Source organism: Abramis brama (assembly GCF_963993115.1).
Source record: "Abramis brama genome assembly, chromosome: 4".
NCBI classification, from domain to species: domain Eukaryota; kingdom Metazoa; phylum Chordata; class Actinopteri; order Cypriniformes; family Leuciscidae; genus Abramis; species Abramis brama.
Window position 1 is genome coordinate 34,356,868 of NC_139966.1, and position 288,358 is coordinate 34,645,225.

The window sequence follows — 288,358 nt, forward strand, 5'->3', positions numbered from 1 at the left end:
GAACAAATGCAGTAATAGTATTGCTCTCATATTCATGCAATATGTGTCAGTGTTGTTACAATGTTTTGTTAAGGCTAATATCATTCTTTCATTCTAATGACATGTCTTGTCAATGCTAATGTAATGTTTTACATGACATTCCTTGAATCTTATGCCATGACACTCCACCCCATGCCCCAAAACCCATGACATTTCATTCCAAGACATTTCCAAGAATCCTTGCCAGGAAATACTACTGCATCCCCAAAACTCCAGTCCATGACATCACAGTCAAACTCCAAGAATCACATTGCATCCCCCACCCCAAAAAACAAAACAAAAACACGAATAGCCTTTCATAAACAAGTTCTTCTTCCGGTAAACATCACAGCATGGTATTCCATGCAATTCCGTTGAATTCCATTCTATAAACATGTCCAGTTTCATGAAATTCCAAGAAAATTGCACGAAAATGCCATAGAATCCCATACGTTGCACTAAAGTGTTACTTTAAAGGCCATGTAATGCAGGTCAGTGTTACTGTAATGTTTGGTTAATTCTAGCATGAACTGGAATGCAGTGCTTGGTCAACATCAATGCATTTCTGGGTAAACTTGCCAGAGGGTTAAAGACTCTAGCTTGAGCCCGCAGCCAAAGGTTGGCTTTGTCAGAAGTGGGATTCGAACCCACGCCTCCAGGGGAGACTGCGACCTGAACGCAGCGCCTTAGACCGCTCGGCCATCCTGACGTGACGGCTAAGGGTGAGCGGTACTGTTGGACCTGCACCGAATGGCAGATGATCTAGAAGCTGGTGCTTCACCGCTCACCCTGGTCACAGCACGTGCCTCGTTGGCGCAGTTAGGCAGCGCGTCAGTCTCATAATCTGAAGGTCGTGAGTTCGAGCCTCACACGGGGCAGTCTGGTGCTTTTTGATACAGGGGAGCGTGTAAATAAAAGAGCTGCTTTCTGTGTTCCCTTTTGTGCGTGTGTTCATTTCTTCATATGCAATGTCATTGAAATCCAGTGTTTTTGTAGGACTAATGTTGAACAAATGCAGTAATAGTATTGCTCTCATATTCATGCAATATGTGTCAGTGTTGTTACAATGTTTTGTTAAGGCTAATATCATTCTTTCATTCTAATGACATGTCTTGTCAATGCTAATGTAATGTTTTACATGACATTCCTTGAATCTTATGCCATGACACTCCACCCCATGCCCCAAAACCCATGACATTTCATTCCAAGACATTTCCAAGAATCCTTGCCAGGAAATACTACTGCATCCCCAAAACTCCAGTCCATGACATCACAGTCAAACTCCAAGAATCACATTGCATCCCCCACCCCAAAAAACAAAACAAAAACACGAATAGCCTTTCATAAACAAGTTCTTCTTCCGGTAAACATCACAGCATGGTATTCCATGCAATTCCGTTGAATTCCATTCTATAAACATGTCCAGTTTCATGAAATTCCAAGAAAATTGCACGAAAATGCCATAGAATCCCATACGTTGCACTAAAGTGTTACTTTAAAGGCCATGTAATGCAGGTCAGTGTTACTGTAATGTTTGGTTAATTCTAGCATGAACTGGAATGCAGTGCTTGGTCAACATCAATGCATTTCTGGGTAAACTTGCCAGAGGGTTAAAGACTCTAGCTTGAGCCCGCAGCCAAAGGTTGGCTTTGTCAGAAGTGGGATTCGAACCCACGCCTCCAGGGGAGACTGCGACCTGAACGCAGCGCCTTAGACCGCTCGGCCATCCTTACGTGACGGCTAAGGGTGAGCGGTACTGTTGGAGCTGCACCGAATGGCAGATGATCTTGAAGCTGGTGCTTCACCGCTCACCCTGGTCACAGCACGTGCCTCGTTGGCGCAGTTAGGCAGCGCGTCAGTCTCATAATCTGAAGGTCGTGAGTTCGAGCCTCACACGGGGCAGTCTGGTGCTTTTTGATACAGGGGAGCGTGTAAATAAAAGAGCTGCTTTCTGTGTTCCCTTTTGTGCGTGTGTTCATTTCTTCATATGCAATGTCATTGAAATCCAGTGTTTTTGTAGGACTAATGTTGAACAAATGCAGTAATAGTATTGCTCTCATATTCATGCAATATGTGTCAGTGTTGTTACAATGTTTTGTTAAGGCTAATATCATTCTTTCATTCTAATGACATGTCTTGTCAATGCTAATGTAATGTTTTACATGACATTCCTTGAATCTTATGCCATGACACTCCACCCCATGCCCCAAAACCCATGACATTTCATTCCAAGACATTTCCAAGAATCCTTGCCAGGAAATACTACTGCATCCCCAAAACTCCAGTCCATGACATCACAGTCAAACTCCAAGAATCACATTGCATCCCCCACCCCAAAAAACAAAACAAAAACACGAATAGCCTTTCATAAACAAGTTCTTCTTCCGGTAAACATCACAGCATGGTATTCCATGCAATTCCGTTGAATTCCATTCTATAAACATGTCCAGTTTCATGAAATTCCAAGAAAATTGCACGAAAATGCCATAGAATCCCATACGTTGCACTAAAGTGTTACTTTAAAGGCCATGTAATGCAGGTCAGTGTTACTGTAATGTTTGGTTAATTCTAGCATGAACTGGAATGCAGTGCTTGGTCAACATCAATGCATTTCTGGGTAAACTTGCCAGAGGGTTAAAGACTCTAGCTTGAGCCCGCAGCCAAAGGTTGGCTTTGTCAGAAGTGGGATTCGAACCCACGCCTCCAGGGGAGACTGCGACCTGAACGCAGCGCCTTAGACCGCTCGGCCATCCTGACGTGACGGCTAAGGGTGAGCGGTACTGTTGGACCTGCACCGAATGGCAGATGATCTAGAAGCTGGTGCTTCACCGCTCACCCTGGTCACAGCACGTGCCTCGTTGGCGCAGTTAGGCAGCGCGTCAGTCTCATAATCTGAAGGTCGTGAGTTCGAGCCTCACACGGGGCAGTCTGGTGCTTTTTGATACAGGGGAGCGTGTAAATAAAAGAGCTGCTTTCTGTGTTCCCTTTTGTGCGTGTGTTCATTTCTTCATATGCAATGTCATTGAAATCCAGTGTTTTTGTAGGACTAATGTTGAACAAATGCAGTAATAGTATTGCTCTCATATTCATGCAATATGTGTCAGTGTTGTTACAATGTTTTGTTAAGGCTAATATCATTCTTTCATTCTAATGACATGTCTTGTCAATGCTAATGTAATGTTTTACATGACATTCCTTGAATCTTATGCCATGACACTCCACCCCATGCCCCAAAACCCATGACATTTCATTCCAAGACATTTCCAAGAATCCTTGCCAGGAAATACTACTGCATCCCCAAAACTCCAGTCCATGACATCACAGCCAAACTCCAAGAATCACATTGCATCCCCCACCCCAAAAAACAAAACAAAAACACGAATAGCCTTTCATAAACAAGTTCTTCTTCCGGTAAACATCACAGCATGGTATTCCATGCAATTCCGTTGAATTCCATTCTATAAACATGTCCAGTTTCATGAAATTCCAAGAAAATTGCACGAAAATGCCATAGAATCCCATACGTTGCACTAAAGTGTTACTTTAAAGGCCATGTAATGCAGGTCAGTGTTACTGTAATGTTTGGTTAATTCTAGCATGAACTGGAATGCAGTGCTTGGTCAACATCAATGCATTTCTGGGTAAACTTGCCAGAGGGTTAAAGACTCTAGCTTGAGCCCGCAGCCAAAGGTTGGCTTTGTCAGAAGTGGGATTCGAACCCACGCCTCCAGGGGAGACTGCGACCTGAACGCAGCGCCTTAGACCGCTCGGCCATCCTTACGTGACGGCTAAGGGTGAGCGGTACTGTTGGAGCTGCACCGAATGGCAGATGATCTTGAAGCTGGTGCTTCACCGCTCACCCTGGTCACAGCACGTGCCTCGTTGGCGCAGTTAGGCAGCGCGTCAGTCTCATAATCTGAAGGTCGTGAGTTCGAGCCTCACACGGGGCAGTCTGGTGCTTTTTGATACAGGGGAGCGTGTAAATAAAAGAGCTGCTTTCTGTGTTCCCTTTTGTGCGTGTGTTCATTTCTTCATATGCAATGTCATTGAAATCCAGTGTTTTTGTAGGACTAATGTTGAACAAATGCAGTAATAGTATTGCTCTCATATTCATGCAATATGTGTCAGTGTTGTTACAATGTTTTGTTAAGGCTAATATCATTCTTTCATTCTAATGACATGTCTTGTCAATGCTAATGTAATGTTTTACATGACATTCCTTGAATCTTATGCCATGACACTCCACCCCATGCCCCAAAACCCATGACATTTCATTCCAAGACATTTCCAAGAATCCTTGCCAGGAAATACTACTGCATCCCCAAAACTCCAGTCCATGACATCACAGTCAAACTCCAAGAATCACATTGCATCCCCCACCCCAAAAAACAAAATAAAAACACGAATAGCCTTTCATAAACAAGTTCTTCTTCCGGTAAACATCACAGCATGGTATTCCATGCAATTCCGTTGAATTCCATTCTATAAACATGTCCAGTTTCATGAAATTCCAAGAAAATTGCACGAAAATGCCATAGAATCCCATACGTTGCACTAAAGTGTTACTTTAAAGGCCATGTAATGCAGGTCAGTGTTACTGTAATGTTTGGTTAATTCTAGCATGAACTGGAATGCAGTGCTTGGTCAACATCAATGCATTTCTGGGTAAACTTGCCAGAGGGTTAAAGACTCTAGCTTGAGCCCGCAGCCAAAGGTTGGCTTTGTCAGAAGTGGGATTCGAACCCACGCCTCCAGGGGAGACTGCGACCTGAACGCAGCGCCTTAGACCGCTCGGCCATCATGACGTGACGGCTAAGGCTGAGCGGTACTGTTGGAGCTGCACCGAATGGCAGATGATCTTGAAGCTGGTGCTTCACCGCTCACCCTGGTCACAGCACGTGCCTCGTTGGCGCAGTTAGGCAGCGCGTCAGTCTCATAATCTGAAGGTCGTGAGTTCGAGCCTCACACGGGGCAGTCTGGTGCTTTTTGATACAGGGGAGCGTGTAAATAAAAGAGCTGCTTTCTGTGTTCCCTTTTGTGCGTGTGTTCATTTCTTCATATGCAATGTCATTGAAATCCAGTGTTTTTGTAGGACTAATGTTGAACAAATGCAGTAATAGTATTGCTCTCATATTCATGCAATATGTGTCAGTGTTGTTACAATGTTTTGTTAAGGCTAATATCATTCTTTCATTCTAATGACATGTCTTGTCAATGCTAATGTAATGTTTTACATGACATTCCTTGAATCTTATGCCATGACACTCCACCCCATGCCCCAAAACCCATGACATTTCATTCCAAGACATTTCCAAGAATCCTTGCCAGGAAATACTACTGCATCCCCAAAACTCCAGTCCATGACATCACAGTCAAACTCCAAGAATCACATTGCATCCCCCACCCCAAAAAACAAAACAAAAACACGAATAGCCTTTCATAAACAAGTTCTTCTTCCGGTAAACATCACAGCATGGTATTCCATGCAATTCCGTTGAATTCCATTCTATAAACATGTCCAGTTCCATGAAATTCCAAGAAAATTGCACGAAAATGCCATAGAATCCCATACGTTGCACTAAAGTGTTACTTTAAAGGCCATGTAATGCAGGTCAGTGTTACTGTAATGTTTGGTTAATTCTAGCATGAACTGGAATGCAGTGCTTGGTCAACATTAATGCATTTCTGGGTAAACTTGCCAGAGGGTTAAAGACTCTAGCTTGAGCCCGCAGCCAAAGGTTGGCTTTGTCAGAAGTGGGATTCAAACCCACGCCTCCAGGGGAGACTGCGACCTGAACGCAGCGCCTTAGACCGCTCGGCCATCCTGACGTGATGGCTAAGGGTGAGCGGTACTGTTGGAGCTGCACCGAATGGCAGATGATCTAGAAGCTGGTGCTTCACCGCTCACCCTGGTCACAGCACGTGCCTCGTTGGCGCAGTTAGGCAGCGCGTCAGTCTCATAATCTGAAGGTCGTGAGTTCGAGCCTCACACAGGGCAGTCTGGTGCTTTTTGATACAGGGGAGCGTGTAAATAAAAGAGCTGCTTTCTGTGCTCCCTTTTGTGCGTGTGTTCATTTCTTCATATGCAATGTCATTGAAATCCAGTGTTTTTGTAGGACTAATGTTGAACAAATGCAGTAATAGTATTGCTCTCATATTCATGCAATATGTGTCAGTGTTGTTACAATGTTTTGTTAAGGCTAATATCATTCTTTCATTCTAATGACATGTCTTGTCAATGCTAATGTAATGTTTTACATGACATTCCTTGAATCTTATGCCATGACACTCCACCCCATGCCCCAAAACCCATGACATTTCATTCCAAGACATTTCCAAGAATCCTTGCCAGGAAATACTACTGCATCCCCAAAACTCCAGTCCATGACATCACAGTCAAACTCCAAGAATCACATTGCATCCCCCACCCCAAAAAACAAAACAAAAACACGAATAGCCTTTCATAAACAAGTTCTTCTTCCGGTAAACATCACAGCATGGTATTCCATGCAATTCCGTTGAATTCCATTCTATAAACATGTCCAGTTTCATGAAATTCCAAGAAAATTGCACGAAAATGCCATAGAATCCCATACGTTGCACTAAAGTGTTACTTTAAAGGCCATGTAATGCAGGTCAGTGTTACTGTAATGTTTGGTTAATTCTAGCATGAACTGGAATGCAGTGCTTGGTCAACATCAATGCATTTCTGGGTAAACTTGCCAGAGGGTTAAAGACTCTAGCTTGAGCCCGCAGCCAAAGGTTGGCTTTGTCAGAAGTGGGATTCGAACCCACGCCTCCAGGGGAGACTGCGACCTGAACGCAGCGCCTTAGACCGCTCGGCCATCCTTACGTGACGGCTAAGGGTGAGCGGTACTGTTGGAGCTGCACCGAATGGCAGATGATCTTGAAGCTGGTGCTTCACCGCTCACCCTGGTCACAGCACGTGCCTCGTTGGCGCAGTTAGGCAGCGCGTCAGTCTCATAATCTGAAGGTCGTGAGTTCGAGCCTCACACGGGGCAGTCTGGTGCTTTTTGATACAGGGGAGCGTGTAAATAAAAGAGCTGCTTTCTGTGTTCCCTTTTGTGCGTGTGTTCATTTCTTCATATGCAATGTCATTGAAATCCAGTGTTTTTGTAGGACTAATGTTGAACAAATGCAGTAATAGTATTGCTCTCATATTCATGCAATATGTGTCAGTGTTGTTACAATGTTTTGTTAAGGCTAATATCATTCTTTCATTCTAATGACATGTCTTGTCAATGCTAATGTAATGTTTTACATGACATTCCTTGAATCTTATGCCATGACACTCCACCCCATGCCCCAAAACCCATGACATTTCATTCCAAGACATTTCCAAGAATCCTTGCCAGGAAATACTACTGCATCCCCAAAACTCCAGTCCATGACATCACAGTCAAACTCCAAGAATCACATTGCATCCCCCACCCCAAAAAACAAAACAAAAACACGAATAGCCTTTCATAAACAAGTTCTTCTTCCGGTAAACATCACAGCATGGTATTCCATGCAATTCCGTTGAATTCCATTCTATAAACATGTCCAGTTTCATGAAATTCCAAGAAAATTGCACGAAAATGCCATAGAATCCCATACGTTGCACTAAAGTGTTACTTTAAAGGCCATGTAATGCAGGTCAGTGTTACTGTAATGTTTGGTTAATTCTAGCATGAACTGGAATGCAGTGCTTGGTCAACATCAATGCATTTCTGGGTAAACTTGCCAGAGGGTTAAAGACTCTAGCTTGAGCCCGCAGCCAAAGGTTGGCTTTGTCAGAAGTGGGATTCGAACCCACGCCTCCAGGGGAGACTGCGACCTGAACGCAGCGCCTTAGACCGCTCGGCCATCATGACGTGACGGCTAAGGCTGAGCGGTACTGTTGGAGCTGCACCGAATGGCAGATGATCTTGAAGCTGGTGCTTCACCGCTCACCCTGGTCACAGCACGTGCCTCGTTGGCGCAGTTAGGCAGCGCGTCAGTCTCATAATCTGAAGGTCGTGAGTTCGAGCCTCACACGGGGCAGTCTGGTGCTTTTTGATACAGGGGAGCGTGTAAATAAAAGAGCTGCTTTCTGTGTTCCCTTTTGTGCGTGTGTTCATTTCTTCATATGCAATGTCATTGAAATCCAGTGTTTTTGTAGGACTAATGTTGAACAAATGCAGTAATAGTATTGCTCTCATATTCATGCAATATGTGTCAGTGTTGTTACAATGTTTTGTTAAGGCTAATATCATTCTTTCATTCTAATGACATGTCTTGTCAATGCTAATGTAATGTTTTACATGACATTCCTTGAATCTTATGCCATGACACTCCACCCCATGCCCCAAAACCCATGACATTTCATTCCAAGACATTTCCAAGAATCCTTGCCAGGAAATACTACTGCATCCCCAAAACTCCAGTCCATGACATCACAGTCAAACTCCAAGAATCACATTGCATCCCCCACCCCAAAAAACAAAACAAAAACACGAATAGCCTTTCATAAACAAGTTCTTCTTCCGGTAAACATCACAGCATGGTATTCCATGCAATTCCGTTGAATTCCATTCTATAAACATGTCCAGTTTCATGAAATTCCAAGAAAATTGCACGAAAATGCCATAGAATCCCATACGTTGCACTAAAGTGTTACTTTAAAGGCCATGTAATGCAGGTCAGTGTTACTGTAATGTTTGGTTAATTCTAGCATGAACTGGAATGCAGTGCTTGGTCAACATCAATGCATTTCTGGGTAAACTTGCCAGAGGGTTAAAGACTCTAGCTTGAGCCCGCAGCCAAAGGTTGGCTTTGTCAGAAGTGGGATTCGAACCCACGCCTCCAGGGGAGACTGCGACCTGAACGCAGCGCCTTAGACCGCTCGGCCATCCTGACGTGACGGCTAAGGGTGAGCGGTACTGTTGGAGCTGCACCGAATGGCAGATGATCTTGAAGCTGGTCCTTCACCGCTCACCCTGGTCACAGCACGTGCCTCGTTGGCGCAGTTAGGCAGCGCGTCAGTCTCATAATCTGAAGGTCGTGAGTTCGAGCCTCACACGGGGCAGTCTGGTGCTTTTTGATACAGGGGAGCGTGTAAATAAAAGAGCTGCTTTCTGTGTTCCCTTTTGTGCGTGTGTTCATTTCTTCATATGCAATGTCATTGAAATCCAGTGTTTTTGTAGGACTAATGTTGAACAAATGCAGTAATAGTATTGCTCTCATATTCATGCAATATGTGTCAGTGTTGTTACAATGTTTTGTTAAGGCTAATATCATTCTTTCATTCTAATGACATGTCTTGTCAATGCTAATGTAATGTTTTACATGACATTCCTTGAATCTTATGCCATGACACTCCACCCCATGCCCCAAAACCCATGACATTTCATTCCAAGACATTTCCAAGAATCCTTGCCAGGAAATACTACTGCATCCCCAAAACTCCAGTCCATGACATCACAGTCAAACTCCAAGAATCACATTGCATCCCCCACCCCAAAAAACAAAACAAAAACACGAACAGCCTTTCATAAACAAGTTCTTCTTCCGGTAAACATCACAGCATGGTATTCCATGCAATTCCGTTGAATTCCATTCTATAAACATGTCCAGTTTCATGAAATTCCAAGAAAATTGCACGAAAATGCCATAGAATCCCATACGTTGCACTAATGCCTCGTTTCCACTGAGCAGTACGGTACGGTACGGTACGGAACGGTACGCATTTATTTGCGTTTCCACTATCAAAAGTTGTGAATGGTACCAAAATGCCGAACCGTACCGTACCACTTTTTAGGTACCCTTCCATTGGGGTACCTAGCACAGTGGAACGGTACTAAAAGGTGGAGCTAGACTCACTGCAGGACGTTGATTGGTTGACAGAGAATCGTCACTTGCGCGTGCTACAAGGGGAATGACAACATAAGAAGCGCCATTTTTTAATATACAGTTTAATATAATACTACTGTTACTGTATCACGAAATGTAATTTTAAGAGTTTTTCAGGCGAGAATGTAGTTGTTTAAAGCTCAAATCTGTGGTTTATTTATAAAGATGATTTTTTTTTCCCCCGGTTGTGAGATCCATGCGTTCAGCGGGCGCTCGGCGCTCATGTTTCCCGGCTGGATGAGCCTTTCCTCGGCTAATCTTCTGACGTTCGTCGCTTACTCCGACGGTAGTGGTTAAACATGAGATATAATTCGTCTTGTGTAGACCTAACGGGCGATCTTTGCTCTCGTGAATATATAATGAGTTCCCTGTCAATCGTTTTGGCTGAGGGCTAAGTTTAGTTTCATATTAATGTTATAGGCTATTTATATTTAACTTTACTTGTAATGTTAGACTAGAGCGCTGCATTTGGATATTTGACTGAATTGTTTGCTTTATTTCTTATTGTATAGCTTCTTGTACCTTTTACTTAAACTTTTATATAGGCTATTATTGATAAAACTGAAATTTTACAAAAAGAAATATGGTTTCTTGTCATTTTTTTATTACAAGATTATCACTGATGTTTATTGCAACATTTGTACAAACGCATATATTGCCTGGAATATGTTTTTTTTTTTTTTTATTTAAACGAAAAGAGGTAACGTTAGGGTTGTGTTTTAAATTTCGTTTTGTTATAAATAGAATAACGTATAACGTGCAGTGAATAATGAATATGCGTTGCGCATGAACCACATTTGTGTCCCTATAATGTTTAATTTATTTAAATGAAAACGAAAAGAGGCAGAGTGGTGTTTTATAACATATTTCGTTTTATTGTTTCTTAAAATGTACATACAGAGCAAGTTAACAGAGATAACCGGAGTAGCAGAGCGAGCTGAGTGACGCTTTTAAAAACGCTCTGTACCATTTGCATGTAGGAGTCGCACATGGCAAGTACAAACTTTGCGTACTTGATATTGAGAAAAGCCTAATGTCGGCGCTTGTCTTCTTGTGACAAACATGTCGAGGAGCAAGAACAAGATCTGCTGCATGTCATCCATTGTAGCATGTTCTACATGCTCTATGTTCTTCTTCGCGCGAAAATGACGTTGATCGAAACACCACGCCTATCAAGTAAGGGTACTGTTGGCAGTGGAAACGCTAGCCAGATCATGGTTAACAGACCCGAACCGTACCGTACTGTCCCGTACCGTACCGTACTGCTCAGTGGAAACGAGGCATAAAAGTGTTACTTTAAAGGCCATGTAATGCAGGTCAGTGTTACTGTAATGTTTGGTTAATTCTAGCATGAACTGGAATGCAGTGCTTGGTCAACATTAATGCATTTCTGGGTAAACTTGCCAGAGGGTTAAAGACTCTAGCTTGAGCCCGCAGCCAAAGGTTGGCTTTGTCAGAAGTGGGATTCGAACCCACGCCTCCAGGGGAGACTGCGACCTGAACGCAGCGCCTTAGACCGCTCGGCCATCCTGACTTGACGGCTAAGGGTGAGCGGTACTGTTGGAGCTGCACCGAATGGCAGATGATCTAGAAGCTGGTGCTTCACCGCTCACCCCGGTCACAGCACATGCCTCGTTGGCGCAGTTAGGCAGCGCGTCAGTCTCATAATCTGAAGGTCGTGAGTTCGAGCCTCACACGGGGCAGTCTGGTGCTTTTTGATACAGGGGAGCGTGTAAATAAAAGAGCTGCTTTCTGTGTTCCCTTTTGTGCGTGTGTTCATTTCTTCATATGCAATGTCATTGAAATCCAGTGTTTTTGTAGGACTAATGTTGAACAAATGCAGTAATAGTATTGCTCTCATATTCATGCAATATGTGTCAGTGTTGTTACAATGTTTTGTTAAGGCTAATATCATTCTTTCATTCTAATGACATGTCTTGTCAATGCTAATGTAATGTTTTACATGACATTCCTTGAATCTTATGCCATGACACTCCACCCCATGCCCCAAAACCCATGACATTTCATTCCAAGACATTTCCAAGAATCCTTGCCAGGAAATACTACTGCATCCCCAAAACTCCAGTCCATGACATCACAGTCAAACTCCAAGAATCACATTGCATCCCCCACCCCAAAAAACAAAACAAAAACACGAATAGCCTTTCATAAACAAGTTCTTCTTCCGGTAAACATCACAGCATGGTATTCCATGCAATTCCGTTGAATTCCATTCTATAAACATGTCCAGTTTCATGAAATTCCAAGAAAATTGCACGAAAATGCCATAGAATCCCATACGTTGCACTAAAGTGTTACTTTAAAGGCCATGTAATGCAGGTCAGTGTTACTGTAATGTTTGGTTAATTCTAGCATGAACTGGAATGCAGTGCTTGGTCAACATTAATGCATTTCTGGGTAAACTTGCCAGAGGGTTAAAGACTCTAGCTTGAGCCCGCAGCCAAAGGTTGGCTTTGTCAGAAGTGGGATTCGAACCCACGCCTCCAGGGGAGACTGCGACCTGAACGCAGCGCCTTAGACCGCTCGGCCATCCTGACGTGACGGCTAAGGGTGAGCGGTACTGTTGGAGCTGCACCGAATGGCAGATGATCTAGAAGCTGGTGCTTCACCGCTCACCCCGGCCACAGCACGTGCCTCGTTGGCGCAGTTAGGCAGCGCGTCAGTCTCATAATCTGAAGGTCGTGAGTTCGAGCCTCACACGGGGCAGTCTGGTGCTTTTTGATACAGGGGAGCGTGTAAATAAAAGAGCTGCTTTCTGTGTTCCCTTTTGTGCGTGTGTTCATTTCTTCATATGCAATGTCCGTTGAATTCCATTCTATAAACATGTCCAGTTTCATGAAATTCCAAGAAAATTGCACGAAAATGCCATAGAATCCCATACGTTGCACTAAAGTGTTACTTTAAAGGCCATGTAATGCAGGTCAGTGTTACTGTAATGTTTGGTTAATTCTAGCATGAACTGGAATGCAGTGCTTGGTCAACATTAATGCATTTCTGGGTAGACTTGCCAGAGGGTTAAAGACTCTAGCTTGAGCCCGCAGCCAAAGGTTGGCTTTGTCAGAAGTGGGATTCGAACCCACGCCTCCAGGGGAGACTGCGACCTGAACGCAGCGCCTTGGACCGCTCGGCCATCCTGACGTGACGGCTAAGGGTGAGCGGTACTGTTGGAGCTGCACCGAATGGCAGATGATCTAGAAGCTGGTGCTTCACCGCTCACCCTGGTCACGGCACGTGCCTCGTTGGCGCAGTTAGGCAGCGCGTCAGTCTCATAATCTGAAGGTCGTGAGTTCGAGCCTCACACGGGGCAGTCTGGTGCTTTTTGATACAGGGGAGCGTGTAAATAAAAGAGCTGCTTTCTGTGTTCCCTTTTGTGCGTGTGTTCATTTCTTCATATGCAATGTCATTGAAATCCAGTGTTTTTGTAGGACTAATGTTGAACAAATGCAGTAATAGTATTGCTCTCATATTCATGCAATATGTGTCAGTGTTGTTACAATGTTTTGTTAAGGCTAATATCATTCTTTCATTCTAATGACATGTCTTGTCAATGCTAATGTAATGTTTTACATGACATTCCTTGAATCTTATGCCATGACACTCCACCCCATGCCCCAAAACCCATGACATTTCATTCCAAGACATTTCCAAGAATCCTTGCCAGGAAATACTACTGCATCCCCAAAACTCCAGTCCATGACATCACAGTCAAACTCCAAGAATCACATTGCATCCCCCACCCCAAAAAACAAAACAAAAACACGAATAGCCTTTCATAAACAAGTTCTTCTTCCGGTAAACATCACAGCATGGTATTCCATGCAATTCCGTTGAATTCCATTCTATAAACATGTCCAGTTTCATGAAATTCCAAGAAAATTGCACGAAAATGCCATAGAATCCCATACGTTGCACTAAAGTGTTACTTTAAAGGCCATGTAATGCAGGTCAGTGTTACTGTAATGTTTGGTTAATTCTAGCATGAACTGGAATGCAGTGCTTGGTCAACATCAATGCATTTCTGGGTAAACTTGCCAGAGGGTTAAAGACTCTAGCTTGAGCCCGCAGCCAAAGGTTGGCTTTGTCAGAAGTGGGATTCGAACCCACGCCTCCAGGGGAGACTGCGACCTGAACGCAGCGCCTTAGACCGCTCGGCCATCCTGACGTGACGGCTAAGGCTGAGCGGTACTGTTGGAGCTGCACCGAATGGCAGATGATCTTGAAGCTGGTGCTTCACCGCTCACCCTGGTCACAGCACGTGCCTCGTTGGCGCAGTTAGGCAGCGCGTCAGTCTCATAATCTGAAGGTCGTGAGTTCGAGCCTCACACGGGGCAGTCTGGTGCTTTTTGATACAGGGGAGCGTGTAAATAAAAGAGCTGCTTTCTGTGTTCCCTTTTGTGCGTGTGTTCATTTCTTCATATGCAATGTCATTGAAATCCAGTGTTTTTGTAGGACTAATGTTGAACAAATGCAGTAATAGTATTGCTCTCATATTCATGCAATATGTGTCAGTGTTGTTACAATGTTTTGTTAAGGCTAATATCATTCTTTCATTCTAATGACATGTCTTGTCAATGCTAATGTAATGTTTTACATGACATTCCTTGAATCTTATGCCATGACACTCCACCCCATGCCCCAAAACCCATGACATTTCATTCCAAGACATTTCCAAGAATCCTTGCCAGGAAATACTACTGCATCCCCAAAACTCCAGTCCATGACATCACAGTCAAACTCCAAGAATCACATTGCATCCCCCACCCCAAAAAACAAAACAAAAACACGAATAGCCTTTCATAAACAAGTTCTTCTTCCGGTAAACATCACAGCATGGTATTCCATGCAATTCCGTTGAATTCCATTCTATAAACATGTCCAGTTTCATGAAATTCCAAGAAAATTGCACGAAAATGCCATAGAATCCCATACGTTGCACTAAAGTGTTACTTTAAAGGCCATGTAATGCAGGTCAGTGTTACTGTAATGTTTGGTTAATTCTAGCATGAACTGGAATGCAGTGCTTGGTCAACATCAATGCATTTCTGGGTAAACTTGCCAGAGGGTTAAAGACTCTAGCTTGAGCCCGCAGCCAAAGGTTGGCTTTGTCAGAAGTGGGATTCGAACCCACGCCTCCAGGGGAGACTGCGACCTGAACGCAGCGCCTTAGACCGCTCGGCCATCCTTACGTGACGGCTAAGGGTGAGCGGTACTGTTGGAGCTGCACCGAATGGCAGATGATCTTGAAGCTGGTGCTTCACCGCTCACCCTGGTCACAGCACGTGCCTCGTTGGCGCAGTTAGGCAGCGCGTCAGTCTCATAATCTGAAGGTCGTGAGTTCGAGCCTCACACGGGGCAGTCTGGTGCTTTTTGATACAGGGGAGCGTGTAAATAAAAGAGCTGCTTTCTGTGTTCCCTTTTGTGCGTGTGTTCATTTCTTCATATGCAATGTCATTGAAATCCAGTGTTTTTGTAGGACTAATGTTGAACAAATGCAGTAATAGTATTGCTCTCATATTCATGCAATATGTGTCAGTGTTGTTACAATGTTTTGTTAAGGCTAATATCATTCTTTCATTCTAATGACATGTCTTGTCAATGCTAATGTAATGTTTTACATGACATTCCTTGAATCTTATGCCATGACACTCCACCCCATGCCCCAAAACCCATGACATTTCATTCCAAGACATTTCCAAGAATCCTTGCCAGGAAATACTACTGCATCCCCAAAACTCCAGTCCATGACATCACAGTCAAACTCCAAGAATCACATTGCATCCCCCACCCCAAAAAACAAAACAAAAACACGAATAGCCTTTCATAAACAAGTTCTTCTTCCGGTAAACATCACAGCATGGTATTCCATGCAATTCCGTTGAATTCCATTCTATAAACATGTCCAGTTTCATGAAATTCCAAGAAAATTGCACGAAAATGCCATAGAATCCCATACGTTGCACTAAAGTGTTACTTTAAAGGCCATGTAATGCAGGTCAGTGTTACTGTAATGTTTGGTTAATTCTAGCATGAACTGGAATGCAGTGCTTGGTCAACATCAATGCATTTCTGGGTAAACTTGCCAGAGGGTTAAAGACTCTAGCTTGAGCCCGCAGCCAAAGGTTGGCTTTGTCAGAAGTGGGATTCGAACCCACGCCTCCAGGGGAGACTGCGACCTGAACGCAGCGCCTTAGACCGCTCGGCCATCCTGACGTGACGGCTAAGGCTGAGCGGTACTGTTGGAGCTGCACCGAATGGCAGATGATCTTGAAGCTGGTGCTTCACCGCTCACCCTGGTCACAGCACGTGCCTCGTTGGCGCAGTTAGGCAGCGCGTCAGTCTCATAATCTGAAGGTCGTGAGTTCGAGCCTCACACGGGGCAGTCTGGTGCTTTTTGATACAGGGGAGCGTGTAAATAAAAGAGCTGCTTTCTGTGTTCCCTTTTGTGCGTGTGTTCATTTCTTCATATGCAATGTCATTGAAATCCAGTGTTTTTGTAGGACTAATGTTGAACAAATGCAGTAATAGTATTGCTCTCATATTCATGCAATATGTGTCAGTGTTGTTACAATGTTTTGTTAAGGCTAATATCATTCTTTCATTCTAATGACATGTCTTGTCAATGCTAATGTAATGTTTTACATGACATTCCTTGAATCTTATGCCATGACACTCCACCCCATGCCCCAAAACCCATGACATTTCATTCCAAGACATTTCCAAGAATCCTTGCCAGGAAATACTACTGCATCCCCAAAACTCCAGTCCATGACATCACAGTCAAACTCCAAGAATCACATTGCATCCCCCACCCCAAAAAACAAAACAAAAACACGAATAGCCTTTCATAAACAAGTTCTTCTTCCGGTAAACATCACAGCATGGTATTCCATGCAATTCCGTTGAATTCCATTCTATAAACATGTCCAGTTTCATGAAATTCCAAGAAAATTGCACGAAAATGCCATAGAATCCCATACGTTGCACTAAAGTGTTACTTTAAAGGCCATGTAATGCAGGTCAGTGTTACTGTAATGTTTGGTTAATTCTAGCATGAACTGGAATGCAGTGCTTGGTCAACATCAATGCATTTCTGGGTAAACTTGCCAGAGGGTTAAAGACTCTAGCTTGAGCCCGCAGCCAAAGGTTGGCTTTGTCAGAAGTGGGATTCGAACCCACGCCTCCAGGGGAGACTGCGACCTGAACGCAGCGCCTTAGACCGCTCGGCCATCCTGACGTGACGGCTAAGGCTGAGCGGTACTGTTGGAGCTGCACCGAATGGCAGATGATCTTGAAGCTGGTGCTTCACCGCTCACCCTGGTCACAGCACGTGCCTCGTTGGCGCAGTTAGGCAGCGCGTCAGTCTCATAATCTGAAGGTCGTGAGTTCGAGCCTCACACGGGGCAGTCTGGTGCTTTTTGATACAGGGGAGCGTGTAAATAAAAGAGCTGCTTTCTGTGTTCCCTTTTGTGCGTGTGTTCATTTCTTCATATGCAATGTCATTGAAATCCAGTGTTTTTGTAGGACTAATGTTGAACAAATGCAGTAATAGTATTGCTCTCATATTCATGCAATATGTGTCAGTGTTGTTACAATGTTTTGTTAAGGCTAATATCATTCTTTCATTCTAATGACATGTCTTGTCAATGCTAATGTAATGTTTTACATGACATTCCTTGAATCTTATGCCATGACACTCCACCCCATGCCCCAAAACCCATGACATTTCATTCCAAGACATTTCCAAGAATCCTTGCCAGGAAATACTACTGCATCCCCAAAACTCCAGTCCATGACATCACAGTCAAACTCCAAGAATCACATTGCATCCCCCACCCCAAAAAACAAAACAAAAACACGAATAGCCTTTCATAAACAAGTTCTTCTTCCGGTAAACATCACAGCATGGTATTCCATGCAATTCCGTTGAATTCCATTCTATAAACATGTCCAGTTTCATGAAATTCCAAGAAAATTGCACGAAAATGCCATAGAATCCCATACGTTGCACTAAAGTGTTACTTTAAAGGCCATGTAATGCAGGTCAGTGTTACTGTAATGTTTGGTTAATTCTAGCATGAACTGGAATGCAGTGCTTGGTCAACATCAATGCATTTCTGGGTAAACTTGCCAGAGGGTTAACCCTCTGAGGTCGGCAAACGCGCGGACGCGTTTTGCCGGATTTTCTCCACATTGTAGCACTATAAACTTAAATTACTCCATCATTTATGGTCATACAGAAAAAAGAAATATAAAAAAAGAATCTGTGATATTTCTCCTTTTGTATGTGTCCACTTACAATCAAATCAAAACATTGTGCTTTTGTAAAATAAAGAAAATAAACAGGGTGTGCGTTCTGCCTCTCTGTCGCGGTGAACTTTTTTTTCTTGAGCACGTCTATAAACTGAAACAAAACTCAGCGAATACTTGTCACACATTTATGAGCCATATACCTTTATAAACATTTAAGTGTGTACTTTTAAATAATCGGATTCAAAACGAAAACAAATATTCTCTGTTTACGTAATTTGTATAAAACCAACAAGATGTCCAGCTTCTCAAACGCTTGCTCATTACAGTTAATTTGGCCACGCCTACTCGCGCAAAAGATATTCACATGCAAATCTCCACATGGAACGCGAACGCGCTCGTTACCTCAACAACAAAACACTTCACTTCACTTTTCGTCGAGTTTGAAAGACGTGCCTGAGCTTACATTGGATTTAGGCTACCTCAGAAGAAGAAGAACGCGATCTGAAGACAAGAAAGATAAGGTAAGAAATTCTTACATAGCCTAGTTTGTTATTGTTGCATAAATGTCACGTTGCAGTTGAACTGTTGCTAGATATATGGGGAATATTATAATATTTAGACCCGTGTTTACTGTGTTTGTGGATATCTGCTCAAACATAGATATGTTTATGGTAACCATAATGTTTTATATTTGAGCGTGATCGCGTTTGAATGTATCATATTTTGCAAGCGATCGCGTTTGAATGTATCATATTTTGGATGAAAGCAAAACGCACCAAACGGCTTCATGTTTTTATTATTATCTCATTTCATATCATCATAACGGATGGAAACATTTGAAGTAACATGATAATCAATATATTTTTCTTTAGCTTAGTTGAAACGTGTGTGTGTGTGTATTCTGTGAATTTTAAAAAGGAATTTTAAAAAGCAATTTTAACCAGAAAAATCTAATATTTATTTCCAAAATCGTGCAGGCCTTTCTCTTGATATCAGTATGTTCACTTTTTTTTTTCAGGTCCCAGATGCCACTGAGGACTTCAACATTCACATGAGTCTCAGTACGTGAACATGGTAAAGTGAAAATCTTGGAAATGAAAGGTATGTACAGTGTTTTTAGGAATGGCACAAAGGTCTCTGTCTTTGAAGTGCTTTTTTGGCATTTGTTGTGTATCTTTGGATTATGTTGTGTTGTAAATAAATCCAAACAATTTAAAAGCCATTCTTTTTTAAATCTCCTCATTTACAGTATTGTGCAAGGTTGCTCAGAATGATAGGTGCCTGATAGCTCCTAATAGGGCCGTTAGGGGAGGTTCTTTGTCTTTCTCAGGTGAGAAAAGCTTACATATTAATGAGCTCTCGCATAAGGCTTTTTCACGCAAAACACGTCGTAAAAATTTTAAATCAATATATTGTCTTATCTGAATGAGCAGTCAGGGTGATTTTCACATAGTTTTGCAGCAAATATTCTAGGCTACGTCATACAATTTTCAAAAGTCTTGTGAAGAAATAATCAGTATGGGTTTCATGGCCTTATTTCAGTGAGAATTTTTTTTTGTATTTTCAAAAACCACGCATAAATGTCATTATCTCAAAACTACAAACTTTTACATACATGCTGTTGATATATTATTGTAGCAGAGTTTGTGCTGAATACAGTGTAATTAGACTTTAGCCATGAAAATGTCACAAGTAACAGATATAACCAGAAATGTCAGAGCATGTCAGAACACCTCCAGGGCCCAGAAAACAGCTCAGACCTCAGAGGGTTAAAGACTCTAGCTTGAGCCCGCAGCCAAAGGTTGGCTTTGTCAGAAGTGGGATTCGAACCCACGCCTCCAGGGGAGACTGCGACCTGAACGCAGCGCCTTAGACCGCTCGGCCATCCTGACGTGACGGCTAAGGCTGAGCGGTACTGTTGGAGCTGCACCGAATGGCAGATGATCTTGAAGCTGGTGCTTCACCGCTCACCCTGGTCACAGCACGTGCCTCGTTGGCGCAGTTAGGCAGCGCGTCAGTCTCATAATCTGAAGGTCGTGAGTTCGAGCCTCACACGGGGCAGTCTGGTGCTTTTTGATACAGGGGAGCGTGTAAATAAAAGAGCTGCTTTCTGTGTTCCCTTTTGTGCGTGTGTTCATTTCTTCATATGCAATGTCATTGAAATCCAGTGTTTTTGTAGGACTAATGTTGAACAAATGCAGTAATAGTATTGCTCTCATATTCATGCAATATGTGTCAGTGTTGTTACAATGTTTTGTTAAGGCTAATATCATTCTTTCATTCTAATGACATGTCTTGTCAATGCTAATGTAATGTTTTACATGACATTCCTTGAATCTTATGCCATGACACTCCACCCCATGCCCCAAAACCCATGACATTTCATTCCAAGACATTTCCAAGAATCCTTGCCAGGAAATACTACTGCATCCCCAAAACTCCAGTCCATGACATCACAGTCAAACTCCAAGAATCACATTGCATCCCCCACCCCAAAAAACAAAACAAAAACACGAATAGCCTTTCATAAACAAGTTCTTCTTCCGGTAAACATCACAGCATGGTATTCCATGCAATTCCGTTGAATTCCATTCTATAAACATGTCCAGTTTCATGAAATTCCAAGAAAATTGCACGAAAATGCCATAGAATCCCATACGTTGCACTAAAGTGTTACTTTAAAGGCCATGTAATGCAGGTCAGTGTTACTGTAATGTTTGGTTAATTCTAGCATGAACTGGAATGCAGTGCTTGGTCAACATCAATGCATTTCTGGGTAAACTTGCCAGAGGGTTAAAGACTCTAGCTTGAGCCCGCAGCCAAAGGTTGGCTTTGTCAGAAGTGGGATTCGAACCCACGCCTCCAGGGGAGACTGCGACCTGAACGCAGCGCCTTAGACCGCTCGGCCATCCTGACGTGACGGCTAAGGCTGAGCGGTACTGTTGGAGCTGCACCGAATGGCAGATGATCTTGAAGCTGGTGCTTCACCGCTCACCCTGGTCACAGCACGTGCCTCGTTGGCGCAGTTAGGCAGCGCGTCAGTCTCATAATCTGAAGGTCGTGAGTTCGAGCCTCACACGGGGCAGTCTGGTGCTTTTTGATACAGGGGAGCGTGTAAATAAAAGAGCTGCTTTCTGTGTTCCCTTTTGTGCGTGTGTTCATTTCTTCATATGCAATGTCATTGAAATCCAGTGTTTTTGTAGGACTAATGTTGAACAAATGCAGTAATAGTATTGCTCTCATATTCATGCAATATGTGTCAGTGTTGTTACAATGTTTTGTTAAGGCTAATATCATTCTTTCATTCTAATGACATGTCTTGTCAATGCTAATGTAATGTTTTACATGACATTCCTTGAATCTTATGCCATGACACTCCACCCCATGCCCCAAAACCCATGACATTTCATTCCAAGACATTTCCAAGAATCCTTGCCAGGAAATACTACTGCATCCCCAAAACTCCAGTCCATGACATCACAGTCAAACTCCAAGAATCACATTGCATCCCCCACCCCAAAAAACAAAACAAAAACACGAATAGCCTTTCATAAACAAGTTCTTCTTCCGGTAAACATCACAGCATGGTATTCCATGCAATTCCGTTGAATTCCATTCTATAAACATGTCCAGTTTCATGAAATTCCAAGAAAATTGCACGAAAATGCCATAGAATCCCATACGTTGCACTAAAGTGTTACTTTAAAGGCCATGTAATGCAGGTCAGTGTTACTGTAATGTTTGGTTAATTCTAGCATGAACTGGAATGCAGTGCTTGGTCAACATCAATGCATTTCTGGGTAAACTTGCCAGAGGGTTAAAGACTCTAGCTTGAGCCCGCAGCCAAAGGTTGGCTTTGTCAGAAGTGGGATTCGAACCCACGCCTCCAGGGGAGACTGCGACCTGAACGCAGCGCCTTAGACCGCTCGGCCATCCTGACGTGACGGCTAAGGCTGAGCGGTACTGTTGGAGCTGCACCGAATGGCAGATGATCTTGAAGCTGGTGCTTCACCGCTCACCCTGGTCACAGCACGTGCCTCGTTGGCGCAGTTAGGCAGCGCGTCAGTCTCATAATCTGAAGGTCGTGAGTTCGAGCCTCACACGGGGCAGTCTGGTGCTTTTTGATACAGGGGAGCGTGTAAATAAAAGAGCTGCTTTCTGTGTTCCCTTTTGTGCGTGTGTTCATTTCTTCATATGCAATGTCATTGAAATCCAGTGTTTTTGTAGGACTAATGTTGAACAAATGCAGTAATAGTATTGCTCTCATATTCATGCAATATGTGTCAGTGTTGTTACAATGTTTTGTTAAGGCTAATATCATTCTTTCATTCTAATGACATGTCTTGTCAATGCTAATGTAATGTTTTACATGACATTCCTTGAATCTTATGCCATGACACTCCACCCCATGCCCCAAAACCCATGACATTTCATTCCAAGACATTTCCAAGAATCCTTGCCAGGAAATACTACTGCATCCCCAAAACTCCAGTCCATGACATCACAGTCAAACTCCAAGAATCACATTGCATCCCCCACCCCAAAAAACAAAACAAAAACACGAATAGCCTTTCATAAACAAGTTCTTCTTCCGGTAAACATCACAGCATGGTATTCCATGCAATTCCGTTGAATTCCATTCTATAAACATGTCCAGTTTCATGAAATTCCAAGAAAATTGCACGAAAATGCCATAGAATCCCATACGTTGCACTAAAGTGTTACTTTAAAGGCCATGTAATGCAGGTCAGTGTTACTGTAATGTTTGGTTAATTCTAGCATGAACTGGAATGCAGTGCTTGGTCAACATCAATGCATTTCTGGGTAAACTTGCCAGAGGGTTAAAGACTCTAGCTTGAGCCCGCAGCCAAAGGTTGGCTTTGTCAGAAGTGGGATTCGAACCCACGCCTCCAGGGGAGACTGCGACCTGAACGCAGCGCCTTAGACCGCTCGGCCATCCTGACGTGACGGCTAAGGCTGAGCGGTACTGTTGGAGCTGCACCGAATGGCAGATGATCTTGAAGCTGGTGCTTCACCGCTCACCCTGGTCACAGCACGTGCCTCGTTGGCGCAGTTAGGCAGCGCGTCAGTCTCATAATCTGAAGGTCGTGAGTTCGAGCCTCACACGGGGCAGTCTGGTGCTTTTTGATACAGGGGAGCGTGTAAATAAAAGAGCTGCTTTCTGTGTTCCCTTTTGTGCGTGTGTTCATTTCTTCATATGCAATGTCATTGAAATCCAGTGTTTTTGTAGGACTAATGTTGAACAAATGCAGTAATAGTATTGCTCTCATATTCATGCAATATGTGTCAGTGTTGTTACAATGTTTTGTTAAGGCTAATATCATTCTTTCATTCTAATGACATGTCTTGTCAATGCTAATGTAATGTTTTACATGACATTCCTTGAATCTTATGCCATGACACTCCACCCCATGCCCCAAAACCCATGACATTTCATTCCAAGACATTTCCAAGAATCCTTGCCAGGAAATACTACTGCATCCCCAAAACTCCAGTCCATGACATCACAGTCAAACTCCAAGAATCACATTGCATCCCCCACCCCAAAAAACAAAACAAAAACACGAATAGCCTTTCATAAACAAGTTCTTCTTCCGGTAAACATCACAGCATGGTATTCCATGCAATTCCGTTGAATTCCATTCTATAAACATGTCCAGTTTCATGAAATTCCAAGAAAATTGCACGAAAATGCCATAGAATCCCATACGTTGCACTAAAGTGTTACTTTAAAGGCCATGTAATGCAGGTCAGTGTTACTGTAATGTTTGGTTAATTCTAGCATGAACTGGAATGCAGTGCTTGGTCAACATCAATGCATTTCTGGGTAAACTTGCCAGAGGGTTAAAGACTCTAGCTTGAGCCCGCAGCCAAAGGTTGGCTTTGTCAGAAGTGGGATTCGAACCCACGCCTCCAGGGGAGACTGCGACCTGAACGCAGCGCCTTAGACCGCTCGGCCATCCTGACGTGACGGCTAAGGCTGAGCGGTACTGTTGGAGCTGCACCGAATGGCAGATGATCTTGAAGCTGGTGCTTCACCGCTCACCCTGGTCACAGCACGTGCCTCGTTGGCGCAGTTAGGCAGCGCGTCAGTCTCATAATCTGAAGGTCGTGAGTTCGAGCCTCACACGGGGCAGTCTGGTGCTTTTTGATACAGGGGAGCGTGTAAATAAAAGAGCTGCTTTCTGTGTTCCCTTTTGTGCGTGTGTTCATTTCTTCATATGCAATGTCATTGAAATCCAGTGTTTTTGTAGGACTAATGTTGAACAAATGCAGTAATAGTATTGCTCTCATATTCATGCAATATGTGTCAGTGTTGTTACAATGTTTTGTTAAGGCTAATATCATTCTTTCATTCTAATGACATGTCTTGTCAATGCTAATGTAATGTTTTACATGACATTCCTTGAATCTTATGCCATGACACTCCACCCCATGCCCCAAAACCCATGACATTTCATTCCAAGACATTTCCAAGAATCCTTGCCAGGAAATACTACTGCATCCCCAAAACTCCAGTCCATGACATCACAGTCAAACTCCAAGAATCACATTGCATCCCCCACCCCAAAAAACAAAACAAAAACACGAATAGCCTTTCATAAACAAGTTCTTCTTCCGGTAAACATCACAGCATGGTATTCCATGCAATTCCGTTGAATTCCATTCTATAAACATGTCCAGTTTCATGAAATTCCAAGAAAATTGCACGAAAATGCCATAGAATCCCATACGTTGCACTAAAGTGTTACTTTAAAGGCCATGTAATGCAGGTCAGTGTTACTGTAATGTTTGGTTAATTCTAGCATGAACTGGAATGCAGTGCTTGGTCAACATCAATGCATTTCTGGGTAAACTTGCCAGAGGGTTAAAGACTCTAGCTTGAGCCCGCAGCCAAAGGTTGGCTTTGTCAGAAGTGGGATTCGAACCCACGCCTCCAGGGGAGACTGCGACCTGAACGCAGCGCCTTAGACCGCTCGGCCATCCTGACGTGACGGCTAAGGGTGAGCGGTACTGTTGGACCTGCACCGAATGGCAGATGATCTAGAAGCTGGTGCTTCACCGCTCACCCTGGTCACAGCACGTGCCTCGTTGGCGCAGTTAGGCAGCGCGTCAGTCTCATAATCTGAAGGTCGTGAGTTCGAGCCTCACACGGGGCAGTCTGGTGCTTTTTGATACAGGGGAGCGTGTAAATAAAAGAGCTGCTTTCTGTGTTCCCTTTTGTGCGTGTGTTCATTTCTTCATATGCAATGTCATTGAAATCCAGTGTTTTTGTAGGACTAATGTTGAACAAATGCAGTAATAGTATTGCTCTCATATTCATGCAATATGTGTCAGTGTTGTTACAATGTTTTGTTAAGGCTAATATCATTCTTTCATTCTAATGACATGTCTTGTCAATGCTAATGTAATGTTTTACATGACATTCCTTGAATCTTATGCCATGACACTCCACCCCATGCCCCAAAACCCATGACATTTCATTCCAAGACATTTCCAAGAATCCTTGCCAGGAAATACTACTGCATCCCCAAAACTCCAGTCCATGACATCACAGTCAAACTCCAAGAATCACATTGCATCCCCCACCCCAAAAAACAAAACAAAAACACGAATAGCCTTTCATAAACAAGTTCTTCTTCCGGTAAACATCACAGCATGGTATTCCATGCAATTCCGTTGAATTCCATTCTATAAACATGTCCAGTTTCATGAAATTCCAAGAAAATTGCACGAAAATGCCATAGAATCCCATACGTTGCACTAAAGTGTTACTTTAAAGGCCATGTAATGCAGGTCAGTGTTACTGTAATGTTTGGTTAATTCTAGCATGAACTGGAATGCAGTGCTTGGTCAACATCAATGCATTTCTGGGTAAACTTGCCAGAGGGTTAAAGACTCTAGCTTGAGCCCGCAGCCAAAGGTTGGCTTTGTCAGAAGTGGGATTCGAACCCACGCCTCCAGGGGAGACTGCGACCTGAACGCAGCGCCTTAGACCGCTCGGCCATCCTGACGTGACGGCTAAGGGTGAGCGGTACTGTTGGAGCTGCACCGAATGGCAGATGATCTAGAAGCTGGTGCTTCACCGCTCACCCCGGTCACAGCACATGCCTCGTTGGCGCAGTTAGGCAGCGCGTCAGTCTCATAATCTGAAGGTCGTGAGTTCGAGCCTCACACGGGGCAGTCTGGTGCTTTTTGATACAGGGGAGCGTGTAAATAAAAGAGCTGCTTTCTGTGTTCCCTTTTGTGCGTGTGTTCATTTCTTCATATGCAATGTCATTGAAATCCAGTGTTTTTGTAGGACTAATGTTGAACAAATGCAGTAATAGTATTGCTCTCATATTCATGCAATATGTGTCAGTGTTGTTACAATGTTTTGTTAAGGCTAATATCATTCTTTCATTCTAATGACATGTCTTGTCAATGCTAATGTAATGTTTTACATGACATTCCTTGAATCTTATGCCATGACACTCCACCCCATGCCCCAAAACCCATGACATTTCATTCCAAGACATTTCCAAGAATCCTTGCCAGGAAATACTACTGCATCCCCAAAACTCCAGTCCATGACATCACAGTCAAACTCCAAGAATCACATTGCATCCCCCACCCCAAAAAACAAAACAAAAACACGAATAGCCTTTCATAAACAAGTTCTTCTTCCGGTAAACATCACAGCATGGTATTCCATGCAATTCCGTTGAATTCCATTCTATAAACATGTCCAGTTTCATGAAATTCCAAGAAAATTGCACGAAAATGCCATAGAATCCCATACGTTGCACTAAAGTGTTACTTTAAAGGCCATGTAATGCAGGTCAGTGTTACTGTAATGTTTGGTTAATTCTAGCATGAACTGGAATGCAGTGCTTGGTCAACATTAATGCATTTCTGGGTAAACTTGCCAGAGGGTTAAAGACTCTAGCTTGAGCCCGCAGCCAAAGGTTGGCTTTGTCAGAAGTGGGATTCGAACCCACGCCTCCAGGGGAGACTGCGACCTGAACGCAGCGCCTTAGACCGCTCGGCCATCCTGACGTGACGGCTAAGGGTGAGCGGTACTGTTGGAGCTGCACCGAATGGCAGATGATCTAGAAGCTGGTGCTTCACCGCTCACCCCGGCCACAGCACGTGCCTCGTTGGCGCAGTTAGGCAGCGCGTCAGTCTCATAATCTGAAGGTCGTGAGTTCGAGCCTCACACGGGGCAGTCTGGTGCTTTTTGATACAGGGGAGCGTGTAAATAAAAGAGCTGCTTTCTGTGTTCCCTTTTGTGCGTGTGTTCATTTCTTCATATGCAATGTCCGTTGAATTCCATTCTATAAACATGTCCAGTTTCATGAAATTCCAAGAAAATTGCACGAAAATGCCATAGAATCCCATACGTTGCACTAAAGTGTTACTTTAAAGGCCATGTAATGCAGGTCAGTGTTACTGTAATGTTTGGTTAATTCTAGCATGAACTGGAATGCAGTGCTTGGTCAACATTAATGCATTTCTGGGTAGACTTGCCAGAGGGTTAAAGACTCTAGCTTGAGCCCGCAGCCAAAGGTTGGCTTTGTCAGAAGTGGGATTCGAACCCACGCCTCCAGGGGAGACTGCGACCTGAACGCAGCGCCTTAGACCGCTCGGCCATCCTGACGTGACGGCTAAGGGTGAGCGGTACTGTTGGAGCTGCACCGAATGGCAGATGATCTAGAAGCTGGTGCTTCACCGCTCACCCTGGCCACAGCACATGCCTCGTTGGCGCAGTTAGGCAGCGCGTCAGTCTCATAATCTGAAGGTCGTGAGTTCGAGCCTCACACGGGGCAGTCTGGTGCTTTTTGATACAGGGGAGCGTGTAAATAAAAGAGCTGCTTTCTGTGTTCCCTTTTGTGCGTGTGTTCATTTCTTCATATGCATTGTCATTGAAATCCAGTGTTTTTGTAGGACTAATGTTGAACAAATCCAGTAATAGTATTGCTCTCATATTCATGCAATATGTGTCAGTGTTGTTACAATGTTTTGTTAAGGCTAATATCATTCTTTCATTCTAATGACATGTCTTGTCAATGCTAATGTAATGTTTTACATGACATTCCTTGAATCTTATGCCATGACACTCCACCCCATGCCCCAAAACCCATGACATTTCATTCCAAGACATTTCCAAGAATCCTTGCCAGGAAATACTACTGCATCCCCAAAACTCCAGTCCATGACATCACAGTCAAACTCCAAGAATCACATTGCATCCCCCACCCCAAAAAACAAAACAAAAACACGAATAGCCTTTCATAAACAAGTTCTTCTTCCGGTAAACATCACAGCATGGTATTCCATGCAATTCCGTTGAATTCCATTCTATAAACATGTCCAGTTTCATGAAATTCCAAGAAAATTGCACGAAAATGCCATAGAATCCCATACGTTGCACTAAAGTGTTACTTTAAAGGCCATGTAATGCAGGTCAGTGTTACTGTAATGTTTGGTTAATTCTAGCATGAACTGGAATGCAGTGCTTGGTCAACATCAATGCATTTCTGGGTAAACTTGCCAGAGGGTTAAAGACTCTAGCTTGAGCCCGCAGCCAAAGGTTGGCTTTGTCAGAAGTGGGATTCGAACCCACGCCTCCAGGGGAGACTGCGACCTGAACGCCAGCTGCCGAAGGATAGTCCGACAATATGGGGCTAATGTTGAACAATGTTGAACGCCACAGCCAATCACGTCGAAGCGCTATAACATTTGCAGCCAATCAGAGAGCGCCATTCTTAACATTTTCTTATAATTTTCAACATTTGATCAATCAGAGTACAAGATTTTCTTATCATTTTCAACATTTGACCAATCAGAGTACAAGGAAATGTCGACGGCACGTTTACGCTTATCACCGCTAGGTGAAGTCAGGAAGCTAGCCAAGTGTCAATCAAGTTGCTGAACTGAGCCGAAGGTGTACGAAGTAATGACATAATCCTCGGGGGCGTGTCAGAGGTCAAAAAGTTCAGTAGACGTCGAGCATCACTGTCACGGAGGTCAGACAGCATCAGTTTAACGGCGGACCGCGAAACATATTTTTCGGTAACTTTTACTGTATTTTCGGACAACAGGTAAGAACGCATAATGTAATATGCCGTGTGTGCTTTCTTTTTAAGAAATCATTTTTATTAATACAAGGTTTGTCCAAAACGATTTAACCTAGCCTAGCTATTTCTATTATTATTTAATAGAAATAAATATGACACACATCCTGGAAAATTACAATACATTAATTTGCCATTCATTCTGATAAGTTAGAAATGCATGTATTCTGTATTAAATGTGTCATAATGTTTACAGATTGAAAGATGTCCGATGCAGTCTCGCGGCCAGACGACCTTGCTCGGAACGGTCCCAAAGTGCATGTGTGGTTTTCACACTCAAAAGGTAATAATGTGAAGATGTAACTTGTATTGTTTTTTGTTTTTTTTATATAATTTACCGAACAAATTCTTCTCGTTCAAAAATGATTGTAGCCTATGTATTTTTGTGGTTGTCTTGAGCAGGCCACAGCCTCTAGCGGACAAGCACCAAGGGTTGTGGAACAACAGTCTACCGCTACTGGACCAGCACAGGAGCTCATGGAGCAGAGTCAGCATCAGCTCCCACCCCAGCCCACTTCATCTGCATCTAAAATAATACCAAGTTTGTCAAAGGTAATAACATTTTTTAAAAAGAATTGTAATTTTAATATACATTTTAAAGTATAAAGGTTTAAGTTCAGTGGAAATGGCTGGTATGTTTTTACACCTACCTGCCAGCTGTACAGGGGCGACTGTAGTCTGCTTATTGGTCAGTTTCACCATCTCAGGTGGGTTTAGTCACATGATCAAGTGAAGTGGTTGTTGGGAACTTTTATTCCTTCATCGAAGCAAAAACCAGGAGACTTGAGATGGATCTTATAAGCAGAAGAGATTTATTCTTCAGAATCTGTAGTTCATCAAGTCTGTAGTTCCCTTTCGTGGTCACTCCGAGTTACGTCGGATGATGACGATTGGGGTTTCGCCTAGAAGCCTATCACCTTCGAGTATATAAAACGAGCCAATGGCAATGAAATGCCATGGGTCTGCGGAATTTGCATAGCGTATCTCCGCCCACCGCAGGGGGTATATAAGGAAGTACGCTGGCAACATGCAGATATGTTTTCGCTTCGGAGCCGAGAACTTCTCCACTCCACGCAAGCCAATTCTGAGTTATTCTTCTCATCCCTTCGAGACGAGCGAACTCTCCGGTGTTGGTGTGACGGCGATTTCAGCGAGTGCACACTACCCTGCTGATCTGGTCAGTGATCTGACAGATAGTGTGATTTCTCCCTGTTCGCTTCAGCATCCGCGGAGTTTTTCCTCTCACAAAAAGAGCATTGCACGTGGCACGTCTTTTTAAAGATGCCTCGCCCGTGCACTTCTGGTTGTGGTCGCGATGTATTCTTTGCTGATGGGCACAATCTCTGCTTAGCGTGTTTGGGCATTGATCACGCTAAAGCAGCGTTTGTGGATGACTCATGTTCTCATTGCGGGAACATGACCATCTCCATGCTGCGGTCGAGACTCAATGAGCTCACCAGAGCGAGAGTCCCCCTACCCACACCCCGATCTACTGACTCCTCGAGAGCTAGTACTTCGGCTGGTGGCCGGGGTGACCTGAGGGTGACTGTGTGGGACATACCGCCGACACGTCCACGGTCCACACACCCCTCTTCAGCATCGGTACCCGCGAGTGTTCAAACGGAGCCCGCTGGTCCCTCTACGGAGGCCCCGCATGTTTCGTTTGGAGCTCCAGAAGAGGATGCAATGTCGATCACTGCATCACAAGGTGGGCGTGAGTCCTCGGGAAGTGAGGGTTCGGCTGTGTTGCCGCCCTCGGGCGTGCCAGCATTGCCCGAGTCTGATCCCGAGCTGACTGCCATGCTTTCCCGGGCAGCCGCGGCCATTGGGCTCGAGTGGTCCCCGCCACCCGATCCAGTGCGCTCGCGGCTGGATGATTGGTTTTTGGGAGCGGCCGCTGACACTCGTCGCCGCCCAACCCCAATTCCATTCTTCCCGGAAGTGCATGAGGAAGTCACGCGGTCCTGGAAGGCTCCCATGTCTTCCCGTGATCGTCCGTCGGCTTTCTCCGCCTTTCCTCCCCTCGATAAGGCTGATGCTTGTGGGTACACTGGGATTCCCCCGGTCGAACGTTCTGTCGCGATGCAGCTGTGTCCGACAAGCGCTTCATCGCGTGGTGATCCTAAGCACCCATCCAAAGCCTGTAGATTTTCGTCTACTATGGTGGCGAAGTCTTACAGAGCGGCGGGACAGGCAGCTGCCTCTTTGCATGCCATGGCCATCCTGCAGGTCTACCAGGCCCAGATGCTCCGTGACATGCACGAGGGTAGGACAGACCCAGGGCTCTTCGATGAGCTGCACGCCGCCACCGACCTCGCTCTCCGAGCGACGAAGGTGACCGCGCGCTCCCTGGGTCTGGTGATGTCCACAGCTGTGGTCCAGGAGCGACATCTCTGGCTGAACCTGGCCGATATGCGTGAGCCCGAGCGGACTCGTCTGCTCGACGCTCCCATATCCCAGGCCGGCCTTTTCGGCGGTGCAGTCGAGGACTTTGCCCAGCAGTTCTCGACCGCCCAGAAGCAGACTGAGGCGATCAAGCACATTCTGCCCCGACGCTCCGCTGCTCAGCCGTCGGCACAGAATCCTCAGCCTGCTCGCCGCCGAGGGCGCCCTCCCGCGGCTACAGCCCTTACTTCCCGCGGCTACAGCCCTACCGCGGCGCCCACCTTCTACAGCCCTTACTTCATTGTACCCAAGAAGTCCGGTGGGTTACGGCCAATCCTCGACCTGCGCGTCTTGAACCGCTCCCTTCACAGGCTGCCGTTCAAGATGCTAACGGCCAAACACATCCTCCAGTGTGTGCGGCCGCAGGATTGGTTTGCAGCGATCGACCTGAAGGACGCCTACTTCCATGTCTCCATTTTACCTCGACACAGACCGTTTCTACGGTTTGCTTTCGAGGGGCAGGCATACCAGTACGCGGTTCTCCCTTTCGGGCTAGCCCTGTCTTCTCGCGTCTTTACGAAGGCCGTCGAGGCAGCCCTTGTTCCCCTCCGGGAACACGGGGTTCGCATCCTGGTGTTTGTGGCTTCATATGCAGGTGAGATGGTCGTTGCATATGGATCTCGGAACAGCCATCAAGTGGTATCTGCACAGAGGAAGAAAGAAAACAAAAGACGACAGAGCAGTATTTGTTCAAACACTAGGGTTATAGCAGTATTTGTTTAAACACGGGTTGTATCGTTTTCAGAGTCTGCTGTTGTTGTTTCATTCTTTCCCTATTTCTTAATTGATTTGACACCTATGGACCAGTGAGGTGGGGTTAAGAGGGGGAATGAGGAAATCTTCACCACATGGCTGACCCCCGAGGCCTGTTGCACTTCGGTTCTTCCATGGGCTCCGCACTGGTCTGTGTGTCCTATTCTGTCCCTGTTGTGTGCACACTGTACAGTGTGAGAACAATTGGCACATTTCCATTCTCCAGTGAAACATCAGTCATAATAGACATCATAATAGAGGATGGGTGTCTGACTGGAATATTCTGTGGTATAACATTTAAGGCTATGAGTCTACTTAACCAGGGTCCCCCAAAGGAAGGCTGAGAACAGTCACTTTCCTTTTGTTCTATTAAACAAAAATCAGTCTTTCGTCTTTGTTGTTGTTTCTGGGGAAATTAAGCACTCACAGCCTAAATGGTTAACACATCATCAAGTTGCCCCACGAGTTTAATGAGGAGGGGAGGGGCTGCTTCAGAGTAGCAAGCAAGCTGAGCAGAAGCTGAGTAACCTTGTTAACTTCTTTAAAGTTCTTTTTGTTTTTCATCCAATGGCCAGGTTTACCACAGTAATTACAGCTGCCCTCTCTCTTAGGACGTTTGCGTTTCTGTTCATTCTCTGTGTTGACCTTAAAGGATGCTGCTGCAATTTTTACTCTTGCCTTGACATCAGAGTCTCTTTCCCAAGTAGCTAACCTGTCCAAGTTGTTTTGCAGGGTTCTACTGGACCATGTTAATTCTAAGTAAGGCAATGCATTTTTATGTTCTGTCAAAAGACCCTCAAACCAAGCGCGAACCAGGGGTCCATTATCATCTAACACCTTCTCTGAAGTGTCAGCAATTCCGCTGTAAGCTGCAGCGCTCTGGCAAAATCTTTCTGTGTACTCACATACAGTTTCACCCTTCTTCTGTACAAAACTATTGATCTTCGACCAGTCCACTTTTGGTCCAACAATGTTCGTTAACACTCTCAGAACTCCCTCTCTCAATTCATCTTTTCTGGCATTTTGAAACTCAGAATTGTTTACAGCATTTTCAAAATCATTGAATTCTGACTCAGTCAAGATCTGTGATATTAGCTGGGTGACTTCAGCTAGAGACATATCATAGAGCCGCATATTTTTGGACAACTCTCTCCTAAACTCAGAAAAAATTATTTGCACTGATGGCAAACTTTCAACAAGTCTCTCAATATCTTTAGGACCTAAAAATGTTTTGACTGCTTGTAGCTGCAGTATGGGGGTTGCAGATAGAACTGGATCAACCCCTTTTTCCCTACTCTAAGCCTTTTGTCTTGCTCCACACACTTCAACTGCATTTACATCTTTCATCAATCCTGCATTGACATTGTCCTCTATTCTATCAAAAGACTGTAAATCAGGATAGCTTTCATCTGACTGTTGGTTTTCTGAGTCACATTTGGATGAGGCCTTATGGCCCACCTTTTTCTTGAGAGAGGACACTTGAGTGTGCAATTGTTTGTTCTGTTCTTTTAACTTAACAATACACTGAGCTTGTTCTTGTGCAATGGATAAGCTAAATTCTATGTGACAACAGATAATGGCTTTCACATTGTTCTTGCGAATACTTGCTCCTAGTATCTTTTTACAGTCTTCAATTGACCATACTTTGTCTGGATGAATGCCAAATTTCTTTGTTAAATTCAATCTGACTGACTCAGTCACTATAGAGTCCATGTGCTGTCCTAACAATGACTTGAACTCACTGTCTGTCCATAAAGGTGTAGCTAGTCCAGCTTTTTCAGTTGTGGGAATCAGCCTAGCATTCCTTCTAACCATTTTGTGAGTTTCTTTGTTACCACACAAACAAACACTAAAACTTCTCTGATCAACAGAGGGTACACGTTAACACAGATCAACTATCAACTACCTTCCTTGCCCAGAGCAAAGGATAACACAAATGACTAGCACTTTACGCTTATCTTCCCTGCCTGAAAACAGAGGATAAATTTCATCTCTAAAAGACAACTTTAGAGGATAACTTAGTTAACAAAACTCTACAGCTGTTTGTTAACTACTTCTCTGAACGGCGCAGAGGATATCAAACTTGTACTGGTTTGCAACGGTTCTTTGAATGGAGTGAAACTCACCGAATCGTTGGTTGTACAGAAAAATTTCGTCTGGAACTCAGTCAGCTTGAAGTTTTCAATCTGGATTCAGAAGATTCAGTCTGGAACTTAGTTCATTCTTTCTCCATCCGGGTCACGGCACCAAATTGTTGGGAACTTTTATTCCTTCATCGAAGCAAAAACCAGGAGACTTGAGATGGATCTTATAAGCAGAAGAGATTTATTCTTCAGAGTCTGTAGTTCATCAAGTCTGTAGTTCATCATCATCAAGTCTGTAGTTCATCATCATCAAGTCTAACTCATAATACAGTATTCGTTGTAATTATACCTTTCAAAGAGGGGAGGGATTACATAGAGGTGGAGACTCTGAATAAAGCATGTAAATGAGTATACAGGTTAAGGAACCTGCCCCAGACTCCAGCGTGTTACCAGTCTCAATCCAATCAGCATAACCATTCAAACGCATATGTGCTAATCCAATCAGCCTAACGATTCAACATCTGGACTGTGGTTCTGGCTCCAAGAGCCATTAAAGACAATAGGTTAGCGTCTCTGTGATCTGACTCATTTAACTTACAAAGGAAAAACAGGTCTGGCAGGAATATCTTGCTGTAAACTCAATAATCACTTTCTCAGTTTATATACTATTGTAGTGGAAACCTAAATTAAACATTTAATAAATTTGTAATACAACATGGTGAAAGAACAATGTAACCTATGTGATCTCTCTTTCTTCTCTGGGCTCTACTCTCGTATTCTCCTCTTCCTCTCTAATTGGGCTCTGCCATTATTGGTTAAAGGACACTCACGTCCGTCATGGCATCTCTCTTGATCTTTTTCAACTGGCTATTGAAGCTACGTCTTTCATTCTGTATCTCTCAGGTAATATCCCACTTATGCACATTTAATTATACACATATTATTAATTAAGTCATCATGCATCTGTTTTGTAGCCATTTCAAGTGTAACCTTCATTACTGTTAATAAACGCTTTCTCTTACAAACTATGAGCAAACTAGTTTTAATTTTAAGTAATTTTAAAAGGTTCCTGTTGAATTACAATATATTCACATTCTAGCAATACCTTCCCACACATTTTTCTATTCTGTGCTTATTTCAATCTGTATAAATAGCAGAGGGTGGTAATACACAGAAAAAAAAATAAGACAAAGAATGAAAGCAGTTCCTTTAGTTATACAATGAAATATAGCAACAATAGATATTTTCTCATTTACTAATTTTACATTTTTATATATGTTTTGCCAATGTGCTGTTACATTAAATTGTCTTTTCGTTGAATTTGTTTTGCCCTTTTTTAGTTTACCAAGCCAAGATTTGGTGGGTCCCACATTGCTGCTGCAAAGCCAAATCTTAGTGTGGCTAGGAGACCATCTCAGGTTGTAGACCAACCCAGCACAGCAGTGTCCAGTGCCCCTACACCAAGCACCACTGTCTCCGTAAGTACTGTTAGTACTGGCATAATCCACGTTGTATTCTATGAAGACACATTCCACATCTGTACACGTTTTAGAAACATATTTTGTATTCCAGGAAATCTTATCATAATGAAGTAAGAGCAATACTATACAGTACTATATAATGTTTGAATGAAATAGATTTTATATACACTACTGTCAAAAGTTGGTGGGGTCAGTATTTGTTTATAAAGAAATTGATACTTTAATGAAGCAATAATGCAATAAATTCATTTGAAAACAGATTCAAATACGCAGCGATCTTAAATTGCAATTACTATTACTGTATTTGACTGTATTTTAATTATATTTCAAAAACAATGTTACTGAACCTAGACCTTTGAACAGTATTGTATAATTCCATCTAGGATTAATTAAAATTTCTCTTGTTATAGATGCAACATGCATTATATTTCATTGCTTGATTGTACAGGCACAAGACCCTGGAGTTCTAGCCTCTGTCTCCAGAACCACTGTAGATGTGACCAGTCCTGCAGACTCTTGCAGTATTGTCTCGGTAAGTAATTTAAAATTGTATTGCTCTAAAATAATTGAATTTGCATATTAACTGTCACAACTCACTAGAGTCACACAAAATAGTGCTAGCAGCTGACACAATTCTGAAACCTTTTGGAACAAATGCATAAATTTTTTTCTATTACATCCAATATTTTCTATTTTATGTGAGGGTAGTCTTGGATAGATGAAGCGCTAATTAAATAAATGATCTGCTAGACTAAATGTTTTGTCTTTTTCCTTCACAGACTGCTCCTTTGGGGGCAATATTGCAAGATTCATCTGCAGTTCGACTGCATCGTTTGTGGTCGGAGACCTTTCCACCAGAGGATCACAGGTGGATTGCCAGCAGGCTTTTTAAAATGGGGCCCAAGGGAAAACCAGAGCTTCGAGACAACCTACAGCTCTGGTATTACCCACCAGAGCCAGCACTTATATACAATCAGGCTCCAGCTCCAGACAGATTTTTTTGCCATGCTCTGTTGCTGTGGATGCCGTACAAGCTGTGGAAGGTCAAGGTTCTCTGTCCCAATTCTGCCTGCGGGCAGCATCAGCTGACAGGAAGCGGTCTGCACAAAAGGGCTCGGCAGGTTTTGGACATCGATAGGATGTACAACATGGTCACAGAAACCCTCATCTGTACCAAGTGTAAAGCCTCGCATGTGTCCTGGAGTCAGACTGTCCTGCAACAGCTGGATCTGGGCCATCGCTCTGAGTTTTGGGTCATCCTCACATGGAAGTAAGTACACTTTCATTCCACATCCAGTTGATAGCTCAACATCACATATGTTTGCAAATACTTTACAAATCAAATATGTAAAATATATGAATGTGTGAGTTTTGCTTTTCCTAAGATATGCCTGTGATATGAGAGTCATTCGGCTCCTGCGTGAGCGTGGTCTAGGCAACAGTCCCACACGGATCATTAAACAGCTGCGTGAGAACCACAGCGAGGAGTGGCTCCAGCGTCTGGCCCGGTACACCACCCAATGTGTGGACTTCATTTTTGAGTGGGATGCGGCTGATGTTTCTATGCTTCGCAAAGCAAAGAGAGAGCTGTTAGTATCCCAGGGTTGGCCTGTGCTGTCAGATGAAGATGTCATCAAGCATCTTACCAGGGATGAGCTGGCACTCCATTGCCGGAGGAGGACCTGTGGAGAGGAGACTACCATCCTTCTCCTTGAGCGGCTGCTTACAGAGCTCCTGAGCAGCAAGGGCAAAGACTCCCTGGGTGTTCCTCTCCTGGACCGAGAAAGGATGGAGCACATCTGGAATGTCCAGAAGAAGCATGTGAAATGCATTCAAGACCCCCCTGGTGTTGTGCTCTATACAGAGACGGGGAGCTTTACCAAGGGAGGTGTGCTTCTGAAGACATACAGATGTGCCAGAGGCTCCACTTCTCTCGAGTCCTTTCATTTACACCTTAACCGTTTCATCCCAGGTATGTCTTTGTCACACACACACTGTGCATGTGTAAAGAAAGAGCATTAAGTGTCTTTGTGTGTTTCTTTAACACCCCCTAAACACTGTTGTGTCTATTAACAGTCTGAACTTTCAGATTTATCTGCTGGAGGGTCTACACCAGTGGAACCAGGACCGGGAGGCAGCTTCCCTGTCATCGGAGCCATCAGCTTTGCACAGCTACACAGGAGAACTTGTTCACTGTGTAAACAGCAATTATGAAAGGCTGTTTGGCAGGAAAGTGGTCCCCACGTTTTGTCCCCCTGCATGTTACACCGGTGAGAAATGTTTTTTTTTTTTTTTATCAACTTGCAATTTCTGTGTAACCTCCGTCTATATGTCAGATTTAAACCTATAAAGTCGACTGTATCATAATTGATATTCAAGTTTCTAAAGTTATAAGTTATCAACATGATCAAAACTTTTCTGGAAACATGCCCTCTGTCGTCTGATTTATAGTCCATATTTTAGCTAGTAAAAGTCTTTTAGTATAATTGTAAAAGTGTCCACCTTCAGCACGTGCTTCACGTTTCTTTTCACTGTGAAACCTTTACTGATTTTTATAAAGTAATTGTAAGAATAACTTTTATATTGTTACTAATATTTAATGACTAGTTACTAGACTGATGCAGCTTAGGTTCACTTGATTAGAAAATCATGTTACATGTAAATATCAAAATGATCATCAGACTTTTCTCTCAATCATCATTGTATTGCACACAATAACAGATCCGGAGGCTGTTCTGTCACCACCCTCTTCCACACTGACATTGGGTTCTTCCACCCTGGTCACCAGCAGTGCCACATCTGTACCGGTCTCCACATCTCCTTCACTGGTCCCTGACCCCAAACTTGGCCTCACACTGTCTCCTTCATCACCTGGACCCTCAGGGACTGCTGTCACACCTGTTCCCTCTGAAACATCTGTTTCAACTCTCCCTTCAGAGCCAGAGGATGCTGGTCAGGATGATGATGAAGAAGAGACGGTAAATACCATTGCTGTCTTTCAAATTAGCTAGAATAATTATGATGAATTAACATCCAGTGCTTTAAATCCAGACTTTCGACATATTTTAAATTTTAAGTACAACCTAAATTCATTTGTAAGCTGCAAATACACATCAAGTCATCTTTATTTCTTTGGTGCTTTGTAAAGAACATGTTAAGAAAATGTCAAGAACGGTGCTCACTGCTTTGTACTATACAGATTGTGTCAAAGAAGCTTTACGGTGATAAACAGGAAAATAACACAATCAGTTATGGAATGATGCATTAGACAGATGTGATGTAATAATTGTATTGCGTGTTTGTGTTTTTTAATAGGCTGTTGACTACCAAAATGTCCCGGGTTATCAACATGTGGACCAGCTGGCAGAATATCTGGTGGATCTCCGGGCCCACACAGCCCTCAGCCTGACCAACCAGGAAGCCAACACCATAATTTCTCTTTGGCAGAACCTGGATGACCGGGACAAGGAACGGGTGGTGTATGACAGTCGATGCTGCAAGAGACTGCTGAGTGGACGCTTCAAAGTACCAAAGAGGTCCACTCACCCTGGAGTAGAGAGCACCACCAGATGTGTGCTGGGTGCAAGCAGCACTCCTGCTCAGTGGCCTGACTGTTGCCGTCTGGTGGAGACCATCTTCATCAGACTTTGCACTGTCCACCCAAGTCCCAAAAGAAAAGGCAAGGGATCCCTGTCGAGATGGTCTCTGATCCTGCAAGACTATCACAGGATAAGGCAGCTTGTACTGGGAAACAGCTTGGTGATGGGAGGAACATCCATGCAGCTGGTGGAGGTTAACCAGAACACCCTGATTCAGTGGTACAACAGCAGACAGAAAAAGCAGGAGTGTCTGTGCTGCTTCAGGGCATTCAGTTGCCTCAGCCCCTCCCTGAAGCTCATGAACCTTTCCAGGTTGCCAAACGTCTACGGACTGGGCTAGAACAACCAGGAGAGCAGCACCAGTACAAGCTACCAGAGAGCACAGCTGGTCAGGCAAAGCAGAGGCAGACTTCTGTTGGGCGACCCCCTCTCAGACCCAAGGCACCAGCGCAGAGTCAGATGTTGCTGACACCATCAGCACCTGGAGCATCACTGCAGATGGTACCAAATGTACTTATGCCAGCAGCACCAGGTTTCCAGGGTGTGCCATTGTTTCAGGGTGTGCCAATGTTTCAGGGTGCGCCAATGTTCCAGGGAGTGCAAATGATCCAGGGAATCCCAATGGTCCAGGGAATGCAAGTGATACAACCACTGTTACAACCAAAAGCTGTACAGGGCACCCGCTTAACCCGCTGCACCAGCTGCCAATCCAGACGCCATGCCCAAGAGACCCTACAGGAGAACTGTAGAGGCGAACACTTGTAAAAAATGTGGGCAATTCAAAACAAGTGCAACAGGACATAGCCAGTACAGGGGCAGGGTGTACTGCCCACAGACCGAGACGCTTTCAAAAGAGTTGTGGCTAGAGGAAATGTGGAGAACCTTTTCCAAATAATGTATATATTTTTGTGTATATAGTATTGTGTATATCGTGTGTTTTAACAGTTGTTTAAATAGTTCACAATTGATAATACTTGTGTTGAATATTATTTAACATTTTAATTTATGTTTTTATATGTTTTTTAAACGTTATTTAACATTTTATTTAACTTTTTATTTCTTGTTTTTTATTTTATTTCATTTCATTTTATTTATTCATTTTTAAAACATGTTATTTAACATTTTAATATTCACTACTGTTCTGTTGGCATGATTGTAAAATTAAAAAACAAATTGGCAAGTGATTGCTTTTTGACTTTTACCTTCATATAACACTATTTCATAAGTACACTGCAACAATATAACATTTGTATATAAAAAGATAATTTGTACATTTTGTTATTCTTGCGATAGACATTTTCAGCATATTAGTTACCATTTAATGGGTTGCATCTTTGTTCATTACAAATAAGAGGTTTGCAAGTGTCTTATTTGAATGTAACCTAAAAAACACTTAATCAGATCAATAGTAATAGAACAACTACTAAATAATAACACTTTTCCATTGGTAATTATATTTTTTATGAAAGAATATCAAAAATAGCTTATTTACTTTATTACAACACAATATTTTATCAGTACACTGCAACACTATAACATTTGTATATAAAAATATAATTTGTACATTTTGTTATTCTTGTGACAGACATTTTTCAGCCTATTAGTTACTATTTAATGGGTTATAATAATGCAAATAACATTATTTTTCATGAAAGAATATCAATAAAACACAACAAACAAATTACATATGTATATTTTATTAACAATGGAACAGTATGCATTCAAAAAGAATGCTTATTTAATTAAAATATAAAAATTACAAAAAGTTGGCTTTAGCTGGATTCGAACTCCGGTCTTGGTGAGCACCTGCAATAGAAAACAGTGCAATATAAATGCGTGATTTTCCCACACGAAGAAACCGGAAAATGTATCATAAGACCTATGCTAAGGAAGACATATCTCTGAACGTCACATTTTACCCTTTTGTTCCTTCATTTTTTCTTTCTCTTCTTCCCCTTCTTTTTCTTCCTTCCCCCTTTTCTTCCCTTCTTCCCCTCTTCCCCACCTTTGTTGGACTATTGTTCCCCAGTTTCCAGTCCTCCGCACAGACCCAACGGCCAGCTTCAACACCCCCACCCCATTACTGTATATAGCACTAGATATTTAATGGTGACTTGACATTTGCAAAAGGAATTTATTTAGTGTTAAAAAGAGTGAAAGATAGTTTGTGTGTGAAAGAGTGGTGTTTTTATTTTAATCATATACAGTAAATATAATTTACTTGTTATTTTGTAGTTTAAATATTGTGTTGTAAATAAATGTTAATAGAGTGTATTTGTTCATTGTTAATACATGTTTATATTAAAGTGTATTAGGTAATTTTATAATAAAAACCCTTAATCTTTTTAAATGGTTGAATTTGTGTTTCACTGCCACTGTTTCACTGTTTCTGGGCCACATCTGGCCCGGGGACCCAGCCGACTCTCAGCCAGATCTGTCTTACAGTGCCTGGGCCATATCAATAAATAAGAGTCATTTTACAGGGTGTGGGCCACATCTGGGCCAGAGGAAGTTGTTTGAGTCCGTTTTCAGTGTGTTGGGCCAGTTTTGGGCCGGGGACCCAGCCAGAACTGGGCCAGAGTTGAAGCAAGGATGAGGCCCAGAGGTGGGCCAGACAAATTTTGCTACGTGGAATAAACCAGTGATGACTTGAGGTCAACATATTCATATGATGGTCTGAGGACAACATCAGAATAAATAAGCTAATTCAAACGTTTCTCCCTGGATCTCACAGCGAATCACACTGTACTGTCTGACCAAGTTGAATGGTCAGTGTCACGCGCAAATGCTAACGTACTTACAGAGATTTTAGGAAACTTTTCTGTGGCCAGTGCGAGCGCTAACAAACTGTCGCACCGGCAGAAAATGAGCTGGGTTTATTTTTTATTTTTTTAGCTAGACACACTATAAAAAAATATAAACATCTAAACAGTATTTTCATCTTTTATTGTTTTTATTTTTTGAGCCAGAACGTCAGCGATGCTGATCAATTTTAACTGGAAAAATGCAATTCTAAAAACACATTATGTTTAACTGTGGTAGAAGACTGATGTTAATTAATAGGATAATGTAAAAAGGCATTGGTCTTAACTTACCTTGTAACCTGTGCGCTTGTTGGCAGGGGTGTTTTTTTATTTTTTTTATTTGGCGGACACGATGGGGGGCACACGGTGATGACATCATAAACGTTGATTGGCTGAGGCAGTTGTTGTCCCAGGGTGATCATAAAGATATTGGTCTCAGGACAGCTCCCACTTGGCAAAATCAGGACATGCCAAGCACACCATCTACGGGACAAGCTGGATTCTATTATATCTTTATGTACACAATATTATAATATCTTTTTTACGTTATAATCTTTTTATTTTTAATATTTGGCAGGTTGGTGTGTTGCTGCGTGTCCCTGTGTGTGTAATAAGCAGAGTGTACACGCGTTATGCACCCGCCTATCGGCGTATATGACTAATGTGCCCTTTAAATAACAAAAATAAATAAATGCTGCGCCATTGACTTTAGACCTGGTTTTTGTTGGTCAATGGTGCAGTCTATTTCAGTTGCCTCAAAATAGCAACGCGCCAACAATGTGCCCGAACACACCTCATTTTCAGACCAGTACGCCCGGCCCATGTGCACACAAATAGGCGAAAATGCATTAGCTATTCAAACAATGTGGCGCAGGACGTGAAAAAGATAACTGTGTCGGGCTGAAACTAGCAAAAAACACTTCTGTCTCCCCTAGTGCCGCATTGCATCGGGAGTATGATAGGGCCCATAGAGTGACAAATGTATGTGCATTTTATGCAAGTAGCAATATATACAGACCCTTTCCAAAAAATTTGAATATCATGGAAAAGTTTATTTATTTCCATAATTCCATTCAAAATGTTAAACTTCCATAGATTATAGATTCAGGGCCCACAACTTAAACAATTTCAAGTATTTAGTTGTTTATTTGTACATAATTTGGGCTTCCAGCTCATAAAACCCACGAAAACAGGATTTCAAAAAATTAGAATATTACATGAAATCACACAGTAATTACACAGTGATACCATGGTCATTGAACCAGGTTTTGGTTATTTTGGCAGTGTGGGCAGGTGCAAATCCTGCTGGAAAATGAAGGAAGCATGAAGTGCTCTGAAAATGTCCTGGTAGACGGCTGCGTTGACTCTGGATTTAATAAAGCACAGTGGACCAAAGTCCTCTTTTCTGATGAGAGCAAATGTTGCATCTCATTTGGAAACCAAGGTCCCAGAGTCTGGAGGAAGAATGGAGAGGCACACAATCCAAGATGCTTGAAGTCCAGTGTGAAGTTTCCACAGTCTGTGTTGGTTTGGGGAGCCATGTCATCAGCTGGTGTTGGTCCACTGTGCTGTCCACTCAATGCACCCGTCTACCAGGACATTTTCAGAGCACTTCATGCTTCCTTCAGCAGACAAGCTTTATGGAGATGCTGACTTCATTTTCCAGCAGGATTTGCACCTGCCCACACTGCCAAAATAACCAAAACCTGGTTCAATGACCATGGTATCACTGTGTAATTACTGTGTGATTTCATGTAATATTCTAATTTTTTGAAATCCTGTTTTCGTGGGTTTTATGAGCTGGAAGCCCAAATTATGTACAAATAAACAACTAAATACTGGAAATCGTTTAAGTTGTGGGCCCTGAATCTATAATCTATGGAAGTTTAACGTTTTGAATGGAATTATGGAAATAAATAAACTTTTCCATGATATTCAAATTTTTTGGAAAGGGTCTATATATCAGTGAGGATTTCTTTTAGACTGCAAGGGAAGCTCGGCTTCCCCTAAAATGTCTATTGTCTAAATTAAATGTCTAAATTAATGGTCAAATATGTACTATTGTGTTAACATTTTATTGACTAAAAATGCGTTAGAACACGTTCATCTCAAAGACGAGTTCGTTCAGAATCAGTTACATATAGCAGGTCGGCTGACTCGATTTCCTTCTCATACATTCCCGTAGATACCTCTGGTCCATGGAGTGAACGGCCGCATTCCATGTGTCAGCAAACAAAGGGGGAGAGGTGGGGATCCAGCCTCCAAACTTATGCTGTTCCAGAGGAAGTTGGACTGTACCATCATGATCCGATCGGAGGGGTATCTTTTAATTCATTTCATTCAGTTTCATTTTGGTTTGTTTGTTTGGAGTAGTTTTTGTATTGTGCTCAAAGTATTTGATTGTATTATGTTAGGTACGATACAGTGGATATTTTGTTGTAAATATTATTGTTAATTGGGGAAAGTTTTATTTGATATTTACCATTATTTTTGTTTGGTAGAGGCTAAAGGAGTATATCTAGCAGTGGTGAATATCAGAGTGGAGCAGGGGGGTAATTGAGCGCTCGATTTCCGTACCACCCCCGGGCGCCGCCATTGGCTAGCGGACCCCCACCTGCTGTTAGCATCCCATTGACTCCCATTCGTTTTGGCGTCACTTTAACAGTGAATAACTTTACATCTGAGGCGTTTAAAGACTCCATTTGTCCATTATTTATTTCTAAAGAATCACGACAATATATAAAAGGCTCCATTACCTTGTAGCTTATGTTATGGCCCCGTAGAAGCAATTTTTGTAAAAATAGGCTAACGATTGCGTCATAACCATGCAACTCTTTGTCGCACAGTAGGAAATTACCGTATGGACAGGAGGAGACGCTCGCGGGCAATCGGGGGGACATGGAGGCAAAATGACAAAGTAATTAATCAGAATACCTACTAAAAGTTTCTCCTGCTCCTAGCTCATGGACACCTCCTACTCACACTCTCCGTCTCTGCAAGTTCGGAAGGGAATGATTCAGATTTCTCTTGGCACAGCTACTAGAAGATAGACGGGTTACTCGCGTCACATCTACGTCGTCAAGCTCAGTTTGAGTCTGCGCAGTACGCTCGACCCCCAGGAAGTGAAAGCTTCTAAATGACTTCACTTGTCTCCGTTGAATCCAATGGGGTCGCTGTGTCCAGTTTATATACTGTCTATGGAGTGGAGTCAGATTTGCCCAGCCATAGTAACATCATGATCTGCTGACCTTAGTGGTTTTTGGTTTGTTGTTATTTTATTAACAGGGGAGATGTATTTATTTTCTAAGCTAATTTTTGTTAGTTTCAGTTTAACTTCCATCTTAAGTCTTTGATTTTTATATGGACTTTATTTTGGAAATTATTTTCATTACATCTGCCCCTGTATATAATTTTTGGAAGAAATAAATCTTCTCATCTGTACACTACCTGTCATGCCTGTTCTTGGCCACACCATCACAGGGGAGTCATGAGTTTTGTTTCACGTACTCCTAATGTGTCACAGTGCATTTCCCTGTTGAAGCCTAGCGTCCATTGACTTCAATGGGGCTGCTTTGAACAGTTTTTTTTTTGTGCTACGAAACTAGACGGTCATTGGATAAATGCTGCGATTATGTCCTGCCCACGGATGCTCAGCGTCTCTGGGGGTGAATGAGGAGTGGGCTGGCCTGGACTGGATGATTGGAGGGTCTGTCGAAAGGCTGCATCTCCTTTTGATTGACAGCTATTTCATACAATAAAAAGTAGTGATGGGAAGTTCAGATCATTTTACTGACTCTCTTCGATCTCGTTAATCAAAATGAACAAATCTTTTTTCAAGTCATTTCGTTCATGTAAGGGGCTTTAAATGTTATACTTTTAACAGGCAAATTCCAAGAACACATCCACCTACGCAATCTTGATCATATTCTGAATTAAGAAATAATTACAATGCGCTCAAAAATAATTCACAGGGAACATAAATAATTACTTTAATTTCCGAGTCTTTCGTTCATTTGTCACGTGACAGACACAATGAACGGATCGTTCATTAACGACTCATGACGCTGAAGCTAGTAGTACGGAGCCCGGGAAGTCACCTGTGGGAGAAAAAAAAAAACAATCCGTGGCGACGGTTTTGCAATCCGTCCGCTCAGTTTATGAACCGTACTCACAAATTCTCAAACTGTTGTCCCTCGGTTTAACAAATCATGGGGTTGTAGCAAATTAGCTCTATGAAATATTAATAATCAGTAATAACTGGTTATAATTGATTATGAATATTTGGATCAGTTAATATAATTAACTTAATGTCGTAAATTAATATTACAATCAATTAACCTGTTTGTCCCGTGAACACTCAGGATTAATTGTTTATTAACTCTAAGAAATGTACATTTCCGGGGCATGGGAAATGTCTTTCTTAATTTACAGTACTACTAAGAGCAGTAACCAAGATCTAAATGATTAGTGACTCTAGTTATGAGCTTGAGACACAGACAACTTTACGTGTGACATGAACAAGATTTTATTAACTAGTCTAAACACTTAAACTACTCTAACATACACACACATACATGCATACAGTTTACCAAGGGAAAAAGAGCTGAAGCAGAATACAGGAAAGCAAGAAGCTATAGCATTGTTTGAAATTCAGCAGATCAACAGCCTTGAGCAAACCATCAGTTTAGTTCTAACACGCCTTTCTTTAAAGGGGTAAGGATACTTAATGTATCAAATAATGAGACTAAGTTTGATATTTGCATGTCTCGCCAATTTGAATTAAACTGTCCTGATGCAATCTGTTGAGGCTCCAGTTGATCTTTGCTGATGTGGTCTTGATGAGAGAGAGAACCAGTGGTAGGCAGAGACTCAGAGTATCTTTGGTGAATGGAAAGACAAGGCCGCAGCCTGGCACAAGCTTGGTGGGTCCTTAGAAGCTTCTAGATCAGCATCATCTTCACGTCAGCATTTCAGAAAGTGACTAAGCGAGAGAGATAGCTAAAAGCGGATCTTGGGTTTTTAAAGTGTGAAGAAGTAACACCTTCTGGAGGTGCAAGAGCCAATGAGAGGATTTTCCTTTGGAGGGAAATTCTTTTACGACCATTGTCTTTGAACATGTAATCTGATTGGATGCTTATAATACTATGCTTATAATACTAATGCGTCACAAAGTTAGCAAAATGTAATGTAGATTTACAAATCGGAGACGAAGATTGGATTTTTTAGAGACCAAACATGCCACACATATGATTTTGGTTAACCATAATATGCAAAGTCTGAAACATTAACCCAATAGAGTTTACAAGAATACAAAAGCCACACCACATAAAAGAAAATCATGAGATGGGAAAATTAGATACATGTTTACACATTTCTCAAGTGGTTATATATAGAATATATAGGATTACAGGGTTTATTTCTCCTCCTCTGCCAGAATTTAAGTGAGATTCACAGCTTTCTGGACATTCCTTTCTGTAAAACTCCTGTAACAAGACACCGCGTCCTGCCAGTGTGTTAGCTTCATTTGGGATGTTAGTTTTTGGGGGACGTTTCACAGGCCTTAGTTAGGAGAGTGAGTTTGCTGGATTATTCATTAAATAAATGAATAATTTGTGTGTGTCTGATTGGTCCAGACGCTACATATTCCCCCCTTTCGATCGTTGTTGTCCCTCTCAAGGACAACCACGAACGACGTTGGAAGTGGAGAAAGATCAGACACACCTCTGTCATACAAGGCTGGAAGGCCATGGTGGCCTCTGGTTGTTTGTGTTTCCTGGAGCGGTGGTCGTTCCATCGGGTGATGTAAACAGTGGCCAAGTCCAGGTCTTTGAGTTTGTGCAGCAGGTGTCGAGGCAGCAGGTGCCTTGACAGAGTGTCACCTGTCATTCTGAAGTCAATTAGTTTTGGGGCAGGTGTTTGCTTGTGGTTGCAGGAAGTGGTTAGGGTGTTGTGTAGCGTGGAGAGAGTTTCAGACGGACCTAGTGTTGGTAGCAAAAGGGCAGCAGGTGATCATTCACCCTTGGTTCTGTACCCAGGGACCAGGAATCTGAAGTCTGCAGTGTTACTCTGCTCTGGCGGCAGTACTGACTTAAGCTTGCCCGAGCTGTGTTGGGCAAGAGTCAGAGGTTCGTTCTTCCCAGTACTCCTCAGGGAAGTTCTGTTCAAGGAGCTCCTTTGCTAGTGCTAGCAGCTCTTGTAACTTGGAAGCAGGCATGTCCAGCTGTCTTTGTGCAGCCTCTGTTTGGCACCTGTATGAAAGGTGTGGAGGAGGATGTTGTTGCTGTAGACTGCTGTAGGACGTCCTGCGGTGTTTTCTGGGTGAGGATGTTCTTTTCCATGGCTCCTCCCAGCGGGTGGTCTTGTGTCTAGGTCTATGGCCATGGTGACGGTTCTGCCCTCTGCTGGCTAGCTTTTTGTTAAAGGCTCTTGCATTCTGACAATGCTGGGTGCCTTCTGGTGCCAGCTTTGGATTCTGGATTTTGTAGTTCAGAATCGCTGGGATCTTACAAACCCTTTTTGAGGAGGCCTTGTGTTTGTTAAAGGCCTTCTGTGTCAGGTCACGCAGTTGTTGGATAGGCATTGTGTGGGGGCAGGCCATGATGCCTAAATGGTGACTTACAATAGGATGGAGGTTTCGGAGGAAAAGGCTCTTGAAGCTGGTGTCCTCCTCCATCCCAGGTTCGTTGCGAGCTCCGAAGTAAGCTCGTCTGAGTCTGTGGTAGTAAACATAGGGAGTTTCATGCCGGCCCTGTTTGGTGCCTAGGGCAGCGATCAGTCCGTTTTCAGACTCTGAGAACTCCTTTATGATGGCTTGTTTCAGCTGCTGGTAGTTAGACTGAATGTTTTCTGGCTGCCGAGCCGCATCCAGATCAGATAGAGTCTATCTTGATGGTGCACACTCGTCAAAGACTGCAGGTGAAAGTCAATGTCTAGCAGGTAAGCGTGGACGTCGTGGTCTCCTGCAAGCTCTGGTGTAAATGCAGGGATCTGTCTGGCCATTCGGTTGAGAACTTTGAGTGTCACTACACATGTAGTTTCAGGATTCATCTGAATCAATCCTTTTCCTTCTGCGGCTGCTGAAGCTTTAAGGAAATTGTCAGATGACGTGTTAAACAGACGGGTTTGTCTCCCCCCTTGGTAACTCTGTGCTTGGCTGGGGGAGGTTTCTCTGCTGATTGCAAGTGGGGGAGTGAGATGTCTCTCCTGCTGTGGTTCTTTTCGCAGCAGGTAAGAGTGTCTCAGTTCTTGTTGGACCATGTCAAGTTCATCTTTGGTGTTGTCCAGCTGCTGGGTCAGTGCCTAAATTTCAGCTCTGGACACCTTCAGTTGACCTTCACAGGCCATGATTCTGGCATCTTTTTCCAAGATTTCAGAATTTGCTGTTTTTAACAGTGACTCTTTGTGAAAGAGTTCCTTTTCCAGGTCCTCTCTGGCGGTCTTTTCAAACTGCTCTTGTTGTGTAGCAGCTGTCAGTGCCGTTTGAAGAATGTGGATTTCCTTCTGTGACTCCCTTCTGCCAGGGTCCTTCTGTCTGTCCTGAGCCTCCATCTCTAGCTGGTCAATGCGGCTTTTAGCATGTGTCAGCTCCTTCTGGGACTCTGTGATCTGGCATTTGAGGTTGTTTAACTCCTGTTTCAGACTTGTGAGGTTGTGGGCCAGGAAGATAACCTCAGTCAGATATTTGTGGTCATACCTCTGGTTTGAGTCATCTGTCATTAGTTCTCTTCCCTTGTTTTCCAGTTGCTTTTGGCTCTTGTGCTGAAGGTCGTCAGCAGCCATTGGTAAAAGGGTGTTCCTCAAAACACCTAGCCAGTCCTTTTGGTCTGCCATCTGGGCAGTTAGGCTGAGCATCTGCAACATTCTGGCACACTTGTGGTGAGAGTAAGGGCAAGAGACTAATGCGAGATCAAACAAAATTTGGAGCTAAAGGCAAAGTGAGACAGCTAGGTGTATAATGGACAGCTAGGTTTTGCCAGGTGTGGTTAGCAAATGAAATGTGTACCTGATTATTACTATCTTAGCTGCAAATAGCAGGATGCTCAGATTTGTGTGGATCTGCTAAAAGAGCGTAAGCCTAGATTTAATAAATGACTTAAGATGGTTCTTATGGTCAAATTATTTCTCAGAACTTACTGATAGCATACAACAGGGTTGATCTCTGAAGGCATGAAGAAGAGAAGGAAAGAGGAAGAGGAGAGCTTTCCGATTAGATTGTGTTTATTAGTGGTGTTCAAAAATTACGCCATAGCAATCGTCTAGATTACTTGTGTAGCTGGCTCATAACATTGAAGCAACTGTTGAAAATAAACCAAATCAAAAAGGAAAGTATGTCTAGTTACTTTTGTGGTTCTATGGGGAAATAAAACCACACTAGAACAAGTTTAAATGAGGAAAAAAATAATAATAGCTGGCTTCTATTATGATTAAATTTAATAAAAAGACTTAAAGAACTGATTAAAACAGCAGAATGATATAGTATTGGGAATAATCAATAGCACTTATGATCAAACATTAGATTTGCTTTGGACATCATTCTATAGTTGGTCACAGCTGCTGCGTGTTCAAGACCACACCATGTTTGTCCCTCCATAAAGTTTAGTCAACGTGCCATTGAAAGTTCCCAATAACTATAAAAATTATTCTCTAGCTAAATAGTTTACATGTAATTAAGTTTAGATTTAATTAACAAAGTAACTGCAAATTTATCTGAACAGCGTTCAGTAAGGAATGCACCTGAAAAGTGCAGGTGAAATTAGAGAAGAATTAAAGTTAAGGAAAAAGAGAGTGAGAATTCAGAAACCAGAAATGGGGTTAAAGGAAAATGGTTTAAATCACTTCACACTGCATACACACAAGCTGTAGTTAAAGGCTTCATGTAAATGATGCTAACAACTAACTAAAGTTATTAGTTAGCTTAGCCTAAGCTGAAGGGCTGCTAGGTTGGGTTAGCTTAGCCACCTAGGCTGTTGTTTACAAAATGGCGTCGGAAGGTAACACATGTGCTATCTAGAATTAGCACTTCCTGTGACAAGTCGTTGTCATGGGAACCAATGCACTTCAGAGTTTCAGTGAGTGAAACACAGTTTTGATCACCAGGTAGCTATGCTTTTTAAATGCACGGATAAAGTTTAAATGAATGACATCAATCTAAATATAATAAAGGCCTTTACACTGTAAAAAGGGGAGCATCGCCCATATTTACATTTATATAACACTGAGATTCCTTCATCAGAAACAGGTTAAGCAATACTGCAATTGGAATTCTTCAACCAAAGCAGAAAAATCAATTCTGGTACAGTTTACATGCTGCTGAGTTGAGATTCCTTCGTCAAAACAGACTTACGCTTTAAGGAAGCTTACAATTCTATTGTTTAAAATACTGCTAAATAATTTCCCCAGATTACTGCTCACACAAATGCCTCTGAAATTATTAGGGTCTAATTTATTTCCACTCTTATGAATAGGGGTAATAAGTCCTTGGCTCCAGACATCAGGAAAACAGCCTGAACTAAGTACAATGTTGAATAATTTGAGCACCGCTGTCTGCAGCTTAGGTGTGCTGTGTTTCAGCATTTAACCTAGAATGCTGTCAGGACCACAAGATTTCTTACATTTTTGGCTTTTGAGTTTGTTTGTCAATTCTTCATGTGTAATTGGGAAGTCAAGTGGATTTTGATTATTTTTATTTGTCTCTTCATAAGTTTGTAGATTTTGTTTGATCAGATTATAATTGTCATTGAGTTGTTTTGGTGGGATTTCTTTATATAAGTTTTCAAAATGCTTTGTCCAAATTTCTCCATCTTGTATTGATAGGCCTTGTGGTTTTGTTGTGCTCAGATTATTCCCCATATCCCAGAATTGATTTTGATTTATTGAATGGTCTGATTATTGTATACTTTTGGTCAGATGGTGTTGCTTTTTTTCTCTAATTGTGTCTTTGTATATTTTTAGTTTTCAAAAGTATTCAGTTCTTATGTCAGTGTTGTTTGGTTCTTTATAGGGGTGTGACGAGACACTTATCTCACAAGACAAGATGAGACACAAGATTGGGTTCACGAGACGAGACGACATTTTTGCACGATATTTTATTGAAATTCTCAATGACAAAATTCATGACTGGAAAAATAGTCGGCAGGTGTATTTTGAAATGCTTTAACTAATAACCTTCTAATGAATGTCATTTCAGTACTACTTTAAGAGTATGAATTATCAAATGCATTGAAAGACAACAATACAAGCACTGTAAAAGGTTTTGCCACAAACTCAACTGACTGGCTTTTCTCCTGTATGATTTAACATGAATCACTTAAGACCTTACTGTACATTTATGAGCTTCCAGAACTTCTGATTGAGGCTGTGTGTGACCACCTAATGAAACTCATTTCCACAAATTGAACAATAAAAACAGTATAAATAACAAAAATAAATAGCAGTTTTCTCTTAGTCTTAATAAGTGCAAACAATAAGTTAAAGTGCAACCATAATCGAAGTACTGTAGCGCACAGACTCTTTATAATTGTTGTGAAATTGCTGTTTTATTTTGCACCGGCAGTAATAGGGTTAAGGCGGTGAGTTCAGAAAAGGCCGGGTAGTGAAACGAGCGAGTAGGTTCGGCTGATGCGTTTGTGTACAGTTGTTCTTGCATTCCGATTAAAACTTCAGAAACGGAGCCTCCCTTGTCTGTTGTTCTTCAGACGTTACAGTACTCTCTCAATATTCAAAGTGCAAATAGAGACCAGAGCCACAACTACACTGTCCAGAGATAGGTTTGATATTGGGAGATAATTTGCACGCATCAGGGAGCACGCGTTTCACTTTTGGGTTTGCGATCACACGTAGGCTACTCTGTGTATAGGGAGTAGCAGTGCTGAGCATGCATTTTACAAGATAAAAGATGTATCATACGTCTTGGCTCTGTTGCACAACAAATCATCCACCATCGTCACGCGATCAGTGAACCGTGATTCCTGTTTCGATGTGTGCGACACGCGACTGTAACTTGAGCTGGATGAGCAGAGCAGACGTTTAATAGTTTACAATGGTTTGTATTTTTATGAAAACAGCAAAACGACAGTGGAGGCTGTAATGTGAATGTAGCGCCAGCATATTCTATGCTAATTTCACCCTCACGCTCCGTCATGGCAATATCGCGAGACAGCTTTTCACTCGACAAGAAATCTCGTCACATTTTAGTCTCGCTAGATCTTGAGGCACGAGATCTCGTCACACCCCTAGTTTTTTTATGTTTCAGACTTGAATTTTCTAATGTTTTGCAGTCTGAGTAAAACCATTTTTCATCTTTTGGAGTAATTTTTGTGTATTTTTGCATTTCTTTTTCAATTCATGTATGTATCTCTCCTTTTTGACATATATTCCTGTACAACACAGAGCCCTGCGCATAACATGCAGAAAAATATTGTGTCTTTGAATCAAGAAATTGTAGATCACTTTTTAAAATATCCTCGTGTTTCAACTAAAACGAATGATAAAACATGCTTGTGAGTTGACATCTTTCTTTCCCCTGCATGTCATGCATGGTGCTCCTTTGTTTCGACATAGGCCTATGAGGACAGTTAAACTTATTAATTATTCCAGGTTTGCATATAGAGTTCAGGCTTTGATGTAAAATTAGGAATTCATATTTTGTTTTAAAGCAATAATATGTCATTTATGTGATTTGTCCAAAAGTTTTGGAGTGTGCACGCACCAAGTTTTGGGGGAAAATTAGCCAATACAACCTAAGAGTATTGTTATTTAATGATATATATATATATATATATATATATATATATATATATATATATATATATATATATATATATATATTTATTTATTTATTTATTTATTTATTTATTTTATAAATATTACTTTATATTTTATTACCGATTACTTTTGTCATTTTTGTCATTTAGGGTGTGGGTGTTTTGTCATTTAGGGTGTAAAGTTGCACAAATCTAGAGATAATGACTTTTTATGCGTTTCAAATAGTGTAGTTATTCTATTATTCATTACTAGGATTGTTTATACGTCACTCATACATCACTCACTGGGGTGTTGGGCAACATGCTTCTTGAAGAACTCCAATTTCCTCCACAGCCAAATCTGCTTCATATGATATGACCAGTTCTCATAATTATTACACACCGACAGTGTGGTCATAATAATTCTAGTATGTTAGTACTGCACAGGATGGGTTTAGACATTTTTCATAAGCTAAACAGATGATTTTCGGATAACATCAGAATCAGTGTGCAATGCACACACACATCACACATTAACATGGTCAGAACAATGGCAGACTAACTTGCAAAGCAGGTCAGGAGCAATTCATGTGATTCACCTAAAAATTGTATTTATTTATCTGAAAACCATCAAACAAATTTAATCTACTTTTTTATGTTCTTATTTTGGCTTTTCTGTATTTCTGTCTTTTTTAAATACTTTATAAATACTTTATAAATACTAAATAAAGTTTACAAATACTTCTGGCTGTATGCAAAAACTTTGATTGAAGTTCTTCTAATAATGTTATAATTTATTATTGGACAAAAAACTTCCTCACGTAATAATCTAGAATACTGTCTAACACTTGATGGCTGCTCTGTTAAGTCTTCGTCGTCGGTTAGGAACCTGGGTGTGCTCTTTGATACCAATCTTTCATTTGAAAGTTATGTGTCTAGTATCTGTAAAACCACATTTTTCCATCTTAAAAATATATATCTAAATTACGTCATATGCTCTCTTTGACAAATGCGGAAAAATTAGTTAATGCGTTCATGACATCAAGGCTAGATTATTGTAATGCTCTTATGGGTGGTTGCCCTGCAGGCTTAATAAACAAACTACAGCTAGTTCAAAACGCAGCATTGGCTCCCTATTAAACATTGTATAATGTTTTAAATATTGCTGATTACTTACAAAGCACTAAATGGTTTAGCTCCGGAGTACTTGAGCGAGCTCTTAACGCATTATAGTCCTTCACGTCTATTGCGATCTCAAAATTCCGGCCACTTGATAATACCTAGAATATCAAAATCGACAGCTGGCGGTAGATCCTTCTCCTATTTAGTACCAAAACTTTGGAACAGTCTTCCTAACATTGTCCGGGAAGCAGACACACTCTGTCAGTTCAAAGCTAGATTAAAGACACATCTCTTTGACCTAGCATACACATAACACATTATAGACTTCTATAATTCAATGTTAGGCTGCATAGATTAGGTCAGCCAGAACCGGGAACATTTCCCATAAATCCTGATGTACTTGTTACATCATAAGAAGAATGGCTTCTACGCTAATATTAGTCTCTCTGTTTATCCCGAGGTTTACCGCAGTCCGCCGTATCCAGGCCGTATCCAGATCTGATGAAGGACCTGCGCCTGGACGTGACGACAACGCAGTCCTGAAGTGTCAACTAGTCTCTCCCCTCTGAAGGCTTCCCTCCCCTCCCTTTACCTCTCAACAGATAAAGCGTTGTCGGGACAATTCCGGTTCGCGTGGCTACTGTTGTAAAGTTTTCTTTCTTCAAAGCAGAGACCAGTGAGACAGTCGGGATTGCGTTCAAACAGAAGTATTCTTTATTGAGAACTCTGCTGTACGCGGCTGTAGAAACTTCCAACATAATCTAATCTAACATAACTTTACATGGTATCTTATAGGCATTTTAGGAGGAGGGACTTTTGGGGGTGGAGACAAATTCAAACAAAGCATGTAAATGAGTATACAGGTTAAGGAACCCGCCACAGACCGGCAGTCTCAATCCAATCAGCATAACCACTCAAATGCATATGTGCTAATCCAATCAGCCAAACGATTCAACGTCTGGACTGTGGTTCTTGCTCCAAGAGCCATTAAAGACAATAGGTTAGCGTCTCCGTGATCTGACTCATTTAACTTACAAAGGAAAAACAGGTCGGGCAGGAATATCTTGCTGTAAACTCAATAATCACTTTCTCAGTTTATATACTATCTAAATTAAAACCTCAAATGCTAAAATCAGTATTCTTCACCGTGATGTTATGTAAGGAAGCATATCTGAAAACATATTCTTAAATTTGAATCCTTCACTACGCGGTAGCGATAAAAATTCTGTATTATACATTTTAAGGCCAGACAAGTAGTGCCTGCGCACATATATTCAAACACGCATACCTATAGACTGAACTCGTAATACACATGTGCACGCAATCAGCGTTCTCACGGGTTTGCGTTTTTGAAAGTTTGCGCAGAAAGAACTTAATAGTTTTCAGTTAAACCGGTGTCGTGTTAGCGGCCCCTAAGTTAATAACTAATGATCGTTGCGACGGAAGTGAATCAATCAAAACTAACTTTAGCTGGACAATAACTTTATTCTAGAGCTGCTATAAAGCCAAAACAATCTCTGTTACTTTATTTTCCTATTATCAATGTAAAGCCACTTTGGAACAATTTACATTGTTAAAAGCGCTATATAAAATGAAGATGGCTTGACTTGACTTGACTTGTGAACCTAATAATTTCAAGTTTGCTTGTTACTGACACATTATCACTTCACTGATTCATCACTATAATACCTTGCTCTCTTTTTTCCAAGATACTCAGCCCTAGCTTCTGCATCTCCGTTTATCCTGGCTCTGAACCGTCTCTGCCTCTCTTTATTAGACAGAGACATCTGGAAGGACAGAATTGACCTTAAAACACCAGAAGCTATACTAAAGCTTTATTCAAATGTTGCTATATTAATAATTATTCATGATTTGACCAATTACATTAAACAATTCAATTCAATGATAATGACCCATGTGACTCATTAAATCATATGAAATCAAGACAGCAAAAATATGGCAAAAAACATACAAATATGTAAATAATGTTAATAATATAGCTTTAATAACTATACCTAAAAGTTTACAAATATTAATTAACAACTAGATTGTTATAAATATGTCATTCTGGATAACGGATGACATCTCCTGGCCAACAGAGGTTTTTTGTTATCTAAGAATGACAGGTTGTTATCCAGGAATGACAACTCATGAATGACTAACTTAACCACCAGTGGAAAACGCCTCGGTTACGACTGTAACCTCGGTTCCCTGAAGAGGGAACGAGCGTTGCGTCGAGAATGACGCTATGGGGGAACGCTTTGCGTGATGACGTCTTGAAGCACATGTAAAATCAGTCCAATGGTGTGGCGGAACGTCAGAGGCGGGTGACGTCACGTACCAGGAAGCTATAAAAGCTGAAACAGAAAACGAAAGCTTCGTATAGTCTGAAGTCGGGCTGACAGGCATGAAGGAGATATGGCAGGGCGACGCAACGCTCGTTCCCTCTTCAGGGAACCGAGGTTACAGTCGTAACCGAGGCGTTCCCTTTCAAGGGAACTCGCGTTGCGTCGAGAATGACGCTATGGGGAACGTCTATACCAACGCCTCCATAGCTACAAGTGTCTGTCCCGTGTGAAATCTGGTGAGCAGCACTAGGAAGACAAACATGAGACCCTGGAGCAGAGTCTAGATCCAGAGAGTAGAACCTGACGAAGGTGTGCGGTGAGGACCAGCCTGCCGCATCACAGACGTCCTGTAACGAAACTCCTGATATAAGGGCCTTAGAGGCCGCCATACTCCTCGTAGAGTGCGACCGGACAGCCAAAGGAGAAGGCTGCCCAGCCGCCTCATAAGCAAGTGAGATAGCCTCGACCACCCACTTGCTCATTCTTTGCTTAGACACCGGACCTCCCTTGTTAGGGGAGCCAAAGCATACAAATAACTGATCACTTTTACGCCACAGGGCAGCTCTGTGGACATAGGCGTCTAACGCCCGAACTGGGCAAAGCAAATTATTAGCCTCCTGGTCCGCATTCTGAAAAGGAGGAGGACAAAAGGCCTGCAGAACAATAGGTCTGGCCACATTAGTGGGGACCTTGGGGATATAACCCGGTCTGGGATGTAGAAAAGCTTTCACCATACCCGGAGCAAACTCTAAGCATGACGGAGCAACCGACAATGCTTGAAGATCCCCAATTCTCTTGAGAGAAGAGATAGCCAGAAGAAAAAGAGCTTTCAAAGTTAGAAACTTCTCAGGAACCTCCTCAATGGGCTCAAAGGGGGCCAGGGACAGGCCTTGAAGTGCAATGGACAAGTCCCATGGTGGCACCCTAGAGCGAACTGCAGGCCTCAGCCTCCAGGTGCCACGAAGGAAACGAGATACCAGAGGGTCCTTCCCCACAGACATTCCACCCAAAGGAATGTGGTAAGCACCTATGGCCGCCACATAAACCTTTAAAGTGGACAGGGTCAGACCTGCAGTGAACCGGTCCTGCAGGAACTCCAGAACTGTACCAATTGGGCAGTTGACTGGATCCAACCGACGGTCACTACACCAAGAAGTGAAGACTCTCCACTTCAGGGCATAAAGTTTCCTCGTGGAGGGAGCTCTGGACTGTAGAATGGTCTCCACAACCTCAGTTGAGAGACCTGACTCTATGAGCTGGGCCCCCTCAGAGGCCAAGCCCACAGGTTCCACAGTTCTGGGCGGGGGTGAAATATCGAGCCCTCCGCCTGGGACAGAAGGTCCCTCCTGACGGGTAGCTCCAGAGGAGGCCCGTCGAGGAGCGACACAAGATCGGGAAACCATACTCTGCCCGGCCAGCGCGGGGCTATAAGAAGCAGGCAAACCCGGTCCCTGCGAACTCTCTCCAGAACTCCCGGGAGCAGAGCAACTGGGGGAAAAGCGTACAGACGTAGCCTCGGCCACGTCTGCACCATAGCATCCAGTCCCAGAGGAGCTGGATGCGTGAGGGAGAACCAAAGTGGACAGTGAGACGTCTCTCGAGACGCAAACAGATCCACTTGAGCTTCGCCAAACTCCCTCCATATTAGCTCCACCACCTCGGGGTGGAGCCTCCATTCCCCGGGCCTCGGCCCCTGTCTCGACAGAGTGTCTGCTCCAATATTCTGGACCCCGGGGATGTAAGCTGCCCTGAGTGACAGTAACTTCCCCTGGGACCACAAGAGGATATGGCGTGCCAAGTTGGATAACGGGCGCGAGCGCAAACCCCCTTGGTGGTTGATATAGGCGACTACCGACGTGTTGTCCGTGTGTACTAACACATGGTGTCCCCTGAGATCTGTGATAAAGCTCCTCAGAGCCCGGAAGACAGCTAACATCTCTAGGCGATTGATATGCCAGGAATGATGATGGTCTTCCCACAGACCTTGAGATGAGCGACCCTCCAGGATCGCTCCCCAACCCGTGAGGGAAGCATCCGTCGTTAGCAGTTTGCGACGACAAGGAGCTCCCAACACTGGGCCCTGGGACAGGAACCAAGGTTTCTTCCACATAACCAGGGGACGTAAGCATCGCCGCGTGACCTTGATTGTGCGAAATGGGTTGCCCCTCGGGGAAAACCCCCTGGTCCTGAGCCACCACTGCAGGGGCCTCATGTGCAGCAGTCCAAAAGGTATCACGTTGGAAGCTGCTGCCATGAGACCCAACAGCCTCTGGAACTGTTTGACAGTGAGTAGCTGGCCTAGCTTTACACTTTTCACAGCTGCAAGGATGGACTCTATACGTGGCGGTGAAAGGCGCGCCTGCATCGACACTGAGTCCCAAACCACGCCTAAAAAAGTGGTCCTCTGGAGTGGAGAAAGCACACTCTTCTTGGCGTTCAGCCGTAACCCCAGCTCTTTCATGTGGGCGAGAACAACATCTCGATGTTGAACCGCCAACTGATGCGACTGAGCTAAAATCAACCAATCGTCGATGTAGTTCATGATGCGAATACCCTGGAGGCGCAGCGGCGCCAGAGCTGCATCCATGCATTTGGTGAAAGTGCGGGGTGATAAAGCTAGGCCGAATGGAAGAACACGATATTGGTATGCTTTGCCCCCGAAAGCAAACCTCAGGAACTTCCAATGACACGGACGGATGGAAATATGGAAATATGCGTCCTTGAGATCTATCGTGACAAACCAGTCCTCGGACCTGATCTGTGGCACGATCTGTCTCAATGTTAACATTTTGAACTTGAGCTGCATGACTGAATCGTTCAGAACTCGAAGATTTAAAATGGGACGCAATCCCCCGTCCTTTTTCGGAACAATGAAGTACCGGCTGTAAAACCCGGTTTCCCTGTCGGAGGGAGGTACATATTCTATGGCCCCTTTCTCTAACAGAGTGTTCACTTCCTGTTCCATGACCAGAACCTGCTCGGGGCCCACCACTGTGGGCAGGACCCCCATAAACCGAGGTGGGCGTTTTTTGAATTGTATCTGATACCCTTTTTCCACGGTCTGCAGGACCCAACGAGAAACATTTGACAGTAGCTTCCACGCTGTCAAAGATTCTACTAGAGGTACCAGCCTCTCGAGACTGGTTTCTGGATTTTGTTGTTGTTGAGCAGTCAATTCGTCGCCCTGTAACGGCGCACCGGCAGGGAACGATCGAACAGACTGCTCTAACACCCTCCTCGGAGGGGGCGGGCATCCCGAGGCCACTACGTTTCCGGGTGGTCCTTGAGATATGTGCTCGCCGGAGACCGCTGCGCCCTGTAACACCGGAGGCGGCAGGGTTAGCAGAACGGTCCCCTGAGGGTACCGAAGAGAGACGGGCACCGTAAAAAGAGGTGTTAACCGCTCTGCTTCGGGGGGGACTACCCTCATTAGTCCTGAGCCCTCGGACGTCAGGATTTCTTCCCAGCAGCCTTCTTGGCGGTAATAACGGTCCGCAGATCCGCTTTACCCCTCGAGGACTGCTGGGTTTGAGCGCGCCCTCCGTGTCCCCGAGATTTTTGTGGGGGAGCACGGGAGGACACGCTCTGTTTCTGAGTGGCACGGTGCTCAGCGCTCTTTTTAGAGGAGTGAGGCTGCTCCCGCTCAGCAGCCTCATAGAAAGAACGGCGGGGGAGAAGTTTCTGGAGAGCAGCAGCTTGCTTAGCGGCTTCTTGTGATTTTGCTACCGCAACACTAACTGCATCACCAAACAAACCAACAGTGGAGACCGGAGCATCTAAGAGAACATGCTTTTCTTTATCCTTGATATCACTTAGATTGAGCCACAGATGCCTCTCAGTGGCCACCAGGGCTGCCATAGACCGCCCGATAGATTTAGCGGTCTCCTTGGTGGCCCTGAGAGACAAATCTGTGGCTCTGCGAAGTTCGGCCACAGTGTCAGGACCAATTCCCCCGCCCTCCTCCAAATCCCCCAATAATACAGCCTGATAGGCTTGTAAAATGGACATCGTATGCAGACACGCTGCAGCTTGACCAGCGGCTGCATACGACTTATGAACCAGGGAAGATGTTACTTTAACTGGCTTAGAGGGAAGTGTAGGAGCTTTCAGAGAAGATGCCGTTGCTGGAGAGAGATAGCCCGCAAGCGTCTCTTCCACCTTCGGCATCTCCCCATAACCATACTCTTTATATTTAGATATTGAGGAGTAGTGAGATGTTTGTGGTGTATAAACTCTGTGAGACACTGGTTTCGCCCACGATCTCGACACCTCGGTGTGGAGATCGGGGAAAAACGGCAGGCTCCTGCGCTGGGGCTGCGCACGAGATGGCAGGAAGCGTTCGTCGAGCTTACTTTTCGAACGAACGTCCTGCCTATCTTCTGGCCACTCAATAGACAGTCTGTCAACAGCTCTAGTAATGACATCGAGCAGTTCCTCAAACGCATGAGACTGAGGTGGCGAATCCTCAGACTCAGCTTCAATACTCACAACATCCAACTCCTCAGAGCTGGATAGTTGCAGTACTGGTACCTCTATCGGGGGGGAAGAAACCGCAGCGCGTGCTTCCACACCCTGATAAGAGGCACTGGATCTATCAGACGGATGCTGAGATAAGGCAGAGCCCGTCTCAACATCCACTGATAAATCCATCTGTGAACCCCAGGTCTGAGATCGACGCCGTGCCTCGGCAGCGGCGGGACCCGAGCCCTGGGGAGCGTGGTCGGGATTGAACCGAGCCAAGCGGGATCGGAGCGTACGCAATGGAAGCGCACAGCAATGCACACAGTCACCACCCTCGAGTGCTGACTGGGCATGCTCCTCTCCCAAACAAACAACACAAAGAGTGTGAGTATCACCTCCCGTTATATAACGCGGGCAAGGATGAACACACACTCTAAACTGCTGCTTGCTCGCCATACTGAATATATATATATATAGACAGACAACACCAAATAACAAGGACAGATTTCAACACAGAGCGCGACTGAAGACTCAGAAAGCTTCCGTTTTCTGTTTCAGGCCAGCTTTTATAGCTTCCTGGTACGTGACGTCACCCGCCTCTGAAGTTCCGCCACACCATTGGACTGATTTTACATGTGCTTCAAGACGTCATCACGCAAAGCGTTCCCCCATAGCGTCATTCTCGACGCAACGCGAGTTCCCTTGAAAGGGAACTACTGGAAAACTTAGCCATCATCACTTTAAGTCAGTCTTTTAGATCAAATAGATCGTTTTCTAATATAAAAACATTAGAAATGTTTTATTTGTGTTATCCAAAAGGACACAATATTATATTACATGACAGTCCGATCTCATGAAAGTGCGTATCTATAGCACGAATTGTATTTATTGTGCAATTTATATGCAAAAAAGAGTTTTTACGTGCATATGAAACGCACTTTATGGTATGTAATACGCACTTACTCCACACCACTAATCCTACCCAAGGGGTTTACAGTGCGTATCGTATGCACATAAAAAAAAATTTTTTTTTTTGCGTAGCTATAAACTGCATGATAAATAAAATTTGTGTTATAGATACGCATTTTCATGAGATCGTGTTGAACATGACATACCAAAATGCATTATGGTCCAAAATGGTCACTGATGTCTGTTATCCAGAAATGACATTAGATAAATCACAATTTGGACCTTTATGACTATTTATTACTTTCTGTCATAAAAATGTAAACAAGCATAGTATTATCACTGTATTTGTAGGTATCATTGAAAAAATCAACACAAATTTTGCCCAAGTAGATTTTAAATACTTTTATTCATATATGTATTTATTTATTTTTTTACATTTCTGTCATATTTTTGTATTCAGATTTTAAGCTGGGACAGTTACCCGGAATGACATTTGGGACTTTTGAGCTCAATAGTTCCTTAAAGATGAATTATTTATAATGAATACTCGCATGAGTAATTAAGAGGGGGAAGTCAAGTCATTTAATGTAGTGTATTTAAAAATGCATATATTTTTAATATTATGAATATGCTTTGGACACCAGAATTGACATGTCACGTCATTGACCCATTTAAGAAAATCAATACTAAATTCCAGAAAATGCCAGTAGTCTAAATACGATCTATTAAACAAAATGAGCATAAAACATAAATAATTACAAAACAGTGTGCAGTACAGTATGTCATGAAAAAGTAGTATAAAAATAAAGCATATATCTTTGTTATGCACAGCTATTAAAACCATTGATGAAATACAAAAGCTTATCTTCTGTTCTTGTTCAATGAGGGGAAAAAGTCTTCCTGATATCCTGTATACACAAACTCTGTGGGGGAAAAAAAAAATACATGGAATTTTCAGATACACACATACATAAGAACAGAACAGAAGAACAGAAATTTTAAAATAAAAATCTTCCCTCCCCTTTATTACTAATGGCTATAGACACAAGAAAAAAAATAGCATGTGTCTAGATTTTGTCCTTTGAGAATTGATTGGAAGTGGGTGTTGCAAATAAATGGAAGGGTGTTTTATTTGAGTGACTGGAGGAGAGGGATTGCTATTTAGATTTTATGGTTTTGTGCTTTAAAACTGCATCCATACAATGTCTAAGTGAAACACAGGCACATACAATACTTACGTTTATAATAAGTTGTTGTAGATGGGGAAAAGAGGGTTATCTCGTTCACAGCAAAGTTTACGAGCCCTCAAAACATCCCGCACACACTGATGGATATAAGCATACTGACACTGCAGAAGACAAACCCAGCATATTAGGGTGCTTATAAACCATTTCACACATTTAATTTAAACTACAGAGGCAATACAGTAACTACAGTAAGTAAATACACGATTAATAAATTGATTTCTGACTGAAATCAAGTGTCTTAAGGCCCGTTCACACCAAAGACAATGACTATAACAATAACTATAAAGTTTTAATAATCGTTCTAATTAAATGAGAATAGGGAAGTCCACACTACAACTATAACCAGGGTATCTGCAGTGTTTTATAAAATCAAATTTAAGTATTTTTAATACCTTTTTTAAGGCCTGCACAAATAAAAATGAATACCATATGAACAGGGTAGAGCAATGTTTGTGGTAACATTCTAAACTGTAAAATGACTGTAAAAAATGCAATTTAAACAACTTTACAACTTTAGTACAACAGTTTTATAAAATAATAATATTCACATTTCAGCCTAAACCATTTTTTAGAAAAGGAATGAGTCAAAATTATAAATGATTATTTCTAACGTTTATGATTTTAAACTGTAAATGTGAAATATCACATAGGAGTAGGAGTGCGATATTGCTATATTAGTACAGCTGTGATTAGGCCATGCGGAGGCAATCACAGCCTTGCTGATATAGAGCTATATCTACATGTGTGAAATTGCTTTTATACAACAGTTCTACGGCACAATTGTGTAAATAAATAAGAAACAACAATAGACTGTCTTTAAAAACCCTCTTTTGTGTGGAACTACTTCCTTCTGCCAAGGTTTCAAGTTTAGTTTAACAGTTGAGCCAAAGCCTAATTCTAGGCACTTTTAGAGCTAGCAATGTAAGAACGATGAGTTGCTTCATTAAAGCTTATTGTATTATGAAGAGTAGATTATTATAAGAGAGACGTATGACAAAGAGAGTGTATTACCTACATCTGATATAGCATTTATTCTTCAGGTCAATATTAAGTGTGTATAGATTTTATATTCATAAAAAAAAATCTGTTTGAATGTCCACTGATATTTTTCTTAGTATTCTTTTAGCGGTTAAGAGGATTCCCATAACAGTGCTAGTCATTGCATTTGTCAGTTGCATCTTATAAGGTGTTGTTTAAAGTAAAAAATAATGTCCTTGTTTACAACCTTGCATCAGTTCCTTTAAATATACAAGTATTTGCTACTGATACTTTGCCGTCATCTAATGGCGTAAATAGTGTAACTTTTACTTAAGTCGAAATCACAAACATTTAAGAATGTGTATGCTGCACAAAAATATGGGCCAATTTTCACATTGGCCTGAACAAAAACAACAAAATGATAATGCAAATTAATTCTCTGCTAGTAGATGGCACCTATGAAATATATCGGTTTCTGGTTACATCTGTAAACACAGCAGCGCTGTGCTTATAAATACTTCTTTATTAGGCATTAAACCAGTGGATCCCAAACTTTTTCTACTGGTCCCCCCTTTTGTAGAGAAAAATATTTTCACCCCCACCCCATCTTAACTTGTTCAGGTTCATACTGTCAGAAGTTAATATTTTAGGCACAAAACACTGTAGTCTCTCTTAAAGGGATGGTTCGGAGTAATTTCAACCTAGGGTCTTTTGCACCATGACCTTGGGCCATGGTGATATTTGTACTACTACTATTTGTACTAATAAACTATTCGTCAGTAAAGCCGGTTCCTTGATTAGTAGTAAATCGCCATCACCTGCTTTCAGATGGAGCGGCATTTACTACACAGAGCCGTAGTTCACTGACAAGCTGAGCCATATCGCATTAATTATTGCAGGCGATACGTCCGTGATAATTAATGCGATATGGCTCAGCTTGTCAGTGAACTATGGCTCTGTGTAGTAAATGCCGCTCCATCTGAAAGCAGGTGATGGCGATTTACTACTAATCAAGGAACCGGCTTTACTGACGAGATGCGCATAACAATGTCATGCGATATATCGCCCAGCCCTAATTTCAATTTACCTTTAAAAAAGTATGTTCATGTATGTATATAGTATGAACATGGGTAGTATGAATGAAATTCAACGTATTTCATCCAACACATTGTAATTTTTATGTGACCTATCAGCATCAGTTGCGTTGCTTCATTACCATTTGCCTCATGGGATAGTAACGTGCCCATCGAATACGCACTTCAGAATAACGGCGGAAGTAGTAGGTCATCCATGTACTTTTTGACTACTGTTTTTCAAATTCTATGCATTGGGCATACTTCTCTTTTGGCGTACTGTTTTCTTATACAATTTAAGATTTGAAGACTTGTGGCCTTAAATTTGCTAAAACTGAATTTAGGACTTTTTAAGGACCTGATCATTGATAGCCAATCAGAATCCACCAATCAGTGTTTAAAAAGTTTGTGCATTTATTGCAGCAGACAACAACATAACATTATCGTCTGTTGGTGTGGACACTAATATCTTTTTAGTTATCGCTCTTGGTGTGAATGAATGGGCCTGTAGACTGTGATCTGTCCTGTGACAGATAGGTTTGGCTCAACCCTTCGAAATTGATCAACTCAGTTCCATTGTTGCCATTTGTAAATGTTGCTGATATCGCAACAGACTCATACCTCAGTTTGTACCATGTATGAGCGATGCAGACGTAGATCAGACACACAGCCGTAAATGTCCACTGTGCATTTCCTGTCTAGTTCCTTTAAAACACGATCCAGCACAATGAAAGTGCCAGTTCGGCCCACACCAGCGCTGAGAGAAAGAAAACATATATCTATTGTAAATATGATTTTGAGTGTGAACAGTCTGAAATGTCTTTTACATTTTTTTAGGAGGTGACACACAGATACCTGCAGTGTACTGCAGTGACTCCAGGACTGGTTGTCCTGTCAATGTAATCTCTGACTATGCGCACAAACTGAATGAGCGATTGGGTTGTCTCTGGTACTCCATGATCTGGCCAAATGGTGTAATGGAACTGACGCACCATCCTGGGGTATCTCAACTGACCCTCCTGAAAAAAAGATTTCAGAACTACTGCTTGTTGCTATTTTATAGTCATTCGGTCATGCACTTTCTGTCCTCATACATGCTTAAAAAGGGTTTCTATGCCACTCACGGCATCTAAATAGCAAATTACAAAATTCCTTTCCAAAGAGGTTTCCCAAACTGGTGAATCTTGCAAAGAAATGTCCAAATTCTAAATGAATCCTATTTGTAGGACCACAACAATCATTTGCATTTCAGCACATTTCCATTTCCTCATATTTTCATTGTCATAACTGTCATACAGTCATGCAAATATTTTATTATTTAAATCAGCATAAATTTAATTTAGCACAGCAAATACAATTGCACTGATGATGTATATACTTGGTATACGTTGATGTACAATATATCCAACTGTACTTTACATCACACATAATTACTATAGACAAACAGTACAAAAAACAAACAGTGAAGATTTTTTTCACAATTTAATTTTGAAAAAGTAATGAATAATTGTATTTCTGTTGTATAATATATCCAATTATTTAACACTTACACATGATATCTTGAAGTCTCGAATGGTCCACTCTGGGAGGACCTTCTCAGAAAGCAGTTGCACCACAACATCACCATAATACAAAGGCTCACTGTCAATCGGCCAGTAGCGATCACACTTCACCTGAATCATACACATTCACAAAAGTATGACATGAGCACACATCACTAGAAAAATAGTACTAGAAGCCTCTTCACTATAAATCAGTGCTGCATAGGGAGAAAGTTAAGAAAATAAGAGTCCAAGTTTGAACGGACGACCCTACAGGGGTGTTTTGAGTGCAAAGACTGGATAGATTTAGCAAAAAAAGAAAAAAGGTTTTCAGATGAACACACATTGAGAGAGATCAGTAAAATGCTGAGTGCAGAAATGAAGAAGGATAGGTTAAAAATAGGGTTGAAGATCAGAGAGAATGGGAATGAGAATTAAAACATTGGCAGGTATTGAGAGGAAGGATACCAATAAGATGAATTGGATGGTTTTAACTCGGATTTGACTTTTGCTGATGAATTGAATGAGTATTATTTAAGGTTTGATTTAAACAGAGGACAAGATATAGTAATTGTGAACATTTTGAGCTTCACATGGTTAAATGTCTTTTTCAAAATATAGATGCAAAGAAAAGTCCAGCTCCTGATAAAAAAGAAGGCAGGGTGTTAAAGTGCATAACAGCCATGTGGAAATTTTCACCATATTTTTCTCTCAAGGTATAAAAACTCCCCAAGAAAATGGAAGAAATCTAATATAGTCCCAGTGCCAAAAAATAGTGTGCCTATGAATTTTAATGATTTTAGAACAGTTACTCTAACATTGTGGAGCTACGAAAGCATAAAAGGAGGAGCGATGACAGTGAAGGACGAGAGAGGACCAGGTCTGGACATTTATGTTTTGTTCTTTGTGTACGGCAGTCGTCGTGAGGGGCTGCCGCTTTTACTTTCGTTTTGTGTTTTGTTTATTTTACATGATTAAAGTGTTTGAACGTTCGCCGGTTTCCGCCTCCTTCTTCCCTTATCAACATACCGAGTTACAAAGTACTTAATATAAATACCCTGCAATTGTACTTTTGTTATATTAAATTGATATACTTAAAGTCTGCAAAATACTCAATGGACTTTAGTTATCCGGAAGTAGTGCTAAGGTTTAACTAAAGATATACTTAAGTATATTTGATTATGCTAAAGTGGAACTATTGCAAGTATACTTTAGGTACACTTAAAAATATCTTGAATTTAAAGACTGATATTATATAGTGAACATACTATCCTTACCAATAGTGATATGAAACCACATTTTAGGCTTAATATTAAGAAATGTGCATAGTGCAATAAAGTGCTCCAAATAAAGTTGAATTATAATATTTAGATTATTAAGTCTCAAGCGATATGTCAGTAAATAAGTAAATAGATTTGTAGTACACTTGGTATGAAATAAATGTATTTCAAAAACATTTTGGTATAGGTTTTTTTCACTAGGGTTGTGTATTATGTATTATCTGTATGTCTGTTACCTCCCTGCTGTAAAACTAGTTTCTGCTAAGGGGTACAATAAAAGTAAACAAACAAACAAAAACAAACTTACCATGCCTCTCTCCACACACTGGGTTACCATTACAAGGCTGTGAACATTTTGTTCCCACACCATACGCCAGAAATCATCCTTGGTACCTGGGAGAGGCCCTTGTGTGGCAATATACTCCCATCTGAAATTGTTTCCCTGTTAAACAGATACAGAAATACTTTTGAGCCTGTGGACAAAAAGGACCGTTGACTGCTTTGAGGTTCATGAACGGGGGACACATTTTTTTTTTTTTTTATTAAGAAATTGTTAGTAAAAATGAAACAAACAATAGATACAGTAGAGACAATTTCACATAGAGTGCTTGCTGAAGGTCCAGAAGCTGACATTTTAACAGTACAAACAAAAAGTATTGTTTCAACTTGTTCTAATGATACAAATGTAAAAAAAAAAAAAAAAAAAAAAAAAAAAAAAAAAAAGAGAGACATATGTCATCTGTCTCATTTATAGCCTAGATAATGTTGGAAACAGTTGTGTTGCTTAATATTAGAAGAAAAAACAACAGCATTTATTCAAAATAACAATATAAGTCTTTACTGTCACTTTTTATCAGTTCATCAGAAAGAAATGACTGATTCCAAGAGTAGTGTATATTGTTACAAAAAATTTTAAATAAATGCTGTTCTTTAAAATCAAAGAATCCTGAAAAAAACATATCACAGGTTATAAAAAAAATATTAAGCTGCACAACTGTTTCCAACCCCGATAATAAATCAGCATATTAGAATGATTTCTGAAGGTTCATGTGACACTGAAAGACTGGAGTAATAGCTGATGAAAATTCAGCTTTGCATCACATTAAATTAAATCATATTTTAAAGTATATTAAAATAGAAAATATACATATAATATTATATATATATTATAAATAATGTTTTGTCTATATTTTTTATCAAATAAATGCAGCATTGGTGAGCATCAGAGATTTCTTTCAAAAACATTAAAAATAGTCACTGCTAAGTATTAGTATAAAATCCACAACCTCCATGAACCTCCACCTTTAAATCCTAAACCACACAACTCATGATTCCATACAGTTTGTAGCCAATGAACTGTCAAATGAAAAACATAAGTCAACTCACAGGTATGTAGTTAGCATTGATGTAGTCTGAGCAGGGGTCGTCCTTCAAGCAAGACAGTCTTACACGCGTTGAGTCGTCTGCCAATTAATCATTAAAGTGGTTAATGAGAAGAGGGACTAAACTACTGATAGTTCTTGTTTAATTTGAGCACACATTGTAAAGAACTAAAATAGGCCACGAGATAGTATCTTGAGCCCACGAGATACTATCTTGAGGCCACGAGTTGCTATCTTGAGGCCACAAGATAGTTATAATTATTATTTTTTTTGACAAAGTGGGACTAGGGGGGCTCCGTACTGTATGATGATACCAGTATTAAAAAACAGAACATTTCTGAAAGGTGCAAATATAGTATTTTGAATGAAACTTACTTAACAACAATAGTTCCTATATAAATATAATAATGTATTTAATAGCCTTAAATAAAATGTTGTGAAGTGACGTGTGTATACATTTCATTTTAATACATTTAATAATTTTAATACATTTAATAATTTATTTTGATTATTTTTTACATTTTCTTTTAAAATTTTAGCTACAATAAATAAAAAATTTAATAAAAAATTTGGAATAAAGATGCTTTGCGTTATTGTGTAGGCAACTGCACAGCGAAAATTACCCCCATAGGACCACCTCGCGTCCAACCAGCGCAAATACTGATATAATCGAAAATTGTGATATCATGGCAAGTCTAATATACTCAGAATGTATTTTTATGACAATGTCATATGTCTCTACTTACAGGGAAGTATATTGTTGTATCGATTTTTGCTTCGGTTCCCAAGTAGACGTGCAGCACTCTGAGTTTGGGTCCGTCCCACCTCCTTTAGGCCCTTTTTAACATTGGGTAAAGGTTGATGCAAAACACATCCAAATTATATATACAGTCAACTCAAGAATTATTGGCTCCCTTGTTAAATATGATCAAAGGGGGCTTTAAAAATAAATCTACATTGTTTATCCTTTTGATCTTTCTTTTAAAAAAATTCACAAAATTCGAACCTATCATTGAAGTAAAACAATTCAAAGTGGGGGGAAATCTCATTATGAAATAAATATTTTTCTCTAGTTCACGTTGGCCACAATTATTGGCACCCAATTATAGCAACGTCCTTTCCACAAGATAACCGCTCTGAGTCTTCTTCTATAATGCCAGATGAGTTTAGAGAACACCTGACAAGAGATCAGAGACCATTCCTTCATAGAAAATCTCTCCAGATCCTTCAGATTCCCAGCTCCATGTTGGTGCTTCTTCTCTTCAGTTCAACCCACTCATTTTCTGTAGGGTTCAGGTCAGTGACTGGGATGGTCATGGCTGAAGCTTCTTTTTATACTCAGTGACACATTTTTGTGTTGATTTTGATGTTTGTTGTGGATCATTGTCCTGATGGAAGATCCAACAACGGCCCATTATAAGATTTCTAGCAGAAGTGGTCAGGTTTTGATTTTTTATCTGTTGGTATTTGCTAGAATCCATGATATGATCTTATCAGACATGTATCTGATGTCCAGGACCTCCAGCAAAAAAATAGTCCCACAACATTTAAGATCCAGCGGTATATTTAACCGTGGGTACTTTTTATCCCTGTTTGCACCAAATCCCTCTGGTGGGATTGCTGCCAAAAAGCTCTTTTTTTAGATTCATCTGACCATAGAACCAGGTCCCTTTTGAAGTTCCAGGGCTGCGTTCCAGTCCAAAATTGTCATACCCTTCACTCGCTAACTTCCCTCTGTCTCGTTCACTCGGATGTACGTCATTGCTTACGTTACATGAGTGCCCACTACTAGCGGAAACTGCAATGGGCTGAATTGGAACATCCTAAGCCCTTGATCACTTGGAATCAGCTATGGAGTTGATTTATTATTTACATTTTTTTCCCTTTTAGAATTTGTTTAATACTGCATCCAAATGTATATAGGTGTGTTTGGGTTGTTTTAAATTAAAAAATATATAATTAATATATCATAGAGTCGTTTGTTGTGGTGGTGATTAGACGAGATCTGTGGTGACGTCACAATCGTACTGCATCGTACTGGACATATAGGTGCCTGAAGTGTACATATGAAGTAGACTCGCTCCCTCTGTCAAAATCAAGGGAACGAGGGTCTGTCCATATAAACTTCCCTCGTCCACTTCACGAAGTGGAGCGCACTTCAAAATGGCGGCAAGGATTCCCTCGAGGGGAAGTGCTTAGGGAAGTTTGCAAGTGCGTGTCTAAAAGTGGACTGGAACGCAGCCCAGTTGTGTCTGACAACTGAATATGCTGGAGTTTGTTATTGGATGAACGAGGAGAATTTTTTTTTTGGAACCATGTGGTGATAAAGGGGTTGTTTGATACATTTTTTTAGGCTTTCTGACTCCAAGACTCAACTAATCTCTGCAATTCTCCAGCTGTGATCCTTAAAGAGTCTTTGGCCACTCAAACTATCCTCCTCAACGTGCATTAGGACGATATAGACACAAGTCCTCTTCCAGGCAGATTTGTAACATCTTTAGTTGATTGGATTTGGAACTTCTTAATTATTGCCCTGACGGTGGAAATGGGAAATGGGATTTTCAATGCTTTAGCTATTTTCTTACAGCGAAGCTCAATAATCTTTTGCTGCACATCAGAACTATATTCTTTGGTTTTACTCATTGTGATGAATGATTAAGGGAATTTGGCCTTTGTGTTTCCTCATATTTATACTCCTGTGGAACAGGAAATCACGTCTGGACAATAATAATAATAAAAAAAACTTAAATATGAATGGGAATATACTTCAGAGATAACTTACTCATAAGAATTTCTAGGGGTGCCAATATTAGTGGTCAACATGCATTGGAGAAAAACATAAATATAAAATTTATTTTATAATGTGAGTCTCCCCCCACTTTCAATTGTTTTACTTCAATGAAAGGTTAGAATTGTGTGAATTTTTGGAATGAAAGATAAAAACAATGCAGATTTATTTGCACAGCCGCCTTTGCTCATATTTAAATGCCAATAATTCTGGAGTTGGCTGTACATTTCAGCTTATTTGCTAATAAAAAATGTAGATTAAGTGGAATGATGACTTAACTGGGCTTTCAAGTCAAATCAAGTCACATTAATTATATAGCGCTTTTTACAGTACAGATTGTTTCAAAGCAGCTTTACAGAGATAACAGGAAAATAATGCAACAAAGTTTGTTTCCAGAAGAAAATAGTGTCACAGTCCAGCTTAAGTAAGTTCAGTGATGTTTCATTTTTGTTGTAAAAAGTTATTAATTTAGTTCATTATATAGCCGCTCTGGAGAAAACCATGATGTCATCGTCCAGCTCAGTTCGGTTCTCATATAATGGCATCAATGCAGGCAGATCAATATTATTGTTGAATATTAAATTCAATTTTAATGTCCCCAACTAAGAAAGCCAAAAGCCAAAAGCCAAGTTTGCTATTGTACTGTACCATTACTGCTTTGATAGACTACAGATATTTAGCGTTTGATTATATGCAGTGTATTACCTCAAACTCTTCAGATAATAGGTAACTGGAATCAGCTTGCAGTTTAGCAAGATGGGACTCAAAGTGGGCTGCTTGGACTGGGCTAGTACATAATAGAGACAATTCATAATCAATAACATTAATGCTTATAATAATAAATCATTAATATAAACAGAAGTATTTTGGTACCTCCTTATGCCTGAGCACATCTGTGAGGTAGGCAAGGCCTTCCACATGCACATTTTCATCACTGGACTTTCCTGCACAGCTCTTAAAACACACAGACACAAATACTCATCAGCACAGTAACAAACAAGATGGGTTAAAACAAGTGTCTGTGTGTGTACTCACATTTTGTGAGCCCTCTTTCTGTACATCAGTAAGGCAGTCACAGCGAGCACCGTAGCGACTAGAAATGTAGCAGCCGTGATTCCTCCTGTGAGGCCATTTCGTGGTGCTGAGTGACAAAAACATAAATGACAAAAATTTCACTATTTAATTAAAAAATAAAAAATAAGTTGGAGTTGTGACACAACGGTAGTGGACATAGCCTGTGTCACGTTCTTTTCTCAGCAACCCTCAACTCAACTGTGCTGTCGATTCTAAACACTAAAAAGCACATATATAAATAAAGATAACAGTGCCTTACCTGATAGAGTTAATAGAGGGAGGGAGAGGTAAGTGTCGTTGTAAAGGGGATGTGCAAATTCTCTGTTTTCTTCATCAAACAGTTGAGTGAAGGCACGAACACTTAATCTGAGACAGTAAAATGTGAATACATTTAGAATTACATGATCTTTAACCTGCCTGAATTGAAACTTAAACAATTATTTGAGCTATTAACCCACATTAACCCACCCTCATATTGTTTAAGACCTGTGACTTTCTTTCTTCTGTGGAACATTAAAGGAGATGTTAAGCAGAATGTTAAGGCTGCTCTTAAGGTGCAGTCACATTTACTGCAGCAACTTGCTTAGCGAAATGCAGTCATTTGAATAGAAATCTATGTGCACTATATAGTGCACTATATAGTGCGGGTGGTGATGGTGCAGTGGATAAGACACATGCCTTTGGTGTGAGAGACCCGGGTTCAAATCCACTGTGAGACACCAATGTGTCCCTGAGCAAGACACTTAACCCCTAGTTGCTCCAGAGGCGTGCGACCTCGTATAGCAATTGTAAGTCGCTTTGGATAAAAGCGTCAGCTAAATGAATAAATGTAAATGTAATATCAGGTGTCGGCCATTTTGTAGTGATGTCTGATTAAGCAAACAACTTCATTCCCTATATTCGTTCACTCGTTTACACCCACAATGCACTCTGATTTCGAGCGTACATCCGATGTACACTCGCTGAAGCACTATTTCCCAAAATCCAATGTGAAGAGGACTGAGAGAGTGCGCACAAGAGTGGGAGTGAGTGAGTTTGAACGGGAGATGCAGTTTGCAACTTTCTTTCTGCTTTAACGTTTAGTTCAGACTGGTTCTAGTTTTTAATTTTTTTTTATGAATCATTACTTGATTATAACATTAAAATATAGAGAGACAATAATAGATGAAATTAAATTATATTAATAAGGTAAAATTGTTTTATATAATTTATTTTTATTAAAATAAATGATTTAGGCATTAACTCAATTTAATGTGTTTTACTAACAGCCAAGTGTTCAAAATCATGTACTAGCGACTTATGCTAGAGGCTGTGATCTTTAGCGTCCTTTAGCGTGCCCGCCTCCCATGCTGGAGACACCAGTCCAAGTCCAGCTCGGAGCGGGGCGAGTAGGACTGTCTGGAGGGGTTACACATGCACTGACTGTAACATTTAAATCCCTTTTTGAACATTTTTAGAATTTTACAGGACCCATCACCATTCACTTTAACTCTACGAAAAAGTGCACCATGAACATTTTGCTAAACATCTTTTCTAGTGTTCCACAGAAGAAGGAAAGTATGATGGTGAGTAAATTATGACAGTTCAGGAGTGATATTCACAAAAAAAAAAAAAAAAGATAGCAATTTAAATGCTAAATAACAAACTTGTTACGCTACATTGTAATTTTTTTTAAAGCAAAGATAAAATTCTTTGTACTAAAACACATTGAAGATGAGATTAATAAACACTTTACAGTTTACAACCTTAAATGTAAGACTATTAAATGTAAGACTAAAAAAAAACTACAACAAATAGTTCATAAAACAATTCAGTAGTACCGATATGATGTTCTGGGCTTGAGCGGCCCGTCACAAAGATGCGTTCCATGCTGGATAGATTCTGGATCCCATTTGCAAGCTCCCCCCAAATGTTTCATCCCTGCTCCGAGGTTTATCTCAAAAACACGGATCTTGCTGTCAGATCCCTCTGCACACCGGCTGTGAAAGTAGCCTGTCTGGTATGTTTTGATGGAGTGGTTTTGTCTGTAGTCCAAGTAAGATGGCAGAGGATGTCTCTGCTCCGGCAGGACATTATCAACACCTGTAAATGAAATTTAAATGAGACTGGATTTGGTTTCTTACATTTAGACATAATCATGGATAATTAATAGATTGCATAAATTCAAATTCAAATTGACATTAAAATGATTGGTACCATTTGACTCTGTGACGATTACTGAGAAGAAACGAATGGCCCCATTAGCATCACTGAACCAGCTGCAGTTGAAATTAAACAAGATGGTGAAATGGGTGATGACCGCGGACCGCTCACTGACCCGTACTGTCACCGGTGGGACGGGGGGCCCTGAAAAATATACATTAACCTGCTGAGATTCTGTTGTAGCATTTTGGCAACTTGGGTACTTCTGAGTTATACTTTAGAAGTATTATTTATTTACTGTAAAGGCTTGAATACACTACATGTCTTTTAAAATTGGAACAGATTTTAAAACACTAGGCATCATACCCTTGCCAAAAAAAAAAAAAAAAAAAAAAACTAAAACCAGTAAGTTTTATTTATATAGCACTTTCCTGCAAACTCAAGGTTGCTTTACAACGAAATAACAAACAACATGACAGCAACCATAAAGAAATTGTACAGATACAGATTAGCAAATATAATATGAAAAAGATCAAAGGCAAAAGTTTGGAAAATATGGGGAAAATATATGTTTTAATGTGGTTTTAAAACACATAAAGATGTGAGGTCACGGATGTGTTGGGGAATGTAATTGCAGATTGTGGGGCCAGATATACTGTAATGATTCCTGTCTGGTGTTTCCCTTGTCTTGTGTGGACTTTAGTTATTTCCTGTTCTGTGTCATGTTTTGTAGTTTTTCTAGTTTATTAGTATCCCCAGGTGTTTCTGATTAACCACGCCCTCTTGTTATCTTGTTTAGCTTGTTAGTCTCTGTATTTAAACCATGTGTCTTGTTACAGTGTTTGTGGGTTCATGATGTTGTTTGTGCCGTTCTGTTTCCTATGTCTGAGATTTTGAATCTGTCTAGTCTTTAGTTTATTTAATAAAAGTACTACTACTACTACTGCTGCATTTGGATCCTGCTTCCTTCTATGTTCCAGCCTGCCACGTTACATATACAGAAGTCCCTGCCACCAAAAAAAAAATATTTTGTGCCGTGGGACCGGTAATAAGCCAGAATTAGAAAACCTTAATGTTCAAATTGGGGTGCATGAATGAATGAGATCAGAGATATATAGAGTGGCAAGATTATTATGGTATGAAGTATCTTATATTGAATGGGGTAGTGAACGGTTAGCCAGTGTAGTCTAAATTTAGTGATATGGGAAGATTTCTTGGTACATGAAATGAGGATAGAGAATGCTGCTTTTTTTCTGACTCTAACGCTGCACTTATCAATCTAGAAGACCAAAAAGGCAGATGTCTTTACACAATCCTATTACAAGTGGGGAAAAGGAGGAGTTCAGGACAGGAGGTAATGGGAGAGAAGAGTGTTTAATATCAAGACTCGAAATAGGACTCAGAGGTTTAAATAGTACACTGCATCCAACAAATTTATGTGAAGAATGTGGAGTAAGTGAAACAGTAGAACTTTGAATTTGGATTGAAGTAAATATACTAATGAAATAAATAAATTAATAGATGGAATTAGGATGAATTAGTGAATAATTGACTGGGGTTTGTCTTCTTCACCGACATAACTCTCACGCAAAGTTTGCACATCGCTTGTTTGATATCCACTGACTCGTCTTCATGGTTTAAAATGGAAAAATTTCCAATATTGCAACGTGACATTTCTTTATCACCAATTGCCAGATGATGTACAACGGTTCCCGTGATAATAAAAATTAAGCAAATATTAAATAAATGAGTAAATAAAGTGAAAGTGAAAAGTAAATTAACAAAAGAGGCGCCGGAGTATAGCCATGAACACGCAGGTGACTTGGAAGACGTGAACAATATGGTTTATCCTTTCTTGCTGCATTAAAGATGAAATGGTTTAACTTCGGTTTTCACGCAGATGCATTGAGGGAATACATACATTGAGTTTTGGGCAATTGGTTTGTAGCTCTCTACACTGTGTGATACCCTCATGAGGGGTGACCAAAAGTTCTGACATGCCAGAAATTCATCTGACCATCCGATTGCCAGTCAGAAGAGGTTTATCGCCTCTTGTTTCACCCTGTACACTGCAAGACAAAACTGAAAATCAGCACGACTCCAAAAAAAGAGTAGCACGAGTCAGAATTCGGCTCAAAATCGGACGAAAACCAGTGTATGCCCAGCCATAGCATTCCAGTTTGTTAATTACAGTAGTCAACTTTTGAAGTGGATCAAAAAAGTTCTTCAAAGTTGTCCTAAGACAAGAACGGGTATTGTTAAATATTCATGTATAGCTTTGTTGTCTACTGTAGTTTAGTCATCCTCATCATGCCTGTTTGTGTCTATGGGTCTATGGTTTCTGATTGATTCGACTATTCTATTCAGGTGTGTCTCATTAATTAACGCATTAGCTCCTTTGTTTGCACTCAAGTATTTAAGCCCTCAGTTTCTGTTTGTTCCTTGTCTTGCATTGCGGTTGTTATTTGATTTTAGTTTGTTTGTGTTTCCTCTCCTGGTTATAAATTTGATTCTTGGATTAAAGATTTATTATCTCCTTCGTTGGCTGCTTCATTACAGCCGCCAACCGTGACAATCTGTCAGTGCAAGTTGCTTTCAGTTAAAACTGCTCAAACATGCATTTTAATTTTGGACAAGGCTTAAACCTTGTGTGTGAAACTAGGGGAATGTGTTCTAAAACAACTCAAAATGTCAAACGTATTTGATATCCTTCGACTGGACAGAATCATAGTCTTAAAGTAAAAAATCAAAGTCTGCAATTTTCTGTGAAATGTCAACTCCGACTGCCCAAAACCTGCAAACTGTCTCTGACCTTAGGCAACTAGCATTGACTCGTCTAGATTGCAAATAAAGGTAGAAATCTGTGCAGAAGTATAGTGTATTCCAGCCTTAACTCGCAATTCTTTCATTAAAATCTGTGTTCTAGAAAAAGCTGTTTTATTTTACACAAAGTGGGCTGCCATGTGTTGATCACATTATACAGTAATATGCACCAAAGTGAACAAAAGTCATTCATGAGAGTTGGTGATTTCAAGTAGAATGAGCAAGATTGTGTTCTACTGTCACTTACTGTCGATCATAGTGATAACGTTGTTTTTTGTGGTTGAACTCTGCTTATCTCCAGACATCACTGTGATGTAAAGGGTGTAGTTTCTGAAGGGTTCCAGCCTGTCAAAATGCTGCGAAAGAGCGTTGTGTCCCAGTGTGTAAGAGTACACTGGTGTCCTGGAGCCCTGTTTGCGGCATTCCACAACATAAGAGTCAAAATCGGACTCTGGAGGTATCCAGGAACAGGAGACAGAGGTGGAGCTTAAGGGGAAACAGTGGAAGCTCGGAGCTGAATGTGGAGCTGTAGAGAACAAGAAATCTCTTATTAATCTCTTGACATATCTAAAGCAATTTACAAAGTTTAATACTGTATTTGAGTTTGTTAGCAAATATTCACAGATTCACTCTCAAAAACCTTCACCCTCTCAGCTCCTCCACCCAAACTGCTGAGACCTTAAGAACTTAAGAAGTATCTGAAAACGCACCTCTTCTGCAAGCACTTAATCACAAATATTGTTGGCTTTTTTTACTAAATGATTTAGGTCCTCTTTTATAAGCCGCTTTGGATAAAAGTGTCTGCTAAATGTAAATGTAGCTACATGCTAAATGTAAATTTCTTTGCAAGCCATGTTTGTGTATCTAAAACCTCAATGCACAATCCAGAACTCACCCACACTTTTCTGTTCAAATTTTATACCCTTTTTTTAATGAACACTCGAACCTTCTGAGCTCTATGACCCATATACTAGGGCTGGAAGTCGATCCCAGAAAGAACAGATTATTTTTCAGTGCTTAAAATCAACTGTGTTCATTACATTTATTTACCAAACTACTACACATTTCAGAACAGCTGGGATGGGATTGGTTCATCCCAGTGACTCGACACTTGATTCTGTTCACCAAAAACACTCATTAAGATTTATTCTCGGCTTCATTCGGTTACTCTTGTTGGGTACATCAATACAGTCTTTTTTGGAAAGTAATTTTCCAAAAAATTCTGAAATCAAAGAGCCATATGCAAAACAAAACCCACAGTTTTCTTTCATCAGGTTAATCACATGCTTAACTTTAAAAAAAAATTGTTTGTTTTTTGTTTAAATACTGTATGATATTAAACTGGATAAACACTCACGGGATCTCACAGTGTGGTAAACAGGACTGCTGTAGGTCACAGGACTGTCTGTCATCCCACTGACAGTCCGAAGGCTGATATTATAGAGCCGGCCTGGATGAAGTCCTTCCAGGATACGCTGAGTGGAATGATTGCCAGAAACCTGAAGTGTGTCCTGAGGAAACCACGTCACTTCAAAATCATCATAGTCTCCTGTATATGGGGCATGCCACTTTATCTCCACTGAGCTGGTAGAGCTGCTGACGGACATTGATGATGGAGGTGCAGGAACTGTTTTGATATAATAGGAGTAATTTAGCTTTCAAACCTGTTGTGCATTGCTTGTACTTTGGTTTTAGCAAAATATCCAAGCTGCTTTATTTGATGAAAGCTAAGTGTTGCTGAGCTCCAAAAAGGTCACAAATCAGTATAAGCATGATTATGTGATAAAAGTGTCATTAAAGTTTCATTAATATGAAATAATCACTATGATGATTCACTTCTATTCTAATATGATTTGGCCACTATATTTCAAGTCTTTAAGGGAGGATTAAATCCAAGTTTAAGTAATTATTCACTAATAAAAGGAGAGGTGCGGTGGAGAAGAGAAGAGGATTTTCAGCACAGAAGATTTACTCTTTTAAATAAGTAATATTTAAAAAATCTAAATGAAATTGGCCCATCACTATTGCATTAGATAAGTGATAATGTGAAACGTTAATTTGGGGCTTTCTGACTTGCAGCAGCACTGACCTGTGCGCCCTACTGCAGTCGTAGTGTTGGTCAGATTTTCACTCCAGGTCTGAATCGTAGCAGGATAAAGCCGACCAGCCACTAGTCCGTGGAAGACCACCTGAGTGCTCTCTGGACCCAAATGCTGCTCAAAGCCATCTACAGAGACTGAATATCCAGTAAGTGCTCCAGGGCCACGTGTCCAGCTCAGAAGAAGAGTGTCCATTTGACCCTGATTCTCAACATGCACGTCTATGACTGAGGCAGGAGCTGGGGAAACAAACAAATAAGCTTAAACAAAAATTTAAACAAAGGCCTGTTCCAGTTTTGTAAATTGGTAGATTAAAAAAAATTATTTTGAATTTCATTTTAGTTTTAGTTAGTTTAGTTTAGTGTGGATTTAGATTTTAGTTTGTTTGTAACTGAAAAATAAGTTCCCTTTCGAGTGGAACTTGAAGCCGTGATGTTGACACTATAGGAATGCCTGTCTAAACGCGCCAATCTGATTGGCCAAACGAATGGATGTCACAACACAGCATAGTGCATCACAAAGTCCATAAATAGATGCCAGAAATGCTGCCATCATGTCAGGGTCGAGATTTAGGATGTGTGTGACTCCCTGTCCTCATTATATTACACATGAAAACTTTCACCCAATGTGTGATGTATATGGAAGAGGAGCATGCTAGGTCAGCCCTCTGTCAGCATTGCGAGAGATTCAAAGTTCGCAAGGTCTGATCCCGCTTGGCTCTCTTCTCGAGGGATGTAGAAGGAGATTTTGAGATGGATATTTCCCCTATCTCTGGCTCTTTCTGCTGACTCAGAGGACCCCGTTCTTGATCTTGAAGTTCGCTCTGCAAATTCTTTGGACCAGAAAGAGGCCTGTTTGTCGACACTGTAAATATGGTCGTTGCTAGGTATCAGGAGGCAAAATGTTAATTTGTGGTGTTCAGAAAGATAATCCCTCACCGGGAAGATAATCCCTCCTCCAGCTGTGCTTGAGCGGGGCCCAGCTTCAGGAAAGATAAAACATAGGAGCAAAAGGAGAGAGTGGCTTTTTGAGCTCCCCCACGTAAAGAAAGTGGCTGGGAGACCCGTACAGACTAAGGGGAGGACTAACCTGAGGTAATTCTTCTCCACTAGCAGCCAAAAATAGCAGTCATGACTCCTTTGGGCCCCGGTCCATGAGAGCACCCCCTCCATGTTTGAATTTCAGCTGAAAAGCACTCGTGATATATTTTTGTTTTTGAAGTGTCTGAATAAATGACGTGCGCTGCACAGTCTCTATCGCCTGTCTCCTTCATCTCCACCTCAACAAGCTTTAGCTTTCCAACACTGACATTCAAGATGCTCACTCTCAAGCTCACAGTGTCACAAAAACAATCTGAGGATTGGTTTGTGATGATCTATCTATATGCGATGATGACCCCTACTTTCACATCGAGATCTTGCCAGAACACAGGAAGTTTTTTTCTCAGATTTGCTTTCAGGGGCAAAGATTATCAATTTTACAATTTCCTTTGCCTGTATAATCTTTAAGCGAATAAGTTTAAGTGTATTTGGCTTGCTGTCTGCAGTGGAGGGGTTCGAGGAAGCAGCTTCAACTCGAGCTTAGATATATCCCCCAGTAGGACTACTAATGCTTGGATGATGAGTATGGTAGCATGATGCCTAAATTATGTTGGTGGAGTTGGGGAGGTGGAGGAATGCCAAAACAGCTGATGCCAGAGCAAGTTGAGCGGCTGCTTATATGTTCCGGCAGTTAATTGAAAGATTAGATGGGTTCACTCCTCTTGAAATTACGTTGTGAACTTCACTTCACGAGTTCCTTTGCCCATATAATCTTTAAACTAATAAGGTTAAGCGTATTTAGCTTGCTGTCTGCAGTGGAGGGGCTCGAGGAAGCAGCTTCAACTCGAGCTTAGATATAAAAGTGCAAATTAGATTTAGGACAGCAAGCTGGAAAAGACACGGTCAAAACTGGTGGCAGTAGTTCCAATTGAAGATTCAGTTTTAGTACGATAGAACTCCCTCAAAAAAAGGAGTAAAGAGAATAAACGACAAAGATATGTGGGAAGGGACAACAGAAGCTGGACTGGGCACTGTTGTCGCTGTGGCTTGGGGGATGCTCCTGGGGAGCTGTAGGAGAATTTCAGGTCCTTTACTCTTGGACATTTCTTGCTGTTGCATTTATCAACTTGGAGTAATGAGCGAGAGACACTACTGCGGCAGTGACACTCGGGAGTTTCTCCTGCCTGAGCTGAAGGTGGACCACATCTCCCAGTTATGTCCAAATGTGGAGTCGAGAGCGGGCACTGCTCCGGAGTTGCTCCTGCGGGAGCTACTTTTAGAAAGCATTACCTAGTGATGTGTTCACAATAAATAGCTGAGAATAGACACTGCTGTTGTATGTCATTTGCATGAAACGCCAGGGGAGCTATGGTGATTATTGTATTTGTTTATTTATTTTAATGTTTGACACGTCTTGCTGTTGTGCTTATCGACTTGGAGTCGTGAACAGGAGTCAATACTGCGATAGTGACGCTCAGGAATTGCTTCTGTCTGAGCTGAAAATGGACTATATCTGCGGTTTAATGTGGAGTTAAACCATGTGGAGTCGTAAATGGGAACTGCAGCAGCAGTGTTGGACAGGAGTTGCTCCTGCGGGAGCTGTATTTGGAAAAGCATGGCCTAGTGAAGACACAGGCAAACTTACTACTTCAAATTCATCAAGGTATTGCTTACCATTCAGTATGTGAGTCAGAGGTTAATGCAAAAGCCTATCTGGTGGATTAAGTTTGGTGGGGATTCTTTACACTAATTTGAACCGATGTTTGGAGCCCGCGTGGATGCTTCAATAGCAGTAGCTCACTGAAATTGGCTGAACAATACAACTTTACTGGCCAATGAGAAAGCCTCGATGAGGCGAATGAGAGCCGTGTCAAGGTTGACGATGACGATTGATTTCTTCTAATTTAAGGATTTAATCTACATGAATTGTTCAGTTTCCACATAGCAGAATTAATATCTTCTGGTGGTAAGTTTCAGACAATTAAATCTGTCGACACATGTTTCTGGTGTCTATTTATGGACTTGGTTATGCACTATGTTGTGTCATGACATCCATTCATTTGGCCAATCAGATTGGCGCGTTTAGACACATACTTCAGACATCGGCTCCTGCAGTGGCATCAATGTCATGACGCGGCGTCTTGTTCTCCTCTCAGGGAACAGGGTTACATGTGTAACCTGAGGCATTTTCATACATATGTTAGCACACAGTTACAGTTTTTAAGGGTTTTTTTATTCTTTTGCAAGCTCCTATAGGTATTAAGTTTTACTTTTGTTAAAGAAATATATTTTAGTTCTAATTTTAGTTCTTGTAATAGTCTAATAATATATTTGATCCACTTATGGGGTTATAACTACTGACTGAAGTGCTAAACTTGTGCTATAATGAAGGTAAAAAAAAGTCCCTAAAAAATCAAATTCATGGGGCAAGTATTGATTCTTAATAAAGTTTCTGACACCTATGAAGAGTGACAGAGTGTTTTTTGGGGAGAGCAGGAAAATGCTGTGAAGCATTTTAACTAGGAATCATTCATAATTCATTAATATTGAGAAGAGCTTCAGTATTCACCTGTACGTGCCCATATAGATGACTGACTGCTCAGCTTCCCACTCCTGCTGAGGATCATCATTTTATACAGCATTCCTGGCAACAGGTGTGTGAAGGAACAGTTCAGAGCATCTTTTCCCAGTTTCCTGTGAGACTGTAGGGTCCTGTCCTGATCATACAGATCAAGATCATACCCGTCCACTCGGCCCTCTGCTGCAGCCCAGCAGAATGAAAGCTCGCTGCTTGTGTTGGAACATATGTGTAGTCCGGTCACTGCTGCTGGAACTGAGGAGATTTGGAGAACACGTTTTGTAAACTGTCTTGTCATCATTGATCGGTAAAGACTTGGAATCTCTTTTTTTCTGTGTTAGTTTGTATTTATATACGTGTGTGTATGTGTATATTATTATCAATTGTGCATGCTCGTTTTTAATTTAGTTACATTTATATTACCTTTGCTGTCATGTAACACTCAGTTAAAAGTAATCTTTAAAAACACATAATGCATTTCAATACACTTCAGTTTATATAATTGTTTCTAGGATTTAAAAATTATTTTACTGTTTTTTTTATGAACACTTTAAAAAAAATACTGTGAAATTTACAGCAACTTACTGGCAATTTTGGTTGTCAGTAAGCCTGTAAATTTTACAAGATTACCGTATATCATCAACTACAATTAAACTGTAAAAATGCAGCACACCTGTAAAAGCAGCAAAACAAGAGCAGCTGTGAATTTACAGTTCTTTACTGTAATCTTTACAGTATGAATTAAAACCTGTGTAAACTCATTTCATTTGAGCAAACCGATTATCTTAAATTGGTCAATTGCCATTTCATATTTATACTGTGTTTTTATACTTTAGTTTTTCGTCTCATGCATGTGGTTTTGCACATAATGATATAATGAAGATCTGTTAATGTTTAATGTTCTGTTGGGATTTAAAGGGTTTCTGTTGAATTTTGTGGGTCACCATTGTGCTGGAGAGTAGAGCCTGTGCTTCAGTCCAGGATGAGCAGCAAAACACTGATGTTATACTGCATGTTGCTTTATTTAAAGGCAGTGACTGTGTAGTTGCTGATGCATTGATGAACTTTTGGTTAAGTTCTTCAACTCATTCATGTGTGCTGTTGTTAACTAGTAGGATTTAGTTAAATTGATGTTTCTAGTGAATTAATTTAAGTATTTTTCTTAGTGAACTCAAATGAAATAGCTCACAGTATAAATATTTAATGGCAATTTAACAAATAGGTTTCCTCAAATGAAATGAGTTATCTCTATATCTATGAATGAGATTCACAGCTGCTCTTGTTTTGCTGTTTTTACAGGTGTGCTGTATAATTGTACAGTATAATTGTAGTTTATGATTTACTTTTTTATTTATTTACATTTTACAGGCTTCCTGGCAACCAAAATTGCCAGTAGGTTGCTGTAAATTTTACAGCAATTTGTTACAGTACACAAAATGAAAAAATATATATTTTCATATCGGCCATTCATTTCCATAATAACCAACACAAACTTTAAGACATGCTCTTTTAGGGCGTTAAATACTGGTGCAAATACAAGTAAACTGACTAGCGCAAACCTTAGTAAATCACCTTGCGTGGCTCATTTAAATACTCTCCTCCCACAAATTTTGTATCTGAAAGGGAAACTTCAACAGATACATTTGCAATAAGGCCAGTCGCAAAAATAACTCTGTCCACGCATTTTTAGTGCTATTTTTCCACTGTGTGTCTTTAGTAAATCCTGACATTTTTTTTTTTTTTTTTTACGCCAAAAGATCTGGCTCAAGCTTGTTAGTAAATCTGGCCCTAACAATTGTAATATCGGTGCTTCAAATGCTAGGGTTTGGTCTGTGGAATTAACTTGGTTCAAGTTAGGCCTATTACATTTTCACATTGCAAAGACATATCATCTTACAATGCAACACAAAATTATTATGGATAAAAACCATGTGCAGTGATAAAATACGCACAATAGGACCAGGAATATATACATATACAGTATATATATATATATATATATATATATATATATATATATATATATATATATATATATATATATATTTAAATTGCTTCTGTACTGTTTTCACAAGCAAGTGGTAAATTTTTGAAACTTAGTACTAATATCACAACATTAAAAAAACACTTATCAAATATTTCAGCATGTTTTCAATTATCCTTTTTTACTACAGATAATAAGTGTTTCATCTATTCAACATTTTAATTTGCAGTAGCTACCTTTCATAATACTATTTAACTTTTCATTTGCATAACTTACTAAGAGTGAAATTATTACTACCACTTGTGAAAATACTACTAAAGCGAATAAAAATAGTAAAAGTACATTTTTATATTATGTTACTTTAAACACACAAAAGGTGCCTTACGTGTTTGTCCCTTAGTGGTGACGTCCTTGCTTTTGGCAGTGCCACTGATTGTCTGAACGTGTGCTTTGTACCACCTTCCTGGCGTTAAATTCTTAAACAGGTAGCTGTTGTTGGCGTTGGGCACAGAGGCATTGGCAATCACTCCCTCACTGTCATCAAGTAACTGGAGACTGTATCCATCATAAATACCCACAGCTGCCGTCCAGCTCACCAACAGACTGTGTGTGCTGAGTTCATTATCTGCCCGCAGGCCGATGACTGCGGAGGGGTCTGAAACACACACACACACACACATTAGACTGTAGTTTCTGGTTTCAAGCACTTGACAATATCATTTAATGAATCAAATTCATGAAGTGTTGTCTTTCCACTAGAAGTTCTTGTCCTGACATGTAAACCACCATTAATATGTGTGTTTCTCACCGGTTCTGCCAGTAGTTGTGCTGTTGTTCGTCTGAGTTCCACTGACAGACTGCACAGTAACCGAATAAAGTTGACCAGGTTCTAGGTTGTAAAATTCTGTCTGTGTGATGTGTTTAGGTACTTGTTTGGTGTCCTTGACATGTGTCTCCTGAAACAGAGACACTGAGTAGAAGTCCATGTCTCCATCACCAGAAGACCAAGAGGCTCTGAGACTGCTGTCTACGGTGCCAGCGCTCAGACGGACACTCTGAACCTGACTGGGCACTGGGTGGTACATGTACGATGGCAAAAAAACAAAAACAATTCAGCTGTTACACAAAGGATATACAACTGTGGTGATGATGATAATGATGCATCTTGACTCAAATCCTATCAGGCTCAACACCTAGTTGAGAGTATATAATGTGTAAAATCTGTGATTCTTCTGGTCAAATTGATTACAAATGAATTGTTTTTCAATTATGTGAAAAAATTACATATTAAACCACTGCTTAATGCAATGCTATAATATTTATCATCATAATAAAACGTATTATATTTAACGCTGAATCTCACAAAAATATGTCCAGATTCTTTTTTTGCTCCACCTTTAAGTCAAACAAAATCATTTCATCAAAATAATATTCTTTATAAAGAAAGTTTAACTAAAAAAATAATCAAAAGTAATGTTTCACACTTCAAAGGTAATAGGACATTTAAAGTCACAATGAAATAAAAATGGACAATTCTTATTCTTTATAAGAATTATAAAATAAAATAAACAACAACGAAAACATGTGCCTTCACTGTTACACCCACATTATTACTGTATTATAGAAACAAATACATACATTTAAGGCAGTGCAACAAATACTACCATGAGTATACTTGAATCCATGACAATTATATCACAATGCAAATTCAAAACAAATATTCTTAATTTTCTTTATTCTTTTGATTTTGGAGAGATTACGTTCAAGCAGTTGTACATGATCAATAAAAATCTTGCAGTACCTGTGCGGCCCTCAAGGATCTCGGCACGCTGGTATGACCCGCTGTGAGTAGACAGCACCATCTTGTAGAGCCGGCCTGGTGTGAGCGTAGAGAACAGGTGTTCCCTAACTGTGCTGTTTAGATTCACAGCTGGTGACACCTGCGTGTCATTGAAGATAATCTGAACCTCATAATTATCAACATCTCCTGGAGCATATGTCCATTTCACCCTCAAAAAACTGCTACCACACTCCGTCAGGGACAAATTACCCACAGCACCCGGGACTGAAGAACACAAGAGTGAAATAAGATTAATTTTATTGTGGTCCACTGATTACATCTTTTCTCATACTAGAAAGTGAAAAACAATGTCATTTATAAGGGACATAAAATGGAAAATCAAAATGTGTCACAATAAAATCATACTGCAAGTTTAATTTTCTCAACTTCAAAGGTAACTCCCCAGTTTAAAATATGAGTTTTTGTTTTCCACCCTTTATAAGGCAAGGATTTTAAATCACCCCATTCGTGATGTAACGATTTTGCTCCACACACCCCTGACATGTGTATGTTAATTTAGGAGGTGTGTTCTTCTTAACTCATGTAGACAAACTGCATCTCTGAAAACTGTGCATATCCTTCCAAAACTATTAGAAATGCATGACTGAAGTTTATTTTTAACAACATGCCTGAATGATGTAATAAGAATGTCGTTTTTTTTAGCTCGCCTTTCAAATTTCACATTGACTCTTTAGGGGCTTTGGCACCAGAGGAACCTTTTCATAGTTCCTAAAACTTTTGGTAGAAGTACCCGGATTTTTGCGTGTTCCCACCGCAGGAACTAGGAACAATTTTAGTTCTAAGAACTCCTTTTTGAGGAACTAATTTAGCTCCTACTTCAGAGTAGGGTCTAAACACTATAGGAACTATCCGTGACGTTAGTGAACGCTGATTGGCCGAACGCACGTGAAACACCAGCACCCGCCTTTTTAAAAAAAAGCCTGTGTAAACACAACCATTATAGCCTATATATTTACTCCAGAAACTAACTCTACGAACCTGGAAAACAGTGATAGATTGGCCTCTTAACCTTTACGCTAAAGAGAAAATCCAACACAACTTTGAGGGAACCAAGAGAAACATGATTATGTATTTCTGCTCAGCTAGCAACACTGGACATCAACCACACGGCATACGCTTATAACTTGTCATATACTGTGTAATTATGTTTAACAGTTCTATCTAATAACATATTAGACAGGACTGTTAGACAGATCGTAAACTAGTGAACAGAGAAAGTGAGCTCTGTGTGCTCTGGTGTTCTCAGCGCCTTCAAAATAAAAGTCAGAACAACAAACGCGGCTTACGTCACTTCAGAGTTCCTACCGGCGGTGCAAATGCAACCAGGAAAATGTTCCTAGGGGAACCATTAGTTCTCGGGTAAAGTAAAATAACTAGCTTCCGGCCAAACAAACATTCGGATACAACTTAAGTCTAAAGCGCAACTTATGCGAGTAATGCGACGTACTGCTGTAATTTACGCTATGCCATGATGCTCTACGCTACTTCTGACGTCATAAGTTGCGTAAGTTGCGATTTAGACGCAAGTAGACTGCGTATGTTCATTTGGCCGGAAGCTAGAACTCATGGCTTTGCTTTTAACCCCCTAAAAGAAGGCATTTATTAACCCCCCGGAGCCATGTGGAGTTCGTTTATGATGGATGAATGCACTTTTTTGAGCTTCAAACTGATGGTTGCAATCCACTGTGATATTATTGATTTTTAATGAGAGTTTGCAAAAACATCAATGCTTGTTCCCTTATAATAGGGAAAAGAGATTCTAAAACAAACAGTCACTCACATGTTCGGCCATGTATAGAGATTGTTGAGTTGTACTGCCCACTCCAAGTGCTGATGGTCACGGTGTAGAGACGTCCTGGAACCAAATCACTGAACAGACACTCACTTTGTGTCTTATTGAGCTTCTGATTTTGAAGACGTGTGCTGTTAAACTCGATCGCCACTTCATAATAGTCATAATCCCCAGAGGCATGATTCCAGTAAACCTTCAGAAAGTCATCTCTGGCTGAGTGGATGGCAGTGGGGTTCTGGACCGTCGATGGCTCTGAAAGAGGAATAATGCCATTTCATTATTTTCATATTTTCAAAAATATTAATACCATAAAAAAAACGACACATGACATCTTTAATGTTTAATGTTCATTTCTGGTAATTAAATGGGTAACACTTTATTTTAAGGGGACGTTTACACATTACTACATGTACTTACTATAGTAATAACAGTAAATTATGCATAATTACAAGTAAGTAACCCTAAACGAAACCCTGACCGTAACTATATAGCAAGTACATGTAGTTAATTAATATTACTCAGTTCGGTTACACTTTATTTTAAGGTGTCATTGTTACAGTGTAATTATATATTTAAGTACTGAGTAATATTAACTACATGTACTTACTATAGGGTTAGTGTAGGATTAGGATTTGGTTGAGGGTTAGTTGCATGTAATTATGCATAATTTACTGTTATTACTATGGTAAGTACATGTAACATATGTAAAAAGGACACTGTAAAATAAAGTGTTACCCTCACTTCTTATTCGAGTACGCTCATTTTGTGGATAAATCTGCAATAGCATTCTCTGATTAACATTAAAGTTGTTCATTAAAACAGTAAAAAAAAAAAAAAGTAAATACAATGCAAAGAAGAGTAATATTATGATTGTTAGGAGTAGGGAAGGCAGGAACCGTCATTTCCTGACTTCTCTCTGTCTGGTATTGTTCTCAAAGTATGTGATGAGGCCAAATACTTAGGACATTATATAACTGTCAGGGTTATGCACTGTTTAGTTTACTTTTGAGTTTTGGTTCAGTCCTCATTGTTTTCTGTGTGACAGTCTTTCCTTGCCTTATCAGTTGCCATAGTTGTTGATTGAGTTATTCTGTGGATTATATTAATGATTTTTTCCTTTTGAGCCATTTGTCTTCGTGAGCTAATTTACTGCAGCTACGTGTGACAATAACTGATGACCTGTCTGATGATAGGGACATTTACAGACTGTGTCGTATGATGTATGCACAAGCTAATATGCTGATCCGAAAATTTAGTATGTGCTCAGGATCTGTGAAGACTGCACTTCTTAGCTCATATTGTAACCCCTATGTATTCTGCCCATTTGTGGCCGCATTACAGAGCAGAGCAGAGCAGCATGCGGAAACTCAGTGTAGCATATAATGATGGAATGAGGCTGTTGCTGAAGGTGCCATATATATCGGTTCTGCTGTGCTGCGATATATCATGTACAGATGTATGTGCAGTTTATCAGACTCTGCAAAATAATTTCAACACTGATGAACCCGGCACTATGTTCAGTCAGGTTCTTCTCCAGTATGTGGAACCATTGGTGATTTAGCCTATGCAAATATGTGATATTGTGGACACTGTTTGATTTAGTTTTTTTGGTGTTCATCTGTTTTATTGTTTGTGTTTTTTTACCGTGTGTGTTCTTAATAAAGTTTAATATTAACCCCCGATTTCACAGACAAGGCTTAAGCTAGTCCCAGACTAAAATGCATGTTTCCAGCAACTTCCACTGACATAACCAGTCATAAGTCGCACAGGTATATTTGTGGCAGTAGCCAACAATACATTTTATGGGTCAAAATTATCGATTTTTATTTTATACCAAAAATCATTAGGATATTAAGTAAAGATCATGTTCCATGAAGATATTTTGTAAATTTCCTAATGTAAATATATACTATTTATTTTTGTGAGCGGATGCAGCAACATCGAGGACTTAATTTGGACAAATTTAAAGGCGATTTTCTCAATATTTCGATTTTTTTGCACCCTCAGATTCCACATTTCAAATAGTTGTATCTCGGTCAAATATTGTCATATCATAACAAACCATACATCAATGGAAAGCTTATTTATTCATATATGATTTATATGACATATAAAATCTCCCTTATGATTGGTTTTGTGGTCCAGGGTCACAAATCTTAAAATGTGTCAGTGCCATTGTTTTATCTCAAGATGCACACCAGTGATGTTTTTTTGTCTCTGCAGATTTATAAAAAAAATACTTAAATGTCCTAATTGAACTAAGGCCTAATCCTGGCTTAATCTAAGCCCTGTCTGTGAAACCGGGCCTAAACTTATCAAATAAACTACTTGGAAAGACAATTAATGTCCTTTTAGTTCTCATTAGCGTAAAGTTAATATTGCAGAGTGGGGGAAATGATTATACATTTTCAACTTTTTAATTTATGATTGATGATTTGGTCATGCAGATTTAAGGGAAATATAATTGATAACTGATAACTATGATAATAAACAGAGCTAATATTATTTCTTACGTGTCCTCTCCTGTATAAACGTCTGGTTCCTGTAACTGCCGCTGTGTGTGGTGATGGAGATGGTGTACAGTCGGCCGGAAACCAGGCTTCTGAATACACACTCTGTGGTTGCTTTAGATGCAGTGTGTGTGTGTACGATCTCCTGGTCCTTCAGCACCACCATGTAATTGTCCACATCTCCTTCTGCTGCCTTCCATGACACATTCAGAAAGTCTGGACCACTGTTAGTGACGGTGATGTCAGAAACCGCAGCAGGCACTGAAAACCACAGAGAGATAATAAATATATACGAGATCAATAGGTTAGCCGAATAATGGTGCTCACTGTACTTTAAAATGCTTCTCATGACTTATTTTATTTATTTTTCAAACAAGCAAATCAATGTTTTGTTTGAGCGTCCTATAGTCAGAGTGTTATACTTTTAGAGAAATAAACTTATAGTCATAGCTGGCCCTGTTGATCAAGCTTGGAAATGACACATTACGACACACAAACATGGGGTAATGAAAGCTTCGGATATTTATAGTAATATATAAAACGACTTATACCTGTTTGTGACATGCATGGCTAGTAAGGTAAATAATGTAGACAGAGTGAGTCGATACACAGAGTGCATCCATGTTGTGTTAGCTGTTGTGCAGTTCAGAAAAAGAACAGAAACGGAGCAACGCTTGTATCGCCTTGTCTGTATATGCCGTATATCATAACACATGGGAAATGCGATAACCCAAGGTGTGGGAGTTCATTTAACAAAAAACTGAAGAAACAGGCAAGGGGCCCTATTTTAACAATCTAAGCGCACGGCGCAAGTGCACTTAGGGTGTGTCCGAGTCCATTTTTGCTAGTTTAATGAGGGGAACATTTTTTTTCATTTTTTTTTTAAATGTCTTTTGGGCGTAACGTGCAATAAACCAATCAGAGTCTCATCTCCCATTCCCTGTAAAAGCCAGTTGTGTTCAGGCCATGGCAGATTCGCTATTTACATGGTGGAATTTGCAAGGGGAAAGACTGAACACTTCTCCAGAGAGGAAACTAATCTCCTCGTGTGAGTTAGACCATCTACGGGACAAGCCGGATTCCACCATATCTTTGTGTACACAATAATAATCTTGTACATTGTAATCCTTTTATTTTTAATATTTGGCCCCTGTGTGTGTAATAAAGAGTAGCCAAATACATTACTAATGTGCCCTTTAAATAACAACAAAAAAAACAAAAAATACTGCACCAGTGACTTTAGACCAGGTTTTTGTTGGTCAATGGTGCAGTCTATTTCAGTTACCTCAAATTAGCAACGCGCCAACAATGCGCCTGAACACACCTGGTTTTCAGACCATCACGCCTATGGGCGCACAAAGGATGCACAAAGCATTTGCTATTTAAACCACGTGGCGCAGGACATGAAAAGGATAACTGTGTCGGGATGAAACTAGCAAAAAAAACACTTGCGTCACACCCGGTGCCACATTGCGCCGGGTGTATGATAGGGCCCAAGTAGATTGAGGTGAGTAAACAGGTAAGTATTAAAACAGTCTTCAGCAAACTTAAATAACAAAGGCTTGGATCGATCTAATCAAAGCCAGTGATAGGTTTCTCAGAACAATCTTTTCAATAAACAGTCAACATGAACTTCAATCCATACTTCAAACTTGAAACTTCCATAAACAGAAATGCAGGTAGATATCTCAGAGTAAAATCAAAATCTATATGCACAGGAAACTTTCAAATCCAACTCAGAACATTCCAAATGCGAGTGTGCATGTGTGCAATTACATGTTGAATAAACTGAAATGTTTTTACAGAATTTTTTTGTGTGATATGTATTGTGTCTAGCTGCAGTAGATTGTCCAACTGTCTTCCATTGTTTGGGTCACTTCACAAGAGTTCATTAAACACTGGCTGAAAATAGAAAGAGCATCTGAGCCCAGCAGGATGTGTTTAAAATGATCTGCTGCTTTTATGCAGAGCTTCCTGAAATTCCACAAATCCCCTTTGTATTTAACTGTGAATAGTTTTGGCGGAGATGGTGTTGTGATTATAATGTGGGAAAATAGTTAGTGGAAAAAAGATGGTCAAAAAATAAATGAGGAAATATAAGTAAATAAAATGTATCAAAAATATATGTATACATAAATCCATTTTAAAATCTACATTAGCAATTTATTTTACATAATACATATTTTGCATATTCTGAAATAACTCATATAAACAAAATATTAAAATATATGTTTTTGTTATATGGGTTAATACATAAAAAAGGATTACAATATATAATGTGGTAATCTTTTTTTTTTAATAATAAACAACTAATGAAAAAAACGCATCAACAGTCCAGCTCAACAAGAGAATGCATTATAATTTATGGAGTGCATTTTAACAATGGAAAGTGTGAACCTTGTTTTTGTACACTTTTAAACACTTGCATTATTTTGAGTAATGTTTATTTCAACCAGGTTTTTAACTGGTTTTTACATACTTTCACACGGAATTGTACCTGTACGGCATTCAGCCTCGGCTAGTTTGGAGGTCTGTGATCCGCTGACAGTGGTAACCATTAACTTGTGTAAAGCACCGGGTCTGAGGAATGGGAGCAGGGTGGAGGTTGTGTTTGCTGAAACAGAAACGTTGTGCACCGTCTGTTCGACCCGTAACAGCAGCAAGTGGTAGAAATCCAGATCCCCATGTGGTTTCTCCCAGTTTGCATTCAAACTGTCTGTATTTCCCTTGTTACTTAGTTTCAGGTGATTCACCTTTAAAGGCACTGAGAACACACAATTTGATTACAATTAGATTCTGTAAATATAACATTTCCTATAATAATATAAAAACACTGTTCTGTTTGTTAACATTTGTTAATGCGTTGAAATTGAATATTTTTGTTTTCAATTTTCAAGTTTTTCAATTGATGTTTGTTCATAATGCATTTAGATTTTTTTTTTGTACAGGCAAGAAAACCTGGAAAATGTCTTAACATCTGTCACAATTTGTCCAAAGAAGAAAAAATTGAAAATCGTCAGTTTCATCAGACATAACCTAGACCTTCAGAAAGTAAACACGGTTATCACTTCTAGTATTAAACGAGTAATCTTTCTTCGAAAATGGCAAAATAACCTTACATGTTCTTCCCTTTAGTGTAGCAGAACTATGGATGTTCTGTGTGATGGTGGTTACAGTAATGTCGTACAGGCGACCAGGCGTGAGGACATTAAAGGTGCACTCTCTCATGTCACGGCTCAAGTTGCGTGTCTGAATAACTGTAGACGTGTTGCTTTGGAAAAGCTGAATGACGTAGCCATTACGGGATGATGAGCCAGAGGCATGAGTCCACAGAGCGCTTAGGGAGGTCTCATCTGAGTGACGGATGTGCAGTTCAGATACTGGTGGAAGACCTGAAAAGAAAAAGACCAACAACAAAAGAAAGATGTTACATAACCCAAAATACAATTGGAAATAAAGCTATGTTAGGAATAGCACACAACCACACTAAATTTCTTTCAGGCAGTATTATTTTCAAAATTTCAAAAATTGAGGTTGCAGGAGGTGCATGGGGCAGTTTTTAAGAATTTGCAATAAAGCAGTTAAGATTATAATGTTATAAAACCACTTAAATGTATTCTTCCATTAAATCGATTACAGGTGTTTTAGGGTTTACCTTGCCACGTTGTCATGGACCTTTTTCAAGGACTGTGATGATGCGTTTCCACAGTAATCAACATCGCAAATATAGTAAAGTTTTTCATATTTTAATAATAATAATAAAAAAGATTTATAATGCTATACTTTGTGCTATATTACTTTGGCAGTAAATTACAAACTAACGCTGCTGCGAGGGTATTTCTAATAAAACGGCTGAGGGAGTGATGGAAAACTTGACATCCCTCTGTCTTCTGACTGCTGCAATCAATCTCTCTATATTTTTTCCCTCTTTTGGAAAGTCGTGGAAACATCATGGATTTTTTTTTTTGCTATTGGAGCAAATTATATTTGCTATAGTTCACCACTATAAAGTTTACCCAACTATGACGACTTCCGCTTCTGACAAACCAGAAAATGTGAAGAGGGTCCATTGTAAAATAGGATATCAATTTACCCAGAAAAGGTTAGTGAGTGATGTTTTCACACAAAAATCATACTTGTTTACATTAGAATTTTTAACACTTGGCCCCCATTAAATTGTACTTTTTTCTTTCTTTTTTTTTTTTTTTGTGAGTACTTCGCAGTAACCCAGATTTCTGTTGTTGTTTTTTTTGGTTTGTTTTTATAATGCCACAAATTCTGTTGACTGCACTTAACTACTGAACCCAGAATATTCTTTTAACATCTCTTTAAAAAACTTTTCAGACTGCCAAAAGTTTATACATTTTTACCTAAAACTTGCAAAAATTTGTTTATTTTATGTGATGAGTTCACGTGACAGAACAAAATGCTCAGTTACGTGTAAAGGAAAGTTAAGTGTAAAAGTATTAACAAATTACTTTCAATAGACCATGAATAACCCCAAAAGCTCAGATGAATCTTTCCGCAGCAATATTGCTGACATGTTAAACATTACTGCAGTAATAAATATGTGCTGCGTTCATCAAAAAGGCTCCGAGATTTAACTAAAACTATGGATATTTCAAAGTGCTTTCAATCATTTTGACAGAAAACAAATATTGTTTTTCTATAATTGCCACCTTCTGACAGAGAGTAAATGAGCATTTTCATTTATTAGCTATTTCTTTTGCACTGATCTGAACAGACAAATTATATGTGAATATTGCACCGTCTTGGTGTGAACAGGATTTAAGACTTAGTCCTGGAGTTCAGGGGCCGGTTTCACAAATATAGACTTTGACTATGGCTTAGATATAGTAGATAGTCAGACTTCAGATAGACATCTAAATCAGACCGTTGCATAAAGCACTTAAGACTCTGACTATCTTAAGTAGGACTACACTGCAATGCATTCTGGGTAAAATAAGACACTTTTCAAAACAAAAAACATGGCGGATCGAGTAAGCGCATTCAACCGCTCAGTGCAATTTACCCCAGTGGAAAATATGTGTTTGTTGGAGGAGTATAACAGTTACAAGGACATTTTATTTGGGAAATTTAGCAGAGAATGTAGTAACAAGAAGAAATGTTTAATTTGGAAAAATATTGCTACGACAGTTAACAGCGTTAATCCGATCGTTGAGCGTTAAAGACGTACAGAAAAGATACAAAAACATGGTACAAGATACCCTGTATACCACCCGTGACACAGAAGCTTTGCTGAGACCCACTGTGTCACCAACAGCATTCAGAAAAGTTCCTGTTGCATAAAATCTCAACGCAGTGCAAACCGGCGGCGTCTGTCCGCGGCGCCCAGCAACGGCTCAGGACCTTGTTCAGAATCCTGCCACGCCACAGAGCGCCATTTACATTTTGGTCTCATATTTGTCTCAAATCGTCGTTAATGTATATACTGACTTCACCCTGTCCTGCAATATACATTTAGTTTTACATTCATTTACAGAAATCAGCTGCGTGGATGAAAACTGCTGATGTTATCGGATTTTCAGGTGATATTCTCAATTCATTCAGTTAACGGACGCATTCAGTTAACGGAGGTAAAGTGTTCAGACTGCAGACTTTAGTTTGCAACGTTTGTGTTTAATTGTACAGTACAAACCTAACATAGTACAGACATTATCTTAATTCCATAATGTCCTTAAACATAACAATATTGCTGGCCATAAACTGAGAAAATGGGGTCCGGTGTGCGATACCTCGAGTTGTCCATGACGCGGCGCGGCGCTGCGCTTCTCGTCCGGTTTGCGACTCCCTTTAGACCTAAGTTAGCCTGGGGGTAAGGTGTCTAATTTTTTTTGGTCTAAATTAAGTCAGTCTTTATTTTTGTGAAACAGTCTAACTTGCATTAGACTAGTCTATGAGCAAATTTTAGACTTGTCTAACACTATAGACCGGTCTAAAATAGCTTTGTGAAACCAGCCCCAGGTGTTTTGAGGGGCATGCATATAATATTAAAATTAATTATAATTAATAGTAAGCAATTTTAAAACAGGTTTAATTTGTCTTCTCCTGCTTGTATTTTAGATCATTTATAGTTATTGAGAGTATTGACAAATGGTTACCTATGTCCCCCTGGTAATAGACAGTATTAGCCAGGCCGCCATTCTCTACACTGACTGCCATGCTGTACACTCTGCCAGGCTGCAGATGTAACCCTGACAAGAGTATTTCCTTTGCCATTCTTTCCACAGTTTGGTTAACCAGGATTTCACTTCCATTTGACAGTACCACACGGATGTGCTCCCATTCTCCAGGAGGAAGTGTCCAGGTGATCTTTAGCAAGCCACGATCCGACAGATTCTCCATCACCAGATCTGACACCTTTCCTGGTTCTAATAGGGAAAAACAATGTTCAATGCAAATGATAAAATCTAACAACAAACTATATAATACATAGTTAGTATAATTATATTATAATAATAATAAACATAATAAAATACAATCTGTATAATGAAATAATTGTACTAATTATATTAACAAGAGGCTTTTAAAAAATCCTTAGGGGCAACACTGTTTTATGCATTTTTGCTCTTTATGCATTAATTTACATGACAATAGTGTTTTGGGGGCTTGAAAATGCAACTTTTTGAAAACGATACCATTATCGTCTCAAAAATGCAAATTTGTGAAAATGGTGACGTCATGCGCATGCTTATTATGTGTTCAGAATAGGACATGGGCAGCTATTGGCCTGGCTGACTAATACAGCGTTTTTAGTCATTTTTGTGGATCTGTGTGAACAGCGATCATTTTGACAACGTTGTCGTCTGTACGTGAAAAACGCAAAGGAAAAAACGTTCCGATTTTAGTACATTGTTGTCGTGTAAACGCACCCTTAGTTTGTTACTCTCCAGTGTGAAAGAAAGAAAGAAAGAAAGAAAGAAAGAAAGAAAGAAAGAAAGAAAGAAAGAAAGAAAGAAAGAAAGAAAGAAAGAAAGAAAGGGGAATGAGTTTAAATTGTTTGTTTAAAATGGAAGGCTGGAGAGTCGGGCAGAAAGAGAGGGGAGGAAACACACTTCCCCTTTGTTTGTTTGGAGTTGTGATTTTTTTATTCTCATTTGAGAGTGCTTGAAGAGCTGAGCTTCTCTTTAGGTTACATTTTAAGATCAGGGCTTTTGCTTTCTCTAAGACCAGTGTTTAGGGGTCTTCTAAATGTGGTAGATTCCTGCATTTGACTTTGTTCGCTCACCACTCAGACCCTGTTTACGCCCTGTATTAAGATGTGTTTTGGTCGACCAGATCATAAGTAGATAAGAAACACATTTTGAAACATGATTTACATCTTGGGCCCTATTTTAACGATCTAAGCGCATGGTCTAAAGCGCACGCGCAAGTCCACTTAGGGCGTGTCAGAATCCACTTTTGCTAGTTTAAAGACGGGAACAATGGTCGGCCCGCCTGGCGCATGGTCTAAAAGGGTTGTCCCTATTCTCTTAATGAGTAATGGGTGTGTCTTGGGCGTAACGTGCAACAAAAAAACAATCAGAGTCTCATCTCCCATTCCATTTAAAAGCCAGTTGCGCTCGCGCCATGGCGGATTCGCTATTAACATGGCTGAATTTGCAAGCTGAAAACAGATGTCCCAGACCATCTATGGGACAAAGTGTATGCACGTTGTAGAACGGCCTATAGGCGCACATTACTAACGTGCTCTTTAAATAACAAAAAAAAAATATTGCGCCATTGACTTTAGACCACGTTTTTGTTGGTCAGTGGCGCAGTCTATTTCAGTTGCCACAAAATAGCAACGCGCCAACAATGCGCCTAAACACACCTCGTTTTCAGTTTCAGATGAAAATGATAACTGTGTCGGGTTGAAACTAGCAAAAAACACTTGCGTCGCACCGAATGTATGATAGGCCCCTTGTGTTTCAGTCTGTGTGTTTTATCCCCTTTCGACCACTTCTGTCCTGATTCAGTGAGAGGTCTTATGGGCAGGTCACTCTGATTTTGTAACAACACAAGCCCAATATACTCACAGCAAAGTTCTTTTTTGTTCTTTGCTTAGGTGTAAATAAATTAAAAAATAAAGTGCTGTCATCGCTGCTGGGATGATGAATGTAAAAGTGATTAATATGTAAAAGCAGCTCTCCAGGGTGTTCGACATTGACAGACTGAACTGAAGAAACGAAACAAAGATATCCACGTCAAAGAAGGCAGAGCCTTCATAAATTGTATGCATGTATATGAAAGGGCTTTTTCAGTTCTTTCAATCTAAAAAAGAAGAGGAGTCTGCTCTTATAGCTGCTTGACCATGCTGAACATTTTAGCGCGGTTCCTAACAACACGTCTCAACAATATTATGTATTAGGTAAGTGGCCAGAGAGTAGTCTTTTGTGGCTGTTTGACCGCATTAACCACATGGGTGTCTACACTATGAAAGCAATCTGATTGAATTGCTTTTTTGATTTACCTCTGGAAGTTGTCAAGTGGCCAAGCTCAAAATGTTTTAGACCTTGTTTACACCCGTATGTAGCGTTGCCCACTTGAGATTGGATTGGCAAAATTAATACATTCACTACACTAACTTACTAATATTGAAGAAAAATATTACATGAATTAAAGCCAGCCAGCACAAGATATACCACAACTTCCCCTATGCAGTGTGCCTCCCCAAAAATGTAATGATATTTATGAATTAATAAATCACTTTATTGAAGAAGTGTGTCTTAGAGAATGTAAAGCATAAATTGAACTGATTTGTCCATCAACTTGTACTAACCAGTTTTTCCCATGATCCATGTCTCATTAGAAAGTGTTCCACTCCTGGTGCTGACTGACACCTGGTAGGTCTTTCCAGGACTCAGATTGTCAAACATCACATCTGTACTATCAGGGGACAGGGCTTTCTCAATAGAGTTTGAACCAGGTAATGTCAGACTGACAAGGTAACGGTCCACATCACCAAAGGCTTTATCCCACAGAACCCTGAGGGTGGTCTGGTTGCCAATATTCACCACTCGGAGGTTAGAGACAGCAGCTGGTACTGTACAGAAAGAGGTAGAGAGAGATCAGTCAAATTAATCTCTAAAGATGTTAAAATGCCTTATGTTTAAAGTACAAAAACTTTTGTCTTCATCAAGGTTATTTTAGTTTTAGTTTTTTTTATTTTTTTTTATTTTTTTAATTATTTAATTTCTTTTCAGTTATTTTACCAAGTCTGTTTGTCAGTTTAGTTTCAGTTTTTCAATTAATTATAGTTTTAATTTTTATTTTAGTCTATCAGTATGTTTAGTCTTTATTTGTATTTCTATTTCAGTGAACAGTTATTTGGCAGGAGACAGTCCAGATTACACACAGATCTGGTATAGTGTATTCCTATTGGCATGCAACCTACAGCTGATATTGAATATTTGAATATTGAATTGTGGACATTTAAACTTTGATATGATAGAGAACTATATATTTTTTTTGCAAATATTTAACCCTTTAAAGGGATAGTTCACCCATAAAAGACAATACTTTACACACATCCACACACATACTTTACACACCCTCATGTCATTTTAAACCTGTGTGACTTTCTTTTGAGGAACACAAACATTTTTAATATGTCTCACGTTTTACAAACATAGGAGAATTTACTCAACATTTATTGAAGAACTGATGCGATCGTTTCCTAATATTTGATTTTGTAACACTGTATTTCATGTTTTTTACTGTCTTTTATATATTCTTCAAATTAATTGGTATTATTCAAATCAAAAATATGTAGTACAACAATCTGACGGCATTAGACACACAAACAAAAGTCATTTTTTAGAAAGAGACCAAGAACAAACAGTACCCCAACTAAGATGTGCTAGTGTAATCCTAATTAAAAAACAAAACAAATGCTTAGTTTTTTTTTTTAAAGTATGTTTTAAGATTTGCTGTCAGGATCTTAATGAGTGGCAATGATGTATGGTTTGGAACAGGTTTGGAATATTGGAACAGCCTTGTTCAGACTGAGTCCTAATCTGATTTTTGTGCATATCAGATTGAAATCCGAGATTTAGCGAGTGTGAATGACAAAACATGAAATTAAGCGTAGCGTCAGCTCTGGCAGGTCACGTTAGTCAAGCTTGCATCAGCTGACACTCAGTTGATCCACGTCTACCTATAGGAATACGACGCAAATCACATACATATATAAGCTCCTTCAGCATTATCAGCAGCTGTCACGTTTCTCAGGAGGTAATTACCCTCCTCCATCCCCAGCTCCTCCTCTCGTCAGTCAGGATTTGGCATTCTGATTCCCCTTGAATCAGAATAAATTCTCGAATTATGTTGTACTTTAAAATCTTCAATTAATGATATCTGCAAAACATTCATGTTGGTTCTGTTCTGTTTACCCCAAGGGGGGTTATTGCTGCTCTCCCTGCTCTTATCCATGCTAGGCTGCATGGATGCGCAGGGAGTTCTTGCCCAGAACAGAACCATACCGCCAATCCAAACTGTATGCAATTGCCAATCGTATTTGACGATAGTGGTCCTGACAGAAATGTGATTTTTACAAATCTGTTTCAAGCTACATTCATATGTGGTTTGAAATCCTATTTAAATGGCATTTCTGGAAATCTGTTTCAGTCTTACTGCTCTGATTGGATTTGTCATGGTTTATCAGATGAGTTGTTATAGGAAACATGCTGAAAGTCGCTGCAGACACAAAGGTTGTGTTGTGCCGGACGAGCAGAAAATGACAATATATTGGAGACATGTTTTGAAACCGGAGGAGACGAGAGCATGGAAAAAAGCCATGGATACCAGCCGCCTACAGTTCTGCCAAGCATGGTGGCTACATATTGTCATGTTGTAAATAAGACGACAGATCTGTACAAGTCCCTCCATTTTGCAGTTGTTGTTGTTGTTTTGGCATATACCTACCAATGCAACGTCATTGCCATAGAAAACAATGCAGATATTTCGGAAAACAAAAGAGCGGCGTGGACACGCAAATCGGATCTGAAGAGTTGCAATACACAGTGTGGACAGTCAATAATTTTAGATCAGATTACAATCGAATACACAAATATTCAGAATTGTACTGACAGTGGGAACATAGCCTTAGTCAGTCAAATAACACGGCACACAGATTCATTAAATTTAGGAATTTATAATTAATGCAACATGTCTTATGATTGAGACAGCATGACATAATGTGGCATAACACAAAGGTGACCTATCAGTGCTCAAAACAGGAAAGGGTGTTAACATATCTGCTTAAAATACAGTAGAGGAATTCATACAGGCACAGATATATGAACATAGCATCTGCATTTTCAAACAAATTTGTTCATATGTTATTTAATTTATTATTTGATGATCCAATACAAAATACCTGTTTGTGCTTCTCTAGATGCTGAATTCTGTAGCTCTCCAACCTCTGTAATGATAGTGATGTTGTAGAGTCGTCCAGAAATAAGCCCTTTTATTGTATAAGATGTGGTCGTGCTTGCAACTGTTGCATTCCAGACTGAACCCATGCCATTGCTGTCTATGAGCATGATTCGATATCCCTCTGTTTTGCCTGGACCAGGCTGCCATGAAACTTTCAGGCTGTTCACATCCCCAGAAACTTCGAGATTTTCCACTGCCGAAGGTCCTAACCAAAAGACATATAAAATACTGTCAACCGTGTAGATGTATAATTATAATTAATTGCAATCTGTCTATGGTAGACAGGGGCTGTTCATGCAATGTGTGTGTGTGTATGTATATATAAAGAGAGAGCGAGAGAGAGAGAGAGAGAGAGAGAGAGAGAGAGAGAGAGAGAGAGAGAGAGAGAGAGAGAGAGAGAGAGAGAGAGAGAGAGAGAGAGAGAGAGAGAGAGAGAGAGAGAGAGAGAGAAATGACATTTAAACTTATCGCAATGAAGTGAAGCAATATTTATTTATTTTTTAAGATTTATTTTATTTATTCTAATATATATAAAAAAACATTGCTACATCTACTGTGCTGAACTAACTGGGACTGGTCATGGCACTTGCATATTTGCTGCTCTAATGTTGGTTTGATTGCTTCCATTGCTCTCCTCATTTGTAAGTCGCTTTGGATAGAAGCGTCCGCTAAATGATTAAATGTAATGTAAATGTATACTTTAAATCTTGCATTCACATAGCTAAATAGGGTCCTCATGCCAAATAAACACAAGATTAGTTTGTGGTCTCTTTGGTCAGCTTTGTAGCCTCAGACAGACATTATCATAACAGTCCTTCTAATATGGTAGTGCTCTCTGTGAGAACTCTGTTACGCAGAAAGGAAAGGTGTGGACTCAGTGGGTCTGCTGTGAATTATTCTCAGTGAAAGCAGCGGAATGTCTAACAACCTATATGTGAAAACACGATAGCGCTGCTCTTTGCTTTTTTAAAGAAAGCTCTTCCTGATGAGGTTTTGTTGAAAGGGTATTGTGAGAGAACAAGATAAGAAACCATTAAGGTTGAAGGTCACATTCAGGCAACCTCTTCTAATGACTTTTTTCACTCTCTTTTTCCTTCAGAACCGTGGGTGTATCATAGATTTTTACATGATCACATACCCATACCCATTTACCCATTTTAAAAGTCACTGTTCAAGACTAAATAGCTAAATAGAATAGCTATTAAATAGCTAAAATAGAAAAATGAAAATAACACCCCAACTTTTGTTTTGTTGTTTTAATCATGGAAATCTGTACAAAAGGAGTTTCTGTCTAGTATTCCTGGAGATATTTATATGCAGATTTACAGCTACATATTTGGACCACCTAAAATCTGTTTTCCCCAGAACTAACTTCAAGTTTCTAAGCCAGCCAGATTTCCTTAACAGGGCAAAAAGTGCAGATGGGAATGGAAAGTTCTGCGGGTGATCTACTGACGATGCGCAAATTAAAAGAACACAAACACAGCCGGTTCATTTCCATAATGACCAATGCAATCTACCAAGAGCATCACAAATTAGCTTCTGGTTTAAGACTTTTTTTGGGCAGTAAATAATGGCACAAATACTAGCAAATTGACTAGTGGAAACCTTAGTAATTCACCATGCGTGATTCATTTAAATACTCTTCTCCCATAAATTTTACTTCTGAAATGGAAACTCCTACAAATGCTTATGCAATAAGGTCAGCCCCAAAAATAACCCTGTCCACACCTTTTCAGCGCTAATTTCTCACTGTGTGTCTTTAGTAAATCCTGACAGTAATATTTTAACACCAAAGAGGGCTTGTGCTGGAGCCAATCTGTTAGTAAATCTGGTCCTTTGCCAATTACTTAGTGTGACAGTAACACTTTATTTTGTACATCGTTTTTACTCACTAACTTTGATATTTTGTTCTCAACTGCAATAAGAAGTATAGCCTAAGAGTCCAAATAAATTTGAGGGCCACTGTACATTATATAAGTGTCACTGTAATCAGACTGACCTCTGAGAGCTAATGAGTCTTTGTATATATTAGAACAAAAGAACAATAAGCCGGATGGGAGGGGGAGAAAAGTCTGAAAGAATTGACCTACAGTCAAACTCCTGTTTTGGAATTTAGCCCAGACACGTATACAACGGCACATTATCAGAACAATTCAACCTTTCCTCATATTTAGAGAAGCTTTTGACACTTAGCCATTTGGATTTACCCTGCACATATAGCTCTAGATTTACATAATCTGTGTACACACAGTTTAAAGTTCTTTTACATAGCATCAGTGAAATATCCAGTATATTATTGTTCATTGTTGTTTACTTTGATAAAATTGGATAATCAAGCAATATCACACAATCAAGAGCATTGTTGTTCTGACTATCAGCTGTGATTCGGTAATACAGATACAATCGACCACAGATAATCATAACAGCACTGATATTCAGAGAATGATTGTGATGAGTGAGATATTACTTTTTAGACAATAAACTAGTTCAATAAATAAGTTAACATTGAATACCTTACATTTTAAACAGAATATTGCCAGAATATTGCCTAAATTTGCATCACCACTGAAAATAGTTCCAAATTTCAGCTACTTAATGGCATCTATTCCACCTTATGACGCAATGAACAGCATTGTTCCCATAAAGCAGATTTAAAGCGCAAAGGTGTATTAATAACCACCGTTGTGCACAGTCTAACTGTGTAACAAAATCCTGTGTAACAAAATCCAACTGCAATGGACTACTGAATTTCTCCAATGGGTCAATGCAGACGAATGTCCCAAGTCATTTTAGAGAGCCTTTCTTGGCTAGATTTAAGGGTGTGGTGTTTTAACCTGGGAGATATTTCAGAAAGCAGAATATGCAACATACCTGGATACAAAAGTTGCAATAGCAATTCATTCTCCAAACATTACTTGCTCTAGAGCAGTGTTACTTTACTTCAGAGGTTTAGAATGCTGCAGGGATGAAGTATTTTGCAATGCCAAAACCCATAAACGAGTTAAGCACTTCTTGTTCCATCTTCCTGAAGTCAATGGGTTTTTACTTAAATGTCTGAAATAAGGTCTGTGGCTAACACATTTTATTCTGCAATAAAATATATCAGTAATACACCCTTGAGATTTTTTTAAATAGCTTTTACTTGTCTTGAAAAAGGAGGTTGTTAATAAGTTGCTAAATGGGACTACAGAGGTTGTCGGGTACAGGTAAAACTCATCTACTCACTAGTCTACTTTGTGTTTATAATCTGTCCTTGTAAACAATCTATTTGTTGAGGGTGTTTCACAATTCACAAAAGGCAGCTTGAAAATCAAGATGTTATTGTTTATAACATCTTAATATATTCATGCATTATAGTTGCATTTAGCAGATTAGAGGTGGGCAATAATGCACAGGAGTTTACATTTTGTGACAATACAATCAGTCAAGCAGTTGAGATACTAAATTTGACATACTATATATCACTCTATGTGAGTATACTGTATGTATGTGGATAAAGTTGTATACAAATATATATGCAAAATATATCTCCAGCCAAGATTTGCTATATAGTGTATATTGTTTAATGTGAGTATACTGTATATACTCAGGTAAAGTAGGATATACAGTACAATATATGCAACTTTTAATATATCACTGAGCGATAATTCAGTTTATATTTTTCGATGATGTAACAATCAGTTGAGATTTGCTATATTTTACATTCAGCTTAATGTGAGTGTACTGTATGTATCCGGGAAATGTTGAAAAACGTATAGAGAGGAATACGTTAGGATGTAGGAACCTAAGTACGGTTGGCAGGGGGACCTTGGCGGAGCAGGCTTGGTGGTGGAGGCTGCAGCGAGTCTAGCATCCAGGGACCAATGAATGGGACTGACGGCAACATTAAGTAGCAGGATGGTTTCAGGATTCTCTGGAATTTCTTCTGAAGAGTAGAGGCGGCTTTCACATTTGTCATCCCTGGACGATAGGAGATGGAGAACTCAAACTGTGAGAAGAAGAGGGCCCATCTTGCCTGTCTGGGGTCAATGGCTTCTCAGAGATACTCTCCATTTCAGTGATCGGTGGTGGCCAATGGCATAATTTTGCTCCGCTATGAAGATTTTTTGGGAAATCTGCTGAGACAAGACGGCCCCCATGCAGGTTGTAGAAACATCCACATGAACCACAAAATATTTATCAGGATTAACTAAGAGAGTAGTAGTAGTTGAAAGCTCGTTTCAGGTGCCGAAAGGTGTGGGTGGCTTCTTGGGTCCAGTACAGAGACTTACCCTAAGTATCTGTAGTTGTCACAAAGGCAATCTTCCACTCGTCCCTCTTCCGTATCTCCAGTGTTGGGAAGGTTACTTTGGAAATGTAATGGTTACAGATTACCCTTATAGTTACCATATCATTAACCGTACCGTTACATTAAAATGTAATAAGTAGTGTAACTATTCCAATCACTTAATTAAAGTAATGGAACTGATTACATTTGATTCTTTTTTTGATCACTTTTCTAATTTCTAACGAATGTTTTCAACTATCAGGCAGGGTTAACCTTATAGTACTCAACACTAATTACTGTCAGACTTTCAAAATCATTCATCACTTGAATTATGATTATAATAATTTAATTTTAAAAGCATTTTTTTAGGCATCATGCACATAAAAAACAGGCAAAGCAACAAAATAATATTATTCAACATATCTGAGCTTTTTACAGAAAATATTCAGATGTAACCACCTTTGTAATCGTTAATTTTCATAAGTAACCAATTTAATTTTTTTTTAAATCTCAGAAACTGTAACAGATTACAGTTAAATGTATTGTGTAATTCGTGTATGTAATTCCATTACATGTAACTAGTTACTCCCCAACACTGCATATCTCAATGAGGTTGCATAAGCTTCAGAAGTCCATCTTTGGGAAGATTGTGGGACCGGTAATCGATGGAATTCAATGGAGGTGGAGTTAATGGAGACAGTCAGGAGTTCTTACAGGGGAATTAGATGTTTAACATCGGCATCAACATTGACTTCTTCAGAACCAGGAGGATGATGTTCTCCATGTGAAGACAGCCCACTTGCATTTGGATGGGTCCCACACAATAAGAGACAGTGCCACGGACAACGATTTTCCAATTTTGGACTGAACCTTGTTGGAGGTTTCAATGGGCCTCTTTTTGAGGTTGAGATGGCGGCAGAGTTCCCCGGAAATGAAGTGGCTGGCTGACCCAGAGTCGAGGAGGGCTGAGAATTAAGATATCAAAGGCAGTAAGCGTATTAATAGTGGTAAGTGGGAAGCGGAGATGTACTGACATTAGGACATAACTAGGAGTGTAGTGGTCGATTGGGACACATCACAATGATGTGTCCCCCTGAGCTACAATAGAGACAAGGTCAGCTGTCTTGAGTGCCGGGATGAACTGGCTGGCTGTGTGATAGGGAGGACTGCAGGGAGAGTCTTCCAGGCAGTTTTTCATACAATCACCACTCAGATGGATAATTGGATAAAGCCCTCTAGTCTCATTTAGTCATCGTATGCAGAGAGATGCAGCCACAATGCTGGTTCAAGCCCTAGGCAATAAGTGGTGAGAAGAGTTTGATCCACCCAAAGGATGCTGCTAGGGTTGAAACTTCAGAGCATAGTCAGTTATTGAACTTTTCCCTGATGTAATTGGTAAAGTTTTTCACTTACACAAAGCCCACAAAGCTATCGAGTGATTTCATGACAGGTCCAGCTTGCTGGCAGACTGTTCCTGCCCATTGCAGCACTCTTCCCGTGAGTAGTGGATGAACGAAATCTTAGCCCGTTCAGTGGGGAAACAATGAGACTTTATCTCTAAGGTGAGCGAACACTAGACTAAAAACTGAGCCAGAGTAGGGCGCTGGATCGACCATGGGACTGGCGGTGTAAACAGGTGGTGAAGAAGTACTCAGATGTGTGACGGAGGTGTCTGGTGCAGAAGTGGATCCTTGGGTGCTTCTCATTTCTTATTTGTGCATCCTCGTTTCCTTTCCTCGTGTCTCAGCTCCACCCCCTGTAGGATGCGAGGGAAGGCTGCAAGGAAAGAAAAGGAGGACGGAGGAATCGAAGTAAAGCTTATTTATACACTGGAATACTTGATCACTCGAGCGTCACTTCCTTGCGCCATCAGCTGCGCTCAAAGGATCTGCCCTTATGTTGTCAAAGTTTGATTATGAAATTCATAATAAATAATAATAAAGCAAGATACCCTGTTGAAATATGTAAGATGTGTGGTTTATATAAACTGCAAAGATAAAGTATAAATTAAATTATTGTGACCGACGTGAAGGGGGAGGAGAATTGATACGTGCGTCACATTTGGTAGATAAAACTCTTCCGCAAAGGATACATCCGTGTATCCTCGCTCATAACTCATCTGGAAGCCTCCTCACTCCTTGATCCACGCCTCCTCGTGGTGCAATTAGAGAACTGAGATGTCTTTCAAGATGGCTGAGCTCGATCGGTTTCCAGGTCATAGGATGGAGGACGGAGGAGTGAGGAAACGAGGAGGGATATTGACAAGCACCCCTTGTGTGTTGAGTACATGGGTCAGGTCCTGCAAGGTTCATGGTTTTGGTCTGGCCTTCAATACCAGACTCAGAAACAGAGATGTTATCGAATCCAAATGCAGGTATTTATATTGACACAGATGGTAAAAGGAGAAATGCAGGTGAGTAAATGCAAATTAGATAGTTCAACGTCAACGGAGATCGCTGCAGACTTACAAGCCAAACCATCCTATTCATCCTATTTGATCAAGTGTAAAACGTATACATTGTCATCTGCAGTGTTGTGTTTTAAATAAAATTAAACATGTTGTAATGTCTTATTGGTGACAAAACAGAAGATATTGCTCGCTGAAACTTTTGTTCAGGATTACAACGAATGGCATAGATCAAAACAATAACAAAGAAGTGTTCTCTGCGTGCTTTCTTCCGTATCCTATAATCCAACGCATTAACCCCATAAAGTGTAAAAACACTGTTACTCACACTTGTGTGTTACGACAAATGTATTTGGCAGTGGCACTGCATCATATTTATTTGAATCTGATAAGATGACATCACAGTCCTTGCAGGAATAAAATTTGTATGCTTTTGAAACCTAAATGTTTAGAACATTTTGGTAAAAGTCAGTCAACTAAGTGTCTGAATCATCTCAGAATATAACAAAAGGGGAAATGAATCTATCACACCTCATACATGTCAAAAGATCAAGGGAATGTCTCAGTTTATGACCCCTTTCATTTTTATAGCCTTACACTTATTTATTTTATTATTTATAAATGTATTTATATGTTTAATTATATTATTATTTATAACCTACCTTTAACATTTTACTTCTGCCAACTGTATTTAGGCTTCAAAGTTAATAAAAGATTATCATCTTAAACAAAACGTATAAGAATCTAATAAACCTTTGCCACGTTTGCCACAGACCTTATTTTCTGCAGTAATCCAAAAGCCAATGGAAAAATCCTATTGGCTTTTTTTTTTTTTTTTTTGAGGGAGTGATGGGGGATGCTAACTTTTGGGTTGACCTACAAAAATATGTTATCACTGCAGAATTCTATGGTGTGCACGTGTACCCAATAGTTGGGACACCAGGGAGTGTGACAGATTTCATACAATATTATATTATATAGTTGTATTTTTATTTATTTATAAATCATTATAATAACATAAAGCAATGCTTATTCTACACTACTATTTATTTATTTTACTTCTGAACTAAAACATTGTGGATCTGCATTCAAATGTTTTGTTTTCTATATAATGCATCTCTGTAATAAAAATACACGTGATACATCTCATTTTACAACAAACGTGGAAGCAAAATGGCTAAACATAAACAAATAAACTTTATATATACATATTTTTGTTGAATTAATCTTCCTTTTTTAATTTATATTGAAGGATCAAACAAACAATATAGAAACAATATGAGTTATAACAGTAATAAAAAAAATTGAAAGATCCAAAAATTATTGGGTCCCATTTTATAAGCGTCTTTAACTACTATGTACTAATATTCATTTGATAGTAGCACTTATTGTGAACATATATTTTTACATTGTACTTATATTTAAAAATACCTGTATGTAATTACAGCTGTATTTAATTTATATAGTTACAATCAAGAAAAGTAGAAGAAAGTATGGTCCGTGGCTGTTTTTGAGTATGGATTATGATGTTTAAATGGATTATTCAGTTTTCAGATTTAATGGCCTTTCCTTTAAAGTCACCAGTGCTTTGATTTTGTTTTATCGCATCTCTTTAGTTAATCACTAAGTATTGTCACGTAAGGAAACAAAATATCACCTATCTTCTCAATAAAGAACATGATTTGAGAAATCATTCATGTCTGGAGTTACACATGCAAGTTTAATAATTACTGTTTAGAGGTTTGTTCAGTGAAAATCAATAATAGTGATTCTTGACTATCAGAATGAAAATTATGCAAAGAAGCAGGATTCTTACTAGTTGGCAGAGAGACATTGTGTTGAGTCTGGTTTTCACCCAACTTTGCCTTTATTTCCAGGTGATGCCATGTTCCAGGATCTAAATTCTCAGTTTTGCATTCAATACGTGAGAAATGTTCCTGGTCTTGATGACAATCTTTCGAGTCATTGTGCCTCTCCCTGACAGAAACCGTGTATTTACATTTCACATCTTCGTTATCCAGCATGATGCGTATGGAGTCTGTGGTAGAAATGGTTTTCACAACTTTGATGCTACATTCCCATGTGTCTGCCCCCATGGTACTCTGAAAACAAAAGTTGGATTTTTTTTTACTGGGCTGATACATATAGCATACCGAAGTCACACATACAGAAAAGTATTTTTTTGTAAGAAATCAAGTGTAGATTAGTTAGACTTACCAATATTCCACATGCTACCCAAATGGCTACATGAATGGCTTTGCTTCCCAGCATTGTTAATGTTGATTTTTAGATGTTTTTGTTTAATACACAGAAATCCAGTTGGAAAAGTCACATAATTCCTTGGTGTATAATCCAGGAGTTCTTTTAAAGTACTTTTCTGCAAAATCCAGTCTGGAGAACCTCTGTGGGAACTGCTCACTTTCACTCATTAGCCCACAACAATCAGGAATGTGTAAAGGAAAACAATTCTGTCTCCAAAGGATATCCTCAATCAAAAGTCTACAGAAGCTTTGTTTTTTTTTCGGTAGTCCAGTGGAAACGCGTTGTACAGTCTGTCCGTTGGCAATTTTCTTGCCTAAAATACCCTAACTTTACTAGACTAGTTCATAACATAACATTCATGACAGAAAATGCTTTTCTTCAACATACACCCTCCACTAAAAGCTTTTTAGATCATAAATGCCAGTGAATTGGAACTTTTGCTGGAACAATAGATGTCAATGACTTTGGGCTCCATGAACACTCAATACAGCCCAGCCCCACTTCCTTCCTGTGTCCTCATAGCTCCTGCAGAAGGATGTGTTGAAGAGAAAACTCATCTAATAATAGGCTTGTAAACGTTCTGCCATCAGGATAATTAAATAAATTAAAATTATTTTGTAATTTTGTATTTTTAAATTATATTGTATTTTTTTTTTTAAATTAAATTTACAATATAGTTAACAATATAATCCTAATATAAATGAGGGTCAAGGTAGTGTTGTAGTCAAGACCACCTAAATCAAGACCAAGTTAAGATCAAGACCCAACCAAGACCAAGGAAGGGTGAGACAGAGTCAAGACCATACCAGATCAGCACTCTTTAAATTCATATGAAAGATCCTTTCCTTTGGTTTCTATGAGCAAAGAAATACAAACATTAAGGAGCTGAAATTAACATCTTTATTCAAAGCTTATTTTCCATGTTTTATCATCCACCTAAGACATTGCATTTTTGTGCAATTTTTGTGCACGCAAAAATGCCAAACATTCAATATATAAAATGATAATAATAGAAAATCTGTAAATACCCAAGATATATTGAAGTCTGTGAACTTTCAATAAAACAATAACAGGATAATAATAGAAGCATTAACAGCTCAGCTTATGTTTTCAAAAGAAAACAGCTTATTTTTTGCAATTTAGAAACATTAGAGACTGCAACATTCTGTGACCTAAACGTGCACGATGGGTTCCCATTAAAATGCCCCCTCTACAAAAGATCCTCTCCACTGGTGCTGAAGAGGCAGGGACTAACAGTACCATTATCGCCAAATTGTGGAGATGTGGGAATTTGACTTTTTTTTTGGAGTGCAATGTCAGGGTCAGAGTCTTGGATGGCATCAAAGTATTTGTTAATCTGTGTTGAAATGCATGAATCGTGTGCTGAGGTGCGCTTCTTGTGAGCCTTGTAGCGGGAAGGAAGGCGTGGGCAATTGATTGGTGGCGAGTCACTGGGTGGATCCACATGCATGACACCCAAATCTGTTTCTTCTCCTTCACTCATTATGTTCTCCACCTCTGAGATCAAAGTGTCTGAAAAAAAAAACACACAAAAAAAAAACATAAAATAAATAGATTATATTTAAATGGACAGAGTGTCTGAATACTTTTAAGACTTTTATAAGACAAATAAAAAATTAAACATGTTTTTAGACAAGTCTTATTGTCTTATTTAAATAACCCCATGAATTCACCTTTAAGTCATAGTTTTTATGAAATAGTATCTGCCACCCTGTAGTATCTTAACCCTGTATCTGCCACACTACTGCAAGGATGAGGACACAGAGAATGACGTTAACAGGATTTATTTTAGACACTGTATGCAACTCCTGAATACAGGAAAGGCTTTGAGATCCACACAGGGAAGCACAGGGAGAATATTAGAACTTGATGCAGCCTCGTAGATACTTGGAATAGATTCTGATTCGGAGATACTTGGAATTGATGACCACGGGAGACCTGACTAGAGATCCAAGAATTCACTGGAGAACACAGAGAGGTGGTCTGGAAAATCCTGGAGAACCGCCGCACACAGATGCTGCTTGGAATACACACACACAGAGAAGTTAGTGTAGAACTTGAATATACTTGTGGCGAGTATACAGAGTATCCTGGAACCAGACAAAAAGCGTTAGGAACCAGGGAGTCACTGGCATCAAAAGACAAGACCGGACAGTGAGCTGTAGACTGACTGGGGTTTATATGCAGAGCTGGCGTGGTGAGTGAAGTGATGAGGTGCAGGCGCTGTGAATCAGAACTCCGGTGATTGTGATCGGGACCAGGTGTGCTGAGTTGATGCTGGCTGGGGTGTGTCGTTGAGTGAATCCGTGACAGTATCGAACCTTTACAATATATATATATATATATATATATATATATATATATATATATATATATATATATCAGTGGTGGCTGCTGGTCTTTCAAAGAGGGGAAGCTCATTTTCGTCACATCATAAAAATTTTCCATTTATTTATACGTAAATTCTTCCCTACGTTCCTTTTCAAGAAAATGCTCTGTGACCCTGTCGTACCAACTAGGCGAGTGTCCTCTCAATGGCCAGCAGAGTTAGGTATAATTGTATAAATATAATAAAGGTATAAATAATAATATAATAAAGTATAATAATACTACTACTAATAATATTTTTTAAATTATTTTAATAATTATTTTTTAATTATTACTACTAATAATATAAAAAATATAATAGGTAATAATTCAATAAAGATATAAATGTATAATTGTGTGAAATGTATTATGAAAATTGGCAAGCAATTTCGACAAGCAAATACCAAGAAATAGGTTGCTGCAGTTTGTCTTTCGGCTACACTTGCAAAATCCGTGATGGGACTGAGCCGTAATACGGAGCCCGGGAAGTCACCTGTGGGAGAAAAAAAAAACAATCCGTGGCCACGGATTAATAAACCGTACCCACGAGTTTCTAATCGGCGCTCTCAGATTTGTAAACCGTGCCTTCAGTTTTTGCAATCTGTACCCACTAATTCATAAACCGTGCCCACACTTTCGCAATCCGTTCCCACGGGTTTGTAAATTGTACTCACGGATTTGTGGCACGCCCTTAGATTACATTTTAGGCTACATATTTAGAAGACGCTTTTGTCCAAAATTTACAAAAAAGGAACAAAGCAATTCGTCAAATATCAGTCATGATACAGGTTAGACAATAATAATAAAGTGCTAAGATTATCACAAATAAACAAAAGATTTTGATGCACGTCATTCATATTAAATCGTATATTCCACCCTGTAGCGTCTGGACCAATCAGACACACACAAATTATTCATTTATTTAATGAATAATCCAGCAAACTCACTCTCCCAACTAAGGCCTATGAAACGTCCCCCAAAAACTAACATCCCAAATTAAGCTAACACACTGGCAGGACGCAGACACACTGGTGTCTTGTTGCAGGAGTTTTACGATCCAAAGGAATGTCCAGAAAGCTGTGAATCTCACTTAAATTCTGGCAGAGGAGGAGAAATAAACCCTGTAATCCTATATATTTTATATATAACCACTTGAGAAATGTGTAAACATGTATCTAATCTTCCCATCTCATGATTTTCTTTTATGTGGTGTGGCTTTTGTATTCTTGTAAACTCTATTGGGTTAATGTTTCAGACTTTGCATATTATGGTTAACCAAAATCATATGTGTGGCATGTTTGGTCTCTAAAAAATCCAATCTTCGTCTCCGATTTGTAAATCTACATTACATTTTGCTAACTTTGTGACGCATTAGTATTATAAGCATCTTAAAAATTCTTGTGTTAAACATCCAATCAGATTACATGGTCAAAGACAATGGTCGTAAAAGAATTTCCCTCCAAAGGAAAATCCTCTCATTGGCTCTTGCACCTCCAGAAGGTGTTACTTCTTCACACTTTAAAAACCCAAGATCAGCTTTTAGCTATCTCTCTCGCTTAGTCCCTTTCTGAAATGCTGACGTGAAGATGATGCTGAACTAGAAGCTTCTAAGGACCCACCAAGCTTGTGCCAGGCTGCGGCCTTGTCTTTCCATTCACCAAAGATACTCTGAGTCTCTGACTCCCACTGGTTCTCTCTCTCATCAAGACCACATCAGCAAAGATCAACAGAAGCCTCAACAGATTGCATCAGGACAGTTTAATTCAAATGGGCGAGAAATGCAAGTATCAAACTTAGTCTCATTATTTGATACATTAAGTATGCTTACCCCTTTAAAGAAAGGCGTGTTAGAACTAAACTGATGGTTTGCTCAAGGCTGTTGATCTGCTGAATTTCAAACAATGCTATAGCTTCTTGCTTTCCTGCTTCAGCTCTCTTTCCCTTGGTAAACTGTATGCATGTATGTGTGTGTATGTTAGAGTAGTTTAAGTGTTTAGACTAGTTAATAAAATCTTGTTCATGTCACACGTAAAGTTGTCTGTGTCTCAAGCTCATAACTGGAGTCACTAATCATTTAGATCTTGGTTACTGCTCTTAGTAGTACTGTAAATTAAGAAAGACATTTCCCATAGCCCGGAAATGTACATTTAATAAACAATTAATCCTGAGTGTTCACAGGACAAACAGGTTAATTGATTGTAATATTAATTTACGACATTAAGTTAATTATATTAACTGATCCAAATATTCATAATCGATTATAACCAGTTATTATTGATTATTAATATTTCATAGAGCTAATTTGCTACATTAATGGTGGAGAATGAATAGGGCATGATTAAACAAAGGTTATGAGCTTAAACCACTGTCAACCTAAAAGTGTGTATTTGATAATTCTAGTCAGAATAGGACACAACATGCGATACCTCATTAAGGTCGCTAGTTGCTGGCTTGTTTAAATGCGGATAAATTATGATTTGAATTGACATCTCTACTGTAATTGAAAAAGTCTTAACACATTTAAGCATATTTTCAAATGGTATCAGTGTAAGGTTAATATGATTTTAGCGAAGAAACCCTAATTTCAGTATTAACGAACACAATGTCCTGAGCCCGAGTCAGTTTGGCTTCTTTCCAAATCACAGAAGTACTGACCACATTTACACCCTACACACCCTAATCAATAAACACGTAAAACAGACCAAAAATGGACAAATATTTGCATGCTTTGTAGATTTCAAAAAAACATTTGATTCTATTTGGCACAACGGATTATATTACAAACTTTTACAAAGTGGTGTAGGGTGTAAAGTTAAAAAGAAAAGAAAAGAAAAGAAAAGGATAACAGTAGCAGTGGGCAGTGGCATAAATTATTTGTCAAGGAGATAACAGATTCTTAAACATGAGAATCAGTTTAAATGCTGCAATGAATGATCCACACTACAAAATGGAAAGGCGGAATGTTTATGCTTATTGTTGACAAAACACAATCACATATTCGAAACGGGAATGGCCTTAAATTAGAAATGATTCAAGGATTATTTTGCATAGATTTTACATTTCAATCAAATGCCAATGCAATACTTCTGTGTCCAGAGGAAAATGAGCAATTTATATGAGAATCAAAGATTAGTTTCAACAACTTGTTTTTAGACTAATCTGTTCATTTAATGGTTCAATTGTTTACTCATGAAGAGAGTCATTTGTCGCCACCTACTGGCTTAATGATGCAAGTTGCGCAAACACTCCCAATGTATTCAAGGAACATATATAAATATTAATATTTATACAATACTACTATGGCATTATAATTAATAGGTGCTTGTGTTGTTAAATTGAGCTTATATTTTCCACTGTAATTAGCAAAGAACATTTATATGTGTTAAATAGGAATACATTGTAATAATGTTATCTCATGGGCACAGTATGCAATACCTGCTCTTCCTCTCTCATCTCCATCACATTCTCTCTTTCTTCTTCTCGCTGTCTCCTAATCTTTACCTGTATATCTCATCTTCCCAAAGCTGAGCTTTGATTGATACAGTCTTTGCAAGCTGATTGTTTCTGTTACTCGTTTAATACTTTTATCGTAAACAGTTGTTTGTTTTAGCTACTTACATCTCGAAGGCCAGACTCGCACTATATGACCGTTAACTGAAAGCGTGTTGTGAAGCGGCGCGCTGGAATTCGCACTTGGCTCGCACCTTCTGAGAACATAAAGCCCTAAAGCCTACTTTGATTAGATTTTTTTCACAAGCGAGCGTTGCACATCTACATTTAAAATAACGAACGTGAGAGCGCAAACATGTGAACGGCCCCTAAAGCAGCTCAGATGAAGTCGGTTATCGTGGCGATATGCAATATCATTGCAGCACCAAAGTAGAATTAACATTAGGCAATTATTTCACAACCTTCATTATATGCACTTCGAAAAATTGCCGAGGTCCTGACCTCGGGGACCTCAATGGTGGGTACGGCCCTGAGCATGAGTAAGATAGGATCATTAGATGCGCAATATATCGGGAGACATATGGAGTGGGTCAGACATGATTTTGACCACTTTATTAAGTTTTGTTTTGTATAAAACCTTTCTTTAAAGTGAATTTCATTTGTATTAATTGTATCTTAATTTTAAGCGATATTTCATCAACCAATTGCCTAGATTTAATAAATGAGAAGCAAATATAGCAGACAATGGCCCTCATTTATCATTCTTGCGTAGAAACGGGCGTATATGTTGGCGTAAGATTATGCTTACACTCCTCTCACCGCCTGATTTATGAAGCTGTGCGTACCTTTGATATCCAGGTGTACGCAATACCTGCCCTTGATAAATGCCGCGGCTGAAAACGATCGTCATTAGAATAACACGCCCCTATATATTCAAGTCTCCGATCCCCAACGCCCTCATTTTACGCCATGGACACACGGAAGACGGCAAAGAAGAGAAACTATTAGCATTTAATTTCGTATCACGTCACATGTATTGGGGTGTACAATAGTGATGATGATGTGATGTGGAGTACCATTCAATCACATTAATAATTGCATGACAATTTGTAATATTCTTATTATTATTATTATGATTTTTATTATTAATGACGCTTATTGTTATTTAGAAGAAGAATGTCGTTATTATTATTATTTGTATTATTATTATTATTATTATTATTATTTAAAAGAAGAATGTCATTTTTATTATTTTGTCATTCTGAATTATTTTTTGGTCATTGAAAACCTTTCATTACTGAACCCAGTCCGTGCGCACCTGCCGGGCCTAACCCTGGCCTAACCATCGTTTCAAAGAATAGTACAACGGCGAGCGCGTCGAGTATAAACGCCTCGTCCATTTGGGGAGGTGTGCGCGCAGTCTGCGGAGACTCGCGCTGCGGAGCCAGGCGAAAGTATAAACAAGGCTAAAGCGCACAGGCTCGCAACTGAAGGAATACATATGCCTACAAATCAAATGCTTTGGTAAAGTCACACAAATTAAACACTGAAGTCCATGTTGCACAAAAATAAACACTGAAGTTTATAATTACTATGCTGTTGTTGTTTTTTTACAGTGGGTCATAATATATCATATCTTTTAGTTTGTCAGTGCGTTTTGTGGTGTTAGGAATTGTTTTTCTGCGCATTTCCGCACTAACTCAAAACGTGCATACACCACCTCCTGAGCTGGCGTAGGATTTGAGCGTGCCGTACACCAACGTCCATATTGATAAATCTCAAAGTCACCGTGGTTTTGGGTGTACGCCAGGTGTACGCTGGAAATTTGGTGTACGCACTTTTGATAAATGAGGGCCAATATAATCAGGACACGGAGGTGCCGGCGCGATATTGCATTGCACGTGTACTGGAGCATGTCTCATAAATGAACCGAAACTCAGTGTGTAGGCTACTTCACAGGCATGATATATATATATTAGCAAAACAATTCAAAACAGACTACTCTCTTATGTAATCCGTATAAAATGTGCATTTCTCTCTATAGGCGTGTTCACTACATTTGGGCCTCGTTTACACTGTCAGTGAAATGTGACCCAATTCCGATTTTTTGCTCATATGTGACAAAGATCGGATGTGTTCTATGACAGTGTAAACAGGAGAAAAAAAAACGCATTGGGTTTCAGACCGCAGTAAAGATTTGCTGTTTGATATTCAGTATTCTTTTGGCTATGGTCCCGCCATGCGGTGTCGTAGACATGCACATAATATCTCATTTCGTTATTCATGATTTGTGAATTCGTGTGACGCGGTCCTCCGGTCTGAAATTTTTTATACTGACTTTTATTGGATTTAAATTTACCATTCTGATTTGTGAAAGGTTTCACAGTTCAGTTTGGGTCAGTTACCGCATCCCTGAGTGTTTAAATTAACCATTCTGATTTGTGAAAACTTTCACAGTGGAGTTTGGGTCAGTTAACCCTTCCCTGTTTAAATGTCCCATTCTAATTTGTGAAAGGTTCCACAGTGCTGTTGGGGTCAGTTAACCCTTCATTGAGTCCTTAACTTGTTAACAGTCAGTTACGAGACAAAATCCAGATTGGAACCAAGACACTAGTGAGTATACTGGCAAAACAGTTTTCCAACAGAACTTGAAAAGTCTGAAGAGATAGGCACATGGAACATGAGTAACACAAAACTAAACTGACGTTGAAACGGACCAGAATACAGAGAATATAAAAAAGTGATAATAAAAGGAGAGTAGACAGCCACATGAACGGAATGTAAACAAAAACAAAGTTTGTAGCAAAGAGACAGATTAGTCCTGATAGAGTCCTGACAAACCATTATCATATAATAACACATGGGGACTGGTGGGAAATGACAGTACCCTAAAATGATTTGCTTTATTTAAAAAAATGTTTTATGTTTTTCCATGTCTTGTAAATTAAAATGAATGGTATTGTTACTTTAGATGCTGATGTGTCGTTTTTTTTTTTTTTATCTCATTGTCTCTAATTTGATGTATTCATGTATAAAATAATGTCTTGTTTATGTACTACATTTGCTGTTTTGTGTATAAGAAATGAGTACTACAATTTTATTTAATTTATTGTTAGTAGTAATAATAATAATAATAATAATACTATGAGAAAGATGATAAATTGGCAGTGCTTTGAAAATAATTGTGCTTTTTTCAGTATTAGTTTTATAAACAATTTCATTCCAAAATCTCAGAACCTTATCCCTTGCGCAAATGTACAAATGTATACGTTGTGCACATAAATCATAATCTTTGAGCCAAAATATGCATAAAATTAAAGTACTTTAATTTTAATCATTTAATTCATAACATTTAATCATGTGAAATTAAAATTTCCTTTTCATTATTTTTCATTTAATTTTGAAGTTAAAATAAACAAAAATATTTTTTTAGAATTAGAGCCTTAGAATTACAGCATTGCATTGTGTTGGCAGTTGTGCAATGAAAATTACCCTTAAAGTACCACCTAGTGCCCATCCGCTAGACTGTTATAACCTGTTTAAACCTGAGTAGGCCTACTGTAACTGCACTGGGGTGAAAATTATGATATGGCAAGTCTAAGCCATATGTGTAATTTCACCACAAAGCCTACTGTTACTATTTTGGGGTCTAAAACAAGAATAAAAGGCATTGTGTTTAAATTTAACCATTATATATATTATTCTACAAAAATCATAAGTTATTGAGTGAAAATATATATATTTTTTTTAAATATTTTTTTTTTTTTTTTAAACAGTAACATAGAAGACTGGATTTTTTTTTTTTAAGTAAATTAAAATAAATGTTATAACAATATAATGTCATTTCAACGAAGACGGCAATATTTCATCACCTCAGACAAGGACAGCGACTTATAATGGCCACCCTCACGCGGTCATTGACACCGTACAGCATAATTTTTGGAAATTCCGTGGTAATCCATCACAAATGTAATATATAGTATTATTATACAATGTTTCAGGCTTTTTTCCTGGATTTTATTCATATTTTTACCACAGGCAAGTCAAAACAATACCCATCAAAAGACCACTAAATCCAGCATATTAGATTCTGAAAAATCATGCAAGATTAACCCGTGGATTAGACCAGCATGGCCAATCCACATAAAAAAAAGAGGTATAAAGCATGGTGCTACAGACCTTCGGAGTGAATGTGGAGGGGTTGAAAGACTAGTTGAACAGTTTTTAAAAGCTGAGGTGACTCTAGAGAAAAGGATACCATGGAATTCCATCTTATGGAGTAAGGTAGCCCAAAATATTTTTGGAAGTGACACACTTAAATACCGAAAGTGGCTCTCAGTTGTATGGCACAGTAACCGGAAAAATGTGCAATCAGCAGTTTTTAAATATTTCCGAAAACCAATGAAGCTGGATAAGAATGAGGAAGACAATACAGATGTGGTATCAGATCATGATTTTCTGTGCAATGACATGGCTGAGGAAAGCAATGAGCTGAATTACTGCTTTGAAGTCATTCCTTCACCTGAAGAAGTTGTAGAGCCTGAGGATGATAGCAATAGTGGACCAGAGAATACAGGACAAAATGAAAAGAGCCAATGGAGACAAGCAACACCAGGTAAAAAGAAATTCAAAATTCACATATGTAGTAAAGACTGGAAAACAAATAGCACCTAAAAGGAGGACAACTAAAACTCAGAACACCTTGGACTCAAATAGTTTACAAAGTGTTCAGGAAAAAAAAATCCATCATGTCCAATTGCATTTAAGTACCAGAGAGTTAGATGTCCTCACAGTCAAAAACATGGACCATATATGAGGTTAAAGGCAGTGTGCACATTCTCGGACTGCAAGGCCAAATGTCACACATGGTACCAACGCCGTGGTACAGCGAGCACACTCAGGCCCTTAAGAGAGCAGCCAGAAAAATGGAGCGCAACTGGAAGAAAACAAAACTAGAGGTATTTCGTATTTCATGGAAAGACAGTTCGATTGCATACAGAGAGGCCTTAAAAGCTGCTAGATCTGCTTATTTTTCAAACCTATTAGAAGAAAATAAACAAAACCCTAGGTATTTATTTGAAATTGTGGCTAAACAAATGAAAAATAAATCTTCAACCCCAGAAGTTTCCAAGCAGCACAGCAGTAATGACTTTATGAACTTCTTTACTAACAAGATTGATATTATCAGGGAGAAAATTATAACTATGCAACCGTCTACTACATTATCGCATCAGGGAGTGCACTGTAGTCTCTCTGAAGAAAAATTTGATTCATTCGTTGCTATAGGAGAGGAAGAATTTACTAAACTCGTTAAAACATCTAAATTGACAACATGTATGTTAGACCCTATACCGACTAAGCTACTGAAAGAGATGCTTCCAGAGGTCATAGATCCTCTTCTTAATATCATTAATTCATCTTTGTCAATAGGATATGTACCAAAAACTTTTAAGCTGGCTATGATTAAACCACTTGTTAAAAAAACGCAACTTGATCCTACAGAATTAGTCAATTACAGGCCAATCTCGAATCTACCTTTTCTGTCAAAGATACTAGAAAAGGCGGTATCCTCACAACTATGTTCCTTTCTAGAAAGAAATGATATCTGCGAGGATTTCCAGTCAGGATTTAGACCGTACCATAGTACCGAGACTGCTCTCATCAGAGTCACAAATGATTTGCTCCTATCATCCGATCGTGGTTGTATCTCGCTATTAGTGTTACTCGATCTTAGTGCTGCATTTGACACTATCGACCATAACATTCTTTTAAATAGACTCGAAAATTATGTTGGCATTAGTGGAATTGCACTAGCATGGTTTAAATCATACTTATCTGACCGTTATCAGTTTGTAGCAGTAAATGAAGAGATGTCTTATCGATCACAAGTTCAGTATGGCGTACCACAAGGCTCAGTACTAGGACCACTGCTGTTCACTCTGTACATGCTACCATTATGAGATATCATTAGGAAGCATGGCATTAGTTTTCACTGTTATGCTGATGATACTCAGCTTTATATTTCTTCACGCCCCGACGAAACTTACCAATTCGCAAAATTAACGGAATGCATAGCTGATATAAAAAACTGGATGACTAGTAATTTCCTACTACTAAATTCTGAAAAAACAGAGATTCTAATTATTGGACAAAAAACTTCCACACGTAATAATCTAGAATACTGTCTAACACTTGATGGCTGCTCTGTTAAGTCTTCGTCGTCGGTTAGGAACCTGGGTGTGCTCTTTGATACCAATCTTTCATTTGAAAGTCACGTGTCTAGTATCTGTAAAACCGCATTTTTCCATCTTAAAAATGTATCTAAATTACGTCATATCCTCTCAATGACAAATGCGGAACAATTAGTTCATGCGTTCATGACCTCAAGGCTAGATTATTGTAATGCTCTTCTGGGTGGTTGCCCTGCACACTTAATAAACAAACTACAGCTAGTTCAAAATGCAGCAGCTCGAGTTCTTACCAGAACCAGGAAGTATGACCATATTAGCCCAGTTCTGTCAACACTGCATTGGCTCCCTATTAAACATCGCATACATTTTTAAATATTGCTGATTACTTACAAAGCACTAAATGGTTTAGCTCTGCAGTACTTGAGCGAGCTCTTAACGCATTATAGTCCTTCACGTCTATTGCGATCTCAAAATTCCGGCCAGTTAATAATACCTAGAATATCAAAATCGACTGCTGGCGGTAGATCCTTCTCCTATTTAGCACCAAAACTTTGGAACAGTCTTCCTACCATTGTCTGGGAAGCAGACACACTCTGTCAGTTCAAAGCTAGATTAAAAACACATCTCTTTGACCTAGCCTACACATAACACATTATAGACTTCTATAATTCCATATTAGGCTGCATAGATTAGCCATAGATTAGGCTCCCAGCCGGAACCGGGAACACTTCCCATAAATTCTGATGTACTCGTTACATCATAAGAAGAATGGCATCTACGCTAATTTTAGTGTCTTTGTTTATCCCGAGGTTTTCCCACAGCCTGCCGGATCCAGGCCGTATCCAGATCTGACGAAGGACCGTCGCCTGGACCCGATGACAACGCAGTGCTGAAGTGCCAACTAGTCTCTCCCTATGGAGGATCCCTTTCCCACTCCAGATAAAGCGTTGTCGGGAAAATTCGTTTTGCATACTTACCCCGAAGTGACAAAATAAAATAAAATTCTGTATCAAAATTTATAAGGAAAGACCAGTACTTTGTTTAGGCTTGGTCTGTAGGGAATTCCAAACCTGCGCACATATATTCAAACGCACATAACTATAGAACCAATTCTTAATGTGCATGTGAACGCCATCAGCATTTATCACAGGTTCGCGTTTAAAGTCTACGTAGAGAGAATGGTGTCGTCTTAGCGGCCCCTAATTTAATAACAAATGATCGTTGCGACGGAAGCGAGTCAATCAAAACTAACTTTAGCTGGAAAATAACTTTATTAAAGAACCACTATAAAGCCAAAACAATCTCTATTACCTTAAATTATACGTTTATCTCTGTAAAGCTGCTTTGAAACAATCTACATTGTTAAAAGCGCTATATAAATGAGGGTGACTTGACTTGACTTGACTTGACATATTACATGTGTTCACATGTGTACAGCCAGCACAAAAGAACAGAAAAATTACCATCTCCGTCACCCAATTTGGCCGTATTAGACATGCAAAAGCAGAACAAAAATTTCGTTATCTCGCCAAAATTACAACGGCAATAAAAAATGGAATTTCCAGTTTCTACTACCGAAAACTGAGTTCCACTTCAACTGAAGAGCTCATGGCTGGGAACATTTTGAAATGCCTCACAAGGAATGTTCTCAAAACTATATCCTCTGAGTTCAAAATGAGTCAGCGGTTTCATGACAATATTGTCATGGAACTGATGATAACTCAAAAAATACTCAGAGTGTGACACATGATTTTTCAACAGCCCTGGGTATATACAGCATTTGCAAGTTGACCCTTTTGCAGTGCAAATGTACACAGAACAGGGAATGGGAATCCTTGTGTCCCACCTCCGGAAAAACCATAACACATCCCTCTATCTTGATGCAACTGGAGGAATAGTGAGCAAGATACCCAATCAAGATAAGAGAGTACTCTACTACGCTCTTGTTCTCCGAGGAGATGGTTTAAACAAACCTCCGCTTCCAGTTTCTAAGCTGTGGACAAATGAACACAATGTGCCAAATATTTCAAGTTGGCTTCTGAAATTTGTGCACAGTGTCTGCAAGTTGACTTCAGTCAAAATACATCACATCGAGACAGATTTTAGTTGGGCATTGATCCAAAGTGTGCTGTTATCATTCAACAAAGAAAATGTTGACACTTACTTACACAGGGCACACAAAATCTGTCATTACAGACTCCAGAAGAAGGACCTAATGAGATTATCAATGGTGCATATCTCTGTTGCACACATGGTGAAAACCATCTCAAATGCAGTCAGCAAAGTGACAAAAGACAAAGGATTGCACAACTTTGCTGTGTTCTGCTTTGCACTTTTGCAAAATAGCACCAGTCTTGAGCAAGCTAAAGCAATCTTTCTGCAGATGTGCTTTGTCTTTTTGGCTGAAAAAAAAACACACCAACTGTAGAAGTGGGAGTTGAAAAACTCAAAAACTACATAAAGCAAATCGCTTTGGATGTTGAGGATGACATTTCCCTCAAGGCATGCATCCCTGCAGAAGAAGACATTCCAATGTCAAAAAACACAATAATTATACACTCCCAGTTTACCTCTGAGTTTGGTAAAGTAATGGAAGAGGCTTTGGAGCTAATGGAGAAAGAAGACACACTTAGCAGTGTGGAAGACAACATGTACAAGTGTGAAGGGATTGTCACTCTCCTGACAGGGCACTACTTGGGCCTCTTCCCACTATAGAGTGGCATTGTCCTTGGAAATATGAAACAGTATGCCTCAGAGTCCAAAAAACAACCCCAACCAATAACACAAGACTGTAAGAGAACCAGGGAAACAAACAGCCATGTACAATGTTGGTTTGGAATTTTAAAAAATTCCATCTTACAAAGATGAAGAAAAAAGAGGCCAGCAGATTTTATCTGCACACTTCATTCATCTTTACGAGGACGCTACAAGGAACACATGATTGGACATGGTTTGTCAGTTGGATCCAAATGTTCTAAAGAAAAAAGAAAAAAGGAAGCAATGGAGCTAACTTAAGAGCAGTGGGCCAAAAGACTTGCCACACCCAAAAAGTCCAAGTACTATAGTGTCCCTCCAATCATGCCTGTCCCGGAAAAAAAAAAAAAAAAAAAAAAAAGCCAGACAAAAGGAGAAAAAAATGACATTTCTGTTAGAGATAGCAAAACTGACACAGGCAAAACAGACACAAAAGCAATTCAAACAGAGGCATTTGAAGTATGTCAGGAAGATGTCCAGCAACTTGATAACACCAAGCACCTAAAGACATGGTCAGAAATAGCTGCAATCAAAGATCCTCAAGAAAAGGTAATCTTCTTTTCCTTTAATGTTGTGAAAAATTTGTGTTCTGAGAAAAACATAACATGCAAATAAAAACTTTCTTATAGATGCATGCTCTCTGGGAGACAGACATTGAAGAAGCTGTCATCGCTGCACTGTCAAGAAGACCACAAGAGCACTTTGGTTTTGAGTAAAAGACTTCAAAACACTGTGTCCCCAACATTGGCTATGTGGAGAGGTAAGATGTTTTAAGTAAAATAATGGACATCAATCATCAATCTGCTGTTATCATACTTTTTTAAAAGATGTATTAATATTACAATGACTAAACTCTTAAAAAAAAAAATCACACATTTTTATTCACAAACTAATTCAATTATTTATTATTCTTTGGTACTATTTTTACAAGTTGTAAAATGTCTAAGGTGTTGGTACAAAACAGGTGCAACACATTATTCATTCTTTAAAATCCTCATCTCATTCTTTCTTTAGTTGTACATATTTTGATGTCAGAGAAACATTTAAACTTGTAATAAGAACACTTTGTTTGATCTGTAACACAGAACTGTACGAACTTCTTTAACGGTAATAATTTTAACATTATCTTACTCAAACCGTATTCACATTACAGCCCTTAATTCCATGTTCATGGACAAATGTGGGCACAGAGGTCTCAGGTGTGATCCAAAACAATTTTTTAAATAAATGTTATGTCACTTACATTTATTTGTTTTGTTTTTTTTTTATTTTGGGGGGATTTTTGAATTTATTTACCTCTAAAAGTACCCTATTTTCTATGTAAATTATGCTTATTTTTATGTTATATTTAATATTTCTTTAACTTCATTAAAAAAATCATTCCAGTAAGTTCAGAGAGTTAAAACATAAAGATGAAGTGACTTTGGTGGCATCTGGTGTCTTATGTTGGTATAAAATTAACAAAAAACAATAATATCAATAACCACTAGATGGCTGTAGTAGTACTGAATGGCTGCATATAGTATAGGCTGAACTCTATGAACCACTGTTATGACGAATTTGACCTCTTAATTTTTTTACTTTATCACAAGTTAAAATTGTAATTTTAAAAAATATATATCTGTGTTAGGTGAGACTATACAAAGATGCCAAAATATGCTTAGATAAATATGACCATGCTGTAAGGAAAAGACAAAGTAGTAAATCATTCATTTATTTCAAACAAAAAACATCAAATTTCAATAACTCAAACCAATTGGTACCAAACGGGTAAGAATATACATAACAATAACTAAATAAGTGTTAGCTAAGAATAAACAGGTAAGAACAAACAATAAACAGGTAAGAACAAACAATAATTATAGTTATTTACATGCAGTATTTACATCATGTTTTTACATGCACTTGTGGCAGCAGGTAATTGTAAGAGAATGTTCTTTGCAGATGTATTCCCTGCATTTTCCACAGACAGTGCTGTTTTTTTTCCTGTTGAAAATACAGATATGGCACCTTTTCCTCTTGGTTAGGGGAGTTGCTGTGGATGGGCCAGGCATGTTTTCTGAGGAGGGTTGTCTGATCTGACTCATCATCCTCAGAGAGGCCACTGCACGGGGAATGCCCTTCCGTCTCTGAATCTGTGAAGACACCAGAGCCTTCCCGAGCTCCTCCAGAAAGAGCCGCCTTCTGAAGGACTTTCCGGCATTCCAGGCAGGATACATTTTTGACCACAGGACGAAGGCGTTCAGGGCAGACACATCCAGCATGTTGGAAAACACAACCATGGGCCAACGGTTGGATTTTCGCATACAATTGTAAGCAGCGACCATCTTGAATAATACACACAGAAAAATAATAAAATCAAACACTATACTGGCAAAAGTAGGCAGTAAGACACAAGTGTGTGTTTGCTGGTAAACGCAAAAACTGAAGAGTATTTCTCTCTGCCCCTTGTCGTCACCAGTGCAGAACTGCAGATGGAAGCTCAGGCTTATTCATCCTCACCGTTCCAAGCATGGCCAGTTTTCTTTTCAGAAGCTCCTGGCCAAAGGCATACGATGTGAAATAATTGTCACATGTTATGATGTGCCCTTGGAGACCTGCTGACATGTCGAGGACAACACGCATTGCCAGGTTTTTTTCTCGCTGCCCATCAGCCGGCTTGCCAGTGTAGATTTGCATATTGTATGCATAACTGGTCCTCGAATCACAGGCTGCCCAGATTTTGATTCCATATCTGGCTGGTTTACTCGGCATGTACTGTTTGAAGGTACAGCGTCCTCTAAAAGGTACCAGGCATTCATCTATTGTTACATCTCGCCCTGGGTTGTACATTAGAGGCAGATGTTCGACCCATCTGTCCCAGATTTTCCTTATCGCAGCCAGTTTGTCCTCTCACCAAACGGGCAGGTCTTGTGTCTCAGTTGTCAAACCTGATGACCCTTGTCATGACTTCAAAAGCACGCAGAGACATTGTAGCAGCAAAAATGGCCCGCCCTGTGTCTGCATTCCACAAGCTCATTGTGGCCTCGTTGTGTGAACGATAGGCAGCTGCCAGCAATAGCAGACCAATGTAGGCCTGTAAGTCCACCCAGTCCACCTCTTTCCATGACTCTCCATACACCCGTTTCCCCTCTAAATTGGTCATGTCAATCAGTGTCTTTTGGGTTTCCAGAGGAAAAAAAAGCTCAAAAGCTGACCTGATGTTGTCCACACGCGAACACGCAAATCTTGTTGGCCCAGGGGTCATGTTCATCACTTGCTCTGCAGGTGCTCTCCCTGGTGTCTGGGTAGGTGTAGTAGCAGTCCAGATGATTTCCCCATTTTTAGATTCATAAGTTACTTCACCAGGATCCTCTTCCTCAGAGTCTTCCCCATCGGTGTCCTCATAATCCTGGTCAAACTGTCTGATCATCTGTTTCAGATCCTTGATCACAGGGTGACTCATATGGCAGGTCTCCTTCCTCCCCACTGGATTCCAGTAGAATATCCAGGGTCTCTGCTGCACTGAACCTCTTACTCATTGTGCTGCTTCCGAATGAACTGATAAAATAACTGCCACTGCAGGTTTAGGCAGCATATGCTGCAGAAACGTTTTGTTTAGAAGTATCAACAAAACTTGCAGTAGAACTTTGATCAGACTTTGAAGTGTGCCTGTGTGTGTGCATGTGTGCGTGTGAGGGTGGTGAGCCAGGTGGTTGATTGGATCATTCAAAAAAAAAAATGGTCAGACATTGGCTCATTCAATTCTTTGTTTTTGTATGTGTGAGTAAGTTTTTATTTAAAAAAAAAAAAAAAAAACAGCTCTGTTATAGGCTCATTGAATGTGTTGTTTGTGTTTGTTTGTTTTTGTGTGTGTGTGTGTGTGTGTGTGTGTGTGTGTGAGTGTTTGCCATGTTGAGAATGTTGTACAGGATCACCCCTTCATTTGTGTGTATGTACGATATGCATTGTATTGGATCTATTGATTTTTATTTGACAAAAATAAATAAAAAATGCTCTGAATTACAGTTTTTCCCATTCATTCCTATGGGTGCACATTTTTGTCCACGAAAGCGAAATTAAGGAGGGGTTTTTTTTCCACCCACTTAACATTGTAGAATCGAGTCTTTTTTTTTTTCTTCTTTTTTTTGTTTGTGCGTGTTCAGGTGGCAAACTTAGGAAAAGTAGCCAAGTCTTGTACCACTCAGATCAAGGGAAGTATTTTAAAAAAATAAAAAAATAATTATTTTGCCCACATTTGTCCCCAATATGGTTTTATTAATTAAAGTAGTGGACAATGCAAGATACATATTTTCAAAAGACCTTTGTTGGCATACTGTAATTGTAAGATTCCTGTACTTTTTCCAAATTACCTGCATTGATGATTAATCTTTTACCCATTTAGATCAGTAAATAACCCTACCCCTACCCCTACCCCTAAATACACCTGGTATTATAATGCCTTTTAAATTATATTTTATTTTGTATTGACATATAGGAAATTACTTTTGAAATGCCAATGCTTGACAACCCATAGAAAATTTTAATTTTTTTTTTTTTTTTTTTTTTTTTTGCACCCACTAAATATAGACCATTGAATTCTACCTCTGGATGGTGAAAACTCAACATGAAGCAGGAAAAAAAGTAATGATCATTAATAATTACACTGCTGGTGTAGCAATGGATAGGGAAGTTGAGGTGGTAAAGAGACAGTTAATGTCAAAGGTAAGGACTTAACAATAAAAATAAAACATCTTTGATTTGTGATTTAACAACATATTTGCATGCATGCCAATCCATAAATGTAGCACTAAATGATTTTAAATATTGTTGCAAGGAAGTGGATGAGGGTGTGTCCAAACTCATCTTGGATTGAGCTCTCTACACTGAGTCCTGATAAACAAGTAGGGCAGTGAATCTTCTTTGTAGCTGTTCTGACTACGAAGCCAGCTATCCGACCACAGCCTCTTTAAACATGGACAGACTGGGAAGGCTTGCGGTGATATTTGTTTCCGTGTTCTCTTCTGCTTCAGGTTGCATGTCGCTTCGCCGAAATGACAACATATCAGAAGGTGTTGCCTCCAGTACCACTGTGCTGTCCAGTGGAGAGCAGTTGCCACTGGCTTTGATGGCATGTCTCACTACCATTCTTTTGAATGCTGACTTGAACTGGCTCGCTGTGGGATTGTTGTTGCATCCATTAGTTGAGCGAATGGTGAACACCATGTTGGTGTTTTCATTAACGGGCCTCAGAGGACTTTTAAATCCCCTGGCGATGGGATTTCTGGAATTCATCAAATCAAAAAGGCGGTCGAATGTCTCCAGGAATTTACATGTTGGCTCACAGCAAGCAAACTGGGGGAGCTGCAGGTGTCGCTCGCAGAACTGGAGGGCATCTGTCACACTGGCACTTAGGGTCTGTGAAGCAAGGTTTACCTTCATTTTTTGACTTTGCCAATCTATATGAGCTGATCTCAGTTTGTTGTCTAGATGTAGCCCTTCGTCCTTTTGCAATCGGTGTAAAGACTTGATGTATTCCCATTTTATGCTCTTTCCACAGGGATCTACAATAATGCCACAGGACCCCAAGGTGTTGCGTACCAGCTTTAGCATATGATAACATCTAAGATGGCATGGATCCTTCTGTGGCTGTGCGATGGATCTGGGAAACTGGGGTTCAGGTTTGTGAAATGCAAGTCTGCTCCAAGGTCCTTGAGCATAGAAAAATGTGTTGATGGACCATCACACGTCAGGGATACCACCCTCACTCCCACATCTGACAATTTATGGATGCATTGCCGCACCAGAGTAGCCCTCTCTGACTGCATCTGAGAAAATCCTGACCGTCTGTCCTGTCCTATCAAAACACTCAGCAGTGAAGTGATCAGATCATAGGCGGGAATAAGCAGATGGCCTGAAGTTTTGTCTCCTGAGCTTTACAACCCATTCTCTCCTCCTGACAGGATCTTTTGGAAATCTTCAAAGTTGTACACAAAAAGCCAAATAAAGGTTTTTTTTTTATTATTATTTACACAACATTAAGCACATGGTTTGACAGTTTTTGAACATCACTTGATTAGAGCTGTTAAATTTCAAATGGCAGAAATTTCAAATTTTAACAGCCAAATAAAACAATGAAAGATTTGTCACTGAAGAGAAATTCCTTATATATGTGTACTTAAAATATAGTTCTTTCTGATTGTGTTTTATAGATCATTAGTTTGTTCAAATAAAGTGTTTGATTAGTTAGCAAGTACATGTTCAGGAAATGCATAATACAAATTGTATGGGTTAATGTAACGGTAAACGGACTCTGCACAAAACTCTTTTGAAGCTGTCAAATGGTGTCGCTATTGGACACTTAATTGTGATTATTGCTGCTCTGAGGTTTCTTATAGGCTACTGTTGACTGTTTTATCTTTTATTTATTTTTATTTTTTTTGAAAAAGAAGCAGTAGCATTACTCTTGCCTAGGAGAAAACAACACAGAAATAGCGACAATTGTGTATATAAATTACTACTTATAGGGCTTGAATTACAACCTGTGGGCAGTTTTTCTACATCCTTTTGTGAATGTCATTTTACAGTTGTATGCTGCACAGCGGGTCATCTTAAAAGTGCCGTCTGAGCAACCAATATCTGTATAACGGCCGTTGGAGCCCTCTGCTGGTAGGGAATCGTAAGATGGCCGCACAAGCACTTCCGGTGGCTTCACTGCCTGCTGGCAGTTTAGAATGTCATGAGCTATCCAGTCATTATATAGATCAGTGGTGCCATCTATTGCACCAACAACATTGTTAAATGCAGGGGTTCTTGATAGTTGCACAAATCCTCCACTGCCTGCAGCTCCTCTGCTTGTGGGAAGGAGATGGGTTTCTTCAGGTTTATCCATATGTTTTGTTGCTTTCGGCACATTGAAAACACTGGACACTACCCGATATGATAGTCCATGAGCCAGCTAGTAAACATAGATTAAAGTTTCCAGCTGATGACCCCAGCCATGGTCCTGTTCTCTTTGCCGCTGCAAAGAATGCATTGCTCTTCTGCTCAGGCAAAAATCCTGCTTCAGCTCAAACTCCACATCAAACCACAACCGCAAGATGGGCATGTTATGGTTTAACCTGCAGTATGTTACTGGACGACCAGCCTGAAATAAGAATTCACATCATTATTCTGAATTGGAAACACTTTTACTACATTGGGGGACGTCTCCTCTCCCCCAAACAAAGCACACAAGCTATGGTGCAAACAAGAGGCAATCACGTACTATTGAGTAACTTCAAAAGGTTATTCAGTCGTATTCCTGTAAACATTTCACACAGTAAATAAATAAATGGATACAAACATAGGTCTGTAACTCCAGTGTGTTCATACAACACCATATAATTCAAGTCCACGGACGTTTTACATGTCCTGCTTCTAACGTTACCGAGTTGTGGTTAGCTAACGTTACATTAAAATTGCAATAAGACGTTTTTTGCAGCCATCATAAACTGATCCACCAGCAAACTTAGCAAACTTCGACAAACGAAGATGTCGTCTCCGTTGTTTTCTGCAAACTTCAGAAGACAAATGCAAAAAATAGCTGTAACACACGCAAGCTGGCGACGGCATCTTGGAAGTTTGTGATAAACATCAGCGCATCTCCTGTGACGTAAGCGCTACAGCGACGACTAATGACGTGTAACAGTGTAGTAGTGGTGTCCCATTCCTTAGGGGAATATTTTCACCCCTACGCCTTGCCACTCTGTTTCAAGGGGCAAGGATAAGGGGTAGGTGAAGGGTTAGGGATAGGGATAGGCGAAGGGGTATAAAATAGAATTGGGATTGGGCCTATGTCTGTCAGACAATGTAAAAAAAAAAATCAGAATAAAGGTAGGAGACGAAGAACACTGAACACCTTTATGCAAACGATGTCCTGCTAAATACCTCTGAACCTGAAAAGTCGATTCCTTTAATATTAAAATGTATTTAAATATGGCCAGCAGCCATATCACCCTGTTGCCCAAGACTGGTTGCCCACTGAAGCTAAGCAGGGCTGAGCCTAGTACCTGGATGAGAGACCTCCTGGGAAAACCAGGTTGCTGCTGGAAGAGGTGTTTGTGACGCCAGCAGGGGGTGCTCACCCTGTGGTCTGTGTGAGTCCTACCGCCCCAGTATAGTGATAGGGACACTATATTGTCAAAAGAACACCGCCCTTTGGATGAGACGTAAAACCGAGGTCCTGACTCTCTGTGGTCATTAAAAATCCCATGGCACTTCTCGTAAAGAGTAGGGGTGTAACCCCGGTGCCCTGGCCACACTCCACCTATTGGCCCTTGCCAATCATGGCCTAATAATCCCCATCCACTGAATTGGCTCTATCACTCTCTCTCCTCTCCACCTATAGCTGGTGTTTCACGAGTTCACACTTACATACAATTTGAGGGGGTAAAGTTTAATGCATATTTGGCATGCTGTCTGGGGGGAGGGCTCCGAGCTCGGAGTTCAGCCCGAACCCAGAGTACTCCCGTATGTAAGTGTTTAGGACTAGAAGCGTGGAGAAGGGGTGGTGGGGGGATGCTGCAAAACTGTCAATGGATTGAGGTGAGACTGCTGAGTGTATACATACCTCTGACCATTTAATTACCTCTCCACTTGTGTTAATAGGCTAGTTGCACGTGGCCGCCATTTCGGATCGGCGAGTGTGCGGGTAGACACTTCCGGTTTCGCATTACGCCCGGTGCAGGGAGCCGGAGAAAGCCGAAAAGTATCTTTTATAGTTGTTTATAGAATCAATTATCACTTAAAATACTACTAAGATCCATATTACTATCACACGAGCCAGTGGCAATTAAATGCACGGATGCATAGTCAGATTAATAAATGAAATACAACTGTTCACGAACAGAATTGTATTTGACTCATGCAGCATGCTGCATACACATACGCAATGACAATTATGCCTATTGTAAATATAGAGTTACAACTACGATTAGAGTTGTTTGCATAAAATGCACTGTGAACATTCATGTTTGCCCTGTGATAGGCTACAATCTCCATAAATACTATTTTATCAATTCTGCGCATATATTTTTACTTACTTACATCAATTGCTCGATCAATATTATCATCACATATTTTATATTTACATTTTTAACTGTAGGTACCACAAACAATTTAATATAGGTCTGTGTATATTTTACACGTAGTACGTGCTGCTTATAAACACCAGACAGATAATGATTTATGAAACAGATCTTTACTCATCTCACTTGCACAAAATAAATGCAGTAATAGAAAGCATATGAACGCACAGGTGAAATACACTGAAAATTATATGCATTTAAAAATTTGGTCGGGTTGAAGTCATCCCTCCGGATCTTCTGCATCTACTCAGTCCGTACCGCAGCGTCAACGGGGGAAGCATGAAAGCTGACTTCTCTTGTAACGTGACGAAATGGTAGCCTACATAACGGCACACAACAATGAAGTGCTGAGGCTGTCACCCTCTGAAAGGCAAGTCACCTCTTGAATCCTAAAAACACTCATTGTGAAAAAATATCTCTGTGGTAAATTCGGGACAGTCTCGAAATCTAAGCTGTTGTCCCGAATCCGGCCCTAATTGTCCCGAAAATTATACTAAAGCAAATTCTTGAGTAGTTATTGTCTGATAAAACATTAAAAACTGTCCGTGGAGGTTGAGTCGTCCTGCAGCCCCCGCCGGCTGCTCATTGGCTGCAGCATCTTTTTTGCTTTTTTGAAGTTCTACAAAGATACCGTAGGCGCGAATTTAAATGCATTGATAAGCGAGCGCAAGTTGCCGCAGCCGCGAGTACAGTGAATGTGCAGCCAGTCGTAAAGGAGTGATTGATTGGTTGCGGCACTGTGTGCAAAAAAAATACTTCAGCCTAATGTCTGATGTCGGGTTACACAAAGCAAATCATCTACACAATTATTTCGTTTTCTTATTTAATGACCGTCAATTTAGTCGTAATAATAATTTTGGCATAAGGCTTATTAGCGTCAGGCTATAGCCTGAAATGTCTGATTTACGCACTGTTACAGTCTCTTTTTATTTTTTATTTCACAATGACATTTGTGTTCATGATTTTAATGTTGTTGTTTTTTGTGGAAGACTAAAGACTAATGACAGACTGTTGATCTTTGAATAAAAATATGTTTGGTTCAGGTTTGAAATTCATTATCTTTTATTATAGGCTACACTGTAATGAATTGCTGTAAAAATTACAGCATTATTTTACAGCAGCTGGCTGTTTTCTAATAATACAGCATATTGCTGTAAACTGCAATGCATTCTGGGGTCGCTAGGCGGTTTAATTAAAAATACAGAATATTGCTGTAAATTTCAAATCTTCAGAGGCATTTGTGATCTTCAACGGTCGTGTCGTCGACTTTCGGGTAGCGCAAGAGGAGTGCTTCACAACTCTGTGGTAAGTGACTTATTATTTCAGTTTCTTATTTTCAATGTTTGGTAACTCGTAGACTATGAAGGTAACGTTATATTCGCGGTTCATATTGGTAACCCCGGATCACACATCCTCCGACCGCGGGGCGCGAAGGAGACTTGCGCCGGGCTTCAGCAGCGCGGACACGGTAACGTTAGTATTTTACACATCTCACCCCGGCGCTACAGCGGCTATGGGCAGAAAATCTATGGGCTCCTGTGTTAAGAATTACATGCTTTAATGACAACTGTCGGTATTCACACGAGCTTCGTGTTGATTAGCACACTTCGTCGTGACTATTTTATGGTGTAAATCAAATCAAAATCAAGTCATCTGTTAAAATGGGCGCCGAAATGAAAACGCCGTTGCTAAAGCCTTGCGTCAGACTCACGGAGGATGCGTGTCATATAAATTATAAATGATGCTGTAATAAGTTACCAGGTTTCAGGTAATCAGAGAATACAGTAAAATTCTGTAAATTAAATTACAGAACCGCTACTGTAAAAAATACAGTAATTGGCTGGCAACCCTGCTGCCAGTATTTTACTGTAAAATTTACAGGTAATTTTTAACAGTGTATGTAGTCTAATATCATAGTAGGACTACCCCAAAAGGACCCCAAAATATCATAGTAGGACTAACATCTGTGCAGTAGTACACATGAAAGCGCTATATAAATGCCTCATTCATTAATTCATTTCCGATTATAGTAGCTTATTTGGATATAAAATTAATTTATCTAAATCTATGGCACTCCCTTTCAATATCTCTACCTCAGTTGACCTTTCATCTCTTTCACCTTTCAAAATAACTTTCAAAATAATTAGAAAAGGGCTAAATGATTTAGGTCATGGAATTGATAATGCTGACTATGGCATAGACTATGGCAGACCACATAGTCTATGTAACAATTTGTATTTTAAGTGTACTTCATTGGGGGTTCATGAACTTAATTATAAATTCATTAATAGAATTTATCTCACACCATTACATCTGAAGAAAATTTACAGAAACTCTTCTGGTCTCTGCTATATAAACACAAGGGAACATTTCTTCACTGCTTTTGGTACTGTGATAAAATCATCCCTTTCTGGACCAAAATACATAACTTCCTACAAGATCTCGAGTTGTAATTTTGTTTCTCTTTGGAATTGTATCTGTTATCTATCGGAGTGGAGACAATGTTAGACTCTGTAAGGCCTGCCCAATCGGTCCAACGACAGTTCCCGATAACCAGGTGAAGGTCTCTGTGTGATAGTCTTTTCCGTGTGGCAAAGTAATTTGATTCTAATTAAGCTTTTATCTGACTCCATTTTATCACAACCTCGAATTTAGGTTAGAATGCCAATTTGTTATTGGTCATTTATATAATGCACAAATTCTTTTCAACTCTTTACTTATATTTTACCCGTTCATATTAGAAAGCTATGTCGCTTTGAGGTCCTCACGCCTACTGTTTAACGTGGGTCTCACGATCACAAACTCGCCAGTTTCGGTCACTAAACAGAGGTAATTGGCTATTTATCTGAGATGGTCGCATTCACGCTTACACAATCAAAGATATTTTGTATAGCCCCCCGTCGTTTGTACACACTTGAATTTAAAGTAACGTTTACTTCAGACAGAGGTATGGCCACTACTACAGATACAAGTCGACCAACATTACTTTGGATACAGCTTTGGATTGGCCATGCCGTGGTTTCCCATGTACACTTTTCTAAAGTAGGCTAATATTAAATTAAAACAGAGGTTGGTCAAGCAGCATTTTACTGTCTTAAACGGAAATTCATTCTTGTCTTTACAAAACCAAGTAGGCTACAGCCAAATATTAGTCGTCATAATCTGACGCAGATTTTGCGGTAGGCTAACATACGAATTTGTTTAATCTACTTTGGAAAACAATTTCAGAGTAGCCTAAGTCAGAATAAAATCAAATGGTTACAATTTTATTGTGTCAGGTAAATGTATCATGCCAATTTCATAATCAGTTCAAAGACAATCAATACAATAACATCAAATGCTCAGAGATAAAGAGTAAAAGATGTAAACCCGACATTTAGAAAAATACATAATGCTGAAGTCTTTGAGGACCTTCAACATTATGGGCTGATCTGAGTTACAGAAGTCGGTAGCACCGAGCCTCTTGTGCTCTTTCTTTAAATACACAGACCGAGAAAGAAACTTATTTCACATGGAAACATTTGCTAACAATGGGAATTTGAATTTGCATTCAGAGTTTACATCTTTTGAGGACAGGATGCCATTTGCCTGGAACACACACCCTCCTCTGTAAGCAAGATATTTCTAAACTCGTATTACCTTTTGGTTTACTTCTGTGGAGAATGAGACCTTTGTAACAGTCGCACTGGGACGTTTCAAATGATACCAGACATGTATAGTGTTGTATGATAATTGTTCACATTAAACCATGTAGATTTTTGGGTGAATTTTAGTGATATCAGCATGAGAGAGAGAAGGAATGGGGGAAGATGGAAAGAGATGTAGATTAGGATGATGCTCAGGTGAGACTTGCGTCTCGAATGGTGATGCTAATTTCACAAGAGAGGGTTCAAATGTTAATTTACTTTGTTTTCTCATAGAGTTGCCCTCTCTTCCTTCCAGTTTTTCCAGTCTTACAGCTTAAACACGTTTTTAATTTTGGTTTATCTGGCAAAGAAATGTATATTGTAACTGTGGTCATCCCCTCAAGTGTGGATGTCTCAAATATCTGCATTACTACCACTCGAGAAACTCACTTATGATACACATCAAAAGTCTAATGACTTTTGGCAGATATGGACACCTCTGGCACTATGGCAATAACCTCTCCTGACTCCCTACTCTACTGTGTACATTTACTGTTCTGCCTGACATGATTTTTTATTTATTTTTTAATGTATTTCTTTGTCTCCCTTTTTCCCCTCATTGTATGTTTGAGGCTGTATCTGTATGCTTCTGGACATTGAAGTAACCGACAAATAAAAATAAATAAATAAAATAAATGAAAGCAATTAGGTACAAGAGGCTGTTCTGTATTGTGAATAAATCACGGCTAATCACAGCCGTGACGTATTCAGCCAACTAAACTCTAAACAAATGTTTCTTTGTTTTTATACCTTATTACACAACTTTTGAGTTAATCAGCCAGGACACAAATAATAATAGGCATTTTGTGATTGACGCATGCCAATAACCTTCTTTGGTTTGGTGATTAAAAATAAGTATTTGCTTCCCCTTTTAAATTAAATTGTATTTTTTTGTGTGTACAAGTAAAGCTCTTGAACAACAGACAAATAACTAAAGTAAGAAACCAAATGGTAACACTTTATCTTAAGGTGTAGTTACAAGTTACATGTACTTACTATAATAATAACAGTAAATGATGCATAGTTAGAAGTAACTAACCCTATCCTTAACCCTATAAGTTCATGTAGTTAATATTACTTAATATTTAATTTGTGCAATTTCACAGTAACATCACCTTAAAATAGTGTAATCAAATAGACAACTAAATTATTTTTTATTTTTTGAGAGAACTATAATTTAAACGTAAATTGAATGCATCTTTCTTTTCACTTTTCTTACTGCACATCAACAAAATGAAAATTTGATGGGCCATATTTCAGATATTTATTGTGCCTATATTACACACTGCATTGTTATAATACATTTTTAGTATGTTTTTTTTAGCTTGTTTTCCAAATGCTTAAAACAATTAAAATATACAGTATAATTATTGCAATTGAACCAGAGATTTCACGCTCTAGAAAAGTGCATGTCACCATCCAGTCTTTAGAGGAAAAACAAGGAAGATTCTTTCAGGAAGTTGGTTCTTTAGTCGCATTACTGTCCGTTTCAGCATTTACAGGACTGGATCCTGCAGGAGAGCTCAAGTTCTCTGGCTTCTCCTCAATGTCTTTAGTGTGCGGCTCCTCCTGAGGGAGATCTTCACCAGAGGGTCTCGCAGCCTCCTCTACTGGGGAAGTGTCTTGTGGAGGCGTCTGAGATAAGGGACTTGATTCATCAGGACACAAAGAAGCAATGATCTCCTCCTTCACGCCAGGAAACGTCCGGTCTGGATACAAGAGCTTCAACAGTTCCTCAAAGTAACTCTCCAGATTAGCACCCACACTGGCCATTTCAGTGTCTTCCTACAAACAGCGTGAATACACAACATTAGATGTCACGTGTGTGTTCTTCAATTAGAGGCACTTTTGATTATATGATTATTTTGAATCTTAAAAACAATAACTACGTTAGAGCATTTATCGCTTATTTGATCAAAGCCGAGATTAACATTCAAGCGGGTTTTGGTTAAAAACAGCTCAACACTCATAACACTCATAACTTATCTATTAAATAAGTCTATTAACACAAAATCTATTAACAATGACTTTCATTCCATATATATATATCAGTTGATATTCATATCAATTCAATTTTAACCATAAAAAAAATCAGAGAGATTTTAGATGCCTTTCTTATACAAAACATGTCTAACAACTTTTAAATCTGTCAGAACACCTCCAGAGCCCAGAAAACACCTCAGATCCTAGAGGGTTAAAATTATAAGTAAAATGCACCTGCAATGTTTTGCATTTTGTGACTTTCAGTCGGATAAAAGACATTATGCCATTGAAGAATTCTTAAATATGGCGTTTCTTAAAAATATCTTCAAGACGAAGAAAGAACGACGTTCTCATGAACCCGATATCGTGTATCTTCTCGTGTCATGAGCTAAGAATATCGTCACACCCCTAGTTTTCACCAAGCACAATCCAGTTTCAAGGGGACATATCTTGAAGATAATATGTTAACTTGCAAGTCATCGTACCTTGTGGAAAGTTGCACAGTTTTTGAAAATCAACCTGACGTCCGCAACAAAGTCCTCAGTGCTCTTATAACTGCTGTCCCCCAGTTTGCTTCTGATCACAGACAGGTCCATTGGCATCTTTATTATCTCACTGTATTCTGGCATCGACTGCAAATGTGAAGAGTGAACCAGGGTCAGAACAGAAAACAGTCCTTATCATTAAAATGGAAGCTTTGATTCAAACCCTAGTGAGCCTGTCTGTGCCATTTCACCCCAAAATCTGAAACTATTCCATTTGATGGAAATTAATTTTATATTTTGGTATGGTGATTATTTGTCATTTTTTATGACAATTAAAAAATCTGATTCCATACACAATGATTTCTTTATTTAATAAAATAATGAAATCAGCATAAATTGAAGGCAGTGGAAAAACACTACCACAATGTATAACAATTTTAACACTTAATGGAAATCATTAAATTGTACATGAATAAGAATGAATCATTATTTTCTGTATTACAATAGGCTACTGAGATTTTTGACAGTAAAATGTGCTTTATTATCATGAAAATGGTCACAAAACCCCCAAAACACTAGTTTTATGCTAAATATTTTCTTCTTTGAATTTGTGTTGATCCAAGCATGTACTTTAATTTTTTTTTTTTTTTTTTTTTTTTCGCGGTTTCCTCAATCCAAAAATCAATCCAATCTAGTTCATGCATGTAGATTGCTATGTGAGATGGATGATCTTACCGACGGAGTTACAGGCTCCTGAAAATCTGTGCTGAGCTCATTGCAATAAAGACGAAGCAGTAGTCGCTCACATTTCTGCATGGACACAAATAAATGCAGCCATTATAAAAGTTAAATGTAAAATAATTTTAAAAACTTTTTTTTTAAATAAAGCAGAACTGAATTGAAAGTAGTGCATACTCTTCTATCCACAGGAGTGAAAGCCTCAGAATCCGGATCCTGCTTCACACTGTTCGATTCTCCGCTAGCATTGACGTTATACTCCATTTCAGGTGAGGTAAGGTCACGGCAGAATGTACAATACCACTCACCACTAAAGATACACATATACATATTTCAATTATGACAACTCTCTGAATTGTTTTAGCATGTTAAAGGATAAGACAATGTTAATGTATTTGGTCTTGGTGGAATAGATCTGCTGTGCTACTGCTGCTACTTCAGAGAAAGTATGGATATATGTTACATAAATAGACGTACATAAATCCCATAGCAGATTCTGACAGGTGGAGCTGGGGGTGGTGGAGGGTTTCAGAGGAATTTTGATAGCGCAATACAAGATCTTGACCAAAAATGTATACACCTCTTGATGGAAATAAATGTTGTGATGTTTTTCCATCAAGAGGTGCATCAATTTTTGGTCAAGATCTTGTATTGGCAATGCAAGAGTCATGCACTCTGTAAAGTCTCCTCCAGCACATCCCAAAGACTTTCAATGAATTTAAGGTCTGGACTCAGAGGTGCCGAATCATGTGTGAAAACGATTCTTCATCCTCCCAACCATTCTTTCACAATTTGAGCCTGATAAATTTGGACATTGTCATCCTGGAATATGGCCATGATGTGTCTTCATACAAGTTTTTAAAGAAATTAAAAACTACACTCTCCACCAATTAGAGTTAGAAGAACTGTTGCCAAACATAAAACATGATAAAACACAATAATCACTGCAATAATGATCCAATCATAGACACTCAAGCATTTGCCTTTTTTAATTCATTTAAATCCAAACAGCAACTTTTTTCTTTGGCTGGGCAGTGTATATGGTAATGCCTTTTTTGAGACAATACAACAAATAAATTACTTTTCAAATGACAATCCTAGGTCTCATTTGAATATTTTTCATGGACACAAAACAAAAATACATTCACATGCTTATGACATAAAAGACTCAGTTATAAAATATAGTTTTGTCTTTAAAATCTGATTAGATAAACAACTAGCCAATGTAACAATGTAGCCACCTAAAATGTCCTAATTGAACTAAGGTCTAATCCTGGCTTAATCTAAGCCCTGTCTGTGAAACCAGGCCATTAGATATGAAATCTCTACAGATTAAATTATCTAATCAGTTTAATTTAATAATTTCTTATATTCAGTGGGGGTTGTTTTAGCTGCTTTCGATATTTCCGTTACCTTGGAGAAGCAGTCAGAGTGGGGATATGGCAGCTAAGATGGAAGACTTTGGGACATTTGTCACAGCAGAGCAGTTCTCCTCCGTTCTGGCACACTGCGCACCAGTCCTCATTGGGGTCTTCGTCTGCTTCTGGGGTCTTCTCTGTTTGCTGCTCACCCTGCAGTGGCGTTTGAGACTGAACCCCCGTGCTGTCTGGAAGACTGGCTTTAGCACTAGTGTTTACCTACAGTAGCACAAAAAAAAAAAAGAAAGAAAAGAATATATAATGTAGTATGACGTTCAGATCTATTTCTTTTCTGATCTGGTGCAGAATGAGTAAAAGCTTACAAAATGAACTTCATCATCATCCTCTGGTTCATCTTTGATGACGATGACCGGTCCTGGAGACAACCTGCGTCTTCTTTTGGTGGAGGGGTTTGATGGGCCACTCTGGGGGGCTTCTGCACGTTTCCAGGAGACAGAACTTAAAAAATAAAATAAAAAACAGGAAAACAACAAAATGACTAGAAGCACATTTCGTGAAGGAAATAGCAAGGTAGTAAAGGTATTAAAAGAATGGACCTTTTTACAAACTGAGATAACGTATTTCTGATATTACTAACTATCTAGCAAAGTTTTTTTTTTACATACGTACATACATACATACGTACATACATACATACATACATACATACATACATACATACATACGTTTTCACAGACAGGGCTTAGATTAAGCCAGGATTAGGTCTTAGTTCAATTAGGACATTTAATTAGCTTTTATAAACGTGCCTTAGACGAAAAACATTACTATCTTGAGACAAAACAATGGCACTGACATATTTTTGAAGATGTGTCAGTGCAAGTCGGCTTCAGTTAAAACAGCTCACACATGCATTTTAGGCTGGGACTAGACTTAAACCTTGTCTGTGAAACGGGGGTATTATACCTTAGCGTTAACTAGTTAACATGTGAGGGTCTTTCTCTCTTCTGACTGCTGTAATGAATAGGTATCATTCACTAACAGTGCGTACGCACAAATGTGTGTGTGAAATCTGCATACAAACCTTTTCACACACAAAAAAAAAAAACTTTTGTACTAAAATTTATTGTAAATTAACGTTAATTTAGTAATACCTGAAACCACTTTTACACAAAAATCACATGGATGGCCTTCTAAACGTGTTTAAATGTATTTAAGATATACAATTTTATTTTATTAATAATTTTTTTGTATAATTGTATTAATATTAACACTTTTTAATTAAATTCAATAATTTTATTGAATGTGAAATGAAAAAAATACAAATGAAAAAGCTAATAAAGTAGGCTATAGTCCTACAAAGCTATTGTTATCAGAGCATGTGAGCAGATAGTAAACTAGTAAACTTCAGTAAACAAGAGGATAGCGGCATTTTACCAGCGTTGCCCAGCACGGCTATACACACCATGTTACAGCACAGTAGGGCTATTGCAAACAGAAACAAGTCTACTACAGAGAAATTTCATGTCGGCACATTATTTGAGCAGACTTTGTTTTTCCAGTGAGCGGTACATGAGTGGAGCGTTTTCTTGGGCCGTGAGCATCTGTACGGAGCAGAACATTGAGCAGATGTACAGATTTACCTGCTCGGCCAGAGTCGCTTCAAAGTTGTGCATCTTTGGATGCGGAGCCGCTAGCAAAGCACTGAACACTGAGGGACGGGGTGGCATGTATTTCCGGCTCATATTTTCAGCCTTATTTCTCTTTTGGCCAAAATACGAAAATGCCATTTTCTGCCGATAATTTTCAGTGGCCAAAATTTCAGTGCATCCCTAGTTTTTATTTCAACAAATAAGTGGGGCAGTGGGTTGGTGGCCAAGTAATATAATCGGTATACAGCCGAACAGCGTGTAACACCGATAGCACAGAATACCGCAACAAGCCTAGTCTGTATAAAAGGTGTTTTACTGTGTTTAAATTTTACGTGAAAAGTTCTCCTGTGGGTATAAATGCGAATAATCCATGCAATAAGTGAAAGAGACCCAATCTATCTATATTATTTTCCTCTTCTGGAGAGTTCAAGAAATCATTTTATCGTCGTCAATATCACACATCCCTACTACAAGAGTGCACATGAGCTACAGCAGTGAAAAGAGATGACTGGATATGTACAGTACTAACAATGGTAGGATATGTCAGGGTTTTTTTTCCGACTAATTGTTAGTTTGATGGGTAGAGTCAAGCTGGCTAGTTAAAGCGACAGTTCACCCAGAAATGAAAATTCTGTCATAATTTACTCACCCTCATGTAGTTCCAAACCTGTATAAATGTCTTTGTTCTGTTGTACACAAAGGAAGATATTTGGAAGAACATTGGTAACCAAACAGATCTCAGGCCCCACTGACTACCATAGTAAGAAAAAAAGTACTATGGTAGTAACTGGGGTCCGAGATCTGCTTGGTTACCAACATTCTTCCAAATATGTTCCTTTATATTTCTTTACATGCCCTAAAAGTAAACTTCACATCACTCCCATTATAATGAATGAAGCTACACATGCTCACAGTGTTAACAGATTGTAATAGGAATGATTAAATGTTCCAGACTGATCCGCTGATAATAAATAACCATCTACACTATGAGACACTTTCATCGCCTCTCGTTTACATCCTTGAAATGGTCTACAGACCGTTATAATAATTTAGTATGCAGATAAACGCAGATCAATCAATATGCAAATATCACAAAGATATCCATATTGATATAAAATTTGATATGATACATAACATTTTGTATGAAGCATTTTAGGATGAATTGATTACAGAAGAGAACAAGAACATAATGACTCAAAAGCACTCAAAACCTTCAATTAACAGAAAAATACTGATAAAACATTTACCTGGTCTTTGGTTCTGATGAGGTGATGGACATCTGAGAAAACTGCCTTCCTTGTGCTAAAAGTCAGATAAAATCAAGGCAATATTCAGTTAGTACTGCAACTGACAACACAGAACAAACAGTATAATGAACTAGACAGCAAGCCTTTATTTCTCCAATTAACAAGACAAGACAAGGTGGTTACCAATGTCAAACATTTGTTTTTTTGCTGATTAAGCATACCAGTTCGCTCTGTTGGCGTGGAGGGGTGACTGGGTGGATAACTGGGCCTTTGAGCCGACAGCAGTGCGCTTGGTTCATATCTCCTGTTCAGGTATGATGTTGCCTGCATGTTTTGCTTAAAAAGCCCATACAGAATTTTGCTTGTTATATATATATATATACTTGGCCAGTGCCAATTTTACTGTATATGGTGGAATACGATGGCCACACTCACCTGATGGAGCGTGTGTGGAGAGGGAAGTGAAGCTCCACTGGAAAGAGCAGCACTGTGCGGATAGCGGCTTCTAGGCAGCACCTCCATCGGTTTAGGAGGGAAGGTGGGATTGCTGATGAGACCCCTCAGAGTCTTAAAGACAGAAAAAACAGCAAGTTCAGAGTTACACAACTGTTTTTCCATTCATAAATGAACATTATATTAACATACGCTACCGTTCAAATGTTCGGAATAATAATTTTTTTTTTCATGTTTTGAAAGAAGTCTCTTCTGCTCACCAAGGCTTCATTTATGTGATCAAAAATACAGTAGAAACAGTAATATTGTGAAATATTGCTACATTTTAAAATAACTACTTTCTATTTGAATATATAGTAAAGTGTAATTTATTCCTGTGATGTAAAGCTGAATTTTCAGCATCATTACTTCAGTCTTCAGTGTCACATGATCCTTCAGAAATCATTCAAATGCTGATTTATGCTCAATTATTATTAATGGTTCTTACTATTAGCATTATTAATGTTTACATTTTTTTAGCAGCTTAATATTTTTGTGGATACTGTAATAGTATAGCTTTTTAAAGCCATGTCAGCATCTCAGGCTATCGTCAAGGCAAAAACAAGAGTTGCATAAATACAATAAAAATGAAAACCAAACAAAACAGCAATTAATATTATACAAGATGTTTTACATTAACATATGATAAAAATTCTAAAACTTTTTTTGGTTGGAAACTGATTTTTATTTTATTTTTTCAAGAATCTGTGATGGATAGAAAGTTCAATAAACAGCAATTATTTGAAAGAAAAATCCTTTGTTATTTTTTTTATCACATAAGACACTTTTGATCAATTTAATGCATCCTTGCTGAATAAAAGTATTAATTTTTTATTTATTTTTTAAATCTTACCCAGAACTTTTAAATGGTAATGAAGAAAATAAGAAAAAGTGTTTCTTGAGCAGCACATGAGCATATTAGAAAGATCATGTGACACTGAAGACTGGAGTAATGATGCTAAGAATTCACAGGTTTTATAAACTATATTCAAATAGAAAGCAGTTCTTTTCAACAGCAATAACATTTTAGTGTATAATAGTGTTTTTGATCAAATGAAAGCAGCCTTGGTGAGCATTAGAGCCAAAAATATTTAATCATTCCGAACTTTTGACATATGTGTCCTATGATTTACAGTAACTTTCTTGTAATATTAAGTCACACTTCACCTGTGGCGGTAAGTTAGAGGGCTGAAGCATAGGTGGAGGGCTTCGTGCGCCATATCTGCGCCCGTGCTGAGGCATGCTTTGTAACGTCTGAGATGGTGAGCCACCCTGTAGGGGTCTATGTGGAGGCGGCCCCGGTAAGCGCATGCCGTGGTACCATGACCATTGACTGGGTGGTTGGTGGCGGTTGGTTTGCTGGGAGAGTTTCTCCACCTGCATCTGCAGTTGGGCCAGTGTGCTCTGCCGCTGCTGCTGCTGTTGCTGCTGCTGCTGGGACGGCGAGCTCCGGAACCCTGCCTGAAGACCATCGGGTCTGGGGCCTGGGTTCATTTGCTGATAAAGGAATTGCTGTGGACCGCTGGGATGACGAACTGGAGTTTTCTCTACGACTAAAGAACCTGGGAAAAGATACAGGAACATCTCCATTTGAGAAGCTGTAGATTTGCAAGAATTTCACTCTTTCACACACGCAAGCCACTTAAAGTACACTCCAATGACAATGAGCTCAGATGGACACATTCAGCACGTGCACTACTTAGTGGACCTTTCTTTTTGAGAGCTCAAAACACTTGCACATGCGCTGTTGTCAGTGCGGACCAGTGGATGTATTAAAGGGATAGTTCACTTGGAAATTAAATTTTGGTATGTTTTAGCTTACCTCAAGGGCATCCAAGATGTAGGTGTCTTTGTTTCCGCAGTAGTTTCAATTTTGATATTTTTAGGTCAAACCGTTCTTGTCTGTCAGTCATATAATGCAGGTATATGGTCACCACCTCAAAGAGCATGCACAGAGAAGTCCAAATTAAACAATTCCCCATCGTAAGTACACATTGATGGCCTAAGACATGAAACGAGCGGTTTGTGTGAGAAAACGAACAGTATTTATATCGTTTTTACCTCTTGTACACAACCACGTCCAAGCAGACTAAACCAGAACGCGCGCACACGTCACACACCAGGAAGCGCGCGCGCCCTCAGATCACTTGGACGTAGTTGTGCACAAGAGGTAAAAACGATATAAATACTGTTCGTTTTCTCACACAAACCGCTCGTTTCGTGTCTTAGGCCATCAATGTGTACTTACGATGGGGAATTGTTTTAATTTGGACTCTGTGCTTGCTCTTTGAGGTGGTGACCATAGACCTGCATTATATGACTGACAGACAAGAACAGTTTGACCTAAAAATATCAAAAGTGAAACTACTGCGGAAACAAAGACACCTACATCTTGGATGCCCTTGAGGTAAGCTAAAACATACCAAAATTTAATTTCAAAGTGAACTATCCCTTTAACCGAATATTTCCCGTCACTGACTGAATACATGTCCTCTATCTTTTGTGAAATAACTGTAAATACCACTTTATTTCTGTGACTAATGTGCAATCTTGACACAAATTAAATTCATTATGATCAATGTAATCACATTTTATTATAAACCTGTCCTAAAACATCAATGCTTGGGTTTTAAATCTTTAAGTAAACAACAAAAATGCCAACAAACAGCTGCTTTTATCATGTTCGTTTTGTGATCTCACTAGTTTTCAGTGATTTCTTTATGGTTATTTTTCTGATAAAACTTCCATTTGTTGGTGAAATGATGGATTTGTGTGACGTTGTTCCAGAGATTTGTGTTACGGGCGTGTTTTAGTGAAGCGCTACGGAACTTCAGGCCCGACGGTGGGGAAACAGCGTGATTTTGGGCTCGGTGCTGCAGGCCTGAGGCTTTTAGTCCAGCCCTGCCCGTTTAAAGCCCTGGCTCGGACTGGCCCGATGGTGGAAATGTGGCTATTGCCTCCATCCCTGAGGACACACCAGGGCCAAGTTCAGCAGTGGATGAGCAAGACGAGGAGGAGCAGCACCAGCACCAGCCAAGAGAAAAAGAGACGGAGAGGATGAGCTGCTCGAGCTAATAGGGAGGACATGAAGTTTCAGAGAGAGTCAGAGGAGAGGAGATCGCAGGGAGAGAATGGACAGATGTTTACACCTGGTATTAAGATTCTGATCGATCGGATCACAAGTGGACGATGCTAAATTCAGGTGTAAACGGGCTTTAAAAAAATTTATGTTTTCAATTAGCATTATTTTGTTGCACTTTTGCTACAATAAATACATCCACTCTTGGATTGCATGTGTAACGGAATGTGTAGGCTGATGACTGATAGAGAATGCTGTGTTAACTTTTTAGCGTCCTTGTTAGCGCACCCAGCCCTGCATGCCAGCAATCAGGGTTCGAGACCGACTCGGAGCAGGGCGGTTAGAATTGGAGGGTGAGCTTCGGAGGCGGAGCAATTAAGAGGCGGTTGTGTTCGCTTGGGTTGATTTCAAATATCAACAATGTTCAGCAACTATAGAGGTTTTTAGGTCTCAGTTGAAAATGTATCTTTTTAACTTCGCTTTTGAAGGAAGGGCGTGTGTGGCCATTTGTGTGTAGGCATGTTAATTGTTATTTGGTATTTTTTATTATATGCTTATTATCTTTATTATTTACTCTTTATATACACTTCTAAAACAATTGTGAAGCACTTTGGGCAACAAAGTTTTTAAATGTGCTATATAAATAAGTTGAAGTAGTGTGTCTCAAGACTATGTTTCCTCAGAACAGTAGCACAAAAGTGTTGTTTACATTTTCCCATAATGCAGTCAGACCTGGAGTTTGACTACCAATACATGTGAAATGAGGTTGGAACAATATTTAATGTAACACTCGGAGCACGCATGCGGTTTCTGCGTGGAATGACACGATGAGTTTAGCAACGCAGATCACAGTTCATATCCAGACCATGTTTCAAGCTTTTCTTGACATATTTCATATACTCTAGTGCTCCAAAAACATGAACAAGCACCGTAAATGCACACATTTCATCATGTCTTCTTCAAATGAAATGTATATGTTGCAATAAGGACACTGATACAGCCGTACATCTGATCATGAACACAATGAATTATTCTGATACACTGAAGACAATCACGTAGACTGAAAATTCAAAGAAAAATGGACAAAAAATGCCTTTACTCTTTCTGTGTTAAACTGATGTGTCAGTTGTTCAGAGATTGTAGTGATGGTAAATATAATGAAAATATTATTAGACCTTTTAAATGTTCTTCCACATTTTTTTTATAGACCAATAACTTTGCAAAGTTATAATGTTGATTTGATATTTCTAAGAATTATTATCAAAACGTTCATGAGTCTCTAATGATAAGAGTTTGTTGTCATAGGTTTATATTTTTAAAATACATCAAGGTGCCCTCAACTCTGTCGTTTTTTTTTTCTCCGTTCATATATTAATATTAATTTGTCAGTACCCTCTACACTCCCACTTTCATCAGCTTTACACAGCCATTTCTTCAGTCTTTTTCAAAAATGATTTCATGACACTTTAAATTAATGACATGATACATTTCAGTAAGTTGTACTTGTACTGTATCTTTCAACATGATGTCCACTTATGTTTATTTCGTGCTGTAACTAGTAGTAAAGAGGAAGAGATGACTACAACGATCTGTCACGCCACATTAAAAGGTGTCAAAATGACATTTATTTTTTTAATTTGTTTTAAAATTGACCAAATTTGTTTCATATCGAAAGTATCAATGCTTATTTTGATTATTGGATGGCAACAAATAATGTTTTTAGAGAAGTATTGTTTATGCATCAACTAAAAACAGCATAGACTAAAAGATCTCAGCTCATCAAAATGGAGATCGATTAAAAAGGAGAAATCAATATTGTTAACCCAACCTTAGTTTCCACACTGCTGACTAGGGCTGGGTATCGTTCAAAAAATTTCGATATCGATACCGACACCTTGTCTTAGATACCGGTTCCTGAACAATACTTTTTTCGATACAAATTTTATGAAATCCGTTTTAACAAGATTACATTACATATTACCTAAAACAAAAAAAAAACTTTGGTTTTATTTTTTCAGTTTATCATCTTTTTTTCACAGACTCAAAGACTCATAAAGGCCACTGGGGACGGAATATATGCCTCGTGCAACTGAAGCTTATTGGCTCATTGATGTTGACGAGATTAACCCCTTAGCTATCGAAATTTGGTACCAAACGACAAGACATTTTTTGATACTCGATGGTATAGTGCCTAAAAAGTATCAAACTCATTCCCAAGCCCTACTTCTGACATGTTCACCTGTGGATTTACGCTGTGCATAAACATGCAAAACGTGCCAACGTGCGATACGCTATTGAAACGTGACATCGGAGAAGCACTAATTAAACGTCACTGTTTTGGTAAATGATTTCGGACCCCAAAAACTGTTTTGGCTGAAACCAAAAATTTCGACTGAATAATTTAGGTTGGCGAAATTTCGGTGCATCGCTATGTAAAATTATGTTCTTGGAAGCCAAATCTGAATATTGTGATGAGGGATTTTCAGTGTATAATAACTTAATTAGCTCTGTTCATCACAAGGCTACAATATCACAAAACTTCAGAAGACTTGTGTAGCAAATGGTAATTTCAGCACTTTATTTCTTTACTGAGTTTTTTTTTTTTTTTTTTGCTGTGAACGGTTACTGAATACCTATTGTACTGATATGGATTTGCTTTTCTTTTAGCCTAACGAATATTAATTTCAAACATGCCAAAAGTGGGTTTAAAACATGCCATGAATGTCTGTGAACTGATTCTTTAAGCGTCTTACCAAGATCCACATTTGAGGCCCAAAAAGCAGATCGACACTGGAACCGAACCAAGCTCTGGGGAACATACGAGATGTTGCACTTTGCTCGCATGAGGTACTGGATTTGACATGTTATCTAAGAGGAGAAAAGGAATGTGAGAGACCATCAGCCAAACAGCAGGATGACCAAACCTGTCATGATAATTACACTACGTAATTTGTGATTATTTGAGATAACTGAGATTTTCACTTGACATTCAAACACAAAGTTTAGATTAATAATAAAAAACACACAGGAGAGATGCCATATTTTTTTACACGTTTCACTTTATACCCGTCTTGACAAGAGAAAGACACTTACCAACCGCTTACAGTACAGGAGGGCCGTTCCACTGTTACTGGCTGTGGCCCACTTTGTGAAGTTAATCACATGTTCGAGATGCGTGGAGAGTGACGTCACATCCTGTTGCTGCTTTTTCAGGAGGGTTTCATGGTCCTTCGTGATGGCCTAAATAAAAATGTATTTTACGTTTTATTAGCTTATGTAACACCACACTAATATGTTATATTTAAAATTGCGAATTTAACTTATGGGCAAAATTGGAATATTGTATAAAATAAAAAAAATTGCGAATAAAGCAGTTTGCATCCCATGTTTTTAAGAGAACATAATTGTCACTTCCTGGGAAATAGGCACAAAATATCTGTAATAAAAATGGAAGTTGCTGCAATCGGGGCAGAAACCGTGGCTCTTTTTTCCTACATCATTTAAATGACTTCGCAATAAACGCTTTCATGTTGTCTAGCGCCTCAATTAAATAAATTGTCTGTGCATTTTTATAACTTGTCCACATCCTGCCGTTTCCATTTAGCAGTTTTTTTTTTTTTATACGATATCCCAAAATGCGCATCAAAATAGGTGAATGGAAACATAGCTATTGTACTCTACTACACCAGTCAAATGTGACAGCGATGCTTCTCAACTGGTTTTGCTCCAGCACATAAACTTGACATTGGACATCAAATGGCAACCCCAAATAAATTCCCAAAATTGTTTATCATATTGATAGCATGTGTTTTGCTGCAAGGGAAGCTAATGTAGTCTTTTTTTTTTTTTTTGACCAGCTTCTATTTAAAAGGATAGTTCAATTCTTTAAAAATTCTAATTCTGTCGTCTATTACTCACCCTCATGCCGTGTTCATCTTCAAAATAAATGAAGATATTTTTGATGAAATCTGAGAGCTTTCTGTCCCTTCATTGACAGCTACACAACTACCACTTTGACACTTTAAAAAGTTCATAAAGATATTGTAAAACTAATCCATATGAATCGAGCAGTTTAGTCAAAATCTTCTGAAGAGATTTAATTGAGGCTTTTATTCACATCTAAACATTCATCAGCTCACACATCAGTTGAGATAAACAGAAGCTGAAGCATATTCGCACATCAAGCAGGTTCGGTTGAGCTTCTGTTCATATTTACTGATCAATGTTTAAATGTGAATAAAATCCTCAATTGAATCCGTTCATCATATAAAGCGATTGAGTCTCTTCAGAAAATTGGGACTAAACCGGTCAATTCATATGGATTAGTTTACAATCTCTTTATAAACTTTTTGAAGCATTAAAGTGGTAGTTGCATAGCTGTCAATGGAGGGATAGAAAGCTCTCAGATTTCATCAAAAGATTCTTCATTTGTGTTCCGAAGATGAACGAAAGTCTTACGGGTTTGGAACAACATGAGGGTAAGTACTAGATGACAGTATTTCTATTTTTGGGTGAACTATCCCTTTAAGGTTGATAAGCCTATCAATATTGTTATGTCAATTATGTTGTATAATTTTATTACTAGCATTTGTTTTTCCCTGCTGTACGTAACCCATAATAGCACACCTGAGACCAACCAGTTGGAAGCACTGCTCTTGATAATGATGAAATATTGGACACTAGTACCTCAAGTTGATTGACTAATAACTTCCCCTTCCTGTTGATCTCCATTATGAGATTGCAGATGGACTTTTTAATCTCATTAGCCACAGTCTTGCGATTCTCATCCACTTGCTGAAGACTGACAAAAACAAGAAAAAAATAGACCATTAAAATAAATAAAAATGAACAGTTTTCACATACTATATATCTTAACAGTGTACAGGGTTCCCAGTTTTTGACAAATTCATTTTTATGACTTCTACTTCATGTAATTTCCAGATTTTTAAAAGTCATCAAAGAATGACTTCAAACTAAAAGTTAAAATCAAACAGAAACATTTCTAGTGAAATATGTCTAACTGAGCACAACTAGAATAACTGTAGATCCACTATAGCATGGCTTCCCAAACTTTTTTGCCAGCCGAACCTTTTAGAAGTAAAATATTTATTCAAAGTACCCCCTGAGATTTTATGTTAATATTTCTATAATTTAATGACACATTCACGTGTTCATGGTTTCCTGATGTTATATATATATATATATATATATATATATATATATATATATAATATATATATATATATATATATAAATATATAAATAACTGTATATGGTATCATTTTAATGTTGATTGTTTTTAATTAAAAAAAAGGATATTTTGTTATATATTGTGATTTGAAATGCGTTATGACATTTAATTTCATATGAAAAGTAAAATGTCTCATATTGCCACTGCTGAGAAATCCAAATACTAAGAACGAAGACTCCACTGCTAATGCAATGATATTACTTTTAAGGGTGTTCACACTTTACAAGAACCAACTAACACTACAAGTTACAAGTTATTACAAATATTTATGTCTTAAATTCTTGACTTGCAAATGTTTTAACGGCAAGTCCTAAAGCTTTTTTTGGAGGAATACTGGCAAAACGCTGTAAACTTCAGTCAACAAAAACACAGGAAAGTATGAGAATTTACAAAAAGTAAACCTAGCGCACTGCGTTCCCAAATGCATGTTAAACTCAGTGCTTGCAAGATGGAGGTCGTGAGATAAAGCATTCAACTTAGTTGCTCTGAAAAAAATTTATTATAAGCTGCATGCGTGTAAATTGCCACTCTTTACTCTGAAACATGCAGCACAACTATATTCTTCTTTAATTAAATTGCAGCCTTTGATTTGATAATCACAATTTGATAAGACAAGATGTCACTGTTTCAGTTCTATTCTGATAAATTGTGCAGCCCCTTTTATTTATTTCAATGTTTTTTTGAGATTAGGGAACCATGGCTTTACATTTTGTAAATACACATAAAAAAATAAAAAAAATAAAAATCACATATATAACATAAAACATACCCATTGTTTATGGTATTAGATACGTCCTCTATAGCTTTCTTCTTTTCTTGAAGTTGGCAGGTCATATTTTCCAGATGTTCCTTGTGGTTCTTATACGCATCTTCTAGAAATTGGTAACTGTATTGGAAAATCCTGTGTTAGCTGTAGTGTTCAGTCATTACAGAGACTGATGATGTCAGTGATATTTGCATTTATGTTAAAGCAATAAACATCTATAGGGCAAAACACCGAACAGGGACAGATATTAAAATGCACACTGCTTCAGAAGTACAGACTAAAGACTTTCAGATGACCCAAAAATTTAAATTCTGTCATCATTTACTCACCCACAAGTTGTTTCAAACCTATATTAATTTCATTCTTCTCGTGAACACAAAGGAAGATATACTGAAGAATGTTGGTTACCAAACAACTTCAGGACCACTGACTTCCAATGACAAAAAAAACAAAACAAAAAAACACTCAAAATATCTTCTTTTATGTTCGATAGAAGAAAGGACGTCACACAGTTTTGGAACAAGTAAATGAACAGAATTTTTTGTGAACTATCCCTTTAAACAGAGGTCTTCAACCCTGGGTGGGGACCAACATGAGCTGTTGAAATTGCTGTAATTACCAGATTTCAACTTGTAAAAAGCATTCACGTCATCGTAGAGCTCATAATTACAGCTTGTAAGATGGGAGTTTTCTAAGAGCTCCTACTTGTACCACATGACCGCTGTAACACCTGTTACGCCCCTCGGACGTATATGGTATTAAACTGTGGTTTTCTTTTCTCTCTCAAGTTTTTCCTCTCTCAACTGCTCCAGGTTCCGGCTTCTAATCACCTCGGAAAGCGGATTGGCTCCTCTGTTGGCATTACATCTTTTAAAGGAGTATTCATTTTAGTATTAAAATTTCCTGATAATTTACTCAACCCACGTAATCCAAAATATTCATGTCTTTCTTTCTTCAGTCGAAAAGAAATGAAGGTTTTTGAGGAAAACATTCCAGGATTTTTCTCCATATAGTGGACTTCAATGGGAACCAACGGGTTGAAGGTCCAAATTGCAGTTTCAATGCAGCTTCAAAGACACGATCCCAGCCGAGGAGTAAGGGTCTTATCTAGCCAAACTAAAATAAACTAAAAAAATAGATTTAGCCAAACCATCACTCATTTTCTAAAAAAAATAAAACTTTAAAATTTATATAGTTTTTAACCACAAATGTTTGTCTTGCAGGTCCACAAATTCACGCATTACGTAATCACGCTGAAAAGGTCAGACGGTAACCTGACATATGCGGAAAATGTAGAGAAGGGTGAAAATCTAATTTTCTCCAACTTCACAATCGTCCGACATTGTTATTTTACCTTTTATTTATTTATTTATTTATTTATTTATTTATTTATTTATTTAGTAAATGGCGTTTTAACTTAATCTTTACACGTTCGCTTTGTAAACACTAGGTCTGTACTTAAGCCTACGCATGACCTTTCAATATGATTACGTAATGTGTGGCGCATCGCAGAGCTAGTGCAAGACGAGCATTTGTGGTTAAAAAGTATATAAATGTTTATTTTTTTTTAGAAAATGAATGATGGTTTGGCTAGATAAGACCCTTATTCCTCGGCTGGGATCGTGAGTCTTTGAAGCTGCATTGAAACTGCAATTTGGACCTTCAAACTGTTGGTTCCCGTTAACGTCTACTATATGGAGAAAAATCCTGGAATGTTTTCCTCAAAAACCTTCATTTCTTTTCGACTGAAGAAAGAAAGACATCTGGACATCTTGGATGACGTGGGGGTGAGTAAATTATAAGGAAATTTTAATTCTGAAGTGAACTAATCTTTTAAAAACGCGCTTCTGCACAAGACTGAAAACAAGAGGCTGTGTGTGTGTTCTGCTGGGAGGATGTGTTTGTGTCAGCGTCCTTCCCAACTATTGTTGTAAAGTAAAGTTGATTAGAAGAGGAGTAGCCTGGTACTCATGCTTAAAGGGACACTCCACCCATTAGCATTAAGCTTTGCATTGTTAGAAACCCAGTCATACTGTTGAATGGTCGTGCAACACTCTCTCATTTTCCCCTGAGACGGGAGAAATCCGTTATTTACCTCTTACACTTCCTCCTAAAATCGTCATTTTGCGTCATTGTCGGAGGAAGTGTAAGAGGGGGGGATTTCTGTTGAGACTACAAGCACTAGCTCCTCATCTCTCCAATCTTTCCCAGGGGCGGGACCTGCTCACGCTGCAGACCTATTACAGATCAGTGGGTGGGACTTTACTCTCTGAAACTGAAAGCAATATCCTCCATCTTGTTTGAAGCTAAGCTAACAGGCGCTGTGGAGACAGATGTAAAGTTATGACAATAGCGGAGGAGAGTGCTCAATATGATATAGAAGAAGAGGATTTCGGAAGTCTGATGCTTGAATCAGGTGTTTGTGGCTACCTTTACAAGCCGCATTATAGCGAAGAGCAGCCGAGGCAGAAGACCTGCCTGCCGCGGACGAGGAGCCCAGACTGGCTCGAGTTAGGGTGGACTGGTGGCGCCGATGATCTCACTATGCAACTACGAACACAGAGATAGAGTCCGTCTGCGGCAAAGAATTTCAACGATGACAATTTCGCCTGGACGAAATCTCTGAATCAGACGAGGACACGGACGTTTGTGTTGTGAACTATCCTAGTTTCGCACCGCATATGTTCTGACTGAACATCCCGGTACCATGCAATTATTCACCTTTTCGAAAGAAATACAAACGAGGAGTAATGCACTAATGAGTTCACCAACTAACTAGACATTTTGTGTGAAATGAATTTCAAGCTCTGGTGGTAGCTAGCCTTGTAGACGGAAGAGTGATTTCTCTTATATGCAGATATGCGCTTTCTGGATTAGTGGGAGTGGCTTGCGGAGCTGTGCAATGTGGTGCATTGTGGGAGTTGTTGTCTTTCATACAAATGCGTCCTGAAGTTATTTTTTTGTCTTTCCTCGGTCACGAAGGCACCAAATTCAAAATTTATTTTACATTTCGACTACATATATGACCCACTTTAAATAAAAAACAATGTTCAAATGGGTGGAATGCCCCTTTAACGTTTTTCCCTTCATCTTTTCTTTGGTTATTGTTGCTAGTATTGTTACTATTGTGCTATTGTTCCTATAAAAATGTAATCTGTAAATAGAAAAATGCCACTATCCTGTATGAAACGGGTGGCTATTATTTTTCAAAGTATATTTTCTCCTGGTTTGAAACAGATAGGGAGTTAGGGAAGTGGAATGTATTTTGTTTTACTTTTACTTTATTAGGCTGTAGTAGTGTAGTGTAGTAGTAAACTGTTATGTTTGCTATTTTGGCACATACCCATTTCTGAAGCTCGTGTAATGGCCAGTAAAAGGAAAAGACTGAACGCTCCTACAATAAATGAACGAAAACCCACGTTTTTCATTTATGTTACTACACACTGTTCCTAGACCGGGACGTAACACAATTGACCACTGCAGATTAATTTAGGCATTGATAGTGGTGCAATAGAAACGCATAATTCCCTGTATGAAGACGTGAACAGCTCTGAATACAGCATCATGTGTTGTCATTTCAAGACTATAGTAATTATGACATGGCAGCATTAGATCCAACTAATTAGTTGATCCAATTAGATCCAACCCTAAACAAAAGGGAACTTAGTTCCCAGGAACTAGCCACCTAGTGGGGTGGTTCCCCGAGAACTAATGGTTCCCCTAGGAACCTTTTCTTGGTTGCATTCGCGCCGCCGGTAGGAACTCTGAAGAGACGTAAGCCGCGCTTGTTGTTGTGACCTTTATTTTGACGGCGCTGAGAACACCAGAGCACACAGTGCTCACTTTCTCCGTGTTCATTAGTTTACGATCTGTCTAACAGTCCTGTCTAATATGTTATTAGATAGAACTGTTAAACATAATTACACAGTATATGACAAGTTATAAGCGTATGCCGTGTGGTTGATGTCCAGTGTTGCTAGCTGAGCAGAAATACATAATCATGTTTCTCTTGGTCCCCTCAAAGTTGCGTAGGATTTTCTCTTTAGCGTAAAGGTTAAGAGGCCAATCTATCACTGTTTTCCATGTTCGTAGAGTTAGTTTGTGAAGTAAATATATAGACTATAATCTGTGTGTTTACACAGGCTTTTTCAAAAATGGCGGGTGCTGGTGTTTCCCGTGCGTTCGGCCAATCAGCGTTCACTAACGTCACGGATAGTTCCTATAGTACTGCTTTAGACTTCACTTTAGACCCTACTCTGAAGTAATAGTTCAATAGGAAAATAGTTTTAGGAACTATGAAAAGGTTCCTCCGGTGCGAAAGCCCCTAAACACACCTTAAGAAGCTACTCAAGGTCTTCAGCATTGCTTGAAAATAATACCCTGGAAATCCAGAGTTCTCGCGACAGCACAAGTTGAATTTGCTCAGCGAGTTACTCTGGCATCGAGTAATGATGCTCTTTAAATATGCCCTTGTATCCGAGCTTCACATCGGGTTATCTGATATAGGCGGGCCAGAGGCGAGCTAAACAGATGACGACAGCGCTGTGACGTCGAAGTCATTAGTAAACATAGCTTGAAACGGCTTTGGCCGCTACAATGAACAAGTAAGACTTGGCTTTTTATCTAAAAGAGGAACAGAAGACGGCGCTCGAATCATTCCTTTGCAAGAAGGCCGTTTTTGCTGTTTTGCCGACCGGATACGGCAAGAGTCTAATCTACCAGTTAGCTCCGCTGGTGGCTAAGCGTATGGGGCTTGTTGTGATTGATCGTAGTGTTATCCAATTGCGTGCAGTGAGATTTTCAAATGCATACTTGGTGCCGCCCCTCGAGCTCGCCGATTTTCATTAGTCGATGCCAGACCATTAATCTTTCAGATTTAGGTCTAGATTTCCAGGTTATGAAAATAACAGGCACGTGTGCCGAATCAGGTTGGAAACAACTTTTCAGGACAGTGGATCCTCAGGAGCAGGGTTGAAGACATTATGCATGTTAATATGAGCCTAGAGTGATAAACATTCCATGAATGATTTCTTACTACAGCTATAAAGTCACTACACATGACATGAATGTGGGTCGTACTTATGGTCCTTGTGTTTGAGTAGCTGACAGTCTCTGCACGTGAGGCGGTCGCAGGTTTCACAGAACAGCTTCAACGGCTCTTGTCTGTGGATGTCGCAGAAGACGGGCTTCTGTGTGGAAGCGCCCATCGCCTCTGTGAACGAACGGGAAGACAAGTTCATTTGTGTACCTTCAGAATCGACTCCTGCAAGTTTGTAAAATTTAGTTTCTGTAAAAGACCATGAACGGTAGTATCACCAAAAAGTATTTGGACACTTAAGTCACACACTGTATATATGTATATATACATATACTGATGAGCCAAAACTTTATAACCAGTCACGGGTGAAGAGAGGGTTGCTCCCAGTCAGCAGATGAGAATTTACCAACAGTGTGTTTTACTAACTGTGGTTGCCAGAACTTTACAGTGAAAAAATAAAGTAGCAACATTTTAGGATTTACACATTTAGTTTACAGGAAATAAAAAAGTTTATTTCTAAAGTTTATTTTTTGACTCTGGAGGACTTGGAGTTAAGTTTTTCTTTGAGAAAAGAGCATAGAACAGCACTTAAGTCATTCTTTAAAAAAAGGAAGATGTGTTCGTAGTTTTGCCGGCCAGATATGGCAAAAGTTGAATCTATCAACTAGCTCCGCTGTTAGGAAAACGCTTTGGTTGGTTGTAGCGCTGTCCTATTGCGTGCAGAGGGAATTTGAAAGACAGCCGTTTATCCCGCCCCTCGGATTGAGCCGTGTCTATGGTGAGTTGCCAGACCCAACATCTTGATGTAGGTCTGGCTTGTAGGGCTGTGCTCAAAATATCGATACAACGATACATCGTCATGAACTCCTGACGATGCGCGTATCGATACAGCAGCTGCCGTATCGATACTGTTGTGCTTATGTAGCCAATTCAGGGCTCGAATTTCGGCACGGGTATTGCGCATAATTTTAATAATTCCTGCACTTTAGCATGTAGATTGTATGAGTAAATTAATCCACACAGACTATACAATCAGATCAGTCATTTTAAAACTTTCTGCGAGACGCAATTTCACAAAGAGCGTGAAGAAGCCTTGTTTATACTTTCGCCTGGCTCCGCAGTGCGAGTCTCCGCTGCCTGCACGCGCACCTCCCCAAACGGACGAGGCGTTTATACTCGACGCGCTCACAAACAGCTCGCGAGTAACTAAAGTTATTTTTCGCGGATTATATCACTTTAACAAACAAAAACACGCAAAATTATGTCAAACATTTCGGTCTTGTTGAGTATCCTCTAAACACAGTCGGTTATGTCTTCAGCATAAAACGCATGATGGAACAGTATAATGAAATCAGGATCCGTGCACTAGCTCTTAAAGGGACAGAATCCATATGTGTCTGTCATTAATATTGTTGTCAAAACAACAAAAGATAGTTTTCATTTTAAGGAATCTGGATTAATAGCCTATGTATTTAATTTAGTCAGGACTAAAATACTACCCAGTGTTATTTTACATTTGATTACTTTATTCAGTTTCTAGTATTTCTAGACCTATTCAAAAAGTTTTCTCTTTATTGGTAGGCTATCTTTATTCTATTGTATTCATTTGCGCTACTTTTTACAAAAATTGTTTTTACTTTTTCCAAATTGATCCACATCGTGATACGTATCGTATCGTGACATTGTTGGTGATACACAGCCCTACTGGCTTGCCAGGCTAATGTAGAAGCACATTACAAGTTGCTTTTCCCCAAGCTGAGGTAAATACTAATATACGAGTTCACAACACTATGTATGTATATACTGTATATTATTGCTGTCAAATTGATTAACGTTGTTTATATGCATGTGTTTTGCGGTGTGTCTGAAACGTTTAGGTACCATCGTTGTAGTGAACGTCATGGTAAAGTACAACACAAAGTACCTCAAATGGGAAACACTTAAAGTAGTTCACTTTAAAATTTAAATTAGCCCATGATTTACTCACCCTCAAGCCATCCCAGGTGTATATGACTTTCTTCTTTCAGGCGAATACAATCAGAGTTATATATTAATAAACACCCTGACGCTTCCGAGCTTTATAATGGCAGTGGATTGCAACCAACAGATTGAAGCTCAAAAAAGTGCATCCATCCATCCATCATAAAAGTGCTCCGCACGGCTCCGGGTGGTTAATAAAGGCCTTCTGAAGTAAAGTGATGAGTTTGTGTAAGAAAAATATTCATATTTTGAATATGAATGGTCCAGTCTAGCTTCCAGCCAAATGAACATACGGACTCGACTTAAGTGTAAAGCGCAACTTATGCGAGTAATGTGCCGTACTGCTGATATTTACACTACGCCATGACGCACTACGCCACTTCTGACATCATTAGTTGCGTAAGTTGCGCTTTATATGTTTTTTATACAATTTTACATTGTAACGTGTTAAATATGAATATTTTTCTTGAACAAACTCATCGCTTTGCTTCAGAAGGCCTTTATTAACCTCCCGGAGACATGTGGAGTTCTTATATAATGGATGGATGCACTTTTCTGAGCTTTAATCGGATGGTTTCAATGGTTGCAATCCACTGCCATTATAAAGCTCGGAAGCGTAAGGGTTTTTATTAATATAACTCTGATTGTATTCGTCTGAAAGAAGAAAGTCATATTAGTGTTGTCAAAAGTACAGACTTCAGCACCAAAGTCGGTACTGAAATTTAAAAAAATGTGACGCTTTTGAGCGGAATCGTAAACGCCTCTGATTGGCCATTGTGTTCACATGCTCATTGGATATGTCTGTGATTGGCTACAATGATTAACACACGGGAGCGTTTAAAAGCACACAGAACTGTTTAAAAGTTTTTTTAAAACGGGTGCGGGAGCTTTTGAAAGTATAATCAGCCGCCTATCAGTGGACCGGACCAGCACTCGGTGAAGAGCGTCATTGATGTATATTTACAACATGTTTTTGAAGCGCTGACCATTGTAGCCAATCATAGACATATTTGATGAGCGTGTGAGCACAATGGGCAATCAGAGGTGTTTACGATTCCACTCAAAAGCGTCACATTTTTTGTACTTTTGACAACAATAAGTCATAAACACCTGGGATGGCTTGAGGGTAAATCATGGGCTAATTTTCATTCTAAAGTGAACTACTCCTTTAACGCAACGCGTAAATGCGCGTCACTAACGTAAATCAAGCAAGCTAGTATGCATAGGCCACAAAGTGTTTGCGAAATAACACATTAGCGGACCGGAGGGAATAATATGGATTTTTTTCCCAGAAAACTTCTTGCACAAAATAAATTCAAGCACTTTCAAGGACCTGTATCTATTATGTTTATTTTCTAAAATTGGATTTGGCCTTGAATTTATTTTATTTTTTTCAGATTCACAAACTTTCAAGGATTTCAAGGACCCGTGGGAACCCTGGATTTATTACAGTTTAAAGGATTAGTTCACTTCAGAATTAAAATTTCCTGATAATTTACTCACCCCCACGACATCCAAGATATTCATGTCTTTCTTTCTTCAGTCGAAAAGAAATGAAGGTCGAAAACATTCCAGGATTTTTCTCCATATAGTGGACTTTAACGGTTATCGACGGGTTGAAGGTCCAAATTGCAGTTTCAATGCAGCTTCAAAGACTCTACACGATCCCAGCCGAGGAATAAGGGTCTTATAGCTAAAAGATCGGTCATTTTAAAAAAATAATAAAAAAACATTTCTATACTTCTTAACCACAAATGCTTGTCTTGCACTAGCTGTGATGCGCCACACATAATCATGTTGAAAGGTCACGCGTGACATATGCGGAAGTACCGACCTAGTGTTTACAATGCGAATGTGCAAAGACAAAGTCAAACGCCATTTACAAAAAATAAAATAAAAGTCGGACGATTTTAAAGTTGGAGGAGAAAACGAGATGGAGTTTTTCGCCCTACCCTACATTCTTTAACAGAAACATGCGTGACCTTTCAACATGAATACGTAATGTGTGGCGCATCGCAGAGCTAGTGCAAGACGAGCATTTGTGGTTAAAAACTATATAAATATTATTTTTTTTAGAAAATGACAGATCGTTTGGCTAGATAAGACCCTTATTCCTCGACTGGGATCGTGTCTTTGAAGCTGCTTTGAAACTGACATTTGGACCTTCAACCTATTGGTTCCCGTTGAAGTCCACTATATGGAGAAAAATCCTGGAATGTTTTCCTCAAAAACCTTCATTTCTTTTTTCGATTGAAGAAAGTCAGTCATGAATATCTTGGATGACGTGGGGGTGAGTAAATTATCAGGAAATTGTAATTCTAATGTGAACTAATCCATTAAGAACGTATCTTCTAAGGTAACTCAAGTTAACCAATTAACAGGTTTTTACTGTAGCATTTTTATAGACTTTTACCATTAAAATGATGTTAATTTTTTACAGTGCACTTAAAATGTCTAATTGTCTAAATGTTACTAACCCTAACCCTTGCTCAGGTCTCACAGGCTGATATCAATTACAAATGTTTAGGGTCAAACCTGAGGACATTTCCGTTATTTGCCGGACCGTGTGATCTCTGGTGAACTTCACACGCTGATGAGCATCGATGCAGGTGACGCACAGAAACTCCACACACTCCACGCAGAAGCCGCTGGCCTCAGTGTTATCGTCGCAACTCACGCAGAGCTGAGAGCAAAAGAGCCAATGTCAACTAATGCATTTCATTTCATCATCAGGACTAGAATGAATAAACATACACATTACTTTCTTCACAACCAGCCTTGAATGCTTTAAAAAGCATTATGCAGCATCAGTATTGTGATTTTAAGGAGCATTACGGCACTGTGGTGTTATAAACGTTGACAGGCGTAAACACACACCTGACAGCTCTTTTCCATCGTGCTGCTCGGCACTTCCACAGAATCCTTAACAAAGAAGTTATCCAAGACCTCAACATCCATACACTCCTGCTGACAGACTGGACAGCGGATCATGTTCACTGATGTAACACAAGAGAGAAGAGCAGGAAAACATATTCACCAGCATGTCACAAGATACAAAAGAGGAGATGTTATTAAATAATAAAATAAAATACATTTATTAGAGCCATCATTTGTGATTGATGTGATTGTTGTGCAGTCTGTTGTGATTGATCTACTCTGCTCTGATTGGTCAGATGGTCCAGTCTGTTGTGATTGATCTACTCTGCTCTGATTGGTCAGATGGTCCAGTCTGTTGTGATTGATCTACTCTGCTCTGATTGGTCAGATGGTCCAGTCTGTTGTGATTGATCTACTCTGCTCTGATTGGTCAGATGGTCCAGTCTGTTGTGATTGATCTACTCTGCTCTGATTGGTCAGATGGTCCAGTCTGTTGTGATTGATCTACTCTGCTCTGATTGGTCAGATGGTCCAGTCTGTTGTGATTGATCTACTCTAATTGGTTAAATCGGCATACGCCACATAGTTTAATGCAAATATGGTTACTCTGATTATGAGCTTAATCGCAATTAAGCGAAATAAATATAGCCTTAATAAGTTTTATCGAAGTATTGTGTTTACATGAGGTAAAGTTTAATCGCAATATTGCCAAAATCCCATTATAATCGAGTGTTGTCGCAGTCAAAGAGACAACGGTTTTTTCCACGTTTACGAAACTAACTTGTTTGACCTTCCTAAGACTGAGTGGTTAAAATTTATTTTAAACGCTGTTCCTGAACATTATAACCCTAACGTTTATCTGAATAACTTTTGTAACTTTGTAATGTATCTTTTATTTATAAAGTGCAGTGTTATTTTCCATTTGATTACAGTTTCTGTACCTAAAAATCTTAAAACGCTGTTTACTTCAATCGTATATTTGGTCAGTTGTATTTATTTGTGTGATTGCTAATTTATTTGTTCTTTTATAATTACGGAGTGTTTATTTTGTCTTTAATAATGCTTGAAATTTAAATTAGTTAGGCTAGGCAAGTTGTTTTTGTTAATCTATGGTATTTTTAAACCATAGGTAAAAGTTGCTTGTGTAAGCATTCTTTAACCTGTTAATTTTTGTTCATGGTATTCAGCTACAACAAAATGTTTACTGTTTTGCAATAAGACTTAATACGAGTTAAAGATACCCAATCAATCCTACCCATGAATCATAAGTATTCAATTAGAAATGAATAGCAGCATGTCACTCAGGGCCTTCTTATCCCCAAGGTCTTCACCTTTTCACTTAAAAATAGAAACTACATTTTTTTACTCCACAAATCTAAAAAACATATGAATGTGTCCACAAACCCCTCATTAAAAGACACACACACACAAAATAAACGTGATACAATGTCACAGATCACTATTTCCCAGAGACACAAAATGAGATCACTTAACCTTAAAACTGTTTCGACTGACTAGATCTTCCAAATGTTGACATTCTAATGAAATGACAAAATTTTAGGAAAAAAAAATGATAGTGGGGTGGGTCATTTTACCCTATATACTTTAGTCATGTTTGTATATTTACATCACCTTTATGCATTTGACAGACAACCTTATTCGAAGAGCTTTACAGTGCATTCAAAGCACTTATTTGATCAGTCATGCATTCCCTGGGAATCGAACCCATGGGGTTTAGTGCCATGCTTCTACCATTTTGTAAACATCGAATGTTCTTTGTTCTAGCCTGAACTTTTACAGCAGCTTCGGTTCTTTGTACATCAGATCTTCTGTTACAGCCATCTTAAGATGAATTTTGTGAACCAGTAATAGTGAAAGCGAACTCTTACACTGGTTGGCGTTGCCGGCTGTGCTGGCAGGTGTGTTGTGAGCTGGTAAACATCTCTTACAGAAGGAGTGCAGGCAGGGCAGAAGCTTCGGTTCTCTGCTGCTGAAGCTGAGCTTACACACGGGACACACGTCCATCAGAGCCATCATCATCATCATCCTCACACTGCCCTGGTCTTCATCATCACGCTTACTCTCCGCCTCGTTCTCCACGACAATCACCACATCATTAGATTCAATCTTCTCACTTCCATCCATCCTCTCATTTCAGGAAGACCATCTCAGATTCGCATCAGTAACCGCTGCTGTGCTGCAGTCCGCGCTGTGATCTTCATAAACATCTGAATAAATCGACACAACGCTTAAGATATGCAAAACACTTCACTTATTAGCGCGTTATCAATAGTGAATTAAGTTTAGAAATGTAACACAGTGCTGTGTTGTTACCAGACGCATATGATGATGACGACCAGAGGCCACAGTAATGACGTCCCATGGCCTCCATTGTGACGTGTCTCACGGCAGCCGGGAGAGGACAAATGTCTCAGGGAAAAACAAATCGCATGGTAAAGGTATAATGAGAACGAGCCATCTTATATTCGTAAACGCAGATATACTTTGTAAAAATTGTATTCTTAATAGGATAAATAAAAATAAGCAATGAAATACTTTGAAAAGCTAGTGAATTCTACCAAGTTTATATGTGATTTGTAAACAATTAACTTTTTCTTGCATTGTATTATTTTAATTATTTTATTGTAATATAAATGAATGACAGTTAGCACGAACTACATCTATAATAATAATTTGTAATAATAAATAAATAAATAATAAAATAATAATTTCCACTGCAGTGTGTAGCCTTTTTTTATTTCAATATGTATTTCTATTTAAAGTTCCTGTTTCAAGTTATTCGGGTACAGAGCGTGTAATGGTACACGCCATTGTCATCATGTTACTTTTCTCGGCGATGGAAAGGATTCACCAATCACAGTTGATTTAATTACTGAGGATTTAGCAATGAAAAAAAAAAGAAAAAAAAGATGAGATTTAAATGCGGATTAATGGAGGAATCAGTTAAAACTTCCCAAGCAAAATTAACGATTTTAAAATGTCATTAACTATGGAAAAACTAGATAATGGGTTCATCTTTTTGCGATTATTTTATGAAATGCAGATCTTTTGTGAGACCCTTTCTAAAATGAATATTGCTGCACTTCGTATCCAGGATGTTAACACCATAAGAGTTTTTCTTAAAACATAGTTTTGTTCTTGGATAGTGAAAATAGGGGAAAATGTGTTCAAAAAAGCTATTTTCTAGGCATATGCTTTCTTGTGAAAATGAGCTAGTTAACGGGAAGTTTACTATATTTACAATCAGAGGAAAGCAAAAATTAGCATTTTTCAAAAATCTAATTGGGTATATAAAACCACATAAGTAATTTTGAGATAAATATTGCTTTATCCAGTTCATTTTAAATAAATTATTGATAGTCAGGGAGAGTGGGGCACAACCTAACACTTTGTCACTTTGTGTAAATCTAATCGGAGTATAATTTTTTTTTAACAATAATTTCATATCTGGTACAAACATGTGGTCTTGTTTCTATATTACAGTGTATACTTTATTTATTTATCCTGAAAGAACGGGAGTGAAATGTGACATCATGCCACAGAGGGGCACTGTAACATGTCCATATGGCAGACGAGCCAGAATGCTTAAAATTTCTTCAAATAATCATTTCTGAACATTGAACATTGACTCAGTCTTTATTCACCTGTTTCTCAATAAAATTCATAAAAGTTAGTCATGTGAATTACATAGCCTATCTAATGTCATAGAATAATTATAAAAAATAAAAATAAAAGCAGATTGTATCTCAGTATCTCCGCACAACTGAATTTGAACTTACTGACTGTATGAATATGGGTAGTATGAATGAAATTCGGACGTACTACATCAGCAAATTTGTTACTATCACATGACCTACCAGCGTCAGTTGCGTTGCTTCACTGCCATTAAAAAAAAAAAAAAAAAAACCTCGGCTGCGTTCGAAACCGCATACTTCCCTACTATTTAGTATGGGAAAAAGAGTAGGCGAGCGAAAAAGTATGTACGAATCCAAAAGAGTAGGCGAGAATTACCTGGGTGACGTACTAATTATCGCGAGATTCGGACTTAAGTGCGTTCGAATATGTCTACTTTCCTACTATATAGTAGGCGAAAACAGTACGTGAAGGAAGCAGTACGTTCGAAACATCAGTATTCATAAAAGAGTAGGCGAGATGTTCCCGGATGGCTTACTGCTTCAGCGCAGATTTTTGAGTGCTCAACCGATGGATACTCTTCTATCCCAGGAGGCCACGCGAGAGGATACCTCATAAAAAAGAAGAAGAAGGATAGGTCATACTCGAACGTGACGGAAAGGATGACGGACGAGACTGTTTTCAAATGTGAGTATTACAAATCAAATGATCGCATGTGTTGAACTGTACAGTAAACTGTTGAATTGTTGAAGGTGTAAAGACGCTATATATTTGTGATTTTGCTGTAGCCTAAATCACATTTTATTATGTATAGCTAAGCTAACAGAGAAGCTCCAGTAAGGACACATACGTCTCCAAAGTGGATTTGCATACATTTTAAACCGTATACATCTTAAATACAATTACTAATGTCTATTTAATATCTGGCAAGAAACTCTTCTATAAGAATTGCAGATTACTACGTCTAATAGATATGAAATAGGCATCTGAGTGATGTATGTGTGCTATTATGTAGAACAAATCTATAAAGTAACTAAACATAAGTTATCTATTTTATTTGTCCATTAGTACTGTTGATAAATTAAGGAACATTTATGTAGGATAAAAAGTTAAAACAACCTCAACATGTAAATGCAGTGTTGAGTTCATAAATCACAGAAGTAATGTGAATCATGTCTGGATGTTACAGGGTCAGATGAACAGATGTGTGTTTATCTGCTGGAGAGATGCTCATGAAGCTGAATGCTGCCATCAAAGGCTTTGTGACATTACAGAAATGAATAACAACAACTATTTAAATATTAAGTTGTAGTTTATTTTAATTATTGTAATTTCAAACAGAGCTATTACAGCACTTTTCTGATTCTTGATTTCTGTGCATTTGCTGCACAGCTTTAGTGGTGGAGCAGGACCTGCAAGGGAAGATGATGGCAGCATTTGTGGAAAAAAGCATTTTTGTCTTCTAAATAATACTGAAATCAAATGACATTGTGCTGTTAAAATGACTGCTTTTGTGTTATGTTTGTGTATTTTGTAGGATCTGAAATATCAGCAGGCTGGTGTGAGCACTGAGGATGAGGAGCACAGAGCTGAATCCTGGAGATGGTGCCATGGACGAGACCCTCCATCACTCCACCTGCCCTCATGAGACCCTCCATCACTCCACCTGCCCTCATGAGACCCTCCATCACTCCACCTGCCCTTATGAGTCCCTCCATCACTCCACCTGCCCTTATTGCTTCAGATTGTGAAGCACAACACATCACACAACAACCTCCGGCACGAAGGCACGGCTCACCTCTGGCGGTCAGCTGATTCATCAGAGCCGCAGAATGGGAACCGCTGTGTTGAGATGGCAGAAGGATGTAGGGTTCAGCGTCTGTAGCCTACATACATGATTGTAGTTTGAATAAAGCTTTGTTTCATGTGTTGACTTGTATATGCATTTGTTTATTGTGTGATGGTGACTTTGATTCAATCTTTTACTAATTTATTAATATTTCTCATTGTTGTCAGTAAATAAAATACAATTAATTAATGCTTTATTTATTGTTTGAATGAAAATGTAGATGTTTACTATATACACATCTAGAGTGTATTCATGCATAGCTATTTCAAATGACATACATTACATTTTGTTTGTTTTATTGAATTATATAATTTACAGTAAAAAGTAATATAATTAATTGATCAGCATTTATCGTTGTTATTATTGTATGTTTTGGGCTGGGATAGCAATGCAATTCATTCTGGGGTAATATTAATTTTTAATAATGATACTTAAATTTTTCGAGTATAAAATCAACAGTTTTCTCCAAAGGTGAATCTCCCTTTGTGCAGACATTACAAACGCTGAGGAAAACCGTTCTAGGTAGGGCTGTCGAGTTACTGATGTTATGAGGTATATGTATGTATGTATATATATCAATCATGGGTTTGCAAACGTATTATGAGATTTTATACACAGGAAAAAACCTATAAGGTTGAATATCAATATATATTTTCTTAAATAATTAATTATATAATACATTTAAAAAAATGCATTTTCTGTTATTTATAGGCCTGAGGGATGAAACGAGAGTTAAATTTAACAAGAAAAAGAGGAAAACAAAGCAGTAAGCCACTTTTGCTTATGGATGAAAATGTTTGGATATAAAATAAAGAAATTAACAACATATTCAAGAGATGACAATTTTGGGATTTCGTAATAAAAATAAATATCGTTAAGGATAAAACGGTGGGTCACATTAGTAGGGTTAAATATAAGAACTTAAATCAACCCTAAATGTACTCACAAAATAAATGGGCAGCAGTTTCTTCAAAAAGACCACAAAATGAGCAAGTTTAATCAATATCAAGATATTTACAGATAGATTAATTAAACGTGTCGTTCAAATCTTTTAAGTTGTTGCGCTTGTGATAACGCGTCGTAGGTCACATGATAACGTCAACATGGCAGATGTCCGGTTCTCATTCATACTCAACGAGATTTGGCTATAAAGTACCTACTCTTTTAGCGCTCGTTAAGTAAGTACTTATTGAAATTAAGTACCTACTCATTGAGTATGCGGTTTCGAACGCAGCCCTCCTCTCCCAGACTTCTTCCCGACAGTCAAAGCGAATTTACGTCACGAAAGTGCGGACTCGTAGGAAGACCACGAGTGTTTAGGGTGCCATTTGGGACAGAGCAAAGTGTCTATTGAATGTGCACTTCAGAATCTCGCTGTTAGAAGCTGTTCATCTGGGTATTTTTCGCCTTTCCCCCCCAGAAATCGATATATTCGGACATACTACTCTGTTGGTGTACTGTTTTTCGCATATGTATAGTAGGGAAGTATTCGATTTCGGGTGCAGCGCATGTCTGTTACAATTAGCCCAACATTAGGTTGTTCCTTGCTAACCCCTACTATATATCAGTAATATCCAAAGTATTAACCGCTATAGTTTCACTCCTGCTCTGATTAATAGAAAGACCTGAGGCATCTCAGAATAGATTTAGCGGTTGAAGCCAGAATGTGTGATTGAGATAATTACTTCTAAATTTCAATGTTTCAATGTTGTGTTTTGAAGGCACACTATGCAAGATTTTTACCTTAATATAACAGCTTCGAAATCATTTCGATGGTAAACAAACTCGTAGTAGGGCGAATCATCCCGATAGCAAAGCGGGGGCGGGGGGTAGTTCTCAACGGGCCTGAAAATTACAACCCGACCCGACCTGGCCCGTGGCTTTTAAAGCCCGGACCCGATGTAACCCGACACATCAACATGAATTATCTGCCCGAACCCGGCCTGCGGCCCGACGCCGCGTCTGATTTATTTTTTTTTTCTCATACACGTATTATCATGACCAGCAGACGGGAATTCAAATCAACCTTTAATGTTCACGCCTTTTAACAATACAAACAACTGAAACAATAAACTTTAAATATATAAATAGGCTGTAGTAGCGACGGTGAATTCACCTGCGGCAAGTTTACTTTTCACCAACTCCATCTTCTTCTCTCCAGGCTAAAGGCTAAAGAACAGCAGCGATGATTAATAAATGTGTTTTTTTTTCACTGAGCGGAAAAGATTAAGCCCGAGGTCCGACCCGACCCGAGTCATTTGATTATATTTTTGACCCGAACCCGCGGGTTTGTCGGGCCGACCCAACCCGTTGAGAACTCTAGCGGGGGGGACGCCGCTGGCAAAACCAGCAATACAGGTTTGAGAGGTGGCGCCCCGACAAATCTCGCAAGAATCACGACTTGCCTTATGGCACGACGTCACATACATCAACAGCATATGAAGCAGCCTCTATGAAAGACACTAGCACACATTTCAGACGTGAATCATGGCAGAGTCGACGAAGAAAACGAAGAAAGCGCGGTCTGAAGAGGGCAGAGACGGCTCTGCGTGAGTGGTATTTACAACAGTAATGTTAAATACAAGTACTCCACAGCAACTCTAGGGGTCGCTTTTTGAGAAAAACGGAAACTGCATAGTGTGCCTTTAATGAAGTGTTTTGCATCTGCCGTCGGTGATGGAGGAACTGGGACCAATAGGCCAATAGACCAATGTCCCTAGTTGAGCCAGCAGTAATTGTGGCCTCCGGAGAAGCATTAAGACAAGATGTCTGAATAAGGAATCTAGATGCATGGATAGCTTAATATGTATATAATGTATATAATTCAATGGACTGTCTGGGTCCACAAGACTGTTAATACACTTGCCCACAATATTGCCGACTAATGCCAAACATCAGACTCTGCAGCTACCGATCTGGTTAATGTAGCTCTGCAGTCGGTGGGTTCAATAGCGGGTCAAAGCCATGGGGTGGTTGGTCCTGTCGCGGCACAAAGTTTGTATAGTGAAATCATCCTTACCTGAACCTTACTTATTCTGATTCCTGGTCAGGTATTTGGACCAGCTGTTCAGAGAGAATTTGGAGAGCAGGCCTGTTGCTTTGGAAGTCAGTTTCATTTAATGTTTCAGTTTGATTTTGTTTCATTTAAGGCTTCTAGTTATTTGTCCTGGTGGGGTGTACTGTATTTCCCCTGCAGTGCCAGTTTCAAATGCGTGACCTGCAACCCAAAAGATCACATAGAGTCCTGCTCTCTCTCCCATATATGCTTGCAAAATATTTGTTGCCATTCAATGAAAAATCAATTAGTTTTAAATGCACTTTTGCACATCTAAAGTCTACAATTTTGTCACCAGCCACCCTCAAACACTGGGATGTATTCTACAGTTAAAACAAGCCCAAAATGATCTCAATAAAGATCAAACCCTTTTCAGAAAAGATGCAATAGAGGAGATAAAACCACCTAGTGACGTCAGTGATCATGTTATGCCTGGTACATGTTGTATGATTTTGGCCTGTCCTAGACGAAAGATGGCCAATCGTGGCAATTTCTGTGGTCGTGGCTCCTAAAAAACGGCGGCCCTACGTCGTACAGTGAGAGAGGTTCAAAGACGGCAGTTGTCACAGTCTTGCGACCAAGGATAGCCTGCGATAATTTTCTGACAGTGTCAGAAATTTAGCATGATCATCTCACAGTGTTTGCTGCTATGATCTACGTCTACTGACTAGCCAATAAAAAAGAAACACGAAATGGCCTATTGATCAACGTGACATGGTGCTAAAACTTAAACCTACTTACCTCAAGCCTCATTTGCACTTGGCATGCCAAGTTGTCCTCTTTTCCCAAGCCATGACCTCATCCATATTCTCCTCTTTCGCTTCTTCCTTTTTCAGCACACATAAAAACCACAATTGCCAGAGTGCGATTCATCTCGCTCTATGTTGTTTATACCACTAGCGCATGCTGATGAAATTTTATTCTTCTATACTAACTTGGTCAGACAGGGAACATGGGAAAGAAAGGGGATCATGATGGGAACATGGGGAAGAAAGCTTCGGTCCCAGCATATCAATTATCTGGAACCGAAAGTTGTTTTCAACAGTAAATCACTTTTTAAATCAGAACGCAAAATTGCTAATTCATCCATTTTCAACATCTAGGGGTTTCAACATCACCAGGGTGGCACTAGATCCTTGAAGCTCCTTCAGGCTCCGCACAAACTAAGCCTTGTAATGGAAAATTTTGATTTTCATTGATTTGCAGTATTGATTTTCATTTAAGACATTGAAATGATATTTTTACTGTCTATGATCTGCAGGGAACTTTATCTGACTGATGTGTGTGTTTTTACACTGAGAAGTAATTGAGACATCAGAGGAGACAGCTTGACCAGGGACCTCTGATCCCTAGTGGTCCGATTTAGGACCAGAGGAGTATGTAAGCATAAACTCAGCAGAATTAGATCACTAGCTAAGAAACCTTCCCTTCTTTAGATAAGAGAGCCTGTAAACAGAAACCTTGAGAAATGATATAAAGGCGGCTCTGTCCCTCTCTGATTGTCGCACTTGCTTCACAGACTGTACTTCGTGACTTCTGTGGGCAACTGGGCCTATTCTTGCAAGAATAAAATACTTTTGAATGATCATTTGATTCAGAGTGTCTCTTACGCAGTGATGATTGTTTAATGAGAATTTTGAGAATGTCCACCTACTTTCTCTAAGAGCAATGCACACATGTTGTCAGGAGAGTGGCAACTCCATCCGGAGTCAGTTCACATATGAGACAGTGGACATGAATCTATTTGTGAACAGTCAGTCAATGAAATGTCAGAAATGGTTCTTGCTGAGCAAGCGGGTTCACTAGGGCAGGATGTGATGGCTCACTACTGGCGTGTGGTCTACTTTACATGTTTCCTCCATTTCCAATCATTTGGTTAGTTCTAAGTCGCATTCAGATATTGAACCAGCCGCTGTTATTGTTGGCCAAGTAGGCCGTGGCTTCCAATGGAGTCCAGAGGACTCAAAGGCTTTTTTTACTAAAGTTATTGAGTCAGTATGTTAATGCACCAGTGTTGTTACCGGCATTTCACACAGCAGACCTCAGGATGTGTTGTTGTCTTTTTCCTGGACCAATTATTTATACAGTAATCCTAAAGACTTTGGTTAGATTTTTCCAGGTGTTTTGATTAGGGTTGGAGCTAAACTGCAGGAAAACGGGCCAGAGTTGCTGACCACTGCTCTTCGCTCATGTCTTCGTCTTCACAGTTCTATAGGCTTAAGCCCTATTCGGACGGGATTTGTTTTACATGGGTAGATGGAGAAATGTAATTTTGCAACAGGACGTCTGTAATGATAATGGCCAATTTGCACGGGATAAGAGATATCTGCAAAACTAGCAGAAGTGGGAGACCTTATTGTCGTCGTGTGCGTATTACGTTGCTTCCTGATATCATGTGCGCAAACACATATAACCTATATATATTTATATATATATAAAACAGTTAAGTACGGTCCAACGATATATTAATTAAATTCAGATTGGATTATGTTGGTAATAGGCACTTACCTAACTCTAAAAGAAGTTTCATGCCTATGATAAGTGCTTTCGATCTTCTTTCTGGTCTGAATGGTGTGTGGAAAACACTTGAGTTTTGCCACAGACTTGTCCCAGCGCCTAGAACGCAACTGAATGCTTTTTCAAGCGCCTCCATACTTGAAAAACCGTGGAAAACTACTTTTAAACAGGAAATGACAGAATATTTACGTACATGTTTACAGCGGGTCTATTCGCACAGGATTAGTATTACCAGAGGTAATTTTTCAGGACCTTTTTACAGAAGGTAAAAGTCGACGTAATCTTTACTGACATTGTCCATAATGATTACTGAGATGGCACATTCAACACTAAAATCACTGAGAAGCTCTGGTAATAATTACTTTACCCATAACCTTGTGTATGCTTTTGTTCAATAAATTGTTTATGCATGTCTTGAATGATTGGTGGGGTACTAATTCTGTGCAGGTTCAGAATGGCCCTTTAGTGATAAATATATGGGTGATGCACATCGCAGACCCTCGTGAAAGATTTGTTATTCATCTTCCACTCAGTCACGCTCTCTGGCGGTCAGAAGCCAAGGAAACAGAATATATTGGTGACGCATATAACCGTGGTTCTCTGACTGGCTGAAGACCGCCAGTCTCCAGTCACTCAGGTCAATGAAAAGACTTCTAAGAAAGTTGATTGTTGATTTGTATGCAGGCATTTATTGAGACACATCATTAAGGTCACAAGGCGAAAGCTACTATTTAGGGTTCTTAACAAGCAGAAGGACATGAAGGCATTCCACTCATTTATGCCCTCTAGTGGTCTTCCACCAGTCATAGAAACACAGCTACAACGCTTAACCAACATTTCATCACGCAATTGTAAAACTAAACATCATTTGCAGACCTCCTCAAAATTAAGTAAACAAGTTTTACTAATAATATATGCTAGGAGACAATAGGTGGGTCAATCTAGACACTTTTATTTAAAGGCACAGAAGGCTCACAGCTGCACCTCAGTGTTTACAGGTGATGTGATTGTGGAAACTATTAGTAGTTCCAAAAACTGTCCAAATGTTCAGATCTTGAAAAAAAAAAAAAATTAACATAGTAAAAGCAACAATTAAAAACAAATTTAAAAAAAAAGTTACCACAGCCGTTATTCATTTTACATTCATACAATAATATCGAATATCTGTACACTTTTCTGACTGCATTTGATAGCTTGAAAAAGTAAAGTACACAGTATTGGATAGTTTTCTCTATAAAGAATTTAGCAAGCAAACAATTTTTTTTTTCCCCATTTTAAATTAAGTAAATAGGCAAGTTGAAGAGAAAAGACAAAATCTACAAGGAGTTTAAATGTTCTAGATGGACTTTAATGTTGCATTTTTAAGAAAGATACAGAAGATATGAAAGACAGGAGGATGAGACCGTATAAGAATGACAAGAAGTACAAAGGTCTTTGGACATGTAGATGTTTGATGAAATTGTAAATAAGTTATTAAATAATAAAGAATATCTTTTCTTTTTTTTCTTAGACGTAAAATCTAACAAGGATTTTAAAGATTCTACATGCACAACACCTTGCCAAAAGAAAAAAAAAAGAAGAGCCAACATCAGATTGTTAGGGAAATGTATCAGTGCATGTGTTTCATAAGATTGGGCATTGTTATAGTTTGCTACCTATTTGTAATAACTTGCGTAAGTGAATCATCAGAACAGGTCAGTCTCGCATCTTTTCCCCCCTTAAGTCTGCCAGCAAAAGGGTGGAGTTATAAATCAACCATTTCAATAAGGAATAAACTGTTAAAGCAATGACTTGACAGAGCTGTAGAGCGGTCGCAGATAAGTGTAGCTGTGGGAAGTGGCAGTTCTTACACAGAGGAGGGCGAGAGAGGCCGTTATCAGTCCCAGGTATGGTAAAAGTGTGTAAGTGTGTTTAGGCGGATGTACAACAGCCTCCGGCGGGTATGGCAGTCTGCGGCTCGTCATCAACGATCTGTACGCCTCTCCGGGCTGTGCTTGTGTGACTCGCGCCGTTCCCCCTTGACCTCTCCTCCGCCTGAGCCGTCTCCATCATCCCTACAGATGCCGGCGAAAACGTCACAAATTAAAGACAGATAAGTAGTAATCTATAAAATAGACAAATAAATATATTGCAAGTGGATGACTCAATGTCTTCATGTTTTAAAGAGTGAAAAAGTTTGAAGACGTTGTAGAGTGTTGAAGTTTGCGTGAAAAGTAACATGGAAGCACAGAGGACGTTGTGAATGATTGTTTATAGTAAAAAAAGTTCGTATTTTTCTTACACACACCAATCGTTTTGCTTCAGAAGACATCGATTCATCCACTGAGGTTGTATGGAAGGGGTATAATATACATCTATAAATGTATACTAAGTCTTGTCATATACATCTGGTAAAGCATAAAGTTGAGTTCATTTTTGGGCAGATTATCCCTTTTTTTCTGATAAAACCGCAATTGCAATATAAAAAAAAAAGGTAGCAAACTAATTATTATTTTATTTTATTGGTCAAATAGTAGTCCTACAAACCTTTTTTTTTTTTTTTTGCCAAAAAAAATGTGTGTATGAATGACTAGGGTAAAAATAATTATAATAATAATCATTGTTGGCAACAGTCGGTTTAGAAGCATTTCTCATTAAGGTTTGGGAAGATTTTTGGCGCATGTTGAATTCCAAAATCCACGTTATAACCAACTCAAACTCAAGAGTTTGAAGTTCGTGTGGAGCAGCATTTAATTTGAACAAAGCCGTTCTGAGACAATAGCCGTGTTACAGATTACAGATTTGTGCAAAACTTTTGCAATATTTTATGAATGTCGATAAAAAACTATTGCGAAATGACGGCGACTAAAACTGAATTTTTTCCTCTCGTTCCAAAAATCATGGCAACGGATGTTCGTAGGTTTACGTATATCGCAGCTAACGCACTAGCCATTATTTGTAATAGAAGATGATGTAGGTGTGTGTTATCTAAGAATTCATGGCAAGGAAAGCCCCTTATACTTGAGAGCACCACATATGAGGCGTTTCTCTCTCCTGTCTGCTTCAAGGTCTTTTCCTTGTCCTTTAGAATCCAGTATTCAGTAAAATTATCGACTTTTACGTACGCCAGATGGCCTGTAAATGTGGAAAAACTCTTTCCATTATCAGTTTTGCAAAATATTCCTTTTTCGAATTGCCTGAAAAACCACCTCATGCGAGCGTAAAAACTTTTTTTGCAGTATATGGGAGTTTTTGCGAAATTGACGTGTTTCCATTGGGCGTATTTTCAATTTGTAATTTGCACAATTTGAAGGGTAATGAAAATGCTGGATCATGAGCTGCTGGAGTGTAAAAGAACACAGTGCCAAGCTTCACAATAATTCCTATATCTATAGTCTAATCAAGAACCGAAGAGAACTAAGTAATGTGTCGTCTAATGAAGAGTTGAGCCCCAGGGTTCACGATGCATCAAATTTACATAGGACGCGCACTGACAGAAGATGATTTCTTTAATTTGACAGACGATCACCTGGTTGCACAACATGCATCTGAAGTGTGTAAAACATTAACACCGTGAACAAAAAAACATGGTCCACTTTCAGAATTATTTTTAACGAACATCACACAAGTTTTCATACACGTTTAAACTTAAAACATAAACTTAATTTTAAGTAAACTTTCCAAAAAATTCGAGGAATTATTACATTTTCATTTGATTCGATTTTAAAGGGTTAACTAAATTGTTAGTTTTATAAATTTAATCACCGCTAATTTATGAAAGTAAATTTGTTTTTGACACTACAATGTTAAAATAAGCCACTATAAACTTAAATAAAGGTCTAGTCATGAAAAGAAAAAGTGATACATAATACCGTGATACATATTTTTGGTCATTCCGCCAAGCTCTATGCTTGGTGAACATTACAAAGTCTAAACTGACTGCACTTAATTTTTGTTTAATTTTTAGTTAAAGAGGTCCTATTATGCTTTTTTACATTTTCCACTTTAGTGTTTAATGTTGGTGTTTTAGCATGAAAAAGGTTGATGGACTCCAAAGGGAGTTACTCTCTTTATTAGTAAGAACTGTTCCCTGAAACGCCTCGATTGCAGTCTTCCAGGAACGAACACGTCTCAATATTCCTCATTTAAATAATTCCTGCCCAAGGCATAAGCTAAAAAAAGGGACAAGGTCTGTCAGAGTTCTGTTAATAGTGTGTTGAAACTCGCAGTTATGGAATGGGCGTGACATTTCCAAAACACACTTGAAGTGTTTGACCAATCACCACACACTGATCCAGCAGACCAATCAGAGCACACTGTGCTTTTCAGAAGGAGGAGCTTAATAGAGATCAAAACTAAACAGAGCGTTACTGACAGACTGGGAAGAGAGGTGCTGCAACAACGTCAAATATTTGAAAAATAATGTGTGTTTGTTTTTTTTGTTTTTTTCATTAAAGCATGAAAACCTATCCTAGTACACCCAAAAAAACTAAATCAAGACTTCGAAAAAGGTCATCTTAAAAGTAAATAGATTTTAAGTTTGAAAACAAAGGTATCTTCCTAACAATATGATTCAGCATATAATTGCATCAATTGTAAAAACACAAAAACATTGAGTGATCAAACATTTAGGTGAGATGACAATTCTGCTTCACCTCAAATTAAACTCAAACACCTCCATCCCCACCCCCTCCTTCTGAAATATAATTCAGGCCCTGTTATGGGAAACAGACAGACTGACAGAATACACAGCATCTAAAAGTAACATACGTTTACACAGGTCCAGAAACAGCTCCTCAATGCCTTTGTTTAATTTGGCTGATGTGTGATAGTGTTTTGCACCCACTGACTCTGCATATCTGGAAAAGGACAAAAAAAAATTAACAAAATAATAATTTCTCAGAAAGCACGTAAAGGCGCTGGAAGTAGGCCTACATGGTTAATCGTATTTTAATCATGATAATTATAATGTAAAAAGAAAAAATCGTTGTGATATTGGCCTGCTGTTTATTTGTCCTAAAACCTTTTTTTTTTCTACATTTACGTTATCTTGCACCAGTAATACACCTCCACTATCTTGCTTAGGAGTTTCCAGATGCCAAAAGCTTAAATCCCCTAAATGAAGCTTTTATCTTAAAAGGATAAGATTTCCGCTGAGTGTTTTACTTAATCTTGTCAATTTGGCAACCAATGCGCTCTCTCTGGGATGCAAAAAAGCGCTGATGATCTGACAACACTGACAAATATGCATGTTGGAGTTTACTGATGTCCATTGTGAAATTCTGCTCAAATTAAAGTGTCATACATCCTCGAAGAATCATATTGTTTGTGATTGTGGTTGTTGAATAAACAATTATACAACTCGTCTACAATAAAAAGTGTAAATGTAACATTATTGGAATTAATTAGGGGTAGGAGAAAAAAAAAAAAAAAATCAATGCATCGCAATTCTCTCTTCAACGATTCTGGAATCGATTCTGGGAAATACAGAATTGATTCTGAGCTTAGATTTTAACAGCAGATGTGCGATGACGCTGCATACGCTTCAGATACACCCGTATTCTGCTTGCTTCCAGTTCCTCTCACACACACACACACCACTTGAACCTTCCGTAAAGCAATCTTTCATAAAGTGAACGCAGCTTATTAGATCTCCCGCTGTCTATGATGTCATCAGTAAATCAAACAACAGTAAAGCTGAAAAAGAGAAAAATCACTCACTGCTCTTGAATGGAAAATGGATTTAGATGCTCTTAAATACTGAAAGCACTCTTTGTTTATTGCTTGTAAAAAATTTTATTACTAGCTTTTGTGTTTTTTTAAAATACGTAATTATTTTAAAAAGTACTAATAATTACATATGTAATTAAATAAAAAAATATTTTAAGATTTATTAATAAGATTAATTAATAAGAAAAAAAAAGTAGATCAAGAATTGTTTTGGATTCGGATCATGACTGCCAGAACCTTTATTACATTGAAAGTTATTATTATACAATAAGTGCATTTTATATATATATATATATATATATATATATATATATATATATATATATATAGTGCAGCCCTAGCTGTAAGCATTTCATTTCGTGATATTATGAATAAAATGTCCCTAATACTGACAGATATCAGTGAAATTTGCTTCTCAAATAAATGCATCTTGTTTTAAGGATGTTTAGATCTTTTTACTGGAAAACAGGACAAAAACACTGATTGAGAATGAAGGTTTGGGATAAGAGCAGTTTAAGAAAAGATATTCCCACATTTCTAAGGTAAACTTTGTTCCGCTGAATAAAACGTTGACATTTTTTGAAAAGTAACACAGAAGAGCACAATTTACTGCTCCATTCCCTTCACATTCAGTACATCTTGTGTAGACTCATCTTCTCATGTGACTGTCTTAATCATGTGACCAGTCTTTTAGTGCATGTGAACGTCATACATCCTCACTCAAATAGTGTATTATACAATGTTAATCTAAGAGATATTACTATAGACTATGACTATATAAAACTGTATGTGTACTTTTGTAACATATACAAAACCAAAATATATTAATATGTCTTTAGGCATAAAGACTTCATATAATGCTTTATATGATGACAGTGTTTCAGGCACTTTGAAGCATACAGCCATTTACAAGCCAAATCCGATAACTTATTAACCAACACTGCTGATAGCTGAAATTTAGAGCCAAATTGAAGTTTAGATTGAAATAAAAATAAAGCTATAGAACATTTTTTAAAGTTGATAGACAGACTGACTTCTGTCTCTCGCATCCAAGGTTTCCTTCACATAATCTTATATCCACAAGGCATACTAAAAACATCCTGATTCAATAAAAAACACATTATCTGCAGTAAAAACACATTATAGACATGAGAGATGTACATACCCCTCTGCTTCCTCCACTGAAACATGTCGCTCTTTGTCCAGGTCAATTTTATTGCCTAAAAAAAGAAAGATACAATTCAAGTAAAAATCAATACATCACAATATATGTTCACATCAAATAACAAATATTACATCAAAATTGTATAATGCATATAAAGTCGTGATTATGGAAAGTTTCAGACATAACCATTCATTGCATCTTTATTTAATATTCAGTCTAATAAGATAATGCTTTTCTACTATCAATAATAACACATTTACCACCATCGCTCCCACTCTTTAAGACCAAAGAATTCCCATGACATCTCCAGTTTAAGGATTTCGAGTAAATCATTTTTGAGTTTGTGCTCACAGAGAGTGATAAAAATAGCTGATGATATGGTTTAGAGCTGAGCACAACTGGAAAAATTGGATATTCCCATGATCTTAAGATTTTATCCATTTCTAGTTTCCCAGGCAATCACCATTTTAAAATTCTCTCATATCTTCCATGACTAGGGAACCCTGTAACATCTTTAAACCCATTTGCCAGATTTCCCAACAAAATCACCCCAATGTTACTCACCTACTATACATAAACAGATCTCATTCCCCAACATTTTCCTCAATTCTTTTACCCAATTCTTCACCTATCAAGAAAACAAGAGTTAGGTTACAGCAAGAACAAATCATTAAAAACCCCATTTACCATATTAATCTACAAACTAGAACCCAATAATATAATATCACCCAGTAAAATACTGTGTCTTGAAGAATAGTAAAAAACTTGAGAATTGATTCAATACATTAATCATTGGCTTTCAGTCATTATTATGTTCTAGGGGTGTGACAAGAGTGCTACGAGATTTTGCAATATTAAAACGTGATGATATTTCTCATCGAGGTGAAACCGGTCTCGCTATTTTAGCATGAAGGAGTTGAGTTTGTTGCAAAAACATTTTACAGTGCTTGCATTATGTCATACTCAGAAGGTAGACCTTCGTGGAGGTCCGTTACATTCGGACTAACATTATTATTGCCTCGTTATTTTATATGTATTTTAAATCCTTTTAAAGGCTATTGTTCACTTAGGTCTATTTTTATTACCACAAAAAATATTATCCGATTACTCAATCAAAATAATCGACCGTTTATTCGAATGACAAAATAATCGTGAGAGCCCTAGATTAGTGAAAACATTTCAAAATGCACTGCATTGTTTTGCATTTTGTGACTTTCAGTCACATATTTTGACATTGAAGATTTCTTAAAATAGTGTTAAAATATCGTCTCGCCTCATTCTCGTGTATCGTCACACCTCATTAGATTCTGATCATTTAATGTAAGCATTCACCTTCTGAAACGAGTCCTCATCCGTGACGTCGTACACCAATATGGCGCCGTTGGAATCTCTGTAGTAGATTGGTCCAAGGGCATGAAAACGCTCCTGACCAGCCGTATCCTGAGACAAAAGTAAACATATTCAAGAACAGAAACCAAATGGTTGTCCACTTAGAAGAACCAATTAGCTACTGTGAAGAGTTTCATGACAGAATTATGCATTTTAACTACTTTTTGCAATGCTCATGCAGGCATCTTGTGTTCGATACGCAACTGACTGGAAAATATTTGTCAGAAACTTGGAAGTAAAGCGCAAACCTGACTCTGAAGAGATGAGAGTTATTGTGTTTGGCTCATGAAGTCAAGAAACAATTCAAAGTCAAACTCCATTTACATTTTGAACACATTTCTGGTGTTATTGCGAAGAAAGTCATCTTTCATCAGAACGCAAAATATATTTCAACAAACATGCTACGCTTCTGAAACATCTTCCCGTTACAGCTGACATCCCCTCGAATCACTGGGCTCCATTCTGGTAACGCCCACTTTTATCAGCACAAAATCAAAATAATATCTAGAAAAAAAACCTACATTTTCCTCATTGGATAAATAATGGTTTGTGAACGCTACTTTAAGACTGCATCTCACCAACTATTGAGTACGAGCTGTTCATTCTCACAGACTATGGATCACTACCTTCATTCCAAAACAAGACTTTGCTTAATCTTTTTATTTAAGATCAACTGCTACACAAATGCTACAACCACAGTGAGGAATGTGTGCGACTCACCCATATAGCCAGATTGACTCTCTTTCCTGTGATGTTGAGCTTCTTTGTAAGGAACGATGCCTGCAAACAAAGGCATACATGCATCATTTTTGTATTAATTCAGAAGATTCAAGTCTATTTACATTTAAACATGCCAGCAGTCATATCACCCTGTAGGCCAGGACTGGTTTCCCACTGAAGCTAAGCAGGACTGAGCCTGGTCAGTACCTGGATGGGAGACCTCCTGGGAAAAAAGTGTTAGTGAGGCCGGTCACCCTGTGGTCTGTGTGGGTCCTAATGCCCCAGGATAGTGAAGGGGACACTATACTGTCAAAAAGCACCGTCCTTCGGATGAGATGTTAAACCGAGGTCCTGACTCTCTGTGGTCGTTAAAAATCTCACGGCACTTCTCTGGTAGGGGTAGGGGTGTAACTCCGGTGTCCTGGTAAAATTCCATCCATTGGCCTTTATCAGTCATGGCCTCCTAATAATAATCCCCAAGCTTTGAATGGCTCTATCACGCTCTCTCTCTATATATAGCTGGTGTGTGGTGAGCGCACTGGTGTTGTTGTACTGTGGCTGCCGTTGCATCATCCAAGTAGATGCACAATGGTGGTGGTCTGAGGGGAGACCCACTGACATGATTGTAAAGCACTTTGGTTGTACACAAAGGAAAGCCCTGTATGAATGCCTCATTTAATTTAATTTCATTTCAAACTTATGAATTTCACTTGAAATGCCACTAACTTCTACAGTAATTGGAAGACTTTTAAACATAGTAGTTCAGACACCTAATGTTCAAGAATGCCTGATTAAGGGTGTGTTCACACTTGGCATGTTTGGTTTGATTAAAACGAACCCTGGTGCGATTGCTCTGTTAATGCGGTTCATTTGAACATGTCTGAACGTGTAACGTCTGTCAGAGAGTTTGAAGTCTGCCCAGATGAAGAATACAAGACAGTGCAAACGAACTGGTAGTTCCACGAGACTTTTATAGATGTTTCCTCTCAGTTAAGCACACTCTTCACATACATGTCAAAGAGCGAATGTTAAAAGGGAAAAGAAAACACTCTGAAACACGCTACAAATCAAAGTGGAAGTAAACACATTATAATAAAACAACGGTCAGCAGTAGAGCGGTCATCTTCCTCTTTGCGCGAGCAATATCACTCTCACTGTGCGTGCGCGCTCACATAAAAACAGCACGCATACAATAACGTACGCCATAGAAGAAGTTATCTTAAAGGCACATCCACATTCATGTCATGAACACTACTTAACACTAGGTGGCCGTTACAAACGCTGCCATCCAAACCCTGGTGCGCACAAAACTACCGGACAGAGGCCTCTAAGGGTGTTCACACTTAGTTCGGTCTGATTGGCTAGTTTGGTCCGGAACAAAAAAAAAAACATTTAGTCCTGGTCTGCTTAGCATTCAATTTGGCATTTTTAACACCGAACATAAAGGCATAGGGATATGTTCACAACCTGAGTAGTCGGCTTTGATGACGTATTGCCTATTTTGAGACGAAACTTATCGAACGTCCAAAACAATGCTGTCTGCTGGGATAAATGCGCTCGTTGTGTGTGCGTAGCCGACATCTGATGGTATTTTGACCAGCTGATAACTCGTGAAGAGCTTATAAAACGTAAAGGAGTCAAAACAGCGGCAGGAATCCCTCATACACACACACAAGGAGACACGGTTCTGACGCCTGTACCAACTGTGATGAGCAACAACAATTATGAAATTAAACATTTAAGTTAATGAAATATTAACTTAAATTCTCACTCAGGGCTAGTAAGATTTTTTTTTTTTTACGTCTAAGGGGTTCGGCTGAAGAAGAAAAAAAGCTTGGTCAAAGAGGAATGATTATAATCCATACAATCATTATAATAGATTATTGACAACATGTAGCAGGTTTCACAGTGTTACATAAAGGCCAGAGCAGACTTCCCTGTATGCATTATTTGTTACACAGTAACATGGATGAATTATTACAATTCCATCCTCATTCTAAACTCAGCCACAAGAGATAAAAATCTTTGATGGCCTTTCATTATATTTAATGTTGAGTTTTAAAGAATTATGGTAACCAAGCAGTTTTAGTTACCATTGTAAAATAAAACATAAAAATAAAAAATTTTTCCACAGAAAAAAAAAGAAGAAAGTCATACAGGTTTGGAACAACATGAGAGTGGTTAAATGATGAACATGTTTTTGAGTGAACTAACCCTGTAAATATACATAGATCTAGTTACATAAGGCATAAGATATACACACCCTTTGATAACTGATAAAAGACATGTTAACTGTTATTAGGACAAAGGGTGACAGTATTGAAAAATCTAATAGGCTATATAATCAATACATACTTTGCTTTATGTTATTTCATAACTTTGGTGATTTTATTATTTATTTATTTATATCCTAAAATGTGGAAAATAGTAATCTTGTATAATAATAAAAGTATAATAATTATTTAGACTCTTGACTGGTGTATGGACTGGTTTTGACTACTAAGGTATAAAAAAGGCTCCTATGTATAGGTTTCTACCCAAGTAGGCTACCGCCATTTCTGAATGGGCTGAGGCTGGGATTTAGTGAGTTTGAAGTGAAAGTATTTGATGAATGTATGTGCGGAGAGCATTCACAAAATATTATTATCTAATTTTTGACAGAGGTGGCTTTTAGAGGCTTTTGCATCAGAGGTCTTCTTCATATATATATATATATATATATACCGTATTTTCCGGACTATAAGTCACACTTTTTTTCATAGTTTGGCTGGTCCTGCGACTTATAGTCAGGTGCGACTTATATATCAAAATTAATTCAGACTGAGATGAAAACATTACCGTCTACAGCCACGAGAGGGCGCTCTACGGCAGAGTTGTTCAGAAGCGACACCAAGGATGAAGAAAATGCAATGGATTCAGTGATGTGGAATGAGATTGCGGGTGCTTGGTGAACTTGTTTACTGGTAACTTGCTTGTTGGACTCACTGGCTTATGTTAATTTAGCCTATTCAGCCTCCCAGGTATATGTTCTTTATGCTATTGTGTAGCTGAATAACTGTTAATGTGTTGTGTTAACACACCGGATACCTACTCAGCCTGTTGTTCTGTGTCTTACTGTGTAGTTGAATAACTTGCCTTTCCAGATTAAATGTCTGTTCTTGGTCTTGGATTTTGTGAAATAAATTTCTAAATAAATGCGACTTATAGTCCAGTGCAACTTATATATGTTTTTTTCCCCTTCATGACGCATTTTTTGACTGATGCGACTTATACTCCGGAGCGACTTATAGTCCGGAAAATACGGGTATATATATATATACACATATATATACATATACATATATATACATATACATACACATACTTTTATTCAACAAGGACACATTCAATTGGTCAAAAGTGCCAGTATTTTTTTTCATTGTCACATAAAATTCTACTTCAAATAAATCATGTTTATTAGGACTTTCTATTCATCAAAAAATCCTGAAAAAAAGTATCATCAGGGTTTCCACAAAAATATTAAAACGGTTTTCAACATTGATAATAATGAGTTGAGTATCAAATCATCATACAGAATGATTTCTGAAGGATCATGTGACACTGAAGACTGGAGTAATGATGCTGAAATTTCAGCTTTGATCGTAGGAATAAATTACAGTTTAAGATACTTACAAATAAAAAGCAGTTCTTTTAAACTGCAATAATATTTCACAACTGAAAATACACAACATCTGTTCTAATCTTTCTGTCATAATTCTGTCACTACTCATTTCCATCATAACCACCAAATATGTGTACACAAAAATCACAAATGAACTGAACATGTTTTGGTTCTTATGAAAAAAAAAAAAAAAAAGAACAGGAAGAGCAGAAGTTTCCTCTAATTGAATATATACAGGTAGGCTAGTTGATGAAAAACTTGGACATAAATTAGTGACCACATAAAGATTTAACGTTAGGGTTAAATGCCCAAAGGCTTTTTTAAAAGAACAATCATTTCAAGTGGTAGCATGAAAAACAGTAAACATAATTATACAAGAACTAGTCAAACGGTGTTTGGATTACAAATGAAAGCTTATCGCGTGGCACTACAGGCCACTGCTTGACATCTCATGTTAAATATATAGTTATTATACACAGTATATGATTATATACACCATTTGTATTCGAACTGCATATATAATATTATTATCGTGCTATATAATCTATCACAATCTAGGCCCATAATCTACTAACTTACTATAGGGAAAACAAAAAAAGACGAGCAAAACAACTTAAGCTAACAAATCGTGTATTACAACAAGTAAACACACAATATATTAGATATATTACAGCTGGCTCACATACGTTATATAATAACGTCGAGTAACGTTAGTTCAGCAGACTCGCTCACCTGAAGGGTGGTGATGTGTTTGTCGTTGAATTTGTTCTCGCAGTATCGCAGCACCAGCGATGTTTTGCCGACGCAACCCTCCCCCAGAAGCACCACCTTGAACGAGTACGTCTTCCCTCCAGCCGCCGCCATGCCCAAACTCTCTCTCTCTCCCGGACGCAAAAACAAAGCCTGATTCGAGCCCCACTAGCCGATCACAGCAGCCATATAGATCCACAGATGACAGTAACGCACACAAAGAGTCACCGATCTGCGCTTCGCATGAAGTCTTCGCACTGATTCCACTGTTAAACACTGATTCACTCTTGTTGAAGATCTGCCATCAGTCTAATGGCGCTCTGTGACGTGACTGAGAGGTGGTCAGGTGATCCACGGGGCCGCGGCTCGGTTTCGAGACTCACACGATGTATTCCTGCAGGGGGCGCGCGGTGGCTCAGACTGAGAGACAATCATGCATTGAGCCGCTTCAGACGTTTTGTTTAGTTTCTTACTGGTGCAGACATTAGTTTGTTAAAATGTGTAATCATTTTAAATAGGTTGTTTGAAAAATGTTAAGGTCATAAATACACACGCTGGGGATATTTGGGGATATTTAATTTAATTAATCAATCAACAATACTATTGATCAGCATTACCAAACGTGGACGTTTTCCACTAGAAACAAGCATTGATGCATTATTTTAATTTAATACTGTGAAGCTGCTTTGATACAATCTGTATTGTGAAAAGCGCTATATAAATAAACTTGACTTGACTTGACTTGACACGCTTCAACTATCCCCATAAAATGTTTTTTGTCTAAAGGCAAACGGTAATTCAAAACGCCTGTGATTCGTCAATTTTGGTTCAGCGCAGAGAAAAGTAACACGAATCACGCGAACGCCACCTGAATAATAACGACGATGAACTTAAAGGGATAGTTCACCCAAAAATGAAAATTCTGTCATTAATTGACCCTCATGTCGTAAAACCGAATTTTCTGAAGAGGCACGATTGCTTTATAGGCTATGATGAACAGATTTAATTTAGGCTTTTATTCACATGTAAACATTCATCAACTCAAACCAGTTGTGGTAAATGGGGGCTCAAGCATATTTGTTTGACACGTGAGAACCAATTAGGTTCATTCTCGTGTTGTTTGAGCTTCTTCAAGAACCAATGAGGTTTGTCAAGCGTCAAGCATGTTCGGTTGAGCTTCTGTTTGTTTGTTGATCATTGTTTATATGTGAATAAAAGCCTAAATTAAATCTGTTCCTCATCTAAAGTCTCTTCAGAAAATGTGTACAAAACCACTCAATTCATGTGGATTAATTTTCCGATCTCTTTATGAACTTTTTGAAGCATCAAAGTGGTAGTTGCATATTGTCAATGGAGGGACAGAAAGCTCTCAGATTTCCTCAAAAAGATCTTAATTTGTGTTCTGAAGATTAACGAAATTCTTATGGGTTTGGAAAGACATGATGATGAGTAAATTATGACAGAATTTTCATTTTTGGGTGAACTATCCCTTTAAATAAAAAAAATAAAGCCTGGTTTCACAGACAGGGGTTAGATTAAGCCAGGATTAAGCCTTAGTTTAATTATGGCATTTAACTAGCTTTTATAAATGTGCTTTAGAAAAAAAAAAAAAACATTACTGGTGTGCATCTTGAGACAAAACAATGGCACTGACATATTTTAAGATCTGTGTCAGTGCAAGTTGCTTTCAGTTAAAACATCTCAAACATGTATTTTAGTCTGGGACTATAGGCTTAAACCTTGAACTGGGGGAAAGAGAAGAGATATAAATTATGATAGTTATAAACATCTGACCAATCAGAGACAACATCTGGGCCATTAATCCCCTCCCATTTTGTATAAGTTTTCTTTCCATTCTACCAACTGATTATTTTTTTATAGTCAGAACTGACAGTAGTTGCTAGAAAGTCTTATGACTTTTAAAAGCTGCAGATACCATAATTCACCAGTGACATATTACCATAGACTGTAATATTACGTGTAAAAAAAATATGTAAAATAATAAAAAAAAGTCCAATAAATGGCTTGTATTCTTATAAATTGATCTACTGTCAAAAGTAAACTATCATGTAGGTTATTGGTTGTGTTTTATTGTTTAGTATGAAATGTATCAAAATATTAATCAAAATGAAAGATCTTTATGGGAATGTGTCAATGAGGAAACTATTTAAACAGATTAGTTTAGGCTAACCTTCTAAAATACAACTTTTTACATTCGTTTTTTTTTTTTTGGCAATTAGACTACTTTTAAAAAAAAATCTAATTAAAATGAATTTAAACATGATTAAATAATTTGTCAAATGTCTTTACAGATAAGCTGCTTCTTATGGTCTTTGTATTAGGTCTGATTGTTATGGTCTTAGAAATTACAGATCCAAGATGGATATTCAAAACTCCAGGAGGGCAGTTACCCTCCAACTAATCGCATAAAATACATCAGATCTATTTTGGGCGATGCATTTTGGCAGGGATGCGTTTTGCTGCATGGTGAATGTCAGACATCAGATTGCCATGGCAACAGCAGAGAGCTACAGTACATGTTTGCCACAAGACGACACAGCAGACTGACTTTGGCAGATCTGAATTGTTTAAGAAGAAAATCATCCAACATGATCTCCTCTTAAGAGCTCATGAGTAAGAAATGGAGGATTTGTGGGGTGTTTATGAGGTTGTTGAAGATGACGATGAGTTGTGCTTCAGGATGAGCATCATCGTTGTAGAAGGAACATACTAGAAAATACATGTTCTTTAAGGAGTCACTAAGCAAAAACATTGCATTGCAGTCAAGGTCCTGGTTTTTATGAATGCTAGCTTGAGTTCTGAATGAAGAAGGCCATCATGTGACTTTGTCTGACAGCCCTTTCTTGATCAAGTCTGGTCTATAAAAGAAGCTTTTGCACAAAGAACCAAGTGATGCTGACTGAGAATCAAAGACTACATTTCATGCAAGACTGCTTTAATATTTACCTCGCTTTTAAGTTCTCTCTCTCTCTCTCTCTCTCTCTCTCTCTCTCTCTCTCTCTCTCTCTCTCTCTCCTGTGCCTTGGGATTAAACTTCTGATAGATTTAAGTCTTTTTGACTTGACTGAGCAAACAACATTCGAGTTGCCTGGTCTTCTTAATGGCTGCAATGATCAAATCAATTATTATTATGATATAAGATAGCACATGTACGTCTGCAAGATGTCTGTTAAAGATCACTTCATCTGGAAAGCATCTGCTGTTTACTAACATCTGATAGACGTCTTTAAGATGTCAGTCTTACATAGCCTAAATCATAAACATCTTAAAAGACATTTTCTAAATGTCTATTTGACATCTGACAGGAAACGTCCTATTGACGTATTGCAGATGAGCAAACAGTCTAAAAAATTTGTCTTCCAGATGTAAAGATCAAATAGACAACTTCGTGGGGTACGTGTGCTATCGGTTTCGAGATGTGCAGAATCTGCAGATGTATTTATTCATTAGTAGAAAATGTATGTTGGCAAATAAAGTTTGTTAATTTTTTTCATCTCATGTTTTTCTCCTACTCATTTTCTCTTTTGATGAAGGTCGTGTGACCGAAACGTTGTGCATTAATAAAAAAATAATCTAAATTGCAAGTTAAGACAGTGTGCGGGAGTTCCTTATATAGTCTCTTTTGAGAAATAACAATTCACAAATGAATCAATCATTCCCTTGAACGGGTTCTTAAGATTCTTTAGAACCGAATCGCAGAGCGTTTTTGAATCACTGGACTAGTTTGTGAGGTGATTGGGTACTTGAATTCTAAACAACGAAGCATTAAACTTAATAAACAGAAGTAAATGGTGAAGACAGCTGCAAACATTATTATGAATGGTTAATTCATCACAGAAAAAAAAAAAAATCTTTCCACGAGCTATAGAAATGTATGCTATTCTCGTTTTACTACAGTTGTATTTGACTAAAATAAACAACAGGTTTAAAAGATAACTATTTAAATGACTATTTTTGATTTGGTATGGACCAGACGTAACATAGCCTGAATCGGTTCTATAAAAGGAATTGATCAACCGAATCGACTCGCTAAATGAATCCTCTCAGCGCTAGAGAGACACATCAGGGTGTGTGAACACAGAAGAAGCGGAATTTTTGTATTAAACAACCATCGTTTCAGTGTCTCAACATAGAGACACTGCAGCCTCGACTGACATTCATAAAGGCATAATGTATTTTTAATAAAACGAGAAGAATCATGTTCGTCAACGCGGCATTAGTCGTTATTTCTTTATTGATGGGATTTCACGTCACAGGTGAGGCTAAAAACAATATCGATATCGATGTTTGTTTTAATTCTTGCTGTAATAATTTCCTCATTTGCTACTGTAAGAGTGAATTCGGCGTTTATTTGGCAAATGCATATGGTGGGTTTTTAATAATATATGGGCAGTTGGATTATTTGAAGGCTAGAAGGAGTAAATAAAACCAATTTCATGTCATGGAAATAGTGAAATTATGCGAACCTATATTAGACAGGGAAATGTTTATCTAATCAATGTGCTAAAATGAATAAGAATATCACCTATGCACAGTCATTTCTGAAGCGCAGATCAGGTACAGTAGCAGATAACGCAGATATTCATTATTATTATTATTATTAGTATTATTTTTACTGTAGCCATTGTCTTGCGCCTGTGTCATGCTCATACAATATTTATTTTGATGTACAATATATTATATTCTTGATAATTTGCAATAATTATTTATTAAGGCTGACTTGAGTGCTGAGTTTTCTTTCTTATAGATAGATAGATAGATAGATAGATAGATAGTTTGGAAGGACATGGTGATTAGTAAATGATTAAAAACATTACATTTTGGAGTGAATTATCCCAAAAGGAAAAATAAATAAATAAAATGCATTTATTGTCATCTTTGGGTTCATCAACACTCTTAAAGATATTTATAATGGATATTAAAAGTTCTTCATGGAACCATAGAGAACCAATAAAGAACCTTAATTTTTAAGAGTGAATGCCATTTATTTGAATTGGATTCACAGGTTTTCTTGGCTCCAAGTGGTCCAAGTTTCATTTGTATCGGACATCAAAATTGTTTCCTTTACGCATGATCACTAGATATTTTACATTCTTACACTCTTTTTTACATTCTTACATCCGGTCAGTCAGATTTCATTACAATGTTGAGTTATTGAAGTTATTCACTTGTGTTTTAATGTGCATATTTACAAAACAAGACAACAAAAGTTTTATTCAATATGCAAATATATATATATATATATATATTATAAAATGTACTGTTGTGGCCCTGGATTGAAATTGGTTTAATACAGTATTCCAGTCATTAGGCTATATAGTAACAGCTGTGACGTGAAACTCTTGTTTCAGGGGGCATCTCTGAGGACGATGAAGTTTATCAGAGACCGCATCGACGCATAGCTAATGGATTGACTGGCCTCGTGCATCAGCACACGGGTGTCCTCAGCCAGGGAAAGGCTTTGAGATTTCATGGGGAATTGCTTCAGACTCAGTCCCGTGGTCGGTTGGCCAAGCTGATGCCTGCAGTGTTTCTAGAATCCCATTTCCAAAGAGCTCCACAGAGGCAGTCAGACCTCAACTTCGTGCAAAACATCGACCGTGTGGAGAACAAGCCTGTGTCTGCCCACCGCACGGTCACAATGGTGAGATCCTACACACATTGAGATATTGTAATTACTTTTAAATTTTAGTGCAAAAAAATGTATTAGAAGCCAGGGATGTCGAATTAAAGGGATAGTTCACACAAAATTTTTAATTCTGTCATCATTTACTCACCCCCATGTCATTCCAAACCTGTAAGACTTTCGTTCATCTTCGGAACACAAATGAAGATCTTTTGGATGAAATCTGAGAATTTTCTGTCCCTTCATTGACAATATGCAACACTTTGTCGCTTCAAAAAGTTCATAAAGAGATTGTAAAACTAATCTATATGAATTGAGCGGTTTAGTCCAAATTTTCTGAAGAGACACAATCGCTTTATATGATGAACAGATTTAATTTAGGTTTTTATTCACATATAAACATTGATCAGTGAAACAAACAGAAGCTCAACCGAACCTGTTTGACGCACGAGAACAAACCTCTTGCGGAAGCTCAAACGTGCTGTGTAACACGAGAATGAACCTCACTGGTTCTCACACGTCAAGCGAGTATGCTTCAGCTTCCGTTTATCACAACTGATGTGTGAGTTAATGAATGTTTATATGTGAAAAAAAGCCTAAATTCAATCGGGTCATCATATACAGAGATCGAGTCTCTTCAGAAAATTTTGGACTTTTATGATCTCTTCATGAATTTTTTGAAGTGTCAAAGTGGTAGTTGCGTAGCTGTCAATGGAGGGACAGAAAGCTTTAAGATTTCATCAATGCTCGGGCAGTTCCTTCATACACAGACCGGTCATCGACAGGTAAAAAAAGGCGCCATTTGAGGCGTTATAGTGTTTTCCTAACAACTACAGACAGATTGGAAGAATAAGTCCAAATGGACTCGATTTCAAAGCCGCAATTCCATGTTCTGATGCAAATATAAATGTAAATGGTGTACACTAACAGCGAGTGTTAAGGCCGTTTCACAAGGGACGCAGCAGATGAGAGTGTCTAGTTCATTTTCACAGAGAATTTCATTCCTGTTTTTCCATTGTTTTTCTATGTAAACAGACATGTTTGACCGTCGCACTTCTTTTGCAGCATCGCATGCATAACACATGTGGTGCTCAAGTTAAAAGAAATTCAACTTTTAAAAAACAAGCCTCTAGAAAAATAGTTTTAGCCGCAGATATGGCAAGTTGAGACATCTGTGCCTTTGTTCATACGGACATCTGACTGCTAAGTAGGGTTTGTGTTTTCAGCAATAGTGCACAAACTTACTTTACTGAGAAAAGATGGTCAGGGAAAATCTGTAAATGGAAAATCTCCATAAGTTTTTTTTAATTTTATTTAGGATAATATATTTTTGACTCTTAATTTCCATGATCCAAATAATTAAAAGGTTGTCATTTGAAAGTGTGTAGGCCTACTTGCATTATTATGCTGTTATATTAGGATTATATATTCAGTGGCATAAAATGGTATTAAAATGACAATAATATCGTTTACCGCAATTATTTCTGGGACGATACAAAACAAAAGGCAAAGCAAAAAGTAGTTATCGTGACAGGCCTAGTGATTAATGACAGAATTAACATTTTTGGATGAGCTAACCCTTTAATTTGAAAAGGGTGAGATCAGATAAATGAAATGTTTGCCGCATATTTTTAAAGACGTACACACATACCTGCACATGCCTTTTATATAGTGTTTAGTGGTCTCTCAATCAGCTTTCTCTGTTTGAATGAGAGTCAGTTTATTTTCCCCTCTTAAGGTTTAATTTGAAGTAAAAAAATATCAATATTTTTCTGTAGAATTGCAAGTGTTCACACTTAATTCCGAACATAAACCTGCGTGTCTTAATCACTGAAATAAGCATGTTACTGACTGGATCAAAACAAGTTGCCAGATGTGGCCAGGCAAGGTGCCAGCAATGTTGCTAGGGTGTTCTGGGTGTTTGCTAGGTGGTTATTGTGGGGTGCGTTTGATGTACAATGACAATGCACAGTGAATTCTGCTTAAGTACCATAGTACAATACATTTGGAGAAATTAACTAGCTAGTCATGACTTTTTCTCGAAACTGTAGTGACTTTGTAACATCCGTTGTTTGAACCACGTTGGTTCAAAAATATGGAATTGTTGTTAATGACGTCGTCATGAAGGAGTATCTTCTGCTCCGTCCCACCGGCTCCCCCTTGGTCAGGCGTCGCTCCACTTACGCCACGGACATACAGGCCATCCGCTACGTCCCTTTTCCCCTATGGCTGCAGCGGGCTCCTTTCTCCCTTCAGCATCGCCACTGTCCGATGTCGGCAGCCACGCCTTCTACATCTAGGCTTCTCCCGCATTCATCTGCGCCGTGGGCTGTCGGCTCTGGGGAGCTCTGGGTCTGCGCCATCGGACTTTCTCCACCCTCAACATCTGGGTCTCGTCGTCACCAGCCCTTCACCATATCCTGCCTCCATCCCACCTCCATCCCTTCACTTCAGCCTCCCTGCATCGTTTCGCCATCTCCTCGTCCTCCTCCAAAAGCCCCCTCCGGCCCTCCCTCTGTTCTGCCACGATGCGAGGTCACGCCTTGCCAGAGGGGGCGACATGTCACCATTATCATCATGGACTTTTAATTTGTTTTCATTCTAATCATGTGTTCCTTTGTTCAGTTTTCCCGCTCCTCATTTGTGTTCATTGGTTTCAGCTGTGTCCTATTAATTATCCTCGTTTGTGTTTGCTTTATAAGTTGATCCCTCACATTCATTCTCTGTTCGGTCTATGTTGCATTTAGTGTGTGTTGCCCTTCCTGTCTGTTTATTCTTTGTGTTATCGTCATTAAACTTTGTGTTGGAATTATATTCATCATCTTCATCTACCTTCCTGCAACCACCCATGACAGTTAGATTATTGTTGGAAATAACAAACTTGTCATCTGATGTCTACTTTACTATATTTGCTCTCCATTGTTTTGCTTTGTTTACAGATGTTTGATTCAATCACGGATACTTGCATCATACTCCCGTGTTTCCTTGGGTGCTAGAGCACCCACTTAAAGCAATACTTTCATTCTTTCAACAAACTATGGGTATGTTTACTCGTCAACGATATGCTTAAAACTGAGATGTTTTTCCTTTGGGTTTTCCACGTACAGACAACATCATTGTCAAAACGATCCCCATTCACACGGATCCGAGAAAACGACTAAAAGCTCTGTATTCTGCTGCCAGGCCATTAGATGGCGATGAAATACTGTAGATTGAACACGTAATACGCATGTGCATGACATCATCGTCTCTTGATCAATTCGGTATGAAACCTCAAAATGAATAAATACAGTCAAATGCAAACTCAGAATATTACGCAAACCTGCAATAATTAAATATGTTAAATTACACAAATATACGTTATTTATTTAATCTCACTTTATTAACCAGTGTCTTCATTGCTGACCTTTCATGATCTAATTCAACCATAAAAATAAGCAAAAATGACTTGAGATAAACATTACATTTCTGTTTCATTTTTTGTTATTATTGCTGAAGTAAGAGTGTTTCTTCTTCCGTGTCAGCTGGACAGCTGAAAAGTTTGTACAGGTGTGAATTTGCATTTACTTTAGCCTGAGGCTTATTCATTTCACTTTTGGTATGAAAGGGCCTTTAATTTTTTTTGTTATTAAAAAAAAACAAGCAAGCCCAGCCCAGCTTTGAAAAAGTAACACAAAAACCAACGTAACACATTACTTTCCATAAAAAGTAACTAAGGAATGCAATTATAATGGATTATCGAAAAAGAAACTTGAAACTTGTGGGTTTTTGGTTTTATGCATCGGCTATTGATTGAATTTTGAGATGTGGGCATTGGACTTAAAAATGGAGGCAGATGAATGTGAGCTTGCAGGGGCAGGTTAAAGTGGACTTAAATGATTGGAGAAAAATCTGTTGTTTTCACTGCAAGATCCAGTTATTAAGATATTTTGATTAAACTTTAAGAGATTCAAATTCATATTCATATTCAAAGGTGAATTGTTTACAATATGATCTACAATATGCATTTAGAAAATCGATTTTAATTTCATGTTGACTTTAAAGAAACAACACACCTCTCCTCAGTGATTTGCATGATTTAAGGTGTTTTATTTTATATGGTAGTTTATGTATATGAGTAACATTAATAGATATACTTGCTGTAGCAACACCTCTCATAAAGATGAATATGTCTGACATTAAGTTTGGCGCTGAACATTTGGCAACTGTCTATACGTACCAGATTAAATAATGTGTTTATGCAAGTATTACAGTGAGGAGGATGTGTTTTATGATGGAGTGAGATGAACTCTTTCACCCTCAGAGCCAATTACACTAATGCACCTGATGCGAGACCTCTGGAAGCTTCCACACTCCCACGAGGTGTCCAAAAAAATCAATCACAGCTCGCATATATCACCACTTCAGCTCGCAGCACTGCCTGTGAGAGTCACACATTTATATATTTATTTGCTTTAATGCCGGTGAAGCTTAATATGGGATGTGCTCAGTACACAAAAGGTCATTGCAATTTGCCTGTCAAAATTAATGCAGGTTTGAGAACTACTTCAGTGGGGGTGGTAATTAAAGTCAACATGAAATCAACATCGACCCTGCTTATGTCATGATTGCCCTGTTTTCTGTGCTCGTTATATGGACTTTTAGTTTCTCCACATTAGTCCCTCATGGTTTGTACCTGTGTCCTAGCCTCTGTACATAGTATGACTCTTGGCTGTGTCCAAAATCGCCCCCTATACACTTATATAGTGCACTAATTGAGAAGACAGCCATTTTTAGTGGCGTCCAAAAAAGATTGAGTTCACTTATTCACTCCCATAATGGACATCTGCAGAACTTTTTATTCACTCCCTCAGTGGACTATATTAGTGGAGTTATGCAGGGAATAGTAAATGAGGGTAAAGGGGGTTTCGGATACAGCTGTTGTATTTCATATAAGGAGGTTTGATTCCAGGGGTTTCAGGGTTGACTCCAACTCCCACCCACCGTAGGAATTAATGGAATCGACTCCACGACTACATTTGCTTTAAATCAAAACAGGGTCAAGAATAAAAATACAGGATTGTAGTTGTTATTAAACACTAAATGTATTCTTTTTTCCAACATGAGGAATTACACTCTGTTTATTAAAACAACACACATTACACTGGTTGCAAGCGGCGTGGCGTGACAAAAGCAAATAGAACCCATTATTAATTCTGATTCACCCATAGGAGCTGCACCTGTAAGTTCTGTTTTTGTGATGTTTGAGTTGGGGGAGGCTCGACGCACGAAAAGGGTGCTTTCAAGGTTGATTGAAAATATGCTTTATTTTTGTAATTAAAACTACATACTTCACCTTTAACAAAACAAAGAAGGAAATCCGCAGGTGAGTTGCAACTTGGCAACTTTACAAACTTAACAAAGACAGTTACTAACAACTCAAGGTAGAAACACGGGGCAATATATACAAGAGAAAATGAGCAACTAAATAAGACACAGGTGAAGAACACAATCAGTAACCATAGAGACAATCAGTAACTAAGGCCTGGGACACACTAGATGATTTTTAAATCTTAACCGATTTTAAAACTGTGACAGAACACAGACATAATGACAGTTTCAACCGATTTTTAGAATTATAATCCTCTGAATGCACACACTAGATGATTCAGCCGGACCACGAGACCACACACTTGTTGATTGTTGGAAGGATTTCACAGTGAGACGAGATCCCATGGAGACTTGCGAGATCCAACGTGATTTAAGAAGAAAAACAAATGGAGGACAATCGACGTCGTCAGCTGGCTCTCCTGGAGTGCGTTCTCTTAAAAAAAAAAAAAAAAAAAAGAAGGATTTGGGTGATCTTCTTTCTCAATACTCCACTTTTGTGGCATGTTTGTGGCTGCCAAATTTCAGTTACAGAAACATGCAACATCCGGTAGGTGTTGCATGTTTTAACCACTGGTGATAGAGACATTTTAAATTAATTTAAATTAAATTTGAATAAATCAACTCATGTCAAACAATGCAGTATTTCTCCTGTATTTCTACACTACAGCTATTTTATGCTTAACATTATATTCACATAATCAGACATATTTTGATTGTGTAGTTTACATGTAGAATGGCAGGTATATTTTAATCATATATATATATTGTTATTATTGTTACAATCATTATATATTTAGTTTTTATATATTTAATATTTAAAATATTATACCGTACATCCATTTTTATCATGAATAATCATATATTTTTTTTAATCTTGGGTCAAGTTATAATGTTAGTTTTTTATGACTAAAACAGTGATAATTTAGTAACATATCATTTATTTAATTTTCAATGACCATTTTACACACACTCACCCTTACTAATAACCAAACTGCTTTGTTTACATTGAATGCAAATTTTATTTTGATAGTTGTTCTGCTGTTACGAATAAAAAGCATCTATTCTACTGCCTACCTCACAGTAACTGACACCGTGAAGTTACTTATCATCCAGTAGGCGTTATTGACATATAAATGTGGTCATGTGTTTTGATGTTCATCTGCCTGAGATCTGAAAGCTGCAGAAGTTGTCACCGCTCAGTTTCAATAAAAGCTCTTTTTAACTGAGGAGGAAGTTTTGACTTTCATTTCATCGTTTTCACTGAACAATAATCTTTTCTCAAAAGATCAAGGAAAATGTGATTCCTTATGATATGAGGCCTCTACAGTGTTGCAAACGTTTAATCTTTCATTGCATCACACAGGGTTGTCCCTGTTCTTCTGCCTCTCTCTTTTCCCATTGTGGTTTGGGAGAGAGTCAATGAAAGATTTGTCTTAAAAGTTATTTTCTGATCTTTGATGTCGGTGTTCCTCTGTCAGGAAGATCTGAGGCTATAGCTTCTGTTCCCACCAGCAGAGGGCACAATCCCCAATCACTCCTGGCCCATATTTCCTGTAGACCCGTGTAGATATGCAATTTGGTAACACAATTAATGTGAAGTCTTGTTAGTTTAGGTGCAATTCTAGGCATATATATATATATTTGCTATTTTCAAGAAAATCTAGTTTATAATGTTGATACAAAGCTCTATCAACAAATAAATAAAAACATAATAAAAATCTAGAATCTTCCATGTTAAAAACTGTATAATGGATATAGGATAAATTCATTGTGTACTATATATTTTTGCATGGGCTTTAAAACCGTTCTGTTGATTCTAAATATCTTATAAAGGATATTGTTCATACACCATTCTTCATGTTTTTAGGAGGATAATGATGACATAGAACTGTATGTGTCGTCTGTTGGAGTATCAGAACCAATGGCTCATGAGGAAATGATCCAGTTGCTTAACATCAACACCCTTCACCACAGCCCTGGGCCGCTTGCAACCACTGAGGCGTCCACTGAGGTTTGTGGCCTAACTGCTCTTGCATGAAGTTACTGTCAGCTGTAAAACTACAAAACATACATTTCAGTCATTACAACTCTTGGTATAGTTATAGTATGTTAATGGATATGACAATGTTAAATTAATGAATTTGGTCTTGGTGGACTAAATATACAAATGCTGCTGTATAGCAAGTATGGACTGTGAGCTGCTGTGAGCATATATATGTTATATACAGAGGTGTGTGAGTGAGTGCGTGCGAGCGAGCGATTCATCATGTTTTTTACTCCTTTATCATCATGCACACGTACTAAGTGATGTTTGAAATCAGAGACTCGTGTTGAGCAACAGTGTTTCTGACCTCTTGTGATCGGATCAGAAATATGTATGTATTTATTTATTTATTTATGCTGTATGGGATGTTTTCAAATATATATTTCAAAATATTTATTGCTAAAATATATTTCAAAATATATTTACATAAATATGTTTTTGGACATTTTTTGTATATTTTTGAAAACATTTTTGAAAATATAAATATATATTTTAAAAGCATTTAAAAATAAATTTTGCCCTATGTATTTTAATCTAAGAAAATACATTCACGTCACATTTGAAGAAAAATGTCTCAGGGTACAACTGTAACCATGGTTCCCTGGGAAGGGGAATGAGACACTGCGTCCTAAGGCTCTATGGGGAACCGATGTTGACAGCGTGACCGGTGTCTGAAGCACGTGCCTAATCACGACAATAACATTGGCGGGTGACAGCCTATGACATCACTAATGGTGTGATCAGAGTTTAAAAGGGTACCTTTAGTACACATCAACAACTTCTTTGTCTGAAGGAGATGTGGGCAGGCATACCCGAAGCATGGCAACAAGACGCAGTGTCTTGTTCCCCTTCTCAGGGAATCATGGTTACATTTGTAACCTGAGGCGTACCCTATCGAATTGAAACTCGCTCTACATCCTAAGACGCTATGGGGAAGAAATGCCCACTCCAACCTGCTGAAAGAATGAAGAGGGAATGTGAGAACTGACATAAAGTGAAATTCGTGGTTAGACATGGAGCTAGGTCCGAAGTAACAGTTCCCTGCTCCAGAGTGACTCTCTTCCCTAGGGCTAAAAACCCTGGCTATACATACTCCATGGGCAGAGCTCAGGGCCTGGTATTCTGGCCCTTCAGGGGACACTATACCCCTGACGAATGGAGGTCTCAGGAAAACCACTCTCAAAACAAGAGGGGACCTAGAAACACTCTAAAACAATATCATCAAAGAGGCTAACAGAGAGCCAATGACCTGATATAGTATCCGAGGGGAGCTCTAAGAACAGAGGCCTCAGCAGGACGACTCTCTAAAGCGAGAGGAAGCCTAGCAATGCCCACCCAGACGACAGTTTAACAAGGAGGCTTAAAAAAGAGCCTACAACCTAGTCCACTGACTAAACAGAGCTCTGAGAGCGGAGACTTCAGCATGACGACCCTCTATAGCGAGAGGGAGCTTAACTACGCTCTACACAAAAGACCACCTCACCAAGGAGGCTCACAGGGAGCCGTACGACTGTCATGTTATTTTATGTGGAGCTGTAGGGAGTGGAGGTCTCAGCATGACAACTCTCTAAATCAAGAGGAAACCTAACAACGCTTCCCTAACGGTGGTTCCACCAAGGAGGCTCACAGAAAGCCATTCAACCTAGAGTGACCACCCAGACGGAGCTCTAAGAATGGAGGCCTTGGCAGGACAACTAAATACGTTAATACGTAGGCCTAAATACGTTCTAAGCTAACGACTGCTTACCAAGAAAGCTCAACAAGAGCTCTACAAGTCAATACTGCTATCCAAGCGGAGCTCTAGGGAGCGGAGGTCTCAGCAGGACGACTCTCTCTTCCACCAAGGAGGCTCACTGAGAGCCATACCACTCAATGTCATTGTCTATAGCAGAATGATACTGAAGTCAGAACAAGCTCATTACAGGGAGCAGAGAACCTTGCCCATAACTGGGAAGGTTCTACTCCATGCTCATCCTAAATGACCAATGGGAGCTAACAGCTACAACCATTGTAAAACCTGTAATATGATTTGGTCTCTAGACTCCAGCACTCTCAGCCGTACAACAGGAGAGATTCACCCAAAGTGAACAGATCACTTCCTGTTGGGGTCCAGAGACCAGAAGAGCTCCAAGCCTTCCTTGGTCGGCAGATCACACGGAAGTATAAGGGGGCAAGGCAAAGTGCTAGCCACACCATCATAAATGTTCAACTGAGACTCCAGCATTAAACCGAGTTCTCAACTATTAAGGATTCCACTTACATTCGACCACAAAGACATTGCCATCAAGGGGGGCCTGCTGAGTGCTAGCTGCGATCACTCAGAAACAAATGTCTTTGTAGGATCTCAAAACCCCAGACACTCCCGAAGGTGTCTTACGACAAAAAAGGGTCCTCGAACTGGGGCAAAAAGAAAACTTCCTGTTGGGTTCTCGAGGTCGAAAGAGCTCATCCCAGGGACTGGAGGACCTGACTCAGGGGGAGGGTTCTGCACTGCAGTCAAACACGAGGAAATATGGGGCCTCTAGACTCCAACACTCCCAAAGGTACCTACAAATAGGAAGGGCTTCCAGAGACACCCAGCAGCAGGGGCAGATCTAATAATAACACCTGCCTGAAATCTCTCCACATCTAATTCCTCAGAATGTGGAGGAGCTACGGAAGCATAAAATAGGAGCAACGACGGTGTGAAGGATGAGAGAGGACCAGGCCTGGACTTTACGTTGTGTTTGGTTTATGTGTGTGTGGCAGTTGTCCGTGAGGGGCTGCCGCCTTTATTTTCGTTTTGTGTTTATTTCTATAAAGTTTTTGAAACGTTTGCCGGATCCTGTCTCCTTCTTCCCATAACAACATACCTCGCTGCAGTGCATGTTCAAAAAATCATGGTAATACCATGGCACCATAACCAAAATATATGGTAATATAATCATTTTATTATTACAACTTCTGACAAAATTCTAATGTTTTAAAAATGTTTTTGAAATATGTTTTTGAATCAAATTGTAATTAAAGTCCACTGAGGCGACTTGCAGTGAGTGTTACATGTCAGTTTGTTTCTGGACTTCCTTCTTCGTTCATTGTGTTCAGTTTCCCACCACTCCTGTCTCCATCACCACCATCCTCATTAGTTAATTTAGTTCAGCTGTGTCTTGTTAATTATCTCATTAGTTCTCTTTGATTTCCACTTGTATATATGTTCTCCCTCTGTCATTGTCTGTTCTCGTCAATGTTTGGCTGTGTTTCTCCTGCGTTATTCCTTGTTCCAGTGTATTTGATAATTAAAGTCTTCCTTCCAACGTTCCTTCCTAGTCGTGAGCATTTCTGAACACCACCATCCGTAACAGTAAGAACCCATGTGCAGATTTATTAAAATAAACAAAATACAAAATAGACAGACTTGAACTTGAACACATCAGCAACAGTTATAGGGAACCAAGCTAGACAAAGGAACAATGAAACATGAGACTAATGATTGACAAGAAACACCTGAGTATGATCAAGACAATGAACCAATGACAAAACAGAACTGATTAACACATGACAAGGGCAACCAACCAGCAGAAGACACATACGACTAGGGAAGCACATGACATGATCACATTACACATGACTAACAGGAAACATGACTATAAAAATAGGTGTGTTTGACTTAAAGGACAATTCCAGCGCAAAATGAACCTAGGGGTTAATAACACATGGGTACCGAGTCGACCGTTCTCTGCTCAGTTCCAAGTCACAGTTCAGCTCATGTAGCACCGCGTTCATGGTTCGACTGGTCGAGATTGTTTTCCAAAGATGGCTCCTGCCTGTATACGCGAAGTGTACTGTCTTTATAAAGTATCTTCTTATTAAACTGTCTGTACACTTACAAAGTTCTCAATGCTTTGGTTTGCATGTAGGGACCCTCATTATGCTACCGTGTTAATGTGGGGCTATTTTGAGCCTTGTTAGTGGTATCAACTAGCGATTTCTTTTTACTTACTCAATGCCCTATATACTAGCGTTATAAGCTAATCAGTAGTTCGAGCTAAAACTGGGTACATTCGATTAGCATGAAAACACATCCCAGAGAACGGTCGACTCGGTACCCATGTGTTACCCAATACATTTTTTTTTACTTTAATATTGTGTGGTAACCGTTTTATAAAAGCAATAAGGTACTCGAGGCAAGTGCTGTATCGTGACTAAGTAACGGCTGAAGGGGTTACTCCGCTTCGCGTCGTGCCTAACAATGCCCTATATATATATATATATATATATATATATATATATATATATATATATATATACACATATATACAATAACAGGGTAATCTTTGATGCTAATGTTATATAAAGATATTGTTTGTAGCATCAAAGTACCTAAGTAAGTGCAAATTTATAGTTTCAGATTAAACTTTTACTACACATTATATAGTTCACTTCACCTCTGGAAAAGCATTTTTTTAATGCATCATATAGCACATCATATTTGATGTTGATGATGTTTTGTAATACATTATTGTCTTAATATAATATAATATCAATTATTTATTATTTATATAATTATTATACTGATTTTTCACTATTTTTAGCTTTTTTGCTGTATGACAAGTGCATTTTTAAGTACAGTTGTTTCATGTAAACTCTCCACTAATATGAGATCATTATTAATGATTATAAAACAACAAGAAAGATAATGTTTAAAATATTTTTTATGTTGAATATAGCATGTCACCTTTCAGGACCATGCTGTCAACTACCCAAGGACAGGTGCATGTGTGTTGCAGGACTTTTCATCCAGTGTGTGTGTGTGTCTGTGTGGGCAGGTTTAGGGGTGGAGTCAGCCTCTGTCTAGCTCAATGTCAATGTCTTCCTTAAGATCGCACTTGTTGATCCTTATATCACTTTCTCTCAACCTCAGTATAAATGCATGTTACAGCTCTCAAAACTCATGTCCGATGTAGCATGCATTGACATTGTTGGTTCTGGACACTTTTGATATTTTTTTGTGTCTGTTTTTGAACAGAAGAATGTTTTCAAAAACCACCATGAGAAGAACAGCATCTGGGGTAAAGACGGATTCTACGTGCTGGTTATCTGTCTCACAATATTCATCATCATCTTCAGCTGTTTAATGGTACGTATCTCTCACAGTCTTCTACCATTCAGTTGATTTGAATAGGATATGATGCTATGTGGGAAGATTAATAAATGCACTTTATTATCTCAGGAAACCTAATGTTTTATTGATTTTGTTTAAAACTTTGTCTCAGAAGTTTCTCCTAACATTCCTTCATAGATATAGAAAGAGTTTCAAGTGAGTAGATAGTTGTCATACAGTAAGATAATAACACTTGATGAAATGACAACTCGATGAGAAATGTTTAAGTTCGTATTGAGACTAAAAGTAGATACATGTGAGATTGCTGGGATCTTTCTCTGGAGAAACATCTGAGAAGCAGGAAACCTACGTAAAAGTCTCCATTTGCTCTCCACTCCATCTCAGTGCCGTCTTGGAGAAACAAATAAGTTATTTAAAGAGTTCTCGTCTGTGATTTTTTTCTGTCCTGCGGGTTTGAATATTGAATATTGAATTTGAATATTGAATTTAAATATTGAATTGAGTTAATTCACTTGGAACCGTTTCAAATACTTCCTGTTTCATGCTTGTCTCAGCAAACACCCTCGTGAAGTAAACACCAACAGTTATTAACATTAAAACTTAGATCATTCAAGTCTGCATGCACTAAAGGCAGTGAGTAATAGTGAAAAAGACCTGAACAGAAGCAGAGACACAGGATATGATACAGAAAAGAGTCATTGCAAAACGGATGTATTGTGGCAGAGGAAGTCGCATGGTTTCCTCTAGTGGTTCAGCACTTTAAAAGGATCAGCACTGCCATGTTGGTCACAACTGACTCCGCCCTCTGATTGGTCGACGTTTGCTCTTAACATTTTAAGTCTGTCCTAACTCTGGCGATGACATCATAGCACGTCCTCAGAGCACCCGCACTCTCTTCCGCTGATGGACTGAAGAGCTTAAGGAATAATTACCGCGTTAAGCTGTGAGCCGATCTCAATGACAGGTTCTGCTGAAGCATTATTAGCATTGTGAATCTGTAAATACTAGGACAGGAGGAGTTTTCAAACTCTTTATGATGATCCTTTTGCAGCTGGCACCCCTTTCAAATTTATATTTCTATTTATATTGTGAAAGATCAAAATATTATAAATACGGTAAAACATTATCTGGAAAGTATTTACTTTAAAAAAAAAAATCTACCCACCATTAGCTTACTGTTAGTTGTGAAAAGAAACATATCATCTTCATGAAAAGAAACTATGGCTATGTTCAGATAATAAAACTAGTCATGATTTCCAACTAGTCTGTAGAAAGCAGTATGAAAAAGGTAATACTATAAAATTTGGTAAATTGTGACCAGGTTTATTATCGTTAACTAAAACCAAAACTATTAAAAACATTTCTGTTAACTGAAATAAAGCTGAAACAAAATTAAAATAAAAATATTAGTTGAAAAACTTAAACGGAAATTATAAATGTTAACTTGGCATTTAAACTGAAATAAGTTGAAGCACTAAAATGATTGACTGGAAATAGATAAAACTAAAACTGAAACAAAAAATAAATTGAACCTAAATAGTACTAATATTTAAAAAATATATAATAAAATGACTAATGCACATAATGTAATTACTAAAAGTAACATGAAAAAATAAAAATATAGCTAATTCAAAATATGAATTAAACTATAATAAAACTAAAATAAAAAATTAAACAACACTAATTGTAACATTATATATAATTTATCTCCATTGAACTTTATTTATAATTTGTTTTAAATATATTACATTTTATTATTGTTATTATTATTATTATTATTATTATTATTTATTTTTTTACATTTCCCCCATGTTTACATGCACAACATGCATTTTTATGTTGGAGAAGGCATTTGGTACATTGTTTTTGATTACTGAGTAACACCTTATATAATAGTGTTCATTAATAATTCATTCATAAATATTATCACATGGCTCTCTAGAATACTTGATTCTGATATCATTTTTCACATCTGATATCACATTTCTAACAATTTAAATGTACATTAACAAATAATCTGCATTAAACAACAGTATTTATTCAAATTAAACTTTTTTAAACTTGATTAAACTTTATGACAGAAGTTGACGAGAGTGTGCATTGTGAAAGCTGCTTTTTGCCCTTGTAGGGCAGCCGGATCCATTTGCAAGTTTCATTAGACAATTTAAAAACCACATTAGTGTCCGGGAAAACAAACATGAATAAAAGTGTTGTTTGTACAAAGGTAACGTTCATTTGATAGAAGCCAGCACTGAAACCATACCACACAGCTCATTATGATGATGAGATAGAGACCTCTGGTGGAAAACATGGGTATACATTACTGTATACAAATGTGAACACGTTTATTTTATGGTAAGAAAAAACATACTCACTCATATTTGAATAATTACTGATCTAGAGGCATTGCTAACATAGATGTAAAGGTATTTTCCAACTAGATACATACTTTTAAAACCATGAGAATGAAGATGGCTTTGAATTAAATTATGACCCTCAAAGCAATGCTGTAATTGATTTAATCATGGATGCATGTGTTTTAATGTGATGCAGAGTTTAATGAAGATTATAATAGCTCATTTAAGTCCTCAACAAGATTTGAAACTGACTGAAAGTATTCAGTTTAAGAGACGCTTAAATTATGACGTAGAAGAAAAATAGAGTACTTACAAAATGAAGATACATTACAAACTGATTTGTTCCTTCATTGCAAATGTCTAGAATTGCTTTTTACATCAAAAACTGGTGGGAAATGGTTAGATGTAATGTTTTGTGGAAACTGGGACGACTCTACCAATAAAAATAAAAATCTCATATCTTCTCCTGACCCAGAAATAGGTGTTTGCAAACCTGACTCCGTAAAAACATCTCATGTACTTCTGCAAAAGTTGCACATTTGTGACCCTGGATCACAAAAACAGTCACAAGTCGCACAGGATATATTTGTGGCAATTGTATGGGGTCAAAATTATTGATTTTTCTTTTATGCCAAAAATCATTAGGATATTAAGTAAAGATCATGTTCCATGAAGATATTTTGTAAATTTCCTACCATAAATATATAAAACATTTATTTTTGTGAGTGGATGCAGCACAATCGCGAACAGAAATTGACAACTTTAAAGGCCATTTTCTCAATGTTTAGATTTTTTGCACCCTCAGATTCCAGATTTTCAATTTCAATTTAATTTTTCAATTAAATTTCAATTTCAAAAAATGTACCCATGTGACTGGTTTTGTGGTCCAGGGTCACATTTATGCAATTCAGCAAGTGTGTCCTGCATCTTCACATGTGAACATTGTGCATTTGGGTAATACTTTATTTTGATGGTCCCTTTTGAACACCCTGTTGACTATAAGTAACTTTGCAACCACATGTCTACTTATTTTAACCCTACCAGTCTACTAATACTCTACTAACTCTAGTTAGTAGACATGTAGGTACAAAGTTACTTATAGTCAACAGAATGTTAAAGTTCAGTTCAGTTCAGTTCTGTTCAATAACTGTAAAGTTCATCAAGTATGGAATGAGTTCAGTTCATCTATAAAGCAGCTCTGGAGAAAACAGTGATGTCATTATCCAGCTCAGTTCAGTTCTCATCCAATGTTGTCAGTGCAGTCAGATCAATAATATGGAATATTAAGTGTCCCCAACTACGCAAGCCAGAGGCGACAGTGGCAAGGAACCCAAACTCAGATATGGAGAAAAAACCTCTGGCCAGACGAATGAACATGGTGTGATTATGATTCCAGGCTGCATCACAAACCAGATTGTGGATTGATTTCATTCAGCATATTTCATACAGTCTGGGGATACATCACACCAGCATATGGAGGGAGGAAGAGTTGAAGCTGGTCATAGGGTCTGTGCAGAGGACTTGTCTGGTTCTCGTTGTTTTTAGTGAGGATCTGTGCTGATGGCTGTCTAGTCAATAAGGTCTTTACACGAGGTCTGTCTTTAGGGCTCGCCTAGTTTTCATGGTCTCCCCTGACATTCAGGGCTGTTGTGGTCGTCAAGGTGCAGATTTCCCATCTGATCTGGATATGGACCGGATATGGTGTACTACGGTTACCTCAGGATAAGAATGAGGCAGATTAATATCAGCATAGGCCTAATTTTACTACGTAACATACATCTGATGTCATGGGAAGTGTTCATGGTTCTGGTTGACCTAATTTATGCAGCCTAACAATCCTTTAATGCACGTGAATTATGTAAATGTAATAGTGTGTTATGTGTATGCCAGGTTAAAGAGAGGGGTTTTTAATCTAGGATTAAACTGACAAGAGTGTGTCTGTCTCCCAAACAAGGCTAGGAAGACTGTTCCAAAGTTTGGGCACTAAATAGGAAAAGGATCTACCGCCCACAGTCGATTTTGATATTCTTGGTACTGGCCAGAATTTTGAGATCGCAGTGGACGTGAATGATTATATGCGATAGTATATGTTGTACTGATTTTTTTGCCGAAAAATCATTATTACAGTAATAATCATTAATGGGAATGACAAAAATAATATACTTTCTTTAGTGTTTTTTTTGTGAGATTTAACCTATAACTATCTGCAAGTGAATTTTATAAAGTAAAATTTTCTTTCCTCAGGTGCTTTATCGAATAAAGGAGAAGGAATTCTTTGATCAGCAGCTTAAAGACCCATCCCCATCCACCCGGGACGTCCAGCTGGCACCCATCCCTGTTCATGGTGCTCAGCCTCCTTTGACCCTCAAGAACAGCATGGTCCAGGCCAACCAGACGTCCAAACCCAGTGCCACCCATTTTACCAGCAGTACAAGCACCCCGTCCTGTAACATCGACATCAATCAAACTCTTTCCAGCGTGACGACGTCAGAGCCTCAGTGCCCACCCAGCCACTCTGTGGCTGAACTCAAACCCAGTGTGTCCTCCACACATTCCCCCTTTAGGATGAAGCCTGTTGGAGGCCTTCAGGAGCGGTAAGACTTATTTTGTGCATTAATAAAATCAAAAGTTATAATGTGCACCCTCATGTTGTTTCAAACCCACATGCTGTTATTTTTCTGTAAACACAAAAAGGAGAATTTTAGAAGAATTTGAGGGGGAAAAAAAGAATTATTTTGTAGCTCATTTTTCTTTTGTAGAGTTCTATTTTTCTAGTGTTTTACTAAATATAAAAGTTCAATGGCAACAATGTCTAATTACAAATGGCATACAAATAAAGCATTTAGTCTTTTAGACAGTAAATTAATAGTGCAATGGGTATTATTCATGTGATGTGCCCCAGGGCACCATGGTCTTGACCCATACAGAAAAAAAAAAAATTGAAATATATTTTAAAGTGTCAAAAATATATGTGGCATATATTCCAAATACATTGAAATATATTTGCATTGTTGTTCACTTATATTTATAATTTTGAAATATATTCTGAAATATAACAAAAATATATGATGTTAAGTGTGAAATATATTTACATGTATAACATGTAATGTAAAATATATGACAAAAAATATGGTCATAAAATGTTTAGCTTGCTAAAGAAGGGTCGAAAATGTATTTTGATCATAGTACTTCCTCTACCTTTTCCCCTATACACAACAGTAGGCTACCATATTTCACTACTGTATTATGACACACAGCTATAATAAATACTGTACTTACATTTAAATGACTGAAATGTAAAATGACAGATAGTTGCTTTCCTAAGACTATTAGGCCATATTAGGTGGCACGTACCTAACACTAAGTGCAATTATTAGATTTATTGTTGTGTTTTATTGACATCTTTCCTGAAGTCATTTAAATATTGAAAATATGCACAATATTTATGATGCAAGTATAACAGTGACACTCCAACAGTGAAGTACACTTAAACAATAGATAGAACTCAGTGTCTAACACTGCATACACACACTATTAAATAACTGTATTCAATTCTGTAAAAATAGGGGGAAAAAACTCTGCATTCTGTGTGTTATTTCCTACATAAAATTGTCATTTTAGGCCAATAAAGTCAGTAAAGGGGCAGCTGTGGCCTAATGGTTAGGATTTCGGGCTTGTAACCAAAGGGTTGCCGGTTTGATCCCTGACCAGTAGGAAAAATGTGGGCGGGGGAAGTGGTAGAGCACTGCTCTCCCATGCCCACATCCACGGCTGAAGTGGTCTATCTAAAAAATAAATTGAAAATGTGTTGTTTGTTTGTGAAAATGTTAACTTTTTAAATTTCAAAATATATTTAAAATGAAACAATTTGCAAAAGTTAAAACATATATGAACATATATGTTGTTAGTAAATATATTGACATATAAATAAATTCACATATTTAACTAAAATATATTTTAAAAAAAATAAAAAATATATTTACATATATTTAACTAAAATATATTTATTGGGCCAATTTCAAATATTTGCATATATTCCTAAATATATTCTGAAAATATATTTCAAATATATTTCTTTTGTGTATGGGGACATCTGGACTTTTTCTAAGACTACGTTCACACTACAGGCAAAAGTGGCCCAAATCTGATTGTTCTTTTGTGCATGCGGGTCAGTTCAGAACTGTAATTAGTTCACACTCAAAACTGATAGTGGCCACATTTAAAAGATAATGTGAACAGCCACAAAAAAAAAAAGAATTGAGCATTAAGGCTTGCAGTGTGATCTTCACACTTAGTCCTTAGAGTATTCTTAGAGTACTTAGAGTATTGAAATGAGTATTCCAAAGATACCCGGATGGTCTACTTTTTCCGGTTAGGATCCAAAGTGCAGATCCGTGCACACTCTAAAGGCTAATATTGCCCACAACCCATTGCGTGTTGGCCATTGGATGAGGATTCGACTAGAACTACAAACACAAATAAAAAGTGATAAAACAACAAACATGGCGGATTTTTTAAATTAAATTGAATGTGGATGATTTTAACTATGACAAGATGATTGACAGGGCAGTTTAAATGGTGATAGGATGAACTAAGCGACAGAGCTGTCCGTTAAAGACACAGTTATGACGCAATATATATACTCTTCTGCTACACACTCAAAAGTATGTACTTTTTCTTCACAAAAACAGTACATAATTTTAGGGCATAGTGTAAGTAGGCGAATTGGGATGCAGCATGAGGCTATAAATCTGCAATGTCATATATGACATAAAAGTTTGTGTGTGTTATTGTCTGCCCACCCTGACCACACAACTTCAATTTGGTCACAGTGCCACCTATTGATCAAAAGTAATAAGGACATTACAATTACAATAGGTGACATTCAAGTATTATAGGTATTTATTCAGCTATATTCAACCATGTATCAACATTTAACTAAAACATGTGAAATTAAAACTGTCCTTGTGAAAACCCAGTCTCTTGAAATATTAATCATTTTAAATATGAAATATTAATTATAATGGGTACACTGTTGAACTACAATGTTGTGAGATGATGCTTTAGTTATTTAGTTATTTTAGTTATCATTATCCATGTTATATACATTTTAGTGCGTTGTTACGGAGTACACAACATGACTTAAACGTGCTGACTCACACCTAACTTAGTTCAGATTAATTCCTGTAGATGTAAGGTGTAACGTTAAAGTTGTGTATATGTCTGATTAATTTCAAATGTACTGTATATGAGTGAGTTAACCTGCTACTGTAAAGCACTTCATTTTACTGCTGTTCAGCTCTCACAGCTCAAGCGACTAAGTACCCAACATTATGACTTGTTTCTATGAAACTATCATTCTTTCTAGATTTTTCTTTCTTTATCGTAAAAAAACCCAACAAAAATAAAACAACCAAACAAACAAACTGTTAGTGCATTGTGCAATGTCTGAGGTGTTATTTTTCTTGTCATATTTTTGCCAACAGTATGTTTTAATTAAAACCGATTAATGAACATTTTAAATCTTGTCTTTGTTATCGTTTACAAAATAAAACCTTTGTTACAAAAAAATGTTTGTTAATAATGTCGTCGACGCGATGCTCACAGACCAGAGAGGACCACTTGTACTGTGATATTTGTAAAGGGTTAAACTGTATAATTAAACTGTATAATTAGAAAGCAACTGGAATCAACATCTAAGATAAGTGAACACTATTTCACTCCATATCTCTATGCATATTGTGTGGTCTGCTATTAATTCCTAAATGTGCAATCATAACAAGTTTTAAACTAAGTGTCATGTTTAACAGTCTTGCAGTTGTTAAAATCAATGTGATATCTATCATGGCTCTTTGGAGCAGCAGTCTATGTCTCCTGTCTATGTTTATCCATGTGCGGATATACTGTATGGTATAAGACCAAATACATTTTTTCCTCAAATATAATGTTATTTTTATGTCTCTCGCAGACGAGGATCTAATGTCTCTCTAGTGCTGGATATGAGTGCTTTGGGATCAGTGGAGCCTATAAGTTGTGGGGTCGTGACTCCACGAGAGCGTGTGACTCAGGAATACCTGCAGTCTGCCAGTCGAGTCCTCTCACGACAACAGCTTCGTGACATCACATTGAACACCCAGAGACTGCATGCGGAATTTGTCGTAAGTGACACACCAGTGCACCACTAATAAATACTTTTAGCATTAATGGGGTTCAACTTGACTTTTATGTGTCATGGGAATTACACACAGTTGAGGTTCAGTTAAGGTGTGTTTCCTTGATGTTGTCACGGGGTTGCTCCACAAAAGATGACAACAAGGAAAATAGAGTACAAATAAGGTTATTTACTTTAATAAAACAAAGGTATAAATCCAAGAAGGTATAATGTAACAGTGTGTCCTATACACAAACAACACCTGACAAACAACTGAGGCAATGGTAGTGGGAGAAACCAAGGTGGCGATGATGGTGGGAGGAGCCAGGAGCAGGAGAAGCCAGGTGGTGATCCAGAGCACAGTCAGGATGAAAGCCCACAGCGGAGTCGATGGAGGGAGGAGCCATGGTGGAGACTTGGCTGACAACTCCCGGGGGATGGCTAATCGAGATGAAGCCGATGGTTGTGGAGCCCAAGTCGCAGACTGGAACTGGGCAACACCAGCCAGAGTGCCTGAGGACTAAGGCAGAGCCGGTGGGACCGAGGACCAAGGCGGAGCCTGAGCGAAGGCGGAACCAGATGGAGCCGAAGGGGTGGAGAGACGTAGTGGACGGCTCGTAAGTCCATGCTGCAGGCAGGGTTACGTCTGACCAATCGGAGCTGGATGGATGAGGGAGCCCGGTGGAGCCGTAAGGACGATGGTATCTGGTGGAGCAGAGGGAGGGATGTGCCAAAGTGGAGCCAACAGGTTGAGGAACCGAAAAGAGTGACGGGATCAGTGGCTACAGGCGGATCCAGGGGATACACTTGCCTGAGCGGCACTGGAGACCAGAAGACAGATGCAGATCCACACAACTGAGTGGTGTTAGAAGAGAAGTCAAGGGGCTGAAGGAAACCAGTGGAGGTGAGGCTGACAGACTGGCTGAATCATGAAGTGGAGGCGGGAGAGGGAGGCTGGGTGGGATCATTGACAATGACACCGCAATATCTGGATCAGTTTGTCATAAAGCCTGCTCCAAAAGTGCATCTTTATGGTGTACTCGTCCCAACTAACCTATAGGCACAGTTCCAGTAAATCATCCATGAAATCCTCCAGTAGCCATCCTCCTTGAAATAAGGATTGGAGATGCTCCTCTGGATGGATGGTGTCTGCTGAATAATCCATCTCATTTTTTTTTTTTTTTTTGCAGTCTGGTGCTCTGTCACGTAGTAGTTCTCAAAGGATGACGATGAGGAATAGTGATAACTATCTTACTAGTGATAAACTAATAAAACAAAACAAAGGCAATAATCCAAGAAGGTGTTACGTAACAGTGTGTCCTAAACACAAACAACACCAGACAAACAACTGAAAGAACTGACAGAACAGAGAACAAAGGAAAACTAACTAGATAACTAAAGAAGGCAAAATAGGAATTGAATACAATAAAAATTAAACCAAAACTGAGCATAACTGTGACAGATGTAGGATTTAATGGATGCTTTTTGTTATATCTGAATGTAATAATGCTGAAATCTATTGTAAGGCTGTACACTTTTAAGTGCTTATGTAATGGTGTTGACCATTGTACTCAGCTGTGAGTGTGTAACTTTTTTATCCACAGGAAATTCCCATGAACTTTGTGGATCAGAAAGAACTGGATATCCCAAATCATGGATCAAAAAATAGATACAAGACCATTTTGCCAAGTTAGTATCTGAATTTCTACATTTTGTTATTATTTGAGTTGAGTATTCGTATCAACTACTGAAATTTTGGTATAGTGGCAACATTAAGTGCTACATTTACATGCAATAAAATAAATCGGTCAATAATTGAATTGGTGGCTCAATCTGACTGAAAAGCCTTCTTGCAAACTCATTGATCGATACAACCAAGTTCAATCAGAATGACATTTCGATCCAATTGTAGTTATGTATGTATCTTAAAGTCCCACTGAAGTGTCTTGGAATGCGCAGCTTTGTATGATGCATTGACGTAATTTCCACTGAAACAGGAAGCTAAGGCGGGACATTTTGACTCCTCCTCCTTTTCAAATAGCCAATAGCATTTAGCACCTCACCAATAACCAATAGCACCTCACAGACTGCAAGTCGTACTTGACAGCACCATGGAAGCGAATCCAAGCGCTGATGATATGTTGGATTCAGTAGTAGATGTGTGAATAAATTCTAGTCATTTCATTCAGACTGAATTTATTTGGATTGACGAAAATCAGATTACAGAATTACAGATTCTTGATTTTAATCGCATTTTACAAAATGTCCCAACTTTTCTGGTAGTGGGGTTGTACTACCATTATTTTGAAATCAGCATAGCATGCACTTTTATTTTCAATAAAACATAACATAAGAGTGTTTGAAGTTAAACAGTGATTTATAGGGTTTTAGATAGTGAACTATTTGCAGTATGTTAATAGTCAAATGGTGGCTTGTTAATGTCTCAGAGACCCCTCATGACTATGTGGACCACTTTAAAGTTGTCTGCTTGTAGTTAGGTCAGAAAGAGCACTTTATACATTTTCTATTTTTACATCACTAGGTATATTTTATCCCAATATAATCTATAAAAGGTACATAACAGAACAGCAGTAATGTAGTGCTATTTGCTAAGGCAGCATACAGGGCCGTAGGCAGGGTTTTATAATCACAGAGATCCCAAAGATGTTCCCAAATTTGAGGTAGTTAGGGGGGTGAGGAGGAATGCTCCCTCGAGAAAATGTTGACATTTTCACACCCTTGAAAAGGTTCCTGGAGATCTACCTACCTGCAGAGTTCAGACCCAACCCTGATCCAACACACGTCTGTAATTATCAAGTGCTCCTGCAGATCTTAATTAGCTGGTTCAGTTGTGTTTGATCAGGGTTGGAGCTGAATTTTGCAGCCAAGTTTTATTGAAAGTCCATTTACCCCTTTAATTATATCATATGTTTGCTTTATAAATGTCATCGTCTTGTGCACTAGTGGGCCACTGTAGTATACTGGTGAATCAATTATAATGCAACAGAAATTTTCACAAAATTCACATTTCATTTCAGATCCACATTCCAGGGTTATTCTGAAGACTAAGAACTCGAACGACCCGCTCAGCAGTTACATTAACGCCAACTACATACGAGTAAGTTTTCAGTGACACACTCGCAATTTTTTCAATAGCCTATGCCAGGGCCTCTTAATGTTCTTCTTGAGGTAACTTCACTTAAATCTACTACCATCAGAAATTGTAAAGTGAAACATTATAAACAAGAAAGTTTAATTTGATTGTATTTGTATCGAGAAGTATCTCGAAGAAGTATTAGAAGTATTTGTAGTCAAGTACTGATTTGAAGTATCGAAGAGTCTTGTTGCTCTAACTTGGCTCTGATGGGGGTATACTTAGTTCACCTCCATTATGTCATTATATCTGTTTAAGTTCAGCACTTTTTTATCCAGGGCTATCTTGGAGATGAGAGGGCCTTCATTGCCACTCAGGGTCCAATGATCAACACGGTGAATGACTTCTGGCAAATGGCCTGGCAAGAGGACTGCCCTGTCATTGTCATGATTACTAAATTGAAAGAGAAAAATGAAGTAATTTCAATTCAAAAGATCTATAATGCTCTTAGTATGACTAAATAGACTGTGCATGTGCAAAGAGTTTGTTTTACTGTTTCAGAAATGTGTTCTGTACTGGCCTGAGAAGAGGGGGATCTATGGGAAAGTGGAGGTCTTCGTTAATAATGTTAAGGAATGTGACCACTATATAATCCGCTCCCTTATACTAAAGGTATTTGCATTATAAAAGTAAAAGTAATAATCCAAAAGAAATACTATTGTCAGATACTCTAATGGATCATATATTTTTATTCCCTCAGCAAGGAGGCCAGAGTCGTAAAGTGCAGCACTACTGGTATACCTCGTGGCCGGACCATAAGACCCCAGAGAGCGTTGGACCCCTGCTGCAGTTAGTTAATGATGTTGAGCAGGACAGGAGGGGCTTTACATCCTGTGGGCCGATTATTGTACACTGCAGGTACAGGAGCTTATCAGCAAAACATTAAAAAGTGTCTACCGGTTGATGCACTATATATAAAATATGTGTCATTGTGAAAAACTGCTATTATACTACTATGATAAAACTACTATAATCCAGTGCTTGGTAAAAAGTGCTTGAAAACCATTTAACTTACCTTTGAATTTTTGCAGTGCTGGAATTGGTCGGACAGGGTGTTTCATGGCTACAACAATTGGTTGTCGTCAGTTGGAGCTGGAGGGAGTTGTGGATGTGCTGGGAATTGTGTGCAAACTTAGGACAGACAGGTACAACTGTTTCACTGTTTTGCAATTAAAATTTGCAACTGTTTCACTGTTTAGCAATTGAAATGTTAAAGGGGTGGTTTATTATGATTTCACTTTTCTAAATTTAGTTAGTGTGTAATGTTGCTGTTTGAGCATAAACAACATCTGCAAAGTTCCAACGCTCAAAGTTCAAGGCAAAGGGAGATATTTGCTTTTAAAGAAAAAGCTTTTTAAGGACTACAACAAATGGCTGGTAGGGACTACACAAGCTTCCTCCCGGGTTAGTGACATCATGAACCCTAAAATGTACATAAACCCCGCTCCCGGAACACGATTTATAGATTATCATGACAGAATATGCTAATCAATGACTAGAAGATAACTACATATAAGTTACATAAATTCATCAACTAATCATTCAGAACTGTTGTTTACATGTTGTGACTTCTTGAGTCTCTCCATCATTGTCTGACTCCGGTTTGAACATAAAAGGCTAAAAGGAACACAAAAGTTTTTGAAATTTTCAGTGCATGTCTGTGTGAGTGCAAGCTGTTGAAGCTCCGCCCTCTGTGCCGGGAGCAGCAGCTCATTTGCATGGACAGACACAAAACGTGGTGTTTTTGCTCACCCTCAAAAAGTGATAATTTTAACATGCTATATACAAATATCTGTGGGGTATTTTGAGCTAAAACTTCACAGACACACTCTGGGGACATCAGATATTTATTTTACATCTTGTGAAAAGGGCATTATACCACCCCTTTAATGTATTTGGTCTTGGCGTACTAGATCTCCAATGCTGCTGAATACTGCTGTTGATTATTACTGCTGCTGCAGAGCAAGTATGGACTTGCTACTGCTAATAGATACACAGACACACTGTGTATGAGCATGTGAGATATGCTGCTGCTGCATAAATAGACATACATAAATCCCGTAGCAGATCTAGGCAGGTGGAGCGTTAGAGAGAAAACCTACAGGCTGGTATTTTGGTTACACATTAAACTGTATCTTGCTTTTAACTCCACGTAAACCGCCACAGGATGGAAAGACTAAGAACATTACTTAACACATCCAATATTACTATAAATGCAGTATAATAAATGGTAAGAGCAAGAATTTCCAGTATTTTCACTGTGAATAGAGGGAAAACTGTGTCTTAGTCTTTTCAGATTATGCTGATTACATTACACAGGAATATTTCAATATCAACATTAACATATTCCAACTGTTTGGGGAAAAACACAGGATCCAGTCACGAATGCAAATTAACAGTTTATTGTAAATAAACAGAAAAAATAAGCAAGGCAGGGTGGTCAGATGTAGTCATGCAGAGATGGCAGCAGGCCTTGGCAGCGAGGAGACTGCAATGATGTCAGTCAATTCCCTGAAACAGCAAGGCAACCAGTAATCCACACTCAAACAGGAAGCAAACACATAGGAACAGAAGACTCGAGAAAATACTGATGGAACAGAATGGCAAGACATGAGCACAAGAACGATCTGACAAGGAACACAGCAAACACAAGACTAGATATGGGTGACAATAACGAGCTGCAGGTACGCTTAGTCTGATTAGCTCGTCAGCGCAATTAGTAGCTAGGCAAAGCTGACGAGCAATCAAACCAGTGACAGAAACACAGCAAAGCCATAGAGAAAGAGCACAATGCGTCATAATCTGAAGACCACGCCCACCAAGGGGGAAACCAATCCAACCGTCTCCATTGACTTTGCATTGCGAGAGGCTGCCTCCTTGTCATTTCTTGCTTCTAACAAAAGACAGAATAATGCCTAAAAGCTGCCATGTGACAAGGTCTACAGCAAACAAGCTAAGAAACACAGAAATAAGTTTTCATAAGCTGTCGACCCCAAAAAACAAGCGTTTGAGGACATAAAAGTGGACACAGGCTGGAACGAATGGGTAAATTGTGGGATCCTGACACTCAGTATGCACTAAAAATACACTACGTGTGCAGTAAGTTAAACATTTGGTCACTGGTGAATCAAATATCCAAATGTCAGTTTTATATATTATATTTCTGTAAGATAAACTATCCTGTGTTGCCAATTACGGTCTCCTCCAGCGGGCGTACGTTAGTTCTCAGAGTAATGAGACACGTGACGCTCTGTCTCAACTGCCTGTATCCACTTTTATGTCCTAAACACTCGTTTTTTGGGGTCGAGAGCTAATAAAAACTTATTTCTGTTTTTTTTAGCTTGTTTGCTGTACACCTTGTCACACAGCAGCTTTTGGGCATTTTTCTGTCTTTTGTTAGAAGCAAGAAATGACAAGGAGGCAGCCTCTCGCAATGCAAAGTCAATGGAGACGGTTGGATTGTTTTCCCCCCCGGTGTGGGCGTGGCCTAAATGCGCTCTGTCTCTATGTCAGAATGTACATACAGACCCGTGAACCGTGACAGTACTCCTCCCCCTAAGAGCGCCTCCTGGCGTTCCCAGGGGAAATTGCCTGGCGATTGTAATCATCGATAAGGTAGTGATCCAATGTGATCCAAATGTCTCTTGCGGGAACCAAACTCCTCTCTTCCGTACCGTAACCCTCACAGTCCACCAAGTACTAGAACCTGTGCCCCCTCCGCCTTGAATCCAGAATACGATTGACCGAATAAACAGGTTTCCCATCTACGATTTGTAGCAGTGGGGGAACTGGGGCAGGCGGATTAATGGTAGAATGAAAAACGCAAATAAAAATGGGTTTTAATTTAGAAACATGAAAGAAAGGATGACTTCTGTATGCCGGAGGAAGATTGAGCTGGACTGCCACTGGACTAAGAATCTTGGTGACAGTAAATGGGCTAATGAATTTAGGAGCAAGTTTATTACAGTTGGTGCACAATGTGGGACCAGGGTCTCGAAGGAAATGACAGCGATTGAAGGAGTCAAGCAGGGGGTTGATTTGAAGTCTTACAACTGGCACAAACCGAGCAGGCCAAATCAAAACGACGTATGTTGCGAGTCATAGCTTGCCACCAGAACCCTTGCTTTATGAGAAACATGGTACGACTCACCCCCGGATGACAAGCCACCTTAGAACAATGACCCCATCGAATAACGTCGGACCATAAACTCTCAGGCACAAACAAACGATCTGGTGGGCACCCAGGTGGAGGCGTTACCCCATCTAAGGCAGCGCAGACCTTCGACTCAATCTCCCAAGTTACCATTGAAACCACAAATCTCTGTTTCAGGATGGGCTCGGGAGAATGCAGGCTTTCAGATTGGTCAAAAACACTGGACAACGTGTCGGGTTTGGTGTTTTTGGAACCCGGGCGGTAGGAAATGGAAAAATTCTAAATGACTGGGAAAAAAAGAGCTCACCTGGCCTGCCTAGAGTTGCCCAGATCTGATGTACTCGAGGTTTTTATGATCGGTCCAGACGATGAAAGGTACCCCTGAACCTTCCAATGACTCCACTCCTCCAAGGCAAGCTTGACTGCCAGCAACTCTCTATTACCAATTACGTAATTGCATTTGGCGGGTGACAAAATACGGATGCACCTGCCATTCACAGAAGAGCGCTGGGAGAGAACCGTGCCAGCCCCCAGCTCTGATGCATCGACCTCCACCACAAACTGACGAGAGGAATCAGGGGCAACAAGAATAGAGCTGGAACAAGGCAACTCTGACAAGCAATCAGACCAGTGACAAACACACCAATGACATGTCAGAATGAACACAGACCCGTTAACCCATGACACCAACATGTAAATGTATTTTTGAAATAAACATTTTACCAGACTATCAACTTGAATCAGAAAATGATGTGCATGTTATCAAATTCAAATTCAAAATTGCTTTATTGGCATGACTGTACATAATACAATATTGCCAAAGCTTGGAATACATAGAATAATAAAGACATCAAAATAATAAAATATTATAACATAACTTAAATTGAAATGTACAAATTAAATTAATTGTACAAATTAACAGTATAACAAATTAGAATATGTGTGAACATTTGATACCACAGTGTTTTAACATATACACACACACACACACACATTACTGAGGGTCACTGTGGTGGAGAGTAGCTGAGGTCAGACACAATACACACATTACACACACGTTCACCTGCTGTCAGCAGCCAGTGCTGCTGTCTATCCCTGTCCTAATATGATCTTTATCTGTTCTATTTCAGTCATGACTGTAAAGTTCTTTATTAAGTTAGTGAATTTGTTTAAGTAGAGGTCTCTGATTGAAGTGTATTTTTGACAATTAAGGAGGAAGTGCATCTCTGTCTCAATCTCTCCTATCCTACAGTGAACACACACCCTTTGCTCTCGGGGTAACCAGCTCTTTCTGTGTCTGCCGGTCTCGGTGGCTAGACTGTGCTCACTGAGCCTGTACTTGCTTAGGATCCGTCTCTGCTTTGTGTCTCTGACACTGGAGATATTCTTCCAATTCATAATTTGATTTTAGAGTTCGATAGAATTGTAATTTACTTTGTGTTTTAGTTTCCTGATCCCAATGTTCCAAATATGTATTTTTAGACTGTTTGAGAATTTGGTTTATTCTGATGTTTGTGTGAGAAGCAGTGCTGGTCTGAGACTGGTTAGTGTTAGTAGAATTAGTCAGGTTAGTAAGTCTCAGAACCAGCTGACTGAGGGGACTTTTTTCCGGGTTCAGTTCTTGGGTTTGTATGTAGTGGATTCTGTGGGACTTGATTTTAAATGCATCCAGAATTTGAGGGATCTTTTTTGCATATTAACAATCTATGGGAATCGGCCTAATTCTGCCCTACATGCATTATTGGGTGTTTTCCTTTGTAATTTTAGAATAATTTTGCAGAATTTTGTGTGTAGGGCTTCTGTTGGATGTCTGTCCCATACGGATGCAGTGGGTGACAGCAGCACCAGGTCGTCTGCATAAAGCAAGAGCTTGATGCTTTTGTCTTGTAGAGTGAGTCCAGGGCCTGTAGACTGTTCCAACTGCACCGCTAGTTCATTCATGTAAATGTTGAACAGCGTTGGACTTGGGCTACAGCCGTGCAACACTCCTCTTTTCTGGGTGAAGAATTCTGTATGTTTTTTGCCAATTCGTATTGCACATTTGTTGTTCGAATATATTGATTTTATAATATCCAAAATTTTACCCCCTACACCACTTTGTAAAAGTTTGTAATATAATCTGTTGTGGCAAATAGAATCAAAAGCGTTTTTTTTTTTTAAATCGACAAAGCATGCAAATATTTTTCAGTTTTTGGTCTGTTTTTACGTGTTTATTGATTAGGGTGTGTAGGGTGTAAATGTGGTCAGTAGTTCTGTGATTTGGAACGAAGCCAATCTGACTCGGGCTCAGGACATCTTTGTTTCTGTAAGATTACCACAAGATATAATTTTTGAAACAAGAATATAGTCTACATAAAATGATGTTTAATATCAAATCTTTGGTATCAATCTTTGGAAAAACAAATGCCATAAAAACGACCTTTGCTTTCAGCAGCCAAAACAATAATATGGCATTTATCAGTATAACAATGTACCTGACAAAAAAAAAATTTCATAAAATTGAGACTCGCCTGTAATTGTGTGGTGTTTTTTTCCACAGGGGTGGTATGATCCAGACTGAGGAACAATATGAATTTGTGCATCATGCCTTGAGTCTCTATGAAAGCCGCCTTCCTGCAGAGCCTGGACAATGAATTTTAACTCCTAGAGGAGCTTCAGTTTTCATACCAAGAGATCTGCTATTGCCATTAAATTTCTAAATCAAGAGAGAAGGCGCCAGATTGTGTTCGTGAAGAAGGATGTTTGTGCATGTCAAGGCAAGGGTTGCACACATCTGATGTTGTCTGGAAGCCGGTGTTGTCGGCTAATGTATTAGTTGTCATAACTTTTCGATAGCCGCTGTCATGCTTTTCAAGGCTGTCAAATGGTTTTGCCACTAGTGTTAAAGTGTATCAGTGTCATTGTACAAGATATAGTTCCACTAAATAATGCTTTTTTAAACACAATATACACAGCATAAAGACTATATCAGTTCTCCTTAATTTTTTCCTGATTATAGGTTTCAAAACACCATGGGCAAAATTACTTAATTGTCTTTATGCTGCAGAATAAATGAGGTATTAATATTCTGTGTATAATAGTACGATCATGTTTCATCAGAATACATATTCATTTTTTCATTTTTGTACCTATTTGTTAATTTATGAGCATATTCTTATGCTGATGCAGAACACAATTTTGAAATATTCTGAATGTTTCCTGTGTTGCTGCTGCTGAATCTACAGCTGCGAGTTCAAAGTCTGAATTGAATTTTATGAGAGAGAAAGACTAGATGCCTCAACATTTATATTGTGTTGTCATCGCTGTAATGAACACAACAACAAACCAACAGCAAAACAGCAAATGGCTCTTATGAGCGGGTTCTTTTAAATAATAAACAAATATGGAATTCATGATTTTTCGGTTTACAGACAATCTATCAATCGGTCTAGAGACTCACTAAATCTGTCACCGATCTTTACGGAACCAACATTATTAAGTGGATTAAAATGTAATATAAAAAAAATCCTTTTTATTAGGGAAAAGAATCATAATAAAATTAACAAAATGAATAAATATATAAAGAAATAACAACAACAAAAGCAAATACATTTGAGGAAATGATGTAATTGTATAATATAGCTAAAATTTAGGAGATTGTATTTGTATCTAGTGGTAATATTATTCTAGTGTTATATTAAATATTAATGTTTTAATATTTTCCCCCAAATGCATACATTTGTTGTTTATTTAAGGGTTCATGTATCCTGGGACCACATGGGTTTTGCTGCTAATACTGCAATTGTTTATGGCTTTAGGAATTAAATATGTTGTATGAGAGTGAATATTTCTAAGACATTTATTTTCTATTGTATTTATTATTATAAAAATTATTGTTATTATTACCCGATACTTTTATAAACTATGGTTAATGTCATTGTGCACTGTTACGCAATATATTTTCCACTATGTGGGCTTAATGTTAGGCAGTCAGTGACTTTTTCCTATTTATCCTTAATGATGATGAATGTGAATACTCTCAATAATAAAAAAATCCATCATAACCACAATTACAGTATTATAATCTGCACATATGGATGCCTCAGACTGTGAGGGTAGCAGTATAAGCAACCCAAACTGATGATCTGAGCTGTTTTTATATGAAACTTTGGTTGTGGTAGAATTAATTAGTTTCGTATAATGGGATGTATATTATAAATGCATAACTTGGTCCCGATAATCCTTTAGAAGTTATTTGTTAGTGCTATACTACTATACTTTCCACTTATAGTGTGTGTTTGGTCTTATAACAATGTTAGACCCTCACCTAAAGCCATAATATCTCATGTTTACATTTTTGGCACTGCAAGTTATGTTTTATATATGTTAAAATATGCTTATTCTGTTATTAAAACCTGTCATGTGAAGAAGTGTTTTTGTAAATAAATAAGTGAAACTGCCAAGTCAGAAAGCATACAGAAACTAGGATTCTGACTTTATGGTCATTACTGCCAATAAATTAACCCTGTTATCGTGTCTGGATCAGGGTTTTTATTTTATTTTCTAAGACTCTTCTTTCAATGTTCATTTCATTCCATTGTGTTCAGTTCCTTTTCCTTAGCTGCCTAGGTTTTTAATGCTTTTGTGAAGAAAAAGTTGATACTTTTGAGTGTGTAGCAGAAGAGAAGGCAATTATAAGGCTTGAAGCTTACGCTGCTATTTTGAACCAATAATCAGAACAAAAAGCAGTTGAAGGATGACGTGCATTCATTTGTTTATCTGACTCCAATATAATGAATCTGACTCCATTAAAGTTGTTGTTATTCTTAAACATACAGTATGGAATTCGCCGCTAGGGGTCGCTAACCTATTTACAATAACAAAGGCGTGGTTTGATGACGCAACATTTGCTAAGAATTATGGATCTTGTCGTCAACGTCAAAAACGCGCTTCAAAAAAAAATGTAAAAAATAAATCCCGGCCACGGCCGATGGTGCTTCAAGTGTAGAGCAGATGCCCACTGTCCAGTGCCCATCCCTACGCACAAGCACAGCCCTTCACGCAGGGCCCGCGCTCATAAAATCGACTCAGGTCGATCGCACATTCAACATAGTAAACGTGCCCACTGCCCAGTGCCCACAAACACTATGTTCTGTAGTCCCGGCCACGGCCGATGGTGCTATAAATGTAGAGCTGATGCCCACTGTCTAGTGCCCATCCCTACACACAAGCACAGCCCTTCACACAGGGCTCGCGCTCATAAAATCGACTCAGGTCGATCGCGCACTCAACATAGCAAACGTGCCCACTACCCAGTGCCCACAAACACTATGTTATGCATGTCACACGGTTTCTGTAAAAACGAAACCTGTGCGCGCTCGCTCTGTTCAGACAGACAGTGCGCCCAATGCAGTAAATGTGCCCGCTCCACCGCGCCCACACTTACCCACAGACATCATGAGTCCTACGGGACTCGCTCAGCCCTCCCTCACTCGGTTAAGCACCGTAGCGGGGTCGGGAGCGAGCGTCCTGCCCGCTGTGATCAGCGCGCTCCCCGCCTCGAATGTCACAGGCATCACGCCTATGTTACAGCACACCGAAGCGCTTCTGTCGCCCAGCGATCAGAGCGCGCTTCGCATCCAGCCCTTAGCCAACCACGCAGACGCGTGGGCAGCGCTTTCAGGGGTTTCGGAATGGGTGCTAGACATTATGAAGAGAGGCTATTCGCTACAGTTTTGTCGACGTCCTCGCCGCTTTACAGCGCGCGTCGAAACTACGGTGAATTCAGAAGTAGCACACCTACTTCGTGCCGAGATATCAGAACTGATGAGCAAAGGGGCTATAGAGCCTTTATCTCAGGCTCAAAGTGTAGGGGGGCTGTACAGCAGATACTTCCTGGCAAAAAAGACGGGGGTTTCAGACCCATACTGGATCTAAGACAGCTGAACAAAGCATTGACGAAACGCAGTTTCAAAATGCTCACAACCAGAAAAATCCTCGCGCATATTCGCAGAGGGGACTGGTTTATGTCAATAGATCTGAAGGACGCGTATTTTCAAATACAAATAGCGTCACGTCACAGGCGATACTTGAGATTCGCCTTCGAGGGACAGGCATACCAGTACACAGTCCTGCGGTTCGGCTTGTCCCTAGCACCCCGTACATTTACGAGGTGCATGGACGCAGCGCTCGCACCTCTCAGACTTCGAGGCATGCGAGTGCTGAACTATTTGGACGACTGGCTGATTCTAGCTCAATCACGATCAGAGCTCGTGAAGCACAGGTCCATTTTACTCGATCACCTTCGAGAATCTTGGTCTCAGAGTCAATTGGGCGAAGAGCTGTCTGAATCCCAGTCAAACGATATCGTTTCTGGGCACAGTTCTGGACTCGCAGTCTATGATAGCGCGGCTGTCATCACAGCGCGTGCTGAACATTCAGCGCGCAGCAAGCATTTTCCGCTGCGGCGCGATCGTCCCGCTCAGGGGTTTTCAAAGGATGCTCGGCCTTATGGCCTCAGCATCATCAGTTCTTCAGCTGGGCCTGCTCCGCATGCGCCCTCTGCAGTTCTGGTTGAAAGCGCGAGTACCGCGCAGAGCGTGGACGTCCGGTCAGCTGCGTCTCAAGGTCAATCAGAGCTGCGTCGCAGCTCTGGAACCTTGGAAAGCGAGCGACTGGTACCAATCAGGTGTAAGCCTGGGGACTTCCTCGAGAGTGAAAGTGGTGTCGACAGACGCCTCCACCTCGGGATGGGGAGCGCTGCTCGAGGGCAGACCGTTCTTCGGCCAGTGGTCAGAACGGGAGAAGCTCCAACATATCAACTGCCTGGAAATGCTGGCAGTGGACAACGCGCTGACGCGTTTTCGTCCCCTAATAAAGGGCCACCACGTCTTAGTCCGATCGGACAACGTGTCTGTGGTGTCCTACATAAATCGGCAGGGTGGTCTCAGATCCCGAAACCTATACAGGTTGGCAGAACGCCTCCTGTTATGGGCTCAGCGCAACCTGGGACCAGACAGACTGTCCAGGAACAACATTCCGACGGGCGAATGGTCTCTACACCCGCAAACAGTCCAGCTGTTGTGGGAGAGATTTGGCAGAGTGGAAGTGGACCTGTTCGTGTCTCACGAAAACGCTCACTGCCCCGCGTTCTTTTCTAAGAGCGAAAGCGCGCTGTCCCACACGTGGCCGCGCTGTCCACTCTACGCTTTTCTCCCCGTCTCTCTCCTGTCTCAGGTGATAGAACGGATCAGGGAGACAAAATGCTCAGTGCTGCTTGTAGCACCGCTCTGGAGGAACCAGCCATGGTTCCCAGTTCTGATGCAGTTAGCAGACACTGCCCCGTGGCCAGTGCCATTGAGGAGGGACCTCCTCTCTCAGGCCAGGGGTTCGATTTGGCATCCTCACCCGGAATTGTGGTGCCTCCACGTGTGGGCGCTCAACGGGTACCCGCTGATCTCTCAGTGGGAGTGCTAAATACTATCACTCATGCTTGGGCTCCGTCTATAAGACGGCTCTATGCCTCGAAGTGGTCGGTGTTCTCCAGCTGGTGCACAGCTCGGGGTTTTTTCACCCTTCGACTATGGGGTGACGGAGGTTCTCTCCTTCCTGCAGGAGCTGTTGGATAAGGGCAGAGCCCCTTCCACGCTCAAAGTCTACGTGGCGGCTATCGCAGCGTTCTCTAAGACAACGCTCGGTCAGTCATTAGGAAGGAACGATTTAGTCATCCGCTTCCTCAGGGGAGCTAGGAGGCTGAATCCTCCCAGACCTCCTTTAGTCTACTGTTTTGGAAGCCATGAAAGGTGATCCTTTCGAGCCTATCCAAACGATTAGCCTCAAGCATCTGTCTTTCAAGACAGTGTTTTTGCTGGCTCTCGCTTCAGTGAAGCGCGTAGGTGACCTGCACGCGCTCTCGGTGAGCGCGGCGTGCTTAGAGTTCGGGCCAAGCGACTCTAGAGTCATACTCAAACCTAGGCACAGTTACGTTCCAAAAACCCTCAACACGCCGTTTCGGGCTCAGGTCATTTCCCTGTCTGCCCTGCCGGTGTCGGGTGAGGAAAGGGACGCAAGCTCTTTTTGCCCAGTTAGGGCTCTAAGAGCTTACGTGTCTCGCTCGTCTGTTTTCAGACAGACTGGGCAGCTATTTGTCTCGTTCAGTGGACGTTCCAAGGGAGCGGCTGTTTCGGAACAGACTCTATCCAGGTGGATAGTTGATGCCATAGCGCTGGCGTACACTGCCAAGGGCTCACAGTGCCCATTGGGTGTCAGAGCGCACTCCACGAGAGGCGTCACCTCTTCATGGGCTTGGTTTAGCGGGATTTCCTTACAGGACATATGTATGGCGGCAGGCTGGGCCTCGCCGTCTACATTTATAAGGTTTTATAACCTTGAGGTTCCCGCCTTGCAGGCTAAGCTATTGTCGGTTTAAACGAATCAGTTCTGTCTGATTGGGACGCTGAGATTGTGAGCGCTGCGCGCTGCCGACTGTTATACTATGGGCAGTATTGCGTAAGACCCACATTTCCACATTAGTTCAGGCTCCCCGCCTTGTCTATGTGATGTCATATATTGCGTCTGCGACGCTGCTATATATGGACAGGGGGATTCCCCTCCTCTCTCCAGGACTCTCTGTGAGTCCCTATGGTGATTGTGCACTCTAAATCCTGGGCTTCGCTTCCAGGTTTAGTGGTGTTCGATCCCTGCACGCACGGCGTTTTACAATGGGTCCCCAATGCGTTTTTACAAAACGCAGTACGAGAGACCTCTCGTAAGAGAACGTACTCGGTTACTAACGTAACCTCGGTTCTCTCTAGAAGAGGGAACGAGTACTGCGTTCCCCGCCGTGCATGCGATTCACTCTGGTTCGCTTCGGCGATGAAAAATCAGTGAATCAGCCTTTTCGAGCTCCTTTTATAGGGCTAGGCCACACCCGTTTCGGCGGGAAGTGGCACGGAGGGCGTGAAGCGCCCTCATTGGCCTGACGTCACCTCAGGCCTCGCTCGATAGGCTAATGCAGTCTCGCCCATGGCTGTGTGCTGCTGCAACGCGCTTTGCAACAATGCAAAATTATAGGATAATTTTTTGGCTTCAGTATTTCGTGGAAAAGAGGTTTTTCCCCAATGCGTTTTTACAAAACGCAGTACTCGTTCCCTCTTCTAGAGAGAACCGAGGTTACGTTAGTAACCGAGTACGTTTTCGCATTGTAGTGTGGAATGTCAAAACGGAGGTATTTAAAAACGATGACGTAAGTTTAGTCATGTGACGCATATTGTACCAATAGATATTCATGTTTATCCATCAACCAGACTGAGCCAACAATGACTCGTTAAATAAGATCTGGGGTTCGAGCCTTCTGACACCCAAAGCGAAACGCGCACGTGATAGGACAGAAAGTGAGGCTTCGTTTGTTGTCGATCACGTGACTCTAGTAAACCAATACACACCCCGATACGGGGCTTCACTAGAAATCGTGCCGCATGTGCGATACGCACATCGAAGCTTCAGTGTCAAACGTAACATCACTACCGCTTACTAGACCTGGACACTTTTTTTCTCCTGACTTCGCCTGACAAGTTTTCTATTATTCCTGAGTTCTTCACCTGATCTCTGTCTGCCAAGAACGGCTGGTGAATGGCAGACTGCCTTTGTTCTCTGATAATAAAGTTTGTTTCATTCATCTGCTATCGCTCTTGGGTCCTTGGGCAAATAGCCGCATTGCCGTCTCTGTGTATCTCTCAGAAATCTGAGCTTTGTCAAAAGTAATATCATCTAAAATATGATTAAAGATTACCACAACAATTTTTTTGTGTGTATTAACTTGCATGGATTAATTGTTCACTACAAGACTAGTAATGTGCACTAACAAAGTAAACGACTTTAAAGTCTGAAATCTGAGAGATAAATGTATGGATGTAAGAGATGGAGGGTAAGTGTGATGGCAGAGGTGTGTAGGAGCAGATGTACAGAAAGCTATGTCACTAAAAGATGTTAATCTGGGGTGTATTTCCTCACTGGAAAATCAAATCGTATTCCTTACTATAAAAATACTTGTAAGTTTACTTGATTTTAACCTTGATTCAAAATGTCCAAGACGTGCTGTTACGCATGCGTACTGGTCCACAGGGTTAGCGGGTCATTTGAACTGATGATTGGTCATGATTATGCGGATGCGGATGTTTACAGAATTCGAAATTCAGTGACAATTATACAAAACGTGTCAAATGGGTCGCCTCGTTTTGAATGTTGTGTTTGTTATGGAATTATTTTCGTTGACGATCAGCATATACTGTAGGATAGCTGTATGCGCTAATTTCAAACGAGGCAGCTCAGAGACACGGCTGCATTCACTCTAGAGAGCGCGCAATGCAGGCAAAGTACAAATGGATGGAAAAGACCGCTACATCTTCAGATCAGTTATTTTAAAATCACTCTTTTTGACTTGACACGGCACATTAAAAACGCAACATATGCAGGCGGCACAAAAAGATGGAAATTGTGGGGTGTTTTTCAATCCCCAAAAATTGAAATTAAGGGGTGTTTGTTAGCGAGTATTTAGCAGACCCCTTAACCCACCTCCTCAAACAGAGTATAACCAACATTACAACTTATTTAAATACAAGTTAGCACGTGAACTTTAACAATCTTAGTTTTAAAATAATACCTAATGCATGTGATGTTTCCATTTAACTCATTGACCAACTGCTTTGCATGTGTCCCACAATTTGAAAAAAAAAAAAAGAGAGGGAGAGAAACACTGGTCTATGCATCTGATTACATTGTTTGTTCTTTGACTTTTGATTGATGGAATAACTTATTTTATATTTATTTTTTATTTTTAGAATACCAGTTGATGAGCTGCTATGCAGTGGAAATGTAAGTTATGCACTTACACATCAGAAAAGGGGGCACAACTTCTTAAACACTACCGCATAAGCCATGGAACATATTCACAGATTGTTCCAGTACCATGTCTCCATACTGAGTGTTTCCATGTACTTTTAAGTCATTCAATGCATTAAAAGTACATTTATCAAAAATCCATTCCCAGCATAGAATTGCAGAATCAAGGAGTTCTGGTCATGCTTTAGTTTTTTTACAAGTGCCATGTTCGTGACTTAACTGAGCCATGTAGCGAGTCAGATTATTTTGCTTATTGCGTACTCATTTGAGGAATAACAAGAAAGTTCAGTGTCCTTTCAAAGACTGTTCATTTGAGACTAATGTGTGCTCCACGTTTAATGCGCATAAAAGTAAGGTACACCACCACCACTGCTATGAAGATTTTAAAGTAGGGGTTGTTTTAAGCACTCAAATCAGTCACACAGAAGAAGATACAGCTTATAAACTTGTTGACAGATCAGGCAGTGAAGATGAATGTAATGTGGTAGAGGAACAAGACAATTTGGATGACACAAAACAAAAGTTGGAACACAATTTGGCATCACTTTTTCTGAATGCAAACAATCTTGCATATTTCTGAAATTATCCAACAGTTGAATCTAATTAATGTATTGTCTGGGCCACTGTTATATAGCACAATACAGCAGACTATTGTTAAGCACTACAGTGAGGTAGACAGCTTGTTGTGAAAGAACTTGTCAGGACAGTTTCTGGCAGCAGTGTGCTGTTACACTGTACAAATGAAGGAGGTCCTCTATCCACAACTAATAGGAGAGCATCATACTTCATGAGATAATTTCCAGTTGTTATTCCTGTTGAGTACAAAATAGATGGAGATGATCAATATTATATGTATGTCCCAATTATTCAAATGTTGCATAAATTGTTAAATAAAAAGGAAGTTCTTGATGAGGTGCTGGCTACAGGTGAGACCTCCAGGGGATACAGTAGTTACAGGGATGGTATCATTATAGGGATAATTCATTTGGCAGAAGGTAATTGTAGAAAGTAATTGTATATCCCTTAATCTCTACATAGATGATTTTGAAGTGGCCAGTCCACTTGGAACATCACGAAAGAAACACAAATTGTGTGCCATCTACTGGGTTCTTGCAAACTTGCCTGCAAAACACACATCATCTTTGCACACCATTCAGCTAGGTTTTCTGTGTAAAACAAATGTAGTTAAGCAACATGGCTACTCAAAAGTACTCCACCCACTAAATGAATACCTGAAATGTCTTGAAGAGCAGGGAGTATATGCTGAGCAGTTGGGATCATGTGTAAGGGGATCTGTTCTGCATGTCCTGGCAGATAATCTGGGTGCCCATTCTTTGGCAGGCTTTCAGAGTTTTTAGAGTGAGATTTAGAGTGAATTTTCCTTGTAGATTTTGCATGTCCACAAGGGATGACATTCAAGCCAAACAAGTTAGGTCCGGCTCTTTTGAAATGAGGACAAAAGAAAAACACCAACAGCATGTTCAAGATGTTCTACAGGATAGTAATTTGGTGGCACAGTAGGGCGTGAAGAGTAGCTGTCCATTGAGTGACAATTTGAAACACTTTAATGCAATTTGTAGTTTCCCCCCAGATGCGTTGCATGATCTCTTGGAGGGCGTTGTTCCTGTAGAGATGGCATTGTGTTTGCAGGATTTAATTGGCAAACATTAATTTTCCCTGGATTCCTTTAATGGTGCCATCAAACAATTCCCATACAAATTTTCAGACAGGACTGACCAGCCACAGCCAATTCCAAAATCGTACACAAGTAAGCAAACAAATGGGGGGAAACGACCATGAGAATTGGGCCCTCTTGAGGCTCCTCCCACTCTTGATTGGCCATAAATCATGGAAAAAACAGATGAGGACACTGCCGAGGTCAACAACAAGTACACTGAGATTTGCGGAGATGCTAGTAAGCCTAAGTCATGTTCAAAGATTTGTCTCGTAAATGTTTATCCCTCTAATCAACGTGAAAAAGCAATACACATTTATGCTGTACTAGACGAACAGAGTAATAGATCATTGGCCCATATGGGAGGGCTGTGGGAAAGAATAATCGGGATAGCCAGACGTATTCTGGAGGCTCTCTTGATGAAAACTCCCACGAGTATCACATGAGGTCTTAACAACTTTAATGGCAGAAGTCATGGCCATTATGAATTCCCGACCCTTGACCACAATTTCAACAGATGCTGGCATGCCCCAAGTGCTCTCACCAGCGATGTTCTTAACTCAGAAGGCAAGTGTTGCTCCAGCTCCTCCAGGAAACTTTGAGTTAGATCACCTGCACAAAAATCAATGGCGACAAGTCCAGATGTTGGCAGATTCATTCTGGAAGCAATGGAAGCAGGAGCACTTGTCTACCTTGAAACCCAGAAGGAAATGGAAAGAGGAGAGAGAGAGAGTATTCAGGAAGGGGACGTTGTTCTGTTGAAAGATGGGGAAGCTAAGCATAGTGAGTGGCCAGTTGGTCTCATAACAAAGACTGTAGCCTCATCGGATGGGGAAATTCATGGTTATGGTGAAGACTGCTAAGCAGGGAATTGTCAGAGAATACCTAAGGTATTCCTATAACACCTATATGTCACAGTCTAAATTTTGTCAAGTAATCAGAATGCATAGTGGTATAACAAGTTATACCAGGCGGGGAGTGTTCTGTGTAGCATTTGTTTCTCCTTGTAAGCTGGACTTTAATTTGTGTAAGTAGTTTGTGTGTGACACCTAGTGGTAATTTTTTGTATTACACTGCTCAATAGAATGCAACCGGAAGCACTTAAAGCAGTAGAAGGAGAGACTCATTGTCTGTGATCTGCGTTTGGATGCATGGCATTGTTTTTCCGTCTAATCCTTGGAGTAGATACGATCGTAAGTTATACGTTTCATATTAAAATCAACTGTAATATTAATGTGCTAGTTTAACTAAAAGCTGATCGATTTTGAGGTGTTTAGAGATCAATGTTTACAGTTTTTCTCAATTGCTAAAACACAATTTCTGAAACCTTGCTCCATTTTCTGAAAACATTAAACACAAAACCTAATCTTCAAGCACTATTTACAAAACCTCTGACTCCTCTTGCAAAATGAAACAAAGTGATAAACAAAGTGATCAAAATGATACACTATCAAGCAGTCAGTAAACAATACACCAAAAAATAGAAAACACATTGTTCAAAACATATAGTTCTCTAAAGATATCTACGGACTGCTATTCTGTTTGTAGACTTACCCGTGACACCTTACTGTACCATCAAAAAGTTCATTTGTGACATACTGTATGACTGGAAATAAAAAGTAAAAAAAAAAACAACAAAAAAAACATATAGTTCTCAGGGAGAAGTAAATTTTTAATCTCAAAACAAATTTCATATTTTTACGTCATTGTCTTTTGATGAACGAAAACATGTTCTATCATAGTAGCTCAAAATTGATCAGAAATTACTACTCTGCTTTGCTCTTTGCATTTTTTTTTTCTTCCTCCTCCTTCTACCCCTATTTTACAGTACTGTACCCTGCATCTCACAAACTTGTCCTTTGTCTCTGTGATACTGTAATTCTTGTTCTGTGTTGATATGAACCTGCAACCAGTCAAAATCTATTGAGCAGTCAGTACTGTTAACAAATGGAAAGCACAGTGTTCAGGCCATGCAATTTGTTCATTGTACAGTATACAGCCTACAATGCACTGTACTACAGTATACAATACTAAAAGGGACAAAAATCAAAAATCAAAGGAGTAAACATGTGATCAGTGTGCTTCTTCTTGTCTTTGGGCTGGGTCAGGCCAGGCCAGAGCACTTCATCAACATCACAAGCAATATTGTCCCTCCTCCTTTCTTGCCCTCCTCCCCCTCTTCCTCTTTCTTGCCCTCCTCCTCCTCCTTTTCCTCCTCGTCGCCCACCTTGCATACGCACTCGTCCTCGTCCTCTCACATTGTTTCTTCTATCCATTCTCAGACTTTCTCCTTCCCACCTTCAACAACCTGTTTGCTCTCTGAACTGGCTTATATTGGTTGTGTCACATCTTTTGAAACAGGTTAAATCAATTTTGAGTGGTTGTGTTCAATCAATGACATGTGTTCTCTATTTGTATTTGATTGTTGCCACTTGTGTTTACCAGTATGGATGACATGTGCATTAGAGTGCAGAATGTGTTTTGAGAATGACAATGTGTTTAGAGTTTTGCTGAAAAGTCTAAGTGAGATCTGCAAATTGTGTTTAACCATGTGAAATGGTTTAAGGTATTGACAACAGACTGCACAATTAGCTAAATGAGTTCAGGCAACTGAGAACTTTGTTCAGCCAATGGGTTTTAGTGTTTTAACAATTGAGAAAAACTGTAATACTGAAAGCTAGCACGATCTGAGGGCTAATATGCTAATGAAGCTGTGCAATCTCGTTTTTCTTCAAGCACATCATTAATGTATATTGGTTGATTATTGAGTTATTTAAATGTGTAATTGGATGTTTGAGAACGTGTGAGGGAGCTTTATTTCTGTTAACATTTGGTTTAGAACACCATTGCCAAGGACAGAATAGTTGGAGAGAATGACCATACCTGGGAAATTCTAATGTTGTTGAAAGATTTTGTCGAATTAGCTTTGCCTACCCACTTTTCTGATGACACTGTGGATTTCTTGAATTGCAAGATCTCAGAACACAGAGCTTTGCTTAAAGAAGTGTTTCCAAACTTTGTGCTGCATCCAAAGCATCACTACATAGAGCATTATCCTCAGCTGATCAGAATGTATGGGTCATTTAGGAATTAATGGACAATCAGATTTGAGGGGAAACATAAATTCTTCAAGAAAGTGATCCGTGATGCACAAAATAAAAAAAATTAAAAAAAGTCCCCCTAATGCTGGTCAAGAAGCATCAAATATCAATTGCCTATCACATGGATGCCAGTTCTTTTTTCAAGCCAAGAGTACAAATGGACAGGGTCTGTAGTTCACTTATCACAGCCTTTCCTGAAAATGTTCAGGAATATCTAGAGCTGCGGAGTCCTAATTTTAGTACTGTGTTAGTTTCATCCAGTGTTTACATTGATGGAATTAAGTACTGCCCAAACATGGTGGTTTCAGTTGGATCTTGTTCAAGTTGGCCTGAATTCATGCAGATTGAGGAAAATCTTGACAATCAACACTGACATAATGTTCATCTGCAAACCTCAGACTGCATGGTACATTGAGCATTAGCGCTCTTATGAATTGTGCAACTTACATTCACGGCAAGTTGTTCTGCCTTCTGAACTAAATGACCCCTTCCTTTTGGCAGCTTATAATGTCCAAGGCCAGTTCTATGTTACATTGAAGTATTTCTTTTGTATTATGGCTTGTATTTTTGACTTCTGCTCTTTTTTTCTTTTTTTTTAGAATTTCACTTAACCAAGTCGATGATACTCTGCTTTATTGTGCACGACAGTGACATTTGAAAAGTAACCATTCCTGAAAAACCAGCTGATGTTGATGCCTTGAAACATGTGTTGCAAGAGAAGCTGCAGCTCACATACACGTTCTGTGTCCAATTTGAAGACCCTGACTTTAATCATGCATTATGTAATGTCAGTGACATTAATGATTTGCCAGAGAGAGCAACACTGAAAATAATTCCTCAACACACTTCTCCCTCAAGTCAAGCTAGCACTGTACTTCTCTCAGGTTCTGATACATCAGAGCAGTTGTCAGCTCAGCTGAACGACAGCTTGAATGGCCTGAGGATTTTGAAATACCCAAATTCTCTGTTAACCCCCTGGGGTTGACGGTCACGCCGGTGTGACCAGCTCACTTTTTTTCTTATCAATGCAAAAGAGACTCAAAGTATTCTGTTGATTTTGTGTGTTATACACCATTCAAAACTGTTAAATGTCTTTTCTTTTATGTGTGTACACTCATAATAAAAACAAAATGTTGTTTTTCGTAAAATAAAGAAAATAAACATGATGCACATTCTGCCGTCTCTCTCAATGTGAAGTTAATTCTGAATCGCGACAGAAAATTAACTGTAACTTAGCAAATGTTTAACACACAGTCTTGAGACATGTCTTTACAAAGCTTGAAGTCTCTTTTTCAAATGAATTAAATTATATCAAAAACAAATATTCTCTGTTTAAGTAATCCGTAGGAAAGCAACGACATGTGCAGTTTCTTCAGTCCGTGCTCATTAACTCTAATGTGACCACACCCATGCGTGCACACGAGCGATTGAAATGCAAATCATCCAAGTGAAGGAACGCAGACCTGTTATGTTTGTGCTGTGCTGTCCTGTTTACCTTGGATTTACCTCAGAAGAATTAGAAGAACACGATTTGAAGATGAGAAAGATTTTTAAGGTAAGACATGTCCACTCCAGTGTTGTATAAAGTACTAGAAAGCAATACTTGAGTAAAAGTACAAGTATCATACTAGAAAAAGACTTTGGTAGAAGTGAAAGTTACCTTTTAGAATATTACTTAAGTAAAAGTATTAAAGTATCTGATATATACTGTACTTAAGTATCAAAAGTAATTTTCTGATATTTAATGTACTTAAGTAATTGAAGTAAAAGTAATTTTTATTTTTATTTTTAAAGCAAGCGGTTAGAACTTTGATTGTGAACTTTATTGTGGCTTTATTGTGGGGGGGGGGGGGGGGTTGTTGGGATGTAAAAAAAATAATCTTGAATCACAATATGCAATATTGACTAATTTGGATAAATATTAGGTACACAAGATAGGCATTAATTTTTCTCAAGAAAAAAAATCTCACCTAATGCTGTAAACATACAGAGAGCCTTATCAGCTGGCAGTGTTAAGGTTTTATTTAAATATAATGTGTTTTTTATCATAATAACAACTTTATTTAATGATATAAGTAAAAATATAATAAATATGTAATATAGTACACATATTTAGCTAAATACTCTCTATAGCTGTTTTTTTTCTAGCCAACTAACGTGCTATAGCCTATATTATGGTCATCAAATGCCTTTCCTGAGGTAAATGTTATGTGACATAATTCTCCAGCTGTTTTACTGACCCTTTCCGCGGTTGAAAAACACTGATTGATCGATATTATGTATGCATTATAATATACATTTCGGTAAGTTGTACTGTTTCTTTTAACATTGTGTTCATTCCTGTTTATTTACTATTAGCTAGTAGATATGATCGGTTCACGTGCGCTAGGGATCTGTCACGTCACATTTACAAGCGCCAAAACAGTATTTATTGTTTGAATTTCGTAATAAAATTGACAGAATCTGAGAGCTGAGATTTTTTTTATATCATAAGTAACCTGCTCTGTCTAGTCTGTCGGTCTCCGTGTCCTCTTTGCTTCGCGATTTTTCTCTGCGTGAGAAAATGGATTTGTGGCGTGAGAGCGTGTGAAAAGTTGCGTGTGTCTCACGGTGAATTCGTGAGAGTTGGCAGCTCTGCGTCAGGGTGGTCGTCTGCGATAACGGGAGGTCCTCCAGTCGGTGCTCGTGCTTCCATGGCGGTTTCAGTTGTGCTTCCTCCTCCTTTGGCATGGCAACAAACAACCATTACGCTGAAATAGAGCGTGCGCCGTGCGGAGCGTGCGTAATGCAATCTAGGAGCAGTTGATTCGCTAAACCTCACTTATTGCAGTCGCACACATTTCTTCTGATTTTATTTTGTAGTAACGAGTAACGAAGATGCTTAGTGGAGATATATCGGAGTAAAAGTATACATTTTATCTAGGAAATGTAGTGGAGTAAAAGTGAAAGTTGAAATAAATTTAAATCGCGAAGTAAAGTACAGATACGTGAAATTTCTACTTAAGTACAGTAACGAAGTATTTGTACTCCGTTACATTACAACACTGGTCCACTCATAATAGTAAGCATGTTATTGTTAAATAAACTTTACATTGTAGCAACTAGTCAAACTAGTGCCAGACTAAAATGTTTGTTATGAAACGTTATGAAATGAGATTGGAGTAAAAACATGAAGCCTAATGCTAAATTTATAAACATGTACACAAGGATGTTTTTATGTTCGATGATAAAACACAGCATGATATAAAAGTAGGCTAGTATGAGTGTTTACTCTAATATGGTGAATATTATAATGTTTAGACCCGGGTTTACTGTTAAATATTGTGTTTGTGGATATATGCTCAAACATAGATGTTTCATAGTCTGGAGCGGCTCGATCGCTTCAGTAAATGTTCTCTGCACGCGCTGTGCGTTTGAAAAGCAAAACGCGCCAAACATTAGGCTTCATGTTTTTACTCCAATCTCATTTCATAACGTCAGAACGAATGGAAACATTTGAAGTAACATATTAAGTAACAATTTTCTCTATTGTAGTGTTACTGAAGTGTTCATTTTTAACGATTTATAGGCCGCCTGCTATAGGCTATTATTGTTATCATTTTATGCAGCCCTACACTTATATGCCTACAAGGCACAACAAACCTGGTGTTCATTATAAAATATATATATATATATATATATATATATATATATATATATATATATATACAGTGAGGAAAATAAGTATTTGAACACCCTGCTATTTTGCAAGTTCTCCCACTTAGAAATCATGGAGGGGTCTGAAATTGTCATCGTAGGTGCATGTCCACTGTGAGAGACATAATCTAAAAAAAAAATCCAGAAATCACAATGTATGATTTTTTAACTATTTATTTGTGTGATACGGCTGCAAATAAGTATTTGAACACCTGAGAAAATCAATGTTAATATTTGGTACAGTAGCCTTTGTTTGCAATTACAGAGGTCAAACGTTTCCTGTAGTTTTTCACCAGGTTTGCACACACTGCAGGAGGGATTTTGGCCCACTCCTCCACACAGATCTTCTCTAGATCAGTCAGGTTTCTGGGCTGTCGCTGAGAAACACGGAGTTTGAGCTCCCTCCAAAGATTCTCTATTGGGTTTAGGTCTGGAGACTGGCTAGGCCACGCCAGAACCTTGATATGCTTCTTACAGAGCCACTCCTTGGTTATCCTGGCTGTGTGCTTCGGGTCATTGTCATGTTGGAAGACCCAGCCTCGTCCCATCTTCAATGCTCTAACTGAGGGAAGGAGGTTGTTCCCCAAAATCTCGCAATACATGGCCCCGGTCATCCTCTCCTTAATACAGTGCAGTCGCCCTGTCCCATGTGCAGAAAAACACCCCCAAAGCATGATGCTACCACCCCCATGCTTCACAGTAGGGATGGTGTTCTTGGGATGGTACTCATCATTCTTCTTCCTCCAAACACGTTTAGTGGAATTATGACCAAAAAGTTCTATTTTGGTCTCATCTGACCACATGACTTTCTCCCATGACTCCTCTGGATCATCCAAATGGTCATTGGCAAACTTAAGACGGGCCTTGACATGTGCTGGTTTAAGCAGGGGAACCTTCCGTGCCATGCATGATTTCAAACCATGACGTCTTAGTGTATTACCAACAGTAACCTTGGAAACGGTGGTCCCAGCTCTTTTAAGGTCATTGACCAGCTCCTCCCGTGTAGTTCTGGGCTGATTTCTCACCTTTCTTAGGATCATTGAGACCCCACGAGGTGAGATCTTGCATGGAGCCCCAGTCCGAGGGAGATTGACAGTCATGTTTAGCTTCTTCCATTTTCTAATGATTGCTCCAACAGTGGACCTTTTTCACCAAGCTGCTTGGCAATTTCCCCGTAGCCCTTTCCAGCCTTGTGGAGGTGTACAATTTTGTCTCTAGTGTCTTTGGACAGCTCTTTGGTCTTGGCCATGTTAGTAGTTGGATTCTTACTGATTGTATGGGGTGGACAGGTGTCTTTATGCAGCTAACAACCTCAAACAGGTGCATCTAATTTAGGATAATAAATGGAGTGGAGGTGGACATTTTAAAGGCAGACTAACAGGTCTTTGAGGGTCAGAATTCTAGCTGATAGACAGGTGTTCAAATACTTATTTGCAGCTGTATCATACAAATAAATAGTTAAAAAATCATATATTGTGATTTCTGGATTTTTTTTTTTAGATTATGTCTCTCACAGTGGACATGCACCTACGATGACAATTTCAGACCCCTCCATGATTTCCAAGTGGGAAAACTTGCAAAATAGCAGGGTGTTCAAATACTTATTTTCCTCACTGTATATATATCTTTGGATTATGTTGTGTTGTAAATAAATCCAAACAATCAAAAAGCTATTTATTTTTAAATCGTTACTCATTCTTTGTGCAAGGTTCCTCATAATGATAGGGCCTGATAGCACCTGATAGGGCCATTATGGGAGGATCTTTGTCTTTCCAAAGTCCTTTTAGGCAAGTCGTGCCACTCGGCCGCCATCTTGGCAACGCCTCCGGGCAGCTATTTCGGACTAACAAGACCAGGCTCCTATCTAAATGAATGGGCAGAGAGTCAGAACTGCACTTTCACTGGTCACCGGGACATAAAAACTGCATATATAGAAACAGCAGTAAAATATGATAAAAATCGCTGAAAAAGTTTGATGACTTTGCCCAAAAATAAGGTTTAAAACGCCTTTTTCCCCACAGGTTATACTTCTACTACGCATGCGCAAGGATTTACGACACCAACTTCATTTACGTCTCTATCCAGAATGCCGGTGTTGTGCCAAGCACTTAAACAAATGCTCAATGTCATTTGTTTTATCAGTGTACAGTACAATTATTTGAATTATTTTCTTGTGTCTTGTGTCTCACTTTTTCTTTGCTTTGTCTACCCCTGATATGGACATAATTTTTTGTAATCTCATTGTATAACGTTGTGTTCTGTAAAATAAAATTATTTTTTAAAAACCCTTGAAGAAATGCTGTGCTTATTGACGTTAGGGATACAGTCAGCATATAAACAGAGACAATTTATATAACGTTACCATCTATATTTACACAACGCACACGTACACTGCATATCAAATCTGCCGCCTTTTCAAACAGTGACGTATATTGGCAGACAAAAATAACGTTAGAATCAAGACAGATTTGTACATTTCTAAAGTTATACTCCATAACTTAAAGTAAAATATAAGTATGCCACGTTTATGTGCCTTCTATGGGTGCATAGAAGAGTGGGATGTGGGCGATCCTTTTTCGCCTTCCCAAAGGAGAATAAAAGGTAACATCTTAAATATTGTAACCATTAACGTTAGACTCCCGGTAACTTTAGCTTGTTTACTATTGTCATTGTAATCTCGCTAGCCTAGGCTAACGTGCCACATAGCTAGACCATATAGCTAAAAACACAGTTCAGATACACTTATCAGAGAAGACATGTAAAACGCTTATCTCTATGGTGCTGTACTCAGGTTTAAGCATTTAACATGGATTTGTTCATGAACGAGTTAGTTACTTTGCATAAAGCACCTCTCATTTTAACCTTAATATTACACAATGAAATGTCAAGTAATATAAAAACAAAATACATTTGGTCCCACTATGAAATACCACATGAAGAATAAGCCTGACACAGCATTCTGATGATGTATTTTATTAAAATATTAATCAACACAGGAGACAGAAATGGCTTCATAATGTGAGGAGGGGAGATCTGTCCTCCCACATGACAAAAACAGAGGCAGAAAGGGGAGGATATGTGGTCTGTTAAGATCATTTCAGGCCAGAGGACCTAATATCAAAAGTATGGTCAATATTGTTCTCCATTAATTAAATATAAGCAGGTTTGCACTTTATCAGTAATAACAATGTATTGTATAGACAGAGACTGATAAACATTGTGTTAATGTAGTAATGTGTAATGTACTGTATAAAGTTACCTTTTTTTTTTAAGGGTAAAAGAAAGCGGCTGGCTCCCAAAGCCATCCCTGTCCTTTATCGGTGGCACACCCCTGTACAACAGGAAGGAGGTACCCAAATACAGTAAAAAAAAAATGCCCATAGAAAAGGGATTCACAATCATATTCATGGACCCCCTGCCCCCTTATGTTTCGTTTTCTTTCTTTTCAAGCACATGACAGTGAATAAGTGTAATTAAAAGTTTTTTAACTTTAAATATTGTGCATTGTTCTTTATCATCTTTTCAATGATTTATTCGGTCAGGTTTACAGAGCAGGAATAGATATACAACATGTAGATTTCACCAAAACTGTATGCATCAATACTGTGTGTAATATGATTAAAGATTCTGAGGTACATACCAGTGTTCATGAAGTGGTGACATTGCAAGACACTCCACAGTGTCAAGTGGTTGTGGCAGAGTTACTTGATGAGAAAGACAAGGTGAAATGGCATTAGTGATCGCTGCATATCCAACATGATGCTTTACTTACAGAAACTGTATCATATTAACATCCTATAATATATTTACAGAAAATCAAGGAACTTAAAAGGCTCCTGCAGGGAGAGAGGGCCAAAATGCGGCAGCTCAAGTTCCGTATGAACTTTAAAATAAGAAAACTCCAAAAACAGTACGTAAGCAGTGTAATAGCACAAGTCGTGATAATAAAATGTAGTGTACATAACTGTAAATATTCCAGTCATTTTACTTGCAGACTGCAACATCAGCAGACAGCAGGAAAGAGCAGGGAGTCTTATCAGCCACTGGCCACTGACTGCCTTCCAAAGGCAACCAAAGATTTCTTTGATATGCAAATTGACATGGGCAGGGTGGCCAAACATGGCCAGAGATACAAGACCAGCGAGAAGGATTTGGCAGTCCAACTGTTCCACCACAGCCCAAGGTGCTACTCTGAACTCCAGAGAGTATTTAAGCTGCCCAGTAAAACAACTCTAAGGAGGCACGTAATGGGCAGCCTGGGGGGCTTTGATGTGAGTTAAAAACATAACGCATTGACACACCCTCTACTCATCCCACATAAACTTGCGCTATTCTAACATCATGAGTGCACAAATCCAAATACACGTTTGCAACTTTAGTATAATCATGAATGTCAAAGCAGAGTATGCAAGAATTAACACAGAGCAATACTTCCATTTATTCTGTAGCCTGGATTTCTGCATGGTGTTCTTGCAAAAATTAAAGCAAAAACAAAGACCATGACAAAGGAAGAGACGATGTGTTCCCTTGTGCTGGACGAGATGTCTATAAAAGGCCACCTTGACTACAACAGGAAAACAGACTCGATTGATGGTCTTACACCGGATGGCTCCCAGGCTCGTCAGGCTATGGTGTTCCTGGTTAGGGCCATAAATGGAAAATGGAAGCAGGTCTGCAAAATATAAATGGGCACAATGTACAAACAGTACAGTAAACATTTGGAAGCATCCACAAAGTTCAGAAACACTACTATGCGTTTACACTCAGAAGAGTACATACATGTACAAATATTAAAAACATCTTTCCTCCCTTACACTTCACCTTTTAGGCAATCGGCTATTTCCTGTGCAAATCTGCCATGCCAGGTGACGAGATTGCCAGGAAACTGAAGGAAGCCATCACCCGCCTCGACAGTGCTGGACTGAATGCATGTTGTGTATTACATAGTGAAAAAACAAAATTCCAAAATAAAAGGTGATTGATCCTTAATAACTTACATCTTACTTTCAGGTCAAATGCATTGTCTGTGACCAGGGGTCCACAAATGTGAAGGCCATGAGAGCCCTTAGTGCTTCCTTGGACATCAATGAGGATGGCAATGGATCACACTGCATCCTACAAAGACAAATTCCCCTCATATTTGATGTTCCACATCTTGTAAAATCAATCCGGAACAACTTTAAAAGACATTCACTGAATGTAAAAGAAACTGTAACAACATTTTAAAATTCACACTCACTTTCATCACTGTAATGATTACAATCATTGTAATTATGTCCTCTAAGGTTGGGGGACATGATCTGACATGGAGACACCTGGAAGATTTTTTTAACCAGGACAAAAGAAGTGTCATCCGGATGGCTCCTAAACTGACAGAGCGGCATATTCACTTGCCTCCATTCACCAACATGAGGGTCAAACTGGCCACTCAGGTCTTCAGCCACTCCGTAGCAGCTGGTACAGCTACACAACTTATCTAAAACAAAAACACAAAAAATATATAATACACTGAGAAACATCTGATAATTCTCCCCTGACATTTACAAGGCATGCAGACCATGGTGCTCCACCATAAACTCACAGAGGATGCTCTTCACACAGCCAAATTTGCAGAGGACATGGATAGGCTCTTTGACATCCTCAATTCCAGGTGGAACTAAAATACACAAGAACAAACAAAATACACAAACATGGTTCTATTAAAGTGTGAACAGTGTGTGTACATGTATCATTCAAACTGAGGTCATAAATTGTGAGATTGTGTGTAGGCTACTTCTATAAATCACCAAAATTAAAATGGTTCCGCAGGAGCATGAGAGACAGTAAATGGTGGAGGAGGCCGCTTTGTGCCAACACCACCAGGCTCCAATATCTCCAGAACAGCATCAACTGGATAAAGTCCTGGAAATTTGGGTAAGCCTTGGGGTAAACTCCAAGGTGAGTTACTAAGATGAGTATGGTACCTTAAAACTCACAGACCAATCCTTTAAGGTCTGGAAAAATACCACCATGCCAGATGGGACTGGTGATCAGCATCCAGAGTATCCTGATGCTTCACCAGCAGCTGATGTCAGAGGGGGTGAAATATCTTTGCACATCCAAGCTCAACCAAGACTGCCTGGAGGTATTAAAGCTGATTTTAGTGATGTTCTGCCTAGGGTTGGGCCGATGGACGTTTAGCTGGCGTCGCAGTTGTGATATAGCCTATGACAAGAGCTGAGCGCGTCCGTCTTTGGTTCAGCGCCAGCCACAGCGCAAAAGCACAGGTTGAATATGGCAGTTATGTCACATCACTGTACATTCGCTCCTTAGTGGTCAGCTGCTGCAGAGCGTGCCGAAATCGAAATTGCTGATGAGATAAAGAGGAAAATATCTAATGGAAAATGAGAATGTTACATAACCACCTCCCCTCTGATGTCATCGTCCATCACGATGTTTCACAGTAGACACGTCTGTATTCCATATTGGAAGACAACGCCCAACCCTAGTTCTGCCCCAAGCAGTTGAGTACAGTTATACAGACAACAATGCACTTACCTCTCTTTGTAGAACCTGTTCTCAGTCATCAGAAGAAAGGGAGGACACCGCTTTCACCCCACTGCCAGGGAATTTGCTGCAGCACTAAGGAGTGCATCAGTGGCCAACATCATCAGCTTGCAGGGCAGTGCTACAAACTGCATTCCTGATAATGCCACTCAGTTGTTGCAGTCTTCTCCTGTGAAATGCAGTGAGCAGGTATGGCCAGTGTATAACTCTTTATTACTGGAAGGGTACACACAATAATATCATGACAATCCCAATCATGTAACACCAAAATAATTAAGCCTCCCCAATACTTTAGTAAACGGTTGTAGTTGTTACACAAAATCTGCAATTCTGCTGAAATGTTGATTTCATTTTTGTTTAACAATCCAAAGACACACCTCTCTTTTGTGCTCCTGAAGCAACATAATGATTGGGTGAAATTGTTTATTACTTGGTCATTTAATTACAACCTGCTGGATTAAAATGCAACTTTATCTTAAAGTGCTCTTTTTGTGCCCTAGAGTGAATGTGAAAATGAAGAGCTGGATAAAGAGCAAATAATGGTTAATGAGCAGGTGATCACTGATTATGACTTGATATGATCCAAAGTGTATAGATGTTTTCTTTAATATTTCAGAATTCACTAAATTCGATATTTCTCATTGTAGGACATACCGGATATGGACAGTTGTGAAAAGGAGGCACTTGCCTATGTGTCTGGCTGGGTCGCACGGAAAGTGGCTCAAGAGCCATCAGTGAGAGAGTGTGGAGAATGCGAAAGTTTGCTCGTGCGGAGAAATGACGCCGAGCACAACTACCACGCTCTGGCGGAGGATGATGCCTTCATTGCAAAAAAAAAATACACCACCACATCTAGGCTATTTCAGCCATCTTCCTTACTAAAGGAATGTATTTGCAAATGTGAGGGCGTCATTAAAAAGATCCCCCCCAAAGCATGGGCAAAAAAAAAACTAACGGCGAGACTGAAGACCTCGCTCAGGGACAGTGGTGTGTTCGCCGACCTCCACCGCATTCACCCTGCCCACTCAAATGCCATCGAAAAGGTGGCCTTAAAAAAATATGTGATGTGCAGGATGGGGGCAGAGCTCAGAGCTCGCAACCAAACTTCACTTAGTAAAAAAAAAACCGACACCACAGCACAGCGGAAACTGACGTGCTTTACCAATTAAGCATGGTCAAAATAAATACTCAATTTGTACAACTACAACTGGTCTGCATCTTCATTTAAGTTGTTCCACACAAATTAGGTATTTAACAGTTATCTAGAGTCAATTCGATTTTACGTTTCTGCTTATCATTAATGGCAGCTAAGTTAGCGTTAGCTATGTAGGAAAGCTGGCTAACTAGCTACGCCGTACCTTGATAACACAACATATTTTGTGCCTTTTACTTAGAATGTAAGGTAACATATTTGTGGTAGATATAAAATGCTTTAACTACCTTGGTAGTCCGGTGCCTTCGCGTTGTTATCACCCTCTTCCATGTGGATTCCATCTGATCTTGCACACACCAGAACTCGCTGTCACCAAATCGTCTCCGCTGTCGCAAAACCTCAACTGTGCGCATGCGTCAGTGGAACCAGACGATAGGCTTAAATGTTTCCCGGCTTGACTGATGATTGGCTTTCCAGCGGGAGGGGCGGGACATGTGCATACAACCGCCATCTTTGCCGTTACGGGTTTTCCTTATATAGTTGTATTGAGGATTGAGGAAGTGGCATGTCTCATAATAAATAGTCTCTGGTCTTTCTCAGGTGTGAAACATCAATATTCATGATGATTCACGCCTCCTCGCATAAAGCTTTCTTACACAAAACATGTCTTACAAATTTCAAATCAATATATTGTTTTATCTGAATGAGTACGCAGGATGATTTTCACATAGTTTTGGAGCAAATATTCTAGGCTACGTGATACAATTTTCAAAAGTCTTGTGAAGAAATAATCAGTATGGGTTTCATTACCTTATTTCAGTGACAAATCTTTAATTTTTTTCACAAACCATGCATAAACGTCATTATCTCAAAACTATAAACTTTTACATACATGCTGCTGACATATTATTGTAGCAGAGTTTGTACTGAATACAGTGTAAAAGACTTTAGCCATGAAAATGTCACAAGTAACAGAAATAAGCACAAATGTCAGAGCATGTCAGAACACCTCCAGGACCCAGAAAACACCTCAGGGAAGAATACCTGATGAAATTTTGCAACAAGTTAATTCAAAGGTATTCTTTTATGATGCTATCTTTAAATTATGATTTGCATATGATTGTTACCCTCAGCCGATAACATGTCTACCTGTCTCTACTTTTTCATAAACCATCAGATGTAACATTTGTTCGCACCACAGTACTTCAGGGACTTCCAGTTGTGATGGGGCAATAGGGGTGCTTTTTAACGGCTCTTGACTACACCACTCCAATTTTGTTTGGGTAGGAGATCCCAAATAATTAGAGGGTTTCCCGCTCGGCTATCCAATTAAATGAATAAACTTAAGGCAAAATTACTATAAATCAAAGCATCACTTGTTAAATACATGGATTCTGGTGTAATTTGATTTCACTCAAAAGCTGGCCAAACTTACTTATGAAAGATGGCAGTACAAGTAACTATGGAGGGTAACATAACACTTCAAAAGAAACTGCACACAACAAATGAATAAATACAATAAACCCCAAAATAAATTACAAATTTCCTACACACCATACTAAATGTGCTAACACACACACACACACACACACACACACACACACACACACACAAAAACTCTTTCCACACCACACTTGTACAAATCAGAGTGAATATCTCCAGAAGCCACAGGAGGTACAACAGCCATTCAGTATCCACCGCTCATCCAGCTCAACATAACCAATGTGAGGGCCTTTATAGCAAACTTCTCTACAAAAGAGTAATTTGTCTTAATACATACAAAAGGGGGTGTCACTGATCATTACATACAATACAACAACCCACTTTGACAAAGTGTAAACACTCACGTGCAGTGTGCTGTAGTGTTGTCAAAAGACCCGGTACTTTGGTACCAAGTCGGTACAAAAAAAAATGACATGCGGCTGATGACAAGGTGAACATCATTGATCATCAAAAAACAATTTGCAAATGATGTCATTGAAGTTCTCTCTCAAAAGGAGGAAACACATAAAACTTAATAAAACACCTCAAAGACCGACACCGGGGTCTAATGAAAGAGTTCAAGCAGGTAAGTTTCAATTTAATTTTATATTTAGAGCAGCTGTTGTGAATATTATACTATATTTTCATTTGAATGTCAGATTGAAATAAACAGCCGTAGTTAATCTTTAGCATATGTGCGGCTAATGCTAACATAACGAGTATTAGAATGGAGCTTCTTTATTATTTAATGCTCCTATAACTTTTATTTGGGTAAAAAAACAGGAGGACCTGATGGTATTTACTATTTTTATACACCAGAGGCTTTTAAATGACCTATGTATCCCAAATACTGTGTTAGAGTAGAGAATGTACAAATGTATGTACAATATTTATGTCATTAATATCAGTCCGTCAGAAAAACAGTTCTAGGCTTGTTCTTGGCTGGATAACTTTAAAAAGTTTAAAAAGCCCTTTTAAAATTAAATATGAACGCAGTTTGGATTAAATAAAAGTACAGTCAAGTCAAATAAAACACGTTATATCTCCTGTATAGTTTGGTAACACTATAATAAGATACCATTCATTAACATTACTTAATGCGTTATCAACACATTGAGTGAACAATATATTTTTACAACATTAATTAATGTTTGTGAATGTTATTTAATACAAACACTTGATTGTTCATGTTTGTTCACTTCATTCATTGTGCATTAAATAATGTTAACAGATCAAACTTTTGATTTAAAAATTTTAAATTAACCCCAAGGAGAATAATTGCTACAGTATATAGCCTAACTATTGTTTATTGTTAGGTGATTTTATCTAATGTTATCTAACAAATGAGATCTTATTGTAAAGTGTTTTTAATACTACAGTTTCCATCTTTGTAACCATGATATACACTTTTATAATAAATTTAGATTAAATTTACATATATTAAAGCTGAAGTTTGTTATTTACAGAAAAGTTATATTTTAGCTGGTGTCAGTGATCTAATGTTGCATTTTCAGACTCAGCTCATTGCTGTAGCTACTTAATATTACATTTTCCTTTTACAGCAGCAGGCTGAGGAAGTTTGTGAATCACCTCAGCAAACTTTAAAACAGACAACAATTACAAATGCTTTTCAGCGGCAGCAGAAATATGACACACACACACACACAAAAAAACTCCCTATAGGCAAGAAAACTGAATCGAGTTGTTGCTGAATTCATGTGTATGGATAAAGTGCCCATTTATGCAGTTGAAAAATGTGGATTCCAGCAAATGCTTCATCACTTCAACCCAAAATACTAGCTTCCAAGTCGAAACTTCTTAATGTACACTGAGATTCCCTGCATCTACAATGACACCAGAGACCTCATAATCCAGTTTGTTTGTTTTTTATTTTCATACTTTTATTTCTTGTGGAAAATTTTAAATAATTATAAAGAATGGCATTGGTTTTGTACATTTTATTTTTGTTTAACTTTATTAATAAAAATTGTGTGTCGTTCAGTTTTGTGTTTTGCTTTGGTACCGAAATTGGTACAGAGAACTGTGGATTTTCACTGGTATTGGTACCGAATACTGAAATTTTGAATAAAAAATACTGAAAAATACAGCGCGCATGACATATTCACGGATTAACGCATGGGCCTACTGGGTACTTGCCCAGGGCACTGGGCCAGCAGGGGAACCTGTCAAATTTACTGTGTGTATTCTGTTCAAATAATTATTATTTTTTATTTTTTATTTTTTCAGTAAAATTGTGTTGATAATTGTGGAATAATGTGATTATTTTTTTGCAGTTGCAAAGTATTAACTGGTAAATAAATAGTCTAGGTTACAACTGTAACCTCTGTTCCCTGAGAACAGGGAACGAGAGACTGCGTCGATTGACAAGGGGAACACCTCAGGTGTGTAAACAGGTGTCTGAAATCACAATCAAATAACGGCAATCCTATTGACCGTCGACAGCCCATGAATCATTAATGTGCGACCTGGAAGCAGAGCCGTCGCATAGACTGTGCGAACTGTGCAACCGCACAGGGCCTCGCGCCACTAGGGGGCCTCGCAATCCTGCTGTTTTTTTTGTTTTTTTTAATAAATACATTAGTTATGTATGATTTTGTATCAATGACATGTCTCTGTCAAGGTCACATAAAAAAATAATAAAAATAAAAAAATCCAACAAATTAAGCGGGTTTTTCATTTTTTCATTGTTATTACGTAATGCGTCCTCACTGAAGACGGGAGAGCGGGAAAACTAAAATGTCAGCAGCTGCAAGAGAACGCGACCGATTTCGCAAGCATGAATCAGGTTCTGAGAAAAGAAAAAAATGTAAAAAGAAGGAAGACTTTCATAAGTCACTGCGGGGATCGCTGGATAAATTTATTTGCACTTCCAGAGATGCGGTGGCAAGTGCAACAGCTACTGTAGCATCTGCATAACCCATGTCGATGGGCTTCAACAACAGCAGGACGGGAACGTGGGCACTGAGGATGACGGTGAAGTCCAAGGTGAGGGATGAGGATAAATATCTGTGGTCATAGGCGTAATTTGCGGGTGGGACAGGTGGGATGTCCCCACCACTTTTTGCCAGGTTTGATACAGGGTTGACACCACTTTTTAAAACATCTCGCGGCACGAATGTACCAATTCTACAAATAAATAAAACATCTCCAGTTAACTGGCAGAGCATTCATTTCGTTCGTTTTTTAAATATCTAGCGCTGAAATGTGTTTTTTAAATCAAGTGATCAAAGTGCTCGTTGCCGCTGCAATCAGTGGCGCGGATACTGTGTTTTCTCGTGTGGCTCGCGCACACGCGACACGCCGCACTGTCTTCACTCGGACGCGCGCTTCAATCCGTTGCGGATACTCTCTATTCGTTCTGGTGAAATCACAAAACATAATGCACACAAACGTGTCCTTGCTTGATATACAATCACTGATGTACATAATCGGTTTTGATGAGGAAAAAAACTATACGAGAAAAAAAAAACTATATGAGTGCGGATTAGAACCCAAAACCTCTGATACACTTGGCGAAAGTTCTACCACTGGATCATTAAGATACACATTGGTTAAATAGGCGGATCATTTATTCACACGAAAATTCTCGGCACTGACAACATATATTAGGCTACATCTCATTAAACCCCATGTAGCCTACTATTTAAAATGATTGCTGGACATCGTAATGTTATTGTACATATATCTGATTTAGCATTGTATTAGCAACCCCCACCCCACCTGTCCCACCCACTTGTCCCACCCACTTTTTAAAACAAAGTTACGCCACTGTCTGTGGTTGACAAATACAGTATTTTATAATGAGGCTTGTGCCCAATTCAGTTGAGCGGGACCACACAATCAATTTTCTGTTTTTGTTCTATTACAATTTATCAGAGTTTGCAGTGGAAGACGAGGTCCCGCTGACGCCTGATGAAGAGCATTATTCCGGGTCCGACAGTGAAGTATCAGCGCATCTTGTGGACCTTAACGATCCCAGCAATTGGCCTGTGCATCTGGATACCAAAACAGTGGATTTACTTGCGGAAAAAGGTCCAGTCAAGGTTTCCAACTTTGATTTCCCCGTCAATCAAGAAAAAAGACACTTTTCCGATGACTTCTATGTAAGAAAGTTGCCCAATGGTGAAAAAGCTAGCAGAGACTGGCTTGTTTATTCGAAGAAAACAGATTCTGTATTTTGCTTTTGTTGCAAACTGTTTAACAACAGTACAAGTCGGCCAAAATTAGCTAATGATGGCAATAATGATTGGAGACATTTGAGTACTTTGTTGAAACAACACGAAACGTCCCCTGATCATATCACACATGCTGCAAAATGGATGGAGACAAAACGAAGATTAGATACACACACTGCTATAGACAAGTCACATCAAAGAGAGATAAACAGAGAAAAGGCACACTGGCAGGACATTTTAACACGCATTCTAGCAGCTGTGCAATATTTGTCTGAGCATAACTTGGCATTTCGAGGAACAAATGCAAAGCTTTATGACGAGAACAATGGTAACTTTTTGGGATTAATAGAGATGATTGCCAAATTTGATCCCACTATGCAAGAAAGAATACGATAACGGGGCGAATATGAAAGGACAAAATCAGGGAGTGCAAGCCCATATTCTGCGTCTCAATACCCAGGCTTACTTCATGCCCGTTTAGGCTTGGTTTGTAGAGAATTACAAACCTGCGCACATATATTCAAACTAGGGCTGGGGGAATTAACGCGTTAATCTTTGCGATTAATTAAACGCAATTAACGCAGCACTTTTTTTTTTTTTTGCCTCGTTTTAATGATTTCCTGTTGCGGCTGCTTTCATGAGCGGGTCTTTTCCGCTCTGTGTGTGCGCCGCGGTGTGTGTGTGTGTGTGCGCGCTCTCTGCTCAATGTTCCGCTCCGTGTTTGCGCTGCGCTCTGTCGTTAACGGCCCAAACGCTCCAATCATGTACCGATCACGCACTGGAAAAGCAAAGTCTGCTCAAATAACGTGAAATTTCTCTGTAGTAGACTTCTCTTAGCAATAGCCCTACTGAGCTGGTATAGTCATGCTGGGCAACAATGGTAAAATGACCTGCTCTGATCACATGCTCTGGTAATAATAGCTTTGTAGGACTATATTTTATTTTGATAATTAGTATAAAAAATAAAAATAAATCTGTTAAATTGATTATGTTGATTGATTATTGAAAAATAATAATATATTGATATATTGATGTTTAATATTATTTCAATATAGGGCTATTTTCTGTTCCTTTTTTTTTCCTGTGTTGTTTAATTTAATTAGGTGATTCTAAGTTTAAATATTGATGATTACAAGCTTGGGGGAAATGCAATTAATTGCAATTAATTACAGCAAATTGTGCAATTAATTATTTTATTTTTTTAATCGATTCCGAGCCCTAATTCAAACGCACATAACTATAGAACCAATTCTTAATGTGCATGTGAACGCCATCAGCGTTTATCACAGGTTCCCGTTTAAAGTCCGCGTAGAGAGAATGGTGTCGTCTTGGCGGCCCCTAATTTAATAACAATTAATCGTTGCGATGGAAGCGAATCAATCAAAACTAACCTTAGCTGGAAAATAACTTTATTAAAGAACCGCTATAAAGCCAAAACAATCTCTGTTACCTTAAATTATACGTTTATCTCTGTAAAGCTGCTTTGAAACAATCTACATTGTTAAAAGTGCTATATAAATGAAGATGACTTGACTTGCCATGCGGTTGCCACAACCTGAATTTAACACTGGGAGATATGGCAAAATGCTGTCCAATTGTACAACGACTTTATACCATATTCGCAGGCTCTCCTAAACGATTGGAAATACTCAAAGTAAAAGTCCCGGATCTCACTGTAAAACCTCTGTCTGAAACAAGGTGGGAATGTCAAGTACAGAGTGTAAAAGCAATACGCTATCAATCAAGTGATATTAAGGATGCTTTGCTCGAAGTGTCAGAGGACTGTAGCGACCCCAAAATTAAAAGTGAAGCAAAGTCGCTTGCTAATGAAATGCAAAGCTTTGAATTTATCATGTCTATGGTGATATGGTATGATATTCTGTTTGCCGTGAACACCGTCAGTAAGACGCTCCAGTCAAAGGACATGCAGCTTGATGTGGCCTTATCGCAGCTAGATGGATTAATGGACTTCATGCAAAAATACAGAGACACTGGATTTGTGTCTGCAAAAGCTACTGCAACAGAGATTGCTTCTGATATGGACACTGAACCTGTAATAAAAGCAACACGGCGAGTGAAACACAAACGTGATGAAAATGAAAATTAATAGACTCCAGACCCAGAGCAGGTATATATAACGGACTATTTTAATGTGATAGTGGACCAGGCCCTCACTGCTCTCCATACCTAATAAAACTAATTAAAAACTATTTGCGCACCTCCATGTCACAGGAGAGACTGTGCGGGCTCGCCCTGCTATCCATTGAAAAGGACATTGCATCAAAACTGGATTATAAAGATCTTATTGCTGAGTTTGCGGCCATGAAGGCAAGGAAAGTGACTCTGACGTAATCAGTTTCTGCGTAATTTACACATGGTGAGTCCATCTCATTTATTAGGGTTACAGTGTTTAAAATAATTAGTTGTGTATAGTTGTAATGAATTAATGTATATTATGAATGAAAAGTGTCCTAATCTATTTGTTTAAACTGTCATGATGACAAAAATAAATGAGCTGACTTGATGTAAAGCCACTCATTGCACAGTTGATTTTTTTCCCTCTGAAATAAATAGCAAAAAGTCATAGCTGAGACTATGTGCATGATTATGCTGTATTATTCTACTTGATAAAAACGTATTGCAGCGAGATTATGCGTGCAATAGAACTAGAACAGCTACGTCCGTGTGACTGTTATTCATGCGCAATTGAGCATCCACATCAAAGAGCAGGGCCTCGCATTTCAAGTTCGCACAGGGCCTCGCACCCCACCTGCGATGGCACTGCCTGGAAGTATATAAGGGCGCCTTGCAAATATGATAATCACATTTTCGTCTGAAGGGACTGTTTGGGAGGCAGGACCCGAGGCATGGCGAAAAGATGTAGTGTTTCGTTCCTTGTTCTCAGGGAACAGAGGTTACAGTCGTAACCTAGATGTTCCCTTTCGAAAGGGAACTCGCACTGCGTCGATTGACCCTAAAGGGAACGATATACCAATGCCACCATGCTAAGGGGAGTGCATACCCATTGGCAGTGACAACTGTCAAAACCAGCAAATTCAAATGAAATGCCAGAACCACTCACCCTCAGGTCACACTGGGCTGTCAGTGACAGCATTCCCTACAGTCATAGCCCAAGCTATATGTTCCACAGGAAAATCTCCATAAACATTGTTTAATGAAAGGCCTGCCTGGGCCTGCTCAAGGGCCTAGGACCACAGCTTCAAATTTGGTAGGGGTCCCTTCTGGGGAATGTGGCTAGGGAACCCGAAGGAGCCATAGCCATTCAATATTAAGGGGAACATACTCACCCGAAATGCCACCAGGAAGGCCTGAGCTGGTGTCACTTACATTGGACATTTCAATCTGACCAAATTCCTGTCTGTCCGAAGACAGAGCCTCTGGACACTTGCCTTTAGATAAGGCATCCAACCTGAGGGACTGCGAAGCTGACACTGAACCACTCTGCCGGATCTCAGAGACAGGATATCCAGGAGAGCATGACTCAGCATAGCGCTTACAACCCTTGTCAGCGAGGGGAGTTTCTCAGCTCAATCCGCATATCTACCCAGCGCTTGTGTTTAAAAGCACTGAGGAGGCCTGATCTAACTGGGAGGCCTCACGAGAGGCCTATGGCTGTCTGACCAGACTCAGGAGGCTGAGTACTCATAGACCCTCAGTGGAGCACATGGCCTGTCTGGTAGGCAAACCAGGCTGTATGCTAGATAAAAGAGGTTAAAAGAGGGAACCAGTAGCAGAAAATGACTATTAGTCATGCTAGGGCGCAAGCTCGCCTTCAGAAGCTGCCTGCTAAAGCTAGCTGAACTGAGACCACTTACAAGGAGGCCTGGTGAGGCCTACTACCTGATAACCAGAGGGCTGGCTACCTAGTGCCCGTATTTGGGAACTTGCCTTTAGGGAGGCCTAGTGAGGCCTACTACGTGGCAGCCAGTAAAGCTAGTGCAGTAACTGCCATGGCTGTAAGGTTGGGGACCGAGCTACATGGTGGCCTCATAAGGCCAACTGCCTGACAGTGGTCAATCCTATTTGGCTGACCATAATCAAGGCTAGCCTCCAGAGAGGCCCACTGAAGCAATTGTCTGATTGGCCAGCGAATTAACAGTCGAACACCCCATGATGGGGCTCAGGGTCAGGGAAGCCTTGCTAAGGTCAACGGCTGACCATCAACACCACTGTTTGTATATGACCATCAACACCACTGTTTGGAAGCCTTGGCCTAACGACTCTCATGGGAGGAGGCTGTCATATAGGGATGCTAAAAACCTACATTCACAAAGTGAAGGGCCAGAGGCAGAAATGCTTTAGCAGAACGCCTCCACTATTCCTAGCATAGCCTAGGCCAGCTACAGAAGCGGCCAAAATGCTACATAGCTACTCCAAAGGATGGTAAACATAGTATAATACATTTTATTGTAATCTACTATATATATTTAGCTAAGGCAAACCGAGAGGTTTAATTCGGTACCAAGATAGATATGTCTGGAAGATACAAAAGTAGAGATAAATTCTTATTCTTGAATATAAGCACTTAGAGTTCAACTAACACCACTAGAAAGTCATAACTAGGCTAATATGAGGTGGGAAACATACACACAGGAATATATCATATACATTTTGGAATGACTTATATTCTGAGTTAAATGCAAAGAATGTTTGTGTATGTGTATTGGGGCATCTCTGAGAGGTCCGTCCATGCCACCTGGACTTCTTGCTTGCCATGAGAGGGGGAGAAAGATGATTACGATCTTTTTGAAGCTCACAAAGGAGTTTGGAGGTGTTTCTGTTTAATCTCTACCATGACACTAAAGTGTCAATGGGGCAATTTGATGCAGACTCATTGGCGCTGGGCCTGTGATTTACATGAATAAGTCCAATAGGTTAAAAGCTTTCTGAAGCTTGGAATGAATAAGTCATCTTGATTTCGTCCAGACGCTACAGTCCCCCTTTTCGGCCGCCGAAGTTCATGTGTGGACCTCGCCGGACGACAGTCATCACAATGGTCGGATGGCAGGTGAATCATGATGGTCGATTAGCAGGTGGTTCCTACTTGTCCTCAGCCTTTGGTTCATCTCGATGAGGTTTGACATGGTCTCTGCCTTGGCACCTTTTTTCCGCAGGTTCCGTTTGAAGCCTTGAGAAAAAGCATCCCTGTGCTTGGTCATGGACACTCGCATCTCGTTGACCCTTTTAAACAGGATGAAGGCCAGGCCCAGTTGAGCCTTTGGATGAGCTTAAGTTACTGTGTATGAAGACAGTGCTCCTGGTTGCATTGGCCTCCATCAAGAGGATAGAGAACCTGCAGGCATTTTCGGTTGACGAAGCGTGCCTAGAATTCAGGCCGGCTAATTCTCACGTGATCCTGAGACCCCGGTATGGTTCGGGCAAGACACAAGAGAGATCCTAGGGCAAGCGTGGGTCTACGATCGGTGAACAATATCCAACAGGGCAAGGCAGAGAGATAATTCAGGTACACAAGCAATGATCCAAACGTGGGGCAAACAGAGTCCGAAGGGCAAGGCAAAGGGCTAATCCTGGAAACACAGAGGCAGATATAAAAACACAAGAAAACGGGCAAGGCAAAGGGCTAATCCTGGAAACACAGGCAGATATCAAAACTAGTGATGTGACATTTGAACCGAGGCGTCGGAGCGTGTGTCGAGAAAAAGTGGGCGTGCCAGATGAAGCCGCGATTCGAGGCTTGTGTTGTTAATGTGAAAATCACGTGACTAATGACAAACGAGGCCTCGGTTTGTGTAAATACGTCATCGGTTCGGTCTGAGTGTCGCTTCCGGATAAAAGGCGGTTCAAAACTCGCGCCACCTTGTGGGTGTTGTCAGGAGTAGTAGAAGCAGTTGTAGTAGTGTCAGAGAGTCAGAAAACTATCATTGTCATTGTCGTTATTGTGTCATATATGTGTGAGGGCTGTATATTATTACAGTATCAGGTTAGAATAGTTATAGTATATTATTATTATAGTAGGCCTATATTATAGTCTTGTTATATTAATTAGATAAGATTATTTGGATTGCTCTGGATTTTTGCATCTGGACTGGACTGCTTTGATTTGGATTGCCCTTTTGGATTTGTTTGCTTTTTGTGACTCTTCCTTTTCCAGGTAATGGAGCCAGCAAGAAAGAGGGAATCCTCCCCTGTCTGGGCTCAACAGAAGAATCAGTGTCCTCATTTGTACCACTGCCATTTTTACATTCTCCTGCATCCTCTGTTCCTTATGAAAGGATCTTTTCCAAGGCTAGAGAGATTTTGTCCAAGAAGAGGAATCGTCTAAACCCCAACACACTTGAAATAATTCTGTTTCTCAATAAAAAATCTATTTTTATTTTCCTTCCTTCCGGACTATTCTGTTGCAGTTTACTTTAATCTGTTATCTATAATCTGTTAAATTAATAAATGTACTTTATTACACTCCCTCTAACATAAGCACTGCACTCGTGTTACTGTTGTTGTTCATACTGTCCCTATCCAAACAATTTATGAATAATTAATTAACTGTGTGTGAGACTCTGGACAAGTAAATTCAGACAGAGAAAGATACATATTTTATATTATACACAGTAATGGACAAATGTCTGATCATGTCTTTTTATTATTGCAAATGAAAGGTTACAGACATCAACAGTGAGTACAAAATAAATAAATAAATATTTTGTATTTATAAAAATATTTTTATAAAATATACATTTAAATATAAATATACAAATAAATATAAATATTTATTTGTATATTTACATTACAAATAAATATTTTTATTTATAAAAGTATTTTTATAAAATATATATATTTTTTTATATATAAAAAATATTTTTTATAAAATTAGGGAGGGAGGGAGGGAGGGAACGACACTGGTTCAGAATGAATTAATTTGTCTGCTATTTCTTTGCACAGTAGCTAGGTGTCACTAGTGAGCAATGCTGAATGAAGCTTCGAGTAATGAACCTTTAGCTGAAGCAATGGCCTGCGAGGTCTCAGTGGTTCAGGAAGCCTCATTTTGCCATCACTAATCAAAACACAAGAGGGCAGGGCAGGGCAGGGCAGGGCAGGGCAGGGCAGGGCAGGGCAGGGCAGGGCAGGGCAGGGAACAACTGCGTAGGCTCCGTAGAGTAGCTGTCGCTAGGATATGCGCTATACAATACTCGGCAATCACAGAGAGAAAGTCCAAGGCTTATAAAGAGTGTGTGATTGGGTGATAGTGATTGTGAGATAGTTCTCAGCTGTGAGCGTGATTAGTGTAATCAGCTGTGTGTGTCATCGTGCAATGGATGATGGGAAATGCAGTCCAGTATGCTGTGTGGTGTGAGAGTCAATATGATGGAGAAGCGACCTCTGGTGGCTATCGGGCGGAAGGCCACAGACCGGATTCGTGACAAGTAGGTGTAAATTGTGGCTGTGTTCACTCAGTAGTGTGCTATTTAAATCAGCTTAGGCAGCAACTATGTGATTTTAATATCACAATAATTACTGAAGATATAACGGGATTGAATTAAGTTACAAAAAGTGTTGTCCGCCTAACAACTTTTTTCTAATAACAAAAAGAACTCTGAACATTAAAATACAATAAAACAATAAAAAAAACAAAAAAAAACAACAAAAAAAACATATTTCAAACAGATTAAAGTGCAGAAGAACTATAAGCAATAAGGTATGAAAGGCTGTGCTGTATTGTGAATACTGTCATGGCTGAAGGACGTTGTTAGTCACAAAACAAAGCGGAGCTCACAATACCACTCCTCAAGTACCTTATTGATTTGACAGTTACTTACCACACAATACAAAAAGTCAAAAATATATGTGATAATGTTACTTTTTTGAAGTACAATTATTAAATTGTTTTCTGTATTCTGTATTCTGCTACTGTATTCTGCTGTATAAATTGTATTCTGCTACAAAAATAGTCCCTGACAGTAACAGAGAATGTATGTCTCATTTATGTATGTCTAAGCATCTAAGTATGTCTCATTCCCTCTAGTCTCTTTGAAACCTCCAGGAGTTTCAAAGTCGTCATCTGACATGTGTCGTGCTTTTTAACCATCCCTCATGGAAGAAGAAAGCCACCATGTTAACAATTGTGACTGAGCGCTTATCGGGATCAACTAAACACTGGATTTTCAAAAGTATGTGAAGTTCACACCAAAGTACGGTGGCCGAGAAAGCTCAACGCGCTGCAACTAAAAAAACACATGCAAATAGAAAAAAACACACGTGTGCTCCAAATACAGAAACATGCTGCAAAAGTTCACAACACAACCAAATACAGAAACGCGCTGCAAATAACACAGACCACAACGGAAATGTTTCCAGGGGACCCCAATAAGTGACAAACCCGGCTGGGACGTGCTTACAGCTCAAAAGTCTTTATTTTATTTTATTTTAACTTTTTTTTCTTGTTTTTTTGCAAAACATTACATTTTTATGACATACAACTTTGCATACAATATACAAAATGTATTAACAATATGTTCAATGTCATCAGAATACAAATGAGGAAAAAAAAAAATGAGCTGAAAACTAAAATAGATAAATAAATAAAAAAGATAGAGAAAAAGAACATGTGGGAAAGATATTAATCTATACATCAGTTACAAATTTTGTCATGTTATGTTTCAATTTTCATAAAGAAAAGTTTCATAAGTAATGTTAGGTAATGGGTCCAGAGTTTTAAAGTTGAGACACTCACACAAATATATATAACGCATATTTTAAAAGCCTTTTTGTAAAAATAATAATAATAATAATATATATATTTGCAACCGTTATGTTAACAGCATTATATTTCTGTCGTAAGAACAGCTATTCAGCTTATGGACACCATGCTGCGTTGTCATGGGAACATCCCAGGTGAAAATAATGAGGAAATTACGTTGTTTTTCGTTGCTCCCTTTATCAAGTGCGTTCCAAATGGCTACATAATGGCACACGAGTGCCCTGCTCACTCCAAAGTCCCACTTCAAGGGCTCTGCCGTCTGCCCTTTGAAGGGAGTAGGGCATAGGGATGCTCACGAGCAATAAGCACATCCCAGCCGGGTTCGTCACTTATTGGGGTCCCCTGGAAACATTTCCGTTGTGGTCTGTGTTATTTGCAGCGCGTTTCTGTATTTGGTTGTGTTGTGAACTTTTGCAGCGCATTTCTGTATTTGGTTGTGTTGAGAGTATTTGGAGCACACGTGTGTTGTGAAACTGATGAAGATGTTTTATTAATTTGCGTGTGTTTTTTTCTATTTGCATGTGTTTTCTTAAGTTGCAGCACGTTGAGCTCTCTTGGCCACCGTACCAAAGCCTTTTTAAAATATGTTCAAAAGTTTTACACGCCGCCGGTCTGTTATTGTATTTTATTTTCATTTATTTAACCTTTATTTAACCAGGAAGTCCCTTGAGACAGAATCTCAAGACGGCACACCAGTTACAATTTAAATACAAATACAACATAGTCAAAACAACCAAACAAGCATCACATAAAAAGGAACAGGTCACATATGGCAGTTACATTTTTGAGTTATATGGCATTTTAACATGGTCTTAAATTCGTTTAATGGGACTAAATCATTTAGATGTAGCAAGTTTTGCAAATTATTAAGACCATGGCGCAAAGTAAGAAAAGGCTTGGAACCTGGTAAGAGAGCCATCTGGTGGAACGAAGATGAAAACTGCTGGAATTCTTCTTAAGAAGATTACATAAATATGCCGGCAGTTTACCTAACATGGCCTTGTATAGAAAAATATGCAAATGAAGTTGTCTACGTAGACTTAGTGACGGCCAACCAATCAGTTCATACGGCGTACAATGATGAGTACGGGAACCAGAGTTAGTTAGAAAGCGCAGAGCACTATGATACACAGAATCTAAAAAGTGGAGAGTTCTAGAGGCAGCATGCATGTAGACAACATCACCATAGTCCAAAACACTTAAAAAAGTAGCCTGCACAAGTTTTTTTCTATCTAACAGGTTAAAACAAGCCTTATTCCTAAAAAAAACCCCCAGTCTTAGTTTCAGTTTTTTTTACAAGCTTTTCAACATGAACTTTAAAAGAAAGTTTGTTGTCCAGCCAAAAACCTAAATACTTGTATGATGAAACATTTTCAATTAAGTCCCCATTTAGTGTGTTAATAGTTATATTATCTGGGGATTGTGAACGAGCCCTTGAAAACGTCATAAATTTGGTTTTCTTAGTATTTAGCACTAACTTAAGGCCATGTAGTGAGACTTGAAGCTGTTGAAAGGCTAATTGAAGGTAATTTATGGCTTGGCTCAATGAAGGGGCAACTGAATATATCACAGTATCATCTGCATAAAGGTGCAGTTTAGCAGTTTGCACATTGTAGGGAGATCGACATTATATTTTCACGCCCTAAAAATGACGCAGAACAAAACGAACTGTCTAAGGAAAGCTGCTGTGCAAGACTGCATTCCCTCATCTCAATGAATGATGATTCATGATTTCTGAAATTGGATGCATGACTAAAAAGAGTTTTTTTTTTTTTTTTTTTTTCACAATTTTATGTGAAATTAAAGTTGATGAATAATGAAAAGTTACACCCTTCATTAACTAAATTACTAAATAAATAGAAATACTAATTAGAACTAAATTAACTTTTGTCAGAAGGCCTAAAGTACATTATATATGAGTTTCTATGTGTGTGGTGTGCATACATATCTACAAAGGGACTTAATATTAAAGGTGCTGTATACTGTTAAAATACCGGCAGCTGTGGTTGCCAGTATTTTACCGTAAAAAATATGGCGGCAACCTTTTATGTTTTACGGGACTTACGGGCAAAAAAACACAATGTAAAGAAAACCTGTGAAATTTACGGTAACAAAATATCAGCTTGGATGCCAGTATCATTTTCACTAAACTATTCATCATCATCATCAGTCGAGCTGGGCTAGAGGTTGACGAGAGGTTTCCCTCCTTTCGGTATCTTTTGCCTAGGCGCGGCAAAAAGACAGTTCCATTGTTTCCGGTTCTTTGCCAACTCGCTGATTTCCTTTTCGCTGAGAGTGATCATGCTTTTGTCGGTGATGTGGCGTGATATTTGTTTGCGGTACGATGTTCGTGGTGCCCCGCGCCTGTTTGTTGGTTTGATCTGTGACTCATATAAGATGAAACGTTTGACCGGTTTGTCTTCTGCCATGCGAATGCAGTGGCCTGTGAACTTGAGCTGGCGATCGCATATAGTTGTGCTTATTGGCACCTGTTGAACCGTCTCGTATAAATGTTAATTTGTGATATGATCGTTCTTCTGGTCTATACCAAGCATGATGCGGTAACAGTTTGTTGCATATGCGTCGAGTCGATTCGCTAGATGTTTAGTGAGGATCCATGTTTCGCAGCCATAAAGCAAGATGGAGATGCAAGCGGCTTTGAAGAGTCGAATCTTGAAGTTGATCTTGGTCTTGGGTGCTTTTAGGATGGATTTGAGTTTGTAAAACACTACCCAAGCTAAACCGATTCGAACATTGACGTCTTTGTTTGTTGATCCTACGTAGGCGCCTAGGTATTTGAAGTCATTTACGATGGCTACCTCTTGGTCATCTATCTTGAGTGTGGGAGCAGGAGTTGCGTCTTGCTGTATGTTCAGGCGCATTTGCTCGGTTTTGTTGATATTTATCTCTAGGCCTACTTGGCATGCTTGTATTTTGAGTGCGGTGACTTGTTTTTGTTGTTGCTCTGCGTTTCCTTCAAGTAGGGCGATGTCGTCGGCAAAAGCTAGGTCATTCACTTTGTGACTTAGCACGCGAGTTGATGCGTGTAAAGTTCTGTAACTTCCGTCTGTTTTTTTGCCTTTGTGTGTAAGATATCCAAATTCGTTAGCTGATAGTTTTGAGACATAGTCGATGACTATGATGAATAGAAATGGTGCTAAGACATCACCTTGAAGTACACCTGTTGTGATTTTGAATGGCTCGGAGCACTGGCCTTGCAGGTATACCTGGCTTTTCGAGTCATCGTACAACACCCGAATTGCATCAACAATCTTTGCTGGAATGCCGTAGTGTCGGAGGATGGCGAACATCATTTCTCTGTCGATTGAATCGAAGGCCTTCTTGAAGTCGATGAATGTGATGTAAAGTGGGATATCTTGTGCATATGCTCCATCCATTATTCGTCGCAGAATAGGAATTTGCTGAATGCAACTGCGGCCTGTTCTGAAGCCTGCTTGGTTCTTTCTGAGCATAATGTCGATGGGCAGACGAATTCGATTTAAGATCATGCGATTGTACACTTTTGCTGCAATTGATGTCAGGGTGATTCCGCGCCAGTTTGTCATTAGCTGCCGGTTTCCTTTCTTCGGCAGAGGTATGATGAGATTCGATGTCCATTGAGTGGGTGCGTGACAGTTTTCGTAGACCATTTGACAGATATAGAGCAGCTCGTCGACTATGAAATCGCCGCCGTCTTTGAGCACTTCAGCTGTCATTGCGTAGTCTGGTCCAGGCGCTTTGTTGCGCTTTAGGTCTTCGATTGCTTGCTCTATTTCGGATCGATTGAATTGAGCAGTTTTGATGTCAGTACAGTCGGGTGATGGAACTGGGTGGACTGTTTGATCTGCGTTTTTGTTTTTGTTGTTTAGCAGTGAATCGAAGTACTCGCGCCAGCCTTTGAGTAGATCGTTTTTATCTTTGGGCATTGATCCATCGAGTTTCTTTACTTTGCTTGGGTCAGCCTTATTGTCGTCGCCTGAGATCTGATTGACGATCTTCCAGGTTTTGCCGTGTTCTCTCTTCTTGTCTGCGTTCTCAAGCGCTTCAAGCAGGTGGCCGAGATGCGCTTCTTCGTCATGTGTGAATGCGTCAGACACTTGGTTCTGCAGGCTTTGCCACGTCATTTTGTGCGAGGGCAATCGTGTTTGCTTGTACTTTGCCCTGACCTTGTTGCAGATGTCGAGTAGTGTGAGAGTTTCAGCAGTGACCCAGCTCGCAAACTTTGCTTTGCGCCTCTTTCCAAGTACTTTTTCGCTTGTATCGCGTAGAGCAGCATCCAGTGCGTCAGCGTGTTGCTGGATCTTGGCAGTTTTACTTGGTAGGGCTTCCATTTCGTCCATTAGCAAGCTGAACCGATTCTTAAGCTCGCAATTGAAAGACTCTTTGATTTCCGTTTCTGCTAGTCTTTCCCAGTTGAACTTGCATAGATTGTTGGTTGGTTGTTTTGGTGCTCTTAGGCTCAGTTTGAAGTTTGCGCTCATTACTTTGTGGTCGGAGCCGACGTCGATTGTGTTGTAAGCGCGGTAGTTTTTGAGTGATTTCCACCACTTTGTCGAGATCAACATGTGGTCAAGTTGTGACCACTCGCCCTTTGGTGAACAGTAGGTGAGTAGCCGACTTTTCCTGTTTGGAAAGTGTGTATGCGCTGGTCGAAGGTCTGCTAGTTCGCATAGTTCGAGCATGCGTTCGCCATTGTCAGTTGTTGTGTTGTGCATGCAATGAGGTCCAACTTGCCTAGGGTTGGTGTCTTAACTGTCCTTGCCGATGCAGGCGTTTAAGTCGCCTGCAATGATGGTCAGTGTGTGTAGCGGTTGTTTGAGGGCGATATCTTTGAGATCATTGTAAAAGGCGTCTTTTGGCTGTTTATCATCGCAGTCTGTTGGCGCGTAAGCAGATATAATGCACATTCGTGGGTTGCCTTCTAGATGTGTGGCGATTATGCGATCTGATTTGTACTCGATGTATCGGACCATTGGAGCTATTCGTTTGTTGTAAAGAACGGCTACTCCATGGCAATCGTGTGTTGAGTTCGTATGACCCAGAGTCTGTTCGGCATTTTGTTGTGATCGGCTCTGTTGAGCTGAGTCGATGTTCTTGGATGGTGATGATGTCAATTTTGGTAGAGTTGCAGCCGGCGATGATCTGCTCCAGCTTGTGGCTGATGTTTGCACAGCCACGGCGTGGTTTTGAGTCGGCCAGGGTCCGCACGTTGAATGAGGCAACGGTAAATGCCTGGGCGAAGGGTGCTCGTCTACCTGAAGTCGGATCGGGCGCGTGGCGTCGGATAAGTCCGCTTTGGCCACACTCCTTCATAATGGGATCAATCCCAGACTCCAGGTTGTCAGTGCGTGTCGGGTCGGTTCCCGGATCTTTTGGTTTTGCTGTCATGTTTTGCATACGTTGTAGTTTTTCCCGCAAGCGCAAGTAGGTACGACTGTGCTGGGTTACAAGTCCTCTTGCACAGAAGTTGTTTCCATGATTATACCGCCATGGATCGGTCAGCAGTTACGTTCACATAGTCCCCATATTCATATTGATTAATGATCTTCTGGTAGGCTACCCATGTTAGCCCCTGCTGGGTCAGTTTAAAGTCATGACCAGGACAATAATAGTAAGAAACTATTAAAATCTGCTTTATATCTTTGTAATGATAACCACCATAATAATACAGGCGGTAAAAAAGAAAAAACACATTATGATTCAAAGTTCACCATTAGTTTTCCACAAGCTGAGGCACACATTTATATATATGCACAGTGTCATACACATAAATACAAAACACCATCATGGTGACACACACATGACTCCAAATAATGCCATAAACGTTCATTAAACAATATATAATGTAATATAAACCCCAAATGTACATAACTGATAACAAAAACTAAGAAGAAACATAATTGTTTAAATGAAATAACATCAAATGTGAAGTGTCACGCAGGGAATTCTGGGAATGTCAATATAGAGAAACAACAAGAACTACAACTGACTTCAGCCACATCCTTAGATGAAAGAGAGAAAAGAAGACATTAAATTTCTGAAGATCTCAGCAGAGGAGGATTAAACAACTCCACAAACAGCATTACCAGCTTCACTTATTACTAACCAGACTGACTTTATTTCTGTCAGACGTTTACAGGTCTGTTTGAGAATTAACAGAGGTTTAGATGTTGATGATTTAATGTTTCATTTGAAGTTACCATGATGGTGATCAGTATTTGCTTTATTGGGGTCTTGACCCTTGAATTTAGAACATTAGTTTTTCTCTGCCTGCTGTAACTGTGTTTATAAAACACATTGATTATGGCAAGAAAATCAGAGAGAAAATTAATCAGGTGATGTTGGCTGTATATTGATGATTACATAATCATCATGTAGTTGCCTTATTTATTGAGCTCATTTAGAGTCTTATCTTTATAATGATGTTACATTATTGATTGTAATAACTCTATAATTTTATTGCATGAGATCCATCATTGTTGTTATGATCTTAAGACGTCTGCACACAATAAAGGTTTGGACTACTGTGTCTTTTAGACACACACAGACATCAAGAATCAGCATATGAATCTCAACAATGGTGATGATAAAAGTGCAGTGCATGATTGGAGCCATCAATCAAAACTCACCAATATCTCCCAGCATGCATTGCAGCATGAATAAATTATGCTGATTTGCCGCAGTATTTATTTTATTATCATTCTCTGCTTTTATTTTTGCTGTTGTTTTTGTTGCAACTTTTTAGTAGCTTGTTTTGTGATGTTCAGAGTTTTATCTGATTATTTTGTTGATTGTCACCATTGTTGAGATTAATACGCTGATTCTTGATGTCTGTGTTGGTCTAAAGCATGCAGTCTAAGTTTAAAACCTTTTTTGTACATCATGTGGTTTTTAAAGTTCTTCAGATTGTCGCTGCTAGCTTGCATGCATAGTGTCACAGAACTATTATACTCAATAACATGAAATATATTTAACATTCCTCACATTATGAAAGATAAGGCTCTGTATGAGATCAGTAAATTAGGCCACTATATGATGATTTTAACATCATCAATAAATAGCTAACAACACCTGATAAAATTTTCTCTCTGATGTTCATGCCATAACAAATGTGTTTTGAAAAACACAGTTAAAGCAGTCAGAGAAATGCTAACATTAAAAGTTCAAGGCTCAAGAGCGAAGAGCCCAACTAAAGCAAACACTCATCTCCATAATGGTGACTTCAAACTTTATTATTTTCAATAAAACATCAACGTCTAAACCTCTGGTAATAGGGGTTATGCGGAGCGCCCAGCGTTCGAACCGGAAAACAGGTCTAAGCATTTCCGCTTTTCACTTCCGTACACATCTGCAGCGGTAGGTGATCTCTGAGGTAACTTCATTTTCGCTTATTATAATGGCGGGGGAGAGGGACCGAGCACACCCGGCCACACCGAGACCTCGGACGGGAACGGGAAGGGGCGCCGCGGGTCAATAATACATAATTGAAGGTTTGACCAGCATAAACACACAGGACATCGTAGTAATTATACTGTTGGTACTATAAACCCATCGCTAAATTGCAGTCTTCATTTGATTATTTTAATCGTCTGTGAGCAAAAATAAAAGGCTAAACTACTGATAGCATACAAGTATAGTTACTTATAGTTACTATAAGTATATATAGCATGCTTATAGTTACATAAAGCTATATCATGTGCCATTAGCAAAAGCTACATATACTACATAGCCTACCTTCATAATTATGAATAAATGAGGAGGCGTAAAACTTAAACCCCTTGCCTAGCAGAGTACTCGGTGCTCTGGACGTCCGTTTGACAATACGGTGTCCATCGGAATTTTTTTTATTTTTTTATTGAACAATTATTCATGTACAAACAATATGGCAGTATTAGTAAATCTTTACATAAAAATTGATATTAAGGGCAGCTCCTGTAAACACCGGCTTTAGAAGGTCGCCATCACTACGCTGTGTTTACCTCAGTAGCTGATGGCCGGAAGTAGTTAAGCCCGTTTTATAGAACCCGGAAGAATGTTGCGCATAACCCCTATTCTCAATAATAACTTTTATGACGAATTGTACATACAACATTTTTTAATTACAGCTGGCAGGTTTATTTCAATGCCATAAAACCTAAAATATTACTACCGTATTTTTTACGGTAAAGCACTTGCAACCAGCTGGCAGTTTTTTACCGTAAACTTTAGTTCAGTGGTGTAAAACATACATATTTCTACCGTATTTTTACGGTAAACGACTGTCAACCACAACTAGCAGTTTTTTACCATAAATTTTTGTTCAATGATGTAAAACATAAAAATTGAAAAAATTGAAAACGAATTCCAAAATCCGTACATTTAACAGTATTTTACTGTAAAACTACATGAAATGTCCCGTGAGAGCTATTACAGTTTTTCACGGTATATAATAAGGGTACATACTGTTAAGCAATTAACATTTCTTTTCTGTTGCTTTTTTACAGTATTTTACCGTTCAAATTACGAACATTTTTTACAGTGTAGCATTTTATTTATTTTATTTATGCATACAGAAAATGATCTTGAACAACATTACTTAGTCATTTTTTTAGAACAAATAATAAAGAAAACATTAAACATATTTTATTAATATAGCTGTACACTAAATTTTCAAACAAAAAAGTGTTTTGTTACAAGCAAACCAAAAAAAAATATTTTTATCAGGAAACAGAATGACACCCCCCACTGTTCAATGAAATCAAAGCTGTACTGAAATAAAACTTGAATTTAACAATTAAAATGAAAGTGATTAAGCCATGTTTTAAGATTGTTGAAAGAGTTTACAATATATCATAATCATACACCAATATACTTTTTACGTGTATTGCTGAATTAACAGAATTATAATATTTTTAATATGTACTGAAACAGTGTCAATCCTTCTGAGAACACAGCTGGAGTCAAAGTGAGCCACCTCTGTTGCCCCCTCAAACTAAGTGCACTTGAGGAGAGTGTAAGAGAGAGAAAAGTCCATAATTTCTTGCAAATCCCAATAATTTGATAAATCAATTTACAATTGTATAACTAATATTTAGTTTTCAAGCACGTGAAAACACATTTCCATTTGGCTGAACTCTCCATGCCACTCTTGTTTCCTTTTCAATCCCCCATTCCTTCAGCTTCAGGTTTATCTGAAGAAGAGAATTGTTCATTATTAGTGATTCAGGATAAGACAAAAACACAGTTTGGAAGATTACATAGTGTTACTTTAATTAAACTAATTGTCATTGAATGGAGTTGCTTAACCTTCACAAAATATTTAAATCTCAAAAGGACAAAATAAATATTACATTTAAGTTATTACATTAGTTATTTTGAGTGCACTAATATGCCTTAATTCATGCTTAATTAAGCTATTCAATAATGATTGCTACATCAGCAACTAATAAACCCAACTAATTTCTGAGGTTTGCCATTTTTAACTAAAATTTAGCCTGGGTGCCAGCCCGAACCCCGCCCACAATATTTTTTGGTCGGGAAGTTCGGTCTGGACTCGATCCGTTGAGGAGTAATTATGCTCGGCTCCCAGAAGGCCGAGCCAATCAAATTGCCGGCAGGGCGGGCTTTAATCGATGATGGACAGATGAGCAACGGTAACGTAATCATCCACGTCATCAAAGAGCGCTTGGGTTGAATTCGTTTACAACAAAGATGCATAGACAGTAAAAGAAAAGATGACTGCCTCTGGAGAATTTAGATTTCACACTTATAAATAAGTCAGATAGAATAAATGCATATTTGGGGTGCTGTCCGAGGAGAGGGCGGGCTCGGTATTCGGCCCGAACCCAGGGTACTCCCCCCGTATTCCAGGCTGTGGAAGAACAAGCCGAGAGTGATAGGGGGGATGCTGAAAACTGTCAAGGAATGTTAGGTGAGTTGACAGAGTGAATAAATATATGCTTCCTCTCATGCTGATAAGGTAGGCATGGCAATCGTTTGATGACAAGTTGATTGGATTGATTATTTGAACGTGCTTCTCCCGAACTTTGTTTACGAAACATCATGTGTAGATTCCGCCATCGCGTCTGTTATAGGAGATATCGACAGTGCATTCATTTTAAAAGAGGAACAGAGAACCGCGATCAAGGCATTTGTCGATCGGAAACATGAATGAAAAACATACGTCACTTACTCCGTTGCTCTGATTGGTTGTAGGTCTATCCAATTGAGTGCAGAGGCATTTTCTTTCCTGGTTCGGTTGAAACACGCCCCATAATCAAAGCTCAATGGAGCAGTATCAGACTCACATTCTGACTAGAATCTGAGTATGACGACGTCAGGCTAACTAAAATTGGCTGCAGGATTGAAATATAAACCCTAAATGAAGCTGTCACTCAGCTAGTTTATGACCAAATAATGGTTTGTGGTTATTGCTAACTTTTACAAACTGCCTCATGCAGTAGTTTGGGTAAAAATGTTGAGCTTGAAAATGTAGTTAAAACAACAGCTTTTATGAAAACTAAGAAACTGGAATGAAATGATTTATCATTATACAAACCCTTTTTACAGCAGTTTCAGTGTAGAACGGGTCCATATTATGTTTGTTTTTTGTTTGTTTTTTAGCATCACAATAGGGGGAAATGTCACAATATGGACAGTAACATTGTACTGTCCTCCATATACATCCTCTGTATACTTCAACAGCAAGCTAAACTCCCCTCATCAACTTCACAGACACGGAATGTCTCTTTCCAGATTTTAATAATAAGGGTAGGGTAAAACAACGAAGTTACTAAAGGCCAAGGAGACCTGTGGTCATCTGATCAGTCATGATAATTTCAGATCTATAATGCATTATCCTCAGAACAGCCAGTAGGGGCAGACAAACGACCAACCAAACAATTACTCTTTAATTATTATTAACTTTGACAATTACTGTAACAGAACACTCCCCGCCTGGCATGATTGAGCACCACCAATAAATAACTGCTTGTTGACATTACTTTAACTTGGATTCAGGAGGAAGGAGTATGACAATCCCTCTTACGCGTCTACGGAAGAGCTTGGTGCCATCTTGTCTAGGAGCTTTTATTTCCACCTTGCAAACATTTTTATTTTTTGCATTTGCTTGGAAAGACCTGCGTAATAGTTCCCATTGGCCATTCATTTATTTTGGCTTGGCTACATTTGAGGGGCACAATGTTACCCTAATTGCCGATGGGTTGATCAGATTTCCACTTCCTACGTGTCTGTAGTAAAGACAGAAACTGTTTCCTCCATCTATCCCAGAATATGTTAACTAGATGTTGGACTTGACGCTGCAAAAGATTGAGTGACAGGGGTGCACACTTTCTGTGTGAGGATACCAGAAGGTGTGAGGAGAAACTGGTAATTTGGATCAGTAGACACCAAGGCCTACAAGCCATTTTCAGAATTTGGAGGTGGACGAAGTTTTCGGCATTTGACACAATGGTATATGATGTTACTCACAAGCTTCTTGCCCCCAATGATCCAACGACTGGCTGCACGGATAGCTCCTTCAGTGAGCAAGCATCCTTGATGCAACCAAACATTTACTCTTTAATTATTATTATTAACTTTGACAATTACTGTAACAGAACAAGCATGAATGAGCTCACACTCATTAAAGCCATCACAAAGATAAGACAAAGTGAAGAAATAAAAAAGCAGCAGACGATCTTAAGACAAGCAAGCGGTGACTAAAATGAGGTAAACATGGACATGTTAAAATACAAAATGAAACCAAGATTTGCACATAAAGGACTGCAAAGACGACAAGACAGTACAAAACACAATGAAGCCAGCAAGGGATGTGGCAGATGTGGAAAGCCACAAGCACACTCACTGAATAGCTGTCCAGCGAGGGAGGCTGAGTGCAGGAAGTACAACAAAAAAGGCCACTTCGCTGCAGTCTGCAAAACAAAGAAAAGACTGGAGGAAATATATCATTGTGATGAGACGGAGAGCATAGAGACTGTGTTCCTGGGAGTCGTAAAGTCTGAGAATTCGACTGATGTCTGGCAAAAGTTAATTGCAGTGAACGGCGAGCAAATTCTTTTCAAACTGGACACAGGAGCAGCAGTGACAGCCATCCCAGAGAGCATGTACTCAAAGATGAGCCATGGTGTTCTCAGCCCTCCGAACAAAAAGCTGTGTGGACCAAGCAACATGTCAAGAGGGCAGGTGAGAGGGCAGTTTAAAGCATCACTTTGTCATCTGGGAAGAGTGATAAAACACCCAGTGTTTGTGATACCAAGACTGGTGTCCCCTCTCCTTGGACTACCAGCCATAAAAGAGCTGGACTTACTTCACACAGTGGATGCAATGCAAACAGCAGATCCGAACTACAAAGAGATGTTCCCAAAAGTCTTCACAGGACTTGGAAAATTGGAAGGAGAATAAAAAATCTAACTCAAAGAGTTAACCACTCCATTTGCTCTGGCTGCCCCTCGTCGAGTGCCCTTGCCCATGATGAATAGAGTGAAAGAGGAGCTAGAAAGAATGGAAGATATAGGAGTTATAACGCCCATTGAAGAAGCAACTGAGTGGTGTTCAGGTATGGTGATAGTGCCGAAACCAAATGGCAAGATTCGAATCTGCGTTGATTTAACACATCTAAATAGCAATGTCTGCAGAGAGAGACATATTCTTCCTGCAGTTGATGAAACACTGGCTAAACTGTCAGGCGCAACAGTGTTCTCTAAGTTGGATGCTACTGCTGGATTATGGCAAATTCCTTTGCATAAAGATTCGGTCCCGCTCACTACCTTCATTACGCCTTATGGAAGATACTGTTTTAACCGCCTTCCATTTGGCATTTCCTCAGCACCTGAACACTTTCAGAAACGGTTGACACAACTGCTGGAGGGCCTGGAGGGCACACCGTGCCACGCAGATGACATCCTGGTGTTCGGTGCTACACATAAAGAACATGATGCAAGACTTATTAAGGTTCTGAACCATCTGGAACAGAAAGGGTTGACACTGAACGAAAAATGTCAATTTGCAGTGCCTCAAGTTAGGTTCCTAGGACACATTGTCAGTGCAGAAGGCATACAAGCTGACCCAGACAAAATAAAAGCTATCAAAGAAATGCCAGAGCCTAAAAATACGGCTGATGTCAAGAGATCCCTTGGCATGGTGAATTATGTTGGAAAATTTTCACCCAACATTGCAGAGTTGACTGGACCTATCAGAGACCTGCTCAAAGCTGAAAACGTCTGGGTGTGGGGGAGTCCACAACAACAAACTTTTGAAAAATTGAAGCAAGAACTCAGTTCTTCGGCAGTATATTAGCACAGTACTGTCCAGATCGACATACCAGAGTTTCAGCTGATGCGTCTTTCTTTGGATTAGAAGGAGTATTATCTCAGCTGCAGCCTACAGGTGAATGGAGACCTGTTGCTTTCAGTTCGAGGAGCATGACGCCTACGGATAAAAGATATGCTCAAATTGAGAAGGAGGCCCTAGCAATCACGTGGGCCTGTGAAAGATTTCAAACCTATCTTCTGGGACTGGATTTTGTGGTCAGGACTGACCACAAGCCACTAGTCAGTCTACTTGGCTCGAGATCGCTAGATGACCTGCCTCCACGCATATTAAGATTTCGTCTACGACTCCTGCGGTTCTCCTACACGATCATGCACGTTCCTGGAAAAAATCTGATCACAGCGGACACACTCTCCAGAGCTCCACTCAAAGACGAGCCATCAGAAGCAGACCTAAAAAGAGAGGAAGAGGTAAAAGTGAGTGTTGATCATGTCATTCAACAATTGCCAGCAACACCTACCAAGCTTGCTCAAATAAAGAGGGCTCAGGAAGAGGACGAAGTGTGCAGACAGCTAAGTTCTCTTGTACGTAAAGGTTGGGATGGAAAAAAGAGTGTTCCACCACACCTAGCATTGTTTTGGCAACACAGACATGACCTGCTCAATGCAGAGGGTTTGCTGATGAAGGGAAAACGACTAGTGATACCTGGCAGTATGCAAAAAGAAGTCCTAGAGAGGTTGCACCAGGGACATCAAGGCATCACTAAATGCTTGGCAAGAGCGCAAATGTCAGTATGGTGGCCAGGTATAACAAAGCAAATCAAAGACAAAGTAAGTCAGTGTGAAACATGTGTCAAAAACAGCTACAGTTACCCAGAACCCCTGTTGACCACTCCATTACCTTCACAACCATGGCAGAGAGTGGCAGCAGATCTTTTCCATTGGAACAAGGGTGATTATGTTCTGCTGATAGACCACTTTTCACGCTACATAGAAGTAGCTTCTCTCACTTCAACAACATCAAGAAATGTGATGGAGAAGCTCAAAGCGATGTTTGCTCGCCACGGGGTCCCAGAGGTCCTAGTTACAGACAATGGCCCTCAGTTCGCAGCATCAGACTTTGCTGACTTTGCAAAAGACTATGATTTCCATCATGTAACCAGCAGCCCGCACTATCCTCAAAGCAACGGAGAAGCGGAAAGAGCAGTGAGAACTGTTAAAACACTACTGCGTAAAGCTGAGGACCCTCACAAAGCACTTATGTCTTACAGAGCTACGCCATTAGCATCAGGAGCTTCACCTGCTCAACTCCTGATGGGACGGAACATCAGAACTACTCTCCCAGTGAGTCCATCCACACTGAAACCAGCCTGGCCAAACCTCAACACCTTCAAAAGAAAAGACAAAGAGTTGAAGGTAAAACAGACTAAGTGGTACAATAAACGCCACAGAGCACATACAAAACCTGCTCTACAGTCTGGACAATCAGTCTGGATTAAGAATGTGCCAAACCCAGGCATAGTCATGAGTCCTGCTGATGCTCCACGTTCCTACATTGTAGAAGGGCAGTCTGGTAGTTTGAGAAGACACCGTTCCCATCTGAGAGCAGTTCCTTCACAGCCAAGAGGGATTAGGGACTGTGTTAGAAGCAGAGTGGGCAGGGTGATCAGACCACCATTAAGATTAAACCTTTAGAGTTTGACTTGTTATTGTCCGTTCTGAGGTTATTTCCCTTTCTTCTGTTGAAACATAGTAATAAGTAATGAAAATTAGTAATAATACCTGTGTTTTGTTTTACTCCTACAGAGACATTGTTTTACTAAAATAAATAAAAATAAAAAGAAGGGGAAGGAATGGACTGAATGAGAAAGTAATAGTGCAGTAATATGTTATGTTAATGCAGGGAACGTTCTTTAGCTAAAAGGGGGAGATGTACTGGTAGGATGTTTTGGATGTGTAATGTGCGCAGGGGAATGTGAGTTTCAGTAAAGCTTCCATGTTAAGAGCCCGCTGTCTCCTGTCTGTTTGTTACAAATACTCTAACAGAGATGTGCCTTGGTTTTTACAACCACTATGTTGTTGTTCCACTCATGGTGTATTCTGGGCCACTCAAGTTGAGTCAGCAACTTCAGGGTCTGGTTCAGGCAAACTAGGACACAGAATTAATCTCTGCTCCTCAAATTTCACATGCTGACTGCAGATGTAGATATTTTCCGGTCTGCAGTCAGTCAATCATATTGCCTAGTATGGGTCACAGTGCTGACTTTGAAACGTCTGATGCCTCTATCAGCTCATTTGACAGTGGGGTGACTTCTATCAAATATGTCTTCTTAGGTTCTTCAAACCTTAGAGAAGGATATGCAATCCAACTACAGCTGACATGCTCCCCACAATGGTAGGTTGCTCAGAGACTCTGATTTTATGACACACCAACATGACATCATGACTTTGCGTAAACATACACGCCACTTTCAAGTCAAGTGGCGTGTTATTAATACGCATTTTCAGCTTTCCGCGTGTATGTCCACGCGCGTGTATGTGTACGCCGTTAAACGTCCGAGTGATTCCGCGTGTATGTGTACGCCGTTAAATGTCCGAGCGAAACTGAGGAAAATGTATATTTACATCTGGGGAGCAATATTTTTTTTCCTAGGATGGTAGGGGAACACTCATAAATGGTATTAACCCGAGTGATGGGTAGGTTTAGGGACGCGGTTGGGGTAGGTCATATATATTTATATACAGTAATGTAACGTAAATCAACGGCGTTGATAAACACGCTGAAAAGCGATTATGCGTGTTGATAACACGCCAAAAATGGAAATACGAATTGGCGTGTCATACATACGCCATTTCATGAGATCAGTCTACAAAAAAAAAGAATGGTGGTGTATGCCTAATCACGAGATCTGCTTACTTCTAAACTTCACTCTAGAACACAGGAAGTTTCTCAGGTTTGCTTTTAGGGGCAAGGCTTACCAATTCTAGGTTCTTCCATTTGGCCTGGCCTCATACCTTAACTAAGTGCATGGATGCTGCTCTGGCATCATTACAACTCCAGGGCATATGTGTCTTGAATTTTCTTGACAACCAGGAGCTTTTAGTTCAATCTGAGCATTTGCTGTCTTGCTTCAGACAATCATGACACCTGAAGGGGTTTCTCTCTTAATTTTGCACTCAAGTTGTTGTGTCCCAGCCTTTTTTCTCCCACCCTTTGAGTGACAGGAGGCTGAGGAACACAGGAGACAGACTTTCTGCTGTGAGGGTGTGACATATTTACATTGTGATTGCCATTTGCACTGATGCACCCCCATACCATGGCAGATGTTTGCTTTTGTACCTGTCGCTGATGAAAGTCTGGATGGTCCATTTCGTCTTTGGGAATGAGAACTCAATGTCTGTTTTCCCAAAAACAAGCTGAAATATGGACTCATCTGACCGTAGCACAGATTTCCACTATGTTTTGGATCATCTGAGATGAGCCCAGGCCCAGAGAACTCGCTGGCATCTATGCATAGAACTGATCTATTGATTTCTCCTTGCGTAACAGATTCAAGTGGCATGCCTTGATGCGATGTTAAGTGACAATGGTTTTCTGAGCACATTTGGCTTTATTTAACAGACTAGCATGATGTTTCTCATGCAATGCCATCTGGGGGCTCAAAGGTCATACACATTCAACAGAGGTTTCCTGCCTTGCCTTACATGTACATGAGATTTCTCTGGATTCTCTGAATCTTTTCACAATGTTATGTGCGGTAGATGGTGCAATCTTGCATTGAGAAATGTGATTATTGAATTGTTTGAAAATTTTCTCATGATATTTGGCACAAAGTGACGACCCATCTTTGCTTGCAAAGTCTGATATGCTCCTTTTACACTCCTTTTACCAACTTTTTAGAGTGTGTTCCAGCCATACCATTTTCCTATCCGTAGTTAAGATAAGATTATACACTTAAGAAATGTGATTTTGTAATAGCTTTTGTCCTAAATTGGGTCCTAACTGAAATTGCCATCGTTATCAAACAGATAAGATAGGATTCTAAAGTTAGGATCTTTCTGTAATGCGCCCCCTGGTCCCCCGACTGAGCCTGCTTTTTCCCCAAGGTTTTGTGACCGATGGAGTTTGGGTTACTTGCCACCGTCTCAATTTGGTATGCTTAGATGAGGACACTTAATCTGCCATATTATTGACTTGACTGCACTGACACTATTGGATGAGAACTAAACTGAGCTGGATTATGACATCACTGCTTTCTCCAGAGCTGCTTTATAGATTAATTGAACTCTTTCCATAATTTATGAACTTTAGACAGTCATTGAACTGAACTGAATCAACACGGAACTAATTTCACCTGAATAATGACTGTTTACCTAAATAGTGTCAGCCACTTATGCGTAAGATGTTTATCAATAACTATAAACCAACATTTGGTCTCAAATTAGCTGAATAATTAAAATGAGTCAATAATTACACTTTTCACTATAATGAACAGAACATCAAATCAATATAATACAACAAAATGATAACATATGATTTTTGGATTGTTGAATAAAGGAGATGAAGACCCCTGACATAGGACAGGCCACACTCACAATTCGCTGATAATTTAAAGGAGAAGATACAGGTATTTAATATGTTTTAAGATAGTTATTTTTCATGATGGGCTAATTTTATGTTGTATAATGACATGGGATGTGTGCCACTAATGCTTCATGGGACATTAAATTGTATACTATTTGTGAAATTACAGAAACTACTGTTGTGGCAAACTATTTTCTATTACTGAATAAGAGACAAGCATGTAACAATTGTCTTTAAAGATTATTTATTCCCTTGCAAGGAAAGGTCAGCAATCATACAATCATACTGCAGAGTGTGACCATAAGAGTCGGGCATCCTTCCTTCTTTATAGTACCTACTTTAATAACAGTTCTTTGTTCCATCAATGTAGCAGAGAATCATGGGACTCCACATGCAATCCTCATGCATTTTACTACCTTAATCTAATTACTATGAATATAAGAAAATGCACACATATAGAACATATTACATTTCTTCCACACTACATATTCTCCATTATCGGTTTCAACACAAATCGTTTAATACTTACCCACTGTAAGATAACTTTCAACACTGTAGGGTCATTTAGATTCTGACCACTTTTTATCTTCACTCTCACAATCTGTTTCTTTGTACCTGTTAGAATAAAACAAAGCAGTCCAGTAAGAGTATTAGGAACACTGAAATTGGATTTCTAACATTTGTTAAAACAATCAATAGCTAAGGATCAGACTTACGGTGCATGCAGAGGAAAGGAAGGACATTTGAGCAGAGCCGATAACTGATCATACCACCAGAATCTGAAACACCACAAGGTCTTTGCAGAGTAACCATGTCTAGTTGATTAGTCAGCCAGGTAATGGATGAAGTGGAGACATTTGTTGCATCTGACCATTTCCACACATCTCTGAAAAGACCAATCCAAGCACGTGTATATGATTGCATCATCACAGCCAGCTGGTTATTCTCAGTTTCATTCCGAATGATGACCAGGTCTGTGTAATACTGTCTGCAGTGAATCCTAGCCTCCTGCCAGGTCTTGCTACCGCTAACGAAAACAAACCTTTTTGTGCTGTTCTCTGTAATAAGAGTTGGTAAAATTACTTTTTGCTGCACAGAGTAAATATTATAGAGTACATTTGTAAGTGCTTTGGCTAGATATGTTTAGTAAGTAATGATCCACTGTTTCAGAAATAGGCCTATACTTAAAATTGTCACTTACGTATATACTTGACATACTGACAGAAAGGTCTAAATATATTTGGTCTACTTGTACCTATCTTTTGATCGAGATATACTTAAAAGTGTTTTCAAAGTATACTTGGCTTGTAGTTGTGTTTAATCTTTTGATTGAGTAGCCTGTTAAAAAAAAAAAATCACATAGTTTTACATACTGTCTTATAAACTTACATTGTTTGAAAATATTGATTTATAAAGAGAAAAACAGATATGTTCCTAATTCTGAGTATCTGAATGTTTGTGTAGGCTAGTCCACTGGTAGTGTACTTAGGAATTTACTTCAAATCTTCTTTACTTTTTTCCTGCCATTAACTCAAATTTTAGGCTATCTGTGTTTTCACTGTTTTACGGTAGGGGGTGCTATTACACATCTTCTGAAAGAGTACAGAATCTCCTGATCAAAACACAGTTGAAGAAGAAGCTGAAACAAGTGATAGAATATTGCTCATGCAAATGTAAAATAACGTGATCATCAACATCAAACAGCATGTAAATCAAAACTGCCTAACGTTGTTGAATGAAATGTCAACCCAGGACAAGCTATAGGACTGTGAAGCTTTGGGGATGTTGATCGACTCAATCTACTATTTTGATCATCGTTCTGAATCCCATCCGGACAAAGTCTTTAAAAAAAAAAGCTGAGAAAATGTAATTTTTGTCAAAGTGTTGTCTTTTTTTTCTTTTTCTTTTTTTCTAATTACTCACATTCAAGTGTTGATAAAAAAATAATGCATGAATTAAAATTATTTAAAGTGCAGTTAAAGGTATATTTCAAGTATAAAAAAATAATACCTAAATAGGAACATAGTAGTATACTTGTATTATTTTGTATTATGTATTATTTTTGCACTTTAAGTATGATGTTATGTTATCACTAACCATTTGTTGTTGTTTTCCCACGCACCAATCACCTGCAGATGTGCGATGGTGATTGTCAATTAATCACTCAAAAAAAAAAAAAAAAACTTACAAGTATACTTGCAGCATAAAACTACTAAACTAGTTGTTTACTGAGAGTATACTTCAAAGTGTACTTTCATAAACTAAAAAAAAAATTAATCTACTTTTAATTTCATTTGTAGTACAGATGCAGTACAAATGTAGTTTGGCTATCACCAGACCAAGCTCAATATTTTAAGACTGAACAGTTTTTAAGATTTTTAAGAGTCTGCTCTGTATTTTCTACTGCACAAGAGGCA

The 288,358-nt window shown here is 39.2% G+C and overlaps 5 protein-coding genes across 7 annotated transcripts; 2 read left to right on the forward strand and 3 right to left on the reverse strand.

Moving 5' to 3' along the window:
• Nucleotides 1–63,456: 63,456 nt before the first annotated feature.
• ptprb (protein tyrosine phosphatase receptor type b) lies at nucleotides 63,457–113,826 on the reverse strand. The gene is made up of 30 exons (XM_084111749.1): nucleotides 113,594–113,826; nucleotides 113,193–113,478; nucleotides 104,641–104,904; nucleotides 102,043–102,306; nucleotides 99,383–99,652; nucleotides 96,380–96,652; nucleotides 95,758–96,024; nucleotides 93,264–93,521; nucleotides 90,739–91,002; nucleotides 88,899–89,162; nucleotides 87,906–88,169; nucleotides 87,483–87,752; nucleotides 85,105–85,368; nucleotides 81,486–81,734; nucleotides 80,754–81,023; nucleotides 79,644–79,922; nucleotides 76,628–76,777; nucleotides 76,252–76,513; nucleotides 74,691–74,797; nucleotides 74,393–74,498; nucleotides 74,231–74,311; nucleotides 74,063–74,144; nucleotides 71,316–71,406; nucleotides 70,574–70,650; nucleotides 69,495–69,629; nucleotides 67,917–68,039; nucleotides 67,222–67,385; nucleotides 66,988–67,123; nucleotides 64,307–64,416; nucleotides 63,457–63,991 (listed from the first exon to the last, which is right to left on the reverse strand). The coding sequence occupies exons 1-29, from the start codon at nucleotides 113,645–113,647 to the stop codon at nucleotides 64,309–64,311; spliced, it is 5,682 nt and encodes a 1,893-aa protein (XP_083967875.1). The 5' UTR covers nucleotides 113,648–113,826; the 3' UTR covers nucleotides 63,457–63,991; nucleotides 64,307–64,308.
• A 28,525-nt stretch (nucleotides 113,827–142,351) lies between these two features.
• trim24 (tripartite motif containing 24) lies at nucleotides 142,352–170,653 on the reverse strand. Of its 2 annotated transcripts, XM_084111314.1 has the most exons (19): nucleotides 170,513–170,653; nucleotides 170,068–170,406; nucleotides 168,179–168,297; nucleotides 167,837–167,984; nucleotides 163,363–163,495; nucleotides 158,287–158,403; nucleotides 156,953–157,067; nucleotides 155,360–155,506; nucleotides 155,020–155,134; nucleotides 150,355–150,749; nucleotides 149,131–149,262; nucleotides 148,917–149,031; nucleotides 148,696–148,750; nucleotides 146,162–146,297; nucleotides 145,834–146,057; nucleotides 144,598–144,730; nucleotides 144,418–144,492; nucleotides 143,683–143,829; nucleotides 142,352–142,999 (listed from the first exon to the last, which is right to left on the reverse strand). In XM_084111314.1, the coding sequence occupies exons 2-19, from the start codon at nucleotides 170,321–170,323 to the stop codon at nucleotides 142,667–142,669; spliced, it is 2,895 nt and encodes a 964-aa protein (XP_083967440.1). In that variant the 5' UTR covers nucleotides 170,324–170,406; nucleotides 170,513–170,653; the 3' UTR covers nucleotides 142,352–142,666. The 2 variants fall into 2 exon arrangements, with proteins under 2 accessions (XP_083967440.1, XP_083967439.1); XM_084111313.1 differs by having other exon boundaries at nucleotides 170,068–170,583.
• Nucleotides 170,654–180,183: 9,530 nt separating this feature from the next.
• rab21 (RAB21, member RAS oncogene family) lies at nucleotides 180,184–192,995 on the reverse strand. Its single transcript, XM_084111482.1, has 7 exons — nucleotides 192,630–192,995; nucleotides 188,237–188,296; nucleotides 187,460–187,567; nucleotides 186,692–186,755; nucleotides 186,128–186,182; nucleotides 184,003–184,091; nucleotides 180,184–181,307 (listed from the first exon to the last, which is right to left on the reverse strand). The coding sequence occupies exons 1-7, from the start codon at nucleotides 192,759–192,761 to the stop codon at nucleotides 181,165–181,167; spliced, it is 651 nt and encodes a 216-aa protein (XP_083967608.1). The 5' UTR covers nucleotides 192,762–192,995; the 3' UTR covers nucleotides 180,184–181,164.
• A 3,781-nt stretch (nucleotides 192,996–196,776) lies between these two features.
• ptprr (protein tyrosine phosphatase receptor type R) lies at nucleotides 196,777–230,031 on the forward strand. Of its 2 annotated transcripts, XM_084112564.1 has the most exons (13): nucleotides 196,777–196,924; nucleotides 198,020–198,312; nucleotides 205,532–205,675; nucleotides 210,714–210,824; nucleotides 215,411–215,760; nucleotides 219,135–219,324; nucleotides 220,922–221,006; nucleotides 222,356–222,435; nucleotides 222,750–222,887; nucleotides 222,973–223,083; nucleotides 223,172–223,329; nucleotides 223,503–223,616; nucleotides 229,164–230,031. In XM_084112564.1, exons 1-13 carry the CDS (start codon nucleotides 196,867–196,869, stop codon nucleotides 229,255–229,257), a joined length of 1,926 nt encoding a protein of 641 aa, XP_083968690.1. In that variant the 5' UTR covers nucleotides 196,777–196,866; the 3' UTR covers nucleotides 229,258–230,031. The 2 variants fall into 2 exon arrangements, with proteins under 2 accessions (XP_083968690.1, XP_083968691.1); XM_084112565.1 differs by lacking the exons at nucleotides 196,777–196,924; nucleotides 198,020–198,312 and adding an exon at nucleotides 199,023–199,079.
• A 21,510-nt stretch (nucleotides 230,032–251,541) lies between these two features.
• LOC311082173 (uncharacterized protein) lies at nucleotides 251,542–253,689 on the forward strand (the record flags this gene model as incomplete). Its single annotated transcript, XM_084112912.1, has 5 exons — nucleotides 251,542–251,887; nucleotides 251,966–252,098; nucleotides 252,524–252,709; nucleotides 253,021–253,074; nucleotides 253,168–253,689. The coding sequence occupies exons 1-5, from the start codon at nucleotides 251,787–251,789 to the stop codon at nucleotides 253,687–253,689; spliced, it is 996 nt and encodes a 331-aa protein (XP_083969038.1). The 5' UTR covers nucleotides 251,542–251,786.
• Between the last annotated feature and the right edge of the window lie 34,669 nt (nucleotides 253,690–288,358).

What these genes read in the sequence shown, in the direction of transcription:
- ptprb (XM_084111749.1), bottom strand. Translation starts at nt 113,647, where the DNA reads ATGCTGGGAAGCAAAGCCATTCATGTAGCCATTTGGGTAGCATGTGGA. An exon ending in CAATGTCTCTCTGCCAACTA is followed by an intron (nt 104,905 to 113,192) that starts GTAAGAATCCTG and finishes TCTTTTGGTTAG; the next exon opens with GACCTTCGGCAGTGGAAAAT. An exon ending in GAGACTTCAAGATATCATGT is followed by an intron (nt 67,386 to 67,916) that starts GTAAGTGTTAAA and finishes TCTTTTTTTCAG; the next exon opens with GAGGGTCAGTTGAGATACCC.
- trim24 (XM_084111314.1), bottom strand. Translation starts at nt 170,323, where the DNA reads ATGGATGGAAGTGAGAAGATTGAATCTAATGATGTGGTGATTGTCGTG. An exon ending in CTCAAACACAAGGACCATAA is followed by an intron (nt 158,404 to 163,362) that starts GTACGACCCACA and finishes TTTCCAATACAG; the next exon opens with TTACCAATTTCTAGAAGATG. An exon ending in CTCCACACACGCTCCATCAG is followed by an intron (nt 149,032 to 149,130) that starts GTGAGTGTGGCC and finishes GGGCTTTTTAAG; the next exon opens with CAAAACATGCAGGCAACATC.
- rab21 (XM_084111482.1), bottom strand. Translation starts at nt 192,761, where the DNA reads ATGGCGGCGGCTGGAGGGAAGACGTACTCGTTCAAGGTGGTGCTTCTG. An exon ending in AACACATCACCACCCTTCAG is followed by an intron (nt 188,297 to 192,629) that starts GTGAGCGAGTCT and finishes CTTTGTTTGCAG; the next exon opens with GCATCGTTCCTTACAAAGAA. An exon ending in GAGTCAATCTGGCTATATGG is followed by an intron (nt 187,568 to 188,236) that starts GTGAGTCGCACA and finishes CTTTTGTCTCAG; the next exon opens with GATACGGCTGGTCAGGAGCG.
- ptprr (XM_084112564.1), top strand. Translation starts at nt 196,867, where the DNA reads ATGTTCGTCAACGCGGCATTAGTCGTTATTTCTTTATTGATGGGATTT. An exon ending in GTTGGAGGCCTTCAGGAGCG is followed by an intron (nt 215,761 to 219,134) that starts GTAAGACTTATT and finishes TGTCTCTCGCAG; the next exon opens with ACGAGGATCTAATGTCTCTC. An exon ending in TCCGCTCCCTTATACTAAAG is followed by an intron (nt 223,084 to 223,171) that starts GTATTTGCATTA and finishes TTATTCCCTCAG; the next exon opens with CAAGGAGGCCAGAGTCGTAA.